This window comes from Hesperophylax consimilis, chromosome 27 (genome assembly GCF_061612785.1).
Source record: "Hesperophylax consimilis isolate HC1 chromosome 27, BYU_Hcon_1.0, whole genome shotgun sequence".
Lineage (NCBI taxonomy): Eukaryota > Metazoa > Arthropoda > Insecta > Trichoptera > Limnephilidae > Hesperophylax > Hesperophylax consimilis.
The window spans coordinates 20430479-20718836 of record NC_142862.1 but is presented as its reverse complement, the minus strand read 5'-3'; the positions used below and the strand labels follow the sequence as shown (position 1 = coordinate 20718836).

General features: G+C 33.1%; 7 protein-coding genes across 8 annotated transcripts; 3 read left to right on the top strand and 4 right to left on the bottom strand.

Annotated features, from left to right (window-relative positions):
* Positions 1–19494: 19494 nt before the first annotated feature.
* On the top strand, positions 19495–38283 carry LOC149410735 (putative fatty acyl-CoA reductase CG5065). The gene is made up of 11 exons (XM_089648416.1): positions 19495–19772; positions 20956–21113; positions 24727–24817; positions 25865–26010; positions 26958–27067; positions 27820–27903; positions 31279–31387; positions 31690–31766; positions 33281–33443; positions 36495–36752; positions 37897–38283. Exons 1-11 carry the CDS (start codon positions 19548–19550, stop codon positions 38060–38062), a joined length of 1587 nt encoding a protein of 528 aa, XP_089504542.1. The 5' UTR covers positions 19495–19547; the 3' UTR covers positions 38063–38283.
* A 34936-nt stretch (positions 38284–73219) lies between these two features.
* LOC149410734 (uncharacterized) lies at positions 73220–81104 on the top strand. The gene is made up of 4 exons (XM_089647888.1): positions 73220–73356; positions 76974–77170; positions 78395–78549; positions 80854–81104. The coding sequence occupies exons 1-3, from the start codon at positions 73342–73344 to the stop codon at positions 78540–78542; spliced, it is 360 nt and encodes a 119-aa protein (XP_089504014.1). The 5' UTR covers positions 73220–73341; the 3' UTR covers positions 78543–78549; positions 80854–81104.
* An 829-nt stretch (positions 81105–81933) lies between these two features.
* On the bottom strand, positions 81934–161538 carry LOC149410733 (angiotensin-converting enzyme-like). The gene is made up of 16 exons (XM_089648321.1): positions 161407–161538; positions 133699–133775; positions 131266–131485; positions 130679–130808; positions 130355–130582; positions 127429–127620; positions 125357–125471; positions 121311–121463; positions 94649–94773; positions 93255–93339; positions 93057–93150; positions 90278–90352; positions 89577–89651; positions 83153–83286; positions 82122–82338; positions 81934–81960 (listed from the first exon to the last, which is right to left on the bottom strand). The coding sequence occupies exons 1-16, from the start codon at positions 161482–161484 to the stop codon at positions 81934–81936; spliced, it is 2025 nt and encodes a 674-aa protein (XP_089504447.1). The 5' UTR covers positions 161485–161538.
* Positions 161539–173520: 11982 nt separating this feature from the next.
* Positions 173521–180928, bottom strand: LOC149410732 (uncharacterized). Its single transcript, XM_089647801.1, has 3 exons — positions 180782–180928; positions 176566–177015; positions 173521–175520 (listed from the first exon to the last, which is right to left on the bottom strand). Exons 1-3 carry the CDS (start codon positions 180810–180812, stop codon positions 174625–174627), a joined length of 1377 nt encoding a protein of 458 aa, XP_089503927.1. The 5' UTR covers positions 180813–180928; the 3' UTR covers positions 173521–174624.
* Positions 180929–184304: 3376 nt separating this feature from the next.
* LOC149410731 (uncharacterized) lies at positions 184305–199404 on the top strand. 2 transcript variants are annotated; one of them, XR_016305005.1, is made up of 8 exons: positions 184305–184449; positions 186070–186603; positions 186978–187081; positions 187379–187536; positions 187760–187834; positions 187972–188087; positions 188396–195249; positions 199072–199404. XR_016305005.1 is itself a non-coding variant. In XM_089648454.1 (7 exons), the coding sequence occupies exons 1-7, from the start codon at positions 184447–184449 to the stop codon at positions 190271–190273; spliced, it is 2868 nt and encodes a 955-aa protein (XP_089504580.1). In that variant the 5' UTR covers positions 184305–184446; the 3' UTR covers positions 190274–197639. The 2 variants fall into 2 exon arrangements, 1 of the variants encoding a protein (XP_089504580.1); XM_089648454.1 differs by lacking the exon at positions 199072–199404 and having other exon boundaries at positions 188396–197639.
* A 9070-nt stretch (positions 199405–208474) lies between these two features.
* G6P (Glucose-6-Phosphatase) lies at positions 208475–220409 on the bottom strand. Its single transcript, XM_089647837.1, has 7 exons — positions 220296–220409; positions 218260–218424; positions 213158–213364; positions 212103–212230; positions 211573–211820; positions 210361–210482; positions 208475–208732 (listed from the first exon to the last, which is right to left on the bottom strand). Exons 1-7 carry the CDS (start codon positions 220346–220348, stop codon positions 208477–208479), a joined length of 1179 nt encoding a protein of 392 aa, XP_089503963.1. The 5' UTR covers positions 220349–220409; the 3' UTR covers positions 208475–208476.
* A 6927-nt stretch (positions 220410–227336) lies between these two features.
* On the bottom strand, positions 227337–273051 carry LOC149410729 (pro-neuropeptide Y-like). The gene is made up of 3 exons (XM_089647954.1): positions 272885–273051; positions 228572–228770; positions 227337–227514 (listed from the first exon to the last, which is right to left on the bottom strand). The coding sequence occupies exons 2-3, from the start codon at positions 228760–228762 to the stop codon at positions 227397–227399; spliced, it is 309 nt and encodes a 102-aa protein (XP_089504080.1). The 5' UTR covers positions 228763–228770; positions 272885–273051; the 3' UTR covers positions 227337–227396.
* Positions 273052–288358: the final 15307 nt, after the last annotated feature.

The following is a 288358-nucleotide window of genomic DNA, read 5'->3' as shown; positions in this document are numbered from 1 at the left end:
GTATGAGTTTATTGCTTGTATGTTTTGAAATATATGAATGTAATTTAGTGATAAATTCATTCATCGATGAGTCGGCATCAGTTTGTTCTAGAACATTTTGCCAGTTTTCTGAGCTCAAGTCTTCAATTAAGTTATTATAGTTTATTCTTGCAACATGTTTAATTTTAGCAGGATTAGGAGGTTTGTTTTTAAGGCAGAGTGCTGTTGTATAGTGATCTGAGATTGTAGAGTGAATGACAAATGAGTCAACATGGTTAATTTTTTTGACGTTGATGTGGTCAAGACAAGATTTACTCATGCCCTGCTCACGAGTAGGGCTAATAATTGTCTGAATGAACCCATTTTCAGTTAGCAAACATAGGTAATCGTTGGATTGGCGGTGGTATTCGGTAATTGTATTGATGTTGAGGTCGCCTATAATTATTTGCCGTTCTATATTTTTTGAGCTGTTGATAATTGATTGGAGTGAATTCAGAAAAGTGTCAATATTTTGAAAAGAGGGTGATCTGTATATTGCAAAAATACATAGATTATTATTCAATACAATTTTCAGGCAATTGGCTTGTGATAAGAAAATTTCATCAACTTGAGATTGAAGTCCGTCTCTGATGTATACAACGATCCCGCTAGACTTATTAAGATATATGTTTGTGTGGTGTTCAGAGTAATTGTGAATAACTTTTGAGGTGTAATCTTTACTAAGCCAGCATTCCGATAAAATAATAACGTCGAATTGGTAATTGAATTGATCCAGAAAAATTAAAAAATCGTCAATATTAGAAATGCTTCTTATATTTTGGTGTATAATTTTAACGCCGTAAGCACATCATTTATAGTTATTTAGATTGTTCATATCATCAATGACATTCATGTTAAGATCTATGCCGGAATCATTTCCGGTATCATAATTTAATTGAATCATAAGTATGTGTTGGTTGTGTGTTGTATAGAAGTTGGTTCAAGAGTAATATATAATTAAATGCGATTCCAAATGTAGTTAAAATGGTAAATGTGCTTAATATAAATAATATAGTATAAATGTTGTAGTTAGATGTAGTACTATTAATGAGATAGCAAGAAGTAAAAACAAAATGGTAGCAAGAATTGCTTGATATCAAATGAATTAGAAAACGGTAGTAAATTATACAAATATGAGTAATATATAATAATATAGTATAAATAATGTAATTAGATATAGTACTATGAAAGAGATAGCAAGAAGACAAAAAAATAATGATAATAAAAATAAGGTAGCAGGAACTGCATAACATACATAACAAATGAATTCCAGAAGGGTAGGAAATGAAAAAAATATGGAGAAATATAGAGCGAGACATAAATGCACGGGTCAAGACATACCTCGAAAGAATAGCCATTAATTCAAAATTATCAAAGCGCAGCCAATTTGCTTTCGTCTGAGATAACAATGGCATTAGTTCCCTCGTTTTTACGAAGATAAATTTGCCCCCGTTTAATCCAAAAAAAACGATATTGTTTCTCCTTCGCCGCTGTTCGTGTCTTGTACCACAGCTGTTTACCGCGAAATGTTAGTTGTTCTGAAATGAAGATCGGCGAGCAGGAACCAGCTATACCGATGTTTGAGGTATTCAATTTGTCTTCTGGATTCTGTTTGTTTTTGTTGAAAGTTTTTACGTCTGTTAACAGGTTTTCTCTTGCTATGTTCGTTTTGAATTTAACAATGATTTCTCTTGGATGACTCTTGTTGTTTTTTTTTGCTGCGCGATGAATGGCATCAATGTCCTTTGTATCAGTGGAGGACTTTGTTGTTTTGCAGATATTGAAAAAAACGTCTTGCAGATTTTCTCCTTTGATTTCTGGGATGCCTCTTATTTCTATGTTGTTCGCTTTGAGTTCCCTTTCCTGCATGTCCACACATTTTTCCAAGACATAAATCCTAGCTTCCAGGGTTGAGTTCTTTTTAGTGAGTTCATCATTTTTTAGTTCGATGTCACGGATTCTAGCCATGAAATCCTCATATTGAGAACTCATAAATTGAATACTTTCAAGTATTTTGTTATTCTGATCTAGAATATCATTTTGTGTTTTTTCAAGATTGGACGTCTTGTTCATGACTAGATCTTGAATATCTTTAAGATTTGTCGGTGTCTGAGCGGCAATCGCTGAACTAATATCCGTAACTTTTTTGATCTGCTCCAAAGGTTCAGTATCACTGATTGTCTGCAACGGGCTAGCAGCGCCGGGCTTGGCTGAATTGCAATGCTTGCAAACTTGTTGAGATCGCCGTTCTTGATTAAGTCGACGATATGTGTTCTCAATAATACCTCCGCAAGCCAAATGAAATGCGCCTTTGCATGCGGCACACGTGAATTTTAACTCGTCAGTACGTAGAGTTTCTGAGCACACTCGGCAATGCATCTTGAATTATTTTTTCGTACTACCCGCGTATAAGCAAATTGTATTGTTTATAGTTTTGCTGATTTAATTCGGAAGGAACTTTAAATAACTCGGATATTATAAAAAATTATTTTAGAACTTTGTAGTACGAACACGTAACACTCCGAGTAACTTTTAATTTGAGCGTTATAGTTTTTAAAATACACTTTACTACGGAGCAAGTTAATATGAACTATTCACAGGTATAGAGTATTGTTGAATGTGAAAAAACATGTTTTTAAACATCGGCCTCACTCCTGGAAAGAACTCAAAGATCGCATTCGGGAGGAAATCGATGCTCTTCCCGTCGAGATGTGCCAAAATGCGGCAGAAAACGCTTTCATCAATGTATTGCTGCTAGGGGGCATCATATTTCTGATGTCATCTTTAGGATGTGAAACTAAAAACGGCATGACGAACCGAATAAAATAAAATAAACCCCATTTTTGTAAGATGCGCTTTTTTTAATAGGTCTTCAAAACTGCATTGTTTGTTTTTTCCGCATTCTGCATATTAATAAAACACAATACTTAGCACATTGGAAGACGTCATTTCTAGACGGGAAAAGTTTAGTGACATAAAATACCCGTACATATTTTTTTCCACTAAAAACAAGCTACTTTTAAAAGTACTCACGAAGTCGTCTCACACAAAAACAAGCTTCTTTTAAAAGATCTCATTGAGTCGTCTCACACAAAAACAAGCTTCTTTTAAAAGATCTCATTGAGTCTTCTCACACAAAAACAAGCTTCTTTTAAAAGATCTCATTGAGTCGTCTCACACAAAAACAAGCTTCTTTTAAAAGATCTCATTGAGTCGTCTCACACAAAAACAAGCTTCTCTTAAAAGATCTCATTGAGTCGTCTCACACAAAAACAAGTTTTTTTCAAAAGATCTCATTGAGTCGTCTCACACAAAAACAAGCTTCTTTTAAAAAAACACTCACACAAAAAAAAAACTCGAAATAAATATAACACAAAATTCTTCTTCAATAACCGAAAATTTACTTTGTGGCGTTATTTTATAATCAAATATAGGTTTTATATTTTATTTTAATTTAAAATATATACATAAATGCAATAATTACCTATTTTATAGTAATATTATTTATCTAACATTATTGTTTTTATTTTATAATTTCACCTTAATCACCGCTCATTGTAATATTTTTGTCTATGGGTACTAGTTTGTCTATTCTTATATTTGTTCATTTTCATTATACGTTTATCCTGACGACGAATCAATTGGTTTCAAAACATGTCAATTATTTTTATTGAATAATGATGCATAAAATGTTATTTATTGTCATTACCTGTAACATTTAAACAATTTTCTCTAAACATAAAAACAGTTTTCGTGTCGTGGATTTCCGAAAAATTCCAGAGTGGGTTTTGCAACTTCATGACTCATAATCGATAATAATAATTTTAATACTTATAATAGTCCTATCCGAATTGGCAATCACGTCGCGTTCCTACCCAGGAATTCTGGGTTCGATTTCTTCTAGCGTCAGCATTCAGTTTAATAAAACTACTTTAATTTGAGACCCTGTATCCTATGTAAGTACTTCTCAGCTAATTTATCGTACCAAAAAAGAAACTGTTAAATAATTATGTATTCTTACGTACAAATTCAACAGTGACAGGTTTTAAAACGATTTTGACCATTCGTCGAAATCATTTGACCTGAAAATTATTTCATGTTTATTGTTACAAAAAAACCCATGTACCTACTACTTAACTGTCAAGAAAAATAATAACTTACTCAGCTGGAAAAGCTGGATGTCATTTGAATGGTTAGGTTAGGTTAGGTTTGATTATTATTATTATTATTTGAATGGTTAGGTGCTCTAATGGGAACGTTTATTAAATTCTGCAATAAAGCAATAAATTAAAAGAAAGGTACTGTGGGCATATCCGTCATACTAAGTAGACTGTGTGGGGCCTACGAGTCGAAAGGTCTTATGTGAGTTGGCGACATTGGTTTTCTTTCAAATTGTCATAGATCACGCTTCTAGTGTTTCTATTATATATATACTGAAATTCTGACACATAAGAAGTGAATTTTTTTGTAAATGGTATTTTTCTCTTTATTCTAGTTCGTAAACCTATAATAATAAATATATAAATATGGTAGATTTGGACATGAAGGAAATTATTTAACCTAAAAACATCAAAATAAAACCATAAAAACTTTTTTTATGTAAATGTTTACAGTTATAAATGATTTTTTTCTTCATTTTTCATTTAAAAATATTTTACTTCATATTTAAAAACATTTATTGACCTTAAAACATTTAGGACCTCAAAACATTTATGACCGAAAAAAATTTATGAAATAAAAATATTTATCACCTAAAAACATTTATGACCTAAAAACATTTGTGACCTAAAAACATTTATGACATAAAAAAATTTATGACCGAAAAACATTTATGACCCAAAAACATTTATGACCGAAAAAAATTTTTGAAATAAGAACATTTATGACTTAAAAACATTTATGACCTAAAAACATTTGTGACTTAAAAATATTTATGACTGAAAAATATTTATGAAATAAAAACATTTATGAAATAAAAACATTTATGACCTAAAAACATTTATGACCGAAATACATTTATGAAATAAGAACATTTATGACCTAAAAACATTTATGACCTTAAAATATTTATTACCGAAAAACATTTGTGACCTAAAAAATTCCAACTTCTGACTTGATTTACTCTAAAAAGATTAATATTTAAATAAAGTTATTTTAACTTCGTTTTTCATACTCGTGTATGAAAAAAAAACCTATAAGTTCGTCCACGTCAGGTCTAGAAGCTGTGACCTCCCTCTGGGTCTAGATCCAATGGGCTTACCTCCCTCTCACATCTCCTTCCCTTCTAACAATGAGATTAATGCTTTGTGCGTAGTTATAAGAAAGATCTAATATCAATAATTATTGAAATAAGCAAGTTAACCTCAAGTACCGTAGTTTAAACTTAAGGTCAATCGTCCAGTTAAAGCCTACGCAAGTTAACCGATTATTACTTGAATATACGTATAAATTAAACCTTTCGTTATATAATTGCATAGAGCTACAATTAGAGGCGCCACTGCGTACTAATTAATATCTCGTCAAAACTTGTTCCACATTAGAACGCGATAACCGGTGCGCATAGTCTAAGCCTTTGAAATAATCAAGCGTTTTTATAAGTCTAGAAAAAAATAATGAATCAGACCTATAAAAACTGTTTTATAGTTAAAAATCCCTTACTTACAAACCCATAACGTGTCAAAATAAGTTCTTTAGAAAATTATCGTGAACGATTTGAATATCTGTGCCTGAACTTACCTGAATCAGGCGGATGGTGTTAAGCGGGAATTTAAACCTTATCGCCATCTACGTAAGGGTTGTAATTGATAGCGGCTCAATTTAAAATATTACACGACGTATTGCATCGCCTTAATCATAGTAACAGGTACAAATAAAAAAAATTTTTGGTAGTTAACCTCGCTGTATAAAAAAATATTAAATTAATAACGCATTTTAGATTGCATCCATGTATAGAGGATGCTATTGTCGAGTATTGACCTTTATCGTATGAATGCAATTTCAACAAACTAATGAAACATGAGATAATTATCAGAAATGCAATCTTTAAAAAAGCAGTTCAGTTCGAATACATCATTAATGATTTAGCAGAAGGTATAAAATGACGTGATGTGATAGATTATCCTTGATGGATGACTTTGAATGATTGATTCGACCTACATGAGTTCCATGAGTAATGGCTACAAGTTATTGGGTTTGCGATTTGGAAAAACCCAAAATTATATTAATCTAAACGTTGTTCAAATTATTACAATAATGAGCTTATAAACATTCCCACTAGCCATATAATGAAAACGATTCAGTATTTTCATATCCGTTATTTTATCCATGAAAGTCACGCATGTGTATCGTCTGTCTTTAATGCTTTGAATGATTAGTATTAGTAGTTGAATACAGTACCTACTAATACTAAACTAAACTCCTTTCATTGACATTCAAATCTATTTTAACATTAACCCCTCGACTCAAGTTAGTTACAAAATCAGCTATATTAAAAATTTATTTATAAATATTCTCACTTAAAAATAATTTTCCTCAGGAACTATGTCATATTTGGGGATGCTGTGAGGAGGTTATTTTAGGGAAATGAAGGAAAGACAGTTCTGGGAAGCATGAATCCATTTCTCCTATTTACGTGCAGGGCGATGAGTCGATAGATTCCTGTTGGAGAGGTCAAAGGGTCTCCCTCAACCAGTGTCTCCCGATCCGGCCTGCCATGCACTATGTGGGCAGACGCATCCGCCCCCAAGACCTAGACATACCTCACCCCCATGAACCCGTGCACTCCTTGTAAGTCACCAAACGCAGCGAACCACTTGGAGTGATATACCACAGTATTCGTACCCACATCCCAAATTGTAAATGCAAAAATAAAGCTTGAAATTCGGTATTGATATACGTATAATAGAAAAGAGAATAAAATGAGTTTTAATAGACGGGTCATTTGATGATTTGGTGCCACAAATGGCACAACGTGACTCAACGACGAAATATAGACACATATTTAAAAAAAAGGTCATATTTTGATAAAAGGTTTTATTTACGTATAGCTTTAGCTATAGCCATATCATATATAGTAGGTTTATAACGTAAGGAGAAATATTGCAATGGTGTTAGTAGCGCACAAGCTGCTAAATGGGCACATTTGCAATCCAGATATTCTGGTACGAATTTCTTTTTATGTCCCTGATAATTTCATCAGAGCTAGACAGCGCAGATTATTTATTTTTCCAAGGGGCAGGACCAACCTACCAATGATCATGCCTTTGGGGAGAATAACTACTTTGTTAAATCACATTTCTTCGGTGATTGACATTTTCAATTTGAACCAAAGATAATTTAAGACGGCGATAAGCATACTATTTAACAAATCTGGTTAATCAGATAGTATTGATGTACTTACCCATGCAAATAAATATATGTACTTACTTATTATAAACTGTAATTTATAAACTGTTATTTGTGAAATGTAAATGGATTATACTGTTTTTCACAATAAATCAATAAATAACGAATGACAAACATTCCCAGTTACAAATAACCTGACAACATTTTAAAAATCTCCTAAAACCTACCATCACAGTTAGCTGAAAGGGTTTCTTGTTACATAATGGAAGTCTCAGCCAGCCGAGGAAACGAACTCACGACGCCCTGGGTGAATCCATGATGGATATGAAGTTGGAAATTAGAAAAAAAATTGGCTAACCCCAAAGATCAAGACTCATCCTAAGCTATAATTAACACTTAGTAACTGACGTGTACCCGGCGTTTCTCTACTTTTCTCTACTTTCAATACATATAATCCCCATGTATTGTACAGGGTTTTCCAACAAGAGGTGTTGTTTTGAATAGCCCGCTATTTCAGTAGATGTTACTTTTGAAGCTGTCATTTTTTGATATTTGACAAATAGAAACTACGCCATTAATAAAAATTTAACAATACACGCTTCGACAACGCATTGAAATTATTAAAATTCACTTGAGTGAATCAAATGCAAATCATCTTGAGTGATGAGGCCCATTTCCACCTCGGTGGCTTCGTCAACAAGCAAAATTGTCGCATCTGGGGCTCGGAAAACCCAAGATTTATTGTTTAAAGGCCTCTCCATTCTCAACGTGTGACTGTTTGGTGCGGTTTATGTTCCGGCGGAGTCATTGGACCTTACTTTTTCGAAAATGAGGCTGAAGCAACAGTTACGGTGAATGGATTGCGCTATCGAGAGATGATACATGATGTTTTATGGCCGGAATTGGATGGTATTGATTTGGACATCGTTTACTTTCAACAAGACGGCGCTACGTGCCACACAAGCAACGAAACCATTGATCTTTTACGATTGAATATTAAAATAACACCTATTATTGGAAAACCCTGTATATACATAAACCTTCCGGAAGAAATTCTCTAAATGATAGTGAAATCCCTATCAAACTCCGTTGCATAGTTTAGAAGAACTAAGCGCACAAACAGACAGATGCGGATAGTGATTTTGTTTTATACTATTTAGAGATATACTACATAAAATTATTTATACACTGTGTCTGGAAACTCGTAGTACAAGCGTGAAACTAAGTATTTTTATCGATTTCAGCATTCAGTTTCAACATGGTTTCATTTTTTCCGGCAACTACGCTTCTAGGCTTGACGAATTTTACAAAACTGCTGATATTAACCCAAAAAAAATCTGACAACTCTAAAAAGAATAAGTTAAACTGAAAAATCGACTTCAAATGTGATGTTTGTTTGTTCAAACCAGTTTCTCACTTGTACTATGAGTTTCCGGGCACCATGTGATACGTTGCTAAAGGTATTTTCGCTCCTTCTACCCAACTCTTAAAAACAAAGTACCATATATTGATATTTATTGATATTTATTTGTTATATTCAGACAATATCAATGATTCAGATCGAAAATCAGATATAGAAACTTATGTACGTGAAAATATTCATTAATCCTCCTTATAAAGATTACCCAAGGCAACCATATTCTTGATTTCCTTGACTTTTGCAAGTAAACCGATTTTTGACCTTAATTTGTGAAGTTTCAAAAATGCTTAACAATAATATGTGCTAATTTAAGAATGTTGAGTGTTGGCTTAACACGCAAGGCATGTCCTTAAAATGTCTGAATCTTAAGAGGTAGGTACTTACTTACTTGCAAGTCCGCTTTCGCCAATAAAAACTGAGTAAAAACAGACTCTCAGCCGTTTCGTAAAAAATTAAATGTTTAATTTTGTTGAGAGAACAGCGAAACGTACCTAATGTAATTCGTTTCTTTCAATAACTAGTTTTTCTGTGAACTTCGTGTAATGCTGAAAACTCCGACTTGACAGCTCGCAACAGTCGCGAAATTGACCGTGCAAAATACACAAACAAATTTACAGGCAGACGCAATACAAAGAGGTCGAATCAAAACAGGAATTCGCTGCGATCGACAAGAATCCACATAATACGAATTATTTTTTATTTTCCCACGCATGGTTTTGAGCTCACGACCGGGTTCAGAGCCAAGGAGTTAGCCGCTCTGCCAGGAGGTCAACAAATCAAAAGTTATTAGTCTGAAGGTGCAAAAAAGATTTACATTTTTACACGTTCGCCCACTTGTGAATTTTTTTCTGACAAAAAAAAAATTATTTTTCCTTTTAAAAAATCCGGCATCACGTGGTTGTAAATCATGTTGTAAAAAGTTAACATAAAAACTTCTTTCTATGGGCATCCTTATTTTATTTTAAATCTTATTTTTAGAGGTCAATATTCCCATTTGAAAGCACGTGCTAATGTTAAGATTAATGTCCGTCCACATGACGCCCGCACAACGCGCTGTGCCGCTCCCAACTAGCAAGTTAATAAATACTTGAATATTGACGGGAAGGCCAATACAGTTTATTTTAACCTTTTGCTAGTTAGCAGCAGCTTAGTGCGATGTGCGGGCATGAGAAAAGCAATGTGAAGGAATTTACGACAGGTTAAAAAAAATTATGAGATCTGTAAGACCATTGAATGACCCCAAGTTCACTAACGGCTTTCGTGGTCGATAGGTAAGGCTCTCTACTGTCCCACATAAACTTTATTTGATTAATCTGTGTTATTTCACGATTAAATCATTAAAAATAATACAAGATATATTAATGGCATGTTCCAGAGTGGAAGATGTTATCAGTATCGCCCTGGTGTTTTAAACCACCATTTAGTATCGAAACGTTGCTTGAAATGGCTTTAGCCATGTTTGGTGAATAGATCTGATGTATTGGATCCATGTACTTCCCCCTACTCTTCCTTATCTCCTCCTCCCCCCATTTACCTTCACTTAAAATAAAATCTTTTTTGCAAAATTTGTGCTTTAACAGTTGCTTTAACACAAAATTCCGAAGGAATTCTTAAAACCATTTTATAAAAATCAGATTACTTAACAGCTCTCAAAGTAAATTCGTTGAGTAAATTAATATTCTTGCGTCAAAGGTTTATGAAGGTGTAAAAAACGAAAATTGATACATTGATGTCACGGATGTGTAATGTTGTGACAGCGCGAAATAAGTTACCAAGTAAACATATAATATAGAATAAGCACTGAACATATAATTTCAAGAAGTGTCATCAACATTGATTTTAAAGAAAACTGATGTGGTCAATTAAAATAAGATAAGGCCAAGACCCATCAATCAATCTGATGTAGTAATTATCCTAATGACTGTGCTGTTTAGGACTGTTGTAAACGGAAGTTACGCCATCTGTTATTTTCAAAAAGAACCGTTGAAGTTTTCAAACAGCATTCCCGATGAGAAAATATAAAAAAAAATTACTAACACTTTTTCAGTTTCAAAAACTTTTACATATTTTTCTAATTTTCCCGCAAGAATTTTTTTTAATAAACATATAAATTTACTAACATGGATAATTTCCAAACGATCAAAATATTTTCCGACCAAAATATTATTTATATTACATGCACATTACATAGTCATTCACAAATATTATGTATATTACATAATAATACACAAATATTATGTATGGTACATACATATTACATAGTCATTCAAAAAATATTATGTATATTACAGTCATTTACAAATATTCTGTATATTACATACATATTACATACTCATCCACTAATATTATGTATATATATTTTTTTTATGTTACACCTCACAAGAGCGTCCCTGCCTGTGCAGTGTACAGACAGGGGAACTATGTCACCACCCGGTTAGGCGGCGTTGTGAGGCGGAATAAGGTAGGGGCTGTAGGAAGGGATTTGTTAATGCGGGCCTTGAAGAGGCTCGGATTATAGGAGGGAGGAAAAACAGATAAATAGTCACTCACAAATATTCTATATATTACATAGTCATTCACAAATATTTTTTTTATTTGGGTAGAAAAATGTATAGGTGACAAGTAAATTTTTGCACACATTCTAATAATTGCTGTTGTAAATACAAAGGGGCAAAACTCTACTATCAGGAAACTTAAATAAATTGGGCCCGTTTAAAAGCCGCCTGCAGGGCCTAGCAGCAAAAAATATATATGCTAGTTTATAATAATTTCATAATTAACCAAATGTCATGTCTTTCCAGACACCGTCATTGACTTCAACCCAGATATTTATGATCGTATGTTGCGTATTTATAGAAATGTGGAGATCCGCAAAAAATTCAAGGCTGATGTAAGCGTATTGAGTAAGATTAAGAAAGGGACGCTTAGATGGTTTGGACATGTAGAGCGAATGAGCAAAGAAAGGAGTGTAATGAGAATATATCACGCAAATGTGAATGGTAGCAGAAGGCGGGGACGCCCGAGGAAGACATGGCACGATTAAGTGAATCAGATACTCAAGTCGGGCCATGTCAAGAGTAGAATAATAGAAAAGTATGTATGAGACGATGTATGAATGTGAATGAGGCAAGGAGTGTGTGCCGAGCAGTCTGTCTCTCTGCCAACCCCTTCGGGAAATGGCGTGATGGTTAGTTAGTGAGTTAGTCCTTCTACAAGAACCTTTTATAAGTTGCGAATGTTTTTTTCGCTCTGGAATTCCTTGTGAAAATGTTTATCTATCAAACAACGGAAATAGATTTGAAAATATTTGATCCTCTTCACCCAAAGTAAAGTAAAATTGAGCTTACTTTAGGCATACAGACACACTTCCATATTTTTTCCTCTTCAGTGGCAAAAACAAACATTTGTTTGGCGTTCTGTTAAAAGTTGGCAGATTGAGTTTAATTTCACAAATTACTGTCTTGTCACATTGATGTGTTGAAAATTTGTAGAGTTGACAAAGGAAGTATGTCTATTTTGCCTATATCTAAATATCTACAGGCATTTACACAAGCAAACATAAAAAAATAAACTTGTTTTTTGAATATTAAAAATCCCTGCACGAACTTAACCTTAATAATAAAACCACGCATCTAAAATTGGCCCTGACTCTTATTCAATTGATGGTTAGTTCGTATTTTTATTTATTTTTAAATTATCAAATGAACTTAGGAATAAAATAAAAAACAATGTCGGAAGAAGAAAACCTCGTCATGTGCTTTTTATATATTTATATTGACCGGTCGGTGGCTAAGCTGGCATCGCATTTGGGTCCCACTTAGGCGTCGTATGTTCAGTTCCTCGGCTGGCTAATTCCTCTATCACGACACACGCAACATTTTTCGCTTACTGTGGTGATAGTGGAAGAATTTCAAATATTGTCAGGTTATTCGTAACCCGAGAATATTTAATGTAATTTTTCTTCATATTTATTTACCGCTTGAATGCAGTGATTCATTTCGGTGAAATTCTTAGATCATAATTTTCATTTTCACGTATTTTGGTTAGACTTCTAATTCATGATTCAAAATAATAAACACTGTTTATGTATTTAAAAGAATAAGAATAATGTTTTACCTCCCTACGCGCGCCAAAGATGTTTCACATGAAACATTTGTCCCCAATGTTTTATAATATTGAATTGTTCAGACATGTTGCGTTATGCTTTTGACGCAATGGTGAAACGATTGTTTTAATTTATGTTTGATTCGACATTGGATCGACACCCTTTCAAGATCAAGTGAAAACGGCGTTTGAATTCGGCGCGCACAGAAATTACGTGGCTTGAACGCTGATTGGCTCCCGTGTTAACAAGGCCACCCTGATGGAATTTAGACATACATATTAACGAAGGCTCCGCAAGGACACGCAGAGATTAAAAATATTATATTACACCACGATTCTTAAGGCAGCTATATATTGCAATTCAATGGCCCTGAGTTGATTATTCACAAAAACGGCGCTAAAGCCTACAAATCATCCAAATATGTATTTTATTTATATCTATTAAAAGTATATAAAAAATCAATCAACAACCGTTTGCCGACAACGAACATATTTCAAAGAGTTTTTTAAATCTGGCCCCTCGTTCCAGAGCGAAAGATACTCTCGTTATTGCACTGTTGAGATATACTACAATTCATAATGAAAACGTTGCTCGAAGTGGCTTTAACAATGTCTAGTAACCTCATTTTAAGGCAGCGTAGAAATCGTTCAAAGATGGTTTGAACGGGAGATATGTAAATACGCACGTTAGAGGGAGCGCGCTAATATTAAAAAAACGATAATAATTAAGCGAAAATGGTGAAAATATTCAATAAAACACGACTCGTTTTATCTCCCGTCAAATGCTTTAGTTGCATTTAAAGATACACTGTGAATTTTTTCATGCGTATAACATATTAAATAACAGAACAAAACGTGTTTTTAATCATTTCGGATCCTTAGGGAAATAATTTCATATGATTAACGTTTCGGCGTAACAAATGTTGGATATTATCTTCAAAAATAACATATATTTTTTCGGAAATTAAAAATTTAAAGAGTTAACGAGAAATTTGTTATACATTGGTAGAAATTGGATATGCGTGGACTTAATAGGCATTTACTTTCAAATCGTCAACTTCGCTTTTCGTTCCTTTCCCCCATTTTCTTCACAGCAGTCCAATGGTGATGCAATAGTTTCACTGGCTTCGGGCAGTCGGAACTCTTGTATGGTATCACATTTTAAAGCGCAGATTCTTTTTATTTCATTACTTCATAATTTTTAACAACATTACACGGATAAGAAAAATTAGCAAAAAATAGTTGAATGTGGGAGGTTATTAAGTACCGAATTTCTGATGTTTTACGTAATTATAATCACGACATAATATAAATTACTCTTTTTTTTTTAAATATGATACTATTTTTTATGTTTTCGAAAGTAAAAACGCAGTATTTCTATTTAGTTGCGTAAAAATACAGTGACTACGTTAATAGTACGTCTGTGCTTACATTTAAGAATTTCTCCCTCCGCACTATCTTTCATTCTATGATAATATAATATAACCCTACAAGCGTAAATAAATTTTATTCGATTTGTATGTTATGTTATTTCGCGTATAAATATAATACTTCAGAGTTAAAGTGCCAGTATCAAATATCCTTTTAAAATATTAGTAATTTAGAATATATGGAGAGCACGTGTTCTTTCCTAATAAATGTCATGACGGAATGCGACAACATAAGTATGTAAATATTTATTTGTGTGTTCTGCCGTTCTCATAAAACATTAAAAATATCGTCAAATTATTCGTATTCCTGTCAAAACCGGAATCGTAGACCATTAACGAATGAATTGAGAGGTACCCTGATAAACTTTAAGTAAAATAGCAAAGATTTGTCACATTAAATTCCTAATTTTATTGCTTTTCGTCAAGATACATAAGACAAACGCAAGTGCGTGAACACGTAATTCCTTCTCAGTAACACATAACACATTACACAGACATTCTTGACAAACACGTGACAATACATGACACATACAATACAGTACGAGTAATAATTACAACTGTAGGTACTCGCTCGTTATTTTTATCATCAATATTACGTACTGACGTGACATGGTATCTAAGTGGGTTTTATAATGCTGCATTAACTTTCCTTTTCATTTCATTAACGATCTTTGTTCTACGGTCGCTTGCATTTATGAACCACAAGCAATATATGAAGTAATTCTCTTTCGCGATAACGCTAATTTTTACGCGAAATAACACGAAATTTTCAATTTGGTAACAAATAACATGAATATCATCGTATTTTAATTAGATTATCTTAAAATATGAAAAATCGCGTGTCACTGTGTTCGTACACGCTAATCTCCGAAACCGCCTGACCGATCCGGGCACCCCTGCTAAATCACCATACATAGCGAACCACTTGGGGTGACCTATGGCAGGGGTGTTGGTTATCCAATAAATTGTTCCCGGGGCGGCGGTACATGATTTTCAAATCCATCTATTTGAATATAGTTTTTCTCGTGAATGAATGAATGCTAATACTACAAGCGGAAATTAAAGCACTTCCTGAAATCCGATCGAGCTGAGAATTGGCAGACAATGTTGTCGATGACAATGCATTCTGTCAACTTTTAGTCACAATCACGAGGACATTTAAGCATTTCTCTGAAATCGGATAACATAAAATCAGTTTTAGATTTATGCATTTAGCGATCTGTTACATAATTGTAATGTAGAATGATGCAGATGTGAAATGTGCATCTCTACTTACACAATCTTCTGTTTGTTCTAATTATCACACGATCGTCAAACAATGGTTGTTTAATAAACATCAACACGAACATAATCACTCTACAAGAAGAGCCAAATAAATCAGACTCCCCTTTAGAAAGAAGTCTAAATCATAGAATGCATTACTATATGTATAAGGCAGCATAGTTCTTGCAAGAACTACATACTCTCACCGTTTTATATTATACTCGTATACCCTTCAATGGTGTTTTAGACCAGTGGTCGGCAAAGTGCGGCTCCGGAGCCGCATGCGGATCTTTTGCTCCTTGAGTGCGGCTCTGGCACAAACTGTTTTTAAAACACTGAAAACCAAAACACTGTTTTTAAACTCCTGAAATAATTCCTCTATTGACAAACACCATTTCAAAACAACAATTTTAAATATGAGGGAAGCATTTCTCAGCAAGTTTCGGAATTTTAAAAACCGCAGAGCGACCTTAGCATTCGTCAAAAATCCTCTTATTGACATTGGTAACTTTGAAATACAATTGCAGGGTTTAAAAAAACAAGGAAATATGGAGCTGTAAATTTCAACGTCTTTGTATTCATTTGGAAATATTGGAGAAGAACAAGTGTGATCTTAGTTCACAACACAAGTGGTCTGCTTTGAAAGACCGGGAGAAGGAATACATGATCATTTTCAACGTCTGGAATAGTATTCCTGACTCCTACGATCAGCTGAAAAAACTCGCGTTTGTTGTTTTTTCCCTTTTTGATTCTACATATTCATGCGAACAATCTTTTTCAAGCATGAACTTTATCAAGAGTAATCTGAGAAGTCGTCTTATTGGTGAGAACCTGGAATAATGCTTAAAATTAAAAACAACAACATAAAAACCTGACTTACTGACATTTTCCAAGAAGATGCAAGGACATTGTTCGCATTAAGTGTTTGTCAGTCATTGACATAATTTAAATTTATGGATAGGTACCTTACTTTCATATTATTGTCTATCAACGGATAAATTTTTATTAAGGGTGAAATCACGTTTTATTCAATGTACCCGTAATTTAATGAATGTCTAAAATTATAACAAAGGTTTACTAAATTAAAAAAACAGATTTGGCTCTCAGAATTATTTTGAATCGTTGTAATGTACCTACATATTTGGCTCTTTGGCCAATAAGTTTGCCGACCACTGTTTTAGACCATCATTTAAAATGTTTCTGGCTTTCAAATATTCTATTAAACTTAGAGATACCATATTTCTCTAAACCATCTAATAGGTAATCACTGTACATATTTATGTACTACTTTAAGATAAATATGTGAAAAATAAAAAAAGTGTTGATTATTAGTATCCATGATCGTTGTAAAAGTTCTATGTGTTCTGTTATTTAAGCTTATTACTTAGTCAAAACTTAAACTTTATACATGCAGGACGGATGAACGAATAAAGGGGTGGACGGAGAACATGTGATGCGGAAGTGAATGGTAGAAGAGTCGGGGACAACGAAGAAGACACTAGTCGATCAAGTGAATCAATTAGTTGGGCTATATGAATGTGAATGAAGAGAGGTATGTGATCCAAGACAGAGTTGTGTAGATGACCATCCCCTCAGCCTACCTCTACGGGGATACGGCGTGATGGTTATTTAATTAGTTAAATAGAGAAATATTAAAAAAACTGTCAATCCACAACAAACTTATTTCTGGGCACAGTTTTTCACACTATCTACAGTAGTGGAGCCGCACAGATTAATTTGTAGATTTATATCACAGAAGAATTACACTAATTCATATTTTTATCAATGGTGATATTATGATGTGATTATTGAGTGGTTAGAGGCATTGTTCCGACAATACAATGATCAAAGATTCCTAGTTATGACCGTTACCTTTTAATGTTCTGTGTCTTGTTCTCTTTTATGTTCCGTTTTATTAATGAAATATAATAAAGTGTTTGTTGTGTTAAAAACATTTATTCTCTAAAAGGGTACAATTTGACAATCTACTTACTGGTGTAAGTAGATTAATATAGATAACCTACCCAAATTGTACCAAAATAAAAATAATTTGTAGGATATATGAGCAGCAATAAATTTTAAGTACACGATAATTCAATAACCACAAGAACAATCGAGATCGTTTATGCAAGCCATGTAAATTTACATTGATAAATAAATATATATTAGAAAATGGATGCCATAATAATTTGTAAGGCAACCAATTTTTATAATTATGTAGATTGAATATTATTATAATTTTTAATTTAAAATGTAGAAATAATATTTGAGTTAGTTTAAGATCTGTATCGATTGCAATTTCAATATCCCACACCAGAGAGATATATTTTTTCTAATCAATTGTTTATTTCTTTGTTCACAGATTATCATCGCCAGCTGACCAACTAACACATCGAAGTAAAATCATTGATAAAATAAACACATCGAAGTAAAATCATTGATAAAATAAACACATCGAAGTAAAATCATTGATAAAATAAACACATCGAAGTAAAATCATTGATAAAATAAACACATCGAAGTAAAATCATTGATAAATTAAACACATTGAAGTAAAATCATTCATAAAATAAACACATAGAAGTAAAATCATTGATAAAATAAACACATTGATAAAATAAACACTTTGATGTAAAATCATTGATAAAATAAACACATCGAAGTAAAATCATTCATAAAATAAACACATCGAAGTAAAATCATTGATAAAATAAACACATCGAAGTAAAATCATTGATAAAATAAACACGTCGAAGTAAAATTATTGATAAAATAAACACATTGAAGTAAAATCATTGATAAAATAAACACATTGAAGTAAAATCATTGATAAAATAAACACATCGAAGTAAAATCATTGATAAAATAAACACATCGAAGTAAAATCGTTCATAAAATAAACACATCGAAGTAAAATCATTGATAAAATAAACACATCGAAGTAAAATCATTGATAAAATAAACACGTCGAAGTAAAATCATTGATAAAATAAACACATCGAAGTAAAATCATTGATAAAATAAACACATCGAAGTAAAATCATTGATAAAATAAACACGTCGAAGTAAAATCATTGATAAAATAAACACATTGAAGTAAAATCATTGATAAAATAAACACATTGAAGTAAAATCATTGATAAAATAAACATATCGAAGTAAAATCATTTATAAAAATCCACCTTTTCAATCAGCCGAACGATTCCATTTGGGAGGCGGTTAATAAATGGGAACCATTTATTGGATAACCAACACTTCTGCCATAGGTTACCCCAAGTGGTTCGCTACGTTTGGTGAATTAACAGGGGTGCCCGGGTTCATGGAGTGAGGTTTCTCTAGGTCGCGGATTCATCAGCCCACTTACAGATCGGGAGAGACTGGTTAAGTGGGACCATTTGACCCCTCCAGCAGGACTCTCCCGACCCATCGCCTTGCACCGCAGTGGAAGGGGTGGATTCATATATCTCTCCTGGACACATTTTCCTCCCAGATTCTTACCCACCCCTCGTACCCTTTTCCTTCCTCTCATTCCTGCCCTTAAAAATACTCTCCGCACGGTATCCCAAAGATTCCATAGCCCCCCGTGGGAAATTATTTTTCTCAGGGCCACTTATATATGAGTTAATGTAAAAAAAATACCAACAAATTGTCGCATTTTTTGTTAATTATTTCAAAAAACAGCTCTATTAATATTTCACTTTTGATGCCTTTTGTATCAAATTATTAATTTATTTCATCTACCTTCACTATTATATAAGTATTTTCATTGACATAACTTCCGCTTTTACAAAAAAGTTGATTTGGTTTTTCTCGAGGAAAATACTATTATGTTACGTGAATAATAGATAGGTACTAATAAAACGATCATTCCAGTATTAATACAGATACATGCAGCAGTAAAATTACCATAAAAACAAACAGTTTTAAATCAAAGTGACTAAAAAGTAAGCAACTAGAAATCAGTGAAAATGTCGGAAGCAGAATTCGAAGTGATCAGAAACGGAGAAGTGTCGGAGGTGGCCGACTGGTTCAAAGGACGATGCGTGCTGGTCACCGGAGCCACCGGCTTCCTGGGCAAGGTCCTGGTGGAGAGAATCATCAAATGCTGTCCTGCAGAGAAGCTGTATCTGCTGCTGAGACCCAAGAAGGGAAGGGATGTGAAGGAGAGATTGGAGGACTTCTTGAATTCTCAGGTAAATAATACTGCTCATAGATGGGATGTGAAGGAGAGGTTGAATTCCCTTCTTGAATTCTCAGGTAAGGAATACTGCTCATAGACCCAAGAAGGGACGGGATGTGAAGGAGAGGTTGAAGGACTTCTTGGATTCTCGGGTAAGGAATCCTGCTGACTGCCCCGAGAAGGGAAGAGATGTGAAAGTGAGTTTGGGGAACTTCTTGAATTCTCAGGTTAGGAATACTGCTCATAGACACAAGAAGGGAAGAGATGTGAAGGAAAGGTTGGAAGACTTCTTGAATTCTCAGGTAAGGAATACTGCTCATAGACCCAAGAAGGGAAGAGATGTGAAGGAAAGGTTGGACGACTTCTTGAATTCTCAGGTAAGGAATACTGCTCATAGACCCAAGAAGGGAAGAGATGTGAAGGAAAGGTTGGAGGACTTCTTGAATTCTCAGGTAAGGAATACTGCTCATAGACCCAAGAAGGAAAGAGATGTGAAGGAAAGGTCGGAGGACTTCTTGAATTCTCAGGTAAGGAATACTGCTCATAGACCCAAGAAGGGAAGAGATGTGAAGGAAAGGTTGGAGGACTTCTTGAATTCTCAGGTAAGGAATACTGCTCATATCTCCATTGTGACGTTTTCTTATAAAATTATTAATTTAAGTGGTGTGTTATTTGTCTCTGTGTAACTCCTGTTCATTGACCTCTAGAACTGGGAACTGATCGATATATACAACAATACAACAGGTCTGCGCTGGTTTTTCAAAAACAATGTATGTAGTAGAAATATGCTATAATAGAGCTCTCAGCGGCAGAAGCATACTACTTTCTTAAAACGATTTAAGTAGTTTTTGCTGCAGGTTTCACCCATGTTTAAACAGTCTTCTTTTAAACCCTTTTGTCATGTTAATTTTTCAATTGAGAAATACGAGTATGTAGCAGACAATATTTATTTTTTCATTTGGCAAACAAACAGTCTTACGATTTTATATAAATAATTAAATTTTACATGTTGAATTAACCAGTGAAGCTTCCACATAAAATTCATGTTACATACAGAAAAAAAACATAAATAAACCGAAAAACATAAAAATTCCTTAATGAAAATAACTGAGATATTTTAGATATCTTTCACAGAGCGGGGTGAGGTGATAAAACATAAAATAATACAATCATTGTTATTTATTATTCCTTTCCAGATATTCGATGGACTGCGCGACAACTTCCCCGAAAGATTGTCCCAAGTAGTGGCCATTAAGGGCGACGTTCTTCAGGAGGGACTGGGAATATCACCAGAAGACAGAGCGGAACTGCAGCAGCATTGCAGAGTCGTGTTTCACTGCGCTGCCAATGTCAGGTAAGCAAACCCCAAATACAAGTAATGCCCAAATAAGAATTATTCACATTTTAAAATGTGATGTTATTGTCAAGTTATTAGATTAAACAGAACATTATAAACCAGGGAACCAAGAGAAATTTAGCATTATTGCAAAACAGGATGGCAATAAATTTTAATGAGACGTAAGTTTTGAACCTAGAATTTTCGTTTTATTTGCTGAATAGATTACACTCTATACCAGAGGTCCCCAAAGTGGTCTATATGGATCCCCAGGGGTCGATATCGGCATGCTGGGGGTCTATGTCAGCGAGAAAAAAATTTGGGGGTCCACGAGATTCAAATGGGGGTACATACGAGCGGACCCCCATTTACCTCAAGTCAACATTTAGGAGTTCCGTAAATGACACAATATACCTAACACAAATATAATAAACTGAGAAGTTACTTATTTGATATTTGTATTTTCATATTTCGTAAAGTTGTTAATTGAGGTATATAAATAGAGACTACGTTCCTTTCCTTTTCAGAATTAATATATTGAAGCAAAACATTGCAAGCCGCGAATTTTCAAACGTCCATGGTAATAATGACGTTCAACATTTAAATGCACTTCACACAGACTTCAAAACTAAGTTTGAGGACATTTTGACTATGGAAATGCAACGTTGCAGAATCGGATATCATGTGACAAGAAGAACTGACCGGAATAAGCACTGACAAAGAACTTAAGGGGCAGTTCTGTAGGGAAAGAAATACAGAAATAAATTCCCGTTGCTTATCCTGCTTCATTTTCATTTGGTGTAATACCTCACAAGGGTGCCCCTGTCTGCACAATGTAAAGACAGCGCAACTATACCTCCACCCGGTTGTTGGTGATTATCACATGGGACGTTAATAGTTTTAGGAAAATTCAATATTCGGCAGGCAGTGACTCTACGGAAAAAAAAAATTGGCAAGTGGTCTACGGGGCAAAAAAGTTTGGGAACCTCTGCTCTATACTATGCCTAGGTACCTAGATACCACATATCGGTAGCTACATAAATAATGTTAAACTTAACATAACCTATATTTAAAAGTGAAAAAAATCTGTATATAATTTTTGAATATTTATTTTTCTGGTTTGGCTTTTAAATAGATAACTTTTAGGACGGGTTCTTTCAAAGAATTAAAACAATTCTTCAAATTTCAAAGTTAAATTTCAAGTTCTTTTCAGGTTCTGTTACGAATTCAGTTCAAATAACTAGCATATAATGATATAATAACATACATTGAATAGGACATTCACGGAACCCGAAAATGAACGTTGAAATTTGATGAATTGTTCAAATACTATATGAAACAATCCATCCAGAATCGATTGCGAAATTTATGTTATTTTCTGATATATTGAAGAAAATACATTTTTCATTATTACCTTCAATAAATATCTACAAGCCTTTCGTCAAAGGCACCAAAAATAATGTTTTAAGCCCGGGCCCTTTTTAGAGCCTTGTGGATTGTCGGTTTTTTGTGGTTATGTGGACTTTAATATTTGTATTACTTGGATTGATGAGAAAATTATTCAACTTTGGGAAAAATAAAATTTCCCAGCTAGATAGTTAGATAACTGCCAATTATTTAAATATGTGCTTTTGCTTTTGAATCGCCAATTTAAAATTGTTGAAACTGACGGGAATTGCTGATCTGTCAAACGTAAGGCATTAATTAATTTAAGCATAGGTAGGGTCTGAACAGGTGTATCGTATTTTATTGTAAACCTGATTTTTGCTAGATTGAACGATGTAACATCATTAGGTCTTTGAGAGAAACTAAAGCGGGAAATTATTACTTCATTATTGAGGTTGATTTACCGATGAAGTTAAGAGAAAAACATTTGCAAGATTGTTTTTTTAAAACAAATATTACGATTCTACATAATTATTATTAGATCGTTTTTAGAAAAAAACCCATAAGCTTTAAGAATATGTACCTACTTGCAATGAAACCCTTTACGTACATATAATCACCAATAACTATTTTCCGGTTTTACTCGATAGCATTTTCATCAGACAAACAAACGCATTTTCAGCATATATATCATAAATTTGTTGGTTATAGAGCTAATCATTCTTCAAAAAAGATAATACGTAATAATATCAAAGAGTATCGGGGGGGGGGAGTTAAGTTCGCTAACTTCGAGAGGTGATTCTTTATGATGGTAGAAGTAAAAAATTCAAAAGTTTATTTTCCGAAACAAAAATAATTTTCCATAGGAGAATATTTATTTTCCCATAAAAACAAATTAACTTTTTAACCTTGAAAACTACCTTAAAACGTTGGAATTTCTAAAAAAAAAAATTGCTTGTTCTATCACGTAAAGTCATCCCCGAAGTTAGTGCACAATACATAGTTCAAAATATGTTTATCGTATTTACAATACATAGTTCGCAATGACTAAGAGCTGGTAAATTATGCAACACGCGTAATATATAAATACTATGGTAAACTAATGTTATTCTAATCGTGTTATTCGATGTATGCCTTATGCCTATCTCTATTATGGTCACTGTCGTGCGACACGTTAACGTGATATTTATGCTGAAAAATCAATAAAATTAATGCCGCACAGGATTTTCCTACAAACTATTATGTTCCATTATCGTCATAATGCTTATCTGTCCTTGAAATGCCTACACAATTGATAGTAAGATTTTACGTGAGTGTTAAAATAAAATAAAATTTAAAAAACACAAAACACGTGGGTATTTCAAAATATATTATATCCCTCTAAGGCCCGGTTTATCGGTTGATTGGAATGTGGGGCTTAGCGCGGCTTGGAACATATTCCGTATATAGGTCAGAAGCCTAGATATCAGCAATATTGCACGCATTGTGTATGATTTTATAAGAAGAAAGTACTTCAGTGGTGTATTTATGCTACTACTTCAAATGTTTTAGGCGGGCTAATAAACAAGTTCCCCACTTCAATCAGCATGGTGCTTTATGCGACGAAACTTATTTTAAATAGTATGTGTTTTGCTGTAGTCAATGGGCTATTCATCAAATTATAACAAACAAACCGCTGAAAAACATGAAAAATTCCTCATATAATATGTTACTAGACTATTTGTCTATTTTAGATTGATTATCAATTAATAAAATCAATATCCCCCATGGCTTGTTGAATGTAGCAGTCCATATTGATAAAATGATGCAATTTACGTATATTTCGATGAGATTGCAGTACGTTATTACTTAATTAAACGTAATATTTGACATTTGTTACTGCTGACGCCTCAGTGTCTAAAAATTGAACTATTTTGCGGCTTACCGAGGCATAAGCGGCCGATTTAGTCCGCTTAAATTTTCCCTGATATACCGGGCCTAAGTCAATAACCATAAATTATTGTATAAAGGAATTTTTCCTGATAACAATAATAAAAAAGATTTAATAATGGTAAAAGGTAGGGTCGATAGATTGGTATAATTTTTTGGCATTCTTTGTTTAAATAATGGGTATTTTGGCTTTAACATTAGATTTTTACGACTAAAACCTTCATTCTATAGAGACATAAATTGTTTAATCTTTTCATATTAATTTTTTTAAGTTTTCAGTGAATCACAGTACATAATTGAATAATTTTAATTACAGATTCGACCAGAAGTTGAAAGGAGCAGTAACCACAAATACACTGGGAACAAAGAAGGTCCTTCATCTTGCAAAGGGAATGTTAAACCTGGATGTAAGATAAAACTCTTTAAATGCTTTATTAATTAATTAATTACTTTATTATATTAATATCTGTAATAATCATCACAAAACACACGGTTTCGGAAAAAATAACAAGTTTGTTGTTGTCGCGACCTCTTTTACTGGGGACCTTCAGCTGATCTGGCGTCGTTTCTCCATATCTGTTGGACATATATATATCATATCTGCTACCATAGCGGGTGATATCCTACCATTTGTACCATAATGGTACATATGGTAGGATATCACCCGCGTATGTCCTACAGACTTTCTTTTCGGTATTCTTGGAATGAACCATCTACGGGTCAGAAGGGATGTACACATTGCTACACATTTCTTCAGACTGATTTGTGGATGGTTTTAAAACTCGGCTATCATGAGAGCATTCATTTCTATGTTCCCGATGGTTATCTCAGTCACCGACAGCATGTACTGTTGTCTTGGTCAGAGAGCGGTCTTGCCATTGAATATTTATTGATAGACACAAACATATGCACTCCTAAAGCAAAAATATTCACTCCTGATTCAAACATAATCACTTTCACAGCAAATTTATGCACTCCGGACGAAAACACATGCGCTCCTGACTCAACATATTCACTAATAATGCAAAATGTATGCATTTAAACATTTAAAGCATTCAAACATTTATACTCCTGGTGAACAAATATACACTGCAGGCGCCAACATATGCTCTCCTGATGCAAACATATGCACTTACACAGTAAACATATACACTTCTGACACAAGCATATTCACTCCTGAAGAAAACACAAACACTTCTACAGCAAACTTATCCCCAACGGACGCAAACATATACACTCCTGACGCAAACATATACACGCCAAACGCAAACATATGCACTCCTGACACATTCATATGCGCTCCTGACGCAAAAATATGCACTTCCTTAGCAAACATATGCACTACGGACGCAATAAAACTGATTGGTCCTTATTATACTTATTTTCTATAAACACAAATGCATGCACCGAATAACTCCACCTCCGTCTTTATGATTCATAATATTTTTTTCTAGTCTTTCGTCCACGTATCCACTTCGTACTGCCACTGCAACAGGGAGGTGCTTGAGGAGATGAGCTACGCGGCCCCCCACGACCCCGAGAAGATCATCGACATGGTCAACTGGATGGACGAGGATATTCAGGAACTCATCACACCCAAGTTGGTCCATTATTCTTCAAGTTTTTGCTGATTGCGGAGACAAGGAAGATCGCTGAGCGGGCGTCAGTTCGTCCGCAGAAACTATTCTAATTTCGATTTTGAATCAATCCAAAATGATTATATTTCTGCAAATGTTAACTACTATATTTTTTAAAGAATTAATCAATTTTGATAAACACAAAGTTTCAACTATTTTTCTTTTTAAGTAGATTTCGGGAATATCTGGTGGGGACATACCCCATCGTCCCCCTATGAAGAACCACAACTGCATGAGTCCAGTTGGATTATTTGGGAACGCATGGCAACAATATTTAAACCATAAAAAAAACATTATTCCAGAGAAAATACAAAGTACAACATAAAAACAACGAGGGTTACATTCTGTTTTTAGCACAAGAAAGGAAAGGGATGAAGTAATCTTCTGTGAATACAACATCTTAACAATCTTTTAAATTTAACTAAGAAAGTGGATGGAAGAACATTAAACATTTGTGGAGCCTGATACAAATAGTTTATTTGACCCTTACCGCCACATAGTTCAGTGTGGAGCCGATTTTGGTGCTATGGATTTGTTGTGTTCTTTCTGCAAATTTAATGCTGATTAAAAAAATTACAAAGTATTTGTTACAAAATTCATAAAAATGCACAGAGTGAAATATATTGATTTATTACTGCCGTACACACATTTTAGACTTTCGGTGTAGTTATTGGGAACATTTATAATAAACGAACTAGAACTAACTTCATAACAATCGTATGACTATGGCTTCATATTGCTCCAACATGAGGCCAGCCCTGAGCAGGTGCAATTGGAGAATTCCGCTCCGGGCGCCGACTTGCCAAGACGGTAAGGAGTCAAGAAGCCAAGGTGCTGATAATACCTAAAACCAAATAAAGCGTTCTTGAGGTTTTGTCACTAAATTTATATTATTTTTTTTAATTTTCAGATTGCTTGGAGGACTTCCTAACACTTATGCGTACAGCAAAAGCCTCTCAGAACAACTGGTGGCTTCCTATTCCAAAGATTTTCCCATTGTAATTGCGAGACCTTCCATTGGTAAGTTAGCATTTATTTAATAGTCATAATGTGATACTTATAAATTATCAATTATGCACGCTAAAATATCCTCTCATATGCCAGAATTTAACCCCTCCAGCGTATGAGGGTCATATATGACCGAGCGTCCTTATATTATAAAAGTTTTTTTTTCTATTATGCTGAAATACTTACTACATTTTTTTGACGTTAGAAAGAGAAATAATAATTCTTCCTAGTTTAAATGTACTGCAATCCGTTAGTAAAAGTTTAAAAACAGCCAAAATTAATAATTTATATATATCGCGCCGCTATCGTAACAATTTGTTTAACTTTCAAATCATTTCTTATTTTTTATTATATGAACGAGATACAAGTGAAGGTTCAGTTTTCTTACAAATTCTCTAAACAACACGAACGTGTTTTTTAAATATCGAGTTCTCTTAGTTTTTCTATGATTGGAGTAAAAATGTTGTTACCGTTTTTGACAACATTTTTCATGTTTGATATTAAAATTTTATTATTTTCAAATAGTAATGTTCATTTTAAATGAATACACCGGAAAGATAATTTTATTTAGTTTCTAAAACAGTATTTGTTTTTACGGAATATTAAAAAAATAAGATGCATATATCGCATTTGAAGTACACATAAAACATTGACAACTGAACAAAAGTGATGAAAGTACTGAAGGGTTAACCCTTTGCGAGTTTTTGCTGCAGGACACTAAATATATGTTGTATATTTTTTTGAATTGATATTTTATTTTACAGTGATTGCGTCGTGGAAGGCGCCAATGCCAGGATGGATAGAAAATCTCAACGGGCCAACTGGGTTACTTGTAGGCGCTGGAAAAGGTTGGTTATATTTAATCTTTAATCTTTATTTTTTAAATATTCAATCTTTCCGATGTCCACCTTTTCCCCTTAGATTCTTTTTTTCATTTAAAAATTATACTCTCTATTTTCAATCGGTTATTTAAGTATTTAGAATTAACGGCAGAAGTGCCATTTGCATACATGATAATTATTGACAGTCATAGTATAATATAAAAAAGAAAGAAAATAATAATTCTTAGATTATTTAAGTAAAATAGACAAAATAATAAACACAAGTAATGGTTTGTTTTGACCATTCTGTCAAGGCGGGGAGCATGTTTACGCCAATAATGTATAATTGTTGATTTATATAGAATTTAACTTTTTGGAAGCTCGTCAAAATTCATTATTTTCAAGAGCTCAGAGAATATTTGATAGCATACATAATTTAAAGACGACATCGTCAAAAAACACTTTTTGCATAAATGCCACACCAGAGATTAGGAAGAAAATTTTGGAAATGGTTAGTAAAATAAACATGCTAAACCTTACAATAAATCCGGAATATATACCCAATTTTCAAATGGATTTGACGAACTTTACGCCATTTTTCAACTAACCGCCAGGCAAATGAATAATGCAAATATGAATCAGTCGTCATCTACTACCCAACCAAAACATAATATAAAGTTACCAAAATTAACGCTACCCAGCTTTAATGGGAATTTAATGAACTGGAAAATTTATTATGAAACGTTTAAAAATATTATTCACGAAAACACAAATCTCTCTAATGCAGAAAAAGTCCAATATTTGGTCGGTTCATTGTCTGATAAAGCATTACATATTTGTGTTGGGATTCCAACAACAGCGGAAAATTATGAAATTATTTGGAATGCTTTAATAGAAAAATATGAAGATAATCGAGCACACGCAGCGTATTATTTCGATCAAATTTTAAACATTAAACAAATAACTATTCCAACAGCATCTAATTTAGAAGCGTTTATAGATCAGTTTCAATCGTCAATTTCGGCGTTACAACAATTAAAATTTCCGAATTTATTACAATGTTTCTTCCTTTATATAGGAACTCAAAAATTAGAAAAGGAAACAGTTATGGCATTCGAATCGTCAGTAAGGAGATCTGAGACACCCTCATATGAAGAGTTCGTGATTTTTTTGCGTGAACACGCAAAAATATTACAACGGACATCTGCATTACCGGAATGTGGACAGCGCATGGAGAAAAACTCACTTAAGAAACAAAATAGCCAAGCATTTATTAGTGTAACAAACGGCAAAATAAAACTTAACCTATCAGATCATACATCAATTTATAAATGCCCAACACTTTTAAAAGCATCTCCTAAGAATAGATTTGAAATTGCTCAAAAACAAAATCTATGCAGAAATTGTCTTAGTAAAATGCACTTTGCTAATAAATGTAAATCGGAACACCGATGCAAATATTGTAATCAAAATAATCACTCTCTATTACATTTTAAAACAACAGCATCCGACTCTTCTCACTCTAATGAGCAAGATTTAGCGGAAAATTCCGAGCGTGAATATGAAAATCTATCCGATAATATCACATTGTGCACTCTGAATAATAGAAATGCAAACGTTTTTTCTCCGAATCAAACCATACTATACATAATATGGTACTGCATCCATTAATGTTTCTGATTTTAGGAATAATTATCAGAAAATACGTCAATCACGCCACGATTAGAGGAATAGGGGATTATCGAAGAAAGCAAACACTTTGTGGCTTGACATTATACAAAATGAAACAAACACTTAGTTTTAAACCACTTTAATTTCGAGTTATATTAGTCGACCGGTTTCGATTGGACTCAATCTTCATCAGGACAATAAAATATAATTTATTCATCATATATTATATTTTATTGTTTATTCTTTATATTATTATTTCTTTTCTATATAATTATTCTTTTCTATATCATTATTCATTATATTTTATTGTCCTGATGAAGATTGAGTCCAATCGAAACCGGTCGACTAATATAACTCGAAATTAAAGTGGTTTAAAACTAAGTGTTTGTTTCATTTTGGAATAGGGGATGTTGCTCAACGCGTTAAAGGAGTCACAAATTTGAGGTTTGAGTCTCGTTACAAAAATATAGTATCTTTTTCCATTCGACCTTTGGTCTGCCAGCATCATCGCTAAATCTAAACGCTTTATCTTATTTAAATGAATTACCACTTGCCGATGACGACTTCCTCAACCCAGGGGTTATAGATGCAATCATCGGAACCAATTTATTTGGCCAAATAATATTACCAGGTAAGGTAAAAGGCACACGGTTATTACCAAGTGCCATTGAGACCAGCTTAGGATATATAATAATAGGAAATGCACCTACCATCGAAAGTTCTTATTCACTTGGTAACTCATTTTGCACAACCATCGACAGAACCATCGGTTGAAGAACTTATTGCAAAATTCTGACAATTGAAAGACGTCACGGAGTGTGAACTGCTTTCATCGGAGGAAAAAGAATGTGATACAATTTACGATCAATCTACCAGCAGAGATACCTCCGGTAGATATATAGTTAAGCTCCCATTCAAGGATCCTCCAGAAATTCTAGGAGATTCTTATCAAGTAGAATCACGTCGTTTTCTAAGGCTAGAAAAAAGACTAAACGCATCTCCATCCTTGAGACAAAAATATAAGAACGTAATAATGGATTATCTCGAAAAGGGTTATCTATCCCCTGTTAATCCTGGCAGGCTGCTGGAAAGTAGTTATTATATTCCACATCACTGCGTACTACGAGACGATAAGACAACCACTAAACTAAGAATAGTTTTAGATGCAAGATGTAAGACTAATACTTCATATTCAGCAAACGATATATTACATTTGGGAAAAAACTTACAAGTCTGATACGTCTGGAACATTTAAACCAATTACGGATATTATGTTTTCATCGCACGAGTGTGCTTGGTTACTTATTTGCTGCATTAGTGTTGCTGATTTCAATACGATGATGTGTTGTACGCCTGATAAGCCTCGAACATTTAAACCAATGACGGATATTATGTTGTGATCGCACGAGTGCTTTGTTGACTTATTTGCTGCATTAGTGTTATTGGTTTCCATGATGAAGCGTAGTGTGCCTGATACGTCTCGAACATCCAATGACGGATATATATTCGGGACTATCCATCTATTTTATTATTTAGCAGATTACGTAGAAGCAGTACATCTAACAATGTACAATGTAAAGATAACATATTATTTGTAGGTTTATTGTTTTTCTTATGTAAATGTTTCAAAAATATATTCTGAATTTTTTCTACTAAATCTACGAATACCTTATATTGGGAATTCCACATTGTGTAATATTATTTAAATTGTTTTTACTTGTCTGTTCCCAGGAGTTATCAGATCGATGCATTGCAATGATACCTACCTAGCAGACATCATGCCTGTGGATATCTGTGCCAATGGACTCATAGCCTTGGCGTGGAAATGCGGAATTACAAAGTAAGGCCCTTTTCAATAATTTATAACACTGTACAATTCATGACAACGATCAACAAAAATTTTACCCAAAACAAGAAAGAACGCTTCCGTTGACTTGTAAAGGAAGTGACACTATATTACCCTCTTGCTATACTATTTGTTGATACTCGTACAACAAAGAACGGTCTTTTTTACAGACTGTGTCTCGGAGTGTGAGACGCGCACCGTTCTAACAAAATGAGTTTGTCTCGCAGTGCACGCCATGCGAAGAGTGAGGGTTAATTCGTTGCTGTGTAATATATTCGATTATGTTTTGTTTTCAGATCGAAAGAGACAATGGTTTGCAACGTGACAGCATCAGGTACCAACCCCATAACGTGGGGAGAGGCTCTTAGTATGGGTAAGAAAAGTCCTTCCTCGTCCATTCCTTCGACTCTTCCCGCCCGGCCGCTAAAACTCTGTGCGGAATATTTTCTTTTATTATCTTATGATGATGATGGATTTTTAATTTGTAATATATTTATTTTGTATATTTTAACTATGCTAAAACAATTGTTTTACTATCAAAATTACAAAGACTTGTTTACATTTATTTAAACTTCTTTCACTAAAAATCTATTTCGATGTTTCACACCTGTCAGGCGTCCCTTAACAGCTTTTTTTGATAATACAATAATTCATAAAAAAATGAAAATTTGCACAAAATAGATATTAATTTATAGTAGGTTTTTAAAGATGTTCTCACTTACGTGAGAACAATCCAGTTATAATAAATTATGTATACTCGGTTGTTATGCAAATACGTATATAAAATATTATAAAAACCAACTCAGTCAAAGGATACATGTCATAATATCTTCACAAAATTATTTTAAATCTCACTCAAATGACAAAGAATACAAAGAGAGGCAAGATACACAAGATACAAAAGAGAGACGAGTAATACAGTATAAAATTAGCTCAATAATAAATTGTTACATAATTTTGAGCAACAGCAGGACATTTTTTCTTAATCTGTAATGTGTGCAGCAAAGCTCATATACATCACAGCTACTACTTAGATCTCAGCACCCACATATATCACAGATCCCACATACATCACAGCGCCTACTTAGATCACAGCTCCCACATATATCACAGTTACCACATATATCACAGCTCCAACATATATAAGAGTGCCCACGTACGAGTATATCACAGCTCCCACATATATCACAGTTACCACATATATCACAGTTACCACATATATCACAGCTCTAACATATATAACAGCTCCCACATATATCACAGCTCCCACATATATCACAGCTCCCACATATATCACAGCTCCCACATATATCACGGATCTAACATATATCACAGCTCTAACATATATAACAGCTCCCACATATATCACAGCTCCCACATATATCACTGCTCCCACATATATCACGGATCTAACATATATCACAGCTCCCACACACATCACAGAATCTTTATAAATTATCGATGAAAATGTCTACTTCATCACATTCTTTATACAGTTGACATATATCACATTTGGATCAAAGGGATAAAACACATGAAACATGGCATTGGGAATGAATAAAAAAATAGGATTCGGGAACATTTATTTCGATATTGCTAAGACATAATGCAGTATCGAGATGATCATGAATTATTTTATGTAAAAATATTATTATTAGATCAATCAATTTAGACTAATAATAATTTTAAGTGTATTAATATTGAATTATTCAAGACGTAAAAATGAAATATTAATGTTAATTTCAAATCATTCGGAACAGTAATGAACCATTTCATAAAAACAATTAAATCAGACCCTAAAATATAGTTTTTATATCAAAAAATTTAAACTTTCTTAATCGCTAAATTGAAAAAATTCCGTTAACTTTATTTGTATAATAATTTCAGGGCGCAAGCACCTCTACCAGAACCCGTTCTCCATCACGCTGTGGTACCCAGATGGATCCATCAAGGCCAGCTGGCTTCTTCACGTCATCAGCGTGATCTTCTTCCACTTCCTCCCCGCATACTTTATTGACATGATGCTGGCCATATTCAGAAAGAAGCCGTTGTGAGTAGGATGTTGATTATCATTTGTTTGAATAGACCAGGGGAGAGATCCTCAACCAATTTAAGAATAAGTAAATGTCCACTTTAAACTAACAACTCATCCGAGAGAATTTATGCAGTTAATGAAAAAATCGTTTATTAGGTACGGCTACACGGCCCTTTTCGAATAAAGTTGCACATATCTATAGTGCCATCACTTGAGTCGGGCGGTCATTATAGAACATACTAGAAGTTTAGGCCTTTGCCAAGAAGCTTGTTTAGCAATATTTGTAACTATAGCAACTGGAATGTTCGAGAAGGTTTTTCACCTGTATAAGCGACAGCAGGAAGGAACTCGACATTACAGTATCAGCAACCTTGACACTGAGACAGAGTTAATTGCCTACGTTACGCGCTTGAAATTATATCTCGAACTTTCCGTTTGTAAAACGTTCTACTTGTGTTTTCTACGTTTACTTTTTGGATGCAATATAATAAACCCCTCCAAACAAATTGAGTGGTAATTTATTACTATTTAAGAACACGAACGATAACTACATATCCGTACCAGATGTTTGCCATGCATTTGCCATGGACAATTCCTTATCCTTAAGTAGAACCGGTATCACCCCTAGTTAACGAAAAAGTCGTTAATTTAAAGGATAAAGACAATTTCTTTTCCTTAAGCAGAACTGGAATCCAATGGTTATGGTCCTGCCACGCCACTAAGATCTCCGTTCCGATCTGTTTAAGATTTTTATTTTTGCATCTCTACAGATATAACTATATATTTTTGCATCTCTACCCCTGGCTATACCCATCTATTGTTATCCTGGGCATTACCAATTACCACTCCTTAGAGACACGTAGAGGTACTGCTCTGATTAAATATTTTTTATCTTTTACTAAACGGTTATATATAAAAAATAATAGAATATGATAATCTTTGGTTACATATCTAACAGTGAGATTCCGGCTCAAATAAATGTGTTTGTACCAGAGTCTTGCTCTCCAGGACATCGCCATAATCTCCTTTATTGTAGAACGAGTCGCACTAATTTTTTCATGAACTCACCCGTGGGGAAAGCCACGTACTGTGATGTCTCACAACGCACTTTCAAGGTTTTTGTCTGATAAAAGGAATAAAATAGAATTATAATGACCTAGACCTCAATCTGTTATTTTATATAAAAATCGTACGAATTGAATTAAATAAATAAATAAATACCCTCCTTCTTTCTAACAAATGATACAAATAAATTAATAACAAAAAGTGAGGTTATAGCGAAGGTTTTTGGTGCATAAAATGAACAATTATAACTACCTAGACCCAATCTGTAATGTTATGTAAAAATTGTATGAATTGAATCAAGTAAATAAATCCCCTTCTTCCTAAGAAACGACACAAAAATGTAATAACAAACGGTTTTAACGACAGGACCAAATTATCTTTGGACAGGACTATACGTGAATGCTTGGTGAAGCATTATGGCATGATTTGGATATGTATGCAATGCATCTGTTATCATGTTGTCAAAAAAGTTGTTTCTTATAATTAAAATTATAATGGTCTCCCTTACCAAGCGGTTATCATACTTTGAAGCCTGGTATATAAAAATTGTTTTGTGTGGGAGCCAGTTTTGTCCATTACGCCTAAATATTTGAGTCAAGCAATTTGCATAGCTTTGCAGCTACAATATTGTCAATTCGTATTTGGGCAAGGTGCACCATTTCGGGTAATTTATTACAATGTTGAAATAATTTCAATGGCATCGTTTGTGTTAAAAATGTCCTCAGAAGCTCTGCTGGATCTGGGAGCAAACCTAATTTGTCTGAAAGAATATAGAAATTCTTAAATGAAAACTTCTTAAACATTTAGCGAAAGTAAATTAACTGAAACATGGAAATCGATTATTAACGTTAAAAAATGCCGAATGATAAGCCCCGTGTAGGTGCCCCAGAGGAAGTAATTCTTATACCTTGTTTGTAGTGTTTATGTTTGTCGAGTAGTTAGTGGTAATCAATGCGCTCTACTGCTTTTTTTTAATCGAAACCCTTTTATACACACAGTACTTTATATTGTTTTAAGGTAATATTATAAAATATTCCGACTGAGAGTTCAAAAGAAATGGACTATCAAGAATGGCGTCGCACGTTATACTGGACAGACGATTGAAAATTGACAATGTAGTTTTAAAAAGGTACTTATATAGATAGTAAAACTATTATTGTTTCTGTGTAACAAGGGAATCGCGATGGCAAGAGAGGAATTCAACTATGCCATGCTAAAAAGTTACGGATTTAAAGTTTCAGTGCTGGCAACCCGGGCGTTTATTTTATTGTTATTTTTTCACTACACACTGCTCTTTACCGCCCCACAAAGTCTGTTCTGAGTAAAGAGCCCCATCTGGACCCACGCTTCAGAGTCTCTTTTAAAAAACTTCAAACATTTCAGAATAAAGCCATACGCATAGCCCTGGGTGCCCCCAAATGGTTAAGGGTAACCCAACATCACAAAGACTCTGAAATCCCTTTATTAAAACCACATCTTAAGTCTCGCGGAAACATTTTATTTATTACACCCATGAAAACGCGTCCATCAATTGCCTCGCCCGGTATGACGAAAACGTACATGCCACAAAACCTAAACAAAATAAACAAATTTTTCAACAACCAATATTTTAAAATCATGATGAAAGAGAAAGGGGCCTTTTTGGCCCTTCCTGTATGCCAGTATTTCAAAAAGTCAGTTCTGATTAAAGTAATTCATTTGTTTTTTCTCTCTGTATTATCAGGGCAATTCCTCTGTATTTCTCTATTCAATGGCATGAACCGACCGCGGTCAATGGAGAACATTAGTGGAGGAGGCTAAACCAACACCGGGATACAGCCGGTGATATAATGATGACATTTAAATTAATAGAAAAATGTATTTACGTTTGTGTTACCTAGTTTTTCATTGAATCTATAACAAGAAGGTGGTGGTTAGCGTGGAGGGTCAATAATTCAGCGACTTAAATGTCCTTTACACAATATTCGTACAAAAATATTTAATTTTTATTTTTTATTCCAGCATGGTCAAGACCCAAAAGCGCATATCCGGCGGGTTGGAAGTCCTTCAATATTACACGACCAAGGAGTGGATCTTCAACAACGAGACCTTCAGGTCTATAGGATCCTGGCTGGGCCCTAAGGACAAGCAAGTTCTCTTCACGGATATATCCGACGTCAACTGGGACACCTACATGAAGAACTACATCCTGGGAGCTCGCGAGTATTGTTGCAAGGATGATCCAGCCACTTTGCCCAAGGCTAGACAGCTCCTGAAGAAGTGAGTACATATTTATTAGTCTGTGTTTGAATACCGAACTCGGAGCTAGTACAGATAAAATATTAGTACAAAAATTCATAAAATAAATGACAAATTTGTTATTTATTTTTTCAATAAAACTGTCGTATCTCACAAAATATTGATCTTATGAATATATAAGTGGTCTCATTTAGGGTATGCAATCACGCATCCCGCAATCCTGCGGAATTTCAGCAATATTTTAGGGATTTTCATGTGCGGGTTTTTCGGGATTGCAGGATTAAAAACTTTCGAATTTACAACAAAAACATGCTGAACTGATACAGAAACTTTAAGGCCTGATATCGATTTTCAGGAAAGAGATGTCCCTTTTTGGGAATGGAGGTATCAAAAGGAGACACCGTCAGATGGCGCAAACCGACTTGATAATATTCACATCAACTAGTGTGGAGTCTTCTTAAAAACATATTAGATTACGTTTTCAATGATTTTTTTAAAACATTACTAGTTTCAAAGATGATTATTGATCTCAAGTGACTCTTAGTGACAGTTATGTTTATTGTATTTTAATGATCTTATTTTTTAATCTTCTTAAATTACTTATTTCGTGACCTTTTACGTAATAATTTTTATGATATACTAGAATCAAATATAATTCATGCTAAATAACGACAGCAAAAAGTATGAAATGTTACCATTATTTCAATTTAATACCCCTCAGTAAAAATCCCGCGGGATTTCTAATGTCTATCCCGCAATCCCGCGGGATTTGAAATTTGTGCACTATTTGCAAACCCTAGGCTCATTCAAATTCTTCTCATTTTATGGCGTTTTATATTTTAAATGTCAATGAAAAATCTCACAAATTTCTAACTATGCACTTTGACAATTTTTAGGATTTTATCCATGGAATCAAGTATAAATATTTAGAACAAACTAAGAAGAATTACTATTTTTCTTTCCAACAACGTATAAATCATATATCTCTGCATAGTAGAAAAAATACTTTTATGATGTATGGACGCCCCGGTCAGATCTGTCCATCAGATGTTCTAATTCTAATAGAATATGATGTTTGTGGCTATTAATGTCCTTCGAGGCTTGAAGAGTTAACATTTCTACAAATTAAAATATGTATTTAGTAAATTTCTTTCTTGTTTTCCAGACTATACTTCCTCGACCAACTGTCCAGCGTGTTCTTCTACGGTCTCACAATATGGATCATATGGACCTTCTCAACCACCATCTTCAACCTCGCCGAGTCAACTCTCTCCTCGTCTGGTGTTCTGTTCGGCATTAACACGGAAGATCAAGCCGTTCACAGTTCATAGGAAATAATACTCACTTATAGATGTTACACGAACTAATTCGCAATATTAAATAAAAATATGTAGGAAGACAAAATGCACAAAATAAATGACAAAATTCATGCATTCCGGAACATTTTTCAATTCATCTTATCAGTGGAAATGAAGATCTGCAGAATCCGCCAAAAATAATGAGATGAAACCCCCGAATTTAACTCCCTAATACCCAATTTCTACCGATAACAAGTTTCAACTCTTTAAGTTTTTTTTATATATATCTCTACATTTTTTATGCCGAAACGTTAATGATATGAAATTCTCTCGAGAGAAAAAAATCGCAAAGTAAGCTCCGAAAATTATTAAAAACACGTTTTTTTCTGTTATTTAATATGAAATGGGCATGAAAAAATTCACAGCGTTTTTTTAAATGCAACTGAAGCATTTGTCGAGAGATTTTTGCTCTATTTCAAACGAGTCTTGTTTTATAAAATATTTTCAAAATTTTCGCATAATTATTATCGTTTTTTTTAATATTAGCGCACTTCTTCTAACATTCGTATTTACATATCTCCCTTTAAAAATCATCTTTGTTTTTTTGCTAAAAAACCTGTCTTATCTCGTCAAATATTGATTCTATCGACTTAGTGAGTAGTCTCATTGGATTCAGCACCAATGAAAACATAGTAAACGATACCTCACTAGACTTACTTTGTAAACATGTGCCACCCTCCACCCTCCTTCACCACTCTGCAGATCTATACAGCCAAGATGAACATATGACCAAAGTTTCATTACTGCACGAAAATTGTCATTTATTAAACCCTACTTTGCAGATTAACTGTATATAATATACTAATACTTCGTCAAGCAGTTTGGCACTAGCAAATAAATCATTTGTGGTATCGTTTTAAGTAAATGAAAATAATATCTTTTTAATATTAACAAATAGTTTAACTGTCATTTATCAAATAATGTGTATAAATTGGTGTCATTCAGTTCAAATTTGTAATCACGTATGTTTGTGATTTTTATGTCTAAATTATATCCAGCAGAAATGACCATCACACGGTTGCCAAAAAAATCAATTATTTGTGAAATTTTAAATGAAGAATTTGTATGTATGTTTTAAATGGTATTTTACCATCGCTGTGTAAACCGTTGGGTATCTGTTTGTTAAGTTACTTGAATCATATGATTAAATAGCTGTAAAACAGACAATTACTTAACGGGTAGCTTTAAACTGATAATGAACGTTACTCGACGAGTAGCTCAAAACGACAGTTACTCAGAAGTGACGAATGTTTCCTTAAAATAGTAAATAAGGACTAACCTTAGACGTCTAAAAATGTCGGTTGAGTTTTAAATGAAAGAGAAGGACTTTTATATTTTCTAATAGTAAGGTAGGCTCCTATAACATTGCTTGATTTGTCATCTGATATATTTTGAGGACAACAAACAATGTTGTTATTTTTGTCATCAAAATTGCACAATGTTGTTGAGTGGTTTTTTCACATTTGGCGATTATCAAATAGACGATCATTGTCATTTTGAAATTTTCATATTAAAATGGTCCCCGTTAAACGCTGATTATCGGCCGGTTTCAGCTTTTGAACTAATGTCGCAGCATGACCGTTTCTCTCTACAATTAACGACGACTTTTTCAAAGACTGAAACAGATCAAAAATTGGCTTTTAACGAGGACCGTTTAAATGTCGAAACCTTTTACTTCTGATTTACAGAATTTATTTTTAAATCATTTTTAAAATAAGGAGGTATTAAATGCTTCGTATACAGAAATGTTTTTTTAAATTTTTGGTATTGAATTTGTATTGTTCATTCAGTGAAAAATTTAGTTTTGTTTAAAATTTTACTTATAATAAAACATATTTTAAGACTGAACTTATTAAGATGTATTTTTAATACCAAACTTTTTAAATAAAGTGATTTTAATAATAAAATTATTAGTCTTTATTTGGATTCCCTCGTCAAAATACAAACAAAATAAAGCACATCAAAAATAACCAATCGGATGATTGCCATGTCCGCTGACTGAGAAAATCCTTAACGAAATGTGATCTGCAGGTACTTCGGATGATTGCCATGTCCGCTGACTGAGAAAATCCTTCGAAATGTGATCTGCAGGTACTTATTTTAAATTGAAATTATAAAGCAAAGATACAAATTATTAAATGTTACAGTACGATTATGACGAAATCCGTCATCTATGGTCAGTTAGCGATGGTCTCGAGCATGGTTAAAATATGATTCCGACAGTCGGTAGACAAAAGCGGCTGCTTTTTTCGAGGTTTCCAAGGTGTCAGCTAAGCTGTTTGCACAACTTTTTGGCTAATGTCTTTAAAATATCGGATCTTTAGACGGAATTACCGACGATATTGCATCGATTTCCTTAGCACGGTTGAATTATTGATACGCAGATCTATATTGGTAATGAAAATCGACACCCGCTGTCAATACAGGCGCATATGTCTCTGAATTACCGTCAGACGGCTACGCGCGTTAAAAATACTAATCAATTGAAAATTTCTAAATGAAATAATAACATTAATATACATTGACAGTCCGCATGTTCTTTTTAACCCTAAGAAGGGAATATGATTTAAGATTTTCACGGCCAAAAGTATTTTTGTTATTTGTTTTTGGGGTGTTATGCCGTGTTGCGCTAAATCCTTCTTTAGCCAACGTTTCGGACAGCATTGCAATGTCTGATAACACATCTGCCCTGATGACGGATACTGCAATGCTGTCTGAAACGTTGGCTAAAGAAATAGTTAGCGCAACACGGCATAACACCCCAAAATAAATAACAAAAAATTTAAGAAGGGAGTTAATTAGTTCTTGAGGTGTTAAGTTATGACTAACAACTTTTTTTCCTTCAAGTTGGAACGGAATCAATTGATCGTCCGTGGATCGTGTAAACGACTTCTTTCGACTCTAAGGGCTTAGTTAGTTCACCTCGATTCATTAAGAGCCAGCCTTCCGTGTAAAGAATTTCGATTTGGGTAACACCCACAAAATAAATGATATTTAATTTAAAAAGAATCCGACAAAGGTGTCACTGTCTGAATTCGTATTAAGATTAATTTTGGGATTATTTAATAATTAAAATGACGGAATTACACTACCGACATCTATTGCAATTTTATAAAAACGAAACCATTTTTAGTTAGCACCGAACAGATTAGCACGAAGGTCGAAATGAAGGTGATTCTCAAAATATGGGTTTTAATTTATTTAATTTTTGGGATTTAATTAATTAAATATATTTTTTAAATTTTACATAAAATGTAATGAAAGTAATTTGTATAGGTATACAATATACTTTACTTTACTAAAATACTACATAAAATACTTCTTTAACTTTTATAAAAGTAAATTTACAACTTTTATAAAATCAATAAATATTTACGGGTCATTCCGCCGTTTCGTTCAAATCGCATGTTCTTGCAAAAAAGTCATATGAAAAATAATGTTTTTCAAGAAAGTTTTATTGGAAAATGTAGTTATTTAAAAAAGGAAAAAGTAGTATTTACCGGATTAGGCATTTGTTACTTAATAACTTTATGGTATACAAAAAACATGCTAAAATCTCATTACCTTCCCCGTGTAAATGAGGGACCGGTAAATTGATCAATAAATAAGAACATTTTACACTAGTAAAATCACTACATTCATTAATCGACCTGAATGTACAACTAATTTTGCATATTTATTGGTGTTTAATTTATTTTTAAAGTTACTGTATCATAGAAAGAATTGAGATTTTGTTTTTGTCCAGAAAAAATCGCTGTCGTCTTCCGCCAAAGCGGTAATTAAAATTGTGACCGTGTTTGTCACTGTTCGTCAGCTGTACCCCACCCCGCGCCTCCGTTACTAATCAGTGTACCGCTATATCTGGACGGGGGAGGACGTGCGTCGCTGAATAAAGAAATATCTGCGATCTCCGTGCTCGAAAACGACTTTGTCACCGACCAGGCATCATTACCTTCCAGCATTTTTTAAAGTAAATACATGTTTTAAAAATTCGAATCATGAACCTATAAACTATAATTAGTCGGACTATTTTTTATTGAAACATAAAGATTTGTAATGTCATTATTAAGCGAGTTATTAAGGAAAGATTGTCAAAACCTCATTACCCTCCGTCTCATTACCTTCCGTATCGTAAAATTTTTTGCCGGATGGTAATTTAGAGGTGTGGAGGGTAATGATAAATTTGTAAGGGTTATTTTTACGTGCATCTGGGACCATGTTTGGGGGTTCATAAAAGTTAATATTATCAATAAAAGCAGTTTCTTGCGTTCTAGCGTCGGACAATTTCAGTTTTGGTGAAATACATATTTTCGTTTTATCTATTTACTGATATGGAAAAACAATCTGTTAAAATTTACCCTGCGAATTTTTATTTGAAAATCGATTTTTTTATTCAATGATATAATTATAATTATTCAAATGTAAACGAATAATATATTAAACAAATGGTTTAACTATTCCCCTACAGTCACAATTATTTTCATTACTTATCTTCATTACTTTACCATTTAATAATTACCGACTCATCTAATAAGTTCAATAAAGAACAACTTGCAAAAATAATGCCAAAAACTACCGAGTTACTGGGCGTCGCGGGACAGATGGCAGTGAAGATGGGGACTATGGAGGGTGAACTATCCGCATACAAAAATATTATTAATAACCAACCTGCAATAACTGGAACTACTCAATCTACTTCAATGGAAATATGTGACGCAATTACCGAGATAACAGAAAGGAATTTACGTTCGAAAAATCTAATTCTGCTGAACGTACCTGAAAGTAGAGACGAGAATCAAACCAACAGGATATCTGATGACAACAACAAAGTATGTTCAACGTTAAAAATTATCGATGATACACTACAGATAAATATTTCTAAAATATATAGGCTTGGCGTAAGAAAAACTGACAAGATCAGGCCAATAAAAGTAGAACTCCAAGATTCATATCAAGCTAAGCAAATAATCATAAATAAATATAAACTGAAAAATGGCATCAAAGTTAAACAAGATCTCACGGAGCTGCAAAGGAAACAAATGACGGATGTTTGGAAAGAGTTTGAAACGAGAAAAGCGGAAGGGGAAACAAACATAACAATTAAGTACATAAACTCTGTTCCAAAAATAATAAAAAACGTGCCAAAAAACTTAAACAGCACCTAAAATTGTTTGGGTACTACCAAAATGTCCGCGGAATGAGAACTAAATTACAACATCTTAAAATAACTTCTCCCACATTCCCACATGATATTTTGTTATTAACAGAAACATGGTTAAATGAGGACATCAATTCATCGGAATTAGGTCTCAATAAATACAACATCTATCGTCTTGACCGTGACCCCATTACAAGCAACAAATCAAAAGGAGGAGGTGTAATGGTGTGCATATCTAAAAACATTTCATCTAAAAAATTGCCAGTTAAACACAAAAGCGTTGAACAGATGTTTGTAATGCTAAATATTTCATCCACAAAAATCATTATCGCTTGTACTTATATTCCACCAATGTCAGATCTGCAAATATACAAGAACCACATCGAGGATGTAGAAACACTAAAATATAAATATCCTAAAGCCAAATTTATAATTGTAGGCGACTACAATCTTCCGAAAATCGACTGGTCTTTCGATAAGAACAATGAAGTGATTATTAACGAAACAGAAGTGCAGTGTGTCAAATCTAAGGAAATGCTTGATATGTCTTTTTTCCTAGGACTAAAACAGTTAAATAAAGTGCATAATTCTTATAACCGAATGCTTGACCTAGTATTTTCTAGTGACTTAAGTACAGTGGTAGAACAATCGGATGAATTGTTGTTACCTTTAGACCAACACCATCCCGCGTTAGATATTATTATCACAAATGAGTCTAGAAAATTGCAGAAATTAAAAACTTCATCGTACAATTTTAAAAAAGCTGACTACCCAAATATAATTGATTATCTTGACCATATAGACTGGTCATTTCTAGAAGATGAAAACAATATTGTGAATCAAGTCCAACAATTTTATTCAATCCTAAACACTTCAAAAGAACGTCATGTTCCAAAAGTTAATTTTATTGCATCCCTTTACCCTACATGGTTTTCAAAAGAATTAAAAGAATTGATTTATACTAAAAAACAAACTCACCGAATATATAAGCAATCTAGAAACGTCGATGATTATATAATGTTTACTAACATAAGAAAGCAGTGCAAAGAATTGTCTAAAAAATGTTATAATGATTATATTAGTTTAATAGAAATGGAGGTTCATGATAATGTTAAAAAATTGTGGAACTTTTCTAATGCTCAGCGTAAAAATGATGGTAGTTTACCAAATATTATGTATCTGAATAACAATTGTGCGGATAATACCGAAGGCATTGTCAATCTTTTTGCAGATTTATTCAAAAGTGTTTATGATGATAATATTACCGATAATGAAATCCCAAATGATATATCACTTGAAGAATCACTTAACCTAAACCATTGTTTTATTGAAATAAACGCTATAGAAAAGGCTATAAAAGCATTAGACACTAATAAATCCGCTGGACCGGATGGTTTCCCTCCAATATATTTAAAATCTTGTGTTCGCAGTTTGACTTATCCATTATTTTTACTATTTAATAAGTCTTTGTCGTCAGGGTGTTTTCCAAAACAGTGGAAAAAAAGCTATCTTACGCCTATTCATAAAAAGGGAGATAAAAGCGATGTATCGAACTACAGACCAATATGTATATTGTCCGCTATTCCCAAACTATTTGAATCGTTAGTCCTAGATGTAGTATGTACATAAACAAATTAATAATATTATTGTACCCAACCAGCATGGCTTTATCACAGGTAAATCCACCCTAAGTAACTTGATCATATACGAAAATTACATAACTGATTCTCTTGCCTTGAAGCATCAAGTGGATTCAATATATACTGATTTTTCCAAAGCATTTGACAAAGTTAGGCGACATATCCTTGTACAAAAATTAAGTATGTTGGGTATCAAGGGTAATCTGTTAAGTTGGATTGAAAGTTATCTTAGTAAAAGAGAGCTATGTGTCAAAATAAAATCTGTGGAATCTTACATTTTCGAAGCCACAAGTGGGGTCCCTCAGGGGTCTCACCTGGGACCAATTCTTTTTTTGTTATTTATTAATGATATTGTTAGCATATTTAAAGATTTAGAAGTTCTTCTTTTCGCAGATGATTTGAAAATATATAAAACAAAACGCAGTTTAGACGATTGTTATACTTTGCAACTTAATTTAAATAAACTATATCGTTGGTGCATCATCAACTCTCTGTTTCTTAATATTAAAAAATGTCAGGTCATTCGTTTTTGTAAAATACAAAATCATACAATTTATGAATATTTGCTTAATAATGTAAAATTGACAGCTGTCACTCAAATCAGGGACTTGGGTGTTATATTTGATGAACAGTTAACATTCAATCCGCATATAAATGAAATCACAAATAAAGCCCTAAAAATGCTTGGGTTTATATGTAGAACCGCATGTGACTTCAAGTCACTAGAATGTTTGAACACACTGTACACATCTTTAGTAAGAAGTCAAGTAGAGTATAATTCGCCTATTTGGTCCCCGTTTTATAAAGTACATTCCAACAATATTGAAAGGGTACAACACAAATTTTTAAGATTTATTAACTTTAAACTAAATATTCCAATCCAAAATATAAATTATATCCAACTCATGCATCAACTAAATTTGATTACGCTATCAGATAGGCGAATTATCTCCGACCTTGTTCTACTAAATAAAATTATTAATTATAGAATCGACAGCCCTGAAATTCTTGCCACAATAAAATTATTTGTACCTTCCAAAAATACGAGACAAAATTCCACCTTTTTCTGTAACAATTTCAAATCTAATTATCATGCGCACATATCGTTAAATCGAATACAAAATTTTGGTAATAAATTTGGTAATGTTGTTGATATATTTAGAGATTCCGTAGCAGTGCTCAAACGAAATCTACATAAACACTTTGCTGATATGTATGACTTCTCCACTCCATAGTAAAAAACCCATTTTTTAGCTTCTGTTTTTTCACTCTTTTCTTTTATGACTTCTTTTATGACTTTTTAACTTTAATATATATGTTTTAACTTTACAAATTAATATTGTAATTTAAATAACAATTCGAATATGATTTTAAGTCCCTATAAATGCTGATTAATTTCAATCCATTTATTTTTCTAAGTAAGTAAAAAAAGAAAAAAAAAACTGTTCTCCATAATGGTATTCTGTATTATTTGTAAAACATTTATGTACTACAGATATAATAACTATTTTATTTATATATGTACGTAAACTTTTCAATGTCACATAGTTAATGTAATAACACTAATAACAATGTATGTAAAAGCCCAATGGGCGTTTAAATAAATAAATAAATAAATAAATTACTTCAGTTGTCTATTAAAACAGATGAATTTTTACAAAATTTCAAGTTTCTAAACAAATCCAGATTTGAACAAAAATCTATATAAAGGGCATTATTAAGAGTCCAACGCAAATTTCTTGATTAAAAAACCATATCATTACTGTTAGATTTTAAATCATTTAGGGAAAAAAATATTAAACAAAGATATAAAAGTAGTGTAACAATTTTTGGGCTCTCCTGTAAAAGTAACGAAATTGAAATTATCCATATTTGTTATTCAACTTCTCACTTGATCCGATACTTATGATAATTTTTCTTTATTATTTGTTACAGGCTAAACACCATAATCCACAATGGCAAAGTTAAATAAAAAACTGAAAAAAGAAGAAAAGTTATCCAAGGACAGGCTGCGTAAGCAACAAAAATATGCTGAGATTAAAAACAATCCGGAACTGTACAGTCTTCAGAAAGCGAAAGAAAAAAAAAGATACTTAATGCGAAAAGCGCAAAAAAAGATTTGCAGCATTGAAGATATGAGTGAAAGAGCCCAGAGAGAGCAAAGACGAAGATGGCGAAAGAACTCTGTAAATTATTGGAAGAAAAAAGAGGAGCAGCGTAAAATAAAAACGATTACAGTAGAAAATATGCCTCCAATTCATGAAAATGTCAAGGAAGTACCCAATAATGTGCAAAATACTCTAGATCCTGACCCTCTCGCAGTCGAGAATGAACAACAAATCATTAAAAAAATGTGCGTGGTCTAACGAATGTTAGAAAATTGAGGTATAGATCATTGAAAATCATTAAGACGTTACAGGACCAGATAAGCAAACTCAGGAACGAGAAAAGAAACGAACAAAAGAAATTGAAGGCGTTGCAGCTACAAAACGTAAATAGACCAATCGAAGATACAGTAGAGAAAAAAGTAAACGACATAGTTATTCAGCATACAGCATTATTCCCTTTATAAAAATAGTACGCAAGAATTCAATCCTTTCGATCAATGTGAGTTCGAGAAGTTCATCCGATCCCTAAGAGTAGAATATCCTGATTTCGATGAATCAAAACAGCAGTCCCCCAAAACTGTGGAACTCCCACACATGGACATTGACGAGGAAACCAACAAAGAGGATAAGGAGGCGCCATTCAAATACTACTTAGATGACTGGATAATGGTTCAATATAAAATAACTAACACGACACATCATTTCATTGGGAAAATTATTGGAAAACATGAGTACACACTAGAGTACAAAGTAATTTTTTTGAAAAAAGCTCAAGGGAATTCCAAAAAATTTGTCTGGCCAACAATTAGTGACGACGATTTCATTTTGGAATCACAAATTCTTCAGCGCTTGCAAGATCCAGATGAGAATGAAAGAGGACAATTCACTTTCAAAAATTTGCCGAACTTTGATTTGAAATAGTTTTCCAGCAAAAACTTTCACAAGAATGATCTCAAGTTCCTTAAATATTATGTTCCTATTTAGATGTAAGACCTTTATCTTGTACTTATTAGTTACATATGTTGTGTTTGTTTTAAGTATCTCTGATTTTATTTTAAACTGCATTTCAATTGACTTCTGATTTTTTCTTATTTTTAATTATTATTTTTATTATTTCTATTTTTCAAATATTACAATGTTTGCTTAGGAATGTGAAAATTTTGTATTTCTTGTGTACAAACCTACTTATAAAACGTAATTATAAAGAATTTGACTATTCCTTATAATTTCTGGGTAAGTAGTATAATAGGAAAATTTTAGTTGTGTTGGGTTTGATGTTCCAGCTGCCTTTTCTTAATTTGTATTTTGATATTTTTTTCCATTATTTTTTAACAATTCATACAGATATTGCAAATGCATAAGTAAGCAGAACTGATTACGTATGAAAAAATGTATTTCTTGTCTCCAATGTTCAAAAGTCTGAATAAAGCATTTAGTTTTTCACTATAATAGGTTTTTCTTCTTTTTCCTAATCCGCTCACCACGTCAAATGATACTTAGCATGATTTGAAATCTATTTTATTATTCAATTTCTATTCAAATTTCATTATTCACAGACATTTTAAGAACCTTAAACATGTTCACTACCATCTATTAATATTTCATTACCAAACTTCATTACCATCCAAATGTTTAAATGACCATCCAACAGTTTTTCATTACCATCCACACCTTCATTACCTTCCATCAATTTTCTTCGAATCCAAGTGTCGCACAAAGGTGCCCTTTTCACTTTTATACATCTGATAGGTACGGGAACCCATTTCTATAAAAATATATAGTAAAAAAGCAAAAAAAAAAAAATCCGCGGAAACAGGCAAATTTGAACGAAACGGCGGAATGACCTATTAATATGTAAACATATATTATTAATATGTAAACATATTAATAAGGTTTTTCTTATATTGTTATCTTTACAGGGTGTCCGGGGTAAAGTGCTCAAACTTCAGGAGGTGATTCTAAATTCTAGTAGAAGTAAAAAAGATGAATACATTTTTCGAATTTCCTAATGAATATCGTATTGAAAAAGGGCTTTATGGATATGCAATGAGCTTAATTTTTTTTTAAGTTGTCGTGAAAAAAAAACCGTTTTAGAAATTATATAAAATTATCTTTGCAATAAGTATTGATATTTTTATAAAATTAAATTTTAATATCAAACAAGAAAATTAAAACAAAAAAAACTTTACGGAACATTTTGAAAGAATTCGGTATTTAGAAAACGGTTCCATGATAAATCAACACATCGACAATTCAACACACCTTTAAAAAGTGATATAAAGTCATTAGAGACGATGAAAAAAAAAATTAAACCTAACCTAACCTAACCTACTTAACCCAGTTAATAAAGTTTTTGTTTCATCACTTTCCATGACTTTATATTACTTTTCAAAGATGTGATTAATTATCATTTTGATGATTTATCCGGTCACCATTGAAAATATCGCATCTATTAGTGCAAATTTCCATTTTTTTTAAAGTATACCCTTAATGCGATGTTTGGGTAATGCTTAATTGGGGTGGTTAATGCGATATTTGCCTAAGACTTAGTATAGATGGTGAACACGGTGATAGGGTAAGACTTTGTTTAAATTGTTAATGCGATGTTTGAGTAAGGCTTAGTTGAGGTGGATAATGCGATGTTTAGGTAAGGCTTAGTTAAGGTGGCTAATGCGATTTTGGGTAAGGCATAATTGAAGTTGTTAATGCGATCTTTGGGTAAGGCTTGGTGAGGTGGTCAATGCGATTTTTAAGTAAGGCTTAGTTTATATGGTTAATGCGATGTTTGGGTAAAGCTTAGGTTGTGTAGTTAATGCGAAGTTTCGGTAAAGCTTAGTTGATGTGGTTAATGCGATATTTATCTAATACTTACTTTAGATGGTTAATACGATGTTTGGTTGGGGTTTAGTTTAGGTGGTTAATGCGATGTTTGGGTAATACTTAGTTTGCTATTTTCACCCGCTCCACAATACCGAAGCGATAAAATTTTGTATTCAAGTGACTTAAGCCTTGTTTGATGAATAATCAGGTACTTCCTGACTTCGTCTTCCCCGCCGTTAATTAATTAATAATTTTATTAACAACTGTATTATTATTCCTTATCACCCATTACTTGCTTGTTATTTATGCTGCGATAGCTGTTTGTAGACCGCCCCCGGCAATTTGAAATTGTTAATTTAGACGTAGAAGTATTCTCATTACCTGCGCGGAATTCAACCATAAATTAAACGATTTACAATATTTTATGAATTCACACCTTTATTAATTCGCCGGCATTCAATGCTGTACAGCTAGATAATTTTAAGCATTGCTGGGGGCCGCTGTGAAACCAAGCACGACTCGATTTTTGCTGTTCGGCTGTCAAAATATATTTCAATTGAAACACTTTTTAAATTTTGTTTTTATGATATAAATCGTTACTAAATGGAAACATGAAGTTAAACCTTTCAGAACCGTACTCTTGTTTCCACATGTAGACCACATTCAGGGCCGGCCCTATGAGGACCCATCTGGAGCAGTCTGCTCTGGGCGCCGAATTATCAAGGTGCTAAGGCCCTGATAACTCCTGACAGTGCTAACACATCGCTCTCCACTTCTCTAATTTCCTTCCTTTCTTCTCTATTCAGCTTTATAACATACAATAATTATTGAGTATTCACAACAACAAAAACTTTTGACCCGGCTAGTAAAATGTTTAGGTAATTAAATGTTAAGCTCAAAATATCAAAATAAATTATTAATTACAAAAGTTTGATGAATCATTTGCTTCTATTTACTCTATCTGAGATAAGAATTATGTTGGAGACTTGGTTGTATCATATCGCCTTTATTACATTTAGCGAATAGGACCACAAGACAAAATGTAACATTTTTCTCCAAAACGTACACAACCAACTACACACTCACCAACCAATAGGATGCGTGTTCTGGGCAGCAAGTTTGGGGTACTATTAACATATTTACTGACACCATTTATAGAATTACGCTTAATCTATACGAGCACTTTGGCTATATCTATACTAGTCCTACAAATAATAGTAGCGTACTTAGTTTTAGTGATTTATCTTATAGTATTGTTTTAGTTTCTATTTTATTTCATTTTTTTGTACATATTTCAATAATATTGTTTCAATAACATTGTTTCAGTAATACTTTTTCAATAATATTGTTTCAATAATATCGTTTCAATAATACTGTTTAAATAATATTGTTTCAAAAATATTTTTTCAATAATATTGTTTCAATAATATTGTTTCAATAATATTGTTTCAATAATATCGTTTCAATAATATCGTTTCAATAATATCGTTTCAATAATATCGTTTCAATAATATCGTTTCAATAATATCGTTTCAATAATATCGTTTCAATAATATTGTTTCAATAATATTTTTTCAATAATATTGTTTCAATAATATTGTTTCAATAATATTGTTTCAAAAATATTGTTTCCTATTTAGTTTATCAGTACGTAATGTGTAATTGTCGCTGACTCAGTACTCGTATAAGGTGTACTCTGTTTGTATAATCTATGTGAAGGCCCAGCTGGGCGTAACACAAATATATTGAAACTTCGGTTGCAGTCGTAACCCATCCGTACTGCGTTTTATAAATGTAAATACGAAGATCATAAATCATTAAGCTATTTACATTTATAATCCAAAGAAGGTTGCAACGCAGTAAAGTAAGTTATATCAAGTTGCATAATGTCAACTTTAGGTGGGGTCGCCAGATAGACAGAAAAACACAGACAGCTGTTTATCCGAAGAACACTTCACTTGATATTATTAGCGACTGTACTACACGGTGTTCAAAGCCTTACCGAAAGAATCAATCACTTTATGTTCCTCCTTATCGGCCGAATGAACAAATGCGTCGGGTTTCCAGCCAGGCGTCGCGGATTCAATCCTCTGCTAACTGTGTAAATTCAGACCAGACCAAGGTGCAGACCATCGAGTATGCGGTCAATAAATGCGAGCTCCATTAATTCTCCACAAGGATTGATGACTCCTTACCGACTCCCGACTCCTGACTCCTGACTCCTGACTCCTGACTCCTGACTCCTGACTCCTGACTCTTGACTCCTGATCCTGACTCCTGACTCCTGACTCCTAACTCCTGACTCCTGACTCCTGAGGTCTTAGATACTTGACACCCACCCCCCTCCTCCCATTCATTCTCCACAGGGATTGACGACTCCTGACTCCTAGACTCTTGACCCCCCCCCTCCTTTATGCCTTGGCAAAGATGACATTTTTCAGTTTTTTGGCAAAAGGAAGTAGGAACTACTCATATATTTTTGGGTTGTTGTAAACCCGAGAATATATTACAATTTAGAAAAACCGAGCAAATTTGTTTAATTATGAAGGTTATTGGTAAAAACAAAAAAATTGTTTATTTCACATTTTTACAAACCTTCTTTTTTATTAACATTATTTTAACGGGTATAAATGGAATAGTAGTGAAAACCAGTGCGCCTCATTGTCGACATAATAACATAACCAAAAAATATCCAATCCACAAGAATAAAATAAAAGAGTGCTGTAAAATAACAGTGACAAAATAGAATACTTGAATCCAGGTTACTCTTGAAAACGGTACCGATGAGTGATATCGTAAGAGCTCCACACGATTAGAATAAGGGTTGTCAATTTCTCCACATTTTACCGTATCCAGAGATCTCGGGTTCCAAACCCAGCAAGCACAAAAATAAAACATTAATAAATATTCATTTGCGGCAGGTTCCATGATGGTAGATACTCTCAGTGTCTGATTAAGGCGATGCACTACGTCGTGTAATATTTTGAATCTAGCCGCTATCAATAACACACCTTACGTAGATGGCGATAAGGCTTAAATTTCCGCTTCACACCATCCACCTGTTTTGATTTATGCAAGAAAAAAGCATGGCCAAAAAGTGGCTTTTATTTTATTTTATGGATGTTCAGGCACAAATATTTAAATTTTTTTCGATCATTTTATAATTGCCACATTATACAATAAAACCATAAGCGAAAATGGGTTCGTAAGTAGGACATTTTGAACTTTAAAGCAGTTTTCATAGGCCTATACATTATTCTTTTCTGGTCTTATAAAAAGACTTATCTAAAAAATACTCAATTATTTCAAAGGCCAAGATGTATTCTACATTCTAAAGCATCTGAAACATTTCTAGGCGACCAAACCAAAAACACATTATTTTAAATTACTACGCAGTGCATCGCCTTAAAGATCAAATGGTTAGTTAGTGAGTTATTCTTACCAGCCCTACTAGACTCTTTGCGGTATTCACTTTAAAAAGTCTATGTTTTCTGATCTGCCTACCTGACATTCTTTGAAAAAGTTCAAGGCTAGCCTACTAATATTTTTATTGCACTAGATATGTAATAAATACGTAACTTGAAAAAAAAAACTAGAATACTCGCATAATGATAAGATGCATAATATCTGTAGCAAGTCCAATTTGTCATTTTTATGATCGGAATAAATGTCTAATTGGCGATGATTATGTTGTCTTTATTATTCCTCATTAGCTGCTTGAAATATACAATATTGCTGTCTATTCTTGTGTACTTCTATAACATACTTTATTTTTTTATAATAGTAATATTTTATTTAAAATTAGCTTACAAGTACCCGGCGTTGCGGGGGGTTATCCTTAGGAGATAGATTTATACCTTTGAGGACTTTTTTGTAGGCCTTTTTAAGATATAAAATTCCGTAGTACATTATTTTGATGTATCTCATAACGTTTAGCCAGCGTTATCAATGTAAGCGCCTGAAAAGATTACAAAACATCGACATTTATCTACTTTCTATCAAAATAATATCTCGTATTATATATATATATATAAACCTTCCGAAAGAAATTATCTAAATGATAGCGAAAATCTTATCAAAATCTAGAGTCTAGAGCGAGTGAGACAATAGCATCCTCAATTGAGGTTTGTTGTGAGGCTAAAGGTAGATGGGAGGGGCAGGATACGTGGATGAGGAACGTGGACGAGTGCCTTGGTACTCAAATATTCACCACACACGGCTAAAGCCATTTCAAGCAATTTTATTCTTCTTGTTTAAATCCTGAATGATGGTCTTACACTAGGGCGATACAATGTACCTTTCAATCTAGAACATGTCGCAAATATAGTATATATATTATTAAAAATGGATGAATTATCAAATCACAAATTAAATTCAATTGCGCATGCCGAGATTTGAACCCGAGACCTTCAGATTTCTAGTCGAGAGTCGATTTCTAGTCCTCGACCACGGTGGACTTATGCATGAAGACCTGATAATGAATGCTTCCGGTGGCGGAAAAGTGCTCTGAAAGAGTGCTCTGCACGAGTGCACTCATTCCTCCAGGAACCATGAGGAAACTAATTCTGTGAGTCTGGAAACTAGGAGGAAAACAAGACTAGCTATTATGTCTTTCAAAATTTGGGACAATTTTATCGATAGCCCATTCCTCTTGGGATGGTATGATTTATATGTACCAGGCAACTACAGCCGTAGTCGATACCATGTCCTATTCAGAGTACCAAAAGGAAAAACCGACGTCCTGGAAAAGCATAGCATGACGAGGGGAGTGGTGCTATTGAACGAATTAGCAATGAATTTAGATGTTAGTGACTGTTCTCTAAATGACCTAAAACAATTATTGAAGAGTCACTTAGCTAAATGCTGATATGATGTAAAATTGTAATGTAACTGGAATGAATGTTCTGTTGTACAATAAAAAAAAATAAAAACTTTTTAGAAGCGCTGCAATACCTAGGGAGTTGACGATACACATGATTGTATGTGGAGGTGACCTTCAATTATGATTACTATTAGTTACAACCCGATCTCGTCAGAGTATAAAAACCATAAGTACGGAACAAAATGTATGGAAACTTGTGTTTCTTTGTAACAGTTAAATGGAGACCAGTTAGTGACAGAGTTGACAAAAAAGGATTTGGTTCCCTATCAGACGTCGTGCTTTCAATTTCTCTGCTAGATAAGTCTCAAGCATTGCACAAGCAACATCTTCCGCTTTAAATGCTGGTAGTAGGAGTCTTTCAAATCTTAAGTTTGTCTTTCTTTTATAAATATACTTTTTTTAAGATTAACCCCACCCCACATGAGGAGGTCATGAGAAAAATAATTTCCATAAGGAACTGTGTGGATGGTATTTTTAAGGAAAGGAACGAGAGGAAGTTCTGGGTAGGTAAAAGGTATGAGGTTTGGGTAGGAATCTAGGGATCAGTGTATCCAGGAGTGACGGAAGAATGATCTATTCCTCTCTCTGCGGCGCCAAGAGAGAGACCAGTGAAGCCTATGTCATATTTTGGGATGCTATGTGGAAGGCCTGTTTTTAGGAAAGGAATGTTTAGAATGAACTGAGAATGTAACAGATATGAGGGTTGGATAGGAATCTACGATGTCCAGAAAAGTCGGACATATGAATATATCCCTCCAGCTGCGACGCAAAGCTATGTGTCGAAGGGCAGTTGGAGGTGTCAAAGGATCTTCCCAAAGAAGCCTCTCCCGATCTGGCACGCCAACACACCTCACCTGACAAACCCGGGCACTCCTACTAACCCACCAAACGTAGCGAACCACTTGGGGTGACCTATGGCAGAGGTGTTGGTTATCCAATAAATGGTTCGCGGGGCGGCGCTACCCAAACCCGCCTCTCACATTACAATCAATACTAATATTCTATCAGAACACCGGAAAATAATACGTTGACTTAAACGTGTGGAATATTTAAAGATTATTTTTCTAATGTACTAAAAACGCAATTTTAATATTATCATTCACAATTTATTGATTTCATTTTTTTTCTAAAACCGCACATTCCTAAACGGTTCCAACTTGATACAGCGTAATTATGACAGAAAACGTCTGGTAAGACATAAGCTGTCACAAACAACGAATAATAATTTTACTAATAAAAACGAACGTGTCGTTTTGGCGGTCAATCGAAAATGGAAGATTTTTAATCGTTAAAAAAAATTACTAGTCAACACAAAAATAAAAAAAAACCTTCACTATCGATTTTTTTAAACATTTATATCTAGAATAAAAATTATCGAAAATACCCTTCCGTGCTATTAAAATATATATCTGCACACTAAAACAAACAAAAAAACTACTACTTACAAAATCCATAAACAAGTCCACAAAACTCAATAACATGTCCACAAAAAATAGACATTAACATTTATTTAAATTAAGCGGTAAGTATCAATAATTATAATTGACACCATATAAAAATATATATCAATTACACAATACTTAATACATGTGTTATAGGCAGAATTTCCTATTCGGTTGATATTCTGTTATGAAAATAACATAGGATTATTACAGTAAGTAAGAACCTGTCAAATCTGTGATTTATCTTGTCTATTGTTTATGCTCTGGCAATAACAGGAAGTGACTAAAATCAAAGATGGCGTCACTTCCCGGTCGGAGACAGGGAGGAGTGAGAGCGTCCGGTCGGGGGTCAATTATTATTTCTGGAGGTCTGAGGATCTGATCGAAAGATATTTCATGAATTTGTGATTAATACCGAAATGTTCAGTTTGTGCTTCAAGTTTAGAAGTCTAATAATATTTCCCGCGAGTGGAATTCGCCCCGGGTGGCGTGGATAATGAAAACGTATTTCGCCATGTGCGGCCGTGGAAGTAATCAGAGTTTATCCAAGTGATCGGTGGTTATTTCTGCCGATAGACTGTTTTCGCCGTGCAATCATGCAATGGTTGATCAACTAGAATATGTATTACCTTATGTGTCCTTCCGGGTCAATTAGAAGGTATTTAACGTCCTTACAATATCACCACTTGAATCTAGAGGATATGGTATTATGGATGTTTCTAGTGGGGCTTGATCTTCCTTGATCTTCGATATATTTCCTTTCTTCCTTGTTTGTCCTTTCATGTAATTTAGAAGTTAGATGACTTCTTTGGGGGGTCATCACATATCAAATTAAAATGGGTATGTTGTTAGGGCGGTTTCTACTTATCTGCCCTGTTGATGGACACTGTAATGCTGTCCGAAACGTTGGATAAAGAAGGAGGTAGGGCAACACCCCATAATACCCGAAAAATAAATCACTAAGTTTGAGTTGAAAAATTCCACAACTATCAGTAAAGCACGAATATGTTATGACGGTGTTGGAACACGCGTTCAAAATGATAATAGTTTCGCATCTCGTCCATTGAATTCATTCGAGCTAGGACACCTGCGTGAGCACGTTTTCAGATATATTCTGAATGATTAATATTTTATTGGGAAATAGTCATGCAGTCACATTTTTAACAGTATGTTGATAAAAAAAAAAATTGTGCTCATTTTTCTCCGAGCGGGGCAGCCATTAATTTTAGATTTCGATAATAATAAATAAATAACTATAATGCTTTTGGCCCTGGCTCAAATCATACCGGTGCCCAATTTTTTTTTTACTTTGCACCCTCACAGACCAACTCGCTAAAGTGTCCACCTCAAGATTCTTTTTCTATTTTTTGTAAGTATTGCTGTGATTTGAATTTAATTGATAAAGATTTGGGGTAAATGAACAATAAAATGTCATTTAAAACAATTGAAACCGTGAGACATTCAAACGCGCTGTGATTGCTCGGCGGGTTCTGGCTACAGCGGTTTACAAATTATTTCAAAGATTTTTTTTTAAATCTTGCTGAATGTTTAAATTGTATTTTTTGTTTTCATACCGACCCGAGTGGGATTGACCTTACTTAACAGTAAAACAAGGTACGTATGACGTCATATATGAAATCGACATGTGTTTAAAAAAATAATACTGATATTTAAGTTAGATGGTGAACATTCATAATTAAAAAATCACTGGATTTCTTTATGTTAATGTTTGTATAGTGCAATATATATTTATTATTCTGCGAAATTCGAAGAAAAAACCATTTTCAATACACAAAAGTTCCCCACCCGTCAAAATGCATTATATTAATACGTTTGAAGGTCACAACTTACTGAATAAAGAAGTTGTGGTTTATAGTATATAAGTATATTCTAGTGGTGACTACAGATTTTCTAGACCTAAATTTTGCAGCTTATGGTCATAAAACACGGCCGATGCACTTCATAGGGTTAGGTTGTGATCCTGAAGGGGAAGTCCGTTGCTTTTCAGATCTGTTCATAAAACACGACCGATGCCATTCATAGCACCGTTTCCTTCAACCTCGCAACATTCCCCGAGTTGGGAATGTCGTAGACCCACTGCCTCCAGAAAATTGAGATTATTGTAGCAATCGACGACAATCAGCCAACACCATTCACGGTGTGCCGTTTACCTCACCAACAGTGTACAAATTCATGCAACGAAAAAATGTCTAGAACACCAAAATATCTTAAACTTGATTTTCAAACCTTATGTACAAGACCGTCTGCTTTTTTACCATCAATTATACAGACCGATCCTAACTCGCGTATTCCTACAAACCAACCGACCTTCACGACAGGAATTCACGGTGCGAGCTCGATTTGCATCATCTACACTCATGAACCGGCCAAATAATACCCATTAATCCGCATTCGCATCGAGAGCAAATTAAATTTGAATAAATGCATATAAATTCGTGAATTGATTCATGAATTATATCAAATTTAATTGATGTCTAACCGGCTCTAGTTGCGGAGGATTACTGTGTAATGATTATTTAACTTGCGGAAAACCCAGACGAACAGTAAAACGTAGCTAAACTATTTAACTTTGTGGATTGCGAGCATTTTTAGATTGTATCCTGCAATGATCATTCACAATACATTGTTTATTTTGTCTGGATTTTCCATGGAAAACCATTTTCTCAATTTTTCTTAATTTTTTAATGGTGAACGTTCTATACAACTTTTGTTAATTTTTTATTTCTAGACTTCAACCAGGGGGCCTACTCTGTACGACGATGTATACTCAGTTGACAGCACCGGCAAGGAAAGGTTAAACCACGAACTTACTGGTTTGTTAACCCGAAAGATACAAAGTAGGCCCCCTGACGGTGAAATTTATTGCTTGAATAAGAAAATGAATTAAAATATTTATCTTTGTTCAAACCATTGTTTTAATAAACTTATCTACATGCTTCAGAATGATTAATGTTTTGTTTATTGTTAAATATTTTTGTCTCTGCTTATTTGTCTATTCTTATGTCTTAATTTTCAGTAGCCTTATGAAGGAACCTTTGGCTCAGGACATGTAGATTTATTTTTAATTATTGGTAAACAAACATAAATATATAATAATAAAGAACTGTGTATACACCATTATGCAATAAAATTTTATTATTTTGATTTAATTTCTTTGATACAAAAATTAAAAATAAATTTATTGGTGTAGTTTTCCCAATGTATGTGAGTAATTTGTTCAACGTATAATTTTCACGTAAAAAAATCCTGTCAATTAAGTGATAGCATGCCAATTTCCTGATAAAAAATTAGTCATTCAGAATATATGGTAACATGTATTCACGCACGTGTTCTTTCCTAATAAATATCATATGTATTTTTCCTCATAAAACATTCGCTTTTAACTGATACCTTGTCAGGAACTCTGTTAATTCATTTGTTAAAGGACTGCAGTCCCGTTTTTAACAGTAAAACGAATAATTTGACCAAATTTTTAGTAAATTAACAGAATTTTATATCAGTTAGTTTTCTCCGTGTTGTAATTTGAATTTTCGTAACTTATTAGGTTTTTCTTGATGTTGCTACCATACAATCTACACATTAATTTCATGCAGGGAGGGGGCAGAATATCTGCAAAGTTATAAAGATCACGAGAATGTGGCTCAATTTGGAAGAAGTAACTCATCTTTTGTGATTATGTCATCATTATATATAGTTGTTTTAATGACAGCTCCAGATAGGCGTGATAGGTGACGATAATTGGTTTATATTATTACATTGCATTATTATTCTAAGATTAAATTTAATAATAGATCCATTAAGTATCTGGATTCCTCGGTAGGTTTTTATATTCATTAAGGACGACATGTTGTTTCTGTAATGTTAATTCTTCTTTGTGTTTAAAGTGGTCTTATTTTTTCTGGAAGGTTGGACGATATCATTAGTCTCGCTTTCAAATCGGAGAGTCTTTAATAATAATTGTTTTAAGTCTGTGTTTTACCCAGTAATGGTTTTCTAATTCCGAAAATCCCTTTTTCAAAAATTCAACTTATTCTCTGGCATCTCAAAGGGTTTTTTAATGTTGTTATCAACCGCACCAACATTTTTAACATTCACTGTGCTATTTTCTTCCTATTCCTATTTCCTTCTGCCACACAACGTTCTCCGATCGGGTATGACAAATTTTCACTAAATCCGGACAGTATGGACTAATCTACGTTTTAGACTTTTTAAATTCATAAATGTGGTATTCGATTGAATCTATGGTTCGCACAAAGGTAATTTATTTATTTTTTATTTATTAAGTTAAAAGAAATTTACATTTCACTTTCTTAACTTAAATATATAACATTAAATAAATAGTATTCTAATATTGTTCTAATAACTTAAGATTAAAAAGTTTTTTTTTAAATACATTTATACTCTCCGTTTTAAGTTTATCTGGAAGGAGATTGTATATTTGTACACCCTCGTGGCCAATGCCTCTTTTGCCACTTTCAGTCCTTACAGCATGTGTGCACAATTTGTTATGTTGCCTAGTATAATGTTCGTGTACTTGTGACGTTTGTTTAAATGTTGTGTTTGTGTGTATAAGTCCATTTTGGATTTTGTAGATTAGGAGGCATATGTTGTGGTAGACACCAGCGTATGAGCCATCCACTAGCGGTGGGTCAGAAATCATTTTATTAAGGGCAGGAACAACGGTACCAACTCAAGCAGTTAGACAAGAAAACATAAAAACTCCGACAGTAAATTCAAGCTTTGGACAAAGACACTACCAATACCATGCAATAAAAGCTTTCAACAGTTTAAAACTTGTAATTAAAATTGAGGAAAATAAAAATAAATTCACACACAAAATTACAAAATGGATTAAAGAACAAAAAAGACTATTTTACCAAAATTTCATAGCATAAAATAAAAATAAAACCTACACGTAACACACAAAACCAATATAAACACACATCACACACAAACACACAAGATTATTTTTATTATATCGGGGATTATTAAAAATAAAAGACTGTTGACTCAGACCTATGACGTTTATTGACACTGCGCACACTCGTTATAATCTCCCACGTGACGCACCAGGACTGCCAACATGGCCATACATAACATCCTTTCCTCCTTTATTTTTTTTCATTTTCAAACAATTTACAATACCAAATAAAACTTAAACATAATCACTATGACTAAATCTGACAGGAGGTTTCACCAATCTGCCAGCCCTAGTTACTACATCAGTTTTCCCACTAGTGCTGGGTAAAGGCTCACTATCATTTTTATTTTCTTGACTTCCCAAGTCATACCATTTATCGGGATTTTCATAATTTGATTTTAACTTAATGCAACTTTTTTTTATTTGGTTAACATGGACCTTTTTTACCTCTCCTCCGATTAAAAGAATTAAATACACCCATGAACTTAATTTTAACTTAATAGTTCCCTGAACCCATTTCATAGGACCTTTCAAATGTCTTAAGTATACCAATACATTATCATTTTCCTCATACTCTGTCAATGCATTTTTACTTGATTGCTTACTTTTATTTACATTATTTTCTTCTGTCAAAACATGAAGAGGTGTACGTGGCTCATACGAAAATATTTTAGCCATAGGAGACAAACCCGTGACAGAAGTAGGGGTGGAACGATAAGTATACAAACAATCTATTAGACGTTGAGCTGGTGACAAAAATTTAGAATTTTTTGAAAACATAAATTTAATTAAAATCTTTTTGAATGTTTGAACAGATCGTTCTGCTAATCCATTTGACTCGGGATTATTTGGTGGAGAAAATAATAATTTAATAGATTTTTCTTTACAAAAAATAGAAAATTCTTTACATGAAAATGGAGGACCGTTATCACAAACAATAGTTTTCGGAAACGCAAATCTGGAAAAAACTTCACTTAATTTTGATAACAAATCCGAATATTTAGTATTTTTCATATAAAAACATTCTATCCACTTTGAATATGAATCACAAACTAACAAGTATTTGGAACCTTTTAAGTCAAAAAAATCCAAATGGACTCTTTCCCATGGACTTTCAGCAATAGGCCAATTATGACGCACATTTTTGTTAGCTTTTTGTACCGACTGACACATTTCACATCTAGAAATAATATCTTCAATATCTTGATTCATACCTAACCACCAAACATAAGAACGAGCAAGAATTTTTGATCTGACTATACCAGGATGACCATAATGTATTAAATTTAAGACTTTAGACTTAAGAGATTCTGGTATTACAATTCTGTCACCAAATAAAAGACATTTTCCCTTGACCGACAGTAAATTTCTGAACTTGAAATATTTTTTAATTTCTGGACTTGACAAGTTTTCAATCCAACCGATTGAAACATACTTAATGACTTTAGATAACATTTCATCTTTTTCAGAATGACTTTCAACTTCTGAAAATGGAATTAAGGGTGTTGACATGTATACAAAATTACATTCCTCTACATTAAATTGTTGTTCACTTGGCAAACGTGACATCACATCAGCTTGAGGAATTTTCAGTCCATTTTTAAAAACTAATTTATAATTGTACGCGGACAATATTATAGACCATCTTATGAGACGTGATGCAGCTAAAACGGGGACTTTTTTATCTTCGGCAAATAAAGACAACAATGGAGCATGATCAGTATATATAGTAAAATGACGACCAATTAAATATTTATGAAATTTCTTGATTCCAAAAATAACAGCAAGGGCTTCCTTGTGCAATTGGCTATAATTTCTTTGAGCTGAATTTAACGTTGCAGACTCAAAAGCTATAGGAAATTCTTGATTCTTTACGACATGACTTAAGACACATCCGACACCGTATGCACTGGAGTCGACTGTAAGACACAATGGTTTTGACGGATCAAATAAAACTAACATAGTTTTATCTGACAAGAGAGACTTACTATTTATAAATGCTTTTTCGCATTCATCAGACCAACACCATTCTACATTCTTTCTTAATAAATTATGGAGTGGTTCTAGTACAGTAGGACACATAGGAATAAAATTCCTATAAAAATTCAACATTGACAAATACGATTTTAGTTGAGTAACATTTTCTGGACACCCAGTAGACTTAATTTTCTCAACTTTCGACAAAGACGGACTTTTGCCTTGACCTGACAAAGTAAAACCTAAAAATTCAAAAGAAGATACAAAAAATTCACTTTTTGACACATTAATTTTTATATTAAACTCATTTAACTTTGACAAAACTTTTTCTAAAGTATTACAACACTCCGTTTCATCTTTACCACCTACACAAATATCATCAATGTATGCAGCACAGTTTTTTATGCCTCCCAAGACTGTATCAATGACCATTTGAAATGTGGCAGGAGCCGATGACAACCCAAAAGGTAAACGATTGTAAACATATAAACCATTACATGTATTAATTGTAAGTAATTCTTTACTAGAATCTGACACAGACAACTGTAAATATGCATTTGTTAAGTCTAATTTACAAAATACTTGACAACCTGAAAATTTATTAAAAATATCCTCTGGACGTGGAATAGGATATTGATCAATTCTCAATTGTGGATTGACTGTAGATTTTAAATCTGCACATAAACGTATTTTTCCATTTTGTTTTGGTACACAAACTATTGGAGAAGACCAAGTACTATATTTAACTTTAGAAATTATGCCTTCGCTTTCAAGACGATCTAGCTCTTGGCATACTTCTGCACGCAGTGCATAAGGGACCTCATATGCTTTGTGGAAAACAGGAGTTGAATTATTTTTTAAACTTAAATTTACCGAAAACTCTTTAATTGGTATGTCGTTATTCGTTTTAGAAAAAGAATTTAAATATTTTTGTGACAATTTTTCGACAATGTTTGATTTATTTTTTCCACTGACAGACACTGAATTTACAGTATTATCATTACCAATATTTGACATAAAAGAATTTATAAATGTATTTTCCCAAGACGGATTCAAAACATTTATCCAATTCCTACCAAGAATAGCTTCAGACGATAGATTTTTAATAACTAATACTGGTAAATCCACGACCAATTTAGAATCATCTTTTACACTTACTTTTGCAATAAAAAATCCAAAACAATATAAATTTTGACTATTTGCTGTAAACAAATTACCATAGAACTGACTTAATTTACAAGTTTTGAAAAATTTTATGTACATTTTGTGACTTATCAAGGTCGATGAACTCCCTGTGTCAATCATGAAGGACATTTTCCTACCGTTTACAAACAAATCAATATTAGCTGTTTCAGACACGGACATATTTAAAACATTTATATTACCCACACATTTTACATGATTAATAACAATTGATTTTACACTAGAACAAAATTTTGACGTATGACCGTATGTATTACACTTGTAACATTTCCAATTCCTTGACGGACATGACTCTGGTTGATGACTGATAAAACACCTCTCGCATCTTTTTCTGGGATTTCCACGTGATGGAGATGAAAGACGACTTGATGACATTGAACTCCTTTGACCTTGTTGCGGACTAGTACTCCTTTGACGTGACGTTTTCGGCTTTACTTCGAAAACTCCCGATGAAAGATCTTCTTTGTGTAATATTTCTGCAGAACAACTTACTGTCTCCATATTCTTCACAATTTTTTTTGCTTTTTCGAAACTCAGCGATTCATCTTCAGACAGTAATCTTATAGTCATGGCTTCATTTTTCACACCGCACACCAATTTATCCCTCAAGGCTTCATCCAGAAATGCTCCAAAATTACATGATATTGACAGACTTTTTATTTCTGAAATGTAATCATCAATTCCCTCGTTCGACTGTTGCTGACGATTATAAAATTTCTATCTTTGGGCGATCGTACATTTTTTTTCTTCATATTTATTTTGAAGTGTTGTTACAATCTCGTTATAAGTTAGCTCTTCAATATTTTTCGGATGAACTGTTTCTTTTAAAATTTTATATTTTTCCGCACCAATAATCATACAAAGATATCCAATTTTCTCTTTGTCCGTAATATTAATTACTTTTAAATAAATTTGAACACGTTCTAAAAACATTCCGAAGGTTTCACAACTCGACTCGTATTGCGGCACTGGCAAAGTACTCGTAGACATGTTAAAATGATTGAAAAAACAAAGACGAAATCACTGTTTTACACTGGACTTAATATTACTCGTTATTAATTTAACTTTTTCGATTATCCTCGTCGCCAATTATTATATCGGGGATTATTAAAAATAAAAGACTGTTGACTCAGACCTATGACGTTTATTGACACTGCGCACACTCGTTATAATCTCCCACGTGACGCACCAGGACTGCCAACATGGCCATACATAACAATTTTCAATGTACTATTTTTAATTTTAAATATATTATTATGTATTTTTAATTTTAAATGTATAATTTTTCTCTTTAATGTATTATGTAATTTATATTTTCATATTATAAAATGAAGGCTTCAGCACGGGCAAGCCACCCAGTGAGGCCTACATTACTGGAAAACCTTAATTGTAAAAAATATTGTACCTAATAAAAATTTAAAAAAATATATATATATATATTTTTTCGTACGGCTCAAAGAGTCGACTCAATTTAACAACGGTTAAATTAAATGTACCTACGGCTCAATTGAACGACGGTTCAATTGAACGACGGCTCAATTGAACAAAGGCTCAATCGAATGACGGCTTAATTGAACGACGGCTCAATTGAACGATGGCACAATTGAACGACGGCTCAATTGAAAGGGAGCCGTGAGCTCAGAGCGTATGAAATTACTGTGCTCGCCCGATACGACTCGCTCGATACAGCTCCCCCGGTACAGCTCCCCCACTACGTCCCCCCCAATATGGCTCCCGGTTCTCAGCGTATGAATGATCATACGACTTTTGGTACCGGTGCGCCGCTCGTACCGCAAGAAAAATAAGATGCTAGGTAGTCAGTAGGTGTAGGTACATATGACCACGTCCAGACTTATGTCCAGACGTCTCTGAGTATGTAATAACAATTATACTTCGTTATTATACGCCGTTTTTTTTCTCAAATACCTTATGATAAAAATGATAACCGTTCAATTGAGCCGTACCGTTTACCGGGAGTCGTGCGAATAAACTGCCGAGCTGAACCTCGACTTACGGGAAAGGAACCGAGCAACCGCAAGTGGGGCGAAACGCCGCTTGCAGTTGCTTTGTTCCTTTCCCATAATTCGTGGTTCGGTTCGTTTCAGTTCGTAAATGTATACGAACCATTTCATGTCTGCTATTGACGTAAAAATAGGAATATTTGGATCGAGGGCTGAATAAAAAGGAGAGAGGCATATGATTTTTATACAACTTGTTTATTGAACCGAGATGTTGTTGAAATTGCAAGAAAATTGTAACTTCACTCTTATCTCGTTTATATAATAAAAAATAAATTTTAAAGTCAAACCGGTTGTTACCATAGCGGCGTGAAATATGAATTATTCATTTTGTCTATTGATAGGAATTTATTAATGGCGTCCAGTATAAATATTTGAGATAAACTGGAAAGAGTTATTATTTTTCTGTTTAACGTCAAAAAATTACATATTTTCGCATGATAGAAAAAAAAATACTAAAAATATGGACACCCTGTCATGTATGACCCTAAAATGCTGGAGGGATTAAACAGAAACAAACTTCAAAAATTTGGTACCAAATCATAAAGATCCATTCGATAAGTAGTGCCTTTTGCAACAAGGAAATTAAAAAAATAGGAAGTATTTATTACACAAAACTTACACCTACTAATAAATAAGTTTGTATTACTAAAGCGCTACCGCCGCGTGAATTAGTAAATATTATGAATGTGCATTTATTATCATTAATTCGTAATCTAAAATGCTTTCCATTAATAAATTATCACAATAATTTAGAATGACTTACGAATACGACGCAAATATTGTAATTTTCTTGCATTGGGTGTGGTACATCGCCTTGGCTAGGTCACGCAATAAATATACTGAGTTGCAAATTCCTACAGAGGAAAGCAGTTTTTATAAACTGTGAAATGCGTATTAGGAATTAATTAAGTATTTGATTTGATCTTAAAACGTAGTAGATATACACACTTCCTAGTTGTAGATATGTTGAACATTGGTCGAACACCAATGCGTACATATTTTTCACATATTTAATTATTGAAGACAATATAAGCGATTCCTAAACGAAAATATGAAAGAGAAAAATCAGAATAAGATACGGTCACATCTAGGACTCGAACCCGGGATACTTGTCTTGCCGGTGCACGCTCTACCAACTGAGCTAATGGAACCCTATCTTCTTCGGCCATATTTGTCGCCATATCTCTATTTTTGACTGCTACGGAAACAATTTTCAATTTGGAAGGCAAGTATAAGTACCTAGGAACCATTTATTGGATAATCAACACATCTGTCATAGATCACCCTAAGCGCTTCGCTCGATTGGTGACTTATCAGGAGTGCCTGAGTTAATGGGGTGAGGTTTATCCGGGTCTTGTGGACGGATGTGTTTGTCCACCAACTGCTTAGAAAAGAAAGACAGGTTGAGAAAGATATTTTGAACTCTCCAACAGGACTCTCTTGGAACACCGCCTTGCACCTCAATGGAAGGGATGGATTCGTATATCCGTCATTCCTGGACACAGTGACCCCAGACTGTACCCCTCGTGTATTTTTCCTTCCTAGAACTTCCAAACTTTCCTTTCCTAAAAAGATACCATAAACAGAATCCCCAAAGATGACATAGGCCCAGAAGAGATATTACTATCTTCGGGGCATCCAGTGTGGAGATGATGTAAAAAAAAACTACCTGGCAGAGGCGGATTTGCCCTTAGGCCTATGTAGGCCCAGGCCTAGGGCGGCCAGATATTAGGGGCGGCCAATCGTGACAAAAAAGTCACAGATGATAACAAGAAATTACTTCCTAAGTACCTAAATATTGTACGTACGAAATAGCGATATGCAAGAGCGTGTTCACACACAGCACACAGCGCGCCCCCGCGCCCCGCAGCCGCCCTCGCCACACCTGTCATGCTCCGTCACTCGCCCGCTCGCGTATTTCCAATCCATTCAGTTGCGCTAGTGACTGAACCGCGTTAGGTATTGTTATGCATAATAGCGTGTTCACACACAGAGCTATAATATGCGGGGGATGGCGTATTTCAGCATATCGCTCGCCATACTTTCCAATTTGGAATGTACGGCGAGCGATATGCCGAAATACGCCATCCCACGCATATTATAGCTCTGTGTGAACACGCTCTTCATCACCTTACAAAAGCTATAATAAATAAATAAATCAGAGATTATAAAATAATACAATAATAAGATGTTATTTATGTCAATTATGAACTTTCCACTGATGATAGTGAATAATAAAGTGTGACATTATAAAGTTATTTTCTTTAAAAAATAAAAATATATATATTTTTTGTTAAAATCTATGAAAAAGGGGGGGGGGGGTGGAAGAACGTAGGAATAGGATTAAGAGGCAAAGGATTTTTATTTCTTTTTAGCATTGTTCTAAAGTAGCCTACGGAGTTCGGATTTGTGACATCTATGGTCAAAATAGATAAAGCATTGCAATTTGCAATAGCTCCGTGTTATAAAAAACGGCTGGCCAAGAAAATGTTTTAAATAATTACAATAAATGTTTTACGAATGGTAGGAAATGTGGTCCATTTTTGGACCGAAATCGTTCCAGAGGAACAAACCCGCGTAGGGATTGGAAATACGCACCCGCTCGCGACAGGCGACAGCAGTCAGTGCCGGCAGTGGTCAGTATGCCAGTGTGCGTACAGCAATTGCAGCGAGTTGACGAGCGTTTTTCTAATTTCTTAAAGGTATTCGCGACGCGACGTGTATGTACTGCAATATTAACAAAATCAAAATATTTTACAGGACGTGGACGATACCTCACGTAAAAAGTGTTATTTCGCATAATTAGATATGGATGGAAATCACCATGAATATGATGATGCTGTGTGGAGGGTTTTTTTTAAGGAAGGGAAGGATAGGTAGTTCTGAAAAGGAAAATGTATGAGGGGTGGGTAGGAATCTGGGGATTAGTGTGTCCAGGAGTGACATACGTATGAATACATCCCTCCAACTGCGGTGCAAGGCGATGGTTCAAGATAGTCCGGCTGGAAAGGTCAAAAGGCCTCCCTTACTCAGTCTCTCTCGATCCGGCCCGCCTCGCAGCAGGTGGGCAGACGTATCCGCCGCCAAGACCTGGACAAATCTCACCCCATGAACCATGAATGATAATGGCAGGAAAATTAAAACGGTTTTGACCCTAGGAACTTACTGAAAAGTTTGAATACTCCTGGTCAATATGATGGGTACTGAGAAAGGGGCGGCTACATGGTCTGGGGCCTAGGGCGGCCAAGACTGCAAATCCGCCTCTGCTACCTGGCTTACTGTTTTACAGTTAAGATAAATTTTAACACAAAGCGATATTTAAAAAAGGTTATTTACCACGTAACACGTTGCTACCACATTCTCGACATATTTTATTAAAGGTTCTACCTGCACAGCAAAAAAATAGCAGATAACAAAATTGATTCAGACTTCAAGGCCGTTGGTATAAATATGAACTATTTTTAGGTTCCTTTAATTGACTGTATACCATTCAACTATGTTTATCTTATTTGCAGACAATAACATACTAGTCAATTGGTGGCCGAGTAGACAAATGCGTCGGGTCCCAACCAGGCGTCGCGTCGTGTTCACAAGTGGATTCTACTATCTGTCTTCTTCTTCTTTCTAAGTCTTTCACCGAAGCACAAGCAATATTTTTCGCTTATAATTATGGTATTAGGAGTGTCTCAAATGGTAACCGGATAAATCATCACAATGATAATTCATCACATCTTTAAAAAGTTATATAAAGTCATGGAAAGTTATGAAAAAAAAACTTTATTAACAGGGTTAAGTAGGTTAGGTTAGGTTAAAAAAAAAATTTTTTTCATCGTTTCTAATGACTTTATATCACTTTTTAAAAGTGTGTTGAATTGTCACTGTGTTGAGTTATCATGGAGCCGTCTCAAATACTGTCAGGATATTCGTAATACGGTAATGTTTCACAGAATTTGAACAATTTCTCAAATTTCAAAGTTAATTTTCAAGCTATGTGAAAGTTTTATTCAAGTTCTGTCATTATAACATCATGCGTTAGTTGATTTATAGAACTGAAATGAAAATAGAACCTCCACAGAACTTGAATTTTAAGTTTGAAATTTGATGAATTGTTCAAATTCTGTGAAACAACCCATCCTAAGACATTTAAAATAGATCTATTTAAATTTAGATTTCGTTATAGTGAATGAATTAATGCAAATCTTTGAAGTGGAAATTCACCCACTTCCCGACATTCGATCGAGCTGAAACTCGGCGTATAGGCTCGTTGTCAATGACAATGCATTCCATCAACTTTTGTTAGCAATCATGTACACACGCGGACTTATAAGATTTTCTCTGAAATCGGATGACATTGCAGCAGTTAATATACTAAATAAATGTCGGTCCTAACCGATCGGCATTTGGTGTGGTTGGTGGAGTTCTCTACTGCAGTTCCTGGGTAGGAAGGTTCAATGAATGTAGCCGATAACCTTTAACCTTGAAGTTCTACAATGAAGAAGAACATTTTTGTTAATTCAGATAACAGATGAATACATTATAGTTAGTTATCTTAAAGGTAATTATGATTTGTATGACTATCCAAACCAATCTACAATAAGATTTATTGTGGTTGGGTGACAATTACACATAATTATTGTGAAACATTTCAAGTACCAAAGCTAAAATACTTTTTAGGGTTGCCACAACTTCTTTTAACTTACCTAGTTTTTTTTTCATTGTTCGAATACCGCAGTCGTATTACAAGTGCTGCAACTGCTCAAAGCCAGTTGGACTACGGCATCCCCAATTTCAAGAATGATGAGAGTGAGGAGGGGAATGAATTTGGGAAAAGAAAGGTCGTGAAATACCTGGATATTTAGATCTGGTCATAAAACATTGTTAAAGCCATTTAAATACACTAATTGACATTTTTATTGAACAGTCATGAAAATTACGTATTAGTCCCAAAAAAAATATGAAATTAATAATTTATAGTCAATTTTTCCAGATTATCAATAAACAAATTTAATTTGTCAATTATGAAATTCGTTTAGTGAATAATGACAAAATAATAATTATACATACATAAATATTTAATAATATTAGAAATTACTCAATATTTGAAGGATATTCTTGAAAAACTGATTTATTTCACTTGTTTTGTTGTGAAAAGCGAAAAACTGATACAGGGGTCAAAATAGAGATTTTTTAATCGGTATTTTTGTTTTAATAGATTACTTTAATTTATTTATTTATTTATTGCATCTAACTACACATAAAACACTTTTTTCTTCACATAAAAATCAACCTCACTAGGACTAAGCCTGTATCGAGTTTAAGAATTTACATTTGAGTGAAGCAAACATAAGAGTATCACAAACATAAAGTAATTCTACATACAAACACAAAATATTTCAAAATTAAAGAAAAAAATGAGTATTAGATGTGTTACCTGATGGGTAATTTGACAGTATATTGTAACAATATTTGAACCATAACTAATCATTAATCATTATTCAAAAGAAGAAGCAAAGTAGATAATAAAGACAGATAGGGTCAGTTAAATTAATTAAATAAATAAATTTATTCAAAATAATTTGCGAGGTGGGTTTGAGTAATGCCGCCCCAGAAATCATTAATTGAATAACCTACACCTCTTCCATAGGTCATCCTAAGTGGTTCACCACGTTTGGTGATTTTACAGGGGTGCCCGGATTCATCGGATGAGGTGTAATCAGGATGCGCCTGCCCAGCAGCTGCGTGGTGTGCCAGATCGGGAGATGCTAGTTTGGGGAGACCCTTTGACCTCTCTTTGACCTATGCCATAGATGTTGGTTATAGAATAAAACTTCTCGGGGCGGCGATAACCAAACCACCTCCCAAATTAAACTGAATTTGAAACGCCATATAACACAACTGGCAGCAACTTACACATAATTCAACTAGTCGGCCATTTAAAGATTTTAATAAATGTATAAGAGTTAAAAGGTATTAAAAAAACTCCTTTGTTGAGTGAAATAAAATGTGGACCCCTTTAATAATATTGACACCTGCAAATATAAAATATCCGTGTTTTTCTATGAAAACACATTATGAGTGATTTTCTTATGAACTTTCTGTAATTATCATATTTGTGTATTTTACTTTCTTCACGCTTTGTCTATAATGATACCAATAATAAAAATATAATTTGTATAGCGCCGTTTTTGTGAAAAATCACCTTAAGGGCGCTGTAAAATTAAGAGTTCCTGTTCTCCATCTAATTGTATTATTATTACAATACTTGCTATTGTCGAACAAAAGAAATAAGAGGCAATATTTTTTAATTTTTTTTTTTTTTACATTAATTCCACACAGCAGGCCCTGAAGAAAATAATTTCCCTCAGGGCCTATGTCATATTTGGGGATGCTGTGTGGAGGGTCTTTTTGATATGTTATTATTATGAGATTTAGACGCTACCATGTTGTAAATTTAAAGTTCCTACGAAATTCCTGTTTTTATATAACTATATATGTATGTAACTATATATGGAATGCTCCATGTATATATTTTTATAAATGTATGTGTATGTGTAAGCAAATATATGTACCCGCCTTAGAACAGAAATCTTCTAGTGAGGTGGTTACTTTCATGTTTGTAATATTGATCATATTATTACAATAAACGCCCGGGTTGCCAGCAATCAAAAAAAAAGTGAAAATCTGTAAATGCTTTTTTATTATGTATCCACTGATTCAGAGAAAACTGCTCATTTCCGGAAAATGAAATAAATGAATAATTTTAATTAATTACTTATTTTTAATTAATTACTTAATTTTAATTAATTACTTAATAATTAATAAATATTTTTGCCAACCCTGTTCTCATATATGTGCAGTATCCGCACAGATCACAGAGTATCAGGTTATCTTTTATATATCGGATTATTATTCCAATTAGATCAACATTTGGAGCCTGCGGACATATAAAAGGGGACAGCACGAAGCAGTACGTCAGTCGCACTTGACAAGCTCTGATTACAATAACACTTGTATTATTACTGACTTGACTTCTGAGTGCCAAAGGTTGAATAATTCAAGATGAACGCCAAAATCGTAAGTAGTTTTTTTATAAATTTTTATATTGATCAGGACTGAATCCTTATTACTTATAAACATAAACCATATTATGGTTGAGCACTGCGCATGGTTTTACAGCACTCGGTTAATGTCGATTGCTTACCGACCAATGAGGGAGCCGTATTATGCTGATTATTCCACATTTAATTTTAGAAAATAAAATCTAATAAAATAATTTCGTTGTTCGTGTCTGTCTGTTTGTGCGCTTAGTTCTTCAAAACTACGCAACGGATTTTGATAGGGTTTTCACTATCATTTAGAAAATTTATAATAAATGCATATTATATTTATAGAAAGTAGAGAAAAGTCAAAGTTTTGTAATTAGTCGTAAAAAAATATTTTTGGGCGCTTACATTGCCAACGCTGGCTAAACCTTATGAGATACATCAAAATAATGTACTACGGAAATGTATATCTTGAACAGACCTACGGAAAAGTCTGCGGTGGTATATGTCATCTTCTACGTATAACCCAAAGCAACGCCGCACTTTGGACGGTATGGAAAAAAAACGCGAATTAAGTGGTTTTTGCAAATGTTAATTTTTTTTAAATTTAATTTTTTTTTAGTGTAGTACAATAGTTTCTGCATTTTATGTGTTAATTTAAATATGTCAATAGGGCTTGATGGAAGTTTGGCAACGCTGCAAAGTGTGTCGTAAGTTGGATGTTCTGCATCGCGTTTTTCAGTTCACTCCTACGCGTGAGCAGAGACGGTTGTGTAATAAGTGACATTTGGATATATTTACAAAAATTTGTTATGGCTGACATTCCTCAGGGTATTCTTAATTTAATTTACTAAACTATATATCAATATATCATGTGTTTGAGATTTTAACTAACATCTAATTTTACACTATTTTTTAATTTTTTTGCTGTTAAAATGCATATTTCAATTAGCATTTAGAAACCAAACATCGTTTGTTCCCATTTATGAATATATAAGTATTGTAAACTGAAGTCTCACCTTTAATGTCATATATAAATTGTGATCATTTTTTGTCCTTCCTTGAACAATTTTGTTATTTTTAGGAAGGCCTATATGCATTCCCCGGAGAGAATTATTCGAGGCATTAAAAGAACGGGGTATATTAAATGCCACTTCTGTGAAATCAAAAGAGTTTTTTAATTAATTACGTAACATAAAAATACCACATAGCGGCAGGTTCTAACATTTTGAGCCCTACATTTTACAAAAACATTAAGAATTTTTCACTACAATTAATGAAGAAATGGAGAAAAAGCCGCAGTTATATTGTGAGGTTTGAAAAACATAATTTAGAGTGGTTGCAAGAAAAGCTAGTTTTCTCCAAATCTTTGGGTAGACCAATACAAATATTTAAAAAAAACTGGCTTATTGGTAGATATGCCAAAGCAGGGTTTCAGTAGTACCAATGATGGCAACACTGCCCGTCGATTTTTTGACAATCGTATTCTGTCTTCGGAAATAACAGGAATCGATGCGGATTTAATATGGCGATTTTCAGTAATTTTAAAAGTAATGTCCAGTTGATATGATTGACATTGAGGAAAATAGTTTCGAACAATATGCTTTAGACACTGCCAGACTTTATGTACGTCTATATGAATGGTACCCCATGCCGACAAGCGTTCATAAAATTCTAATACATGGTGCGTCAGTAATGAAATTATTTTTACTCCCAATAGGACAACTAAGTGAAGATGTGCAAGAATCGAGGCATAAAGAGATAAGGTACTACCGAGAACATCATAGCCGAAAAGTTTCCAGAACAAGCACCAATCAAGATATATCAAATAATTTGTTAATCTCATCAGACCCCGTAATTTTCTCTATTCGACCACATCCTAAAAAAAAAGTTCTGTGTTACCGACGAAGTTTTAAGTCTACTAAGAATTCCGTCCAATGGCTCTGGAAATTTAAGTGATGTTTTAGACTCCGATGACAACGGAGACACCTTTAGTACCTAGATTTTCTATATGACCATATTTCTAATAAAATATGTGTGTACCTGATTATTGCCCATCTTTTTGTGTTCATAGAAGTGACTTATAATATGTAATACTTATGATTAATATGTTTTATTTTCCCAGATATTTGTATATCTTCAAATTGTATTGAATTATTTGTCGTTGTAAATTTCTACATAAGAGTACATTAATATTTTTACTTAAAAAAAGTTATAATTCTTTGATAAGATAAAAAAAAATATATTGCACTAATATTTAGCCTGCAAACAATTAATTCGTGTTTTTTCTTCATTCCGTCCACTGTGCGCCGGGTACAGCTAGTATAAAATATAAAAGTTAATTTGTTTGTTTTATGTTTATCTTCTAATTTATGTATTTTTAGAGTATTTAATTAGAAAAAATGACTGACGGAATATTTTATTTTAAATTTGTAAAACTATTTTTTTTAGTATTATTGTTAGTATATTTTGAGAACTAGTGGGCTTTTGCGAAATATATTACATCTTTAACATAAAACATGAGAAAATAAGAGAGTAAAAATAAAATTATAATCGGTAAAAAATAAATAATACTGAGACACAAATATATTTTTTTAATAATAAATCAAATAACGAGTAAATTCATCTGCAAGATATAAAAATAACATTAGAATCCCACAGTTTAATATTTAGCATGTTTAAAATACATCGGTACCTCATTTTACAAAAAAACTTCCTTTAAATCTAATAAAAAATATCGAAAATATTCCTGAATTTCAGCATAAATTTTTTAAAAACTGATTTTTTCTTATTTTATCGTTTTCTAAAAACCTTGTTTTTTTAAAAAATTACTTGTGATTATTACTGCAATTAATTTTACCCAGCTGCTTCGTATTTTTCTAAAATTAAGCTATATTAATTTTCTACAATAATTGCAAATTTCATTTAATTTAATTAATTTTCCTGACGAAGCAACAATTAGTTTTGAAACACGTCGATTATTTTGATTAACTAAATATATTTTACAAAGGTGCATACAAGTTATTTATTTATTTAAAATGATTAATTTTATTAAAGGTTTTATTTTTATGTTGAGCGTAAATTCTCTCTTAAAAACTCTTTCAAAGTCTCTTTATGGTCAGGAAATTTTCACAATATACTAATAACATTAAAAATGTATGGTAGATATATAAAAATAATCTGCTTGTGATGATCGTACTAAAAATATGTAATTTTAATATTTTCATTTAAATATTGATCGGGAACCGGAAATTCCGATATGCTTCCAATTGGCTACAACATGACATCATGACATAGAAAACGTTAATGTCTGGAAAGACGGCTGTCACCAACGTCACCCGGCGTGACGTCAACTCCGCCGAACTCACAAATGAAAACGAATTGTCGTTTTAGTGTCATAATCAAAAATTGCACATTTTAAATCGTTGTAGATAATTTGTTGGTCAATATGTGTGAAGCCGCACAAAAGTCCTAATTGTTCCGGAATCAGGAACCCGCGACCTTCGCATTGCTATTTGTGAGCGTTACCCATCGACCACGGAGGTGGTCAAAGGCCGTCAACATAAAAATAAAATAAAAATACCTTCATTATCATAATTTTTTCGAGGGTAAAAAAAATATCGAAAATAATCAATTTTAATTGTTCAGGTATTCCTCTTTTTCTTCGTGTGCGTGTCCTCCGCTTTGGGGCAGGCCAAGGAATACCCTGCCGGGCTTTTCCCCGCCCTGTGCCCCGACTACCCCAACTGTGACAACGAACTGCTGGCGCGCCACTTCCCCGACGGGCAGCCGAGGCCTGTTGCTGTTGGGCCTCCCGACGCGCCACTGGCCTACAGGGCTGCCGAGTAAGTACTCATTATTAAGACCCAGTAGTAAGCGTTCAAAGATGGTTTTAAAGGGACATATGTAAATACGAATGGTAGAGGGAGCGCGCTAATATTAAAAAACGTGAAAATTGTGAAAATATTTAATAAAACATGATTCGTTTGAAATAGAGAAAAAAATCTCTCGACAAATGGTTTAGTTGTATTAAAGGATATACTGTGAATTTTTTCATGCCTATAACATATTAAATAACAAAACAAAACGTGTTTTTTAATAATTTTCGGAGGTAACTTTGTGATTTTTTTCTATCGAGGGAATTTTACATAATTAACGTTTTGGCATAACAAATGTATAGATATTTTCTTCAAAAATAACATATATTTTTTGGAACTTAAAAACTTAAAGAGTTAACGAGAAACTTTTTATAAATAAGTTGAAATTTTGTATTTATTATTTATACATTTTTATTTTATATTTTAGTCGACCGTAGACCAACTGTTACATACCCCTTCAGTCTAATTTGTTCGCTTTTGGAAACAACTCATATGGTCTCACAGAAATCGTTGTCTCCTTACTGTTTTTGTGAGAAATATGATCTAAACAGTGTTAGAAGTAAAAAACATCACCCTTTATATTCAAATCTAAAAGTTAGCCACTGAAGAATTAAAATGTGCACCTTTATAAAACCAAAGTTTCCGAACGCAATTTGAAAAAAACTTATGAGATTTTTTTTTACATAAATAAAATTTTATATGAAACAACAAAAAAGTTAGGTGTATTTGTGTTTCACAGTTTTGCACAACACTAATTAATACACGTACACTGGAGTGGTGTAGTTTAATCAACTAACGACAGAGATGAGATTAGAACCGGACTATAATAAATTTAAAAATAAAATAAACTTCACTACCTTAAATAATTTTGCGAATTAGAATGACGATGACATTTCAATATATTATTGTATAAAAAAACAAAAATCTCTTCACTTTATATGTTTTTATGAATTTTTTTCTTCTATTTACATATGTATGTTAAGTTTTTATTTTTATTTTTTCTCTTTACACACGAGTTTTAGACTCTTGTAAAGGTAAACATGTTTATTTGTATTTGAAATATGTTCTTACTATGTAAATGTAAATAATTATACTGTATTTTATAAAATAAATAAAAAAAAATATATGTATGACAGTAATCGGTCGAGTAGATATGAATATATATAACTTAACCGTTGTTCTTATTTTCAGATGGCCCGCAGGCGTGCCCGCGGCTGCTTGCCCCAACTACCCCTTCTGCAACGTGGCTGTTGGTGCGGAGCCCCTGCCCGGTTTCGCCCAGCGCCTCTACCCCGCAGGAGTCCCCGCCGCAGCCTGCCCTGGATACCCTTACTGCTAAACACAGGGTGAGATAATTAACTCATTTTATACTTGCACGTGAGTTACCGCCGCCCTTGGAACAAACACCCGTCCATAGGTCACCTTAAATTGTTCGCTAAGTTTGTTTACTTAACAGGGGTTCCCGGGTTCATGGGGTGAGGTTTGTCTAAGTCTAGGGGAGCTGGGTCAGGATATAATGTTTGAAGGAGACCTTTTGAACTCTGCAGCTGGATTCTCTCGATCTATCGCCTTGCACCGCAGTGGGAGGGATTCTTCATACGTCTGTCACTCCTAGATACATTGACTCCCAGATTTCCACCCCTCAAAACTCTTTTTCCTTCCCAGAACCTCTTCTCCTTCCTTTTCCTGAAGGATCCTCCACACAGCATCCCCAAAGATGAAAAATACCTAGAGGGAATTTATTCCTCATTGCCTCCGGAGTAGAGATATCATCAAAAAATCTTATGTACATCGCATCGTAGAAGAATCTTCCCTTCGTACTAATCTTCTAAGAACTTTCTTCTAGGAACCGTATGTAGATTCTTTTCAATTCCGATGTCGATTGTCAAAACTGATGTGAACAAATATTTTTTACAAACACTGGCAATTACAGTAAGTTCTTATTCTTCACACAGGGTGGCGCAAAATGATCTTCATGGTATGAATTAGTAATAACTTTGCAAAAATTTTAGTACAGTATATGTTGTGTTCCCACAAACAGTTCTCTAACTCGTCGTGGAAGGAGATTATAGAGAATAAGTTCTTTATATTAAATCAGGGATTTATTCAATACTTCGCGTATTAAAAGAGTGACTTCGATGGTCGACCTAACTAGGAGCTGGCTAAATGAGATCTGCAAACACCATGTTTGTCTGGAAGCAGCCTAACTGACCCTGGCGACTACTGGCTACTGACTGCCATCTTGCGGACTTCCAAGCAAGCTCTTTGCACTGCCCTCTATGATTGCATCTGTGAAGCTCTTAGCTAGCTCACTTTTCAACAGTATACAAAAAGGGCATTTTATTAACATAAACGTGAAAGATTACGTTTCATAAATGGTGGCCATTTTGGGCTTGTCAGTTAACTGCCTTGATATTATATTTAGATGAGATATGAAGCGAAAACATAGGTTCCGCTTTTTTACCTAGAACTGACCTCCAACGCTCCAACTAAATCTACCGAATCTGATCTATGTGCACCGCTTATCGCGTTCTAATAGTGAAACAAGTTTAGATACGATAGTAGTACCTTTGCAGTAGCGGTTCTAATTATAACTCTATTTAACTGCGAATATTGGTATTCAGTTGGGGGGTGGTCGCTGGCTTATTGACGTACATTGAACACCTGTTCTTTCAAATAGTCCCAAAGAAAACAGTCGAGATTATATGATTTTTGTTCGTTGTTCATTTGTGTATCGGTTCATATTTAAGTCCCCAAAAGTTCGGTATTTCGAAATTCTGAAAAAATTTACCTGTAAAAACAATGTTTATTTACAACAATACGTCTACTTTAAAATGTCTTTTAAATCTGAATTGACTGGAGTCGACCTGTTAGGACCGATATTTAAATCGTATTAACTGCTGTTATGTCACCCAATTTCAGAAAAATGCATATATGTCTACGTGTGTACGTGATTGCCACCACTAGATGATAAAATGCATTATCATCGACAACGAATCTATCTGTCGAGTTTCCACTTGATTGGATTTTGCGAAGAGGATTAATTTCCGCTTCCAAGTATTGCATGCATTTATTCCCGAAAACAAAATTTAAATTCAAGTAGAAGTATTTAATAAAAAAAAGAAATATTTAAAAATAAAAAAAAGTTATAACGAATTTTAATCATATAGGTCGTAGATTATCCAGTCCAGGGGGATATAACTCCGAACAAAAATTGGAACCGCGAATATTTTGACGTCATATTGTTGCCTTACTATATCCACCAATGAAAAACTCCACCAAAAAAAAAAAAACTTTAAGTGTTTTTCATTGTTGTATAGTATAATAAGTAGGCTCCGAATGAGAATTGTACTGTCTATATATTGGTATATCTATGGATTTTTAGGACCAATTTGTTTCATACTAAAAGCCCGAAGATATCGATCTAGTGATAGCTTTATTTATGATCCAGCCAGTCAGTTGGTTCAGCACGGATGTTAAGCTAATTGTGCCAGAATCTCACAGTTCGAGAGATGACCGTTGGTATTTAAAAAAAAATATTCTTACTTATTAAATCATCATAAAATTAAAGAACATCTCATTTGGCATCACAACGGCATTGTGTGAAGTGTCTGAACGAAGCTAATCATTTGTTTTTACTATTTTTACAGAGCTCTACCTTACCGACCGGATCGAACAACAATATTGAAGATCTCTGTTACCACTGCCATGTACTTCGACCAATAACTAGATTTTTTAAATATAGTATTATTGTGTTTATATTTAAGAATTATGTACCTATTCAAAATCCTCTTTTGAAATCCATTTAAGTTACCAAATAAAAAACCTACAACAAAATACTATATACCCACCTTTTCGAAAACGCTATATTTTATACTTTTATTATATTTATAATTTTCTTCTTCTGTGTATGAATTTCCTTTGTGTACCTTATCTTTATTATTTCAACAAAGCTGTGAATTTTGTATTCTTTATTCAATAATATTTTTTATAACATAATGTTAAATTATGTAATATTTCGTTTCTATGTAAAGTAAATTGTGATATTTGATAAAATTGTTTTATTAAATTGCAACTTTTTTTTAATTCCCAAACGGAAGAATTCGGTTAAATTCTTTTTGCCTATGAAATAATACAATATATCCAAACGCAAAGGGACAGAGCATTGGTATAGGTAATAACGAAAAAAGGTTAGGAACATATTTTTAAATCGAAAATTTATAATTCTTTTATAAATCATTTACATCACTACACAACAAAGTTATAATTTACACATAAAACCTATTCTGTATTTTGGTCATAGTCATAATATAATTTTCTCTAGAAATAATACGAAACAAACTATAAGTAGATAGGTACTATTAAATTTTTGAATCATTTTCTCATATTAGTATCCAAAAGCTGAAAACTGTGTAATACCACAGGGTACTGTTTAAGGTCCACTCTTGTATAAAATAAAGTAAATTTATAAAGCCTTGATGACAGACTACTTACATGATTAGGTACTAGTTTTATAAGGTAGTATTTACATTAATACATAATACCTACGTGTATGTTCATAGAATTTTTAAGTATAGGAATAGAGCATTCATTGTTTAGACCTGATCACTGTGATATTTACTCGTATTTCGCAGTCGAAGAAAATTTGATACTGTGTTCAACTGGCTAGTGATATAAATTATTTCAATTAGTATCGATAGTTATATTTAAATGTGTCTATGGTTTGCAAACTAGTGCAACTGATATCCCTTGCGATGCTGATAAAAAATGTGAATTTATTTGATTATTACAAATTAGAATTATACTGAAACTTTAGGAGATGAAACAAGTAGACAAAAAAGAAGATAAATGTCAATTATTAAACAATATTCACTAAACCTAAAAGTAAAAACACTGCAAGTATTGAATTCCTTATAACATTTCCATTATTTCTATACGGGGAGAAAAGCGCCATATCTTCATAGTTGGTGTTCCAGCCAATGATGGGCTCATCTCGGTTTTGAACCCTGAGCCATAACTCCAATGGCTTGAAGTATTTGACCAGGGCTTCGGGTGATATCCTGCTAGACTTCCCCCTTGTCAACTTCCTGATGACATCAGACGTAGACTTTGAGGCACCCATCTGCATTATCTCACTGGAACAATTATTAATGTTTATCAATTATAAAAAGATAACATATTTTTGTAAGTACAAAATAATTCACAATTTGATGAATACTTTTCGATGATGGTACAAAATATGTTTTCCGGTAAACATATTTTTTTTAATCTTTTAGTACTATATCAGATTTATTTTTTAAAAAGGCTAATATTCAGTTGAACTGTCCCATCAGATATCTAGATATTAAGGATTTGTTGTCTCAGAGAATTTGAACAATTCATCAAATTTCAAAGTTGATTTGAAAAATCTTTAAAAGTTCTGTGAAGATTCTTTTCAAGTTATGTTATCATTTTAGTTTGTTAAACAACTGGCCAATACTTATATAAAAACAGAACTTAAATAGAACCTTCACAGAACTTGAAAATCAACGTCTAAATTTGATGAATTGTTCAAATTCTCTGAAACAACCCATCCTTGGTGAAATAAAACTGTTGTGTTGTTCATATTTTTGTAGACCATGTGGGCACAGAACATTTTTTGTTCCGAGAAGTAGAACAGTTGGCAACAATTATTCCTCTCGAAACAACTGCCATAATTTTATATGACCTTACCACACTTCATACTTTTGAAAATTTAAAGCGCTTATATAATAATTTAATTCTGTAAATAAAGTTTAAAAAAATTGTATTTTAAAATGTCAAAAATTCAAAATAATGGCTAATTTGATCATAATGTCTAATTTTATCGGGACTTAAACAATTGGATTTTAAAATCTGATCTCAAGTTGAATAAATGCGCAGATAAGGACAATGATTGGGAAAAAATATATCGTTGAAGATCTTTCTTACATGAGGACCCGCCCAGCCTCCCTGCTTCTGTGAAGGTCACACTCGTGCAGGGCGCCCACGTGGCCCGCCGCCTGGCACAGCTGGTCGAAGATCTGGAACTCCAGAACGGTCGCCACGAAGTACTTTACGTATTCCTGGAAGCAAAATTCAAATGGATAACATTGATTGATCTAATTATGTTCACATAGAATAAATCATCTTGATTCTACATTATGTCTTGGCAATACTGAAATGAGTGTTTTCAATCTTATTGTATGCTAACTGACGTGTACCCGGCGTTACTGGGACTTATTCTTAGGAGATACACATATACTTACCCAAAATTTTCTGTAGGCCTTTTTAAGATATACAAATCCGTAGTACATTATTTTGATGTATCTCATAAGGTTTATCCAGCGTTAACAATGTAAGTGCGCAAAAATATTTTATTTACGACTTGATTACAAAACATCGACTTTTCTCTACTTTTTATAAATATAATATGCATGTTTTATATACATAAACTTTCCGGAAGAAATTTTCTAAACAATGAAGTGAAAACCCTATCAAAATCCATCGCGTAGCTTAGAAGAACTAAGCGCACAGACAGACGCGGATAGCTACATTATTTTATACTATTTAGAGAAGACGCCACAGCATGTATTAGTATTAATCAGTATTAATCTTACGCTCGTAACGGCAGCCCGCACGGTACTGTCTTCGCGCTCCCGTTACACCGCAACGTAACACTTTCATGACGGTAGAAGAGTTGTTAAATACGCTAAAAAATGAAGTTCAAAAAATAAAAACCGTTAAAGACTCGAAAACTAAAACAAATATCGAAAAAATTATTATTGATCTTGACAATGAAGTGAAATCTGAAATATTAAAAATGCAACAACAAATAATTCAACTACAAGACAAACTTATCGAAAAAAACGACCAACTGGTGGGAAACTTTGAAAAAATAATGAAAAGCGCATCAACACCATCCTATGCACAGGTATTATCAACAACCAAAGTCACTCCTCGAGAAGAAGAGAGATTCTCAATCATCATTTCGTCGACCAAAAATAATGCTAAAGCAGAAGAAATTGAAAAGATAATAAAAAAAGAAATAAATTTAAGCAACATAAAGATAGGAATAAATGGTTTGAGAAAAACAAAAGAAGAAAAAATAATAATATCATGCCCAAAAAAGGAATATGCAAATACCTTAACCGCCGAAATAAAAAAACTGAATACCGATTTGGTGGTAAATGAAATTCAAAAGAAAAGACCAAAAATAATAATAAAAGGATTAAAATCCAATCTTACTGAAGACGAAATAGTTTGCGGAATAATTACCCAGAACGAAGGAATTGAAGATGTTTACAAGGAAAGTGAAGACAACAAAATCACACTTATAACGGAGATAAAAAACACAAACATAAACGAAAAGCAGCGCCAGTTCACTAGCTACATCATGGAAACTAGTGGCAAAATGCGAAAAAGTCTCCTTGCACTCGGTAAACTAAATATACAGTTTCAACGAGTAAAAATTGAAGATTGCGATCCACTGACTCAATGTTTTCATTGCTGTATGTTCATACATACGGCTAAAAGATGCCTACACCGAACCAGCCCTCCAATTTGCCCACACTGCATGGGCGATCACATCCTTTCAAAATGTCCGGGAAGAGAAAAAACAGTACCAGCATGTGTAAACTGCACCAGACAAAATTCTAAATATGGAGAAAAAAACACCACGGACCACGCAGCCAACAGTATTAGGTGCAACTATAGAAACAAAATGCTGAAAATTGCGAGGGATCGCATCGATTACGACTAATGATGCATATTATTAATTACAAGTGTAACGAAAACCTAAATAATATGCACAATATTTCAAAAAAATATTACGAAAAGCCCGCCCGCAAAGTGTTAACACGCAGTGATAATGTACAAGCAAACACATATAATATTATAATTGCAAATGTGAAGTGTATTCCCAGCGCCAACATTATTGTTAATTTTATTACTACCTCAAAATGAACGACTTTATAATAAACGCAATAGATAATTCATATAAAATAGACGAAAGGATTTTTGACACGGTAAATAATACAAACGATTTTATAGATATAAAACCTACAGCCAGCCTAGTAATAATACACATGAACGTTAGATCTTTGGAAAAAAATTTCGAAGAATTTCTAATAACTATTAAACAATTAAATAGACTTGACTGTATAATACTATCAGAAACGCATTCATCGAGTGAAATTAATTATAATATACCGGGTTACTCGTACTATGCAACAAAATATAAAATTAACAGAAATAGCGGCGTCGCCATATTTGTATCAAATATTTACGCTGTCACAAGTGTAAATGAAATAATGGTGAATAATGTCAATTTATTAAACTTGGAGATAAATTTTATGAATTATTCATTTAATATCATTGCTATTTATCGGACACACTCTTCTGCTATAACCACATACATAGAAGAATTAAAAAAAATATTACAACATCATAGAAACAAAAAAACAATACTCATCGGAGATATTAACTTAAATATCGCTAATGACTACTCCTCTAACGATAAAGATAACTATTTAAATATGTTAGCAGAATTTAATTACATTTCATGTATAAATTCATACACCAGAAACATTATCGGACAACGACCATCTTGTATCGATCACATATTCACAAACACCAAAGGTATACAAAATATATCATCTGCGGTAATTAAAACATCTGTAACGGATCATTTTGCATGTATATTTAAATATGACTACAAACATCAAAACCTCTCATTACCAACCACAACGGCCGTTAATAATACTGATAAATACAACTATAGTATTAATATAAATTCTCTCACTAAAATATTAAGTAACGAAAAAGAATGGCAAGAAATATATCAATGTAACGATGTAGAAGAATGCTGCAAAATATTTGATAAAAAACTGAGTTTTCACATAAATGCTTGTAGAAATATTAAATCTAACAAAACATCTTCAAAACTAAAGCCAATCAAACCATGGATAACTCACGGATTAATCATCTCAATTAGACACAAAGAAACACTCTACAAACAATATACAAAACAACCGGAAAATATAACATTACAAAAACATTTCAAAGCTTATAAAAAAAAACTTACATATCTAATAAAAAACACAAAGGATGATTACTACAAACAAAAACTTGAATTATCTGGAAATGACAGTAAAAGGATTTGGTCCATCATAAATGAAATTGTCGATAAAAAACATTTAAAAAATAAAACAATCAACAATGTAAATCATAATGATTCAAAAATCTGCTGTAAAGATAAACCTCTAGAAGCCGCAAATGTATTTAACAATTTTTTTGCTAATGTAGGAAAAAACCTCGCTAAAAAAATCCAACAAGGCCTTACCCCAAATGACCCAAATACTACAGTAAATAATGAGCATAAATTTGAATTATTTCAACCAACAACACCAGAAGAAATTGAACAAATTATTACAGGTATGAAAGGAGGTTCTGCCCCTGGTTTTGATGGGGTCACAATACAAACACTGAAATGTATAAAATCACAAGTATCAAAACCATTAACTCATATAATCAATACAAGTTTTCAAAGCGGAGTTTTTCCATCCATGTACAAACAATCTGTAATTATACCAATATTTAAAACCGGCAATCCGGAAGAACCAACCAATTACCGCCCTATTTCTTTACTATCAAACATTGCAAAAATATTTGAAAAAATTGCCAAAAAAAGAATAACTCAGTTCATAAAGATTAATAATATAATTCACGAAAATCAGTTTGGATTCATGGAAAACAAAAGCACAAAAGACGCCATTGCTAAATTATCTAGTACCATACAAGACGCTTTAGACAAATCATTAAAATGTGTTGGTATTTTTGTTGATCTCCAAAAAGCCTTCGACAGCATATCTCATGTCAAACTAATACAAAAATTAAAGATCGTAGGTTTTAATGACACAGCATTAAGTTGGCTAAAAAGTTATCTTCACCAAAGAACACAAGTTGTAAAAATTAATCACGCATCTAGTCTACCACTCACAAGTGATTTTGGGATACCACAAGGTACTGTTTTGGGTCCTTTACTTTTTATCATGTACGTAAACGATATTTTCAAACAAAACCTCAGTGGAACAGTTATATCTTACGCAGATGATACAATTATCATAATTAAGGGTAATGACTGGAAAATTGTAAATGAAAATGCAAATAACGACATCCAAATCCTAAAAAACTGGTTCGATACAAATCTACTTACAATTAACGCAAAAAAAACAGTTTATATACCATTCACAATAAATAAATTCAAAACTAACCCCAACATTCATATAATAATACACAACAAAAAATGTAACAAAGATGTTTGTAATGAATCATGTACCATACTAAACCAAACAACTGAAATAAAATACCTCGGTGTAATTGTAGACCAACATATGAAATGGAACAGACACATATGTGAACTTGTTAAACGCATTAGAAAATGTATCTATATATTCATTAGATTAAGAAATGTTCTCAAGATAAACAACCTGAAAAAAGTCTATTACGCACTAGTCCAATCATTACTTCAGTATGGAATCATTGGGTGGGGAGGTGCATATGAAAAATTTTTAAGCTCTGTTAAAGTGGTACAAAAACTAATTATCAAAGTAATTTTGAAAAAAAAACCAACTTTCTCTTCAGCATCATTGTTCAAAATTTTCGAAGTACCAAAAATTGAAGACCTCTATAAAAAAGATGCAATATTACAAATATATAAAGAAACTGTAGTAAAAAAACTTAAATTTAACTCATCCTTAAGGCATAATTTTAACATCCAAATTCCTCTATTTTCAACACAACAAATGCACAATAACTACATTTACAAAGGCATAATATATTTTAATAGTCTTCCCGAAGAAGTGAAAAAAATACCAGATTTTATTTTATTCAAAAAGAAGGTCAAATTTATCTTTAAAAAAAATTAATATCACCTATCAAATTTTATAACTTCAATTCATGTTTCAACCAAAATTAACGTCACAATCCTCTTTTAAGTTTATATTTATAGTACTGTAATAATGTTAATTACTGATATAAACATGAAATAATTGTCAAATAACTCCTACGCCAAGCTCAAGAGCTAGCACTCTTCATTGGAGTAGAAATTCAACAACATATGTTTTACACTATTACTTATTTTTAACTTATTTTATGTACAATGTAACAATGTTATAAGTTAAACAATAAAAAATAAAAAAATAAAATAAAAAAAAAATGTTTCACCTGAATACATTTAAAAATATTGTCACCTACTTTGCCCCTCTTACCAAAATGTATCGACTATTTAATAAGATAGAGTGTGTTGAAGTAGACATTTTTTGTCGATAATTTATACAGATTCAGAAAAATGATGTCCTGGTATTGCTCAAAAATACATAACATTTTTTTACCTAGTTATATTATGTATCATTCGTGACGCTATTTGTGTTTCTTGCCTGTCCTTGTGAGTGATTTAATAATTTTGTAATTTTACGAAGATATCATGTACCTATCCTTTGACCATAAAGGTTTTTGTAATTCTATGTACCTATAATTTGTATAAAAAATTCTATGTACCTATAAATAACTGAATTTTTATATTTGGATTGTTCTAACGTTCATGTCTTCAGCGTGAAATGAAATTCACTCCCAGGTTCTATGTTGTATAGGTTGGAAAAATTCACTCATGAACAAGATGGTAGCCTGCACTTCTCCAACGGAGCACATCACCGGTGCTTCATTCATCTCAAGAATTTGGTATTCATCTTTCAATAATGTTCTTCGCGTCTGACCTGAACATCAATTGACACAGAGAAAGGGAAGACGAACGTTTATTTCATTTTGATGAAATTCGTTTGCCGATAATTTCTAGAATGGATTAAAATTCTGAAATCGTCTCTCTTTTTAAGGCCCCGTAGTAAGCGTTCAAATATGGTTTGAAAGGGAGATATGTTAATAAGAATGTTAGAGGGAGCGCGCTTATATTAAAAAACGATAATAATTAAGCCAAAATTGTGATAATATTTAATATAACACGATTCATTTAAAATAAAGCAAAAACCTTTCGACAAATGCTTAATTTACTTTTAAAGAAATAGTGTGAAATTCTTTATTCCTATGAAATATCAAACAACAGAATAAAACGTGTTTTTAATCATTTTTAGGGCTTACTTGGCGATTTTTTTCCATCAAGGTAATTTCATATAATTAACGTTTCCGCAAAAGAAGTGTATGGATATTATCTTTACAAACAAAAACAAAAAATGGTATGCGGGGGCTCAAGGGGTGGAATGTTGAAAGGCGATTAAAATCAAATAAAAAAATCGCTTATAATGAAGAAGGTTGGATGAATTCAAATTTGAATATAAAAAATGTAAAAATTAATTAATCTCACCTGATCAGAGATAATGTGGTATTTGGAACCAGGATCGAAGTCTGCTTCAGATCTTGGAATTGGTGGAATGACCCCCTAAAAGATAATACAAAATTAACAATAATGAAAAATTTACTATTTTTGCCAAATTAATAATTTGTAATGTTCTAATTAGGTCTTAACAAATAAAATCTGTTTGCTCTTCTAATTCTTAAAAAATATTTCAATAATTATTAATAGATTATTAATCATTGGTTCCGTTCACACGACGCCCGCACCACGCACTGAGCCGCTCCCAACTAATAAAAGGGCGAAATAAACTGTCCCAACCTTCCCTTCAATGTTCAATCTTACTTCCTAGTAGGAAGCGGCTCAGAGCGATGTGCGGGCGACGTGTGGACGCAACCATTGATCATCAACTACGATACACCCATAGTAAGATTGATTCAAGACTTTATAAAGAAAACGCCTCAGTTCGTAGCTTCGAAATACCACCATTCAGAGTTAAAACAGAGTTAAACCAGATCTGAAAAGCTAGGTACTGCCTCTACCTTTCTCTCTCCCATCTGATCCTCTCCACAATTGGTGATGCCATGTCTTAGTCTCACTGGGTCCAGATGCTTGAAAGCAGTTGGGGATCTCTTACGTCAATCGCGTTTTAAAAATCAAATTAAATAGTCACCCTTCAATATGAGAAGAATGAACTGTTAGAATTTGATCACCTGATATCTGAGTTTCAATTCCCACCACCTCGAGTTCATATTCTTCACTCCATCTTCGAAGACTTGCCATCTCCACTGAAAATTGAAGAAGGTATTTGTTACATTTCAATCGTAGATAATAGTCGCCAACATCTTTGGCCATAGTACTGCAAATCGCACAAAACGCATATATTTCATAGGTATTGATTTTCCGTGCAATTTGGTCGTAGTTGGGCGACCAAATCCCCTTTCATTTCAATACACCCACTACTGACTATTATCATAGACACCTCATACTTCGACTTAGGCTGGCCGCATACATACGTTTTCCGTATTCGATTTCCGTATTCGGAATTCCGTGAGACTAGCGGAAACGTTCGTTTTTTTCATTCGGAATGTATAAACGTCAGAACCAGTGTTGCTAGAGAATCGGCGCCGAAAAAATCTAAAAGGCGACTGGTCGGCAATTAAGCTACTTCAAAAACATCAATTTTAAAACATGTCCCGAAATTCTCTAGCCACCCCCCCCCCCCCCCCCCATGAAATTTATTTTTCTGGGGACAAATTTTATAATTTCTTGAAATTCTCTAGCCACCCCCCTCAAGAAATTTTTATTTTCACGTAAAAACATCAATTTTAAACTTGTCCCACCTAACAGCAAATTCGGCTACTTTACGCTACCTTATGTATGAGAAACGGCGATATTAGGTCAAGATCCGTTGGCAACACTGAATTACTGAACGGAAATTTCCGAACGTTTGCGTCGGCACAAACAAAATGTATGCAAGAGCTGCGTTCCACATAACGTCATTAGGTTTTTTCCATTCGGTTTCTCCGAACGCGCCGGTTGCATTCGGAAAGTGCGTAAGTAATTTGTTCCGTACGGAACTAAAACGAACGTGTGCGGCAGTTAATGTATTTTCTACTGATTCCGTGCATTCGGATGTCCGAATACGGAAAACGAATTCGGAAATCGAATACGGAAAACGTACGTATGCGGCCAGCCTTATGACAGGTATAAGCCTAGTATAAATTAGATCAACTATTGTTACACTGGTATATATTTCTTTTGAGTTGTGCATTGTCTTACTGCACTTATATTAATAACTGCATCACTTGCAATAGTGTTTTTGTGTACACATCAATTGTTCTTTAATTTATTGCGATCATTATCCTATTATCACTGTACGCTTGTAATTCGGTTATCACTGTATTGGAAAAGCCATTTTATGGCGTTTGAATAAATAAATAAATATTTGAGTATGGTAATAATTTTAACACTGTGATGTATGGTAAAAGGTTGGGTATTCTAGCGATAGATGGCACCAGCCATAAAGCTTACTCCAGAGTCCGACAGATGTCGCTAGTGTGTAGCAATTGCCTGTGGGGTATCCTTGTCAGACTTCAAGCTAGGAGAAAGAGAGACTTACCAACCCTCGGGTAGTGAACAGTATAGCTAAATCCAGACTTAATTTATTGTAACGTAAATACATGAAATAATTGTAAAGAACCTTTTACTTCTTCACAAGAGTTCCCAACACACTAAATCTGCTAGTAAGCAGAGATATAACAATCACTAAATATGTAACAATAAGATATTTAATTGAAGAAGAAGATTATACTAATTAAACTTAAACGAAACAGAACAAGACACGGAAAAATAAAAATATAACGGTCACAACTAGGAATTGAACCCAGGATCTCTTGTATTGCCAAGACAGTCGTCTTAAACCACTCGACCAATGAGACCTATTTATAAAGCGTTTAACCTTCAACATAACTTAAAAAATAAAAGTTGTTTCATCAATATTAAATAAGACATCTATTTTTTAGTAATAGATGTATTTTTTTAAATATGTTTGTTTTGACTGATGATTGAACCTTTCGGATCGGAGTCAACAGCGCTAACACCTAAGCTAAATTCTAATTGGATAGTACCGATATTTATTACGTTTTTTAACTGCCGTAATTGTTTATTTATTAATATACTGTCATTTCAATTTTTTTCTAAAATGAGTATGTGTTGATAAGTGTTATATCCGTCTTACTTTGCAGATTTAAAGGTTGGGAACTCTTTGTTAAAAACTAAAAGGTTCTACTTATAATTGCGTTTATTTAAGTTACAAATAATAGGTCTGGATTTAGCTACACTGTTCATTACCCGAGGGTTGGTAATTCTCTGGTTCAAGAAGCTTTTTCCCTGTCACTATAACCTCACAAGTACCTGTTACACTCTAGCGACATCTGACGGACTCTGGAGTTAGCTTTATGACTAGCGCCATCTATCGCTTAAATACTCAACTTATTACATCACAATAAGTTGATAGAATGCATTGGCATCGACATCTATCTGCCGAGTTTCAGCTCGATCCGATGTCGGAAGGTTGGTTAATTTCCACTTCATTCAATCAAGAAAAAATGTAAAGTCTAATAGTTGTTTATAATAAAACGTATTGGTGTTTCACGCTCATACCAAGGAATTTCAGAAGGTGATTTATTACATGATCTAAAAAAACTAATATTATTATCAACTAAGTTTCAAACAATACATTTTTTTTATTTTGAAAAACAAGCCAACTTTTTTGTAAAAATACGTCATAATAATTACGGTTAAAAAAGTTTTTTTTTTAATTCCTACAAATACTATGTTTTAGTGAAAAATTTTCCTCCTGAAGTTTTGTGGGATGAGTATAATTTTTTTTAAATTATAAAATTTACCATCTTAGTAAATATTTACAAGATAGAATGATGGTAAAAATAATTGTGTCTAACAACCTAAGCAATTTGTGATGGTATTCACCTGATCCACAAGATAAGCAAATGGAAGATAAGCCACCTTCTCTAAAGCCATTGTCAGCAAGAAGTTCATTGTGATCTCGTAGTTATCAGATGTTCTGGAAATTGTAGTGATTGATCAATTGTTATGATTAAGGTTAACGGATATTTCTTCAGATAATAATATCTTATATTAAAACGAACAAAGTCTTTTATTACAAACCTGTTATTGTAAAGACCAATTCTCTGAAGATGGGGAACGTTGTACACTGAAAGCGTCATGGCATTCGCTATGGCTTCGTGGAATGCTGAAAACAAATTAAAGCACTAAAAAAACTATTGTTAAATCAACAGATTAGGTTTTTTGAGTTGAAAGAAATTTATATTTTCGCTTTTTTAATCTAAGGTGTTTTTTCGATATGAATAAATCGTTTTGTCCGTGAAAAAACGCAATTGTCTCAAGAAAGGTATACAAATACAATATTGGATTGAATCACCGGTACAATATTTTATTTGTATGCCTTTCTTGAAAAAAATGAGTTTTTATACCGACAAAACTATTTATTCATATTCATATTGCTTAACAAACGTAACTGGCCAAAAGTGTATTTTAATAAAATTATTAAAATATGCTATTTTCTGTATTTGGGCTATCGGGAAGGAGATTGTAGGTATATTTATGTGTATACCTTAATGGCCTATGTTTCTTTTACCACTTTCAGGTATTCTATTACGTTGTCTAGTGCAGTGGTCACGTACTTGTGATATTTTCATAAATATTATATATATTCATAGATATTTAGGCGATGCACCAATTTCTGTAAGATTTGGAATCGGGCCGCTAATAATAACATTCCTTATTTAGGTTTAAATTAGGTAAGGTTTAAATTCCCTCTTAACACCAGCCGCCTGTTTTGATTTACGCAAGAAAAAAATCATCGAAAAGTGATAATATAAAATTTTTTTACCATCATTTTCTTAAAAACTTAATTTTATACGTTATCCAATATAACCTTTACTGCAAATAGTTTCATAAGTACGATATTCTGAACTTAAAATCAGTTTCACAGGTCTGATACTCGTGTCTGATATGTGTTCTACTCGCAGTATTTTATCTGAAATAATTCTAAGCGATCAAATTTTCAAAAAAAAATTTGCATTAGAGACTTCGTAGTGCTTCGTTTAATAGACATGTGTTATATTAGTAGAGTTTTCTAATTTTCATTATGTTTGTTTCGTGGTGTACTTTTGGGTGGGGGTATCTTTGTAGCTGTAATCTGTAACGACAGGTCAGGAGATCTTGGGATAAATTCAATGGTCACAATTGTCTTGTCTCTGTTTCTGCTGTAAGGCAGGAGAAGCAGAGAAAGATCTCTGATGCTTTGGAGTGATCAAATATCACAGATGCAAGTCATCTGTTTTCCATGCAAAGTGGAAGAGCCTTGTTCCACAGGGAAATTAGAGATGGTGTCATGATCGTCAGCGCTGAGTGAACGACTAAATAAGAAGGTCCTTGCTGGGAGCTAAACAGTTTCCTCTAAGAAAGCGTAAATGAGGTTCTGCACCATCATCTCCTGGTCCTAGACAGAATCATTAATAACGTGGTTAATATCTTACCTGGATTGACTCCGTCCCTGAACACCTGCGTCTGATCCGAGTACTGCAAGTAATACTGTATATGCGCCATCTCGTGGTGGGTCGACACCAGGTCTTGCATCGTCATCTCTGTACACTGCTTTATCCTGGTAATCAGATTTTAGATATAAACAATAAACGTATACATGACACGAGTGGGTAAACCTAACCCTTCAGGCTAATTTGTTCGCTTTTGAGAATAACTAATATGGTCTCTCAGAAATCGTTGTGTCTTTCTTACTGTTGTAGTTAGAAAAATGATCTGAAAATTGTTAGAAAGAGAAAACACCACGCTTTGCATTCAAATAAAAAAAATTAACCACAGATGAATTAAAATGTGCACCTTTACGAAACCAAAGGTACCGACAGCAATTTTAAAAAAACTTATGAAATTTTATTAATTAATTTTTTATGAAACGACAGAAAAGCGAGGTAAAAATAATGTTTGTAACAAATTTGTCGAATAAAATAAGTATGTTTATTATACATTTTTTTGCAAATTAGTAAATTTAGTTAAAAAAACCTGAAGGGGGTCATTTTAATTTTTTTATGTTTGTATTCAAAAATTTTTAATATTTCAGAAAACATATGTTTATTTCTTATAGTAAAATATGAGAGCGCAATTTAACGCCTTTCAAAAACAGTTTTAAGTTTTCGGATACGTTCAGAAATATTCCATTTATTTGGATTTCTGATAGAATGTCACAGAGGCTAGCACAACTAAGAAAAAAGTAACTCCCATGATAATAGGTTCGCAGTTATCCCTAATTCACTTCGCGAAATACTGACTACTGACTAGCATGTTTTTTGTTTTTGTTTTAAATTTTTTTATTTTAATATGACAACGGAATCCAACAACTCATAACTAAATATTTTTATACTTATCCAGCTTATACTTACACACATTATACCTGTATCCAGCTATTTTTAACAGAGCCTTTTAGTGTTTCCCAAAGATATTAGAAGAACGAGATATGCTATGTTGGCCGCCGGAGTACTACCTAATTAGGGTACTTTGAACGGTATCGGGACGTGTACGCACAGAAATCTGTTCTATGTATTAGTGCGGATACCTTAGCGCAAGCGAAGGTGTGCAGTAGTATTGGTGAACAAAACCGGCGACACTCGGCAAAACAATTCCACTCAGTACGAACTGCGCATAGCACATCTCGTTCTTCTAATATCTTTGGTGTTTCCTCAATTAAGTTTTTCTTATTTTTAGCTAAGCTTTTTGAGTATACCTAATCATATCAATGTCCAAATATTTGTAAATAAAAAAATTGGTTTATTCGGTATTATACCGGTGAGTATCCAACTATTTACTACTAAGTTTTTTTTTTATTTATCCAGAACTATGCTGAAATCCAAATATTTATAACTATGTTTTTTGGGGTTTATCCGGCACCATACTAAAATTCAAATATTTATAACTAAATTTTTGGTTTATCCAGCACAACTAAAATCCAAATATTTATAACTAAGTTTTTTTGGGTTTATCCAGCACTACTGAAATCCAAATATTTATAACTTAGATTTTTTGGGTTTATACAGCACTATATTGATATCCAAATATTTATAACTAAGTTTTGTTTGGTTTATCCAGCACTTTACTGAAATCCATATACTTATAAATAAGATTTTGGGTTTATCAAGCAATATACTGAAATCCAAATAGTTATAACCATGTTTTTTGGGGTTTATCCAGCACATTAATGAAATCCAAATATTTATAACTAAATTTTTAGGTTTATCCAGCACTACTAAAATCGAAATATTTAAAACTAAGTTTTTTCGGGTTTATCCAGCACTATATTGATATCCAAATATTTATAACTAAAATTTTTTGGGTTTATCCAGCACTCTACTGAAATCCAAATATTTATAACTAAGTCTGTTTGGGTTTATCCAGCACTATATTGATATCCAAATATTTTATTTTATTTTTTATTTTTTTAATAAGGTTTCATTCAATAATATTTCATTCATATAGTTTCTTCTTAGTCCTCCTCACTAGGTAGTCCTGTGCTGAGGCGGACTGGTAGATTTTTTTGATTTTCTGTTATTTAGTTTCTATGATGTTTTTAGTAAATTTTCTAGTATGACTGCATTAATTTCTTTCACCCATGTTTTGATTTTTTCCTTAAGCTTATTTATCTTTTCTATCTTTTTCAAACTTGGAAGAAGGATGTTGTAAAGTTTGGTTGCCAGATATATGTGGTTTCTTTGGCCAAAACTTGTCTTGAATTTTGGAACATCTCGTATATCCCTTTTTGAGGCTCTTGTATCATGTATCCGAGTTTCATTAGGAGATTTTCTGTTTTTAAAATGACGTATTAAAATATTCTTGGCAGATATTTGTTTTAAATTTAGAATGTCAAAACACTTGAAAATATCTTTTGAGGGGGTTCTGATGGGTAATTTTAGTATGGTTTTTGTAATGCGCTTTGAGCAATATCTAAGTGGTTAATATTATTTGCTGTAGCAGATACCCATACTATAATTCCGTACTCAAGACGGGAATAAACTAAAGCATAAAATACTTTTTTGATGTCTTTCCTAGGTAGTATGTTTCTTAGGTTTTTGAAGAAATATACAAGTTTCGTAAGCTTTTTAGTGAGTTCATTTATGTGTATGTCCCATCTAAGGTTTTCGTCTATTTCCACTCCTAGATACTTAATACTTTTTGCCTTTGTTATAATAGGGCAAGAGCAATGTGACTTATTGTTTTGACACTCGTGCAATTTTAGAGTGTATTCTTTACCCGGTTGACCTCTTGAGTTTATTGAAAAGGCTAGATAATTAGTTTTAATTATATTGAGCGTAAAAGAGTTCATCCGAAGCCAATTTTGAAGTGCAGTTAGTCCATTTTCAGCCTCTTTATAAGTGTCCATCCAGTCCTTTTCGTGGAATAACATAACAGTATCATCGGCAAAACTAATTATATTTCCATTGATGGGAAGTTTGGTAATTTCATTTATATAGATGAGAAATAAGATTGGTCCCAAGACACTTCCTTGAGGGACGCCGTAGTTTATTGGAAGAGTATTGCTTTTTTGTTGGCCTATTTGTACTTGTTGTGTTCGTCCTGTCAAGTACGTCATCAGTAAATTTAGTGGAGTGCCAGATATGCCAATTTATTTAAGTTTTGTGAGAAGAATTTTATGACCTATTGTGTCAAAGGCTTTTTTAGGTCTATAAAAACAGCAGACATTTTTTTCTAAATTTTTTATGGCTATTCTTGTAAAATGTTCAATTGCGTCCACGGTACTCAAACTTTCCCGAAATCCATATTGTGTCGGGGAAATTTTTTATTAATTTCCAGAAAGTGGACGATTTGGCTTTTCAAATTTTTTTCCAGGATTTTTGAGAAAGTGCTTAGGATACTTATAGGGCGATAATTATTAATGTCATTTTTGCTTCCATTTTTATAAATTGGTAAAACTGTAGCATTTTTTAGACAAGAAGGAAATATCCCCTTTGATATAGAGAGGTTTATAAGGTATGTCAGGGGGAGGATCAACTCCTCTTGGAGATGTTTTATAGTTTTGATTGAGATAGGATCATTTCCTGAAGAAGTGTTGTTATCTAGTGAAGCAATCACTTTTCTTAGTTCGTTTCTAGTTATTTGGTTTAGATTTAGTGTGCTATCTTGGATTGAGACTTCATTATTTTCTATTTCCTTTTCATTAGTAATTGGTTTTGTGATTTTATTTGCCAATTTCGAGCCTATGTTAGTGAAAAAAGTATTAATATATTCCATAATTTTGTCAGGATGCTCTGCAAAGGAAGTTGGAATCATGTCAATGTTTAATTCTCCAATCATTTTCTTGTTGTAGGAGGGTTCAGAGTTAGTGATTTCTTTTATAATCTTCCATATTTTTCTGGAGTCATTGTTACATTCTTCTATTTTCCTTTTATAGTAGTTTTCTTTGGCGTTGCGAATAAATTTTTTACTTATATTTCTGTATCTTTTATAGAATCTTAATTTAAATATATCGTAAGGGTCTTTTTTAACTTTTAAATGTATTTCATCTCTTTTCCTTATACAGTTGATGATGTTTTGTGTAATCCAAGGTTTGATGTGCTTATTTTTATGGGATATCTTTTTTTCTATTAATGTGGTATTCGATAGTATTGTATGTTGTATAATTTCGTTAAAATAGCTCCAAGCAGAATTTGTATCATCTGTTTCATAAAGGTTTGTCCACTCAGTATTTTGTATTTTTTTTTTACTTCCTTCCAATTGGTTTCCGATATTTGCAGTGTAATTTTATGATTTTGGATTTTTTCTGTTTTATTTTTGTTAATGGAGAGAATTGTTGAGTAATGGTCTGTAATGGTGGATGTATATATAATGAAATGAGTTTGTTTATTGGTCTTACTGAAGATATGATCGATGCAAGTTTTGCATTTATTTGATACTCGAGTTGGTTCATTTATGAGGCTTTTGAATCCATGGTAAGCAAGCGTCTACGTATAGTAAATTTTTTTTGGATGTCCATTTTGAAGAATATCAATGTTGATATCACCAATAACGAAAACGATTTAAATGTTTTTGAGTTGATTTAGTTCTTGAGATAGAGAATGAAGGAAAGGTTCTATGTTTGTGGTTGAGGCCGATCGATAAATTGCTAGTATGGCTGTATCGTTCCCAATTGATAATTTTAGGCAGTTTGCATTATTTATACTCATCTCTTTAACATTAACTTCTATATCTTCATTAATGTATACAACTACACCATCACTTTTTCCCTTATTCATTAACGTTGAGTGAGGGATGTAATTGTCAATTTGTAAATCAGAGTATTTATCGGTTATCCAGCATTCGGTAAGTATAATTATGTCCCAGGTTAAATTTAAACTTTTAATTAATATTTGTAGCTCGTCAAAGTTTTTATGCTTCTAATATTTTGATGCAGTATGTTAAAATTTTTGTTCATTGTTGATAGGTTAGGTAAGTTTGCTCTTTTTGCACTAGGTTCCGTGGTTGATGTAGTGTCAGCCATTTTTTTTATTTTTGTAATAGTTGTTATTATGAGCCATTTTATTTATATGATGTTTTTCAAATCGTCTATATGTTTAACGTAAATTATTTTTTCGTTTGCATTTCTTCTTGCCATTATTTTTCCCTCTTTGTGCCAGACGTATGAATAGTTTTTTTTCTTTTGAGATTTGTTTGGTTTTCCAAAGAAGTTCCTTATGGTAAGAGCTCAGTTCTTCAGCTATGTATATAATGTCAGTTGAAATATCTTTGATCGCAGCATAATTGATGTTTTTTCTATTTGCGATAAGCTTGTCTCTAGTCAATTTATCTGAAAATTGCACTAGTATTTTAGGTGGTGCATTGATTCGCCTATCAGGTATCCTTTTTACCTCTATAATTTCGCCGTATTTTAGGTCCACTCCTGCCGCAGCTGCCACTTTTTTAACCACTTCTATTTGCTGTTCCCCATTTTTTTGTGGAATGCCTGCTATTTCAATATAATAAGAGCGGGTTTTGTACTCCATATCTGAAATTTTTATTTCGAATTATTTAACTATAGTATTTTTCTCCTGGTGCTCTTTTTTCAGGTTTATAAATTCATTTTCAATTTTTTTGTTTTGTAGAATTGTTATCTCTAGTTTTTTAATCAAATCATCGTATTGAGTACTCATAAATTCCATGCTTTTTTGGGTGTCCTGTTGTTGCTTCTTAATTTTTTAAATAATTTCTTTTTTCATAGCATCTAATTTTCTTTCGAAAATCAGTGTAATTTTTTCTATGCTGAATTTTTCTTCAGGTTCAATGGTAGCACCCTTTCCTCTAGTGTAAGCCATTATTTACTGTTAAATGTAACAACCTGCCCCGGTTTGAGATATTGAAGTAGAGGTACAATACCGATGATGACAGTTAGAAATTTTGTTTTTATCTATGGATAACTATGGAGTGACAGTTTAATAAGATTTATTCACAATTTTTTTTTGTAATCACTTTAGTTATCCGGTATTACGGATATTAAATCGTTTTTTTGTAATCTAACTCACGGTTTCGAACACCTTTCCACACAAATCACTGTCTTTCGGTATAGATATTATAAATAATAGCAGGATAACTAATTTGCACTTGTTTACGTATTTGTAGTCCATAGAAATTTAGTAATAATTTATAAATAAGATTGGTAATTATTCGGAATCGCTGGACAAGGATTATATGAAATATTTTTAAATAAAACCTTCTGATTTACCTTAATTACTATAAAAGGAATCTGACTGCATTTGGGATATTTTTAATTTTAGCATTTTAATTTTTAATTACGTAAATCGAAAATTCACTTTCGTTGTATGGGATGACAGCTGACTGGAATGCTTTCTGTTGATAAAATTTTCTTTTGTTTGTATTCCTGATACGAGTGGCTATATTTTTTACCATGTGCAAATACTAGTAAGGTACTATTTTAGCCAAACTCGAAAAATAAAATAAAGATATTTAGGTATGTTTTATAAAATAGAAAAATTAAAAAAGGTGGGGTTATTATAGGTAAGGTTGGATTATTATAGGTTAGGTTGGTTTATTATTAGGATTTAGGTTAGGTTAGGATAGATTGGATATTATAGGTTAGGTAGGATTATTATTAGGATATAGGTTAGGTTAGGTTAGGTTGGATTATTATAGGTTAGGTTGGATTATTGTAGGTTAGGTTCGATTATTATAGGTTAGGTTGGATTATTATTAGGATATAGGTTAGGTTGGATTATTATAGGTAAGGTTAGGTTAGGTTGGATTATTATAGGTTAGGTAGGATTATTATTAGGATATAGGTTAGATTAGGTTAGGTTGGATTATTATAGGTTAGGTTGGTTTAGGTTTGATTATTATAGGTTAGGTTAGGTTAGTTTAGGTTTGATTATTATAGGTTAGGTTACTATAGTTTAGGTTAAATAAAACAATAATTATAATATTACCTAAATATAAATAATTTAAGTTTTATAATTAACATAAAAATATTTTATTTTTCGAGTTTGGCCAAAACAGTACCTAACTAGAATTTGCATTCCGAAATGATTCAAATTCTAGCTACTCGTATCAAGAATACCAACCAGAGAAAATGTCATCAACAGAAATCATTCCAGCTGTCATCCCATGCAACGAAAGTGAATTTTCGATTTACGTAATTAAAAATTAAAATGCTAAAATTAAAAATATCCCAAATGCAGTCAGATTCCTTTTATAGTAATTAAGGTAAATCGGAAGGTTTTATTTAAAAATATTTCATATAATCCTTGTCCAGCGATTCCGAATATTTACCATAAGATTTTTTGGGTTTATCCAGCTTTATATTGATATCCAAATATTTATAACTAAGTTTTTCCGGGTTTATCAAGAACTATACTGAAATCCAAATATTTATAACTAAGTTATTTTAGGTTTATCCAGTACAATACTGTAATTAAAATATTAATTACTTAATAATTGGTTTATCCACTATTAAAAACCAAATATTTGTAGCTTTGTTTTTTTTGGTTTATCCAGCACTATACCGAAATCAAAATATTTATAGTAAAGTTTTTTCGGGCTTATCCAGCACGATATTGAAATCAATATATATATATAAAAATAAGATTTTTGGGGTTTTTCCTTGCACTATATTGATATCCAAATATTTATAACTAAGTTTTTTCGGGTTAATCCAGCACAATACTGAAATCAAAATATTTTTTGCTAAATAATTGGTTTATCAACAATTAAAATCCAAATATTTATAGCTTATTTTTTTTGGTTTATCCAGAGCTATACTGAAATCAAAATATTTATTACTTAGTTTTTTCGGGTTTATCCAGCACTATATTGATATCCATATATATATAACTAAGGTTTTTGGGGTTTATCAAGCACTTTATTGAAATCCAAATATTTATAACTAAGTTTTTTCGTTTTTATCCAGCACTATACAGAAATCCAAATATTTATAACTAAGTTTTTTCGGGTTTATCCAGCTCTATACTGATATTCCATATATTTATAAGTAAGAATTTTGGGGTTTATTCAGCCATATATTGAAATCCAAATAATAATAACTGAGTTTTTTCGGGTTTATCCAGCACTATACTGAAATCCAAATATTTATAACAATTTTTTTGGGTTTATCCAGCACAATATTGATATCTTAATATTTATAACTTAGATTTTTGGGTTTATACAGCACTATATTGATATCCAAATATTTATAACTAAGTGTTTTCAATTTTATCCAGTACTATACAGATATCAAAATATTTTAACTAAGTTTTTTCAAGTTTATCTAGAAAAATACTGAAATCGAAATATTTATGGCTAAGTTTTTTCGGGTTTATCCAGCACTATACTTATATTCCATATATTAAGAACTAAGAATTTTGGGGTTTATTCAGCACTATAAAGAAATCCAAATATTTATAACTAAGTTTTTTCGGGTTAATCCAGCTCTATACTGATATTCCATATATTTATAAGTAAGAATTTTGGGGTTGATTCAGCACTGTTTTGAAATTCAAATAATAATAACTAAGTTTTTTCGGGTTTATCTAGCACTATAGTGAAATCCAAATATTTACAACTATGTTTTAAGGGGTTTATCCAACACCTTAATGAAATACAAATATTTATAACTAAGTTTTTTCGTTTTTATCCAGCACTAAACAGAAATCCAAATATTTTAACTAAGTTTTTTCGGGTTTATCTAGAACTTTACTTTTATTCCAGATATTAACAACTAAGAATTTTGCGGTTTATTCAGCAATATATTGAAATCAAAATAATAATAACTAAGTTTTTTCGGGTTTATCCAGCACTATACTTAAATCCAAATATTTATCACTATTTTTTTGGGTTTATCCAGCAATACTAAAAGTCAAATATTTATAACTTAGTTTTTTTGGGTTTATCCAGCACTACTGAAATCCAAATATTTATATTTAATTTTTTTCGGGTTTATCCACCACTATATTGATATCCAAATATTTATAACTAAGAGTATTAGGGTTTATCCAGCACTTCTGAAATCCAAATATTAATAACTAAATTTTTTCGGGTTTATCCAGCACAGTATTCATATCGAATATTTATAAATCAGATTTTTATGTTTTATCGAGCACTTTATTGGAATCCAAATATTTACTAATGAGTTTTTTCGGGTTTTTACAGCACTTTACTGAAATCCAAATATTGATAAGTGAATAATTGGTTTGTCGAGCATTAAACATACATCCAAATATTTATAATTATGTTTTAAGGGGATTATATAACACTCAAATGAAATCGAAATATTTATAACTAAGTTTTTTCGTTTTTATCCAGCACTATACAGAAATGCAAATATTTATAACTAAGTTTTTTCGTGTCTATCCAGCACTATACTGAAATCCAAATATTTATAACTAAGATTTTTTGGTTTATCCAGCATTAAATTGAAATTCAAATGTTTATAGCAAAGTTTTTTCGGGTTTATCCAAATATTTATAACCAAATTTTTTCGGGTTTACCCAGCACAGTATTCATATCGAATATTTATAAATCAGATTTTTATGTTTTATCGAGCACTTTATTGGAATCCAAATATTTATTAATGAGTTTTTTCGGGTTTTTCCAGCACTTTACTGAAATCCAAATATATATAACTTTGATTTCTGGGTTTAGACATCACAACATTGATATCCAAATATTTTTAACTAAATTATTGGTTTATAGAGCACTTTGAAAATCTCAATATTTATCAGTATTTTTATTTGGTTTATCCAGCACTATACTGAAATAAAAGTATTTATAACTTAGAATTTCGTATATCTAGCACTATACTGTAATCCAAATATTTATGACTTAGAGTTTTGGAATTATACAGCACTACAATGATATCCAAATATTTATAACTTAGTTTTTTCGGGTTTATCCAGCACTATATTGATATCCAAATATTTATACTCTAGATTTTTTGGGTGTATTCAGCATTATATTGAAATCCAAATATTAATAACTAAGTTTCTTCAGGTTAATCCAGCTTTATACTGAGATCCAAATATTTATAACTAAATAATTGGTTTATCGAGAAATAAACTGAAATCCAAATATTTATAACTATGTTTTTTGGGGTTTATCCAGCACTAAACAGAAATCCATAAATTTTTGAACTCAGTTTTTTCGGGTTTATCTAGCACTATAATGAAATCCAGATATTAATAACAAAGTTTTTTCGGTTTTATCCAGCACAATACTGAAATCCAAATATTTTTTGCTAAATTATTGGTTAATCCACTATTATAATCCAAATATTTATAACCAAGTTTTTTTTGGTTTATCCACTGCTATACTGAAATGTGAATATTTACAACTAAGTTTTTTCGTGTCTATCCAGCACTAAACTGAATTTATAACTAAGTTTTTTGGGTTTATCCAGCACGATATTGATATCCATATATATATAGATATATAACTAAGATTTTTGGGGTTTTTCCAGCACTATAAAGAAATCCAAATATTAATAACTAAGTTTTTTCGGGTTTATCCAGCACTTTACTTAAATCCAAATATTTATAACTATTATTTTGGGTTTATCCGGCAAAACTTAAATTCAAACATTTATAACTTAGCTTTTTTGTGTATATCCAGCACTACTGAAATCCAAATATTTATATTTAAATTATTTCGGGTTTATCCACCACAATATTGATATCCAAATATATATAAGTAAGAGTTTAGGGTTTATCCAGCGTTTCTGAAAAACAAATATTTATAACTAAATTTTTTCGGGTTTATCCAGCACAATATTCATATCCAAATATTTATAACTCAGATTTTTATGTTTTATCCAGCACTGTAGTGAAATCCAAATATCTATTACTAAGTTTTTTCGGGTTTTTTCAGCACTATACTGAAATCCAAATAATTATAACTAAGATTTCTGGGTTAATACATCACTACATTGTCATCCACATATTTTTAACTATATAATTGGTTTATCGAGCACTTTTAAAATCTCAATATTTATCACTATTTTTTTTGGTTTATCCAGCACTATACTGAAATCAAAGTATTTATAACTTAGATTTTGGTATATCCAGAACTGTACTGTAATCCAAATTTTTATAACTAAGATTTTTGGAATAATTCAGCACTACATTGATATCCAAATATTTATAACTAAGTTTTTTCGGGTTTATCCAGCACTATATTGATATCCAAATTTTTATACTATAGATTTTTTGGGTGTATTCAGCATTATATTGAAATCCAAATAGTTATAACTATGATTCTTTGGGTTAATCAAGCTTTATACTGAAATCCAAATATTTATAACTAAATAATTGGTTCAGCACAATACTGTAATTTAAATATTTATTACTAAATAATTGGTTTATCCACTATTAAGAACCAAATATTTGAAGCTTAGTTTTTTCGGGTTTATCCAGCTTTATATTGACATCCACATATATATAACTAAGATTTTTCTGTTTATCCAGCACTTTATTGAAATCTAAATATTTATAACAAAGTTTTTTCGGGTTTATCCAGCACAATACTGAAATCCAAATATTTATAACTAAATGATTGGTTTATCGAGCAATATACTGAAATCCAAATATTTATAACTAAGTTTTTTCGGGTTTATCCAGCACTATACCAATATACAAATATTTATAGCTAAATTATTGGTTAATCAAGCAATATACTGAAATCCAAATATTTACAACTTTGTTTCAAGGGGTTTATCCAACACCTTACTGAAATCCAAATATTTATAACTAAGTTTTTTCGTTTTTATCCAGCACTAAACCGAAATCCAAATATTTTAACTTAGTTTTTTCGGGTTTATCTAGAACAATACTTTTATTCCAAATATAACAACTAAGAATTTAAGGGTTTATTCAGCACTAAATTGAAATCAAAATAATAAAAACTAAGTTTTTTCGGGTTTATCCAGCACTATACTTAAATCCAAATATTTATCACTATTTTTTGGGTTTATCCAGCAATACTAAAAGTCAAATATTTATAACTTAGTTTTTTGGGTTTATCCAGCACTACTGAAATCCAAATATTTAAATTTAATTTTTTTCGGGTTTATCCACCACAATATTGATATCCAAATATTAATAACTAAGAGTATTAGGGTTTATCCAGCACTTCTGAAATCCAAATATTTATAACTAAATTTTTTCGGGTTTATCCAGCACAATATTCATATCCAAATATTTATAACTCAGATTTTTATGTTTTATCCAGCACTTTATTGAAATCCAAATATTTATTACTAAGTTTTTTCGGGTTTTTCCAGCACTTTACTGAAATCCAAATATTGATAAGTGAATAATTGGTTTGTCGAGCATTAAACATAAATCCAAATTTTATAATTTTGTTTAAAGGGGATTATATAACACTCAAATGAAGTCCAAATATTTATAACTAAGTTTTTTCGTTCTTAACCAGCACTATACAGAAATGCAAATATTTATAACTAAGTTTTTTCGTGTCTATCCAGCACTATATTGAAATCCAAATATTTATAACTGAGATTTTTTGGTTTATCCAGCATTAAATTGAAATTCAAATGTTTATAGCAAAGTTTTTTCGGGTTTATCCAGCACTTTACTAAAATCCAAAAATTTATAACTATTTTTTGGGGTTTATCCAGCAATACTTAAATTCAAATATTTATCACTTGGTTTTTTTGGGTATATCCAGCACTACTGAAATCCAAATACATATATTTAAAATTTTTCGGGGAAATCCACCGCAATATTGATATCCAAATAATTAAAACTAAAGGTTTAAGGGTTTATCCTGCACTTCTGAAATCCAAATATCTATAACCAAATTTTTTCAGTATTACCCAGCACAGTATTCATATCGAATATTTATAAATTAGATTTTTATGTTTTATCGAGCACTTTATTGGAATCCAAATATTTATAAATGAGTTTTTTCGGGTTTTTCCAGCACTTAACTGAAACCCAAATATATATAACTTTGATTTCTGGGTTTATACATCACTACATTGATATCCAAATATTTTTAACTAAATTATTGGTTTATCGAGCACTTTTAAAATCTCAATATTTATCAATATTTTTGTTTGGTTTATCCAGCACTATACTGAAAAAAAAGTATTTATAACTTAGATTTTGGTATATCTAGCACTATACTGTAATCCAAATATTTATGACTTAGAGTTTTGGAATTATACAGCACTACAATGATATCCAAATATTTATAACTCAGTTTTTTCGGGTTTATCTAGCACTATAATGAAATCCAGATATTAATAACAAAGTTTTTTCGGTTTTATCCAGCACAATACTGAAATCCAAATATTTTTTGCTAAATTATTGGTTAATCCACTATTATAACCAAGTTTTTTTTGTTTTATCCACTGCTAAACTGAAATGCGAATATTTACAACCAAGTTTTTGCGGGTCAATCCAGCACTTTACTGAAATCCAAATATTAATTACTAAATTTTTGGTCCTCGAGCACTATTAAGATTCAAATATTTATAACTAAGTTTTTTCGGGTTTATCCAGCACTATACTGAAATCCAAATATTTATAGTTAAATTATTGGTTTATCGAGCAAGATACTGAAAACCAAAAATTTATAACTATGTTTTTTCGTTTTTATTCAGCACTATACAGAAATCCAAATATTTATAACTAAGTTTTTTCGGGTTTATCTAGAACTATACTGAAATCCAAATATTAATAATTAAGTTTTTTCGGGTTTATCCAGCACTATACCGAAATCCTAATATTTATTACAATTTGTTTGGGTTTATCCAGCACAATATTGATATCAAAATATTTATAACTTAGATTTTTGGGTTTATACAGCACTATATTGATATCCAAATATTTGTAACTAAGTTTTTTCGTTTTTATCCAGCACTATACAGAAATCCAAATATTTTAACTAAGTTTTTTCGGGTTAATCTAAAACGATACTGAAATCGAAATATTTATAGCTAAGTTTTTTCGGGTTTATCCAGCACTATACTTTTATTCCATATATTAATAACTAAGAATTTTGGGGTTTATTCAGCACTATACAGAAATCCAAATATTTAAAACTAAGTTTTTTCGGGTTAATCCAACTCTATACTGATATTCCATATATTTTTATAAGTAAGAATGTTGGGGTTCACTCAGCACTATATTGAAATTCAAATAATTATAACTATGTTTTTTCAGGTATATCAGGCACTATACTGAAATCCAAATATTTAAAAAGATTTTTTTGGGTTAACCAGCAAATCTAAAATCCAAATATTTATAACTAAGTTTTTTTGGGTTTATCCAGTACTACTGAAATCCAAATATTTATAACTAAGTTTTTTCGGGTTTATCCAGCACTATACCAATATACAAATATTTATAGCTAAATTATTGGTTTATCAAGCAATATACTGAAATCCAAATATTAACAACTATGTTTTAAGGGGTTTATCCAACACCTTACTGAAATCCAAATATTTATAACTACGTTTTTTCGTTTTTATCCAGCACTAAACAGAAATCCAAATATTTTAACTTAGTTTTTTCGGGTTTATCTAGAACTATACTTTTATTCCAGATATTAACAACTAAGAATTTTTGGGTTTCTTCAGCACTACATTGAAATCAAAATAATAATAACTAAGTTTTTTCGGGTTTATCCAGCACTATACTTAAATCCAAATATTTATCACTATTTTTTGGGTTTATCCAGCAATACTAAAAGTCAAATATTTACAACTTAGTTTTTTTGGGTTTATCCAGCACTACTGAAATCCAAATATTTATATTTAATTTTTTTCGGGTTTATCCACCACAATATTGATATCCAAATATTTATAACTAAGAGTATTAGGGTTTATCCAGCACTTCTGAAATCCAAATATTTATAGCTAAATTTTTTCGGGTTTATCCAGCACAATATTCATATCCAAATATTTATAACTCAGATTTTTATGTTTTATCCAGCACTTTATTGAAATCCAAATATTTATTACTAAGTTTTTTCGGGTTTTTCCAGCCTTTTACTGAAATCCAAATATTGATAAGTGAATAATATGTTTGTCGAGCATTTAACATAAATCCAAATATTTATAAATATGTCTTAAGGGGATTATATAACACTCCAATGAAATCCAAATATTTATAACTAAGTTTTTTCGTTTTTATCCATCACTATACAGAAATGCAAATATTTATAACTAAGTTTTTTCGTGTCTATCCAGCACTATACTGAAATCCAAATATTTATAACTAAGATTTTTTGGTTTATCTAGCATTAAATTGAAATTCAAATGTTTATAGCAAAGTTTTTTCGGGTTTATCCAGCACTTTACTTAAATCCAAAAATTTAAAACTATTTTTTGGGGTTTATCCAGCAATACTTAAATTCCAATATTTATCACTTGGTTTTTTTGGGTATATCCAGCGCAATATTGATATCCAAATAATTATAACTAACGGTTTAAGGGTTTATCCAGCACTTCTGAAATCCAAATATTTATAATTAAATTTTTTCGGATTATTTCAGCCCTTTACTGAAATCCAAATAATTACAACTAAGATTTCTGGGTTTATACATCACTTCATTGATATCCACATATTTTTAACTATATTATTGGTTTATCGAGCACTTTTAAAATCTCAATATTTATCACTAGTTTTTTTGGTTTATCCAGCACTTTGACGGCCGGCATAGTCCATTGATAACGCATTGGACTGCCATTCCGAAGGTCGCGGGTTCGAACCCGGCGTGCGCAAATAAATTTTATTTGATTAATTTGTGTTATTTAACAATTAATTAATTAAAATAATATATAGTATATTTGCGGCACGATCCAGAGTGGAAGATACTACCAGTATCGCCCTGGTGTAAGACCACCATACAGAATTGAAACGTTGCTCCAAATGGCTTTAGCCGTGTTAAGTGACTAGATCTAAATAGCCAGGTACTTCCCCACCTTCCTCTTTCCCTTCCCCACTTACCTTCAGCCTCACAACATCCCCCAATTGGGGATGCCAAAGTCTCACTGGCTCCAGACGGGAGCAGTTGGGACTGTTGTGAGGTATTCGCTATAAAAAAAAAAAAAGCACTATACTGAAATCAAAGTTTTTATAACTTAGATTTTGGTATATCCAGCACTTAACTTTAATCCAAATTTTCATAACTTAGATTTTTGGTATTATACAGAACTACATTGATATCCAAATATTTATAACTAAGTTTTTTTGGGTTAATCCAGCACTATATTGAAATTCAAATATTTATGACTATGTTTCTTTGGATTTATCAAGCTTTATAATGAAATCCAAATATTTATAACTAAATAATTGGTTTATCGAGAAATGTACTGAAATCCAAATATTTATAACTATGTTTTTTGGGGTTTATCCAGCACTATAAAGAAATAAAAATATTTTTTAACTTAGTTTTTTCGGGTTTATCTAGCACTATATTGAAATCAAAATATTTATAACTAAGTTTTTTCGGTTTTATCCAGCACAATACGAAATCCAAATATTTTTTGCTAAATTATTGGTTAATCCACTATTATAATCCAAATATTTATAACCAAGTTTTTTTTGGTTTATCCACTACTGTACTGAAATGCAAATATTTATAACTAAGTTTTCGCGGGTCTATCCAGCACTTTACTGAAATACAAATATTTATTACTAAATTTTTTGTTTTTCGGCTTTTTTAAAATTCAAATATTTATAACGAAGTTTTTTTGTTTATCCAGCATTATACTGAAATTCAAATGTTTATAGCTAAGTTTTTTTGGTTTGTCAAGCACTATACTGAAATCCTAATATTTATAACTAAGTTGTTTCGGGTTTATCCAGCACGATATTGATATCCAAATATTTATAACTAAGAGTTTAAGGGTTTATCCAGCACTTCTGAAATCCAAATATTTATATCTAAATTTTTTCGGGATTATCCAGAACAATATTCATATCCAAATATTAAAACTCAGAATTTTATGTTTTATCCAGCATTTTATTGTTATCCAAATATTTATAACTAAATTTTTTCGGGTTATTTGAGCCCTATACTGAAATCCAAATAATTATAACTAAGATTTCTGGGTTTATACATCAATTCATTGATATCCACATATTTTTAACTATATTATTGGTTTATCGAGCACTTTTAAAATCTCAATATTTATCACTAGTTTTTTTGGTTTATCCAGCACTATACTTAAAATCAATGTAATTATAACTTAGATTTTGGTATATCCAGCACTCAACTGTAATCCAAATTTTTATTACTTAGATTTTTGGAATTATACAGAACTACATTGATATCCAAATATTTATAACTAAGTTTTTTCGGGTTTATCCAGCACTATATTGATGTCAAAATATTTATACTTTAGATTTTTTGGGTGTATTCAGCATTATATTGAAATCCAAATATTTATGACTATGTTTCTTTGGGTTAATCAAGCTTTATAATGAAATCCAAATATTTATAACTAATTAATTGGTTTTTCGAGAAATGTACTGAAATCCAAATATTTATAACTATGTTTTTTGGGGTTTATCCAGCACTATAAAGAAATTAAAATATTTTTTAACTTAGTTTTTTCGGGTTTATCTAGCACTATATTGAAATCAAAATATTTATAACTAAGTTTTTTCGGTTTTATCCAGCACAATACTGAAATCCAAATATTTTTGCTAAATTATTGGTTTATCTACTATTATAATCCAAATATTAATAACCAAGTTATTTTTTGTTTATCCACTACTATACTGAAATGCAAATATTTATAACTAAGTTTTTGCGGGTCTATCCAGCACTTTACTGAAATCCAAATATTGATTACAAATTTTTTTGTTTTTCGATCACTATTAAAATTCGAATATTTATAACAAAGTTTTTTCGGGTTTATCCAGCACAATTCTGTCTTTTAAATATTTATAACTAAATAATCGGTTTATCCACTATTAAGAACCAAATATTTATAGCTTAGTTTTTTCGGGTTTATCCAGCACTTTATTGAAATCCAAATATTTATAACTAAGTTTTTTCGGGTTTATCCAGCACTATACTGAAATCCAAATATTTATAACTAAATTATTGGTTAATCGGACAATATACTGAAATCCAAATATTTATAACTATGTTATGAGGGGTTTTTCCAACACTAAATTGAAATCCAAATATTTATAACTATGTTTTTTCGTTTTTATTCAGCACTAAACAGAAATCCAAATATATATAACTAAGTTTTTTCGGGTTCATCTAGAACAATACTGAAATCCTTATATAAATAACTAAATTTTTTCGGGTTTATCCAGTACAATACTGTAATTAAAATATTTATTACTTAGTAATTGGTTTTTCCACTATTTAAAACCAAATATTTATACCTTAGTTTTTTTGGTTTATCCAGCACTATACTGAAATCTAAATATTTATAGCTAAGTTTTTAAGGCTTTATCCAGCACAATACTGTAATTTAAATATGTTTTGCTTACTTATTGGTTTATCCACTTTTAAAATCCAAATATTTACAAGAAAGTTTTTTCGTGTCTATCCAGCACTATACTGAATTTATAACTGTTTTTTTGGGTTTATCCAGCACTACTGAAATCCAAATATTTATAACAAAATTTTTTCGGTTCTATCAAGCAATATACTGAAATCCAAATATTTATTACTAAATTTTTGGTTTTTCGAGCACTATTCAAATCCAAATATTTATAACTAAGTTTTTTCGGGTTTATCTAGAATTATACTGAAATGCAAATATTTATAACTAAGTTTTTTTTCGGTTTATCAGGTACATTACTGTAATTAAAAAATTTATTACCTTATAATTGGTTTATCCACTTTTAAAAACCAAATATTTATAACAAATTTTTTTTTGGTTTTTCTACTACTATACTGAAATGCAAATATTTAAAATTAAGTTTTTTCGTGTCTATCCAGCACTATACTGGAATCGAAACATTTATAACTAAGTTTTTTTGTTTATCCAGCATTATACTGGAATTCAAATGTTTATAGCTTAGTTTTTTTGGTTTTTCCAGCACTATACTGAAATCTAAATATTTATAACTAAGTTTTTTCGGGTTTATCCAGCACGATATTGATATCCAAATATTTAGAACTAAGAGTTTATGGGTTTATCCAGCACTTCTGAAATCCAAATATTAATAACTAAGTTCTTCAGGGTTTATCCAGTACAATACTGTAATTAAAATGTTTATTACTTAATAATTGGTTAATCCACTATTATAATCCAAATAATTATAACCTATTATTTTTTGGTTTATCCACTGAAATGCAAATATTTATAACTCAGTTTTCGCGGGTCTATCCAGCACTTTACTGAAATCCAAATATTTATTACAAAATTTTTTGTTTTTCGGCACTTTTAAAATTCAAATATTTATAACTAAGTTTTTTCGGGTTTATCCAGCTTTTTATTGAAATCCAAATATTTATAACTAAGTTTTTTCGGGTTTATCCAGCACTATACTGAAATCCAAATATTTTTAACTTAATTTTTGGTTTATCGAGCAATATACTGAAATCCAAATATTTATAACTATGTTTTCAGGGGTTTATCCAACACTAAATTGAAATCCAAATATTAATAATTATGTTTTTTCGTTTTTATTCAGCCTTAAACTGAAATCCAAATATTTGTAACTAAGTTTTTTCGGGTTTACTATACTGAAATCCAAATATTTATAAAGATTTTTTTGGGTTTATCCAGCAAATCTAAAATCCAAATATTTTTAACTAAGTTTTTTTGGGTTTATCCAGTACTACTGAAATCCAAATATTTATAACTAAGTTTTTTCGGGTTTATCCAGCTCTATTCTGATATTCCATATATTTATAAGTAAGAATTTTGGGGTTTATTCAGCCATATATTGAAATCCACTAATAATAACTAAGTTTTTTCGGGTTTATACAGCACTATACTGAAATCCAAATATTTATAACAATTTTTTTGGGTTTATCCAGCACAATATTGATATCTAAATATTTATACTTAGATTTTTGGGTTTATACAGCACTATATTGATATCCAAATATTTATTACTCAGTTTTTTCGTTTTTATCCAGCACTATACAGAAATCCAAATATTTTAACTTAGTTTTTTATGGTTTATCTAGAACTATACTGAAATCGAAATATTTATAGCTAAGTTTTTTCGGGTTTATCCAGCACTATACTTATATTCCATATATTAATAACTAAGAATTTTGGGGTTTATTCAGCACTATACAGAAATCCAAATATTTATAACCAAGTTTTTTTTGGTTTATCCACTCCTATACTGAAATGCAAATATTTATAACTAAGTTTTCGCGGGTCTATCCAGCACTTTACTGAAATCCAAATATTTATTACTAAATTTTTTGTTTTTCGGCACTTTTAAAATTCAGATATTCATAACTTAGTTTTTTCGGGTTTATCCAGCACAATTATGTAATTTTATTATTTATTACTAAATAATTGGTTTATCCACTATAAAGAACCAAATATTTATATCTTAGTTTTTTCGGGTTTATCCAGCACTATATTGATTTCCATATATATATATATATAACTAAGATTTTTGCTGTTTATCCAGCACTTTATTGAAATCCAAATATTTATAACTAAGTTTTTTCGGGTTTATCCAACACTATACTGAAATCCAAATATTTATAGCTAAATAATTGGTTTATCGAGCAATATACTGAAATCCAAATATTCATAACTATGTTTTTAGGGGTTTATCCACACTAAATTGAAATCCAAATATTTATAACTATGTTTTTTCGTTTTTATTCAGCACTATACAGAAATCCAAATATTTATAACTAAGTTTTTTCGCGTTTATCTAGAACTATACTGAAATGCAAATATTTATAACTCAGTTTTTTCGTGTCTATCCAGCACTATACTGGAATCGAAATATTTATAACGAAGTTGTTTTGTTTATTCAGCATTATACTGAAATTCAAATGTTTATAGCTACGTTTTTTTGGTTTGTCCAGCACTTTACTGAAATCCAAATATTTATAACTAAGTTTTTTCGGGTTTATCCAGCACGATATTGATATGCAAATATTTATAACTAAGAGTTTAAGGGTTTATCCAGCACTTCTGAAATCCAAATATTTATAACTTAATTTTTTCGGGATTATCCAGAACAATATTCATATCCAAATATTAAAACTCAGATTTTTATGTTTTATCCAGCACTTTATTGAAATCCAAATATTTATTACTAAATTTTTTCGGGTTATTTCAGCACTTTACTGAAATCCAAATAATTATAACTAAGATTTCTGGGTTTATACATCACTACATTGATATCAACATATTTTTAACTATATTATTGGTTTATCGAGCACTTTTAAAATCTCAATATTTATCACTAGTTTTTTTGGTTTATCCAGCACTATACTGAAATCAAAGTATTTATAAGTTAGATTTTGGTATATCCAGCACTAAACTGTAATCCAAATTTTTATATCTTAGATTTTTGGAATTATACAGAACTACATTGATATCCAAATATTTATAACTAAGTTTTTTCGGTTTTATCAGCACTATATTGATATCCAAATATTTATACTTTAGATTTTTTGGGTGTATTCAGCATTATATTGAAATCCAAATATTTATAACTGTGTTTCTTTGGGTTAATCAAGCTTTATAATGAAATCCAAATATTTATAACTAAGAGTTTAAGGGTTTATCCAGCACTTCTGAAATCAAAATATTTATAACTACGTTTTTTCGGTTTTATCCAGCACAATACTGAAATCCAAATATTTTTTGCTAAATTATTGGTTTATCCACTATTATAATCCAAATATTTATAACCAAGTTTTTTTTTGTTTATCCACTACTATACTGAAATGCCAATATTTATTACTAATTTTTTTGTTTTACGAGCACTATAAAAATTCAAATATTTATTACTAAGTTTTTTCGGGTTTATCCAGCACAATACTGTCATATAAATATTTATAACTAAATAATCGGTTTATTCACTTTTAAGAACCAAATATTTATAGCTTAGTTTTTTCGGGTTAATCCAGCACTTTATTGAAATCCAAATATTTATAACTAAGTTTTTTCGGGTTTATCTAAAACTATACTGAAATCCTAATATAAATAACTAAATTTTTTCGGGTTTATCCAGTACACTACTGTTATTAAAATATTTATTACTTAATAATATGTTTATCCACTATTAAAAACCAAATATTTATAGCTTAGTTTTTTTGGTTTATCCAGCACTATACTGAAATCCAATTATTTATCACTTAATTATTGGTTTATCGAGCAATATACGGAAATCCAAATATTTATAACTTTGTTTTTAGGGGTTTATCCAACACTAAATTGAAATCCAAATATTTATAACTATGTTTTTTCGTTTTTATTCAGCACTATACAGAAATCCAAATATTTATAACTAAGTTTTTTCGGGTTTATCCAGCACTATATTGATATCCAAACATTTATACTTTAGATTTTTTGGGTGTATTCAGCATTATATTGAAATCCAAATATTTATAACTAAGTTTCTTTGGGTTTATCAAGCTTTATACTGAAATCCAAATATTTATAACTAAATAATTGGTTTATCGAGAAATGTACTGGAATCCAAATATTTATAACTATGTTTTTTGGGGTTTATCTAGCACTATACACATATAAAAATATTTTTTAACTCGGTTTTTTCGGGTTTATCTAGCACTATATTGAAATCCAAATATTTATAACTAAGTTTTTTCGATTTTATCCAGCACAATACTGAAATCCAAATATTTTTTGCTCAATTATTGGTTTATCCACTATTATAATCCAAATATTTATAACCAAGTTTTTTTTGGTTTATCCACTACTATACTGAAATGCAAATGTTTATAACTAAGTCTTAGCGGGTCTATCCAGCACTTTACTCAAATACAAATATTTATTACAATATTTTTAGTTTTTCTAACACTATTAAAATTCAAATATTTATAACTAAGTTTTTTCGGGTTTATCCAGCACAATACTGTAATTTAAATATTTATTACAAAATAATTATTTTATCCACTATTATAAACCAAATATTTATAGCTTAGTTTTTTAGGTTTATCCAGCACTATACCGAAATCCAAATATTTATTACTTAGTTTTTTCGGGTTTACTCAGCACTATATTGATATCCATATATATATAACTAAGATTTTTGGGGTTTATACAGCACTTTTTTGAAATCCAAATATTTATGACTAAGTTTTTTCGGGTTTATCCAGCACTATACTGAAATCCAAATATTTATAACTAAATTATTGGTTTATCGAGCAATATACTGAAATCTAAATATTTATTACTATGTTTTTTGGGGTTTATACAACAGTTAACTGAAATCCAAAAATTTATAACTATTTTTTTTCGTTTTTATCCAGCACTATACAGAAATCCAAATATTTATAACAAAGTTTTTTCGGGTTCATCTAGAACTATACTGAAATCCAAACATTTATAACTTAGTGTTTTTGGGTTTATCCAGCTCTATACTGATATTCAATATATTTATAACTAAGCGTTTTGGGGTTTATTCAGCACTATATTGAAATCCAAATAATAATAACTAAGTTTTATTACTATTATACACTATTCTACACTATTGTAATACAAATATTAATAACCAAGTTTTTTTTGGTGTATCCACTACTATACAGAAATGCAAATATTTATAACTTAGTTTTTTCGGGTCTATCCAGCACTATACTGAAATCCAAATATTTATTACTAATTTTTTGGTTTTTCGAGCACTATTAAAATCCAAATATTTATAACTAAGTTTTTTCAGGTTTATCCAGCACAATACTGTAATTTAAATATTCATTACTAAATAATTGGTTTATCCACTATTAAAAACCAAATATTTATAGCTTAGTTTTTTCGGGTTTATCCAGCACTATATTGATATCCATATATATATAATTAAAAATTTCGGGGTCTATCCATTACTTTATGAAATCCAAATATTTATAACTAAGTTTTTTCGGGTTTATCCAGCACTATACTAATATTCCATATATTTATAACTAAGAATTTTGGGGTTTATTCAGCACTATATTGAAATCCAAATAATAATAACTTAGTTTTTACGGGTTTATCCAGCACTATACTGAAATTCAAATATTTATAACTATTTTTTTGGGTTTATCCAGCAATTCTTAAATCCAAATATTTATAACTAAGTTTTTTTGGGTTTATCCAGCACTACTGAAATCCAAATATTTATAACAATTTTTTTCGGGTTTATCCAGCACAATATTGTTATCCAAATATTTATAACTTAGATTTTTGGGTTTATACAGCACTATATTGATATCCAAATATTTATAACTTTAATTTTTGGGTTTATCCAGCACTTTATTGAAATCCAAATATTTATTACTTAGTTTTTTTTTGGTTTATCCAACACTATACTGAAATTCAAATATTTATAACTAAGTTTTTTTGGTTTATCCTGCATTATACTGAAATCCAAATATTCATAACTAAGTTTTTTGGGGTTTATTCAGCACTATACTGAAATCCAAATATTTCTAAGTTTTTTTCGTTCATCAAGTGTTACCGGTATCCAACTTTTTCTAACTAAGCATTATTGGTTTATCTTTTCTTATTCAGACAACTAACAATTAGCTGTTCTGAATTTATTGTACTAACAAAATTCCAGTCCGTTCTGTTTTATAACGGCGTCCGAATTGTTATTTATTTATTTATTTTATTGACGCCCTATTGGTCATAAAAATTTCAAATTTCATTTTTAAAATCAGTATAAAACAAACAATAGAAAATCGAAATAAAATATAATGATTTCTCATACATTATTTACATTTAAAAAGTGGTGGACTAATTTGGCTATAAATGTTTTGAAGTTTAAATTAAATATGTCAGCGACATCACTTAGTTCATTGCCCAACCTATGTATTTTTTCTAACACAGAATTCGTAGCGAAGTTATTGTTGTAGAATAAAATATTCCGTCCAGTATATTTTGGAGGTATATGTAAAGATAGCAAGTTTATAGTGGCAGGGCACCTTGAATGAACAATTTTATATAATAAAAGGAGATAAAATATTTTTCGCCTTTCAGATAATTTCGATAAGTTAAGTTTACTGGGTAAATTGACATAATTGATTTCAATAATAGGAATGCCAATTTTGAAATTAATAAAACGTAAAAAAAAAATTTGAATTTTTTCAATTTGTAAACAATGAGTGTTGAAATGAGGACACCAAATGGTTGCATTGTATTCAACCTGACTTCTAACCAGAGACGTGTATAAATAGTAATTTTATAGTTTTTATGTTATTAAAGTCTTTAGCGATTCTGAGAATAAATCCAAGCATTTGTTATCTCTTACTGGTAATGATGCTATTAATGTGATTCAAGAAGCGTAATTTGGAGTCAAAGATAACTCCAAGGTCATTGAATTCAAAAACTCTTTTTAGATTGGCATTGTTAATTGAGTAGTCGAATAATAAAGGGGTTTTAGATCTATGGAAACTGATCGTTTGGCATTTGTTGATATTAAGATGTAATTTGTTTTCGATGCACCATTCATTAAGTTTATTTAAGTTCATTTGTAGAGTTAAACAATCAGAAGAATTACCGATCAATTTAACTATCTTTAGATCGTCGGCGAATAGAATAAAGTGAATATTATCGAAAATTAGTGAAATGTCATTAATAAATAGTAGGAAAAGAATTGGTCCTAGGTGGGAACCTTGGGGGACCCCACTTAAGGTTAAAAAAAGTGCAAGAAGTTGTGGAGGTAATTTTTACAGATAATTTTCTGTATGATAAGTAACTTCTAAGCCATTCGAGAAATTTTCCGCTTATTCCCAAGTGTTCTAATTTTTCCATTAAAATGCGATGAGAAATAGTATCAAAGGCTTTGCTAAAGTCAGTATAAAATGTATCAACTTGAAGACCCTTGGACAGTGCATTAAAAATAATTTTTTGTAAAACAATAAGTTAGATGACGTTGATCTGTCTGGCATAAAACCATGTTGAAATGTTGATATAATTGGTTTAATTTGATGCATGATTTTTATTAATATAATCTTTTCTAAAAGTTTAGGTAGTGATAACTTTATACATATGGGTCTATAATTTTCAATTTGACATTTATCTCCTTTTTTTAAAAATAGGTGTTATAAAGCTACTTTTCCAAATTTCAGGCAAACAACCTGTAGATAAGGATAAATTGAAAATTATAGTAAAAGGAAGAGCTAGAACATGAATACAGTTTTTAAGTAATATTGAGGGAATCATATCTGGCCCCGAATTCGATCTGGTATCCAGCTGTTTGATAAAAGTCACAACATCATTTACTACCACATGGATGTTATGCAAGTTGAGTGAGCTTTCGGTAAATTGGGGTTTATCAGATATTATGTTGTCATTGTCTTCAACATATACACTCTTGAAGAAATCTGCAAATAAATTTACAATATCGTTTTTGTCATGACCCACTTTTTTCCCGTAAAACATTGTACCGGGAAAGTTAGAGTTATTTTTCCGAAAGGAGTTAGCGTAATTCCAAAATTTATTAATATTTGCTAAAATTGAATTTTCACCATTGATAATGACCAACTAACCTGTAGTCCATTCTGTTGCAGAAGTCCCATGCGCTGGCCGTGCACTGCACGCTCCTATCGGAAGGTCTGGACAACATTGAAGTTCTCCAGAACTCTGGTGGAAGGGACTTTAAACCCATGGAAGTGTAGTACTCTTCCGCTAGCTGGAACATTCTGAAAAAATCGCATGAATTTGGATAAATCAACTTCTCCGCAGCAGATAGCTTCTTGGGATCTTAGGAATTCTCTGGAAGAATCAATTTCTCTGGAAAAGACAACTTTCCCGAAGGGATAACTCTTCCGGAGTTCAGAAATTCACAGGAATAGACAATTTCCATCGAGGAGACATCTTCTCTGGATGGATAACTTCTCCGGAGCTTAGTAATTCTCAGAAATAGACAATTAATATCCTTGGAGGAGACAGATACTCCGGATTGTTAACTTGTCCGGAGTTTAGGAATTCTCTGGCAGACACAATTTTCCTCTAACAGATAACTTACCTGGAGTGATAACTTCTCCGGAGTTTATGAATTCTCTGGAAGAGACAAATAATATCCCTGGAGGAGAAAGATACTCCGGAGGGTTAACTTCTCCGGAGTTTAGGAATTCTCTGGAAGACTAAATTTCCCCGGAGGTGATAATTTCTCCAGAGGATACATCTTCCCAGGAAACAACTTATCTGGAGGTGACAACCTCCACAGAAAGCTGAAATATAGATTAGTTCATGCAATGGATTATTTTAATTCGCGAAAGTGATGACAGCGACAACGTGCAACTGCTTTTCAAAGATCACTTTCAAGCCAAGTTAATTTAAAAAGAAGAAAAAAAAAATTCTCTAAGGCAGGAAAGCATTAACAAAGCAAAGCAATGGAAATCTGTTTCGATCTTATTGACCTTTTTCGTCGACCATGTTTATACTGAACACCGAATCAATGCTTTTCTTTTTTGCTTCTCAACGTCGGGCGTCGCGGTTTCGATTACCTGTAAGTCCTCTATAGTGATGCAATAGACAATGAAATATTTTCCAAATATAATTGTGGAAGTTGGAGGAATTCTAATATTGTCAGGTTATTCATTACCCTGAGAGTGTTTTTATTTCTTTAAAGACAACAATACTTCATTGTTTCTTCCATCCCAGGTGAGAAGTCAATGTACTTATTTATTTCCGTTACTAAAACCATGACATATAATAAAAAGTGTGTTATTGTTGACATATTAAAAAAAGTGAATTTCAGAGTGCCTTTGCATCATGCAATAAAAATAAAAATATATTTTTCTAAATGTAAATTCTTTCTTCTTTACGTGATCATCTACTGTCACTGAGCAATATCCATATAACAATATTATTCATATTAATAACCAAATGGAAATACCGATTTTTATTCTCCTGGAATTTTATTCTTGCGGGCAGGTTCACTTATGAGCGTTTTTACCATGTATATTGTGACATTACCGTCACTGCAAAAATTAAAACAAACGACCTTATAACACCTTATGACCTTATAATTGCAAAAATTATTCCTGTACATAAAGATGAATGTAAAAAAAATGTCCAAAATTATCGTCCAATCTCTATACTTCCAGCTATCTCTAAAATTTTTGAAAGTGTCATTAAAGAAAGACTATTGAAATATCTCGAACACAACAAAATTCTCACGTCAAAACAATATGGTTTCAGACGACAATCTAACACTAAATGTGCAGCTTTCGATTTTATATCAAATCTGCAGAAACATATAGATGACGGTGATTTTACGGCGGCAATATTTATTGATCTAAAGAAGGCGTTTGACACGGTGGATCATAACGTATTGATCGAAAAACTGAAGCATTTGGGTATTGTTGGTACACCTCTGGAGCTTTTCCGATCTTATTTATCAAATCGCTTTTCGGCAGTAGAATTTGGAGGAGAAATGAGTGAATTAGGTAAAATAACATGTGGAGTACCACAGGGATCAATTCTTGGACCGTTGCTATTCCTAATCTACGTGAATGATATAACAAAGTGGGGTATTAAAGGAACTATACAACTTTATGCTGACGATACGGTAATTTTTTACAATAAACTGAACCTAGCGGAGCTTAAAACGGAGATGAATGCTGATATTTCCCATCTCACAAACTGGTTGAGAATAAACAAACTAACTCTTAACGTAAAAAAAAACCATTATATACTTTTCGGTAACAAGAAAAATTTCAGCCTCGATATTAAAATTGGAGACAACTGCCTCGAAAAGAAAATGAACACAAAATATTTGGGTCTGATCGTAGATTCCCAACTCACGTGGGATCTCCATATAAATCATATAAAAGAGAAAATTACCCCTATAACTGGTGTACTATATAGGCTTCAAGGATTACTACCCATTCCTTTACTAACTTCAGTATACTATGCCATGGTACATTCACACCTTTCCTATCTCTGCTGTATCTGGGGTTTTGCCTCAAAGAAATTGATAGCTGACCTGCAGGTGGCTCAAAACCGAGCTCTCAGAAATGTGTTTGAACTTCCATGGGACACTCATGTTAGGGACATCTATTCAGTTTCTGGTATCCTTCCAATTACAATCCTTCCTAAATATGAAATCACAAGCACCATCCTACAAATTACCCAAAAATCAACTCACACCAACATCAAGCCACTTTACAATCAAGACATCCACAACCACAATACTCGAAATAACAATAAAATCCGCATTCCTCAAACACACACTACAAAATATGGGTTAAAATCACTGAACTATATTGCCTTTACACTATATAATTCGCTTCCAGATATGTACAAACACATCCACCATAATAAAAAATTGCAAAGCAATGCTTTAAAAGAATATTTTTTAACTACATTTAAAAATGAAAATATGTAACTGTGTTGACATTTCTTGTTGTATCTTATCCATGTTTTTTTTTTTCTTTCTGTACCTGTTTCTATTGTTTTTTGTTCTACTTAACGTGTCATTATTTTAATTTTTAATTTTTATGCTGTATTGAATGTGAAACTTATATTTGATATCAAAATACCGTTGTAAAATTGTTCCTACTACCTCCTACATATGAATTGTAAGTTCCTCCTGTCCTAAAATGAGTTCTGTTACTCATCAGGATTGCTCTAGCAAGAAATAAACACAATAAAAAAAAAATAAAAAAAAAAAATAAAATAAAAAAACATTTATGTGCTCCTTGTGTTTTGTTCCTGTCGACAGGTTCACGTTTTGATGTTACTTAGCGAAGACGATAATCACGAAAAGTCTGAATTCTCGACAAATCAGTTCAAAAATAATTTTCTGTTAAAAATATTATATTACAGTTAAGTACTTTATCGCTTGTCTGAATTCTCCTAACGGACACTTCCAATTTTGAAAATATCACTTAAATTCGAGGCAAATTTAAGTTCTAGAGTTCAATGAACTGAAGTTACAGACAAACAGAGTTACAGGTCTTTTTCTTTTTTCGTATGGTGGGGGTCAGAGGGGGACATCTAGGTCTGAGAGCCAGTCTAGGGCCTCAGGCGTCGCCATATGGGCCTCATCAATACCGCAGGGGAATGAATGGAGCGGGCATTTGTTGACCACATGTTCGGTGGTCTGCGCGGTACCACATTCACATATCGCCGAATCTTTAAAGCCCCATCTGTGCATCATGTTGGCACAGCGGCTATGGGAGCACCTCTATTGATGGCGGACCAGGTTTTGCGAGGCAATGAGAACCCAGGCTGTCTCTCGGTGGGGTCCTGTATGAGATGGGCATTTCCCACATTGGCCGTTTGCCACTCAAGTTTCCACCTATCTTCTGGGGTGGGATGTAATCGGAGGAAGCTCTCTCCTTCCGCCCAGAAGGGCTTTCGGGACTTCAAGCGGCATGCCGGGTTGGAGACGACATCTTCGTGCAAAGGTATTGCGCTTTTTTGCAGCGCCTTCTTGTATTCCCTCAGTATTGCAATTTCTTGCCTGATGTTTGGCGGGGTTATGTTTGCAAGTACGGGGAGCCAAGGGAGAGGAGTAGGTTTTAAATTCCTGAGAGTTACAGGTGAAATTAATATTTTTTTAATTATTTTATTAGTAATGTACCTCAGTGGTGTGAATCCCTGTCGAAGCAACTCTGCAGTAACGTCCAAATTTGGAGTTTGAGGAAAGGGCATTACGATGTCAGATATGGCTTTCCAATTTTGAGCCCACATGTTGCCTGGAAAAAAATATGTTAAAATAATATATGTTTATCAAAATTCAACGTAAGTAATGATACGATGCGTAATGAACAGATTTAAGAAAGACATTTAAATTATTATTATTTTTAAGGAAAGACAAACATTCCTGGGTTACGAATAACCTGACAATATTTTAAAATCTCCTACCACCAACACAGTAAGCGGAAAATGTTGCTTGTGTTCTGATGGAGGACTTGGCCAGCCGAAGAATTGAACACACTGCGCCTGGGTGGGACTCAAGCGCGATATCAACTCAGCCACTGACCGGTCGGATTTGGATACGTAGAACGGATGTCAGGAGTGTATAAGACGTGAAATTGGATGGAAAAAGGAGTAAGGGATCTCTCAGAAATGTATGTCGTCAGTCATCAGTCTGGTCAGCTCAAAAGTTATTTATGAATGAGTAGTAACCGACGTTTTTAGGGGTTGTGAATGATTTGAGGTATTGTTTTGAGATTGTGAATTCTAGGAAAAGCATCGATTTTTCTCTACTTTCTATAAATATAACATGCATTTATTTTATATACAAAGCTTCCGGAAGAAATTCTCTAAAGGATGGTAAAAAACCCTTTCAAAATCTATTGCGTAGTTTAGAAGAACTAATCGTACAAACAGACTGACGTGCATAGCGACATTATTTTATACTACTAAGTTAGATATAGAGAATGTAGCAAGTGTGTGTACTAAGACATAACATACGGTGGTGAAAATACGAGATGGTTGGTTAATACCTAAAAGAATGGCTGGAATAATTTAATAAACGTAGTGTAATCAATGTAATAAGTATTAGAGAGAGGATTGGATGTGACAATCGGATGGTTGGAAAGCAGTGACTAGAGAATATTACACGAGGCACAAGAGGATGGAAAGTGAAGTCTGGATGTCCCAGAAAAGCCCCACGGTGAAATAAACCAACACTGGTTATGTCGAGAGTTGGAGCAATAGAAAAAATTAAAGAACAATTAATGTACGTTGTGTAGCGTCATAAGCCCTCCGCCTAAAGTTGCGGGGAAATGGGATCGTGAACGTGGAGTAATAACAGGAGGAATAAATATGTATGAGAAGTTGCATGAATTTTGATGAAACAAGGACAATCAGAAAGAGTTATGCACCTGGTATCATGGTACCTGCCCCGTAGATGAAACCACGTGGAGTCTAAATAGTTTGTCGTCAAACTACACGGAGTTATAGGGTTTTCACTATCATTTAGAGAATTTCTCCCGGAAGGCTTACATATATAATATTTGCATATTGTGATTATAGAGAGTAGAGAAAAGTCAATGTTTGTTTTAAAATCAAGTCGTAAAAATATTTTTTCGAGCACTACATTGCTAACGCTGGCTAAACCTTATGAGATACATCAAAATAATGTATGATGGTATTGTATATCTTAAAAAGTTCTAAACAAAAGTCCAGGATGGTATATATAAATCTCATAAGGATAATCCCCAGCAACGCCAGGTACACGTCGGCTAGTTCTGATATAAAATTGTGTCAATTTATTAAAAATCTGGTCAGTTAAAAGCCAATTTTTTGACGTGGCTGACGAAACACGTGTTCATACAAATATTTATATTGGCATATTGATATTATCGCATACCATCATGATATTTATAAAGAAAAGAACATGTGTTCTCGATATATTCGGAATGACTAAGATTTTATCTGGAAATTAGCATGCTATCACTTTTTTTAACAGGATCATTTTTCTCCGTGTAAAATTTCAAACCTCGAGAAACTCGTGGTTACTGGTAAAGTGGAAGGCGGGAGGAGCAGAGGAAAATAACCGATTCTTTAGACATATCAAGTATCAAAGACGTCCGGATCATCGGTTTCAATGGAACTCATAAAATGGAGTGGGGGTCACCCGGGTCACGATCCTCGGCAATGAAGATACAACCAAAGAAGAAGTTTGTTAGTTAAATAAATAATTACCTAATAGATGTGCTGGAATCGGTCCATCAGGTCTAACACTGGCCTCTCCGTATCTCTGAACCAGTTTTCTTCTTACATAGGTGAACAGTTGCTTGTATAGCGGCTGAAGCTGGTTGTAGACCTCGGCCAGATCTTCCCTCAGAGAAGTGTCTTCGTAAAGAGACCTCATTTGGTCTCCAGCATCTGTGAACGCTGAAATTGTGCAAAACATAAGTTTGACAAGCTGAAGAAATGCTTTGGAGTCTGGAACTTCGGTGGTGTTTTGGCTCTCCACGAAGCGGAGAACTGCGAGCATTGAAAAAACTACTGAAGAAGAATTGATTTTAAATTTTTTACATAGCTATTAGGCTCTACAACATACGAAACAACACGGATTTCTTTAAAAAAGATCAGTACTAAGAAACTAGGTAAATTTTACGGAATAATTAATAGTGCAATATGGACAATAGAAACCAAGTAGATGTAATCTACACTGATTACTCTAAGGCCTTCGATAAGGTAAACCATTTCATTCAAAAATTAAAACAATTAGGCATCCATGGTGACTTACTCCGGTGGCTCACTACATACCTTTGGAGTAGACTTCAAAGTGTCTTAGTTGAGGGAACAAAGTCCAGCTTCTTCTCTGTGCCCACCGGTGTACCTCTAGGTTCTCATTTAGGCCCATTATTATTTAATGTGTATATATACGATATTTACAAATGTTTTAACATGCTTATTACCTAGCATATGCAGATGATAAAAAAATATACTTAGTTATTAAATCAATCAACGACTGCATTAAACTTCAAGAGGACCTCAATGGTCTTTTTGTCTATTGCGCACAATATAATACAAAATTTTACAGCATTGACATTTTTGGTAATTACATAAAAAAATATCGATATGAAGTAATATTCTTTAAATATTCTTTAAGTATCTGAATACGTCTGTCTCGACACAGGTGTACCCTAGTGAGACAGATGTCGATAAATACACGTAAAAAACTTTATATTGATAGATAAATAAATAAAATTTAAAAAAAAAATGTGTACGATCGATTATTAATATGAGAGTATGGAATGTATCGGGAGCATCTCCTATCCTCTTCCTATTTTCCTCTTCTTCTGCCCATCCTTTAACACCAAATTAATTTTAAGATATTAAAACTTCATTTTCAATTAACTTTAGCGTAAGAAACTTCTGTGGCTTAACTTCAGTTAACTTGTATATTTATATCTATCATTGTATATTATTTAAAAGCTGCTTGTTTCTTACAATTAAATAAATAAAATGTCCGGTATTATGCTATATGCCGAGCAGAATCAGTAAATATGTGGCAAGAATAATTGCTTCGCTATCTTGATGAAAATTTATAGAGTTGGTGATTGAAACAAAAAGTGATTAAAAGAATTCTTTTATTTTTCTCCTTTAATTTGTCGATTGTTAGAATGTGAAAACAGTATTGTCACAAACAATAGTGTGCGGACTGCATTATGACAAAGCAAGTTTAATGTGTGATATGTGTATCATCATTATTATTTATTATATTGGTCTCGTGTCAACCCGTAACACCGTAATGATTCAAGTACATATCTCCAAACTTCAGTGCGCGATTATAATATAATGTGAATAAAAAAACCACTTAAATTGTTTTGTTGATAAGTATAATATTATTGTCTTGACTTCACTGTTTACCTATTAAGTTACTTGCGTCATTCGTACTACCGCGTAGATATGGAAATCTAAGACTGGAGATAGTTGAACCAATTTTAAGGTTACCTTAATTTGAAGGTTTATGAAAAAATACTCATACTCAACGGCGGGTAATTTAGTTACCGACCAAATTATTATATTATTATTTATCTAAATCTTCTAGAAATTAAACTATAAGCACATAAATTGATCGAGAAAAATGCTACAACTGACCCCGACGGGGTGTCAGTTGTACCAGTAGTGGAATTTGGATTATAACACAGAATTTAGGTATGAAGAACAGTTATTTTATTTTTATATAGTTAAAAATTACCAATAATTTATGTAATAAATTGACTTAACAAATATATTTTAATATCGTAGCTTGTTTTAATTTTCAGCAAAAAAAAAGTATTGGTATAATCTGAAACAATTGTTTCTGTGGTACAACTGTCCCTCCAAATAATCTATATTTTTTACATTGAAAACAGGAATTTTATCATACAACATCTCGATAACGCTTAAAAAAAATATTTTCGGTTTTGTACATTGAATGTGGCGGGCGGATTTGAGTTCAGCTTAGTCTTGGGAGCTGTATTCACAGAAACATTAAAAAACTACGGGTTAGTTGTACCAGGGGGTCAATTGTACCGGTACAATCATCCCCGGATAAATCGGTACAACTATCACCGAACGGTTAGTTCAAATTAAAATGCAAAGTTTTGGTTATATCTCTAATCATGAACGCTTCAAAACCCGTCCTAAAATAAACACATTTGCCCAAAATGTGTGGGTAGTGAAATAGGTACAAAGAGTGTAAAGTAATATTACACTATGAATGTAATCGAAAAAAGTTACTTTTGTAATTTAAAAAAATCTTCTTCCAATTGCAAATGTCCGGGATCCACTGTGTCCCGTGGGCTAATGGTGACAAATCCCCATGGTCAGGGCCATCGCCTGAAGACGAATCATAAACGTACCTTATACAGTTAGCAAGCTATTCGCCTTGGTACAACTAAACCGGAGCACAATTTTCTCCGGTCTCCCCAACGTTTAAGCTTATGCGAACTCTTGTAAATGACGGGAGATAGATTCCTGCAGTAAGCTTTCACACTAAAAGGCATGTGGATCAAAATGGGTCAACTTATTTAGTTAACCATGTTCACCGTCCAACTTAAATAAGGCACAAGGCTGACTCAGAGATGTTGATGTTCATCATTAACCTAATTAGACGGTTCGTATGGCAACTCACCGTTAAGCCTCGCAGCCTGATTAGCCAACTGCACATATCTCATGAACTTGTTCTTCAACTTCGGTCCTGTCTTCTCCCTGAAGCTTTTCCAAACATACAGCAGCTCCTTCTCTATCCTTGAATGTCCCAAAATCCTCGAAATCTCAGGGTCCAATTGCATATCACAATAACTCTGCATATTATCATTGCTCGAAGAATGCTGGTGGGATGGGTAATGACTCATCTGGCCTTCATATGCCGTGGAATCAAACTGAGAACTTTGATGGGCGTTGGATTGATAGGTTAGGGATGGGTTGTAATTGGAAGTTGATGGCGAGCCTTGACGGTCGTAGCCTCTGAATTGATAGGGGTTGTCGTATGTTGATGAAGACCGGGAGTCAGGAAGGTTGTGAGAGTATGGACATATTTTAGCGCTGTTATATGTGTCTTTCATCTCGGAAATCAGCTGCTGGATCTGTAAAAATAAGACACTTTTATTTTCATTTTATTTTTTATGTTTCATCATTGCAATGTAGAAAGTGATGGGTCGGCAGCAGCTGGCCGGATGTCACATCCGCATCTGGAAGAGTATAAAATGGCAATACGTCCATTTGGCAAAGAGTCCGTTTCCTAGTGGTTAGTGTATATTTATTGTTTATGTTTAAATGGTGGAGCGCGTCATCGCATAGTGATTTTGTACATGAAATGTGGGTAGAGTCTGCCATGTGCTGCGACTTGCCAAGACACCAAGAAGACAAGGCGCTGATGATACCTGACACCCAACACAGCATCCTTAAGGCGCCAGACCCCTTTTGGCTCAAGGATGGTGACTGGCTCAAGCCCGACCGGAATGGTGCGAACTGAAGGGTCAGTCGATGAGGTTGCCCATCTCTAGAGACGCGCTGTACCATTATCTATCAAGCACTGCTCACTTCTATATATTTGTCGTCTGGCAGCGCTGCGCGGCTGGGCAGGATGATGCGGGCCATCTGCCTACGGGCTGAAGGGTCGGGCAGCCGGCGCCAGTCGAAGGAGGCAGCTCGCCTCCAGGAGAGACGCTCAAACTTGGCGCTCAGTGCGAGTTCCTCGGTCATCCGCCGCTTGTTGGTTTCTGTGATGTTGGTTACGAAACGCCATTGTGCTGTCGTCACCCTGAAATACACCAGATATTGTTTACCGAAATGGTCCGTACATTTTCTCTTCACATTTCAAAGTGTTTAAGGTTAAACGCAACGCTCGTTGTATTCTACGTGTTCACAGATGGCGTTAATTAATTTAATTTTGTTTAAATACGCTTTTGCAAGGTATTGCTTTGCAATATTAAGACAAATCATTTGTTTGCGCCCGTATATACGCAATATGAATATGAATCAATAGTTTTGTTCGTTTAAAGACTTAATTCTTTCGAGAAAGGCACACAAATACAATATTTTACCGATGATTCAATCCAATATTGTATTTGTATGCCTTTCTCGATAGAATTGAGTTTTTATATAGACAAAACTATTTATTCATATTCATATTGCGTATATGAGGGCGCAAACAAATAATTTTTCTTAATACTGTAAAGCAATACCTTGCAAAAGCGTATTTAAACAAAATTAATCAATTAACGCCATCTGTGAACACGTAGAATACAACGAGCGTTGCGTTTAACCTTAACTTTTAAAACAAATATGCCCGCTGCCCAAAAAAGGTTTGAAGCTATGATATCAAGATTTGCTTAATATTAATGCAACTAATTGTCAATAGATGTCTCTGTTGGTACCTTTGATTTATCAATAGAGCGATAGTAGTAATTTCCTGTTTTACCATAGGAACCATTTTCTTTCGTATATGTTACATAATCAAATTCTTTCTTCAAATTTTAGAATTCAAAATCGAGAGAATAACAGCATGACCAATGTGCGTCCTACCATTATAATATGTTATCAAGGAATTGATTGGAGTTTTCTTTCGAAAATGTTGCGGAACTAAAGAAGGTTGTTGATATAAAGTAAAATAGCGTGAGGATAGCTGGAAAGTTTGTTCCATGTCCGTTGTAAACCTGGGAACAAAATTTTCGGCTTTTTCAAACAAATGTTTCGGTACTAAATGGTGGTCTCTCAGCTTGCCGATACCGACTGTATATTACACTTTGGAACGTTATTCCCTATAATTCAATTTGACTGACTACAAAAATAGTGGAAATTAAAATTTCCATATGGTGTCGTAGATTACCAAAGACGCCAGTAGTATTTTATGTAGGTGATTCGTAACTGATAACCAAGAAAATTGAGTCCCAGGCCGACGCTGTTAAATTAGATAGCAATGTGATATCATATTTAATTGATAATAATGTGTACATCACACTTACTTATCCTAAATCATATTAATCTATCATAAATAGACCAACTGGTCTATTAATGGTCTAACTAGACAATCGTACAAAAAACTTCTTTTTTTTAAATTCCGATGGAAAATACAAGCTTTGGACAAATACCAGGCAATAAAATCATTTAGCATACTTTCACTCGATACAAAAAGTGAGGGAAACAAAAAAATTTCAGATATAAAATTAAACGATGGATTAAAGAACAGAAAATGCAATATTACTAAAATTTTATAACGTGTATATACGTAATACACAATATCATTACAGTACACACATATCATTATTCAGGGTTGCAGCAAAACAGACAGTGCAGTTGAGAAGGGCCGGTAGATCCCGTTGGGTGAGAGTGGGACACTGGAAGGGGTTTCACTGTATCGGGAGGGTCGTGCCGTTTTCAGTCGTTACCATGGTTCGTCGTCTACACGTTTCTTGACAACGGACGTTCTTTTGTTGCCACCCAGCAGGCCTTCCGGCTGCAATGTCTTCAAGTGGTTTCACACCATGGAAGAACTTAAGGATCGAATTCTGGAAGAAATCGCTGCTATACCCGTTGAGGTGTGCCAAAATGTAGCCGAAAACTTCAGAAATCGCTTTTATCAATGTATCGCTGCTGGGGCTGTCATCTTTCTGATGCCATCTTCAAGATTTGTTGCATACAACAGCATGAAATACCGAATAACATAAAATAAACCCCATTTCTATAAGTTGCTCCAGTTTTTTAAATAACCCTCCAAAACTGCACCGTCTGTTTTGCCGCACCATGTATACAACCGCACCTCAAAACATTTGTCGATACCGCCTTTATTATTGTATTTTAATTTATTTCATCTCAACTTAATTTTTTTTAAATTCAATGTAGAATATTTAATTTAAATTCAAGAATATTATAAAACTGTAAAAAGGTTTGACGTCAGCACGGGTGTTTTCCCCGTGCTGAGGTCCACATTATCAAAAAAAATTTAAACTATGTAAAGTTATTATATATATCTACCTGTAACACATTCCGGCTGCCTCTCTGTCGTACTCTCTGAGGAATTCCATAGCTTCACCCAAATTTGTGATAGTTCCCTGAAACAAATTGATTTACAATAATTGTTAAAAATAAAGACGTGGATACCAATATACCTATTAAAAATAAAGACGTGGATACCAATATACCTATTAAAAATAAAGACGTGGATACCAATATACCCATTAAAAATATAGACGTGGATACCAGTCTACCTATTAAAAATAAAGACATGGATACCAATCTACCCATTAAAAATAAAGACGGGGATACCAATCTACCTAATAAAAATAAAGACGTGGATAAAAATAAAGACCTATCTACCTATTAAAAATAAAGATGTGGATACCAATCTACCTGTTAAAAATAAAAACGTGGATACCCATCTACCTACCTATTAAAAATATACATTAGAAAATTTGTTTCTAAGTTAACCATCGCAATTAGGTAAATATAAAATCACGCTTTTGACACAAATTTCCATCCAAAAATTCTGTGAAATCGTTATCATAAACTCTACTTGTTTTCATACATTAACATTTTTTTCTGGCCACAGTTACCTTGCGATCGCTTCCTGAATTCTTTAGTCTACGATGCGTGACATTTGAAGATGTTTGCGTTTCCTTTACGCTAATAGATCAAACGTTTTTTTTTTTTTAATTTTTTCAAGTTTTGACTAAAAACGTATTTTACGCAGCAATAATAAATTGCAGAACTTTCATGTAGAGACATCAACGCACGGATTTCCAAACCTGATAAGAGAACTATTTTATTTGTAAATGCATATTTTTACTAACAAAGATTGTATTCTTAATAACCTGACAATATTTTATCCCACTTTCATTATATAGGGGAAATGTTGAGAGGAAACCCGATGCTCTGAACCACTCGGTTACTACCTGGTCAACTATGTAGCAACTGCCAGACTAGGAATAGTAATAGTGTGTCTAAAATAAGTCCATTCCATTTTCTCTGTTTTGAAAGTGCAATTAAAAAATCATTTTTAATAGGCTAGAATATAAAAATATCAAAGTGGATGCTAAATAAATTTCATATTTGAAAAAACAAAGGTTAGGTTTGACGAAACACAAGCCCAATTTAGAATATCTAGGAATCGTAATTGACCATAACCTTAGATGGATACCTAACATCAAACAAATCACAAATAAACTTTTCAAAACAATACACATTTTCCTAAACATAAGAAACATATATAAAATAAAACAATTGAAAACAATATATTTTGCACTTTGCCAATCAATAATAGAATATGGAATTATTGCTTGGTGAGGAGCAACAAACTCGGCTATCAATTACATAGAAACCGCACAAAAAACGATAGGTAATACTAAAAAAAAAGTGGGTGTGTCAAGCCTACGCAAGACAGAAGTGAAACTTCTAGTATTCCTCTCTCTCTATTTTCATTTCATCATCTCTATTTTCTCTCTTAGGTTAGTTTGAAAATTAGAGGTTAAATAATTCAACGACGAAGCATGGATTTGCTTTTTCTAATATTTTCTTATAGATGAATGACGTTCGATTAATGTATAGTTCCAAAAATTTTCAATTTATTCACAAGTATACAATATTACATAAATAACAATATTACAATTAAAAATTACAAAGAAATTACAATGACAATTTACCAATCATGTGCCATTTTCATTGTCAATTTCATGAATATCATTTCCTAATGTCGTGATAATTGGGTTATGGTAACTAAAGTGCGAGATATATACATGAGCACTTAAATCCTTAATGAATCGTGCAAAAACTGCATCGATTGTTGTCCCGTGTCGGGAGAGAACGTTCGTGAGCGGCTCCCCCACCTCAACAAGCGCATATGGTGAGAGAGGGACAGTGAACGGTGAGCGGTGGTGGGGGTACCCGCATTTTCGTGTCGATCCTGACTCGGTTTTACTCCGTCCCCGAATTACGCGCCTAAAGAAGTTTCACTTCAAAAACCTGGACTGACTGATACAGGCCAAATATTCAACAGCTGTGACGTGCTAGATATACGCCAATTATACGTTAAAACACTACTTAACTACATTTTTGACAAAAAAAATTTCAACATACACAAAATAACACTAACAGACCGGTTAGACAAGCGTACAAAGAAAACATAAAAACTCCGACAGTAAATTCAAGCTTTGGACAAAGACACTACCAATACCATGCAATAAAAGCTTTCAACAGTTTAAAACTTGAAATCAAAATTGAGGAAAATAAAAACAAATTCACACACAAAATTACAAAATAGATTAAAGAACAAAAAAGACAATATTACAAAAATGTCATAGCATAAAATAAAAATAAAACCTACACGTAACACACAAAACCAATATAAACACACATCGCTCACAAACACACAAGATTATTTTCAATGTATTATTTTTTAATTTTAAATATATTATTATGTATTCTTAATTTGAAATGTATTATTTTCTCTTTAAATGTATTATGTAGATTATATTTTCATATTATAAAATGAAGGCCTCAGCACGGGCAAGCCACCCAGTGAGGTCTACATTACTGGAAAACTTAAAATATAAAAAAATATTGTACCAAATAAAATATAAAAAAAAGAATTTCGTTTTATTTTTGAAAATAATTTTGGGAATTTTTTTTGTGAAAAGAGTTCCTTTTCAAGATAGTATTAATGTTCACATGCTTGATTTTGTTAAATATGTGAAAAGTTTTTTTTATTAGACGTTTTATAAATTTTCTGTTTTGTATAAATTATATAGTGTTATATACCTTGAACATATTATAAAAACGCAAATGGAAAAGTTAGGGGATGTTTAGTAAGAAAACTTTACCGATATTTTTTTATAAATGTGATTATTCAAGCAGATGAATTTTGTTTATTACGACTGTTTATTATTTAATTAAACAAATTATTAAAATTATTTAATTTCTATTAAAAAAAATATGTGTTATTTTTTAAGATAATCTATCCGTTTCAGTTATTTGAAGCAACTGGCAAGTAATGATATAATAATAGAACATGAATAGAACCTTCGCAGAACTTGAAAATCATCTTCGAAATTTGATAAATTGTTCAAATTCTATGAAATAACCCATCCTTAATGTTTTTTTTTCTATAATTTAAAAAATAGGATTGAAACTTCCTTCACAGTGAGTGGAGTCGACAACTCTATCAAATTCATCTAAAGCCGATCGGTAGGACCGACTGACCAGTTGCTTCAAATAACTGAAATAATAATAGAACTTGGATTGAATCTTCACAGAACGTGAAAATTATCTTTGAAATTTGATGAATTGTTCAAATACTGTGAAAAAACCCGACCATAGTATTTTACCCTAACTACTACTTTACTAAAACATTTGTGACGCGGGTACAGTGTAACGTTGGTACGTGAAATTTACGTTTACTTATTGTTGTGTACTACGTAGTGCGGGAGTACGATAGGTAAGATGTTTAAAGCTTAAGGCGATGCACTACGTAGTAATGCAAAATCATGTGTTTTTGGTTTAAAAATTTGGTCACCTAGAAATCTTTCAGATGCTTTAATTAGATACTGCGAGTAGAATACATCTTGCGAGTAGAATACATCCTGGATAAATCTTTTTATAAGCCAAGAAAAAAATAATGTATAAGGCCTATGAAAACTACTTTAAAGTTCAAAATCTCCTACTTACAAACCCATTTTCGGTTATAATTTTATTGTATAATGTGGAAAATTAAGTTATTTATAAAATGATCGAAAAAAAAAATATTTATGCCTGAACATCCACAAAATAAAATAAAAGTGGCCATGTTTTTTTCTGGCAGAAATCAAAGCAGGCGGATGGTGTTAAGCGGGAATTTAAGCCTTATCGCCATCTACGTAAGTGTTGTTATTGATAGCGGTTCAATTTAAAATATTACACGAGGTAGTGCATCGCCTTAATACTAAATCACTAATTTGATTCGTCTTTATAACGAATTGGTGTACATTATGAATACCAAAAAATATGCTTTAGATAAATTGAATGTTTTCCTATTGTTTCGTTTGAGTAGAATACAAATAAAATAATAAATTACTCAATAAAAAATATAAATGTAAATTATTTTTATAAGCATTAATTGTTCGCCTGAAACACTCATCCACGTTGAAAAAATCTCCTGATAAAAAATACATGACGCCAACGGGACAGTAACAATAATAATAATAATAGATAACAATACATAATTGTTATCCTTTGTGCTATGCATAAATAAAATCTTGTCTTAAAAACATTAATTTATCAAAAAAATAATAATAAATGTAAATTGCTAAATAAAAAAAAATTCAATAGAAATGTATGTACGCGTAAAAGAAACAACTTCTAAAAAATATAGTATTATAGCTAAGATTATCTGTGACAAATTGACCTGATCAACTTTTTTGCTTTCTTATAAAATTATTTACAAAATAAATAAAAACCAGTTTTGTGTTTGAAATTGAACGTGTCTAGACTCCGTTTGTCAATTTTAATGCCTATTACCTACAATATAAGGTATACCAAGAATATACACATTTTTGGCTTATAGCTTCCTCTTAACTATGGAACTGTGTAATTCTAAGATCTCCTCTATCTTTGTATTCTTGCAAGGTTAAATCTAACTTAATGTAATTTTATTAATTTCGAGATGGTTATTAAATTTAAGTATAAAATTGCTTTTATTGTCCATAGCTTACATGTCAAGTGCAGTTAAAATCACGTGTCCGATTTGAATCTGTCCTTGTGTGTCACGTTTTAAAGATGGCCACCGGAAGTGGGTAATTTTGCTATCATCATCATCATCAAGTGGCAGGTTAATTATTATGATTACGATTTGACCCATAATAACACAAACAATGAAATATAAAGTTAGTCAGAATCAGGCTTAATGAATCTAGACATATTAGTGAATGTTGATTCTTTATTCGTTGCACTACCCGTACTACTACAAGGTTTTCCAATAAGAGGTGTTATTTTGATATTCAAAGAAAAATGCCATTTTTTAATATAAATGATCGAATGTTTATTTTATTATAAAGAAGAAGATATGCCGATAATAGTGAAAAATAACATCAGTCAAATGACCACCACAACCACGCCTACAGGACCAGATCCTTTTCATGAAATTTTCCATTACCAAATCGCAAAGTGGCTGCCTTATGTTCTCGATAGCCTCACGAATTCCATCTTTGAGGTCTTGAATCGACGCTGGGCTGTTGGCGTAGACCTTCTCTTTCACGTGGCCCCAAAGGAAGAAGTCGCAAGGTGTTAAATCACAAGATCTCGGTGGCCAATTGTGATCACCTCTTCGAGAGAAAACACGGTCCGGAAACTTTACCCGTAAAAGATCAATAGTTTCGTTGCTTGTGTGGCACGTAGCGCCGTCTTGTTGAAAGTAAACGTTGTCCAGATCAATACCATCCAATTTCGGCCATAAAAAATCATTAATCATCTCTCGATAGCGCAATCCATTCACCGTAACTGTTGCTCCAGCCTCATTTTCAAAAAAGTAAGGTCCAATGACTTCGCCGGACCATAAACCGCACCAAACAGTCACACGTTGAGGATAGAGAGGCTTTTCAACAATAACTCTTGGGTTTTCCGAGCCCCAGATGCGACAATTTTGCTTGTAAACGAAGCCACCGAGGTGGAAATGGGCCTCAACACTCAAGATGATTTTTCGATGGAATTCCGGATCATTTTCACGTATTTCAAGGACCCAATCAGCAAAGACACGACGTTGTTGATGATCTGCCGCCTTGAGTTATTGTGTTAACTTTGTAAGCCTTAAGACACAAATCTTTATGCAAAATACGGTGTAATGACGTTTGTGGAATGCCTAATTCCAAAGAACGACGAGGAATGGACAAACCTGGGTTTTCTTCAAAACTTTCGGCTACAGCAGCTATATTATCGGCTGTTCTTGAGAGACGTGCACGGGTTTTATTCTTCACATCACTAAGTTTTCCCAACAGCTCGAATTTTTTCACCAATTTCTGCAATGCGGTCCGACAAGGTGCTTCACGACGACCCAAAAATGTTCGAGTTTTACGAACCGTCTCGGCCAAATTTTCACCATGTGAATTTTAATAATTTCAATGCGTTGTTGAAGCGTGTATCGTTCCATTTTTATTAATGGCGTAGTCTACTTGTCAAATGTTAAAAAATGACAGCTTCAAAAGTAACATCTACCGAAATAGCGGGCTATTCAAAATAACACCTCTTATTGGAAAACCCTTTATAATAAAAAAGGGCATAGCTAAAGCATTCACATAGGGGGGTGGTACGCGGGGGAATCTTTTGTAAATAATTACTTACGTATTATGAAAATAAACAAATATAAGAATAAATAAAGAAGTGCAGATAAATAAAGTTATTTATTTTATTTGGGTCCACAGAATTTGAACAATTCGTCAAATTTCAAATAAAGCTAAAGTTAAAATTTCCGTAAAATTTCCGGTTCAGTATTACTTTTACGTCCAACAGATGGAGCACTTTAAAAAAAATATGTTCCCACCTGTCACAGATGACATCCATTATAGGTATATTCAAACACACGCGTATTTGAATGCAACTTTGTGTCAAAATTTCAAAGCAATCTGTGAAGTACTTTCGGAGATTTAAGATTTTGAACGATCGAACATTTAGATTACTAGATGTAGTCCGCCACGCGTTGCTGTATCTCAGTCTGTCTGCGCAAAGAAACAATAGCGCGAGTTGCTTTTACGTCGAACAGTAGGTGCCGTTTTTCAAAAAAAGCATGTTTGTTCAACAGATGGTGCTCTTTAAAAAAAACATGTTCTTACCTGTCACAGGTGACATCTATATAAAATAGGTATATAAAAACACACGCGTATTCGAATGCAAAAGTTATTAGAGTGGAGAAATGTTACAATTTAGGATAATTAAAAAAATACAGCTATGACAAAAATAGGCCATAAAACAATAAAGGTAATGTCAAGACAAGAAAAGAACAAGGTTTTGATGGAGTCCACGACTTCTGTCAAATCAATTTTAAATAATATTTGAGTTATGACTAATGACAAAAATCACCTTAAAATTCATGGTCCTAAACATGAGTTGATAAGTCTGTATATTGGTGAATGATATCCATAATTTGTGGAGTGTTGATTGAGGGAAAGCAAATCATTATATCTATAGAGGGGACATTGAAAGGGATGAGTTGCAACAAAGTAGGTGAGTCAATCATACTGTCAATAATTTTGAAAATACAGTTGAGATCAAAATCCTTCCTACACGTTTAATTTTAAGGCCTTTACCTTCAAGCAATAAGGAAGTTGAGTGAAAAATATTTTGACTTATAAAAAATATGTTCATGTAGATAAAAAAATATCGATTCTAAAAATATAAATATATTTCTATATTATTATTCTTAGAATTAGTTAAACGTTCTTGAAAAAGCATTCAATAGCAATAGACTGTAGACGCTCCACGATTGGTCGAAAGAATTCTGACGTCACATGTGTCGTGACTTGTACGTTCAACGGATCACCTATGGTGCATCTCTTTCTATTACATGAGAGATGGTCGGTTTAGATGAGAGAGGTGTATAGGTCAAAGGTTTATTTGGGTTTGTCAAATATATGTACGTATTTGTTGTTATTATTATATGAAATGGATTTCTAAAGATACATATTCGTATAGTGCTTTATAATAATATGTTGTTTATTGCATAACTTAGAAGTTTTTATTATTATACATGTCACATAGCATGTGATACACTTCAGGCCGCCGGCCGCCCAGAAAGGTCTCACAGTGAACTGGGCTGTAAACCGTTATTTTACTTTTGGTCTTTACTTTTCTGCGCGGTGGTCCTGAATTAGCGCGTGGAACGTCAACAAGTAGCGACGGCAATACCGTACAGTACCGTACGGGGCGGGAAAAGCAAATATTCTAACTTAAAATATTAATTTAACTTTGAAATCTTAATCAATTTTCTTTTTTTTTAATAACATCAATTCTAATAGACGGTTAACATTGGTAAAAAAATTACTGGAATTCCTTGTTGAAGAATTAAAAATTTTTCCATACAAAATGCTTGAGCGTCGTGGTTTTCACAGTTCTAATGACGTCACACCACACCCCGCCTCTTACCGCTCGGATTCCGCTCGTTTTGGCGGGCTTAATAAAATTTAAACTTTGAGAATTAATTTAATTATGAAAACAAACTTTAAAAAAAAAAAAAAAATACCAGTATTTAAGTTTGAATGCGAACATTGATAAAAAAAAATAAAAAAAATGGACTCAACTTCCTTATTCCCCTTAAGAAGCGATTCTGCACGGATTTAATGTGATTAATGTGAACATCATAGAATGGAGACCAAACAACGCAGGCATATTCTAGATAGGGGCGAACCAACAAACAGTAAAGAAGAAAGTCAGATGTAATTATATTGATTAAGTTTTGAATATTTTACAAGAGTTTCAACTGCTCAAAGTTAATGGCGTTATAGAATCCAAAAATTATAGTATATTTTGATGCTAAAGGAAATGCAAAAACATGCCTCCAATACACTTCTATCGTTTTATTGTTCAGTGCTCAAAACACATCACAACATTTGTAAATCGTATATTTCGGCACTCATCTGCTCTGATCGTGACACAGTATTGCACGATCGTTTGCCCGGCCAACCGTGACCGTTTCCACCATCAACTTCCTCCCGGTGATTCTCTTGCTGTAACCGTTTGGGATGACACAAGACAGAAGTCTAGAGATTGGTCACACGCGTGCAGCCGACCATGTAACTTTTTTTTATATATATATGTACTACGCTTTTGAGTCACACATAAGGAATTAAATACTTTTCCAGGATTAGAATAAATTAGTAATTTGATGATTTAGCCGTGTTTGGTGATCAGATTTTAATAGCCAGGTATTTCCCCATCTTCCTATTTTCTCAAGATACCCCAATTGAGGATGCCATAATCTCCATGACTACAGACGGTTGGGAGCAGCTAGGACTACAGGATGTGCGTTATTCATTTTAAATATATATTGACGGCCGGCATAGTCCAGTGGTAACGCATTGGACTGCCATTCCGAAGGTCGCGGGTTCGAACCCGGCGTGCGCAAATAAATTTTATTTGATTAATTTGTGTTATTTCACAATTAATTAATTAAAATAATATATAGTATATTTGCGGCACGTTCCAGAGTGGAAGATACTACCAGTATCGCCCTGGTGTAAGACCACCATTCAGAATTGAAACGTTGCTCCAAATGGCTTTAGCCGTGTTTAGTGACTAGATCTGAATAGCCAGGTACTTCCCCACCTTCCTCTTTCCCTTCCCCACTTACCTTCAGCCTCACAACATCCCCCAATTGAGGATGCCATAGTCTCACTGGCTCCAGACGGGAGCAGTTGGGACTCTTGTGAGGTATTCACTGTAAAAAAAAAAAAAAATATGAAACATTGGAGAATTCGTGATTTTATTTTATATTAGGAGGGTCTTCGAAATCCGTGAAAAACTTCAAGAAAGGCATACAAATACAATATTGTACAGGTGATTAAATCCAATATTGTATTTGTATGTCTCTAAAACTATTTATTCACATTCATTCGGTTCCAAACATCGTCTTCATATTGTAAAACATAACTTGCGAAGAGCATATTTTAATAGAATAATTAAATTAACGTAAGTTGAAGATATGAACACGTAGATTATAACGAACGTCGCGTTAACCCTAACGAAAAAAAAGTTTATTAGTTTTTTTTATACCTTCTCAAAACCGGCTCATTACTTCTACACCATCCTGTATATGTATATCTTCACGTAATTCAGAGTGCCTTCTTAAAATCCCATTTTTGCATCATATACGCACAAATAAACCAAATGCACTTTAGTGAGATTCATCCGAGGAAGAGAGAACCTTGAAAGTACTATGCAATAATTTCAATAGAGTATTATCCAAGGTTGATATTTTCAGTTGCGAACTTACCAAATACAAGAGGTCCATAAAATAATATTTCTCTGATGGTTTGTGAATAATGTTTATGTCTCTATTGTTTATATCTCTATTATGATTTGATTTATATCTACAACCTCTCTCCATGGCTATAAATGTATTGTTTTGTAAATTTTTCGTTTTATATTATCTTTTGTTTTGTATAAATTTTTGAATTCTAATTCCTTTCTCACAAATTTAAATAACTTATTCCATATTATGCTGTCTCAGTTAAAGTCACAAGGAGGAAATCCATAATTGGTTTTATTTTACTATATAATACTTATGTACAAACTGATTAAATGTAAACTGTCGATTTCCCCAAAATGAATAAATAAATAATTTAATAAATAATTAATTGTTCGTTACTGTGGTGTACGAACTTGTCCATGTAATTTACATGACTCCCGTGTGTGTTGTCGTGCGTTTATTCAGGCGTGTCGGGTAGTACACATTAAAGTATATCAAGTACTGGTATTTATTAGGGAGCTACTTGTAACAAAAAAGGGCCACTCTACTTGCATGCATCGCATTTTATAGAATCTCGCAAGCATACTATCTCGCTTGCACTTATACACCTTAACACAATTACCATAGTTACACAAAAAGGTGCCTGTTTTTCATATACGTGGTCTACCATCAGTTTGCCACTACTCATCAGAAGAGTGCTTTGATTGGTCAGACTTTTGCCATCAGTCCAAAAGGTTTTCCCATTTTTTTTTTATTTCGTCTTGAATTGATTTATTACTATTCCCAGCATTTTTGATTTTTTATTTGAAAAAAACCTTTTTTAAATACAACTATTTGAATTTCACTTTTATTTCGGTAATGAATTAATGCAATTCTCGGAAACTGATATTAAACTACTTCCCGACATCCGAACGAGCTGAAACTCAGCAAGCAGACTCGTTATCTGTGACAATACATTTTATCATCATCATCTGGTGGCCATCACGCATACACACGCGCCCTTGAGGTGATTTTTCACAAAAACGGCGCTCTACAAATTATCCAATTATTATTCTTATTATATGCATTTTTCTGAAATTGAATGACATTACAGCAGTTAATATACAAAATAAATGTCGGTCCTAACCAATCGATCCTACCCGATCCTAACCAGTCGCTGGGGAGGAAGGTTAAATCCTCAGCCAAACCAAAAAAAAAACACTTGCTGGCACTGTTGGTGGACGCGATGGACTCTTTCGCTGCAGCAGCTGTTCCAGTTTCTTCACCACCTAGGATTCTTGCTGCAGAGTCTCCATCTTCTATCATCGTGTCACCTGTTCCTGTACTTCATTTTACTTAACTTAACTTCACTTAATGTTTGCAGTATTTATGTTTTTTGTAATACGTGCATCAACTGTAAAGCGCTCCTGAAGTGATATCTCACAAAAGCGGCGCTATAAAATTGTCCAATAAATAAATAAATATTTCTATTAATAAAAATATATGTTTTTTGGTAAGTAAAAAAAAAAAAAAAAATTTACGGGTTAATTTTTTCAAATATTCGATACAGTTCAGATGGAGTAAAATGACTATCATCAAGAGTAAAAGTGTGCTAAAAATGATTACACCAATTACATTAGCTTTACTATTGATGAATATTCATGAACACAGTTAACTTCGTTACCTAGTTTGAACATTTAAATCAGAGATGTAGCCACAGTCATTATATAGTTGTTGTAACAGTAACTTGAATATTCATTTTTTAAGCTAAAACTGAGCTAGAATACTAAAAATTATTCAAATTATTATTAATTATTTAAATTATTAATTATTTGAATCTTTGTGTTGTGTATTTCCGGATTTTCTCACAAAATGCCCTTTTAAATAAAACTCCAGCTTAACAAAACACTTGCAGTCTTACTCATAATCGATAATACGGGGGTAAAAAAAAACTTACTGAGTCTTAATGTAGAAAAAACATCATATATGCCTTTTCACCTTAATGACCCTGCCCCTACCTTTAACATTGGAGTGCTGGTGGGCAGTCGTTCATGTGTGGGGGATATTTGTAAATTACTGAAGAAAACTGCAGATGTCAAATACCTGGGGAACAATATAGAAAGTAGGTAATATGAAATTTAAGAAACACGTAGATAACTGTGTTAAAAGAATTAGAAAACTCACTTATATATTTATACGATTAAAAAATATCTTAAAACTTTCAAATATTAAAATGGTTTACTTTGCTCTTGTACAATCAGTGTTGCAGTATGGTGTAATTGCATGGGACAGCATTTATAAGACTAACTTGTATCCGATAATAATAACACAAAAATTGATTATTAAAGTTATTCTTAAAAAAACCAAGAGAATTTCCAACAAGTAAACTATTCAATAAATTTAAGGTCCTACCGCTTTTGAAATTATTTGAAAGATGTGCTATTTTAAAAGTTTTCTGAAACTGAACTCTGAAGAAAGAATCTGAACTGTCCTCAACGAGAAGCTTAAGACCTAGAACATCTGGGAATATATATGTACCAACACGACAGCTGCACAGCACCATTATCAATACTTAGGCCCTAAGCTATTCAACGATTTACCCGATATAATAAAAAGCGAAAAAACTATTTAAAATTTAAAAAACAACTGACATTACTTTTTTTTACAGAAAATCTAAACAACGATCGATGATTTTCAGATATACACTGTTGCAATTTATTTATGTATTGTTATTTTTTTACCTTTGTCCTTTAATACTTATTACTATATGTATTTAATTAGTAAATAGACTAGCTCCCCAGTTAGACCCGAGATTTCTCTACTAAATGGGTAATTGAAATGTTCAATGAATACATGTAAAATAAAAATTATACTGTATTTACTTTAATTATACAAAAAAAGAACGGGTTAGTAGAAAACTTTACTCATAATTACGCGCATATGTATTGACACCGGCTATATTATAGTAGTTGACAGATTTTTAAGCCCAGAGGAATAGGAATCGTAGGATTACGATCGTATTTGGCGGACTTTGTTAACAATCTGGTTGATTTGACAAAATTATATCGATCTGTCATTTAATGGAAATGTAAAAAAACAGTAATACACATTTGCAGCACCATCGGTGGATATTTTAAATCGATGTACCAAAGCAAATACGGGGCGCATAATTAAATCGGTCGTATTTCGAAGCAATTCAAAATAGACGGGTCATTGACATTACAAATGTCATCTGAAGAAACGTGAAGTTAAGAACAAAATGCGAAAATGACCATATTTTTTTAGGTTTAGAACAAAGTAGTGCCAGTCTAAAAATCTTGCATGTATATATATTATTATGAGTAACGATTTTATAATTAGGGCCTTATACGATTACAGTATAAGGCCCTCTTCCCTTAGAGCTATACCAACGCTGGGGCTGCAACGGCGTATTAGAGAATCTTTATAAGTAAGACTGTTTGACTTTATTGTGATAGATCAATGAGCTCTGATAGCTTCTTAACAGGCGGTAGAAATAACCTGGACCCCGACCTTGAGGTTGCAATACTATTAAACCCTCAGGACCTCCAATAGACAGATATGTCCATCTATGGGTAGCCCCTTTAACTACTATCTAGAGCAGTGGTGTCCAAACTCAAAAAGGATGTGACCTACTTTCTTAAAGTAAAAATGTCTCTTGAGCTACTTTACGTATTCCTTCTTTATATCTTTCTCACCATACTTTATCGTACCAATAAAACAAATAAAATAAAATAAATTATACTTCCAATAAAACATAAAATGCTTACTTAAATTATTTATTTAAAAACAAAATATTAAATAGCTGTAAAGGTGAAAATAATTAGTGATAAGACTTTCCTCCAGGATGTTTTCAATTATCGGTGAATAACTTGTCCCCCCTATCCGAATGCAATTATCAAGATGGACAGTCTGTTTCTATATTTACTTTTAACACCTCTCACATAACCAACTAAAATTGCAAATATTTTCAACAACTACTTCGCTAAAGTCGGAGAAAAAGTTGCCAAAAAAATCGACTCGTTCCAACCTAAAAATACTACCAATACATCCACACAAACTTGCCAAAATATTTTCGAAAAATTTTAAAAATGCACCCAAATAGAAATAGAAAAAAATATAATGAACCTACGAGTGTCCGCGAGCCCTGGTTTTGATAATATCACAGTAAATGTATTAAACAAATGATACAATTAATATCCAAACCAATTGCACATATCATTAATAACAGCATACAGCAAGGAATTTACCCAAAAATATATAAAAATACAATAATAACCCCGATCTTCAAATCAGGAATTACATCTGACGTCTCGAACTACCATCCCATATCTATTGTATCTAAGGTAGCAAAAATATTTGAAAAAGTCGTAAAGTCACAATTAACTAAACATATCACTTCAAATAAAATCATTCGTGATAACCAATTCGGCTTCAGAGAAAATTTAGGTACGCAAGATGCAATCGCAAAAATAACCTCTATAATATATAATGCTCTTGACTCGGGAAATAAATGTTTAAGTATATTCATCGATCTAAGAAAAGTCTTTGACAGTATAAGCCACAAGAAGCTAATAAAAAAATTAGAAAATATTGGAATTCAAGGAACAGTTAAAGAATGGTTTAAAAGTCATCTTCATAAAAGACACCAACACGTAAAAATTAACAATATATTGAGTGAACCCACCTATTCCGAATTTGGAATTCCTCAAGGGACAGTTCTAGGCCCAATATTGTTTATCATTTACGTGAATGAAATGCTTACAGTACCAAAAAATGGAAAAATCATATCTTTCGCCGACGACACAGTTTTAATCATAGAAAAAAAACTTGGGAAGAAGCCTATCAAACTGCGAACGTGGAAATAAACAACTTAAAATAATGGTTGGATGACAACTACCTCTCCTTAAACTCTGACAAAACCTATTTCATGACTTTCACATTATCAGACAAAATGCACCCAACAATAAATTCCAATATAACTCTTGTAATAATTATACTGACAACTGCAATTCACCTAAATGCTCAAAAAAAGTAATATTAAATATTTAGGCATAATTATAGACCAACATATTAAATGGACTGAACATATTGCGCAAACTGTAAATAGAAAACGTAAACTTTATTACGTATTCCTCAAACTAAGAAATATATTACATAAATCTTTGCTACTAAAGGTTTACTATGCATTAGCCCAATCAGTTCTGCAATACGGAATAATAGGATGGGGAGGAGCGTATAAAACCAACATAACCCCACTTGAAATAGTGCATAGAAGACTCATCAAAATAATTCTAAAGAAACAATTAGACTATTCAACCCAAAAATTATTCGATGAATTCAAAGTATTACCAATAAATTTATCAAAAAAACGCATTACTACAAATCCATAAAGACAAACTAACAATAAAGTCATTAAGCACCAGACCGAGAACCTTAGGACAAATAATAATCCCTAAACTTAATACTACAACAGCCCAACATCATTACACATACTCAGCAATAAAATGCTTTAACGAACTCCCTATAGAAATACAATCCGAGAGGAATTATGAAATTTTTAAACAAAAACTCAAAAAACATTTTACTATTAAATAATTTTTAAGTATGTGTTACGATGTGCCAACCTATATTTCCATTATGTACAAAACAAATGCCATCTTATAATTTTCATTATGTATAAAAAAAAATTCATTATGTACAAAAAAAAAAAAATTGCAACTTATATTTTCATTATATATAAAAAAAAGTAGTCCTTCATGCATCCAAATTGTAACAACTGAAAAGTATGAATAGTACTGTCAATTTGATAGTACTCCCTCCCTAAACACGAGAATTTCTCAATTAGGGAGGTATTGTTACCACTAATATTATATATTATATATATATATTGGTTAATTACGTATTATATGTATATTGGTTAATAAATTTAAAAAAAAAACAAAAAAAATAAAAATAAGTAGATATAACAAAACAATGTCTGTATTTTGAGTGCAATTCGGACTAAAATAGTATATTTTTCTGATGAGATGAAATGCCATTCAGATTCTACAGTTAAGGCAACAATATTACGCAATAAACCATATTGAAATTGTATTAATTCCAGTTCTGATAAAGGGCCATCTTCATGAAAATTTTGTAAAAGGAGTCAAATTATAAACATAATAAAATATCCTACGCGAGCTACCGGTAGTTCGCGAGCGACCATTTGGCCAACGCTGGTCTAGAGCTACTACTACTCTATACTATGTACATATATGATATCACAGTTTTGAATATACAAGATGGCGCCAAAATCCTAACTCGATTTTACCTAAGCAGCACTTTTCCGAAACACGTCTAAAGGCAGTAGATTCTTGCCCTAGTAAAATACCACCATTATCCCCACCCCCCCATCTCCTTCGCTTTCCCACTCCCTTAACTAATCAGGCCTCATACCAGACCTATTCTGCCAGAAGTTCGGAGTATTTCCGCGTTGCAATAAAATCCTAATAAATGGAATATTTCTGAACATACGCGAAAAACTGAAAATGTTGTTTGAAAGGTGTTTATTAGAAATAAACATATATATTTTAGAATATTAAAATTTACAATGCAAACATTAAAAAAATGGTTCACTTTAGATATGTTTAGAGATTTTCCCTGCCAAAAGTATTATAGTGCTTTATTTTTGGGGTATTATGTATTATGCAGCCTACGCTAGCTCTTTCCTTAGCCATCGTTTCGGACAGCATTACAGTATCCATCATAAGCACGGAATGAATAAAACACGGCATAATACTTTGAAATAAATCACTATAATGGTTCACTTCAAGTTTTTTGTAACTAAAATTACTGACAATAAAAATATTTAAAACACAATAACGTTATTAGACAAATGGATTATAAACGTAAATGTTACCTCACATTTTTATCATTTCATACAAAAATAATAAGTAAAAAAAAAAAATAAACGCTTTTTTTCAAATTGCGGTCGGAACCTTTGGTTTCATAAAGGTATTAATTCTACTGTGGTTAACTTCTGGATTTGAATATGAAGCGTGATGTTTTTTCTTTCTAACACCACATCTCGTGTGGTTTTTACATCAAATAATGTAAAAGGAAGACTCTCCTAACCACACATAATCCAACCTAACCTGACATAACACAACCTTAGCTAACTTTCTAATCCTAGCTAACCTAACACAGCAAAACATAAAACAACCAAGCTATTTGATTTAGCTTTTAAAAATCCAGTAATGCTTTATTAAATATTTCAAAATTTTACGATCAACAAACTATTATCTATAGTATTTAGCCATGATTTCTACCTTTAATTATTAGGGCGTACATAAATACAGTTTGTTCCGTTTGCCGTTCACATTTTCAGCTCTGGCGACAGATTTAATAAGCAGCAACATGTCGCGCGATACGCGTCGCGAATTCTCTAAATAATATTTCTCTAATAATGACGTGTCACCGACATTAAATCTAATGGGAGTCACACTGAGATTGCTGTATTTCATATCTCTTTTATACTTACGTTTCTCAACATAAAGAAACTTGAGTTGGCCAAAATTGGGAGCGCTTTCATCGAGATGATTGTTTTTTGTTTATGTGAATACCGTACAAGAGTCCCAACTGCTCTAAGCCGTTTGGAGCCATTGAGACTATGGCATCTCCAATTGGGATGTGATAGTGATTTTGAAGGTGATTTTGCACAAAAAAAGTTCTACACAAATCATCATATATTATTTTTTTGGTAAACTAATGTTTAAGACAATATTTTTTATGCATAGCACAAAGGGTAACAATTATTTTATAAGCAATAATTATTTTTTGGTGTCATATATCTTTTATCAGGAAATTTTTCAATGTGGATGAGTGTTTCAGGCTAATAATTATTGCTTATAAAATAATCATATATTATTGTTTTGAGGCGGAAGGTGAGGAATGAGACGTGGAAGAGGAAGGTGGGGGAGTTCCTAGCTATTCAAATCTGTTCACCAAACACGGCAAAAGCCATTTCAAGAAACGTTTCAATTCTGAAAGGTGGTCTTACACCAGGGCGATACTGAGAGTATCTTCCCATCCTTCTGGAACGTGTCGCAAATATACTACATATTATTTACAGTTAATAAATTGAAAAAAACACACAAATTAATCAAATAAAATTTACTTGCGCACGCCAGGACTTGAACCCTTAACACTTGGCTTACTAGTAGAGAGCTATACCTCTTGACCACGGAGGTAGTCAAACTAAATAAGAGGCTATATCAAAAAAACAGATTTTTTTGTAAGTCCTTTTTTGATTCCCAACTGCTCCCAGTTGTCCGGAGCCAGTGGGACTATGGCATCCTCAATTGGGGTAGTGGGGAAGGGACAAGGAAGAGTGAGTTAAGGAAGTACCTTGCTATTCAGATTTGGTCACTAAACACGACTAAAGCCAATTAAATCAACATTTCGATTCTGAAAAGTGGTTTTTCACAAGGGCGATACTGAGAGTATCTTCCGCATTGACCTGCCTACCTCTGCGGAGAAATGGCGTGATGGTTAGTTAGTCAGATGTTCGATTAAAATTGGAAAGTTATATCAGAGGAAATTCATGTTTAAATAATGATAGTGAAATTAAAATTTTCTTTCTATATATATTTAATTTACAAATGTAAATGTTCATTTGTTCAAAATCTTAAGTCTCCGAAATTTCATCTCCGATTGCTTTGAAATTTTGACACAACTTTGCATTCGAATACGCCTGTGTTTTTATATACCTATATTATGTAGATGTTACCTGTGACAGGTAAAAACATGCTTTTTTTAAAACAATGCCATCTGTTGGACGTGAAGCAACAGCGACGTACAGCTAGTTTAAAATGTAACTCATGTTTCACAGTTAGTTGTATTGTTAAACTTCCCAAATGTAATGTGAATGGGTTTCGTGTCCTAATAGAGGATATTGCGCTAGAAACACAAAAGTAGAAAATGAACATACGTCACTTTCTCGAAGAATTTTTGTTCTATTATTTCCCTAATCAAAACTTTGCTCTTCCCTATCTCCTTCCCTCCCCCACACCCGTTGACCTCACAGCGTACCCCAAATGTGTATGCAATTAGTTTATTATATTCGATATTATTTGTACATGGTGCCCGAAAACTAGTGATACTTTCCTACAAGCGGGAAAACTACATCACATTTGGAGTCCATTTTGTACAGGGTTTTCCAATAAGAGGTGTTATTTTGAAAGCCCGCTATTTCGGTAGATGTTACTTTTGAAGCTGTCATTCTTTGACATTTGACAAGTAGAAACTACGCCATTAATAAAAATGGAACGATACACGCTTCAACAACGCTTTGAAAATATTAAAATTCACTTCAAAACAAATCATCTTGAGTGATGAGGCCCATCTTCTCCTCGGTGGCTTCGTCAACAAGCAAAATTGTCGCATCTGGGGCTCGGAAAACCCAAGAGTTATTGTTGAAAATCCTCTCTATCCTCAACGTGTGACTGTTTGGTGCGGTTTATGGTCCGGCGGAGTCATTGGACCTTACTTTTTCGAAAATGAGGCTGGAGCAACAGTTACGGTGGCCTGAATTGGATGGTATTGATCTGGACAACGTTTACTTTCAACAAGACGGTGCTACGTGCCACACAAGCAACGAAACCATTGATCTTTTACGATTGAATATCAAAATAACACAGATTGGAAAACCCTGTATTATAGCTTTTTTCAAGTAAATCGAGTCCTAAAGAAAAACAAAAAAGAGCCGATATGTTCAGATCGAAAAAAAAAGTTTTTTGGGTTGTTTATATAATGAAGATGATTCACCAGCTTTTCGATTGTACCACTAGTTTCAAGACACCGTGTATATCGATATTCACTTTTTTTAATAGGTAGGTAAGTTCCTATTGATCACACTACTAGGGGTTTTCTGTTCTGTGATAATATACATCGGTATGGCAAGCCATTAGCGCACTTTGCAACAATAGTGTTTTCTCTTTTCTTCTTGTACGTTCACCTGACTGTGTCCACCCATCACCTGCCTGATGTGTTGCAGTTGGATGGATTGCGTTTCTTATTTCATACACACATACCCGAGCACTGTGCCGTAGAGGTAATAGTTTTGATTATGTACCATTTCTTACTGGAATCCTCTTCATCTCACCTCATCTTCATCTCATCATCATCTCATCTTCATCTCATAATCATCTCATCTTCATCTCATCTTCATCTCATTTTCATCTGAATTCATTTTCATCTGAACTAATTTTCATCTCGACTAATCTTCATATCTATATCTAATATAAGCGACTGCTTAATCTTACAGTCAAATATCGAAAAATTATATAATTGGTGTCTAGTACAATTTATTCTTCAATATCGATAAATGTAAGATAAAAACATTTTGTCGAACAAAGACCCCACTATTATTCACACACACAATAGCAAGCGAAATTAGAAAAATTTCAATTTTAGAAAAACTCAACGAAATTCGGGACCTTGGAGTTATGTTTAACACTCAATTAAATTTTTTAAATAACTAACAAAGGTATGAAGACACTGGGATTTTTAATCAGAACCATCAAAGACTTCGACTCGTTCGAGGTTATAAAAATAATCAAAACCATCAAAGACTTCGACTCGTTGGAGGATATAAAAATAATCAGAACCATCAAATACTTGGACTCGTTGGAGGTTACAAAAATAATCAGAACCATTAAAGACTTCGACTCGTTGGAGGTTATAAAAATAATCAGAACCATTAAAGACTTCGACTCGTTGGAGGTTATAAAAATAATCAGAACCATTAAAGGCTTCGACTCGTTGGAGGTTATAAAATCAGAACCATTTAAGACTTCGACTCGTTGGAGGTTATAAAAATCGTGTATTTGTCTCTAGTACGCAGCTTGTTAGAATACAATTCAATAGTGTGGTCCTAAACTACCAAATTCATTAAAAAAAATGTTGAACGTGTGCAGCACAAATTTATACGATTTATTAACTTCAAATTACACATACCCATTCAACACATAAACTATACATTCTTACTAAATACACTTAAAATACATTCCCTAGAAAATAGAAGAAAAATAAATGACCTAAATTTTTTATTTAAAATTATTCACTCCAAACCACACTGTTGTGAACTCCTGCAACTTATAGATTTCAGAGAACCTATTCGAGCAACCAGGGAAAATATATTATTCTGCAACAATAACTTCAGTAAGAACTACCGCATACATGCACATATTTCTCGCTTTCACACACTTGGAAACAAATTCCTCAAATATCGACATATTTAATATACCATATACCCGTGTTCAAGAGATACCTGAATGACATTTTTATGTAGCATATCTTGTAGATTATAATATGTTGTGAATCTATATTGTTATTTTATATTATTTTTATGCCATCTGCAATTTTAAAACTCGTAAATGATTTTTTCTTTCACTTTTCTCTTATTTTCTTATATAAATTTCTCGGTCGGTGGCCGAGTTGACATCGCGCTTGGGTACCACTCGGGCGTAGTGTGTTCAATTCCTCGGCTGGCTAAGTCCTCCATCACAACACAAGCAACATTTTCAGCTTACTGTGGTGGTAGTAGGAGATTTTCAAATATTGTCAGGTTATTCGTAACCCGGGAATGTTTGTCTTTCTTTTAAAAAGAAAAAAAAAATTAGTTATCTAAACTTTTAAAAATCCTGTGTTTCATGCAGTATATCATCTTAAGTACACATATATGTCAAAGCCCAACAGAACGTTTATAAAAAAATAGATAAACTTAAAATATCATATTATCTTCATCTCATCTCACCATCATCATTACCTTATCTCATCATCATATCACCTCACCTTCATCTCATCATCAGCTCATCTAGATCTCGACTCATCTTATTTCATATTATCTTCATCTCATCTCAACATCATCATCATCTCATCTTCATAGCTTCTCAATTTCATCTCGTCTAATCTCCATATCATCTCATTTCATATCATATTATCTTCATCTCATCTCATCTTCAATAATCTCACATTCATTCCTTCATCATCTCATCATTATATCATCTTATCTTCATTTCATATCATATTTTGATCGTCTCATCTTCATCACATCCTATTCTACTTGTTTTAAATTTCTTCTCTACTGTTATAATACCATTAATGTAGGGTAAATGGTTCGAACGCCAAAAGGGATGTTATATTATATTTTTATTTTGTTAAGAGCGTTCAGCTGAAAATAAGTGAGTTAATCTAGGAATTCCAGACTATGAAGAATAAATCTGTGCAGATTTAATAACTCCAGAACTTAACGACAGGGCGTTTTACGACAAAGGCTCCATAGCTCTGGATTGAAATGACGCTGAAAGCTGGAACATATTTGATATTACCTCGAAAAACCGAAAAATCTTAGATTAATCTTTACTACGAATCGGATTACTAAATTAGTACCGAAAAATATAAGCGTAAACAACTAAAAATGTATTTTTGCATCAGAATTGTATAAACGCATTTAAAAAACTTTTTTAAATACAGTTTTGTAGCTTAGATTATCTGTGACAGTTTCCCTTGATTAACTTTTTTTCTTTCTTATAAAATTATTAACAAAATAAATAAAAACACTTTTTCGCTAAAATCGACCGTTTCTAGACTTCGTTTGCCAAGCGATTTTTATGTCTATTATGTGGTGATATAAGGCACACTAAAAATATACACATTTTTGGATTGTATATTCCTCTGAATTATTCAAAGTACCCTAATTAGGTAGTACTCCGCCTACGGTCCGGCGGCCAACATAGCATTTCTCGTTCTTCTAATATCTTTGGCTACAGCGAATTCCGAATGTAAATGTACTTCGTTTGCCAAGCGATTTTTATGTCTATTATGTGGTGATATAAGGCACACTAAAAATATACACATTTTTGGATTGTATATTCCTCTGAGTGTACAAATGCGTCGGGTTTTCACACATACGTCGCGGGTTCAATTCCCAGTTAGATTTAGATAAGTCCACCATTGCACAATCAAAATTTCCTCACTATGATGATAATCAAATTTCAAATACACCAGATCTCACCATCCAAGAGTTTATATTGATACAAACAAACAAAATTTGACTTTAAAGATAAGATTTCCATTGCTCTTTAAGCTTGCTCAATATTCCCGTAGACAATAATACAATATCAGCCTAGTTGTTGATAAGTTTGGCGGTATATCCGCTTGGCTGACCACCATTGGGCCTGGCTGGGCACAGGAAAAGGAAGGAGGGATTCTCTACAGTCTACGACAGTAAGTAGGTACTAGAGAGTGTTCCAAATTTGAATGGGACGGATTCAAACGTTGAACAATGGAATGACGCCGTTTCAAGTTTGAATCAACTTCTTATTTAGAACTGTATATGATTAAGTTTAAATTGTCTTTATTTTTTTTTATTTGTTATAACAACACGATTTTAAAACAATCGTTTTAGAAACAATTTTGAGATAGCCAGGAAATGTTAAAATGTTCATTTTAAGATAAGGTATTTAACGAATATAAAAATATGTAATTAGAAAATAAAATAATTAAATACATCGACATTGAAATATTTTTATGTTTTGGTAAACAGACCAGCATTTTCAATTTTTTGTAATTTGTAGCTTTTTTACAAGATTCTCAACTTCTCCCAACCGTCTGGAGCAAGTGAGACTATGGCATCCCCAATTAAGGAATTTATTTATTTATTTAATAATTTTTATTTAAGGTTATTAACAAAATCATGTGCGCTACCCGACTCACTCTGAGCCGGGTAGCAGTATAATTGCATATATTTTGTAAACAAATCAGGGCTTAATAAAAATACATAAGAATACATAAAATAATGTAAATTTAAAATATTACATACATATATAAAAACAAAAAAATTGAACAAAGTTTAGTGTGAGAGTTCTTATTGAGATGGAGTAACCCATAAAAACTTATATGTATAGAGTAAAGTTGTATTTAAAAGTAAAAATAAGTAGGAAAATAGGTATGTTGTGAGGCTGAAGGTAGTGGGGAGGGGAAGAAGATGGGGAAGAGGAGGGTGGGGATAATCTGGTCACCAAACACGGGCTAAGCCATTTCAGTTGTCTTACACCGGGGCGATACTGTTTGTATCTTCCACTCTGAAACGTGCCGCAAATATACTTTATATTATTTACAAATTATTAATTTGGAAATAGCAAAATGAATCAAATAAAATTTACATGCGCACGCAGGGATTTAAGCCCGTGACCTCCAGCTGGCTAGTCAAAAGCCTTTCCCCCCAACCATGGATGTCATCAAAGCTTATATCTTCCTATGAATATTCGGGGCTGGTTCTGTGCAGGCGCAATTGAAGCAATCGGCTCTGGACGACGACTTGACTCGGACGGTGACAAAGGCACCAAGACACTGATAATACCTAACACAGCGTCTTTGAGATTTTTACTAGCACCAGCCGTCGTTTGGCTCAGTGCCGGCCCTGAAGATGTATCCAATATTGGGTTATGCTGTGAAGCTAAAGGGTGTAAGAATAGGAAGAGAAGGCCGCAAAATACCTGACTATTCAGATCTGGTTACTTTCTCGGTGTGGAGGGTTATTTTATCCAGTGTCAGTATGTCCAGGAGTGACAGACGTACGAATTCATCTCTCCCAGTGCGATGTTTGGAGAAAGACCTGTCGGAGAGGTCAAAAGATCTCCTTTAACCAGTCTCCCGATCATTGGTGGGCAGAGGCATCCGCCGCCAAGACCCGGACAAACCTCAATCCATGAACCCGGGCACTCCTACTAACCTACCAAATATAGCGAACCACTTGGGAAGACATATGGCAGAGGTGTTGGTTATCCAATAAATGTAAATACCCGCCTCCTAAATCGCAAATACTAAACACAGCTACAGCCAAAGATATTAGAAGAACGAGATGTGCTACGAGCAGTTCATACTGTGTGGAATTTTTTTTCCCAGTGTCGCCGGTTTTGTTCACCAATACTACTGCACACCTTCGCTTATGCTAAGGTATCCGCACTAATACAGAGAACAGATTTCTGTGCGTACACGTCCCGATAGTATTCAAAGTACCCTAATTAGGTAGTACTCCGCCTACGGTCCGGCGGTCAACATAGCATTTCTCGTTCTTCTAATATCTTTGGCTACAGCGAATTCCGAATGTAAGTCTATCACTGGGGTGATAATGAAAGTATCTTCCACTCTGGAATATGCCACAAATATATTATGTTAATGAATTAAATGTGAATTAGCACATACTATTAAATTTCGCGATCTCTGGTTTAACGTACGTTTAATGCATTTTGCGCGTCTGCCTGTGATCATCAGAACATCAGATTTATGGGTAAATGGAGGGTGGTGCAATATCAATCTGCCATATTACATGCTAGGTATATGTACGACTATTACATTAAAGAGAAAAACAAGAACAGTGACAGTTAAAAATAAAATGAAAAAAATATATACATATACAGGATTTTCCAATAAGAGGTGTTATTTTGATATTCAATCGTAAAAGTTCAATGGTTTCGTTGCTTGTGTGGCACGTAGCGCCGTCTTGTTAAAAAAAAACAAGGTCCAGATCAATACCATCTAATTCCAGCCATAAAAAATCATTAATCATCTCTCGATAGCGATCCATTCACCGTAACTGTTGCTCCAGCCTCATTTTAGAAAAAGTAAGGTCCAATAACTTCGCCGGACCATAAACTGCACCAAACAGTCACACGTTGAGGATAGAGAGGCTTTTCAACAATAACTCTTGGGTTTTCTGAGCCTCAGCTGCGACAATTCTGCTTGTTGACGAAGCCACCGAGGTGGAAATGGGTCTCATCACTCAAGATGATTTGCATTTGATTGACTCAAGTGAATTTTAATAATTTCAATGCATTGTTGAAGCGTGTATCGTTCCATTTTTATTAATGACGTAGTTTCTACTTGTCAAATGTCAAAAAATTACAGCTTCAAAAGTAACATCTACCGAAATAACGGGCTATTTAAAATAACACCTCTTATTGGAAAACCCTGTATAATAGATTTTATGAATAAATTAAATTAAATATCTCAATATATGTTTCTTCAAGACCCACGTTCAATTCTTCCTCTCCTCAAAATGACCCTTCACACATAATCCCCACAGATGACATAGGCCCTATGGAAATTATTTTCCTCAGGGCCTCCTATGTGGAGAAAATTTAAAAAATATATTTTTTTAATATTATAAAGTCTAAAATCAACTCTTTCGACTTCCTGGGTACTACAGCTCTCCGAAAAGTAACTGCTTTATTTTTTTTAAACCCTAGAAGCCAACATACATCTCTTTCCTTAAAGATACTCCTTTCGGGGAAAGAAAAGGGAACTTTTTTAAATGTTTACCAATCGGGCCAAACAGTGTCATCTGTCACCAAACGACACGTCCTCATAAAACTCGTCCTATCTGATTTCTATTGTTGTCAGTCATATGATATAAACAGATTGAGAAAGAAAGAACACAAAGTTTTCTCGTTGTTTTTATAAGTTTCAAATAGAAGCTCCCATATAATTAAAAAAAAAACTATAAAACAAAAAACCGCAAAAACAACTCAGTCAAAGTTTGCCAATTATTTTATTTTTTTATATAAAACGAAAAAACATTGTGGCAATACACATTTTTTTTTTAGTTTCGTGTAAAGTGTCAAATATACAGTTTACAAAAAAACATCAAAAATTTTAGCTGTTTGCCTTAAAATTCTTATTATTTTTAATTGCACACGTCCATTTGTAATTAAAAACTTAATTTTTTTAAATTCAAATATTACTAAAATCTTAAAATAAAAGAGTAGCGAATCTATTTGAAATTGAATGCCAAGCTGGAATATTTGATGGCATGATTATTTTTTGTTTAGGTATTTTAATTTAGATATTTTTGACTAGGCATTTTAGTTTAGGTATTTTTTTTATTATTTATTTTAGCTTAGGTATTTTTGATTAGGTATTTTAGTTTAGGTATTTTTTTATTGTGTATTTTAGCTTAGGTATTTTAGTTCAGGTATTTCTTGTTAAGGTATTTTTTTTACTATGTATTTTAGCTTAGTTATTTTTGATTAGGTATTTTAGTTTGGGTATTTTTAAATTAGATATTTTTTCATTGAGTATTTTGGCTTAGGTATTTTAAATTGGGTATTTTTTTAAATTTTGGTTGAAATATTTCTACCTCCTATTCTTCTAAAGCGGGGAAAATTTGAAGAAAACTTTGATATCGACATTCTTAAAAAAAAAGTGGGTGTGTCAAGCCTACGCAAGACAGAAGTGAAACTTCTTTTGTTAAACCGTATGAACCACAATCAATTACGTATTTCACTCGTATTACACTCACGACGCAGTATACTAACCAAGCAGCTGATGCTTGGCGTGGCGCAGTTCGCTGGTGTCTGAGAGAGAGGAAAGAAGAGAAGAGAGAGAACGTTCGTGAGCGGCTCCCCCACCTCAACAAGCGCATATGGTGAGAGAGGGACAGTGAACGGTGAGCGGTGGTGGGGGTACCCGCATTTTCGTGTCGATCCTGACTCGGTTTTACTCCGTCCATCGAAAATCCATTACGCGCCTAAAGAAGTTTCACTTCAAAATACTTGGTTAGAAATATTAAAGTTAGAAGGTGAACATTTATAAAAGTGGACGGAAATTCCTTTCTGTAGCAAGATAAAAGCTAAGTAAAGATTTTTCTTAAATTCTGCGGAATCCGGAAAAAAACAGTCTTGCAAATATTGAAGTAATAACAGATACAAATGTTTTTTTACCTGTGACGAATATTCCTGACATCTTGAAGGCACTATAAATATTACTTGTAAAACAGCGAATACAATCCCAAAAAACATTTCAAAATTTTAAGAAAATCCTCTACTGAGCTTTAACACAATTTTTTCTGTTAATTGTTTATTTCACAAAAATTACAAACGCATCAGACCATTTTACTATTAATTCTTAAAGTTATCGAGCACAGACTTGTCAGGTGATGTTATGTTTAAAATTCGATAATATAGGTTGATTTAGAAGCTTACAGCAGACGATATAGATTTCACAGCAATTAAAATCTATTGAAAATGAAGTACATTATCACGAAGAGTTTTTTCTCGTAAATAGAAATATGAGTTTAATTTCATATTATTATGGTACAGCAGCTATGAGTTTGTACTATTTTTTTTTAGTTTTCGTTATTTTATTTAGGTGTAAGCACAATCGGTAAAGCACGACGGTTCGCGGTGAAGTCGAGTTGGGAACTAGAGTTGCTGGATTAATGTGTGTCCAGTGTGGCGTGAAAAGATATCCAGTTTTCTTTTGAGTCAAAGAGTATAAAAGATATTATGCCCACGAGCCGTAACTGAGGAATCTACACACAACAGCGGGGTTCAAAATCTACATACGGATAATTTTATTTTTACAACGGGTCTATGTTCCACGGAACACCGAGTAAAAAATCAGTACATCATGTATGGGAAATTAGAATTCTGATAAGAATAGTTTTTTTCTTTTACGTGTTATTGACCATTTCAAAAAAGACCGTGCAAAAACAGAATTGGGTGTACCAATCTTACATTCGAAAATCAGGTACCTACCTAACTGTTGGCAGGTTGGTGGAAAACGCCGTACTTGAATACAGCTTAGAGCTTGGTGGATCGATCATTTTGCACAACCCGGATCGCTACCACCGGTGAATTGATCGGGTCGAGAGTAGCCGGTCTTTGATAGGCTACTTTTACGCATGGAAACAATGCAGTAGAGAAGAGAGATCGATGCGCGCGCTACCTAAGCAAGTCGAAAGAACTCCAGACCCATGTACATGTCATCCGATCTTTGATCGGGTACTATCGTTTGACGTAAGTAGGTAGTTGTATTTTAGATTTCAGTTATCTACCATCTCTTAATTAGTCTGTAGCGAGAAGAGATGCCCGGTCTACAAAAATCACACATCTATAGTCGCTCGTGACTCAGGCACAAGGGTGCTGACAACATGACTAACTCGATTCGCTCATTGTGAGCGGGTTACTATGAGCGGGTAGTTTCACGAACGACTCAGGACTAATACAGCTCCACTGAGTTGTTCATGACTGCAGTTTGCAGGAAAACGATTGCCATTCTTAAGCTAGCTTCCAAAGGGAGAAGGCGTAAAAAGATGAAGACATAAAAATAAGTTTTTTACACAATAAATTACGATCTCCGCAATAGACAAGTGGTGATTAGTTCCTACGTGTACAAATACCACGAGAAGAATTGAAAAAGACCTCTGAAGGTAATTTTTGCATCAACTACCTACGTCACAAGAAACAACATGTTATTTTTCAAATTATTTACACAACTTACACTATTCCTCATTCATAGATTAATTTTTTTAAAACGTATTCATAAAATTCGATTTAGTTTTCTTGATTGAAATGGAATTTTGAAGTGGAAATTAACCTACTTCCCAACATCCGATCGAGCTAAAACTCGGCAAATAGACTCGTTGCAGCTGACAATGTATTCTACCAACTTATGGTAGCACTCACGCACACACAAGCATTTCTCTGAAATTTGATGACATTATCAAAATTTACAGTAGTTAAAATACGAAATAAATCTCGTTACCATCCAATTACGATTTGGCTTAAGTGATAGCCTGGTTCACTCACTTTAGTCAGTTCCTGGAAAGGAAGCTTCAATCCTCCGTCAAACCAAACTAAAAAAATTTTAAATGCATTTATTAATAAAAGTAGATGTATTAGAAAAATAACTTGTTTTTTAAGTGTTATTTTATTATTCTTTAAATGGTGATCAATTTTAACGCGCAATGTTTAGGTAGATAGCTTTTGAACCCCCCTCGCTGATGATACTTAACACACACATATGCATTAAAGAACAATTGTTTTAATTTTGTTGACATTAATATATACATAACTACCTAGATTCGTACAAAGAAGCAATATTGCTCATTTTTACATACAACCTACCAACCAACTTACCTACGTACCTACTTGTATGTACCTACTAACCACTCACATACAAAAACAAATATATTGCCGATATTATTCACTACATACTTGTGTAGGCACATAATCTATCTACATCTACATAAATAAAAATGTTTAAATAAATTCGTTTGTTCTAAATCTTAAATCTCTGAAAGATCTTCACAGATTGCTTCGAAATTTTGGCAAAACGTTGCAATCGAATACCCATGTGTTTTTATATACCTATATTATAAAGATGTCACCTGTGACAGGTAAAAACATGCTCTTTTGAAAAACAACGTAATCTGTTAAACTTTTTTTAACAGCGCCATCTGTTAAAGCTACATGCGCTATTGTTTTTTTTTCTATCTGTACAAACACACTGAGCCACTGCAACTGAGTGTGATTGTAAAGACAAAACTAATTCTAATATTCAATCGAAGATCTAAGATATAATAGGGGATTTTCACTTTTTTTTCAATCTTGAACTAACTAGCTAACCATCACGCCGTTTCCCGCAGCGGTAGGCAGAGAGGACGGACCGCCAAACAATTCAGTCTTGGCACACGATCCTTACTTCATTCATACATACTATTCTATTATTCTGACTCTTGACATGGCCCGACTCAAGTATCTGATTGACTTCTTACACTCCTTTCTTCGCTCATTCGCTCTACATGCCCAAACCATCTAAGCGTCCCTTTCTTCATCTTACTCATTACACTTACATCAGCCTTGCACTCTTGACGGATCTCCACATTTCTCGCACTATCATACATGGTTTTACCACACATACGCCTCAGGGATCTCATTTCTACAACATTCAGTCTACTTTCATCCTTTCTCTGCCAGTTCCATGCCTCACTTCCGTACATCGGGGTAGGTAAATATAAAAGGTTTTATAAGCCCAGAAAAAAATAATGTATAAGGCCTATGAAAACTGCTTTAAAGTTCAAAATCTCCTACTTACGAACCCATTTTCGATTATGTTTTAAATCATTTATAAAATGATCGAAAAAAATTAAATATTTATGCCTGAACATCCACAAAATAAAATAAAAGGCACTTTTTGGCCATGTTTTTTTCTTGCATAAATCAAAACAGGCGGATGGTGTTAAACGGGAATTTAAACCTAATCGCCATCTACGTAAGGGTTGTTATTGATAGCGGCTCAATTTAAAATATTACACGACGTAGTGCATCGCCTTAAACTTAACTTCAGTTACTAGACTCACTGGTAATCGGCTAATAGAATCAGATGATTTAAATCGTTTATTAAACTCAGCTTCGTTTATTTGACTTTATGGTAAGCGGAAACCAATGATTTTTTTTTGCATTTTAAGTAGAGTAAGCTCAATTCTTTTCCTGTTTCTGGCGAAATTGTTCAAACTATGTCAAATGTAGAAATTCTTGCTCGAACCGATAATCGAAAGGTTTTATTCTATAACATCTTTTGGAATTATCTGGTCAGTGGAAGATCATACTTCTAGAGATTACCTGTTCGGTGTCTAGAAGCGTCTGGTCTCATTCTACGAACCGTGACAATAAGATACCTACAATAGGATTGTTTGTTTGAGAATAATAGCAAGTCGGTGTCAGTGACAAATATGTAGTTGTCACAGGTTGTGGTTCACTATGGCCAGTAACTGAGACAGTACCGTGATGCGACGGTTAACTCGATTTCTAGTATGTATTACCACCACCTTCCACGTCGCGTAGTGGTAAGCCGTGGTTTTTGCATGCTTTATATGCTACCAATAATTCGTAAAATACTTTGAAACTCATGAATGAATTCACACACTTCTTGCGCTGGTGGCGATAAGGTTAAAATTGCTACAAGTATAGTCGGGAAACACGCTGAAAGCGCGCCCATTTGTACACGGTTAACGCTTTTCACATGAGAACGGGTCGTTTCCACGACTCGTTCATGAGTGCAACAGCTGTGGAAAGATTTGCCGGTCTCTCTTCTAGACCCATATTCACTCCTTACTCTTCTCAAAAAGACCCTCCCAGCAGCATCCTCAAAGATGACAGATGTGGGAAATTATTCAGTTTTTTAATTAGTCTTTTTAAATACATTTTTGGGAATGAATAATTTCAAATCTTAGAAGTGGAAATTAAATAACTTTCCTACGTCCGATCGAGCTGAAACTCGGCAGATACACTCGTTGTCGATGGCAATGCATTTTATCAACTTGGTAGCACTCATACACACACAAGCAAGCATCCACACACACGCACTTTTTCTGAAATTGGATTGCAATTTTCGGGCCATCTTTTGGCCGGCTAGAAACGAATTTCAGAGAAATGCGTGTGTGTATGCGTGAGTGCCACCAAATGTCATCGATAACGAGTCCTTCTGCCGAGTTTCAGTTCGATCGGATGTCGGGAAGTGGGTTAATTCTACCAAGATTCATTCATTCATTCCGAAAACAAAATCAAATAGATGTATTTAAAAAAATACTATCTGATCAGATTTGATGACAATACAATAAACAGATTTTTTAAAGGTTTTTTGATAGTTCCTTACTAGGTACTGAAACATTTTTTTTTATGCTTCCGATTTTGTTGTCCGGGTTAAATCTTCCCCATAGGAAAAACTAAACCCTTCCACACACTTTTCCACAAATGATTATCTAGTCAATCAACATTATGCAAGTGCATTATATAAGTAAAATAAATACAAAACAATACAAAAACAACAACACTTCAAATCACCAGAGATCAAATGGGGAAAAAAATTCACCGACTCCAGATATTTTCATATCAGAGGGTTCGGATCGGTAGAACTCCTAATAGCGCCTATAAATCCTACTGATCCTTCAACATAAATATTTAAAAAATCTTTCGTTATCCTACATGTATTCAAAATGACCGACTTTTGCATCTTTATATATAATTTTTTTGACAGATTTAATACGCCTAAATTTTTAATGAGAGAGCTAGGTATAATGCCAGTAGCCGAAATAAGGAACGGTAATATTTTTATAGTCTGAGAATGCCAAATTCTTTTAATCTCATTTCCTAAATCTGTGTATTTTCTTATTTTTTCATAAACAGATTTTTGAATATTACAGAAATTTGGAATAGCGACATCAATGATATAAGTTATTTTTTTTTAATTTTGTCATGTAAAACTATATCGGGTCTATTATTATAAGTAGTTTTTTTATTGCATTAGATATAAATTGTTTTTTACTTTCTAATTTACAATGCATCTCTAAATAGTATAAAATAAAGTCGTTATCCGCATCTGTCTGTTTGTGCGCTTAATTATTCTAAACTACGCAACGGATTTTGATAGGTTTTTAACTATAATTTAAAGAACGTCTTCCGGAAGTTTTACATATATAATACAAGCATATTGTATTTATAGAAAGTAGATATTTTGTAATCGTGTCGTAAAAATATATTTTTTGGGCGCTTACATTGCTAACGCTGGCTAAACCTTTGAAAATATATCAAAATAATGTACTACGGAATTGTATATCTTAAAAAGGTCTAAAGAAAAGTCAGCGATGGTATTTAGTAAGGATAACTCCCAGCAACGCCGTAAATAAGACAACGAAAAATATGCAAATATAAAAATTTTATTAAATCATAAGAAACAAACAAAAAAAAACCATCACAATCAATCACTTTTCAAAATACACAAACAAAACATTTTATTTATAGTACAGCCTAGAAATAGTTATGATTATTAATAATAACTAATCTAATAAGATAACACGATTAATTCAAAATAACACATTAAGTATGTATTTACATTTCTTCTCTACAAAAATTCAAGCAAATTTGAAATGTATTCAAGAGGCTTACATCACTATGTAAAAATTCAAAATAAAAAATAAAGAAAATATTAACTTAATTATTTTTACTGCATTTTTTTTCTTTATTCATATTTTTTTTACATAAAGGCTGTTATTTTTCATGATTTTCGACCATCAAATGTGCACATGCCTGTATTATAATAGTCAAAATTTGATATACATATACGTATTATGAATAATAAATGTAGGTATAAGGTATAAAAATTAAAGATATATAGAAAAAAAAATCGGAAAAAAAGTCATAAGTCGTAACCATATATAAAAGTATAAGTAGCAATCATCTCAATAAATTAGGGTAGAATTATATACAGGGTGGCCCAAAAAATAATGATAATTGGAAGCCCAGAGGTAGAGCACCCCAAGGGGTACCCAAATCACCCCTATGTATATTCCGCGATTTTTTTGTAGTTTTCAAGTTATGATTTTTTTTGTATTTTTTTGTGAAACCTTGGCTTACAACAGATTATTGGTCACAGAGACATAAATTATTGAGGTACATAGTTTTTTTTTCTAATTAGTATGTCTTGTAGACACAAAAATGATTGTGGGCAAATCAATATGGGCGAAGTGGGCAGGCAATACCATGCGTCATAAAAACATATCTACAAGGCATACTACTCAACTAATTATTAAAATAAAACCGAGCATGTGTGTCAATAATTCATGTCTATGTGACTAAAACCTCTTATAAGTCAAGGTTTTAAAAAAAAAACGAAAAAAAATCATAAATTGAAAACTATAAAAAGTTGCGGAACATACATGGGGGTGATTTGGGTACCCCTAGGGGTGCTCTAACTCTGGACTTCCGCTTGACTTTATTTCTTGGGACACCCTGTATAATATTTTTTTTTTCATTATATATGAATAAAACGAGATTTAACAAACAATGATTAATTGACAAAAAACATCTTTATAATTATGTTTATTTAATTTGTGTGAAGACGTTTGGCGTACATATTTTTTTCAGTAAATAACTTTATTTTTCTCGCAAAAAAACATATAAAATATTTATTTTTATTACTTGAGTCATATATTTTAAAATCTCTAATTAATATGTTGGATTAAACTTATTACTATTATTGAAAAAAAAAAATTCTATTGGGTGTGTAAGCAAGTAGAAAAATTCTGCATGGTAATTTCCAATGTAATTACATGAAATTAGCCAACATTACAAAATAGTTACACAACTTTTAGTTCAATCTTGATTTCACGGGTCATTCACTATCCACTTTAAAGCAGGGGTGGGGAAACTGCGGCCCGCGTTGCTTTTAGTGCGGCCTTCTAAAATCACATTTAGAATGCGAGAATGGTTTTGTTTCAGATATATTTATAAGATATCATTACAAAACCTAGAGAATGGTTTTGTTTCACAGTGTTTCAGATACATTTGTAAGATATCATTACAAAACCTAGAGAATGGTTTTGTTTCACAGTGTTTCAGATACATTTGTAAGATATCATTACAAAACCTAGAGAATGGTTTTGTTTCACAGTGTTTCAGATACATTTGTAAGATATCATTACAAAACCTAGAGAGTGGTTTTGTTTCACAGTGTTTCAGATACATTTGTAAGATATCATTACAAAACCTAGAGAGTGGTTTTGTTTCACAGTGTTCCAGATACATTTGTAAGATATCATTACAAAACCTAAAGAATGGTTTTGTTTCACAGTGTTTCAGATACATTTGTAAGGTATCATTAAAAAACCTAGAGAATGGTTTTGTTTCAGTGTTTTAGATACATTTGTAAGATATCATTACAAATCCTAGAGAAAGGTATTACATCGGATGATGATAAGGTACTTACATGTACACATTACTAGAAGGAAGTTGAGACACAAATAAATACGCAATGCAACATCACTTTTCTTAAAAATCAAATTTCTTATACACTAAATTCGGAGGAAAACCATTTACAAATTATGTGTGTAATGATAATTAAACGTAAAAGCAGTTTTGTGTTCCAAATGATGTGTTAAAATTACAGTTGCATTCGGCTGCTGACACATTTTGAAGGAAACCGTTCTTATGTTCAGAGTGCAGTTTAAATTTTCGTTTCACACCATAAGCTGCATATTTCCGAGGAAAGCCATTTGCTTGTTCCGTGTGTAAGGATTATTTAAGCATGTGGAATCTTATGCAGAATCACTCTTAATTGCAAGTGGTAGTAGACAACAAGATGGCAAATAGACAGGGTCGGCCTACGCGGGTGCATTTGAAGCAATCCACTCCGGGTACCGAATTTCCGAGGCCTTATACCTAAGACATCACCCTTGGGACTATTTTTATTTATAAAAACGGTGCTACACAAAAACACAAATCATCCAAATATTATTGATTACAGAGATCACCTAGGCCCTAGGCGTCTACTGGTTTACACCAGGCACCATTTGGCTTAGGGCCGGCCCTGCAATTATTTCATCCATTGCAAGTGGCAGTAGACAAGTAGATGGCAAATAGGTCATCCATTGCAATTGGCAGTAGACAAGTAGATGGCAAATAGGTCATCCATTGCAATTGGCAGTAGACAAGTAGACAGCAAATAGGTCATCCATTGCAATTGGCAGTAGACAAGTAGATGGCAAATAGGTCATTCATTGCAATTGGCAGTAGACAAGTAGATGGCAAATAGGTCATTCATTGCGAGTGGCAATAAACAAGAAGACAGTGAATAGGTCATTATTGCAAGTAGCAATAGACAAGTAGATGGTGGTTAGATTGTCTGTTGTAAGTGGCAGTAGACAAGTAGATGGTTGTTAGATTGTCTGTTGTAAGTGGCAGTAGATAAGTAGATGGTTGTTAGATTGTCTGTTGTAAGTGGCAGTAGACAAGAAGTCAGCGAGTAGGTATTTTAATGCAAGTTACATGAGACAAGTAGACTAGAGGTGAAGCGTATACACTATAACAGATATTTGGAAGAGATATGTGAATGATACTTTCGTACTTAGTATTTGTTCAAGTATTGCGAGTCTACAAGTGCGAAATACTAGGGAACAGGTAATTGGAATGAGTATTTATTCTTACTTGTTCTAGTTGCTCCAAGTATCAAAATGAGCTGGTACGACTCACCTCTAAAGTAAATGGCGGATAGATCGTTTATTGTAAGTAGCAGTAGACAAATAGTCAGCATCAGTTGACATTAAAAGTGGCAGTGGTAGATAAGTAGACGGCAACTAGTCATTTATTGCAAGTGGCAGTAGAAAAGTTGACATTCAGTAAGTTGGATATTAGAATACCAGACATCAATTTGGGGTGGTCCAAATGGATAAATTTAAAAGATATATATTTTTTATATGTACTTCATTTAAGTTTATTCATAAGAGTTTTGGATTTATCTTTACATGACAATTACAAATTCTTTTGTATATTCATATATCTTTATACATAAATATGTAGGTACGTGATAGTCAATATATCGCGCAGGATTATATTATACAATAAAGAGACTTATCATTAATCTATTTTAACCAAAGGTATTAAGTACTGTTAAAAACACATATTGAACAAGAGGTAAATGTGCTTGATTATATATACATATATGGTTCATAACCACATATTTACTAGGTTTGACTGACTTAGGGACAGAAATACTAGAAGGTTATACCCATCGATGTTATATTTAATCATCGAGTACTAATCTAGTAACATTGATGGATTCAAATGTTATTCCAACAATCTAATCTTCTTACTCTATGATTATATATAACATTAATGGGAATAACATTCAAAAATTATTCCAAAACTAGCTTTTTGCCAGTTGCAGGCAACTAAAAGGTAAAAATTACTTGGTAATTAAACTAATGTTTTTAAAAAAATAATGTATGATTTGCTGTTGAATGTGGAGGAGGCAAAAAAAAGGCTTTTTGCCTCCTCCACATAGAAAGAACATTGGTGTGTGATGTAATGTTTCAATGTGGATTAAGCAAGGAATGTGTGCCTACTATTGTATTTATGATTTGATGTTTAAATTCGGATGAAGCAAGTATCGTGTGCATTCACAAAGGGCCCATGGAGTTACCTGTTCTATTTAGTACTCCTGCTAGTGGGCAACTTCGGTCGCCCAGCTATTGATGGTGTCGGGGTTTATATATTTATAACATACTAATAAAGTGTTAAATGCATTTACATTTTGTATGCATCACTTCACAATATATAATTAAATTTCAACCAACGCTTATTTTTCAAATCATTCGAATTTGAGTGGCGATTTTTTACGTTTTATACTGCATTAACTCTATGCACGCGGCCGTATCAACTGTTGTTACGGCAAAAAGTCCATACTCACACGCGGCCGTATCAACAGTTGATACGGAAACTTTGAATGCCGATATTCCAGCGGTCTTTTGACATAAATTTATTTCCCGCTCGCTTGAACATTTGTAGAACTATCACGATGCTGACATCTACAAGAATTTCTCGAAAATAAAATTGTGTTTCATTTAAAAACATCGATAATCAAGTGAGTCTCTTTGCGCCTTCGAGTGCCATAGTTTACAATTTTGTCAACGGATGGCGTTAGTTCAATTTTGTTATTATTTTGTGACATAAAATTTACGTCTCCAGTTTTAGAAAAAGTTTTCATAACAAAAAATGATAAGTGCTCATGGTGTTCCACTTGTGTCTATCAACGCAGTGGCCTAATTACACACACGCCGAGCGAATGGCGGGACCACATTCAAAAGATACGGTACGTCTTTGTATGAAATTTTATGATTTTGTTTTTATAAACATCCAAGAGTGTTGACACACGAGGATTTGTTATCATATTGTGGAGAATAATTTGTTCTGTCTATATAGTCCAATAAATCATGCCAGAATGCTATAATTTGACATTTAATTGCGTGCATAGGTATTTGAAAATATGTACCGCGTACGGGTATAGATAAAACGGAGCAAATTAACGCGTTCAAAAGGTTAAGGTTAAAGCATGTTTCACATAGATGCATTGCTTGCATAAAGCATGTTTCACACAGATGCATAGCTTGCTTAACCTCTTGGGTGTCAACACATCCACAAGGATATTTAAAAGAAATCATTTACATATCTGAATAAAACTAGCTATTCTGGGGAAACTACTCATGGTAGATTATATACTATTTATTTATATACAGTAAAACCTCCATCTATCGTTTTTGAAGGGAGTTATTGAAAAAACAATGAATACGGGAAAACAACAGATGCTGGAATATACAAAAATGATACATTCATACAAATTTCATCTCACTTGGGTGAGCTGCACAATAATCTACAAATAAAAAAAAATATTTCAATGTTTGAAGCATTCTCTAAAAACAAATTCAAAATTTTCGTAGTCATCCATACATTTTTGTTTGACGGGTAAAGTTATCATATTTTTAAAACTCCTACATAGGCTTCAACGATTTGCCGAAAAATTTGTGAGGGACTCGCGTATGTCAGTTTATTCAAAACAATGCGGAGTTCCTCCTTTTCGACCCTTTACTACCATGGCAGAAATATCCCTTTAAGGCGATGCACTACGTCGTGTAATATTTTAAATTGAGCCGCTATCAATAACAACCCTTACGTAGATGGCGATAAGGTTTAAATTCCCGCTTAACACCATCCGCCTGTTTTGATTTATGGAAGAAAAAAACATGGCCAAAAGGTGCCTTTTATTTTATTTTGTGGATGTTCAGACATAAATATTTAATTTTTTTCGATCATTTTATAAATAACTTAATTTGCCACAATACACAATAAAATAATAACCAAAAATGAGTTCTTCAGTAGGAAATTTTGAACTTTAAAGCAGTTTTCATAGACCTTATACATTATTTTTTTCTGGGCTTATAAAAAGACTTATCTAAAAAATACTTGATTATTTCAAAGGCCAAGATGTATTCTACTCGCAGTATTTAATTAAAGCATCTGAAACATTTCTAGGCGACCAAATTTTCAAACCAAAAACACATGATTTTGCATTACTACGTATGGCATCGCCTTAACGTCAATGTGCCTTTTTAGATTTTCCGCACGGTAAAAAGATCATTAGTTAGGTATGTATGATTTAATTTTTAGGAAAATAAATTCGGCGTAAAATTATGAATTAATATTGGATAAATAAAACCAAATATCAATATATACACATAAAATTATGCTTTAATAAATGTCAATCATTAGGGCAAACATAATAAACTTTAGTAAAATAAAATTATTGTTTTTATTGATTGGGTGTCTTCGTCCCATTGTGCTAACTCCCATTTTCACCTTCTCTACAAACAACAGACCAGAACCTTTAATAAAGTTCACAAAGGTTGTCGTTGGGTAATTGGAGGATATTTTACGCACATATTAACAAATTAATATGGCAGAGCATACTAATTTATCAGTCTAAATATACATACATAATTTAATATAACTTCTACTCAAACAACAACACACATACATTGAGTTATTTGTAGGTACGTATTACTAAAATATTTTTTAATGTATTGGGGAAAATTAGTCATATTTGGGCACTGTATGAATTACAACACATCTTGCAAAATTTCATTGACCGAGTGCACAAGAAATTTAACAAATTTTCATTTTTTCATGTCCACGAATTTCCTTGATTCAGTTAAAGACACATATTGCTATTCTAGTGTCTTTAACTGAATAGCAATAATTTCCTTGATTCAGTTTAAGGCACATATTGCTATTCAGTTAAAGACACGTATTGCTATTGTAGAATACTTATTTACGATATAAAATGATTTATATCGGGGAGAATGACCGGTTGTCTAAATTCAACGGACGGTAAAATTGACTTTTCAACTAGGAAAATGGCCTAAAGGGGTATTTTACCACTCGTAAGTAAACTATTGAGTAACCACTCAATTAACATTAATCAAATGATTAACATGGCAGTAAAAACAGACATTTACTTGACAGGCAGCGTCACTCAGCTGTGGTGAAACAATTTATATACGCTACTCGATAATATACTCAGAGATGGTGAAATACCCCATACGAAGAAAGGTCATTTTTTCACTTGCTCCTTAACAATAATTTAGATCATATAAAACTTTAATACTAATAATATTTATATACAATCAATCGATGACGGGGAATTTCACAAATCCACCAACACTTTTTTTTATTTTTTTTAAATATTTTTTTAGATTCAATTCATTTCATTTTAACTAACACTAATTATTACGTTAACAGCGTTTAATAAATCTTACCAAACAATCAATATTACATCTTTGCAAATCTCTCACTCAAGCTGGTAGTGGTCAAATGCGGAGTTGGTGTAAAATTAATTCCGGGGGTAACGGCTATCGCTTCGTTCCCATTCGCAAATGCTCGTCCCTGTATGGCGGCGATCTCCTGCTGCAGACGCGCATTTAAAGTGGGTCTATTCGTCGGGCCCCCCCTTCCGCCCCTGCCCCTGGTTCCTCCCCTCTGCGATCTCACAGACATGTTAGATTTCGTAGACCGATTAGAGCGGCGCGATCTGTTTGAACCCATCGATCTGACGCTGCCCGGACCTCGTCGAATCTGTCCGCCTCCCAACAAAGCTAAGCTGTTCTTATCCAAGTAGCCTAAGTTCGGAATTGCGATATTCCCGCTTTGCAGTAACGCCAGGGTGTTTGCATCGATTATCCCACGACCGGCGTTGCTATTTCGGCGTTTCCTGTTTAGAGTTCTTCGCTGATTTGCGAATTCGTTGGCGACACTAACGGTGAGTCTCGTGGCGGCCGGTCCCTTTGACCGCGATCGCGATCGCGACCGCGCCCTGGATCGCGTAAATGTCTGCGTTTGAATGAGATTTGGATTTTGAGCTATCATGTTCGATCGGGCTCTGTTGATTTTATTCTGTACATAGTTTAGTTTCTGTGCTTTGAGTATGAGGTCTGAACGTAACCCGACTCTGCTGAATTTGTTGGTGGATCTCTGGTTTCTGAAGGCATCGGTGGAAATGCCTCTGGTGAGGAGGTTCTGTCTTCCTCCCCTTCCTCTTCCTCGAACTATTTGCTGGACCGCGGGCCCTCTGGAGCGTGATCGGGACCGTGATCGCGACCTCGAAGCAGCAATGTTCTGGTTGTTTTGGAAACGTTGTCGAGATCCGGAACGGCTTGCTCTACCTCGGGCTGCAAGAAAATAAATAACACATTCAAACTACTATTTTAAAAATTGGGCGAAATATAAAACAATGCAAGATGTTTTCAACAAAGTGTCATTCAATTGAGAAAGTACTTATGTTATGCATTTAACAATCCAATTTTAACCCTTCTAGGGGCAATGTACCTTTACCCTTTTTGATGGGCAATGTGACCTGGCCAGGCCATATAAGAGGCGCGGGTTTCCAAAATAGTTTTAAATAAAGGCAGGTGTGCAAATAGTGTGTATGAATGTGTCAATATATTGTATGTACACATATTTTGTATTACAGTGAGATATATGATTTAAACAGTGGTGGAAAGAGAGAATACCACGCTTTCAGTTTGCATATAAAAATTAACCATAAACCCTCCCGAAAAATTTGAAATAATTTTATGAAACAACATTTACCGTTGAAAAATTTTTTGTCAAGATTGCAATTTTAATAAATATTTTAATACAAAATTAAAAAAGTGACAATAATTTTTAGAATACCTTTGTCTATTGATTATGTTTTTTAGTTTCTTGTAAAGTGGTAAATACAGTTTAAGCAAATTTAAAAATTTTAGCCATGTTTGCATACAAAATTTCAATATTTTTAAAATAACGATTTGTTTTACTAAAATCTGAAAGAGTCGCTCATCTGCTTTCAAAACCAGTATTTTATATTAAAATACATTCCAAAATGGTGAATTTATCTGGAATCGAATGTAATGCAAAAATATTTTCTGCGTAGTCTGCATTCTGACAATTCACATATGAGAAATACATTACTGAGTTTTTATAACTGGATTGTTCTCACGTAAGTAAGATTGTCTGCAAAAACCCAGTATAAATATAAATAAATAAATAAATTACAAAATGTCAGAGGCTTTAGGGGTTAAAATATGTTTAATAACTAGTTCTGAATATCCTTAACTTCCCTCACTTCCGTCTGTCTCACAACATTCCCTAAAGTTGTGGGTGCCAAAGTTAGCGCTGGCTCTATACAATCAGAAAAGTGGTATGCGTTAAAATATATGAATTTTTACTAACCTGCGGCAGTATTGGGCATTGTGTCTCTCCTAGAGAGCCTTCCCCGCAGCTGACCTCGGCCCCTCAAGACCCCGTTACCACGCGGCAGTCTGGCCGCGACTGGCCCCCGTGACCGCGACCTGCTCCTGCCCCGGGCCGCCTGGGTCGTGATCTGTCCCCTTCCCCCGCGACCCGCCCGGCCGGCCCGACTAGCTGTCTGACCTCCGCGACCCAGACGACCCGCCAGAGTGGACGAGGTTCGATTGGCGCTGTTGCTACGTCGGTTGGTGCTGTTGCTACGCCGGTTGGTGCTATTGCTACGTCGGTTGGTATTGCTGTTGCGCCGGACGGGGGCGGGGCGATTGAGCGGCGGTCGGTTCGAGGCGGGTTGCCCGCGAGAACCGCGAGATCCACGGAACACACCACGACCTCTGCCACGGCCACGAGGTTTGCCGGCTTGGATGATTTCGTCTGAAACAGAAATAAAAACATACTATTATTATTTATTTATTTGCAACTAATAAAAATTTTAAATAGATATAAAGAAATGTAATTACAGAGTAAATTAAGCTTTCTAAAAAAAGTTTAATAAAAAAAAACAATCCATATAAAACAAAGTATTTACTACAATACGTGAATTTCAGAATGTTAAATAGTTTTGACTGACGATTGAACCATCCTTTCCAGGACTTGACAACTATGTCAACCTCACCAAATGCTGATCGGACAGAACTGACATGTATTTTGTATATTAACGGCTGTATTTTCATCCTGTCAATTTCTGATGCTTAGATTTGCATTCATTCATTCATTACCGAAAACAAAAGCGAAATTCAAATAGATGTTTTTTCGAAGGAAGCAAATACTTTGGGGCATTGATGTTTTATATAACCTCATTGCTTTGGGGTATGACATTATATATTAATGAAAAAACACACTTAGCAATACACTACTTTTCTATTGAATTAATAAATGACCGCCAACCAGATTTCGAAGCCCTCACCAAGAAGAGTATTTGGAATAAGTTAAAAATAACAATTGAATTCTAACTAAGACTGACAGAGGCAACACTGTAATCATATTATAACTCATACTAATACTTTTTTTTTATATTTTGTGTTTGTATGTAGTATCACTTTATGTTTGTGATTACTCTATGTTTGCTTCACTCAAATGTAAATTATTAACCTTGATACAGGCTTAGTTCTAGTGAAGTTGATTTTTATCAGAAAAAACATGATTTATGCATAGAGAGATGCAATATATAAATAAATATTAAACAAAAGTGACTACAACACAAAAAATGAAGATTTCAATTGAAGTGAGGTGTTTATTGTTTTACCAACTGACACTACTTTTAAATATTTAAACAATGTAAAATGACTCATAAAAAATTGTAAAAACTTTATTTTTCAAGATGATTCATAACACCAAACAAAATTTTTAACTAAAAACCCAAAAGCACCAAAACTTTATGATTTCTGAAAATCCATTACAGTAATGGCCCATTAGACCTGTCTCCTGTTGTAATTCCCCAACTTTAAATTATTTCTATTTATAACAAAGGTTTTCAATGAGGCCAATGTGTTTTCCACTAAAGATACATTAAAATGTCATTAGCACTAATTGGTGAACTAAAGGACCTAGTTCTTCCCAGTAATTATAAATAAATATCATTGACTTAGTCAATTTATTTCCCATGTTACTACCACTTAAAGCAAAACCCTAATATCTAATTTACTGAATAATTAGCACTTACCTAAAGATTATATAAAGAGACTAATGACTTGTCTCCTCTATTTAATATTTGTTTAAATCAAAATTAGTTATCATTAGCATTGGTGAACTAAAGGACCTAGTTCTTCCCAGTAATTGTAAATTAATATCATTGGCTTAGTCAATTTATTTCCTATTTTACTAACACTTAAAGCAAAACCCTAATATCTAATTTACTGAATAATTCGCACTTTCCTAAAGATTTAGCTAATGACTTGTCTCGTCTATTTAATATTTGTTTAAATCAAAATTATTTCCAGTATCAACAAAAAGAAGGTTTAATGGGTGAGTGCCTCAACAAGTCCACTTATCGCCGACTATCTTTATGAATAATCTCTCTTAACTCCTCAGACCTCAGTCATATTCTGTTAAACGGTTGGAGTATATCCGCTTAATAAAATCCAAATAAATGTACAGTGGAACCTCTCATAACGTAAACCTCCTATAACGAGTAATTCGCATAACGAGCAAAGATGATGAAAAAAATGCTCTATTAATAAGGTACATTTCACATAACGAGTGACGCAGAAAAAAGTCCCATCTTCAATATCGTATTTTTTTTCCGGGTTAAATCTTCCACAGGAAAAACTAAACCCTTCCACAAATGATCATCTATTCAATCCACATTATGCAAGTGCATTATATAAGCATAATAAATACAAGAACAACACGTCAACTCACCAGAGATCAAATGGGAAAATAATTCACCGACTCCAGATATTTTCATATCAGAGGGTTGAGCTCGGTAGAACTCCTAATTGGACCTATAAATCCTACTGATCCCTCAATATAAATATTTAAAATATCTTTCTAACCTAATCCTACATGTATTTAAAATCACTGATTTTTGCATTTTTATATATAAATTCTTTGACAGATCTAATATGCCTAAATTTTAAATGAGAGAGCTAGATATTATTATTATTATTATAGCAAGTACCATTTTAAAGCTAAGATATACATCCACAAGATAAGGCTAATCCATCAATACTGATGCAAACATTATTGATAATATTGAATAATATTTATGGAAAAAGGCATTGAACCAATCCACGATTACCAAAATTCAAATTCAGAAAAGTTTTAATACGCACATTTTATTTCAAAAACACTTCTTATCAGTTAGATAATAATGAAAAGTAATAACGATTACACCTATATCAAACAAAAGGTTAGGACAGCAATTAGAGAAAAATGTATGAAATTATTATTAATTGTTTTTATATGAAATCACAAAAAAGTGAAGTGGCTATAATGTTTAGAATACATGTGTATACTAAGATATCTATTTATTATGTTACCAGTAATTTTAGTTCAGTGCTTAGACGAAAAAACGTAAGGCGAGCCATTTTTTAACTTTTTATGTTTGCATTCAAAATTTTATTATTTCAAAAAGTATATGTTTATTTCTGATAGTAAAATTTGACAGTGTATTTTATCACCTTTTAAAAACAGTTTTTAATTTTCGGATATGTTTAGAAATATCCCATTTATTTTGATTTTGCTAAGAAGCAGAATTACCCACAAATTATCCGACTTTTCGACAGTTTCTTTGAGAAATATAACTGTCAGACTTGAAGGGCTAGAACTTCCACGTCAATAACAATGGCCACCAAGTGAACAATCGATTTGAATTTTAACTTTATATTCACCTAATTACCCGTGTGGCTGTGCGAAATACCTACGATATCAGTGACATTATAAAAAATGTTTTATACATTACTAGTCTTTTAAGAAAACCTGTGCATCGAACATGTTCCCTCGGTTCGTTCATTCGAGTCTATTACGGAAGCTTATGCAGTGAACACCTGCAGTGTCCCCCAAGGCGATAATCGATTTGCAACAAGCGTAAGTCCGAATCTATTTTCAATTCTAACTGTTAACCACAGCTCCCCCAATAGTTATGTCAAATATTATTTACAGTCCACAATAAAACAACAAATTGATTGGCATACAATAAATGGCCAAATATATAGCAAGGTACTTATACTACTTTTCAACTTTCTTCATCGCCATGTTCCATGTTCCTTCACCTCCCCAGTATCTTCAGCCTCACAAAATTCCCAAGAATGGGGAATATTGCGATTTCAAGCAATGTTTCAATTCTGAATAGACTAACTAAAGACAAATAAATAATCAAATAACAAAATAAAAAAAGTTTGATTTGATAATGTTGATGATATCAACGATTTGTTTACTTATTAAATGTAGCTAACGTTCATCAGAAAGCGAAATACACCTGTCAAAATAATTCAAAACAAATTATAGTGAGGTTTAAAAATGTATTTAATTCATAAATAATATTGTATACGCGGTAAACTTTCATGGCATTGATTCATGCGAGTCTATATTTTTAATGCGTGGGCAAAGTGAGAGTTTTAGAAGGCATGGTGAGAAAGATTCCAAAAATAGGTTTGAACACGAAACGTTTAATTCATAAAATAATAAATCAACAACTTACCTAGTGACATGTTAACTTTATTCTGCGCCATATTTAACTGTATTTGCGTGTTTAATTATGTAGAAACTACGGGACATTAATTGATGCAAGCGCTTCGCGAATAAACAAACTCTCACGAATTCGAAAATTAATTACACACGTACGTACGATAGCAGAATTTTGACAAGATAATAATGTTGTCATTTGACAGAATAAGAATATCGTTCGTTCGTTGTATCGTCGGTAGGCGGCGGGCAATTTGAAAGGGGATGTAGGGGCGTAGAAGGTATCTGGTGCAGGCGTATCACTGATAATTTTCGAATGGTCATTCATATGAACGACGGAGCTAAACTTAAAAGTTCGTGGTGTTCGGTATTGGATGGTTATTTGAAAACTGAGGGCCGAAAACAGCATTAAGACGAATATAATGAGAGCACCACTATACAATGGACACTCGCTATACAATGGACATACCTTTCACCATAATCTATTCATTTGTCATGACAATGATCACTGCAAGGCTGTCTGATATGTTAAATCAAGTAGGGGGAAGCGGCAAGGTCAAATACTCGAAAAATCCATCATGATAATATTTTTAAATATTTGTTATAAGTCCATTAGTTATACACTGCTGGTCAGGGTGTTTGATAATAAATTCTAATGAGGTCTCGTGCATTGAAAATTTATGTTATTTTTTACAAATGCATCATATTGATAAGGGCATTCGGAGGATAGAACTTTTAGTTTTTTTGTAAATTACCGAATAACGATCATGTTGATTTTTGCGGCCGGCCGAAAATCGTTTGAAATCACGGTAAATGTGAGACAGTTCTGCAGCACTGCTATTCGAATTGTGAAGCGTACTGCGTGTATCGTCATGAGACACAATTTTAAATATTTTACAAATGTTCATTTTTAATGCTCATAACTTCGTTATTTTTTTTCATTTTTGTAGACATCGAAAAAATAATTTTACTGCCATTAGTAAAATTTAAATTCATAATATTTATTTAAAAAAAATGAAGACAACTTCATTGTGAATCTCTTACAGAAATAATTGGTTTTAACTCTTGCAAAAACAATCATTACAATATCATAAAATCTGGAGCTATATCGGTTTATTATTGATTCCTGTTAAAATAAATGTTTGCATTATGATATCAAAACATTAAATAACAATTAAAACATACTTTCTTAAAATCTAAATGATATTTGATTCTTTTGTGTGTCACAGGTAGAAGAAATACATTATTATCAAATTATATTTACCCAAGAAATTAAAAATTCATTACCGTATTCTCCGAAAGTGGAAAGCGATTAGATTTACCGTTATTGTAAAAATAGCATAATTATTGCTTGTTCTCTTTCTAGGAATTATGCTAGTGAAATGGGAAAAAATAAAGAACGATCCAAAAAGGAGCTATTCATTAATTTATATTGTATCTATTTATATAAGATCAAAGAGCGGAAAAAATGTAAATGTAGGAAAAAAATCAAATGTTCGCAATTAAATGCACCAAAATGCAAGGGTTTAGAAGAAAAGCAAGAAAATTGCAAGAAATATGCTTAAATAAAAAAAAAATCAAGATTGATGTAATTTTTTAATTGATTTTTATGTTAGGAATAATTGTGTTGGATATGGAAATTCTATAGTTTACTGAAGGAAATTTCAATAAAAGGAAACATTCATTGCATTTTTTAAAGTATAGAGAAAAGTAGATCCCGGGCTCAAGTTCCAGCGTATGGAAGTAAATTTATTTTATAAATTTGTGTTGTTTCACAATTTGTTCATTTTAATTTATAAAACCACTACAAATAGTACAAAATCATATTATCAAGTTGATATATAATAAAAAGAGGACATTTTCGACTGATCAATTGTACGAGGAGTCTCAATTATTCAATCTCCGTAAACTATTTTTACTTCAAAGCCTGAAATATGTCATGAAAAACCAAAAAAAATTTCAAAAATATGAACCCAAAATCAACTTTAGAAGAAATCATGTATTTTATACCCCACAAACCAATACCAAACTAATGCAAACTCACAGTAGCTTTTTTGGACCTCGCACTTTTAATCTATTACCAAAAAAAATTCAAGTAACAACTAAACTAGCGCAATACCAAAACGATTTAAAGTTGTGGCTGTACAATGCAAATGTTGAAGCATTATTCATTTAATTTTTACTTTTTTCTATTTTGTTTCTGTATAGTTATTATTATTTTATTTTGAGTTCTTTTAATTCGTATATTTATTATCTTACAATCTTTATTTTTACTTTGATTTATTTTTAATATGCACCTTGCACAATATTTTAGTTAATCTAATTACAAGTTTAATCTAATTACAATCCTACCGTTTTTCTTCATTATGCTTACTTTATTTTTAGGTACAAAAATCTAATGTATAAACTTATATTACCCACGCACAGGCTGCGCCTTAGTGGGTTCCCTTTCCTATTATTAAAACATGTAATGTCAAATATATAAATTGGGAAAAAATAAAGGATATAAAAAAAAATATATATATAAAATATACTTGTGACACGTTCTAAAGTGGAAGATACTCTCGGTATTGCCCTGATGTAAAACCACAATTCAGAAATGAAGCGTTGCTTGAAATGGCTTTAGTCGTATTTGGTGACCAGAACTTAATAGCCACGTACTTTCCTCTTCCCCATCTCCTTCCTCTCCCCACTTCTTTCAGCCTCACAACATACCCCAATTAAGGGTGCCATGGTCTCACTGGCTCCAGGCGGTTGGGTGCGGGTGCTGTTGGGACTCTTGTGCGGTATTCACCTAAAAAAGGTTATTAATATTTTTTTAAAACACAGTCTACAAAAAAGTATGAGGACAATATTAAAACTTTACTTTTAAATTATACCTTAAGTACTTTATGCAAAAAAAAAATTTTTTTTAATTTTCCAGGGTGATATTAATGACTTTGTCAGTAAACAAGTGTTTAAAAATAGAGAAACTTCTGTAGACAAATAATGAAATAAAAACTAATATGGCTATTTTATCTCCATATCACCTTCAAAAATACATTACACCAAGTACCGTGACTCATAATTCAAGATTATATGAGTCACAAATACATTAATAACGAATGCTATTATGCGGATTCCTAATGTTATTTTAATGATCCAGCCAAGCACGCGCAGAAAGAGACGGCGATATATTGTTATTCACGGTAAAGTAGCAGAAGACGATAATTTCTCTATTTATACAAGATACCATTCAACATTAAATCAGTCAATCAATGACATCGTAAGAAGACAGTCGCATTGTAGTGCACCTATTCAGTTTTAAAAAATCAAAAAGCTTAAAATATCAGTGTTTTCTGAAAGTTCGTGAAAAAAATATTTAGTTTTAAAATACAAAAGTGTGTTGTTGTGGTTTTGGAATTCAGTGTTGGATACTGTTGTAATGGTTTGTTTTCACTTTTTTATAACTATTGTCTTATTTTTAAGTTAATTTGGAAATACGAACCAACTAGGTTAATCACGAGCAGTATTATTTTTTGTTAGTAGCCACTAGCCTTACTCTTCCCTCGTTTTTCGATCGTGGCAATCATTATCCGGATATTATTCGAGAGAGTGGTATATTTATGTATTCGAGTTTCTAGAATGGCAACACGGAGCGAATGAATGGCGCCTGCCAATTGTTTTGTTGTGTAGTGAAAAATGGTAAAATATTTATGATAATACTGAAAAACCTGTGTCAACATTTGCTTTACCTGCACCTGCAAAGTGTATATTAAAGAAGTCCATTAGCTATACGCGACTCAATGCATATTTTTCCAACAATACGGACCATTAACACTGGTCACTTTGTGCGTGATGAAACGCACGGTTTTTAGTTTAATGACAGCTGTGTTTGATACTATTTTTTAACCGAAAATCGTCACATACATTGGTTTTGAATGTTCGTACCTGAAAATAATTTGCTTTTTAATTGTGAAATTGTTCATTGTTTTCGCATTCGCCTTGAGATATTTTCCTTTATCGTAAAATGAAATACTGCACAATGGCACTTTGCGAAGCTACATTCGATTCGCATGCATTCGCGGGGTCAACATAGTTCAGCAGAGCCACCTACCAAATCGGATATGAACTACCGATCATCCCATACAAAACGCATCCAATAATTTTTTTGGTGTTATTCTTATCAAAAATTGCTCTGTTATCATAGTTATAGTCTCTGCCGTCAGGGACGCTACTGTTCAAATGTCACTCGCGTAAAATCTTCCGGTTTTCTCATCTTTCGTGTTCGGTTAAATACAGTTTTGCTTATTTGAAATAACATTATCTGAGTCATACTACTTCCCTCGAGTTCGTCATAGGAAAATACGTAATTCCAAGATTCTAAAAAATAGTATGCGTGGTTCGATATCTATTGTGTTTGAGTTAATTACCAGTGATATTATGTACATTACCACAACATGTGCCGACAACATATTTTGTTCACTTTGTTTAGTGCCTTTGTGTATTGTTTACTTTAAAAATAATCATTATTAACAATTCTCAGAAACTTCACTACTGAAGTAACATAGTCTGTACAATCTCCATCACAACTTCACTCATGGGTAATGTTTCAACACCTATGATATAAATTTTTTTTTCTATTTTGGAATAACAATTTCTGAGGATAAGTGGTGAAAACAATACAGAACAACAACATTTCCTTCAATTATCAACGAAAACATCTGTGGAAATAACCTGAGATTTGCTAAAAACACATAGGTTTTCGGCTCTCCTCAAACATTTTGTATTTTGGAGTTGCATCCGTATGCTTCTCGGGTACAGATATTAATATTAGAATTTTAGATTACTGGACAAATCTACTTTTTTATTTCGCCGACTGTACTACAAAATGCAATGTACTGCTTTAAATCTGCTGATCGATCCATTGTACCCTCTCACCTTCTATCATGAATGATGCATGTAACAGAAATAAAACTTACAATAGAGCTTTTACTTGTAGGAACATTGATAATAGAAACATGGGAGATGGGCCGTGAACCATTATTAGCATGAAACCGCATGTTCAAAGTGTCGCAAACATCGTAACCATACTTCTGTTAATTGCAGCTATACACAATGGCACAACGCCATTGATTCTACGTACCCACCAAAAGGATACCTTTAATTGGCTCCGCCGCTTTGATAGTTTGTGCAGTTTGGTCGTAGCGCAGCGATAGTCAGGACCATATAAAATAATTATTATGTCATATTAATCAGCATTTGTTAGATGTGCAGCTGTCATTTGAATTATCCACAACTTATTCTAATAAATTATTTTTTCAGGCTTCCTCGGTTGGTCGTGGTCGAGGCTACGGTGGTAGAAACAAAGAACTCCGCAGGCCAGGACAGGTCACTGAACCCGACACCCCGACGCCTATTTCTCAGAGACTAATTGGAGCCGCTAGCGCCCCCAATGCACAGAGCCCCAGCGCCCATCACTCCGACATCCGTCCGTCCAAAAATCAAAAACCTCTGAATTTGTCCGGCCAAAAACCACCCCAAGGTTCATCGGGCAGTCAGAAACCTTCACAAAGTTTGTCAGGCAGTCAGAATGCCGGCAATTTAGCAGGCGGTCAGCAGAAATCTTCGCCGCCCCATCTTCCTCCGCAGCAATACAAATCGGCGAACATGGCGCAGACTACATACCCGTCAAACGTCCACGTTCTTAACAAGCCAAACGATCCGTCGGCCGGAGCGCCGAACTCCAGGAAGGTTTCTCAGGAGGAGAGGAACTTCTGCGGCACTGGCAGCCTATCTGATGAGAACAGCCAGTCGGTGCTGTACATTGATGAGAGATACGCATTTTTGATAAAGCAGGTTTGTTATTTATTTTTATTATATATGAATACTGCACAGGAGTCCGAACTACCCGAAGCCAGTGGGGCTATGACATCCCCAATTAGGGTATTTTGTGAGGGTGAATGTAGTGGGAAAGAGAAAGAGATGGGGAGGAAAAGGTTGGGAAGTACTTGACTGTAGATCTGGTCACCGAACACAGAATTTTTGTCTTTTACTGTCTCTTGACTCAAGTTCTTAAGGGTGCTAAGAAAATATAAGCAGCAATCAATTGCTAATTCATAGCTGTTGCATAATATATTTTTTTTTTCCTTTTTTGCCGCTCAAATTGTGATGGAAACACTACTACATTTATGTATTTTTTAATAAATAATTTTGTTTTTATTTGTCCTCAGGTGAGCTTGCTATCAAACCAGGATGATGGTATTTTGACCAATCAGAAGATACAACACATAGAAGGCATTCTCACAAAGACGTGCACACAACCACACATGTTAAGGTGACTAATTCTCCAATGTTCTGCCATAATAGATTATCAGTTGATAATTTTCAACCTTCCATTTTTTAAATCCATAAATTTTTGTCACTCCGCCAACTGCAAAATTATGCGTCAATTTGTAAACTCTGAACACAGCTAAAAACCTTGAAATTTTCATTTTATGGCCGATACACATAATCAAGTTTACCATCCACTTTGCATGAGACTTGATCTAATTTTCAGTTTGTCAATAGTTGCTACACAATTTGTCCATACTTGCCATACAGTTTGTCCATAACCTTAAATGTGTAATTGCAGACAAGCCCTGGACGCCATATCCTCAGCGGCCATCCTGGACTCGCGCATGTCCGCCCGCATCTCGCTGCTCTGCTGCAGTGTCTCATTCTCCCGCTCGCAGCTCCTGGGACACCGGCTGCATCACCTCTTCATCGAGTCGATGACGGACAAGATCGATGGTGAGTTTCGTTCAAACTCTTCAATTCCTCTTTCGGGGGTTTATAACAACTTGAGAAGCTGGGCCTGCTACCACAGTTAACCACAGAATAATTAATATTTTCACCTCTATGAAACCTCTATGGCCAACATATGCCAGCAACACAAGAGATATTTTCATTTTTTCAGAAGAGATGTTTACAAAATTTGAATACAAATTAACAATGTATTTTTCTTCCTTTTTAGGGCTGGAGATTTCCTTGGAAGGAGCGGACCAATATCTGGTCAATGCAGCTTCCTTGTTAGCCGATATTTACACAGGTAAATAAAATACAACGATTCGTCTTTGTGTTCAATATATATTTTTTATTCTTAGTTGTGATCAAATTCATGGTTATTATTTATGGTTGTCAAATGTGGCTTTTCCCCTCTAACTTATGAATGTATTTTTGTTGCAGATAGCAAGATGCTGGGTGGCGAGGAGTTGGTAACCCTGGCCAGGCTGATAGTGCAGGTCAGCATCGAGCTGTTGGAGTGCAACACACAACTGGCCCTGCGCACACTTAATGTCCAGGTAAGGCAATATATTTTGAAATTCAACACTTGATTCAACATTATTTTATTTCGAGTTACAATAATTACTGAGGTTACTTTGAGAGACGTGGAGAGAGAGGAGTGGATTCCACGCATTAGGGTTTCCAAGTGTCTGTTGTGTTATTTGTTGGTGTAGCTCTCTCACTGTCACTGTGTCTCCTACGATATAATAGGCCTACAATGGCAATGCCCTTACATTGCAATCTGCCATATTCCTCCGTGTCTTGTACATCTCCGTCATCTGTGAAAATGTCATATGTACTTACAATCTAATTTTGTTTATTCCAGCTGATGCAACACGGAAGGAAACTGTACCAGTACGTACCCGACAAGCTGGAGAGTCTCTCCATCAGTGCCCGCAAGCTTCTCATCTCCCGCCAGCCCCCCGCACCCAACTGCAAGATCTGGCTCATGCTGCTCTCCGACCAGTGCCTCTACAAGCTGGAGCCCCTGCCCAAGTACCTGCAAGACTTCTACGCCAGACACCTCGACGACTCTACGTCTTCCAATGACCAGCCCGACCTCCAGAAGGATCGCCTTCTTCAAGCAAAGCAGAAAGACATAAAACAAGATACACAGAATAAACCCGGAGATGCTAGAAGTAAAGACAATCGGACCAGGAAGTCAGATTCAAGCGATCGCTGGTCTACTCACAGCAACGGAGATAGAAATGTTGACCACGAATATTCCAAGTTTAAAGATGATGTTTTCGAAGAAAAAACCCCGCTCGATTCTTCATATGATAGCTCGGGAGTGTCAGACTCTAATTTCTCTGATAATAACGAGTATTGTAGCGTTAACGGTAGCGCTTTGAACTCTTCTTTCAATTCGGAAAGGAAACCTCGTCCCATACTGGGCGCTGGTTCCCGGATGGTTCAAAACAGCAATGTTAAAAGTGACTTTGATTTCAACGAACCCCCTCCCGGAATAATGGGTGTCAACGATCCGGAAGATCTGATTCCCAAGTTCTGCCCCAGCGTTCCGCCTCCCAACTTTGTGCCCAGAGTGAAACAAGCTACGTCCGCTAGCCAGGACAATACGGATTTCTGGAATAAACCTCCTCCTCCCATCAACACTGGAGCCAAGATGGAGAATGCGGCTCCTAAAATGCCTCCCTCAGCTTTGGCGGGAAGACTAGATCTCAATTCTTGGAGGCAGCAAGCCAACGGAGTCAGTGAAGAGGAACAATTCAGTAACCAACCGACCTACAATCAACACAGACCAAGAAAAGACTCGTTTGAAAATCAAGCTAATTTCTACACAAGTAGCAACGACAAGCAGCCAGAGTACTATGCGGATGAGTCAAAAGATTCCTCAGCTCATTTTCATTACGGGGGCGCCACAAATACCGCGGGATTACTAGAAAAGGTCAAAAGTGCTTCCAGTTTGGGAAAACAGATTCGTAATGATTACGATGGCGGTGATCTGGAGTGGAAGCAAGGCTGGAACGAGGAGACTGCAGCTGATTACGAAAACGAGGTCTTTGATAACTCAGGCTTGGAGTCCGAACAGCGGCTGGGAAGAAGCAATAGTGACTTGAAAGATATGAAGAATCCATCTTCCAGGATGAATAATTACGAGCCGCACAATGAATATGCAACTTACAGAAGTAATGCAGAGGAAGAAGACAACTATGATCATCACGAAGAGGGTTTCAAGAAGCTGCAGATTGAGACGGGGACACTGATGTGGAGTAAGAATGTTCCCGATGTTGGAGAAAGTGGCGATAAGTCAAGTGAGTTCGATAGGAATGGAGACAAAGGCCAGAGGAAATCCGGCTCGGGAAGGCTTCAGCAGAAGAGTGAGAAAGACAGAAGAAGCTCCGACACCCGACAGGACCGCAACTTCAACAGAGAACGCAAAGAGAATGACGAGAAAGACTCCAACTGGCGCCGAAGAGATTCCGACGAATCCAAGAACACCAGGAACTCAGAATCAAAACAAGATTCGGGAAAATGGAGCAATAAATCAAAGGATGAAGCGGAACGTGTCGAAGATTGGAACGAGGACGGGAACGAAAGGTCGGGATCAATTTCCGGGTCGACCACAGGCCTCCGGCGGGATCAGAGGGGATCCGGTAGGGTCAAACGAGATCCCATGGAATCCTCCAGATCTGCCAGCTACTGGACTCACGATGACAGATGCGATCGTGATTACGACGGGTGATATTAAATTAAATCTTTAACTTTAATCAAGTGGTTATAATGATACCTTTCTGAACTTAATAATTTCCGTGTGATGTTAAACTGAAGTGATTTTATAAACTTTGAACTCTTTGGATGTTAAACACTGAAGTAATTTTATGAAACTCGAAATACATTTGGATTTTATAAACTTTGAACTCTTTGGATGTTAAACACTGAAGTAATTTTATGAAATTCGAATTACATTTTGGATGTAAAACTGAAGTGATTTTATAAACTATGAACTCTTTGGATGTTAAACACTGAAGTAATTTTATGAACCTCGAATTACATTTTGGATGTAAAACTGAAGTGATTTTATTAACTTTCAACTATTTGGATGTAAAACTGAAGTGATTTTATGAACTTTGAACTCTTTCGATTTTAAATTGTCGAACAATCTCTCGAATTATTGTTTATGACCGATTTTAATGTTTTACAATTGAAGGTTGTGTATTACGCACATGCATTTCGGAGCGGCACTACCACGCACCGCTCAACACCGCTGCACAGAAAGGCCGCACAATGGAATGCGCTGCAAACCATAACCGTACTTTCGTGGCACGTGGAACTGCCGCTCCGAGGTGTACAGAGTCACCGAGCCTATTGGTAAAAATGTCATATATATTTATTATATATGTAATTACGGTTTGACAGACATAGCCCAAAATTATTGAATTAAAAAAAAAACAATCATCTGTTACAAAGTTTGTAAAAAACCTCTTTTTCATATATATGATAGATTTTAGAAATTAAGTAAATAATTTAACTTCATGCCTATATCTATATGGATAGGCAGAGAAGTTTAGGGCCATAATGTTTATCCTGCTCTTCAATTTGTTTTGTGGAGTTTTTTTTTGTACATCTGGCTAGATAATAATATAATTTTTCGACGGAAAACACGATTATGTATGGTTCTATAGCATACAGTGGTTTGTTTGTTTCTAGATTATAATATAGCTTTAATGTAACTATTTCTTACAAGAATTATGTTTGTATCTTGTAACACTAATGAAAATGACAATGCTCACTTGTCAACTAAAAAAAGTGGACACTTTTAAATGTATATTATTTGAAAACAATAATTTTAATGAATAATTTCGAGTTTTCTACATTATTTATTCATCACACATGGAATATCATGTTATACAAAATGCAATATTATTTTTTTGATTTAGAAAATTCCAAATCTTGGTCTGAAAATAGTTTTAATCAAGGTGTAGAAAAACATTTCGAGTGGAGATTTTTCCCCAGTCCGTTAAGCTTTTTCTTCTGTCTTGCATGTTTAACCTTATCTGCGCGGCTGGCTCATATGTGATCTGTGATCCATCAGCGGCTATCGCCGTAAGCGTATCTCGCGTATGGCGACAAATACGTATTACATTGTGTCAAAAATGTGCCACGTGATGCGATAGATTGCGTTGAAAAGGCCAGCTTTGTAAAGGTTAAAAATGAAAAACTGTGCATATTATTTACGTGTTATTTGTACTTCAATGTATGAATTAATTTAAATAATAGTCTATTTTATAAGTCCTTAAATTAATGGCGGCCATGAGGCTTACAGAAAAAGTAAAAATGATTATTTGTTTAATTTAAACGTGCCTATAATAACTAATATGAAAAATGTAACCTTCTATAGCAATAAGGTTATTATGGTATATCATTTTGAATGACTAGCTTTTAAGAAAAACATTGTTTTTTATAGTAAAAACAAAAAAATGTGTTATCTGTATAATTCATGTTGTACATTTTTTTAAATATGAAATCCTGCATAGTTACTTGATTAGCTAAAATGGTATACTGTATTTCAAAATGGCATAGTAAAATTATAATTTTGTAATTTTTTTGTGATTAAAAATCATGATTGTATTTGCTGAAATGTATTTGTGATTTTCTTTTATTTTTTATTAATTTTGCCCTGTGAACTGAAAAAAACAACTAATGTGCATATTTGGTTTGTGAACGATTTCATAGATGGCATCTCCATTCAATTTTTTATCATGAGATCAAAGAGAAATTTTTAAAACACAATTAATTGTTTTAGTGATTTATTTTTGGGTTATTATGCCGTGTTGCGCTACCTCTTTCTGTAGCCAACGTTTTGGACAGCATTACAGTGTCCATCATCAGAGCAGATGTGTGATGATGAACACTGTAAATAAATCTTAAATCATAACAGTTAATTGTGGTTTTTTATCGATCCTCTTCTATCTATATTTATATGTAAAAAATGGTGGCTTTTTATACAAATCTACAGTTTTATTGAGACATTGATGAAGTTTTTCACAATTGACCATCAAAGCAAGAGGAAGGTCACTTCCTACATGAGATTTCTAATCACCACCCCATCCCTTAAAGCAGAAATCCCTGATGCTTGATGAAATTTTGCACACAAGGAAAATTACTGTCAACAACTGATTTAAAACAACTCTGAGTAAAGACCGGGCAACGCCCGGGACTTTGGCTAGTTAAAAAAATACTAGTTTCCGTTGTGATTCTGTCTGTAACTTTGGTTCAATGAAATCTTGATTTGCTTTGAATTTTAGTGACATTTTTAAAATTGGAGCTGATTATTGCAATCGGTTAAGTAGGTACCAAAATAATTTTATCTCAATTTATTAATTAGAATAAGAAATACATATTTCAAATATGGATTTGAAATGTGTATTTTTTTTGTTAAATTTTTGACAAATGTCGTAATATTTGAAGTTTATTAACCTGAACCAATGGTTTTTATAAAAACTTTCAGCTTCGCAAATCCTACAATTATAATATTTCAAATTATAAAAATTACCAATAAATTATTGACCTAATTTTGGTAATTTAATTTTTAATGCTTAGTTGATTTTTAATGTTTTTAAATGAAACAAGTCTTTAATGTAATACATACTTTAAAATGTGATTTATTTTTGTTAAATTTTGTCAAATATTAAATTCTTCAACAGCCCAACAAATTAAAGTGGTGCATTTCCTCAACTTGTAGGCTTTATTTTGAAGTTGCTGTCCTTTTTAGGTCGACAGCCCATCACATCTGTGGGCGACCTACGTTTATCTTATTCAACCAAGGCCCCCATCCAATGCTATTAGAATTTCAATGGCCATCTTTTTGCCATGCTACGTCCCCAAAACGGTCCCACTTGAAAGTGGAGATTGTGACGTACCTTATATGAAATTAGCTCGTTTATTCTTTAGACGTGTGTTTCATGCACTGAAGAAAGAAGGTTTTACGTGTACTGATTCATATGAAAACTTTTGTACCAACCTAGCTGACAAAATTGATTATATCGACGGTCCCAAAAAAACAATTTTAGATGTGCAAATTTGTAGTTTTGCATTAGAGCTGTTTAAAGTTTAGTTTCGGCATTTTTACTGTTTTTGATGATATATTTCTCCAATTAAATAAATAGGCGTTAATGCAAAATATCAGTAAAAATGCAGAAAGAAACTTTAAACAGATCTACTGCAAATCTACATATTTGCACATCCGACATTGTTCTTCGGAACTATAGATATGTATCGATACAAAAATGATATTTGTAAATGTTTTTTTTTATCATTTTCAATCAAAGTGAGATACAACTGTCCTTACTTCGGGCACACAGACATGCCGACAAAGAACTTATATTGGTTTTATCTCTATACCACCGATAGTGTTATAATATATTTGCGTTATTAGGTCAATGTAATTGTATGATAAGTGCAGATATGAGATTTTTCTAGTCTACAGTTATACATAATTTAACATGTAAATTGAATCTAAATAAGTTATGCTGGATCGTTTGCTTTGATGGACCATCTTTAAATAGTATAAAACAACGTTGCTATCCCCGTCTCTCTGTTGTGCTTAGTTCTTCTAAATTACGCCACGGATTTTAATACATAATATTTCACTATCATTTAGAGATTTTCTTCTGGAAGGTTTACACATAATACATGCGTATTATATTTATAGACAGTAGAGTAAAGAGAAGCCGTGCCGGGCACACGTCAGTTAGTAGAATATAAAATAGAGTTGGATTAAAATGGATTTTGCTTTATGCTTCTGACAGACCACGCTATCATCTCGTGGCTTGGGCTATTTCAGCATATCGATATGTTGAAATAGGCCCAGCCATGATGCGTATAGCGTAATATGTCTTTACCCTAAAAACAATATATTTTTGAAAATAAAATATAATATTTCAATGATTTTTTTTTAAATGGTAGACACCATACCCCAAATATAAAAGTACTGTATGAAATTAATGCCTACTTTGTAATACAACTCCATAAAGTCAGTTTTGGGCCTGTAATCCTTTTCATAAAATATTCTTCAACGCAAGCGACGAGAAGATAAGAAAATAGCAGACTTGTAGCACATTCTTTAGACATATACATATTTATTGTTGGGACCTTCACAAAAAGATTGGTATATAATATTCATATATAATTATGTATCTGACAGCAATGCCTTGTAGAATGTACTATGCTTCCCGACGGAAGTATGTTAATAATGAAAGAGGTCACAAAACTTGATGAAATTACATTGAAAAATTAGCATTTTTGCACTTATCATATATGTTTATCTTTTAGTTGCTCAAATGCATTATCACACATACTCTCAGATACATGTCTGTGGTGGATGTTATAACTTACAATCATTATTATTACCATATAAAAAAAGCATTCAATATGTATGTATATCACAAAGCTAACTAAATTAATTTATAGAATAACAGTATGTACATCACAAAATATTTAATACGTAAATGAATTTTAGTTATGTGAAAAATCTGCAGACGCACAGATAAATCAGAAAGAGAGATTATTAGTATACATAATGGTGAACTGTTTGATTGTGCTATTCCAAACTAGTTTGAACCACTTGCGTAAATTACAATAAACAAATACATAATTTAATCTGCGTTCTAAAAAATGGTTTGCTTATAGCTGTCTTGTATTAAAACAGGTTATTGCATGGTAATTGATTTCTTTTTGATGTACTCTTTTTTTATACAGTTGTTTTTGTGTTGGGCTAGAATTAGTGCAGGTCGAGTTCGAATACCAAAGCAGGTACTGACTTAGGCCATTCATACTCGGAGATATTTACAAGCTAGTTGAGTTTTTCACGTCTGTCTGTCTGTGTGCTTAGTTCTTCTAAACTATGCGACTGTGTTTGATAGGGTTTTCATTATCATTTAGAGAATTTCTTCCAAAAGGTTTATATATATATAATACATGGATATTATATTTATTGAAAGTAGAGATAAGTTGAGCAACGTTGGGTAGACGTCAGCTAGTAACTATAATTTATCAGAAAGGATTTAGCGGAGATGGCATTGATTGAGGATGGAAAGAAAAGTCCATTTGACATCATTCTCATGTAGTTCTTGGCGGTGACGAAAGTCCTTCAATTAAAATTTATTCTGTTGTATCAGTGAACCCAAAATTTTCTTTTAGATCATTTTTTATGTTTGTAAATACAAAAAAAAAATGTCTTCGATGCTAGAGTCACTAGACATCGTATTAATTATGCAGCTGCACTTGAAAAAATGATTGAGTTCTGTATAATTCGGGTAGCACCGTGTACTGAAACCAGCCTTTAAGAGTAGCGTATTGGTAGGTTGGTTTCGTCACAGTCAAGTAAATATCTATACAGGGTGTCCTGGGTCAAAGTGCAGTAACTTCGGGAGGTGATTCTTCATGATGGTAGGAGCAAAAAAGATAAATAACTTTTTCCGAAATTCCAACTTTTTTTTCCATACAAAAAGACACACCTACTAAAAATCCTTAGTGAAGGTACACACTTACCCGATAAATTCGCTGTGTACTTGTCGAGCATGAGACTGGTGACATTGTTTATTATTACATCCACCTGCATTTATGAATGAATCTCTTGTTACGTAACGGGCGGCCTTCAGGCCCTCTAACCCATTATTGAGTTATGTAACCCACATGTATAGTGAGTACATGTGAGGTATTTGTTTATAATATTTCTTTAAAGTAAACAAATCACAGCTGTTCTGTTAGCAGCTGTAAAGCGCGGGGATGGCGGGTAGCGGGTGTTAGTTATTGGATCGGCCGGTCGATTTAAAATGATCCGAAAGCAATAATAATGCAGTACACACACGCCGGTGAAATTTTTCGCTTGTAGCTGAAAAGTACATGTAAAAGTTGAAATTTCAAAAATAGTTATTTATCTTTTTTACTTCTACCATCATGTAGAATTACTGCACTTTCACCCCGGACACCCTGTATAGCTTGTAAATATCTCTCAACAAATGGCCTAACTTGTTTTATAACTTTAAAAAAAAAATTCCTACTGACGATCACAATATATATTGACTTTATTAATTAGATTTAAATTTAAATAAGGAATATCTGGAGTGATTTATATTTAATTTAGTAATTAAATAAGATTTTTAATGAAATTCACATTAATTTAGATTATAACTTGTATGGATTCAGAGCTAATGTCATGTATATATTTGTCCCAAAGTTAGTCCTCTAATTTAAGTATCTTCTGCTAAGTTATATTATAACTATGAATAATTTAACACCATCCTGAATTATTGTGTTACACTAGTGTAAGCGGTGTACGTAAGCTAAGAGGTTATGTTAGCAAAAGAATAATTAAAAAAATACAATTTAAGAATGACAAAACTGAATAAATTGTGAGCAGTAGAATTTATAATAAAATTAGCATTGGAGTAATGCTGAAACAAATGTTTTTTAATGTTTTATTTTTGATTTTTTTATTTATTATGTTTTGTTTTAAGGCGATGCACTATGTACTGTGTAATATTTTAAATTGAGCCACTATCAATAACAACCCTTACGTAGATGGCGAAAAAAATATGGCCAAAAAGTGCCTTTTATTTTATTTTGTGGATGTTCAGGCATAAATATTTAATTTTTTTTCGATCATTTTATAATTTGCCACATTATACAATAAAATCATAACCGAAAATGGGTTCGTAAGTAGGAGATTTTGAACTTTAAAGCAGTTTTCATAGGCCTTTACATTATTTTTTTCTGGACTTATAAAAAGACTTATCTTAAAAATACTAGATTATTTCAAAGGCCAAGATGTATTCTACTCGCAGTATTTAAATAAAGCATCTGAAACATTTCTAGGTGACCAAATTTTCAAACCAAAAACACATGATTTTACATTACTACGTATGGCATCGCCTTAACATATTATTAAAAATATTTGAAGCTACGCTAGAACATGAATTATACATATTATTGTGTGCTCGGCGGTTTGCATGATATGATAGCCCCTCAGGCCTCTGACATATTTTGTCGGAATATTTCCGGAGAATTTTGAATGTATCCGGAAACTAAAAACTGTTTTTAAAAGGTGATGAAATATGCATTAAAATTTTATTATTTGAAATAAACATAATTTTTGAAATATAAATTTTTTTAATGCAAACATGAAAAGTTTTAAAAATGCCTCACCTTACTTGTTGTCGTCTAAACACTGACGAAAAAAACACATTTTATTAGACAAATGTGTTATAAGTTTTACTGTCACCTCATTTTTTTTCATTTTGTATAAAAAGTTTCATAAATTGCAGTCAGAACTTTTGGTATCATAGAGGTGTACATTTTAATTCTTCTGTGGTTAACTTTTAGATTTGAATATAAAGCATGGTGTTTACTCTTTCTAACACCGTTTAGATCATATTTCTAATCATGACAGAAAGGGAGACAATTTCTATGAAACCATTATAAGCTGTTTTCAAAAGCTAACAAATTAGGGCAACGATATTGTTAACACCGATGTAAATGAAATGCACGAAGATAAATATAAAAAGAAGACTTGCATTACGATTCGATAATTATGTACATACAGTTGGGACCTTTACAAAGAGATTGGTATATAATATTCATATAAAAACATTGAATAATTCCCTCTTTTCTGCCGTTGAAATGAGGCGGGCGCAAAAGGTAGAACTACCCATCCCGCAGTTAAGCATCAATTGACGGAACGGGTAGAACTACCTTTCCCGGCCGAAGTGTGTTCGACACTTGAAAATCCATGTCCAGACTTTCTCTAGGAGCACAAATTATTAATTATCTTTTGTAGAAAATTCTCATCATCGCTCTGGAACAAACACATCATTGTAAGGTTTTAAAGGTCTCCGAGATTACAATGAGCTGGACGTGTACAGGGCCAGCTCTAAGCCAAACGGCGCCTGATCCTAGTAAAAATCTCTAAGGCTCTGTGTTACCACAATTATTATTTACATCCATTGCGAACACCCTTGAGGTGATTTTCTCACTAAAACGGCGCTATACAAGTAATCCAATCATTATTATTGATAAAAGACGGCCGGCGTGGTCTAGTGGTATACGCTTTCGACTACAGATCCGAAGGTCGCGGGTTCGAACCCGGCGTGCGCAAATAAATTTTATTTGATTAATTTGTGTTTTTTCACAATTAATTCATTTAAAATAATATATAGTATATTTGCGGCACGTTCCAGAGTGGAAGATACTCTCAGTATCGCCCTGGTGTAAGACCACCATTCAGAATTGAAACGTTGCTTGAAATGGCTTTAGCCGTGTTTGGTGACCAGATCTGAATAGCCAGGTACTTCCCCACCTTCCTCTTCCCCATCTCCCTCCCCTCCCCAATACCCTCAGCCTCACAACATACCCCAATTGGGGATGCCATAGTCTCACTGGCTCCAGACGGGAGCAGTTGGGACTCTTGTGCGGTAATACTGTAAAAAAAAAAAAAAAAAAAAAAAAAAAGAGAGATGGTGCAAATAATGTTGTATTTTCCAGGAATTCAATCTAAGAGTACTATTCTCTTTTTATCCTACACAATACTGAGGCCAATGGTGCGGGGTTTGAACCCTTTAAACCCCCTTGCCTTGGTAAGTCAGTACTCAGAGGGGACTCCTATAGCGCCTGCACAGGACTGGACCTGTGTGTAGAAAGATTGGCAGATGACAGGATGCCACAAATTAAGACTGGGTGCCCCAGTGGAAGCAACCCAGATACAGACCGAGATTTTGCGCAGGACGGGAAGGACTGAGAACTGGAGGCGAGATTCCTGTCTTCATTTTCTTTTCTTAGTCTGTTCATAATAATAGCTAATAAATAATACTCAAATAAAACAACGCAACATAAGTAAATGCATTTTATTGTTAATAATTTAGTGGTAACATTAAACATACTTTGATGTGAAGCAGTATCATATGGACTCAATACTGGATGTCAATAAAAAACAAAAACAAATAGGAACAATCTAATCCTGTCTTCAAAAAGAAGACTGAAATGATTGTAAAGCAAATTTAATCCTTAGAGAAATTCACGAAATGATTATTATGACATTCAATACTTTAGTGACAATCTAATTGAAACAGAAGCCTGTCAACTACTTCAACAAAACATAAATATCTATTTACTAGCTGACGTTTACCTGGGGTTGCTCGACTTTTCTCTACTTTCAATGAATATAATATCCATGTATTATATATATATATAAACCTTACGGAAGAAATTCTCTAAATGATAGTGAAAACCCTACCAAACTGCGTTTCATAGTTTAGAAGAACTAAGCTCACAAACAGACAGACGCGGATAGTGACTTTGTTTTATACTATTTAGGATATAAAGAAGAGTGTCTGTTGCAGCTAGGCAGCGCGGACTTGATTTTTATACAAATACACAGTTTAATTCTGATATCAATGAAATTTTGCACACTTGACCTTCAAAACATTTTTTGAAAAAACAAGCTTTCGATAAGGTTGATCACTAAGGATGGGTTGTTTCGGAAAATTTGAACAATTCATCAAATTTCAAAGTTCATTTTCGGGTTCTGTGAAAGATTTATTCAAGTTCTGTTTTTATATCATTGTAGGCTAGTTGCTTGACAAAACTGAAATAAAAACAGAACTTGAAAAAGTCTTTCACAGAACTTGAAAATGAACGTTGAAATTTGATGAATTGTTCAGATTCTCCGAAACAACCCGTCCTTAGTGCTCATAAGTAGGCTTGAAGAAATTGGTTTTTCCGAAAACTTAATAAAACTCTTTGCTAACTATTTAAAAGAAAGGGAACAATTCGTTTCCTATGGTGGTTTTAACTCTAACGCGTATCCTACAAACTCAGGTGTGCCGCAGGGTTCCAATTTAGGACCCTTATTGTTTCTAATTTTTATAAATAATATTCGGGGGAAAATCAAATTCGTCCGTTTTTTACTTTTTGCAGATGATATTAAACTGTTCTTAAGAATAAGATCATTAGAAGACTGTAAAAAGTTCCAGGAAGATATAAATGCAATTATTGACTGGAGTATTGACAGCAAACTCGGTTTCAACTTCCAAAAATGCTCATTTATGTGTTCTACGAGGTCACAAAAGATCGTATATTTTAATTACAAAATGAAAGATACATCACTGAAGCATACGGTGACTTATAAGGACTTAGGAATTGTGTATGACGCTCGCTTAACATTTCACGCTCACATTGAAAAGATCTGTAAATCAGCTACAAGAATGTTAGGTTTTGTCATACACAATTCAAAGGAACTGACAAACCTTGCAGTCATTAGGCTGCTTTACTTTAGCTTAGTGCGTAGCATTCTCGAGAGTGGATCTCAGGTATGGGGGCCAGAGGACACTGTCTACGTACTAATGGTCGAGAAAATACAAAAAAAATTTTTACGATACCTCTATATGAGAGAGTTTGGTTTTTACCCATGGCTGTTTCCAACAGCATTTATCTCGGGAATGCTATATTACATATACATAGAATGCTATCTGCAGCCTTAGTTCCAGACGGGACGTCGCATTATTGTTGATGGCTTACAAGCTTCTGAATGGTTTACTATCAATTCCAGACATTCTGTCAAAAATAGGACTTTATGTCCCGGATAATTTCACGAGAGGCCGCCAACACAGGCTTTTAATTCTTCCCAGGTCCAGAACTAACTTACCAATGGTGATGCCCCTGGGAAGACTCACTAGGTTAATTAACTCCCTTCCAGCTAACTTGGATATTTTCCATATGTCCTACAACGACTTTAAGCGCGAAATATTGTATTTGTTTTAACTGTATACTTATGTATAATTTTTTTTCCATATTTTGTTTACCGCTTTTGCATATGTTTTAACTGTATACTTATGTATAAAATTTTCTTCCATAATTTGTTTACCGCTTTTGCAATGTATTGGTTTTTGTACTGTTTTTGCAAATAAATAAATAAATAAAACAAGAGGAAGGTCATTGTCTATGTGAGATTTCGAAAAACTCTCCATAAAGCCCGGACAACGCCCAGGACTTCAGCTAGTATAATATATTTTTATTATGCTCACAATAAAGACAAATTCAAGTAGGTACTTATCCAAAATTCGAGTAGATACTTATACAAAATTCGAGTAGGTACTTATCCAAAATTCGAGTGGGTACTTATCAAAAATTCAAGTAGGTACATATCCAAAATAATAATTTTTTATTTTCATATTGTTTTTCTTTATTATTCTGCAGATAAAATATACAGAAGTTTGCAAAATAAATTATGTTAAAAATAAATAAAATACTAGTAGGTGATATCACAAAGATTATTTCTAAATTGTGTATGTATTAGTACATTCTCTACGGTTCCATGATAACTCAATACAACGACAATTCAACACACCATTAAATTGTGATATAAAGTCAACTGGTTAACGTAATGTACGTTATAATCTAGGCGTTCATCGATGCAGATTCAGATGGCGTAAATTTAATTATTTTACGAAAATACACTTTTTGCAAGTTTAAATTTTAAGATGAATTATTTGTTTGCACCCGTACGTATGAGATATGCATGTGAATAAATAGTTTTGTTACAATACAATATTGTATTTGTATGCAGTACACATATCAGTGACTATTCATAAATCGAATTAAGCGATAGTACACATATCAGTGGCTATTCATAAATCGAACTCAGCGATACTACGCATATTAGTGACTATTCATAAATCGAACTAAGCGATAGTACACATATCAGTGACTATTCATAAATCAAACTAAGCGATAGTACATATATCAGTGACTATTCATAAATCGAACTTCTTTCTTGAAAGAATTGCGTTCTATACCCTTAAGAAGAGATGGAAAAAAAAACTAGCCTTACTTAGTTTTTATTTCATCACTTTTCATGACTTTATATCACTTTTTAAAGGTGTGTTGAACTGTCATTTTTATGAGTTATCTGGTCACCATTCACTACAAACATACTAAACTTCTGATAGAAACATTTTCATAAAACAATTATTATTAACACATTTCTGGCGGGTATTTTTTGTGCTGGCGCTACGTTGTCTCTGGGTGAAAATAAAGGTCCTGCGTGGATTTTTTTAATTTGTTTTAAATCGCTATATCTACGAAAATAATTAAAATATTTTTAAAAAAATTTCTACGTAGTAACTGAGAATACCCAAGCTATAAAAGTACTAAATGAAAATCGAATATTAATTAAAATGCAACTCAATTAACCTTGTAATATGTTTATTACGATCCGCCTGTCGGTATTTACCCATATCTGCTTTCTTAAATTACGCCCGACATCTCTCGCTCGCTTGCACATAGGAGTTGAGTGGGGCGGAACAGAGATAGAGATTCGAATCAGGTGTCACGGTCATAAAAACCCTCATTCCAGGAATTGAATTATTACAATAACAAACAATATACAGGGTTTTCCAATAAGAGGTGTTATTTTGATATTCAATCGTAAAAGATCAATGGTTTCGTTGCTTGTGTGGCACGTAGCGCCATCTTGTTGAAAGTAAACGTTGTCCAGATCAATACCATCCAATTCCGGCCATAAAAAATCATTAATCATCTCTCGATAGCGCAATCCATTCACCGTAACTGTTGCTTCGGCCTCATTTTCGAAAAAGTAAGGTCCAATGACTCCGCCGGACCATAAACCGCACCAAACAGTCACACGTTGAGGATAGAGAGGCTTTTCAACAATAACTCTTGGGTTTTCCGAACCCCAGATGAGGCAATTTTGCTTGTTGACGAAGCCACCGAGGTGGAAATGGGCCTCATCACTCAAGATGATTTGCATTTGATTCACTCAAGTGAATTTTAATAATTTCAATGCATTGTTGAAACGTGTATCGTTCCATTTTTATTAATGGCGTAGTTTCTACTTGTCAAATGTCAAAAAATGACAGCTTCAAAAGTAACATCTACCGAAATAGCGGGCTATTCAAAATAACACCTCTTATTGGAAAACCCTGTACTATCCTTTTGTTGAAATATCTATGAAAACGAAAAGCACAAAGATAAATATAAAAAGAAAACTTCCATTATGATTGAATAATTTAATTACATATAGTCAGGACCTTTAAAAAAGAGATTGGTAAATAATATTCATATAAAAACATTGAATAATTCCCTCTTTTCTGCCATTGAAATGAGGCGGGCGCAAAAGGTAGAACTACCCTTCCTGGCGTTGCATCAATCGACCAAACGGGTAGAACTAACTTTCCCGGCCGAAGTGTGTTAATAAACAAATAATAATTGATTCTATTTTAAAAAGTAAATATTATGTAATATTTTCGTTAGTAATAACTTGTATAAAATAAATAAATTATAACATTACGCTTCATATAATATGTATTACATACATCAATGTATAACATTTGTGTTCACTATTTCCTGTACATTCTAATTGCAGTGTGCTACACTAGCGCCTCCCAGTGGTACGAGTTGTGTTAATTTTATACTAGTGACCAGAGTTGCCATCCAATACAATTAAATACTGCCAATAGTTTACTGGAGTTAATTATAATTACATATTATTAATTTTTATTTATTAATATTCAAGGGTATTTACCATTACATAAAAAATAATATAAATAGGCAATCCAGTAAAAATGTTGTCAAAGGATATAAAATATATAGAAGATAATAAAACATTTATTATTATTTATAAATAATATATATACACAATAAGATCGTCAATTTTTATTTATTCATTTTTGGTTTAAATTCGAGTATTTTGCTATGAAATAATAGCAATAAGCAGTAATTTTATTAATTTAATAGTGTAAATAAAATTATTAAAGATAACAAATGAATAATTTATTTTAAAAAAATAACAAAAAGCTGCAATGTAACAACAACCATGTAAAGCAATATTGAAACAGTGCTGTCATTCAAAAGGTTTCTTGAAACCCGTTTATGAAAGAAAAATAAATCGGAAACCCGTTTATTAATATTTTGCTATGAAATAATAGCAATAATTAGTCATTTTATTAATTTAATAATGTAAATTAAATAAAATAAATAATCTATTTAGAACAATAACAAAAACCTGTAATGTACAAAAATAACAATGTAAAGCGTACTTGAAACAGTGGTGTGATTCAAAAGAATTCCAGAAATCCGTGAAAAAAAAAATGGAAACCATTAAAAAATGTTTTCATAAATAAACTTCTGCTTCCCTGTAACGTGTATAATGTATGTGATGTATAATATGGCATTAGCTGCACGGTTAAAATAAAATAATAAATAATTTTGGCGCTAACAAAAAATTGTCCAAAGAAGCGAAGTTAGCAGTCCACAATGGAGTGCTGGTACCTACCTTGATGTGTGGAAGTGAGGCTTGGAACTGGCAGAGAAAGGATGAAAGTAGATTGAATGCTGTTGAAATGAGATCCCTGAGGCGTATGTGTGGTAAAACCATGTATGATCGTGTGAGGAATGTGGAGATCCGCAAAGAGTGCAAGGCTGATGTAAGCGTAATTAGTAAGATTAAGAAAGGGACGCTTAGTTGGTTTGGGCATGTAGAGCGAATGAGCGAAGAAAGGAGTGTAAGGAGGATGATGCAAATGCGAATGGTAGCAGAAGTCGGGGACGCCTGAGGAAGACATGGCACGATCAAGTGAATCAGATACTCGAGTCGGGCCATGTCAAGAGCCAGAATAATAGAAGAGTATGTATGAGACGATGTATGAATGTGAATGAGGCAAGAAGTGTGCGCCAAGACTGAGTTGTTTGGCGGTCCGTCCTCTCTGCCTACCCCTGCGGGAAACGGCGTGATGGTTAGTTAGTTAGTTATTTTTGTAACTACAGCATGTATTGGAAGATTTTTTGTCGAAAATTTGTTGAAAAACTTTATGACTTTGAGGTGATTTTATAACTAAGCAGCACTGTATAAAATTGTCTATTTTATTGGTAACTTAATAATAATCTTAATAATGTATTCAGATACTATTATCATTCCATTTTACTTAAAACATAAATAAATAATATATTATATTCCAAAAGTAAAATACTAAAAATTGTAAATTTAGTACCTAGGGCAAGTGCAAAAATAAATCACAAAAAATCACGCCAAAACTTTTAGAAGCTTTTAAAGAATTTTCTACTTATAAATAAATAGCCACAAAAACACATTTATAAAAAAATAAATTATTATATACTAATAAATATCAGGTGGCTATTGAATAGATTTTTCTACTGAGAAAACGAAAATGCTCAAAAAATAAATAGCAACCATATTAATTTTTTAAATTTTACATGGTTGCTCAAAGGAACAATTTTCACAGTTAATAAAAAAATAATTCAATTTCTAAAATATTAAAAAGTAAATGTAATGCGTTTAAATAATTTCTACAGTTTTTAAAACACGATAAAGAAGTTTTAAAAATCTCTCAGTAAATTTAAAAAATCATTCAAGTGGCTCATCACACCACATAAATAATAATCATTACTTGTTAACTTTTGATATGAATATCTTTGCCAGCATTATAGGTATCGCAGCAGAGTTGACACTAACACAGATGCATTGCTTGCATACATCATGTTTTACACTAAACTTCTAAAACATTCAAATTTATACAACTTATACCAATAAAATTAGTAAACTCAAGACATGTTGAAGAGATCTCATAGTAGCAAGCAAAAGATTATAGACAGCCCTGATTTACTTAGTCTAATTACCTTTCATATACCAACTAGAATTGGAACAACAATATCACAGTCCTGACTCAGTAGTCAGCTAGATACTTGCTTTTATAATACTTAGATTGCATGCAGTTGGCAATAATTTTTCAGAAATAAAAGTTGGGTTCAACTGCACGGAAGTTAGTTACAAGAAGGCTATAATAACATATCTCATAAATAAATATTAATGTTAGCTTTAATTATTCTTTTGTGTGTGTTCCATTTTATAATTTCTTTAACAAATTTTACTTATTATTATAGTATAGTATATAGTGTTTATAAAAGCTTGTATGGGCGTATAATATTATCAAAGATACGGTAATTGCCGTCCTTTTCGTTTAGTACTAAGCTGTCATGCATCATGTGAGGTTGTGTGCTGTATCTAGCCAAATTGCGTAAGTGAGTGCCATAATGCCCTCATGTGTGATGAGAAAGTGTTTCCACTACTCGGCAAATACTAGAAAAAGGCAAGGAATGACATTTTAATCGTAAATACACCCAATTAATTATTATTTTGATTGTTTAAGCGCTGTTAGAGATAGCGATCGTAGCAACACATACGTATGAAAAGGACAACCTACTGGCAGTAGGTCGTCTCATACAGCATTCCATATACGTCTTAATATAAGCGAGTAAGCTTATTGTCATCTCAATCACAACCCGTGATATAGACTGTAGTATTCAACGCAACTTTTAAGTACGTAAACGCTGCTCGGTCCTATTTCTCACTCATTCGTACACACATATTCTTTGAATGTCTATCTTTGTCATACATGAATGGACATTTGAATTAAGAATTTACTAGAAACGTTGGTGTTTGTTTCTCGCCACATTTTGTGTTCATTTTGGGAGACAATAACACGTGTCTATGTGTCTGTAATGTCATTGACATATATATTTAGTTATACCTTTTTCGTTAATAACATTAAGTAGGATTAATTCTTGGTATGTCAACGCTAAATTTTCGCCATCCATTAGCTGATTCTGTTTTCGTATTAACTGTTTTTTGCAAAATTATGTTATTGTAAATGGTACCATCTTACCAGATAATGTGTTTTTACATTTACAAAAACAGTGTTTAATCCACCAAAAGTGGTTTCCCCAGAATAGATTAAAGAAATGATTGAATGAATGTTTGTGCCTTTTGACAACAGCGGCACACAAGAGGGTTTTTACTGTGAGAAGTGTATATGGCCTCCGTGGTTGAGGAGTAAGGCTCGACTAGCAAGCTGGAGGTTGTGGGTTCAAATCCCGGTACGCGCAAGTAGATTTTATTTGAAGAATTTGTGTTATTTCACAATTTATTAATTAAAAATAATATATAGCTAGTATACTTCCAGAACGTTCCAGAGTGGAAGATACTCTTAGTATTGCCGTGGTGCAAGACAACCATTCAGTATTGAAACGTTGCTTGAAATGGCATTAGCTGTGTTTGGTGACAAGGTATGAATAGCTAGGAACGCTCTCATCTTCTTCTTCCGCATGTGACTACATTCAGCCTCACAAAATACCTCAATTGGGGATACCATAGTCTCACTGGCTCCAGACGGTTTTGAGCAGTTGGAATCAGTGGCGGCTTGTACTAACAAAAATGGGTGGTGCGCTAAAAATACTGCCAGTCTATCCGTATGTCAGGTCAGATAAACCTTCAGCAGACACTAGTAAATAGCAATTTTTAAGCATATACCGACAGGCTGGAGTGTTCGGTATGCGAGCTGGAAACGAAAGTGGCGCCATCTCGCCGAAGAGTTTAAGAGACATTGGCGAGCGACATTTACGTTTCAGAGAAATTTCAATACTATTGTCAGCATCCACGCTCTTAGCGTATAGATAATGGATGTTCCCGGCACCGCTCACACCACGTGACTTATGACACGTGATACAAAGAACGAAAATTCGTGCCGGTTGAATTTAACTTAATTCTTATGGTATTCTTAGAGTAATAATATAATATTACTTTTATTACTGTTATTTGCTTTGATTTTCGGTGATATTATTATCGGTTGAAAATTAGTATTTTTAGTTGAAGGAAATTTTCAATCCAAAGCTCCTTAGCCGCCACTGGTTGGAACTATTGTGAGGTTTCACAAAAAAAAATTTTTTTTAAACTACATGCATATGCACCAATACACACAATACTGTGTTGTTTTGATCAACTCTAATTGCGTGACCTATAATTCACCTTCTAAAACAATAATACTAAGGAGGTTAACATTTCTTTTGGAGGTTTGGAGGTTAATTTTTCTTGTCAGCTGCATTTTTGGTTTCTTCTGCCTTTACATTCTTCCACTTGTTTCTGCACGTAGCAAGCAGGGGCACGATTCTTAGGAAGAACATGGGCCTCAGTGCGTACTGGAAGAAGTTCATGAGATAGAAATATGTGGCGCTGTTACGATCGATGGAGGTCTCCCACTGCTCGAATATCTGTTGAAACAGTAGAGCGGAGATGCCGGCTATGATGAGGGATCGGGACTTGGTGTTGTATCTGTAACTGAAATTTAAAATAAACATTATTAGAATGGAAACGAAATGAGAAATTCTAGTTGACCGAGCTTTCTGTTTTAAATCAACCGTCGGAATAAATTTCATCTGTCTAATAAATAAATTTGTTTGTATGTTTCAGTTCCGGTTTCGAAAATCTGATGCATCCACTTTATTATTTGTGCAAATCTTACTTTGACTAAATGGCTAACTTTGACTGAGCTTTATAATATTATGGTACCTATCTGCACGAAGAAAGTTTGAAAAAAACAATTGTCATTGAGATAGTACTTTTTCTTAGGACAAATTGAATAATAACTCCTTTTTCTAAATTTGAAAATGTTACATAAAAGATATGGTTTAAAATTAAGTAGTTAGGTATTTAAGTACCTACTTACAAATCTTATGATTTCAGAGGATGTTTTGGTTATGATTTATTAAAGTAGAGAAGATTAAAAACATTTTTTATTGGACGCGTCTACTGTTCGCAGATCTACTAGTGTAATTTTTTAAAATTATTATTATTAAATGAGCAGGCAGCTTTCTGTTGATGCGCTCATGTCTGATTTCACAATAAATTAAACAGTAATTGAGTTGTTTTAAATTTAAAATAAGTTAATCCATTCTCTCCAAATAAAAATCCAATTGAGCTATAAATTAGTTAAATTTGTTAAAACCCACTAAAGCTAAGTGTTAAATTTGTTTTTTAATCTTTGCAAAGCTAGTCGTTTTAACACAATCTATCCCATTAAATTTCATGGATCACATACGCAACATTCGCATGCAAGGATAGCCACTGATGAATCATGTATGTGACAGACGCTTAAATGAGATTAAATAATGACAAACATTCCTAGGTTACGAAGAATGCGACAATATTTGAATTCATCCATCATTTATAGTGGGAAAAAGTTGCTTGTGCAATGATGGAGGACTTAGCTGGCAGAGAATTTAACCCATGACGCATGGTTGGGAGCCCGACGCTTTGGACTGTAAGTGGTGAGGGGGGGAGATAAGTGTCACATGTACCTAAATCACTTCTCATTCATTCTCTCTGTCGTAGCTGGTGTAGTAGATTCAGATGATGTCAGAACTCATTCAGTTTTCAAGAGCAGTTAATTTAATACAGACGCCCTGAGGTATTTCTTAGGGACTAGGTCATCTTTGGGAATGTTGTGCAGGGTATTTAAAGTTAAAGTGAAGGAGCGAATCAGAGTCTTAAATACACTTGTAGGTTATGGAGGGAGAGGCAAAAAATTAGCAAATCACTCCACAGCATGTTCAAATGCAAATGTTCAATGTATGGATACAAATGTTGGGTATTCCTGCGTGTCTCTGGATTGTTCATTGGATGGTAACAGTACCTGATATTGAAAAACAAGCCTTTGGCATGTCTCAGGCTGTTCACTAGATGTTCAGAGTACCTGCCATTTTGGAATGATGCCTATATTAAGAATGGATGATTTAGCTTAGAGGCAAACATTGCATCCTCGGGCAATGGGCATAAGGTACTGGTATTTCCCAGAGGTGGACAGGGTGTGCCCAAGTTTATGACCATGCGCGAAAACATTGTGATGAAACTGAGGGATGGATCAACCCTCAAAGGAAAAGGGGTAGAAGTTAGGAGAAAATAGTTACCTTTTGATGGAAGGTGTGAGACAAATAGCCAGACCAAACATGGATGCCGTAGACTCCACAAAGGAATAGAGCGGAGTGGTATTGTAGTGGAGAAATTCTGGTGAAGGGCACCATTTAAAAGCCTGAAATGACAAACACACATGCATTATACATATATACACATACACACCAGTCCATACGCCCATGCAGTGTCGCAATCAGCTGTGGATGCGGCGCCATTTTGTACTGAACTGCGCAGGCATTTATATACGACCGTACAGACAAAATATTCTACTGTCCGTGTATTAGTTTCATAATGTATGAAAGTAATTGAGCCATGTCTAGTCAGCTATGTGTCTGGCACATTACGTGCCGGGAGATGTAAATAGACCTTTAGGGGTTAAGAAAATCCTTTGTACTGAATGCAAAAGTCTATCATAGTCACAAAGAGTCATGGTGAACTCAGTGGCAGACCACAGATATGAAAAACAAGTATCTCGTTATGGACCCTACTATTAACCTTTCCTTATCTGTGGTGTGTATTTACTACACATTGCTTCTAATAACTTTAATAACTCTATAAATATAATAAATTCTGGGTTCAGATTTTAGGTATTCCTCCGTTATACATTTATGCACTGAATTAAAAAAATAATATTTTACATAGTTTTCAAATTCAATTAAAAATCAGAGATTTTTGTCAAAAATTGGGAACAAATACACCAATACAATCAACCGTGTGATACCAATACGCGAAGAGTGTGCGAGGAAATGACACGCTATTGATATCCCGCTTTAATTCGCTATGCGGGAACATGAGACATCCACACATCTGCAGTTGTATTTTGATTAAGTCCATCGATACCTACGACCGCACCGCTGTGTTTCTGCCAGCCGTCAGCCGCGAACTGTTGTTAGATGTGCACCCCTAGCACGTTTCTTTAGCATCTGCCGATGGTTTTTTCATGTTTTCAGCAATTAAATTACAATAATTATCACTTTTGATATAAAATATAATAAACATAATCGATTAGCTATGAATATTAATATTTTTCCGATATTAAATCGCTTATTTTGAGATGTGTATTGACTACACAGCACCGGAACGCGTGGATTTTTTTAGCACAGTAAGGGAAAGGTTAAACAGCCAGGGTTATCAACATCTCACTTTAACCTCCACCAACACTCTACCGCCATACTAAGAAAAATAATGTTTAAAATGTAAATACTTACCAACTTAACGCTCCACAGAGGGTCTACCCCAAAAGCTTTCATGGCCCAGTAGAGTCCAAAGGCCAGCAGAATGCATACAGCGGTGTATAGGACATGCTTCGCCATGCGTTTCCTTAGCTCGCGCATGTAGGTACAGTTGGTTCCCTTAGCTGACTCGGTCAATGCAGCGTGTTTCTTTTTGTAATCGTCCTCCAAGTTTAAAAATGGCGTCAGAAGGTATTCAACAATGGCATATGTTGTGGCCAGACCTTAAAAATGGAGAAATATTAACAAAAATAATCAAATATTAACTTTAACTATTACAATGCTCGCTGTTTCAACATAATCTGTCCCATTACGTGGCACGTTTTGACACAATGTATGTGACAAGGGTACGGCCGCTAACAGTTCCTACGTTTCTCCACCTTTTTTTACACAAGGTTGTAACGCAATATACTCTTTTTTTTAAACTTTGTATCTTGTACCTATTGTAACTTCTTTATTAATAAAGTAATAAATAATAATAAAATGCATTATTTAGTTTCACGAACCTATTATCATCCCCAAGATGCACTGATGAGGGAAATGTGCAGCAATGTAAACCCGAGACATGGCAATGAGCAGAGTCACATACCCCGTTATAGTCCACAATATCATTTGTATCCAATTTTCACATTTCCTACAAATAAATACACAATGTTTTTAAGTTTTTAACCTTTTTTTGAAGGTGGCCAAATCCACAATTGGTAAATCGTACGGTTTTCTCGGCCATGAATTAACAGCAGATATGCCAAAAATATAATTAAAAAAATCCCAACCTACTGTGTAATGAATATATAATAAAATACAGGGTGGCGCAAAACTACCGTTATGGTTTGAATGTTTAATAACTTTTTAAATTTATTAATATTTTTTATTTTTATTTCAGAATTTTGTGAAGAAAACTTGGGGAATTTGAAATGAAACACTACACAACAGAACAGCGATCAACAATTGTTGAATTTTATTTTGAAAATCAACGGTCAATTTTTTTGACGCAGCGTGCTTATCGTCGTTTTTTTAATGCGCGTACTGGACCTTCAACACCAACAATAAGCCGCCTGGTTGCAAATTTTCGACAACATGGAACAGTAAGACACCTTCCATGTGCCGGAAGACCACGTACGGTCCACACGGAAGAAAATATCCAACGTGATGTGGATAGTGTGCAGGACAGTCCAGAAACATCAACAAGAAGACAACTGGGGCTATGCGGAGGTCCGTTCTGAAGATTTTGGCCACATTGCACATGTTCCCGTATAAGGTTCAACTTGCGCAAGAATTGAAGCCGATAGACTACCAACAACGGCTTGATTATGCCATTTCATTCCAACAAAAAGCAGAAGAAAATCGCGATTTCATTAATAATTTGATAATGAGCGATGAAGCCCATTTTCAATTGAATGGTTTCGTAAACAAACAAAATTGCAGGATATGGGCCTTAATGTTTAATTTTTTAATTTTATTTTTTGTTTAATTATATTGGCATACTGGGTTGTATTCCTCTCAATAAGTGGACCACAAAATAACTAACCAGATAATTAGAAAGTAATTTCTTATTTCTTACCCCCTGTTATAAACGCGTCTTAAAGATATTAGCCAGAGTACTATGAGAGCCAGTAGGGATATGGCCCCCATGACATGTCCACTGGGAGAACCGGGCCCCGTCTCGCACGTCTGAGACGTGTAACTTAACTGGGGTTTGTTCAGCCGCAACGGTCCGTAGTATTGTGTCTCTTTTATCCACCAGAATGGACGGTGCTCCATGAAAATCCTGAAATATTCAAATATTAAACTTACTTTATTTGCCCTGATTATAGACACTGTAATGCTGTCCGAAATGTTGGCCAAAGAAGGAGGTAGCGCAACATGGTAAAATAACCCAAAAATAAATCACAAGATATTTGAGAAATTTTTAAAAATTCTGGGGACTATTGCTAATACAGAAAGAAAACAAAAACAATGGAAAATTTGTGTGTATTATTTTATTTATTATTTTATTTATGCCTATTAAAAAGGCTTTCACATATCTTTATACAACATATAAAATCTAACTTGGTTATAACGAGTCATCAACAATGGCGAGTTCACAGCAATTACGAAATAATATTTTAGTTCAGTCTCATCTTCATATAATTGTTGACTGTTATAACGAGGTCGATTCACGGAGCAAATAATTATGTCAACACAATTTCTGAATACATGAATTTGGGTCTGAAAAAATATTTGGGAAGAATTAAAGAATTTCCTATCCCGTTGGGGACATATTTTTATGGCACTACTTGACTAAGTTTGTCGGCTATGTGAACCATTATATCCATCGGGAGCTATGTAAAATTGTCATAAAAGCTGCGAAAGTCATCCCAAATTTATTCCCTTTTTACGTCTTCTTTTGTATTACAACTCATCGTCAATTTTGTTTTAAAAACCAATACATATATGTTTATGAAGGTAACTACTTACGAGTACCTACGCCCCAGCGTGGGGTAAATTTATGACAGTAATGCACAACTTTTTCAGCAGAGAGGCCGCGTTGCCTATTTTTCAAACAGGTCACAACCCTACAAGCGGATTTTTCTTCTTCTTTCGTTGAGGGGGAGGGAATAGAGAGCGAAATTTAAGAATTAAGGTTTCTGCCGATTTTTTTGAATTTCGTGTTATGCAAACCGGTTCTTCAAATTTGGTTCCATTTAGGAAATGCAGCATAAATTAACCAAAACTCTATAAAAAAAATGTTCTCAGTCAGGGTTTACAAGAATTACCCCAAATATTTAGATTTTTCTCTATAACGTTGATATTGGGCCGTATTGGGTCCATATTGGGCTCATTGGGCTCATATTGGGCCGTATGAAATTGACATGCGGGCTGCAAGAATGGGGCCACAGGTTGTACATTACTGATTTGTGACAAGTAACATTTTACAGCCGACAACAAAACAATCCTGCAAGCTAGTTATTTATGACAAGTGCGATTGTACAAGTGGTAGGTACAGTACGCACGAGCTAGTGATAATAAGACAATTTAGTGATATTTTCTTGGAAGCCTTGAACTAGGTGATGCTAGTCATAATGCATTGATTATTTTGAAGAGGAAATTGAGAAACATGAGCGCGAAATCTTTAAAACAATCATTGATAATAAATTGGAGTAATAAAAAGGTATTTTAGTAATTATTTTAATAAGTAATACCTACTCGCATTTTGAAGATATACTGTACTTTGGCAAATATATTGATAATAAAGGAAGGTAGGTAAGTACGTACAGCTTTTAAAAAACCTATTTTGGATATAATGATTAATGGCTGCAAGAAGCAACTTTAGTCCGTCCCCTTGTGCTAGTTATAACCAAGTTTGATTGTATAATAAATATAAACAGTGCAGTAGATAAGTACGAATGCCTGATATACACATATTTAAAGTATTGTACAAGAAAGAAAATATAAAATTTATAGGAAGTAATAAAAGTATGAATATAATTTGACACCTTCAGCCATTGAGTCAATGCACTTTTGCACATCCAGAGTTAAGCACTTTCACCCATAGACATCCAAATTGGTAGACTTGCCCTAACATAAAATATAGGTATCATTTCGCGAGCTGGAGGCAACGCCGGAAATCATATTTATTGCACCAGGAGGTTCAATTGCTTCGAATAAACCACAATATCAATCTGAGTAGACCGCCGTAGAGCACACATTAAAATAATCAGACCCTATGCAAAAAAGTAAAGTAAGGCAACGGTTTGCAGCGTAGTCTATCGTGGTACTTTTCTGCGCAGGATCTGAATGTTCGTCATTATTATAAGTCATTCATTTCAGAGACAGAATCTAACAAAATATTACTGATAGAATTATCAGCCGCTAATCAATAATGGACCGGTTAGTGGCTGAGTTGGCATCGCGCTTGGGTCCCACCCAGGCGTTGTGAGTTCAATTAAAACAATGTTTATGCTTACTGTGGTGGAAGAATAAGATTTTCAAATATTGTCAGGTTATTCTTAAATCGGGAATGATTGTGTTTATTCAATAATATATATTATTGGATTCATTATTCGATAAAAACACATAATTTGACATTTATTAATGTTGAGTTTTTTTCTTCTGGCTTTCACCCTTTAAGAGAGAGAGAAGGTGAATTTATACATTAATTTTGTTTAAATTGGCAAATTTCAAAATTATATGGAAGATTGGAGTCAAATTCAGACTTAGAGAGATGAGATGTTGAATGGAGGGAAGGCAATTTTATATAAGGCTTGATAGAAGAGATACATATTTGTTTAGAGAGGGACAACAAAAAAATATGTAAGTTCCTACTTCTAGACCACAGAGTGTACAATTTGAGGAGTCAAGCACATGATTTTTAAAAAACGTGAGAAGGAACAGAACAATGTCCAATCGTCATTCAAATCAGTGACGAAATTTTTGGGAATTTTTGAAACCACAGTTTTGATGGGAGTAAGTTATTAACTTCACACCATATAAAAAGTTTCTAAAAGAGTTATTTGACAATATATGGCAAACAATTGAATGCATCGCCCGAATAACGTTGCAAACAACAAAAAATCGTAAAGTGATTTTTTGGTGGAATAATGTTCTTTATGTGTACACCTATCTATCCTACTCTTTCACATCATGAAAAAAAATATCTATCTACCTCTTTTAGTAGCATCCAAAGTGCGCTGGGGAGCCAGTCTCAGTGGAATAACGTTGCGCGAGCCGACATGCCGTCTGTACAGCAGGTAGTTTCGGTGTCTCCGAGTATGTTAAATAATATGAATAAAGGGAAAAAACGTAAGATTTCTTTTGAAAACTGGAAGGATAATAAACAGACGGCATTAAGAAATTCGGGTAAACCTTATACAAGTCGTAAAGGCAAAGCGGTTAGCGGCAAATCGCCCCCAACACAGGTTAGTGGAATAACGTTACACTTATATTTCTTATGTAAATAAGTTTTGTTTGGTTTTTTAGTACAAATTTCTTAAGTACTTTGTTTATTATTTACATTATCAAATATTAATATTTTTAAACTAAGTATCCACTTCATTATATTATATATTTTCAACACTGACATATTTTTATCTGAGAGATAAACAATTCCTTGTCCATTGTCAAGTTATTCAATATGTTTTTATTTATTTCTTATTGACATGTTTGTTTTTGACGTCTTACTGTTGTTGATAATATTAATTTAACTATTTTTTTTACAGGACTTTATGTGTAAATGTCGATACCCAGATTGTAAAACTATGACGTTGCATAAAAATGGGAACTTTTTGACCTTTTTTACACTAAAACATACAATAAGCAGAACCTTTTTTTGCAAAGCTGTATTGAAGTGCTGGAGCCAAAACGAAGAATAGTACCCGAAAATGTATCGAAAAGACATTGCTTTGTCAAATACTTACCAGAAATCAACAGAAGCTTTTATGAAAACCTACCGGCTCAGTAAATGTATGCACTACAGTGGAAAAACGTTGCAAGTGGCAGCTTAAGCAACGTTATTCCACATTTTTTTTTGTTTTATGTCGATTATTTCCTTTATTTTAATGATTTTTTAAAATATTTTTTCACATGTACCCTTGTTTATGTCTAAGTAATATAAAACTTATTGTAAAAATTGGATGTTTTCTAATAAAAAATCATTTAAAAAACGTTTTTTCTTGTTTCTGAAAAATCTTGTTTTTGTTGTTTGCAACATTATTCGGGCGATACATTCAATTGTTATTGTAGAAGTGAGAACAGACAATAATGTAAAATAGCAGTATCAAATAGAAAGAACTATTTGCCGAATCAGAATTCTTGAAGAATTTACAAGTTACAAGTTGTTTTTCAAAATTCAATCACAAAAAGCTATTCATGGAGGATTTGAATGCAGCGATTTAAAAGTGGTTTGTAACACAATATTATCAATAATAAAATACCATTGTTTAGTTTATGGAATGAATTGCATTTCTAGCTTTAGCCATCTTTGATTACAATTGTAATGAATTTTTTCTTTTGAATAAAACTCATAATAATAATTGAAGACCTTGGAATGACCTTAAATTTTTTGTTTTGTTTTTATGATTATTTCATGTGAATATCGCACAAGACAAGTGCCAGGAGTCGGTGGGACTACAGCGCCCCCGTTAGGTTAGGTTGTGAGGTTAAAGAGAGTGGTGAAGGGAAGCAGATGGGGAATTGGAAGGTTAGGAATTACCTGTCTATTCAGATTGCCATCAAACACGGCTGAACCCGCAGGGAAAGAGTCAGAAACAAACTATATAGTTCTGGCGCTTGATTTGGAACAATGGTCGCTCACCAGGGCGATACTAAGAGCATACATTACTATAATTTCATAAAAATAAATTCTGATTAAGGTATGAGAGAATGGAAATGAGATAGGTAACAGTATTTCAAGTATTTGGCACCATGTATTAAATGTAAAATATGTGACTGGCGAGTGCAGTTCCGGGCTGCAGCCTGCAGGGGGATGATGATAGCCAACCTCCGATACGAGAGGGCATCAAAAGAACCATGTGTTACCATAACGATTGTGCGACTCATGTCTGGTATGAAAGAGAAGACATGAGAAAAAGAACTATAAAACACTGACAGATTGTCAAATGTCGTTTTTTTTCATTACCAGTATGAATTGACAATATAATACATTAATGTAAGAACTACACTTACCATTTCAAAAATGCGTTAAGCCACTCTCCAAAAGTGGTGACGAGGAGCACCTCGGATGCAAACACCGAGTCAAAGACGGCCACAAAGGGGAACCAGTGCGTCACAGCGTAGTGAGGGTGCGCCACGTTGTTCACGATGCTGAATAGGTCTTCATGGACCCCATAACTATCAACAGAACATAATATGTCTCATTGTACTATGACAGTATAGTATATTGGTATAAAACGGCATGCACAAAAGTGTTGTCAACATTGTTCACTCATACTTTTTTTTAAATTTTTTTTTTTAATATTAACTCCACACAGGAGGCCCTGAAGAAAATAATTTCCCTCAGGGCCTGTCATCTTTGGGGATGCTGTGTGGAGGGTCTTTTTGTGGAGAGGAAGGAGTGAAAATGGGTCTTGAAGAGTACCATGTTGTAGGAGGGGGGAAACACAGAGGCCGGCAGTTCGTTCCACAGCCGAGCTGGTGAACTTAAGAACGAATCGTAGAAGCGACCCGTTTTCATGTGACAAATGTCAACCGTGTATAAATGTTGGGCGCGCGTTTGGCGTGTATCCCGACTACGCACCGATGCCGAAGGGATCAATGACGCTAGTTCCTCAGAGCATCTTCCATTGTAATACCGATAGAACAAGGACAGCATACCTACCTGACGCCTGTGCTCTAAAGATTGCAGTCCGTTTGTTAAGATTGGAGAATCTATCAAACGGACCGCCCGTTTTTGCACAGAGTCAAGGGTTTTTTTCAGGTATTTAGGGGCTCCGTACCAGAGATGGCTGCCAAATTCGACAGTAGGGCGCATACTACCGCTAATCACATCTGTGCACAGCAGTGTCCTGCCTTTGTTTCTACCTACTCATCAAACTCATTACTTTCGTTGGCTCCGCCACTTTGACAATCCGTGCAGTTTAGTTGTACCTAACAACAACAGTTATGCCTAAAGGTAAGCATGCACAGATTCGCATCAAATGAATTCTAGAATTCTTTGTATAGTTAGTCATACAAGTGCGTCCTCTGATCCGCACCAGATGAAAGACGCATCGGACCGTCAGTAATACCGATGCAAATTTACAGAGGGTCAACTATTCCGATGCGTGCCGATGACATCATACGGATTGCCGATTCAACGCACCCGCTCTTTTGCATTAGGCTCGTACACTCAGTTTGTACGATCGCTACAAAAATTCGAATGATAATGTTGTAAATACAATTGCAAATGGCGGTCGTGTCGGCAATCCAAATACAGTGATTGTACTACCACACACTACGCCTAATTAATCCGTTGGATTCGTAGGATGCGGATCTGTGCACGCTTACTTTTACAGTGACCATTCATAGATTATATTATTTATTTGACACTAAATATGTTCATTTCTTAGAAAGGTCGAAAAGGGAAGGAATGGGAGAGGGCACCTGTGAAGAGGATGAAGAGATTCTGATGGGAACAAGGCTCAGATACCTGGGAAGACATAGCTACATATCCAATGACAACCATGGTGAACTTTATCAAAGGAACCTGGATACTTTTACAAGGAATAAGGTGAAATGGGAGCTAGCACAATGGGCCATGGCATGAGTGCTCACGGGAACTATAGGAAAGTAAAAAAAAAACTCTAATAGGAAAGAGTACAGCGAGAAGAAGAAAAATGGGTGATTTTCTACAGCGAAAACGAAAGAAGTTGGTAAGAAGTAAGGATATTTTTAAAAATCTAATAAATTCAAATTTTGCAAAAACAATTTCTATTTAAATAGAATTTTACTGATTTAAAAAAAATAATTATAAAAATTAAAACATGTACTATTTAGAAAATATTTTTTATATCACATTTAAAAATCGTAGTGCATATTTGAAAATTTGATGTGAGTTAAAATTTGTTATTATCTTTATACTGTAGTGTGATGAAATAATATGATTTTCAATTTTGATCTAGTCGCATCATTTGTCATTGAAAATTACCATTTAATTACATCATTTGCTATAAATATTACGCACCGGTACATTAATCAGTATGTAAAATAAAGGAAAAACATACCTTTTTTGCAAATGTATTATAACACCAACGCCGAACGCGTAAACTGAATCCATTTTCACGCTCGTACAAAGAGTCAACTGGAGTCAACCATTACCACACTAGTGCACTGGGTCCGACGCCTGAAGTCTGAATTGTCTGAATAGCTGTCAATTTGACAGCTGTCAAAATATGAGGCAAGTGTTGCTATATATAGAAAATCTGAAAATAAATTTAATATTTTTTTTCTTGTTGTCAGCTGGGCGTTATTCGAAGCTCTTCGTTGCCAATTTATAGAATGCGTAATAATTTGTACAGTGGGCACAAAAACTGTGTATTTTTAAAACTATCTAGAACGATTTTCAAATTTTTGATATGCGTTTTGGGTGTCTTTTACGTACAGAGATTTTTTTATTTTTTTTTTATTTAATATTTGTATGTTTTTTACAGTAAATATACAATTTATACATATTATACAATGTTATAAAGGTAAATAATAATAGCTTTTCCTCACCATAAAGAGACGAGGCTCTTGTGTTTGGTGAGTGAATCCTAGCTCAATTATATGGAATCATGTAAGTAAGTAAATAATATATTTGCAAAACCAAAGGGATAAGTAAGAAATAGGCAAGATTTATCAATACATAATACAGTTTCAAGATTTGAAGGAAATAATAATAAGAGTAAGATATGGACTTTTATTGTAGTTTTAGGTAATTTTTAATTTTATTTTAAGTTCCTGAATATCTTCAATATTTTTTAGATATAATGGAAGGATGTTAAAATATGTTATACCTAGATAGAGATAGATATTTTGTGTGTGCTTTGTATTAAGTTTTGGGATTTTGATAGTTTTTTGATATCTTGCTGATGAATTGAATTGTAAGTTATTTAACTGTATTTCATTATAAATTTGTAGAATTGAATATTTTTTATATATATTGTCTATTGTGGGTACATTGAATATTGAAAAGAGAATCTCAGTAGAAAATTTGGATGGTTTTTTCAATATTACTTTAATTATCAATCTTTGAACTATTTTAAGTGGATTTAATATATTGTTATAAGTTCCTCCCCAGCCAATAATACCATATTGTAATATAGATTGTACAATTGCATAGTAGAGATGTAAGTAATAATCAAGAATATTTTTGAACATTCCTTTGTTCTCTCTGATTCTCTAGGTTCCCTCCAAAAACTTAAATCCAGCCCTATTCTCCATCCTGATGATCACTTTGTATGCCTTATTCGAGTGTTGATAACCTTCATTCAAAGTTCTGGAAAAAAACGTAACTCCGGTTTGAAATAATGGACATTTTGGCATCTTGGGCAGGGCCGGCAATACGCGGGCGCAATTGGAGTAGTCCGCTCCGGGCGCCGAACCGTCAAGGCGCCAAAGCGCTGATAATACCTAACACATCGACCTTGAGATTATTTTTCACAGAAACGGTGCTACACAAATATATAAATCATCATTTTAAAACTCTTTGAAAATTACTTGAGCAACCGATGCATGAAAGTAAAACTTTTGAACACCTTAAGTAAACAAAGGAAAATATTAGCAGGCGTTCCTCAAGGTTCCATATTAGGCCCAATTTTATATATTATTTATGTATCTTTTATTAAGTACATTTTTAAACATGTAAAACACTTTGTATATGCGGACGATACTGCATTGGTGATTTCTCGCAGTGATTTGCAATTATGTATTGAACTATTACAAAAAGATTACATTGAACTTTTGAAATGGTCTCACGACTCTGCTTTAATTATAAATGCCAAAAAAACTAAATTGATACATATTAGATCACCCAATGCTAAGGCAAATATTATTACACCTGAAATAAAGACACACACTTCAAATTGCTTACATGTTGGTATTCCTGCATATGTACATGTGAAAATATTGAACTGGTCACAGAGTATGTATATTTAGGTATTATTATTGATTGTTTTTTCAAATGGGACTTACAAATAAATAAAGTCTGTGAACGTCTGAGATCTATTGTTAATAGATTATATCAATTAAAATTCTATGTTCCAATACGTACACTTAGAATAATTTATTTATCACTAGCTGAATCTATTATAAGGTATGGAATCACAGCATGGGGACTTTCATGTAAAACAAATATAAACCATGTTCAATCAGTTCAAAATTCACTAGTTAAATTATTAGCTCATAAAAGTTTATACGAACAAAGGCATAATGTTTCATACCTTTATCAGAATCTTAAAATTTTCTCAGTAAGATCAATTCTGTGGTATAAAATTATATTTCAGCATATGAATAGCCCTATATACATAAATAGACTGGACCACACTTACAATACTCGTTTTACGATAAATGAAGGACTAATTGTACCTAAGCATTTAAACAAATATGGACAAAGAACACTGGACTACATGATACCTAGTTGCTTAAATATGTTACCTGCTGAAATAAAAAAATGTACAAATGTAAAAACAAATATTATGTTGAAAAATTGGCTCGCTGAAAGAAATAGTTTGTATTAGAGTCTAATACAAACTATAGGTAGATACTATCACTGTTGTGTATATGTTTTTATATTTTTCAAACAAATTGTTATTTTTTATTGTTATCACTGTTGTCATTAAGTAAAATAAGTTTTTATCTTTTTTTGATATTTTTTATGTGAAAATTTGCCATCGACAAACTACTGAAAAGTAGTTTATTGGAACTTTTCTGTTTTTTTTTCTGTATTTTATTTTATTATTTACTGTAATATATATTTTTGTCTTGCTTTCTTTAAATAAAAAATTAAACTAAAATAAAAAAAATCCTCTTATTATTGATTACAGTGATCACATACTTAGGCGTCTAATGTCAAAATTTTATTCGCCGTAACTATATAGCGGATTTCTGGGCAAAACAAGAAGCATCCAACATTGTTACCCTCGTAAACCACATTCCCCCCTCTGACATTTTTCCATCATCAGAGATAGATTCCGCAATGTTTCGAAAATGTATTGGTACATTACTAGTCAATCCAAGGGAACCTTCTGTGCCTCAATTCAAAGGACTATCCCATCAAACTGTTGCTTCAACAATTCCCTCATGTCTCCAAAAAAAAGTTCTCCAAGAAAAATACAATAGTACCTACCATAGATACATTTCACATTCCTAGAAAAAAATATTTGCATTAATTCCTTCTAGCAGTGCGATCGTAATAATAAGTTGTCTTTGTTCTACCGGTATTTTAATGCAAGATGTTCCGAAGAACTACCATCATTGATGCCGTCGTCACCGGTGCACAGTCCGGAAACACGCCAAACACGCGCCAATCTTTTGTATACAGTTCACATTTGTCACATGAAAACGGGTCGTTTCAACGACTCGTTCTTGAGTTCAACAGCTCGGCTGTGGAGTGATTTGCTGCCTCTGTTTTTTTTCCTCCCTTTCCTCAAAAATACCCTTCGCACAGCATCCCCAAAGATGACATAGGCCCTGTTTATCCATCAGACATACCAATGTCACTTTTTAGTGGGTATGTAGGTACTTACTTGTGTAAGTTATTATATTGTTAGTGTTTAGTTTCAGATTTACTTAAGGTGACATAAGAATTATAAATTATTAACATATTAAAATATTTCTGATGAACGTATTACTAAAATCTTAAATGTTCCTAGAGTAAGTTATTCATATTTAATATTAATAACATAGGACCTAACCATTCAAATATATTTTTTAAATTTTATGAAACGTTTTTCACCTTTAAAATCAGCGTTAAGCACCAGATTTTTTTTTCTAGACGATGAATTAGTAAATTCCCGGATCCCTCTAGAAACATTCGAGAAGAAAAAACCACGGAAATTTTCTAGGCCTGCTAGATCAAAATCGACCGTAGGACCGTTCAATACGCCGAACCGCGCGCCGAATATTGTTTTTACACGACTTTATAACTTTTGTCGTTGAGATTCCCACTTTATTTTAGAGATTTGATGGGACAAATTCAACCGCAGATCTGTCCAATACACCAGGGCCGCGCATCGCTAATTTTTGTGCACTGCTGCTTCACTTATTGTCTCTCATCTCAAAACAATCAGATTTTCACGCTATACGGAGAAAATAATTTGAAGAGATTACCACCAATACTCACTTTTCTCTGCGTACAAGTCCACTGTTCAGAAAATCAATAGAAGTGTGATGACTACTTATATTTGAAAGACAAATAAATACTTTTTCGAACAATTTTTTTTTCAAAAAAGAAATTGAATATTTATATTTAAATGTTCGATCAATTTACCCTAAGTAGGATATTTCTGTTCTTCGGTTATCTTTCACTGTATGTAATATAGTTTGAAAATGAAACGCAGGAAAATTTAAATAGTTTTTGTTTATTCAGATGACCAAAACAGTTTCTTGATAAAAATAGCCACATTTGTCCAAGTCATCTTCCAGCCAGTAAAGATTGGTTGGACAACATTTTGACAAAAATAACAATTCAAATTTAAAGGTAATTTTTTGAACGAAAACGGCGCTATACAAATTATCATATTATTATTAAAAATAAACCTTCCTTAGCAAATAAATAAAATATTTTAAAACGTCCATAAAGTAAAAAAAATACAAACACAAAAATTATACATTTTGTAGATGGATACTGGTCAATCTTTTACTAATGGCACTCGCATATTGTGTGCTGAAATACGCCATTGTATATAATATGTAAGCTTCCTTTCCTTAACGCTCGCAGAGTACCCACAACACCGAGAGCAGTTGTTTTCTGTCATGCTTTGTTTTATTTTTATTTAAAATTATGATTGCAAAAGTATCGCTTGCGACTGTACAGGTGGGTAACCGACGTTTTGATCGTAATCCAATGAATGTAAGCGAAATTATCGTATGCAAAAGATCGTACGCAAAAGATCGTATGTAAAAATATCGTAATTATCATTTGATCGTATTATTTGCTTACAATCATTTGCTTACTATTTGCCTTCGATGATTTTGCTTATGATCATTTTACCTATAATCATACATGTGTACACATTGTACAATGCACTTACACTCGTATTGGTATTCCTCCAAGACGCCATAAGTAAAAAAAATACTAATACAGTATTATAATGTTTAATGGAACGAAATACTAACAAGGATTTATTAAGAGATGGAATCTTTTTGTAATTATTTTGAAATAAATTGTTTTTTAATATATTTTCCACCCAGCCATGAGATCGAAGAAAATATTGTTAAAATTCAATATTGTAAATAATATGTTTAGACAAAAAAAAACGGTAAAGAAAGAGGAATATTTAATTCTTTTCAAACTATAATTTTAATTTTCAATTCAATTCCTATTAAATATTCGTATACCAGTGCAAGACAGAAGCCAGTTTTTGCGTCTATTTAATTTCATTAATAATAATTCTTATACAATACAAAATAAGTCAGTTGTTCCCTTCTTAAATTCATGGTACGCTAGCAGACCGCCATTTTAATTTCTCAAGCCGTGCTGTAGACTTGGCGGGAACAAAATTTCAAGGTAAAGAGACGAGAGAAGGCAAGAAGTAAAAATAAATTTCCAGACTCGATATTTAAGATTTCAATAGAACATGTTGGTGAATTTAACTGTGAAAGCATAACTATTTTATTTTCAGTATACAATATAGCAAATAAATTATAATTTGACAGGTAAATATTATTTAAACTATCTTATAATCGTAAATGTATTAAAAATATCTCACCTTAATGTTTTTACTTCACCACCAACGTGTTTTTAACAATATGTAATACAAAAACGTTATGAAAAACGTAAAATAAATTGTTTCATTCATTCGCATGGCCGCCTTCAAATTTCATACTGAACCCGCAAAATAAACGGTCCAACGAAGTCCGTAAACACTAAACAGGTACCTTTAATTGTCAATGCATTTCCTACAGCGCGGCTTGAAAAATAAAGGTGGCGGTGGCTAGGCGCATAACTATTACATGGTTTTGTTTATCAATAGACCTTTAAATATATATTGTTTCATAGTTTTAACAGGTACCTACCTAACGTAAAAATTTAAAAGATAAATATCTCAACATTACTTTTTGGACTTGTTTCTGTCTTGAAATGATGCATAGATAATGCTGATTAGTTTATGTAAGAACGTATGCAATGTAATAACATATAATTTAACACAATGTAATAATAATTATCACTAAATATAAAAGCGTGCAATTCAAATAATGGCAAGACTAACGTGTTGACATTTAAAATTAAACAAGATGGCCACTAAATATGAATCAATAATTAGAAATGTTATGAATGTCAGACGGCCGTAAAGAATTTTATAGATATTACCACCTTTATCGGCAGAATATTGCAACTCAATAGCATCAAAATGCGTTTTGAGGTTACTTATGGATATGTATTATCTTTCTTAAGCCTTCGAGATATGTGGGTATTACAAAATTGCTTAAATAAATATAAATTATGAACAAAATTAACTACAAACGTCTACACCTTTCCAATGATTTCTTTCCAGGCGGCCAAAAGACGAACTAAAGACGCCATATTTTAGGGCTGTCAAAATATTTTCATTTGGATTTCTTCAGGTCATAATTGTTTTTGTTTTTAAAGCGATACGAGCGGGAAAACCAAAGAAAAGCCATGCACGATACATGTCATAATTCTCAAGGTTTTGACATTCATGGGCTTTGAAAACCTATAAAAAGTTCCGAGAATTCCAGTATTAAAGCAAGCAGCCAAGAGTTTATAAATGTTGTGTTATCAACTTTGCGGAAATTAAAATTACTCGCGAAAGGGTTGTATCATTTTTGATTGATTACCGTAATTTATATTTATAACTCTATTTTATTGAGGATGTTCTGATTATAATAATAACGAATCAAAATAAAACATACGTCTAGGTATTTATTTTTCACTGGTATCCCCAATACATGATGGCGACTTATACATCGACTGCAAAGCTATCATTGTCAAGCTGTACAACAGTACATTGATGACTCACTAAGATAATAGTTTAAATAAATTAATATAATGTTATGCATTCTTCACAAAATTAATCATTTTTCAAATTATTAAAATTAAATTAAATGTGAAGAGAACGTATATGTTTAAAATCACTTTTTTATGTATATGCGGCCATTTAGTATTAGTAGTTGCTTCGGTCATAGTCGTATTGGGAGAGAAAATCGTACAAGGCATTTGGTCTTCTGATTGCGGGATCGAAACGACGTACAACCTCAGGGAAGAAGTCTCGCTTGCCATACCTGGAAACATGAATAATGATTAGTATTATAATGATGACAGCTAACCTCCGATAGAGAAGGTTATCAAAATATGAAGAAATTAGAAAAACTTGGAATACTGGCTAACTTGTAGGCCCGATTTATGAGATATCTAGTTAGTTATCAAATTGTAAAAATAAAGTCCGGCCATTCAGAAGAAATCGTTGGTGTGCCACAGGGCTCACACCTTGGTCCGATCTTGCTGATATATTTTTGAACTAGCTGAAGTGTACCCGGCGATGCGGGGTACAGACAGGGTACAGGGGGGTACAGCGGGGTACAGACAGGGAGATGGACATATACCATCGCGGACTTTTCTGTAGGCATTTTAAAGATATATACAATTCCGTAGTACATTATTTTGAGGTATCTCATAAGGTAAGCCAGCGTAAGCGACCGAAAATATTTTTTGACGACTTGATTACAAAACATCGACTTTTCCTTATTTTCTATAAATATAAAATGCATTATTTTAAATATAAACCTTACGGAAGAATTATTTAAGTAATAATAATAATAATAATAATTGGATAATTTGTAGAGCGCCGTGATAGTGAAAACCCAATCAAAATCCGTTGCGTGGTTTAGAAGAACTAAGCGCACAAACAGACAGAGACAGATAGCGACTTTTTTTATACTATTTAGAGACTAACTAATTAGAGACGATGTAATAAAAATGTTTTATGATGTCTCTATTCGACTTTTTGTTGATAATCTTAAAATTTATTAGTTACTATCCAGTGTATAGACCATTATAATATTCTTCAAATCAACACGTCGCTAACACTTGAATATCTCTAAATATCCGCCTGCGAGATTATTTTGAAAAAAAACCCTGTGGTCTTTAATTCAACGTTGATAAAAATATCCTATTTATCTCTTTCTTGAAATGTGAATACCGTAATGGCTTCTAAACGGTACTTACGTGCCGTTGAAATAAATACAAATTTTAAAACTTTTTAATTAACTTTGTCACTTTTGCATTATTGTCAATGGCATGTATTACACTGCTCCTGTTATAAATGGTTTTTATAATTACCGTCCCCTTCCGTTGACGCTATAGTACTCCTGCAGCTTCCTGACGTACTCGTTGAGCTGCGCCTGCGATTTGAACTTCTCTGGTCGCGTGGGGCGGGTCTGTATGGACTCTCCATCTCCCTGCGCACTGACGCTCTGCAGCGCGCTCAGCACCACGAATAGGGACAACAGCAGTATGGCGCAGCGAGACATGGCTTATCCTGGAATGCACAAGAATTTATAAATTACATATGGTATCATAGCATGGGGAGGCGGCACTTCATCTGCACTAGACCCAATCATAAAGACTCAGAAAACAATTTTTAAAATAATTCTTAGGCTACCTATAATTACAGACTCGAACCTAATCATTAATATTATGAATATGTTCGATGTTGGGCAGCTATATGCAAAAACTATCCTAACTCATCTGTATATAAATATACATAATTACTACGAAAAAGTTCAAATATACGATGTACTCGAAGCAACAACAAAAACTTACAACAAATACCGATAACGCATACTACTTTTGGTCAACGAAACTTTAAATACTTTGCGACAAGACTACAGCATTCTTCCAGACAATATAAAACAATATGATTCACAACAAAATAAAAATTAAAGACAGTGTAAAAACTTGGATCAAAAATAAGAATAGAGCCGTTATATTGAGCGAATACATCGAATATACAAGTATAGGTATGTTCAAATGTATTAGGAAGTAACTTGAAAAATTCTGCCTCAACACAGGCTAGCCTAGTGAGGCAATATTTGAGAAACCTCAACTAACTGTACTTTTATTTCCTTTTTTACCTTCATCATATTATTTTTGTATTGTACGAGTATAACCTTAAAAAAAAGTTACAAATCAATGTGCAATATACATCATAATATGCATTTTTAGTTGTAAAGGTGCAAAATTTCTTAAATTAAGGTGTATATTATTATTATACTTATTTATATGGATGATACATTGTGGCTCATTCTTTGCATGTTTTCTGGGTCCCTGAATCTGGGTATAATAAGTTTTTAAACTAACCTAACTTTTATTAGTGCATTCCGTTTCCTTCTTCGAAAATCTGCTGCACCCGTTTTATTATTCAAGTATTATTTGATGACTTCTTTCAAATTTGAAATCCACGTCTTTATTTGGACTTTCTAATTCATATTTTACAATATTAGTTATGGCACCTACCTGCCTGAAGAAAGTTTAAAAAGAGTGGTCATGGTTTCTGTTATTTATATATAATATAAGTATTTAAAATATTTAAGTTATTTATTAATGAGTTGATTGTGTTTTTTTTATTATTGCTTTCAACGTTGGGTTATTTATTAATGAATGTATTTACACCAACACGAGCGTGTGGGTTAGGATTATTCTCACACATTTCATACGAATTTTGTGTGGTAAATATTTGCGATGTGATAATGTCACTCCAATAACACCAGATATTAGTTTTAGCTACGTTTGAGCATGTAATGTAATTATGTTTGAGTATTTAAAAAAAATTATACGGGTGAGGTTACCAAAATGTTACCAGATGATGAACGATTCGACAATTGTACGACATTGGAAAAAATTCGGAAATAGAAGGATGTGCGGGTGAAGATGGGGATTCTACTGCTGATAGGTACCCTCGCATTATTAGCAGACAGATCCATGAAAATGAAAATGATGACGTTTTGGATGATGGAAAACCTGTGGCTACTTCATCGTGGAACAAATCTACAAAGACATACGTGGATGTTCAGGCACTAGAAGTTATAGAAAAATACCAAGCTAATGGGATGTGTAAATATTTGCGACCAGCAAAGGGAGTATTATCGCATTTTAAGCGGACAATCGCAGATCAAAATAATAAAAAAAAACCCTAAATAATATAATACACTTTTGGACTTGGTAAATTGGCTTTTAAGGAGAATGAAGAACACAATGAGAATAACCAAAGTACATAATACAAGCCTGTGAATCTGTCAGTAACAGATGAGATATTATAGTACGTATACATTTGCGAACCGAAACGCGAACCGAGCCACGAATTACGGGAGAGGAACGAATCAACTGCAAGCGGCATTTAGCGCCATTTGCGGTTGCTTCGTTTCTTTCCCATAAGTTGAGGTTCTGTTCGACAGTTCGGCTCGCGTATTTATACGTAGCATTACGGTTATGACCATTTGGCAATATTTGATGATAATATTTTTGCACCAAGAATTCGTTGAATGGAAAATCGTAAAAGCAGAATGAAAATTTCCTGTGAAAATGTACAACTTACTAATTATTTCACACTAAACCCAAATAGATTTTTTTAATGATTTCGTATTCTTCCTTAATTTTGCGCACATAAATTTATTTTATTGAAATTTTTAACCCTAGGAACACCAGTCACTTTCCGAGGGGCTAGATGCGTTAAATCAAAAATGAACTCTAAAGTGTTTCATCGCATGCCATTTTGTTTAAAAAAATGTATGCACTTTCTCAAGGCATACAGGTCTAACTAGCATATCAAAAAATTCCAGCTAGGGCGAAATTCCAATGTCACCAGCGCACGATCGCTTTGTCGACAGGAAAAAAATCTTGTGCACTAACGGTTTCCCAGAAGAATTTTCATGAAGAAAAAAAAAGGTTTGTATGAAGATAGTCCTGACCATCACGATCGTGCGGGTGAGTTTACTCGAATAATTGAATTTTCCGATTTTTTATAATATTTTTCTTTGCATTTATGGGATCTATTTAATCTAAAAACAACAGAATTCTAGAAAAAAACTTTATTTTTTGATTCAGGTCTGAAAGAGATATGAAACAGCTTGCTGCGGTTTAAAGCTAATAAATCCACCTACATTTCACCATTTATCCCATATTTTTAGGTTCTATAAATTTCGCACATTATGGCAAGCGATCGCTCAAAACGTTTTTGCAAACTTGGTATAACATATCAAATATCGTTCATACGAATTCGTCGGAATTAATTAAAAAGCAAACCCAGTTATTAGAGTGTTGGGAAGTAAGAGCTCCACAGATGTACTCATAGAGGTCAGTGCATAAAGCTTGCGTGGAAGTCCGTAAGATGGCAGCTAGTGGCCAGTAGTCGCCAGGGCCAGTGAGAATGCTCCCAGATATACTTACTGTTCTCAGATCTCAATTAGCCAGTTTCTAGTTAGGTCGACTATCGAGTCAGTATTGTAATACGCGAAGTATTAATAAATCCCTGATTTATCACAAAGAACCATTTACATATAATCTCCCTCCACGACGAGTTGGAGAACTGTTTGTGGGAACAAACATAGAGTCTTGTGTTTCCTTAAATATTTGTAGGTCTCTGTTACTGAAGAGATTTTATTTATTGTTTGTCGGTTAATGTGACAAGGCATCGGTAGTTTTTCAATGGTCGTCATGTAGTATTCAACGAATTTGAAAGCATAGTAAATACTTGAACTTTTGCTACCGATAGTAACAGATATGCCCGTTACGGACTTGTTGGTAAAACTATCACCTGTTTTGTATCAACAAAGCTACGTGTGATAGATAAAGTCGTGTCGCAACCCGAAGATTCTGCAACATATTGACAATATCAACTGATTAAAAAAGCGAGGTTCCTGCGGCATTGTTAATCTGTTTTTAATGAGACGCGTCGAAGCAATATATTAGATTTATTTATTTACCGGTTTTTGCTGCGTATGTGGAAATAACTATCTTTGCCTGTGTGCGAAAATAAGAAATAGGTAATGCCGCTATTATTATTTTTTTCAATTGTGTAGGTAGGTACCTAGTTTTTTTTCCAACTTTATGTCCGGGTTAAATCTTCCCCACAGGAAAAACTAAACCCTTCCACACACTTTTCCACAAATGATCATATGTTTTTACATCCAACATGTTTTCTGCAACAACCTTTTTGCTGTTCAGATAAAATATTTTTTAATCTAAATGAGTATATATTAAATCTGTCAAGCAAGAGGTTAAAATTTTGTATTTTGTCGGTAAACATGTAATGGGTCTATACTGAGGGGGATTATTAATATTTTCGCTTTTAGGCAACATATAAGTAATGCCCTTAGTTAGAAAATTTGGAAAATTTTGAGGTTGTCTGACAAATTTTGAAAGATTTTTTGCCAAAAGAGGATGTAAAGTAGTCAGACGTTTGTACCAAAAATTATGTATCCAATCGCAACCCGTGGCTTTCCAATTATGAGTATTTTTTAATAAATTTGGCTAACAATTCAACCGATGTATTAGAAAAACTTATTTGTTCAATGTCTGAAAAATTAAGTTCTTCATTTTCTATCCATAGACTTGACTCGTTATGTTTTATATCTTTACTCCAAATTGATAAATATTAAAATTACATAAATATTATTATTATAAATATTATTACCTAGTTTTTTTAAATATTCTGTTGAAAGAATACAAAACAAATGCTTACGGTTTATAAATTTAAAAATGGGTATTCGAGCAATTATGTTGAACTACAACACTGTTAAATTACATGCAATCCTCTCTCCCCTTCCCTTCTTCCACCCCCCCACCCCCACCGCCATTCGTCCCACTACCACTTTATTTTGGGCTTACTCTACAGATCTCCATTTATACTACCAAGATGAATGTGTGACCATTTTCATAAAGGCGAAGCTTAATGCCAAATCACTATTTTGATTAATCTTTGTAACGAATTGGTGTACATTATGAATACCAAAAAATATGCTTTAGATAAATTGACGGTTTTCCTATCGCTTGAGTAGAATACAAATAAAAATTTTAAAAATACTCAATAAAAAATATAAAAATGTAAACTACTGAATATTTTTTTTTCAATATAAATGTATGAACGCATAAAGGAAACAACTTAAACAAAATACAGTATTGTAGCTAAGATTATCTGTGACAGTTTCACTTAATGAACTTTTTTGCTTTCTTATAAAATTATTTACAAAATAATTAAAAACCAATTTTGTGCTTGAAATCGAACGTTTCTAGACTCTGTTTGTCAAGCGATTTTAATGCCTATTACCTACAATATAGTATACCGAGTATCTTTTATCATATACAATCTTGTATAATCCTACAGTATTCCAAGAATATACATATTTTTGGCTTGTAGCTACCTCTATTCACGAATTTAGTTATTTATTTTACACGTAATACCTATCACATTATTGATTACTTATATAAATAACTACAATAATATACTTTGCACTCCTCTTACAAACACAAGCTAACGTTTCTATGGAAGAGTTTTATTCAAATCTCGTAATAGGTACAAACCCAATATAAATTCGATTTTATACTTTAGTTAATCAATAATAAAAAAACTAGTACTTTGTAACGAACTCTTTCAATTCATTCGACCCATATGTTCGGTTATGTATTTTAGCCTCAACTCCAGAGTAAGTTTTGTATGAAAAGCCGTTCCTCTTAATCCCCGCATTTCCAATTTCTACCGATTTATAATATGTTTCTCTTTAAGTTTTTAAGTTCCAAAAAATAGTTATTTTTAAAGATTATATCTAGACATTTTTAATGTAGAGTAAGCTCCGAAAAATGTTAAGAACACGTTTTATATGTTACAGGTATGACAAAATTCACAGTGTATCTTTAAATGCAACTAAAGCATTTGTCAAGAGATTTTCGCTCTATTTCAAACGAGTCGTGTTTTATTAAATATTTTCACCATTTTCGCTTAATTATTATCGTGTTTTTTAATATTAGCGCGCTCCCTCTAACATTTGTATTTACATATATCACTTTCAAAGCACCTTTGAACGCTTACTACGGGGCCTTAATGAAGTGGTTTATGGTCAAAGTTTTGGAATAAAAAAATAACAGCTAAAATTCTTGTTGAAGAAGTGAGAGAGGCCATGAAAACTGGAGTAAATAGTAGTTCCCAATCTTGTAAAGATTGAGAACTCTTGGAAAATATCCTTCTCAATTAGTAGACAACTAATAGCAATATTAATTGGGAGGGAGAGATAAAAAATCAACGAATATAGTAGTGCTACTGAGAGCCCCGTTATTACATTTATTTATGTTGTTTGTGTGGTTTACAAAATAGAGATACCATCTTACTCATTAGCTTTTGTGCGCCGGTTCAGTATTGGTATAGTTAAGCAGCCGGTTTAAGTTTTAAACATATCTAAGCCGTGGTAATAAGTCAAGTTTTTCGCTATTTCGAACTTAGACGCTGCGTAATATTTACGCCGTAAGGAAGGGAGAGTTTACAATGGATCTATCAGCGATTGCGTAAAATAATTACACATGAAGAGAATTTTACAGTTTTGATTTGTTATTGTGGGTATATGTGTGTTTGGTGACCAGATCTCGTCATCTCCACTACCTTCAGCCTCACAGCGTACAAGTCAAGTGATTTTCCACGGATAACAACTTCACTAGTGAATCATAATAATAAATATGTTGTGTTCATCTATACAAAATCGCAATGTATTCCTGTTCGTTTGTAAATCGTTTCCAATTAAGAATTACGCGGCAAAACATCGTTAAACCTATTCCATAGATAATCCTAATCCTTGAATAGACAATTTATAGACGGCTATCAGATGATAAGATACCGGGGATAGTTGTTGTGCTGCATTTGAACTAATAAAGAACTCTTTCAAAACAGATACACGGATTTTTTCAACGCTAATCGTCGGCAAATGTTGTACTTCGTGGTCGGTGCACAAATTGATAATATGCGTGTTATTTTTTCAAATGCTTATTGCAGAAATACTGGAATATGGTAGGGAGAGACGTTCCACAACAGTAATTATGGATTATCAATGTATTTTATTCTGTAGATAGTTGAATAGCTGTGCGCGTCATGACGGGATGCATATCATGTAAATCACATTAAGTCGGGATGTGGATATGTGCTTTACGCCGTGCGGGCGGAGACTTGATAATGTTTCTCAAGTAAGATGGTCGACACCGTGGGTGGTAGAGATGAATGGTGGCGAAGTGTGGTTGTAGCAAGTAGATTTTGCTATGAAATATCGAGTTATCTCACTTTTTCTATGATTGGGGTAAAAAAAATTAAGTAAAAATGTGGTTGGAGTTTTTAACAACATTTTTCACGATTGATATAAAAATTTTAATATTTAGAAATACCAATGTTTATTTTAAGTGCACATATTGGAAAGATAATTTTATCTAGTTTCTAAAAAAGTATTTATTTTTTTGGAAAATTAAAAAACCAGATATATATAGCCCATTTAAAATACACAGAAAACATCGGTGACTCAGCATCTCACTTTGACCTTCACCATACAAAGAAGAAGAATGAAATGAAGAAAATTCCAATATCTTGATCACGTTCAGCACCCTTGTGGAGATTTTTTTACTAATGACGAGTTGTTTCGGAGAATTTGAACAATTCTTCAAAATTCAAAGTCAGTTTTCAAGTTCTGTTAAAGATATTTTCAAGTTCTGTCAAGCAACTAGCTTATAATTATATAATAACAGAACTTGAATAGGACTTTCACAAAACCCAAAAATGAACGTTGAAATTTAACGAATTGTTCAAATTCTGTAAAACAACCAATTCTTAGATTGTGTATTGGAATGTTTCACAGAAATGCAAATGTAATATTGTTATCAATTGCACACCAGTCTAGAGTATTTCATTACACTTGACATGTAAGACGAAGGAGGTAATCGATCAGTTTCCTTGTACCGTCGCGTCGTTGGAAAAGTCGTGGGACCCCTCCAACTGTAATATACAAGATTGCAACCTCGAAACAAAATCTGAGAGACCACCTACAACAGGAAAATAAATAACTTCCAGCAGTTGGTACCTACAATTATAAATAATTCTGAAAAGCTTCTTCCAAGATCCTTAATTCTAATTATGAGTGTTAATTTACATTCCACCGGCGTAACTCTTTACGTGTCGCACTTAAGATTGGCGTTTGAAGAAATTTATACAGTTTTCAGACTTTACCAACGAGTGACGCACGTGGAAATTTAAAAAATGGCCTCTCTCATAGATTAAGTAAGATGTTTGCAAAATATTGTGAAGTTGATATCCCCAAAGTTTTAATCAGTAACAAAGCAACAGAGTGTGTGTATGAGTATTTAATATTGATTGCACTAAGTATAGAATATTCAAGGTATTTAATAATATACATCATTTTCATATGAACACCGTCTCCAATTAAGTCCCCATTTTGTCACAACAATTATTATACATTTAAGATTTTAGTATAGGTCTGGTTAGTTAGTTTTTTTAACTGGTAAACTCAGGTGTTAACTGTTCTAACTAAGAGAACATTTCACAAGTTGGGTTAATGATAAAGGTGAATTGTCGAGTGTTGCGCAACTTATTTGAATGTAAATGTAATTGAATATTAACTTGAATGTATGTTACTTGAATGTAAACGTAATTGAATACCAACTTGAATGTAACTTACTTGAAAAAAAATAAAAATGTAATTGATTACTAACTTGAATGTAACTTACTGATACTTTTTAATTAATTGATTCAAAATTAATCAAATTTTATTCGTTTTCCTGTTAAAAACGGGACTGCAGGCCTTTAACGAATGAATTGACAGAGTTCCTAACTAGGTATCAGTTAAAATCCAATGTTTTATGAGGACGGCGGAACGCGTATTTATACAAATACTGATATTAATATTGACATACTGATATTATCACATTAAGTAATGATATTTACTAGGAAAAGAACACGTGTTCTCGATATATTCTGAATGACTGATATTTTATCAGCAAATTGGCATGCTATCACTTTTTAACAGGTTGATTTTCTCCGTGTAGACAATAAACATTCTTTTGATAAAGGCAGAGATGAATCCTCCATACCTGCAATTTTTTTAAGTTTCTTTATTCATTGAATTGTTTGTTACATGCATTGAGGATTTTTCGACCACCATGTTAGGCACATGCCCGTGTTAAATAGCCCGCCTAACTAGTAAGGTAGATTGAAACTTTAGTATGTGCCCCGATCATATATTCATTGTAATATTATCACATGTTCTAAAGAAAAAGTATGTTTTCATATCAAATATCAAATTTCAATCAAAAATCCCATCTTACCAAGGATATACTTGTAATAATAGTAGCAATATACACCTTCCTGGCAATATACACCTTCCTGGAAATATACACCTTCCTGGAAATATACACCTTCCTGGTAATATACACGTTCCTGACAATATACACCTTCCTGACAATATACACCGTCCTGACAATATACACCTTCCTGACGATATACATCTTCCTGACAACTGTAAATGGGTGAAAACAGTCCAAATAACGTACCGCCTAAATAAATAGAAAATAAATGTATAAAACCCGAGGTGACCTGCAGCTGTTAATAACCAAATAATTGTAAATTCAGCTATGAAACACGACGTAACAACAAAGATATGAAAATACAAATAATTATAATAAAATCTTTTTATACCATCCCTGTTAGCCTTCAGCCCTCCACCAAATGTTTTACAATTGTAGTTTAAGGAATAATTGTGGTACAAAGAAATTTCAGTTACAAAAATAAAAATAGTTATAAATTACGTTTAAAAAATAAAACAAATTTGAAATTTGGTAATCTAGGTTTCTAAATATCATAAAGTTTTAATTTAATTAATATTAAATAAATGAGAAAACAATTCTTCCTGATAACGTGGGTCGAGTGGCTTTGAAAGCCATCAGTTTCAAGTTACAAGATTTCAGAAAAAACGTTTGACTCGACGCCTCCTCGATAGGCTGTGAAGAATCTCGCGTAATTCCTGGTCAAAGACAGTGAAAATCAATAATCCATTAATAATTATTATTAAATACATATTTAAACTTTATGGAACTGATAATTAATCATATCGTACAAGTAAGTAGGTAACAAAATTATTTTATTGATGAGATGAAATGATAAGATGAACCCGGGACACCTAGATGTGAATCACTCTTCTACTAAGGCCATTCGTACATGGAGATACTAACCTAACCTAACCGGACACTAATTACTGGTTATATTCGTAGTTGTTACATCCACATTAAACCTAAGATTCTGACAACTATTTTCTTTAATATCCATCCCGTTTCTTAACCCCTTCTCCACTCTGTTGTGGAATGTCCAAACTTTGTTCTCTGCCTTCTCCCGGGGGGATGAAGCCAGTTAATGTGGCGAGTAAAAACACAGTGTAGCGGGGGCGCTAATGGAGCAACTGGATACGCACCCACAATGTGCGACCTTACGTCTTGTATGGCCGCGCATAACTCAACTAACAAGTAGTATAACAACTTTGTGGCATCGAGGGACTCAAGGGGTTAAGTTCCCTGTATAATAAATAATAATTAATTATTTTTAATGGGTTAAAAATATGTGGATTTTTTAAGGTTTTTTTTCTGATTCTGATCATTGTACTAAAAATGTGTAATTTTATTATTTTCATTCCGAAATGGTTCCAATTGGCCACAACATCATGATAACATAGAAAACGCCATTGTCTGTTAAGGCGGCTGTCACCAACGTTGCCAGGTGTGACGTCAACGCTCCCGAATTCACAAATAAAAATGTCGTTTTGGCGGCAAATCGAAAATGGCACATTTTCAATCGTTATAGAAAATTTAATCACCAACATTAAAAAAAACAGTGAAAATACCCTATTGATTTTAACCTCTACTTAAGTACCTTAAGTATTATTGATCAATTTTCGTCAGCCCTTATCTGAACGCAGCTTAATGTAATGTTTTTGCTGTAATATCTTAATAATCAGCCTATGTATTGTGATGTGAACAAACTTTGTAATTTGACGGAATATATTATGCAAGTATTGAAAATTATTGGACAACCATTAGTAGGGCTTTTGACTTGGTATCAATGTGTGTGGATTACCAGAGTGTGTAGTTTGCGTATGGCTTAGGGGATAAGTTTCAATATACAGCTAAGGAGCTATAACAACACCATGCTTTAAATTAGCAGTGTATCCAAGGAATGACGGTGGATCTTCATTCCGTAAATGCAAGATAAAAGGTAATATACCCAAGTGTAAAGCAAAACAAGAACGAAGATTTAAAAAAAAAATTATTCAATTTCAAGACCGGAAGGATTGACATTAAAAGCCATCGCTTGAGACAATAAATTACGTTTATTATAAATTACACAATTTTTGACCATCGGATCGACAAAGACGATATTGGACATAAAGGAGAAGAGAAAATTGCACAAATAATTATTTTTTAATGATAAACTAATGTTTATAAGTTTTTTATGCATAGCACAAAGGATAACAAATTATTAAAAAAAGTTGGTTGTTTACAGGGGGAAAATATAATAAGCAGTAACTGTTGATTGAAGTACTAGTACATATTGACTTATTTGGTGGATTGAGAATAAGCCAACGTGGCTCAGTGGTACAGAGCACCTGACCGGACATCAGAAGGCGCGGGTTCAATTCCCGCGGCATTTATTTTTACTCGGGAGATATTTTCAATTTTTATGGATATTTCAGGCGACTAATTATTGCTTATAATAATTTGCATAAATAATAATTTATCATAGTAAATAGGGTGTTACGGAACGTACTTGAATTACTTTTAAATAAAAATGTAAATGAAAGTTAGACTCCGGTGAAATTTTTGATGATTTTTTTCAACATAAAATATATTTTTTAAATCAGTATTTATTAGACAGTTAGGGTCGGGGTGAGATGAGGGGTTGAACGGTAACTAGGCTGAGAGACCAGTGACGACAGGTAGAAAATTTTTTGAGCCAGGTCATTAAGCTAAATTCGACATAAAAAATTTCAACTTTTTATTTTTAAGTTTTTTATTCTAGATAACAGAAAATTACATTTTCACTTATTTAACTAGAAATAACTAATACATTACAGAACGATATTATGCACTTTCATTGTTTTGTAGATTGAGCATAAAACTGAACAATTTTTTTTTAAATGTTCCTCCACTTTTTTCATTTTTAATTTTGTCTGGAAGGCAATTATTTATGTTGCTCCCCTCGTAACCAATGGATTGCTTGCTATAGTGAGTATGTATGATGTTTAAATGTATTTTATCGTGCTGCCGAGTAAAGTGTGTGTGTGCTTGGGACGTTTTAATGAGTTCTGTATTTGTATGTATGAGTTTATTATTTATTTTGTAAATAAGGAGACATGTATTATATTCAAATAATTTTCTTAATGTTAATAGTTTTGTTTCCATATATAATTTTTTTGTGAATGTTCTAGGTTTGAAGTGAAATAGCCTTTTGATTACTTTTTTTTTGTTACCTATAGTTCATTTATATATGTTTCATGTGCGTTTCCCCAAATTTCAATCGAGTAGTTTAAATGTGAATGTATGAGGCTATAATATTGACCCTTTTTAATTTTATTTATATCCGGCTAAATAAATACTCTAATTATGGGGGTGATTTTATCTTTAATATCTTGAATATGCTGTTTAAAAAGTGTTTATCAATGCACAGACCAAGATATTTCTCCTGTATCAGGATTTGCAGGTTGTTATATTCAATTTTTAAGGGTACACGAGGAGGAATGATTTTAAGAGTTGAGCTTAAAATCATGTATCCTGTTTTTTTTTTACATTCATAGTTAGGTTAAGACTAGTTTTAGGACTCCGTGTATATAATATATATTACGATTGTCAGAAGATGAAATAATATCGATCTAAGATATTTGGTAATAATCAATAGTTATTATTGTCAACCATTCAAACCAAGGGGTTTGTGAACAAACGTCAAACTTTCAAAGTTTCTACCTACTGAGAACCTTTCAGGGAGATAATATCATAATATTATTGTTCCAGAATAATGTTTTCCGTGCCATATCTCCCTTTATTTACATTATATTATGTGGTCCTTGCACAGCACAATATAAATGTATACACACCGCTGACGTCAGAAGAGATAGACTTGCCCTATCATGAAATCCGGGTATCATTTCGACGAGCTGGAGACAAACCACGTGACAATTTTTTTGGCACTGTGAGGGTTCGAGAATGCTTTGAATAATCTACGACATCAGTCGTACGTAGGGTTGCCTGATGTCCGGTTTTGGACCGGACAGTACGGTTTTTTGAACGGCTGTCCTGTCTAGAAAATTTAGGAAAACCGGACAATAGAATGTCCGGTTTTTTGAAAATACGCGACATATATACCTCACGAGATAATTTACAGAGCAAAAGCCGTTAGCGATTCTGGCGGGACTTGCTCAAATCTATTGAAAATGGTACAATATGTGTGCAGTGTTCCCGTCTCCAATGCCTTCGTAGAAAGAGTTTTTAGTGTAGGTAATGGGTAATGTATGGACTGACGCAGAGGCGGATTAACTGTTGAGAGCGCCCTAGGCAAGCACCTCATCGGCGCCCCTCTAGCGACCACATATTATAAATTTTAACAAGTACCTAAAGTAGCCGAATTTGTAGTTAAGTGGGTTTTACGTGAAAATAAAAATTTCGTGGGAGGGGGGGGGGGTGGCTAGAGAATTTCAAGAAAATAAAATTTGTCCCGAAAAAAAAAATTCATGGGGGGGGGGGGGGGTGGCTAGAGAATTGTTTAAAATTGATGTTTTTACGTGAAAATTATGTTTTTAACTTGACTCTGAAGTAGCCCGACCAGTCGCCTTTTAGATATTTTCAGCGCCGATTCTCGTTCTGAGTAGCCTAAATGGCGATATATCGCCCTCGTTGGCAACATTGCCAGATATCTTTTTTTTACATACCAAGTTTCATCACAATCGGTTCAGTAGTTTTTTTGCATGAAGAAGTAACATATACCTATACAAACACACACATATACACTTTCGTAGTTATAATATTAATAGGGATAATTAATAAAACATAAAAAATTTAAATGATCAATTATTTATGTAAAGGAATAAGTACTCACTAATAAGTACCTACCTAGAAATGCCTAGGATCACTTTGTGTTTAAATTACGAATTTTATTTTATGCACTTTTCATATACGCTATGAGTTCCAGCGTCATTAAGTAATTTCCGTTATGAAGAGAGCCAAGTTTTTCGTCATGTCCTCTAAAAGGTAAACCACGCGATGCTAAAGATGTTACAGTGGCAACCACTCGTTTTAAAACTTCACGCCAATAAGTCATCTCTTCTAGAAATTGAGCGGCGAGCTCATGATCGACACGACCGTCAATGTTAGATCTACGTTGCAAGCTCAAAATACATGTTTTATGTTCACATGAGTTTTCGTGGCTTTCTAATCTATTCGGTGCGTTCTTCCAATCATTAAAACCACCATCTTGTTTTCCAAAACTAGTTCCACCACCGAATAATAAACAAGGTCCACAATAAACTTTACCTGTGCTTGGAGAGTAAATAAGCCATTTCCTTGGAAGTTCTTCTCTATTTAACAACTTTCTTTCAAACATTGTTTTTGTTAAAAAACGTGAGATTTTATCTTCATATATTCTCTTACTCAATGAAAAATCTGCATTTTGATTTTGATTAAATCCATTAATTGCAATGTATTCTTGTGTTTCGTTATTGATATCCCACTTGACTGGGTCACATCCCACGATAAACAGTCTATTTTGCGACTGCCTCACAACTTCTACGGCTGACGGAGTAGGCAGCATGGACAAATCGTGTTGTTTAGAACTAGTAGGAATTTCACATTGAATAGACTCGGTAGAAGACGCACTGTGAATTGCGTTAGAAAATTCCGAATCATCACTTTTTAATTTTGAAAAAAATGTCTCAATATGTTTCGTATGCTTTATAATATTTTGATTTTTTTCTTCTTTTTCCTTAACCTTCCTTTTATAAGCTGCACCACTAGGTTTCTTCTTCAATTCACTCATTATTTGGGTAATGAACTAAAACGCAATGTACTAATTAATTCACACAAATACCGCTGCGAGTACGTAATCAATAGAAGCGCGCGTAACCGGCGACATCCAAGCTGAAAGTGATGAGTGTGACTGTCACCCCGTCATCCGTTCGACCGTTCGGAAGTCCGGTGCCGGCCGCTTAGCCCCTGCCCCCGCTGCGCCCTTTGCCCTGCAATCTAGCAACGCCCGCGAACGAATCCACGAGCGAGCGGTCTTCTATTAAAAAATCATGCGATGGAGGCATGGAGGAATAATCAAGAAGGCGAGTATGCTTTGGAAGCTCTGCATCTCTACAGAAGTAAATAATCTTTTATATTGTCTAAGCAGGTGCATACTTACTTACAAAATTAAGTTTATATATATATATATATATTTTTTAATTCTAGGGGCGCCCGCCGGCGCCCCTTTGTAACTGGCGCCCCTAGGCACGTGCCTACTTTGCCTTAGGGTTAATCCGCCACTGGACTGACGAAAGAAATTGACTAAGTATGAGTACCGTCAAAGGCGAATAATGTGTTTTCTTCAATTTAAAAGTCAATTGCACTGAATTTAAAGATACAATTTCTGACAATAAACGGTTAAAGCAGTAGCATCTAGTGCCAAATATGTTAAAAAAGTGTTTTTTTTTCTTACCAATAGTAATAAGTATAAGTTTTAATGTTTACTAAGTGTTTCATTGTGTTCACCATCAGATTTCGGTAATTTTCTCTGTTTGTTTTGGCCGAAATCAAAGGGATCTATGATTATCAAAGGACCCTTTTGATTTTCGATAAATTGTCCCAAAAAAATCAAAGGGGGGAACCTTTGGTAAAAAATGTTCGTTTTTTTTATCTGGACCATCTGGCAACGCTAGTCGTACGTTGAACGCCAAATAGCACACATTAAAATAACCAGACCCAGCGCAGAAAAGTAAAGTTCGCTAAAGTAAGGCAATGGTTTGCAGCGCAGTCGATTGTGGGACTTTTCTACGTAGAATTTGAATGTTGAAAATTGAGTGCGGCGGGTAATGTAGTTAAATTTTTTACGCAGACAGCAATTTGCACGCCTTTTAAAAATAATTTGTGATTCGAAAGCAGATTTTAAATGATAAAGCAGATTAAATGGTGATATTACAATGCGAGGCGCCTGTATACTGTCAGATTCCTTTATTGAGAAATCACTTACAGACCACGCCGACGCCACTCCCCCTTCTCCGAGCCATTTTTATTGTTCCCTCGCCCTTATGGGCAGCTCTGTCAATCCTTACTCTGTGTTACCCATTGGGCTATACAAGTAAAGCCAACATGTATGGGCCACAAACATCGGTTCATTGTCCGCTGTGAAATACCACGAGATTCAGTCGATAACTCCAAATGCCGAAATGCACGCTGCGATACTGTACAAGTCGTATTGGAAAATGTAGGGAAAGCAATGGTATAACCTTTCATAGGTTAATAGGGTTTTACCATAATCAGTAGTCGTGTAAATAATTTTTTTAATTTAAAAAAAATCACTTGAAGTTGGCGCGCCAGTAACCCAAATTTTCCGGGTTTGGCGCGGCGGGCGGCCAGTTTGTTGAGTTCTTTCGCGATCGGAAGGATTCGGGCGACATCGACAGCTACCACGCCCGAGTTCCTACTTCTCGCACTGGAACAACATTTTACACTGATTTTGCAAGGAATATAGACTCTATTTATGTACCGCAATGGTGATACCCACATATTATCAAAAACCTATTCCCGTCAATCATCTGTTTCAGTTTTCCCTCGCTTCCTTTCCTTCTCCCGGAGAGATTTATTCCCTCCCCCACACCTGTTAAACTGCGCATCTCACGACAATTAAGTCCATTCCTTCAAAGCTACTTGCATAATATTCGCATTTGTCAAGGCGCCGTATCCGCTAGCTGGGTAAATTATTTTCGGTTAATTTGGCAGTTATTTTAATTATTTAGATACAGACCCGAGGTGGCTGCTGGCTGCTATGCTAATTCGGAACCGCCTTATCATATTTATACCGTTTATCAATATACACTACTTAAGAATAGAACGAAAACTTAAGTGATAAATTAAAATTTTACGCTCGGGGAAAATGGTTACTGACCGCAAATGTGTCTAATTTATTTTTAGAATGTTAATTATTTTATGTAACCTCGCAAGAGTTCAAACTGCCCGTATCTAGTAGAACTATGGCATCGCCATTTTTTGTATGTTTTTATTTACGACCCATCCAAAAAAATAGAATTATGTTAATAAATAATATTATTGAGAATACATGTTGTTATATAGCCTTCTTTTAACTATAATAAGTTGAACATGTGTACAATTTCTACGAATATATAGCCAACTGTATGCGATCTAGGTCGATCAGTCCTGATATTGTTGTTTTTCGTTCGAGTAATTCTAGTTGGTATGTTTTTGTGTATGTGTTTATTTAGTTATAAAAAATTACATTTTAATATCTACTATTAACCTTTACTAACTACCAACAACTTATTTCTGTGACATTTGGGCACACTTTACACTATATCTAAAGCTTATTCCTTATACAGGGTTTTCCAATAAGAGGTGTTATTTTGATATTCAATCGTAAAAGATCAATGGTTTCGTTGCTTGTGTGGCACGTAGTGCCGTCTTGTTGAAAGTAAACGTTGTCTAGATCAATATCATCCAATTCCGGCCATAAAAAAATCATTAATCATCTCTCGATAGCGATCCATTCACCGTAACTGTTGCCCCAGCCTCATTTTCGTAAAAGTAAGGTTCAATGACTTCGCCGGACCATAAACCGCACCAAACAGCCACACGTTGAGGATAGAGAGGCTTTTCAACAATAAATCTTGGGTTTTCCGAGCCCCAAATGCGACAATTTTCCTTGTTGACGAAGCCACCGAGGTGGAAATGGGCCTCATCACTCAAGATGATTTGCATTTGATTCACTCAAGTGAATTTTAATAATTTCAATGCGTTGTTGAAGCGTGTATCGATCCATTTTTATTAATGACGTAGTTTTTACTTGTCAAATGTCAAAAAATGACAGCTTCAAAAGAATCAAAAGTAACATCTACCGAAATAGCGGGCTATTCAAAGTAACACCTCTTATTGGAAAACCCACGAAAAGCAGCAAGGCTTTTAGCTTCTTTAACATTTGTAGGTGGTTCATTAAAAATCTTAAATCCTTTAAAATAGAGACGATTTTGGGTTCCCGACAAATTTGTTTTTGGAAGTTTAAAATCTTTACAGTTTCTCGTGGGGTAGCCACGTATTTCAAAATTAAAATTACATTCTTAAACATGTATTTCGGAAGCATCTTATTAAAAATTAGGGTAGGTATTGTAAATCATTCACTGTCTCACACTTAACATTCCTAGTTTCTTCTGCATAATAATTTTCTTAGAATACCTACTAAAATTCAATACTGTTCGCATGCCTCTATTTTGAATTATCTGCAATTTCTTCATCTGTGTTTGATTGCACCAAGGGACCCTAGAGCAGTAATTTAAATGAGATGCTACTATACTATTATATACTAATGTACTTGTATTTACATCTAATTTATTCTTGTTAATTTGGGGTTTTTTTTGGAAGGCTGAAGGGAGTGAAGAGGATAAGGAGTTGTGAAGTGGATGATCGAGAAGTACTTAACCACGGCTGAAGTCATTTTAAGCTACGTTTCGATTCTTGATAGTTCTCTTTCACCAGGGTGATCCCGAAGATGAAAATAGACGGTAAAAAGAATTTGTAATTTAATTTTAAGTAAACCCCGAAGAAGTGACTACTGCTAACGAAGCTTTTATTTTTGACAATGTTATAATTTTTTTATCAGCTCCACACAGGAGGCCATCAGGAAAATAATTTCTCTCATGTAGTATGTCATCTTTGGGGATGCTGTGCGTAAGGTATTTTTGGGGAAGGAAGGAGAGGAATTTCGGGGAAGGAAAAAGGCATAAGGGGTGGTTAGGCATCTGTGGGTCAGTGTGGGACGGACGTTTGAATACATCCCTCCCACTGCGGTGCAAGGCGATGTTCCGATAAAGTCCTGATCGGGAGGTCAAAAGGTCTCTCTCAACCAGCCTCTCGCGATCTGGCCCGCCACGCAGTTGGTGGGAAAACGCATCCGCTACCAAGAACTGGACAAATCTTACTCCATGAACCAGGGCACCCCTGCCAAGTCACCAAGCGTAGAAAACCACTTGGGGTGACCTAGTTCAGAGGTTGCTTCAGTTTGTAATCAAATAAATATTTACAGGGGCGACGGTACCCATACCCGCCTCCCAAATTGTTAAGGTAGCACCCGACCTGCATTTGAAAAGCGTCGAAACGGTCTGACGTTGTGTTATGTGGTTCGCCATGTTTGGTAACCTAGCAGGAGTGCCTGTGTTCACAGGGAGAGGTTTGACTAGGTCTTGGCAACCTACTGCGCGGCGGGCTGGATCGGGATAGACTGGTTGCCGGAAACCTTTTGACCTCTCCTGCCGGGCTCTCTCGACCCACCGTCTTGCACTACAGTGGCAGGGATGGATTCATACGTCCGTTACCCTTGAACACATTGACTACAGATTCCTACCCACCCCTCGCACCCTTTTCCTTCCCAGAACTTTTTCTTAATCCTTTCCCTAAAAATACCCTCCACACGGAACGGCAATGTTAAATAATTTTAATTATCTATACATCAAACTAGTTTACAAATGGTTAAAAGATCCGTTTTCTTAATTTAGCTATAAAAATACCTTCATCAATATAATATATATTATATATCAAACAGCAAATAACCTGGAACAATTTTTCAACTCTTTTCTGAAAACGAAGCCATCTGAGAACTTTTTTCTAATCGCAAAGTTTTAGGAATTCGAAAGAGAATCTGTTTCTGATAAAAAAAAATAGGAACCATTCAATTTTTTTTTTGAATTGTCAGAAAAAAAGTAGGGGCACGTGACTTTGATCTGATATCTTCTGGAATAGTTTGACTTGTTAAAATTAGCCACAAGTAGCGAAATCACGTATTTTAAACACAGCCCATTGCGAAGGTCCGATCTTAGGATTTGAGATAGTATGTGTAATTAGCATTGGGTATTATAGGCTATGTTTAGAATTTCAGAGAAATTAAACCCTCATTATGTCTGAAATTATATACAACTAACTGACGTGTACCCGGCGTTGTTCGGGGTTACAAATGATTTGTAGTAAAGTTTTGAGATTGCGAATTCTAGTGTACCTAAAAACTGGATCTATTCTTAGGTGACGATAATATTATTTAAAAAAATTGAAAAGTTTAATTTTTATAAGTTTCACTTGAAACTTCACTTGTTAAGACCCTTAACTCCTAGAAGAACTATTTCTCCAGATTAGATTAACTCCTTAAGTATAAAAAAATATATATTTTTGAAAATAATATCTATACATTTGTTATGCCGAAACGTTAATTGAATGAAATTCCCACGATAGAAAAAAATGTAACTTATGAAAATTATTTAAAACACGTTTTGTTCTGTTATTTAATATGTTATAGCCATGAAAATTCTCAGTGTATCTTTAAATGCAACTAAAGCATTTGTCGAAAGAATTTTTTCTCTATTTCAAACGAGTCGTGTTTTATTAAATATTTTCACAATTTTCGCTTAATTATAAATAAAATAAAAAGACAAAATAAAATAAAAGGCACTTTTGGCCATGTTTTTTTCTTGCATAAATCAAAACAGGCGGATGGTGTTAAGCGGGAATTTAAACCTTATGTTCTTACGTAGATGGCGATCTACGTAAGAGTTGTTATTGATAGCAGCTCAATTTAAAATATTACACGACGTAGTGCATCGTCTTAAGAATTTCTACAAACATATTATGCTACGTATACATCCGCGAGCCGAACTATCGTATAGAACCCCAACGTATGGGAGAGAAATCAGCTTGCATTTGATTCGTTTCTTTCTCGTAATTCGTGGTACGGTTCGCGTTTCGGTTCGCAAATATAAACGTACCCTTACATACTTCTTCTGAAATCCTAAAGTTACCGTGATATAAGCTTTAGTAAAGTGGTCATGTACGCAGGGCCATACATGGTATCGGAAACTAGTGGTACAAGCGGAAAAACGACACAGAAAACCAAAAAAAGTTATTTTTTTCGATCGACTATATTTCGATTTTTACTTTGTTAACATTTTTCCTAACCTTTTAACTGAGAAACAAGTATTTCTAATTTATCAAGAATCTCTTATAATTGTTCATAATCTGGTTAAATACGGGATTGCAGGCCCTTAGCGAATGAGTTGTTAGGTTTTCTGATAAACTTTTAGTAGAATACGATGTACTATCACAATTTCTTAACACGTTATAATACATTCTTTACACGTCATAATACGTTCATAAAAATCCTAATATTTTCGCATTTCGTCATTATATATTATCAAGGCAGATGCAAAAATATGTGTGTAAAAGTTAATCGGGAAACTGCCTGCAATCCCATTTTAAACCGGATTTGAAGAGATTCTTAATAAATTAGCAATACTCATTTTTATGTGTGCATGGTTTAGTATCTCACCTCAATTGAGGTGAGGATTGAGATGTGAAGTTTAGTGTTAAGCTGAAGTATATTTTCCCCACAATATTTTCAAATTATAAGCTAGAGAATTTCGAAGATTTATAACTTAGATCTTCGATTGAATCTCAGTTATATAATTGTTTTTACAATAAATTTGTAGGTAGTTAGTATGGATGTTTTTAAGAGAAGATTGCATAAGATTTTGAAACCCATTAAATTTAAATTTTATTTCATTAATTTGACGAAGTCCCCTAAAACGAACCACACAAGGATAGCCTTGGGTTATTTTGCAATGAAACAGATATAAAAAGCATGGTTTATTTTGGATATTCTGTAAAAAAAATGCCATTCGATAAATACGATTGTAATTAAACATGTTGATATTGGGAAAAAAATATTTTCACAGTATCTAAAGAAAAATGATATAAATAAATTAAATATTGCGTATACGATGTTGAAACCATATGAAATATACAGAATATAAAACCATACCTATTAATGTATTCACCTAATTTCGGTATTGGAAAAAAGCAACATAAAATGATAACTTTGCTTTTACTCTGCCGATCCCAATTAGTTTGATGTGGCTGTGTTTAATCCATTATATTTATACCCTAAATTATAAGACAACAACAATAATAAATTATGTGCATCAATACAACTGGTCTTATTCTTAATTTATTTGAAATGTACCGCGAAACAGCAGAGCTGCGAGCGGTAGCGGCAAGTGACGAGCAATGACATCTATTGTCTCTTATAGAAGCTTTCATTCACGAGTGCATACGATTCGCTGGGTCAATTTAAATAATGTCCCCAGCTTTGGCATCTTCTGTCCCTCTGCGCGCCATAGATTAAACGAGATGGCACTATGTATTTCCTCTTATGTAAGTAAAAATTAGGTGCCGAAGAAAGCTTAGGGACGCTTAGGTCATGGCCGTGAGGGAGACAGCACGATGAATATAATATGTTTTAAAGAGATGGTGATGGTGAGAGTTTTTCATTTTACACGCTTGTCATGTGTGGAACAATGGTTGGCTTTTAATTGGACAATTCGGGAAGGTTTGGAATAATTCTTTATATTTTTATTGATGTAGAATGAAGCTGAAGAATGAAACAAAACAAAAGAACGTAAAAGATCATTATCAAATAGAATCGCAAGTCTAAATTTAAATAGCTCATATCTCAGCTTCGCACCCAGTATCTTTTGATCCTGTGAACGAGCGTTTCAAACCCTTATTTTATTTACTTTAATGTTGTGCACAACTACATTAAAACATAATCTTTATAAAATAATTTGCCGTAAGTACATGGATTTTATAGTTATTTACAATTTACTGTATTAACATAGTATGTATTTTGAGTCGCGGATTCATGACGTCTCTACCTACAAATTGATATAAATAATAACATATAGGCATTTTCACAATATCAAAAAAAGATTATTCACACATTTTTTTCAAATTTCCACACCTGGATCTCCAGAATCGCCTCTGTATTCATCCACTACAAAAAGCACAAAAATCGTAATACGTGTTATCAACAAGATATTCCTCCATTCGACTCTTCATCGAGTATAATGTCCTAAATATACAACTCCAAACCTGACAACTCCAAACTTTCAAAACACAAATAAATCCTTGCATCTGCAATACATTTCATTCAACGCCCATTCATTCTACACTCGAACCACCTCATATGTCTCTCACATCTGGGAATTGAACCCAGGTCGTTCGCCTTGCCGCGCCGTTGCGCTGCTGTACCAACTGCGCTAATGTATCATATGTACGCATATTAACTTTATCATACTTCGAATATGAACTGCTAACAATAATTACTAACTAGCAGTTAAAAACTCGCCCCGCGGGTTTTTTTCTGCTAGGCCCTGCGGGCGGCTCTTACTTGGGCTTCGCCCATTTTAAGTGATATTAACAACAGTTACATTTAATAGACAGATATTAGCACATTCGCAGAGAGAGGGTGAGTATATATATATATTGTTAAAACACGGAACAGGAAGGAGTTAATTAATAATAACATTCTAAATTTACGCATAATAAGAATGACAGTTGTTTGAATAAATAAAATTTTACGTATTTGTGATGGATTATTTCAAATGTAACACTATTATTGACTACATGTCTACAACTGATATTAACTGTTATCGTACCTAATATAATTAGCTCATAGGAGACTTGCAGTGCTTAAATATGTGTTACAACCGTCAATGTCTATAAGTTGAATCAATATCGTTTAGTTTGTCACAATTAAAGATAGTTATAACAAAGTTGACTTAAATAATAGATTATTACATATTGATTAATTGTACCCGTGTTTATGAATAAAAGGAGGGTAATTGTGCGATGAGATTAGCAGTCGGTTTAATTAAAAGGTGTTAATTTTACTCCAACTGGTGGTAATTCTTTACCTACAACTGTTACTCTATCTAATAAAGTTTAAAGTTAGATTATGTATACAACATCATCAGGAGAGTAAAAATCTATATATAAAGGAAGATTATTACAATATAGCGCCCCTGAGGTGATATCTCACAAAAGCGGCGCTATGCGAATTGTCTAATAAATAAATAAATTTAATGTTTACATTTTATTGTGTATACACCGAAGTCAAAAATTAAGTATAGATTGCAATTGGGAAAGAAGAAGTGGAAGGAGGGGGGAGGGGTAAGAGTAGGCTGGGTTTATAATAATTAGGAATTACAATATCGTTAGACGGGAAAGACCAGTTGAGTGGGAAAATATTTAAAAGAGAGTTTATAAAAAAAATCTTGTTAATTATATCTGCTTTTATATTGACATGTTTCCTCGTTTCTAAAATTTCAAAATTATTTATAGTGAAGTATTTTAAGACCTGAAAAAAACAAATAGCATACAACCATAAAACAATATATCCATAAGACAAATAACATTTAATAACTGTTATTCTAATAAATTGATAGTTGAAATACTAAATAAAAAAATTAAACATATTCTCTTCAAACGGTCTTTCTAAAGATAGAAATAAACAATGGCGTAGAATTCTGTTTGTGGATAACGATACTTCTAAAATTATATATAAAAACAATCCTGGTACTATTCAACTGGCGTTTTACACTAATAACAATGAAGAAATATATTCTTAATAATAAAGATAGCAAAATTCGAACAAAAAAATCAGGAGTTTAAAAACTCAACTGGGATGATTGTAATTTCTTTTACAAAGGTAGAACCAATAGAAATTTTGAAGTCAGAACTAAAGAATATCGCAGGGCTCTAAATGGAAATAGTGAATCTGAGTTTGCAAATCATCTTTTGAATAATGATCACACTTTCGATAAAAAATTCAGGTCTTAAAATACTTCACTCAGGATATAAAGCATCGCAAATAAATAATTTTAAAATTTTAGAAATCAGAAAACATGTCAATATAAAATCAGATATAATTAATAAACAAAAAAATATAAATAATAATGAAAAATGCCATTACAAAGTGATAAGCTTCCAGAAGAAATCTTCTTATTGAACGTTTGTTAATCGTAAGTAGTCAAATATTGTGAGCTGCATATTTAAACATTCGCGCCATTCATTTGGTTCGTTTTTAGACCGCCAGAGGTGCGCTCTGTCGGCCATCTAATCTATAGCCGTGCGTATCGGCCATTGAAGGAACGCGTGATTTTTTTATAAACGTCAAATATAATCACGTAACTGTGGATAATTTTCACTGTAATGTAATTAATCCAATGGATTATGAACTTTCTAAAACATATTTTCTTTGATATTATCCAAAAATTATATGAACAGAAACGATGCTTTTGAAGAAATCTCGTATTATTATGAGGCGATCCTATTTAAGTATGAAATCGTGTCTTAATTTTCAAGTTAGCGGAATTTAACCGAAACAAACAATTTAAATTTGACCAATCACAGGGCCTACATCGTCCAGACGCAAGCGTATTAATACTATCAGATAATTTGAGGTTTTACTCAATAAGATATTCAAAAAAATAATACATATTCATCCTAGACTTGTAGAAAAGTCAATAGATGTCGCACATAAAAATAAAAATAGAAAAAATATATTCCAAGACACTATCTAGATGGCATTTAGTTCGAGTTGAATCTTGCGATCATGCATAAAGATAGCAGCCAAGAAAAATATGCGGTGAGATTTTTTTTTAAATTGTATACTACTTATTATCTTAAACTCTATTATTAAACTCCTTACTTTCTTTTAAATTATTCAGCTGCGCAAGCTTGGTGGTATTAACACACCCAATAATTATAATAACAAAAAAACACTGAATAAAGAAAAAATTAAAAAAAAAAAAAAATGTTTTAAAACTTTTATGTGAATCCGCACAAGAGTCCCAACTGCTCCCAACCGTTTGGAGCCAGTGAGACTATGGAATCCCCGATTGGGGTATATGTGAGGCTGAACGTAGTAGGGAGGGGAAGAGATGGGGATAAGAAAGTTAGATGAGGAAAAGTCATAATACTTGGCTAATTTATATAGCGCCGTTACTATTGACCTATATCTAGTCACAAAACGCGGCTAAAGTCATTTCAAGCAATGTTTCAATTCTGAATGGTGGTCTTACACCAAGGCGATATTGAGAGTATCTTCCACTCTGGAAAGTGCCGCAAGCATACTACATTATTTTAAATCAATAAATTGTGAAATAACACAAATGAATCAAATAAAATTTACTTGCGCACGCCGCAATTCGAACCCGCGACGAGAGCCTTACCCCTCAACCACGGAAGCCATCACAAATTTATTCAATAACCTTCGTAATGCTGAAAAGAAGACTTTTGTATTTTATTTATTTTTTGTCACCCTGTATAGTATTTTAACATTACACCCACCTTTTATCAATAATCCTAATTACTGCGAAAATAAGACGCTATAAAACAAAATCTTGGTAATTAAAACGGAATTGTTAATTTGAATCATCCCCCTTTTGGTATTGATCCATTTTTTTATACGAGACAAAAGAAAACCAATCTTATGTTCTAAAGATAGAATTTTTTAAATTCACCCATAGCGGCGTCGCAGGTTCAATTAACTGCTAATTAAGTCCCCCATCATTGCATAAGGAACATTTTATCACCAAAATCGGATGAATTAATAGCACATACTGTTGAAAAAGGCAGCCACCTCTGATCTGGAGCCCCGAGATACTTGAAGAAAACCCTTGAATCTGTGCAGAAACTTGATTTGACAAATTTCATAACAAACTATCAGTAACGCGCAAACATTTTATGAGAAAGTCGGAACACGTGTTCTTCAAAATTATATTCATTCGGCCAAGGCCACCTGCATGAACACGTGTTCATGTTTATTCTGAATGACTAATATTTTATAAGGCAATAGTCATGCAGTCTTTGAACGATTGTGTTTCCTCCCTCCTACCCACATACATAGGAATTAATAGACGAGAAGATAAAGGCGAGGGGTAAAATCAACTGTTGAAGAACGAAGGGAGTGAAGATGACTGTGATTCGTCAATAAATCAATCTGACAGTAAATAGGCATCTCGCATTATAATATCACCATTTACTTCTTAAAAGTAAAATCTGCTTTGAATGAATAGACATTTTTACATGGGAGCGCAAATTACTCGCCACGTTATGAACAAATTTGCGAAGTCCAAATTCGGCAAAGTAAGGCAGCTTCTATATTCAGAGTCGTAGTTAGTTTCAGAGTATTTAGTTAAGACACTTTTATAAATGTTCATAATTTACTTCCCAGCAACCAACCAGCTTTGTGTTTCGCGTCCAGACGTTTCTCGATGTGATAGTAACAACTGATTCATATTATACGATGTGAATATGCTTAAAATAAAATAAAATAATGCTTATATATGGAATGTAATACGACAATTGGGTTTATTCTCTTTTTTCGCATCTATTTTTACCAGTTTTCATAGTACAAGTAAACATTTTGCCGTGTTATTTCGTAAAATGAACCGATGATGCCTCGACCATAGTTCGCACAAGAATGATGACGTCACGTTTTCAAATATCACTTGAGGCCGTACGCGAGCCCAGCCGGCTCAATGGAACCGGTATGGGGAGTGGGGATAATACGCTTTTAATCACTTAGGGCAGGTCTACTAATATTCATATGTCTATGCTCCTACCCATGTTTACTTCTTCCTCTCATCAAAAAGACCCTTCACAAAGCACCCCCAAAGATGACACAGGCCCTGAGGGAAAATATTTTCCTCATGGCCTCTTTCTTGGAGTTAATGTGAAAAAAATTGTCTTTCTTTAAAAAATGGTACACAACAAAATATTTGTGATACGTATTTCGCTTTTGTGAATTTGGGTGTACATATATAGTGAAGATGAAGTGATATAATAAAACTGGTAGAATTGTATTGTGGGCGTGTCAGTGTTCCCAAAGTTAAGTCAAATTTGCCTTACTTCTGGTGTAAATGATAAAACATTTTCAATTGTGGAAATTCTTTCACTGTTTCGGACCTAGAAGTCTTTTTCAAATCGGTATCGATCACACTTTTATTATTTTTTTGTTAATAACATTCTGAAATTATTGAAAGCTCTTACACATAAATAATTTTTTAAAACTCGAACCACTCGTCGCGTCGCGTCACCTCGCTTCGATAATCATACCAGCGCTGTTATGCGCGTATGTCATAACAGCGTTGAGATTAAATGTAACTGAGTGTAATTGAAAATTCTAAGAATAAAAAATAATTAAATACATCTCCCACGACACCCTCGAATGCACCTCGTGTCAGTGGCGCAACGATTTACCGAGCAGGCGGGGCAATCGCAACATCGTCATCATCCTAGGTCCAATGTGGTGGTCTGAGAGGGGCGAGTGTATCATTTTCTGATCTCTGTTTCAAACATTCGTTTGACAATCGCTAATATTGACTTCAATGATTAATATTACAATTTGAGGTTTTACACGGTAAGTTATTCCAAAAAATATAATTAAATTACGTTTACACCTACAAAGATATATTTTTTATTTAATATTACTTTTATTTATTATTTATTAATTTTCGGGAAATCGACAGTTTACATTTAATCAGTTTGTACATAAGTATTAAATAGTCAAAATAAAACCAATTATGGATTTCCTACTTGTGACTTTACCTCTACCGAGACAGCATAATATAGAATAAGTAAATTAAATTTGTGAGCAAGGAATATGAATTAAAAAATTTAGACAAAACAAAAGATTATAGAAAAGGAAAAATTTACAAAACAATACATTTATAGCCTTGGAGAGAGGTTGTACATATAAATCAAATCATAATAGAGATATAAACAATAGAGACATAAACATTATTCACAAACCTTCAGAGAAATATTATTTTATGGACCTTTTGTATTTGGTAAGTTCGCAACTGAAAATATCAACCTTGGATAAAACGCTATTGTAATTATTGCATAGTCTGCTCGGGCAAGAATTCTGCTTAGAGTTCGTTTTGCATTGATCCACCCTGACCAGGACACAAGAGCGTGTTGAACGCGCAGGTACATTGAATGGAATCTTAGCAACTCTGGGCATTGAATATTATTGTTAACTACTTTATACAGGCAATAGTGCATCCTTACGATGCCTCCGTACACTCAGTGAATAAATTTTAAAGTATGAAGCTGACTCTGCATAATTATTAAATCTTACAAATGACTTGTAACAAAGATATTTTAGGAATTTGTTTTAAATTATTTCGATTTTGTTTACGTGGATTTTGTAAAATGGAGAATATAGATATAAGTGGGTACAGTGGTGTTATAAATTACATATCGGTACAAAATATATTTATAATCGCAATCTTACCAAAGAAGAAACTGGTCCTTGTGCTTGGTGAGCGAGTTACAATAATTATAAGGAAAATAGAATAACATTATGCAATAGGTATAAATAATAGGAACAATTGAAACTTCTGGATCATCTATATGTGTAGGTTTACATATATATGATTCTGTTACATACTAAATACTGAGCAATTAAGAGAGTAATTAGAAACATCGAAATAAAGAAGAGATGAATATTACAGACTGATAATAAATATAAAGAAAGGGAAATTATTTAGTTAATTATTCCTGGCACGTATAACTTCAGTTTGAGTTTATGTTTGTTGATATCTTTTAATGTTGAAATACTTATTCCTAAATAGATATAATTGTTTTGCATTAGTTTATCAAATGGTTTAAATTTTTAGCGAGTATCGCAACTTATTGCTCTAGAATTTACCTGGCTATTCAGATCTGATCATCAAACACGGCTAAAGCCGTTTCAAGTAAAGTGTCGATTCTGAATGGTGGTTTTTCATCAGAACTTGTATCCACCATTTCAAATATAATAAATTATAAATAATGATCTTCGTCTCCAATTTCCACGTCTCAAAACAAGCCATTTAATTCAGCGTGGTGAAGTTGACACGCTTGCACCTAATGCAGGTGTTAAAGCGTGATAAATTAATAACACCTCCAGTCACAGGTGCCTTAAAACTCGCGCTAATGGACGGCAACCGGAGAGGGTGTTAAATACGATATTATGCATTATTACGGGGATGCAGGGTAGATACGGTTGCAAGGAATAAGGCTGCATACTGTACGCTGTATGCAGGTGGGTGGTAATACGCGGGGTGATGACGCGGGAAACCTGACTACCGTTATTTTGCGTTTCATTTTATTTTATTGTGGGAATTTGTATCAAGTAAGCCAGTTAAGGTAACCGTTGTGAATAATTATGATCTGATATTATTCAATATTTCTATTTATTAATGCTTTATTTATGGGGTTAAGCCATTATCAATGGATATTGTTGCATCCGAAACTGCTTACGAAGTACAGCATAAGATGAACATGAAAGTGGACTGTAAATAATTCAAACGAAACCAAATGAAATGGTGTTTGCTAGAATTGGGTGATAGTATGTGGAGGAATTAACAATGTGTGGAAGGAGGGAAAACAGGATGACTAATCACTTACCACTTTATCTCTGCAAAGAGGCGCACAACACAATCACAATATAGTGAGTTCCACCGCTATACCTCGAGGTAATTATCGCCACAACAAAACGAATAAGTACTCAAAACAATACTCTTTCAAGATAGTCAACTTCCCTATTTTCAATGATATGTACACAGAAAACACCAATAACTTGCTTTCAAGCTAGTCCCAATCTTTCTTCTCATAGATATACCACTCACTAGATTGACATCTTCGGGCACTTTGAATGAGAAAAGTTTGTCCTCAACTAAACCACAGATGACCACAGATAAAACGGTCCTACAGGTTGACCATAAACGAGGATAGAGAAAACTCAAGGCCATTTAAAAAAGGTGCGACCATGGACAATATAATTACACTCGGCCAACACCGTTCATTCAGTAGCCCAAATAAATTGTGTTTTAAGAATAAAAATGTTGGAATTGAAGTATCTAAGAAAGTATCTTTCTATCTGGCAAAGCGCTGTCCCGAGAAGATGAGCTCTGAAGTATCGTTCTTTAAGGCTCATTTTCTCAGGTTGAAAAAATCTACAAAGGCTTGAAATTTTAATTTATTTATAAAAGGAACAAGCATTTTTAATTAATGAAACAAAAAGGACACTGAAGAAAATTTTGAAAAATGTTTGTGCTTTTCTATGGAAGTCTAATTTTGACATTTTTTGCAATAACTTGAATAGAAAAAGGGAAAAAAAAACTAATTTAATTTCACCAAACAATAAGATAATAAAGGATTATCATTAATTAATAAAATAAATAAGGTACCCAGAGTTCGATGTAATGGAGAACATTATTTATGCATGGTGGAGCGTATGCGAATATTTTCGGATGCCAGGAAAGCATCAGCCAGGTGCCTTTTTAACAAGCCATTTAATGTATTTTTTTAATTATTGCGAAATAACGCACAACAGTCACAAACTGACTTATTGCTGGTAGTTATCAAATTTAATAAGAATATAGTTAAATTTTCCAATTCACTTCAGATTTTAAGCGCCATTGAAGAATGCGGGATAGCGAACGTTGCTACATATTAAGAGTATAAGAGCAACCAACTGGCAGTATTGTCGTCTCATACAGTATTCAGCGAATAAGCTTATCTTCTTTCTCAATCACACCTGTGATGTAGAATGTAGTATTCGGCGCAACTTTTAAATACAAAAATGTACGTCTTTATCTAATTGCGTTCATGCACACATATTTATTGACAATCTATGTTTGTCATACTTGAACAACAGTTAAATTAAAAATTTACTGGAAACGAAAATATTGTCAGTTACTTAACACTTTTTTTTAATTTTGGGAAGTAACAACTGGTCCAGATATATTGTTAATATTACCTTGAACACTTGCAAATTTTACGTTCTCAAAAATATATACGTAATCCTATACAATAATCTTCACATTGGTTCAGTCAAAAAAGTAATTACATGTAATTCCATCAAAAGAAAAAAAATGGCAAAGTTTTCTGCGAAAATTATGAAAAACGCATCTTGTTCTATTATTTAACATTTTAAAGGTAGCAAAATACAATGTGTTTCTTTAAATGCGAAAACATTTTGCTGTAATAAAAAAAGTCATTCTATCACTTACTTCTACTTAATGTATTTTTTTATTAATATTGGCGAGCTCTCTCTAACATTCGCATTTAAATATCTCAATTTCAAAGCATCTTCTTCTTCTATTTGAACGCTTACTATGAAGTCTTAAGTACAAAACTGTCTCAATGTTCATCACGTTTAACCATCAATCCAAAGTCAACACTTCGCTAACTAAGCAATATTTTCCTTTTTATAATAGTGGTAGTAGATAGAACAAATCAAGTAACGTTAAATTGATATATCAAAACGTTAATTTATTCGTAACCCGGAATGTTCGTCTTTGTCAAACATGGAGGGTTTATGTTATAAACGGGGAAAAATTTTAAGAGTTACTTTTAAAATTTTTGCTGCGACATGATATGTTTAATGTTAACAGGAAGAGATCCTTCATAATTAGTTCTCACCTTTAAAAAACATAAAGTTTTAACATATTACAATAAATTACGCTTAACTTTACCGGCAGAAGTTAAATTTGACTAATACAGTGGCAATGGAACTCAAGTGAAAAATATTATAACACAGTTTTAGGTAATTCAGATAGAAAAAAACATCGATTCTGAATACACATGTTTTGCTGTAAAAATAATTATTTAAAAAACCACGAAATTTAAAAGTCTCTGACGTCACTCGATCTCTGTCGTAGCGCAATTGCGTAGCAGAGAGAATTTGGCAACTATTGTGACATCATCTCTTCTCTTTTCTATCTCTTCTTCTCGATCATACTAAAAATAGTAACAAACAAATTCACTATCCGCATCTGTCTGTTTGTGCGCTTAGTTCTTCTAAACTATGAAACGGAGTTTGCTAGAATTTTCAGTATCATTTAGAGAATTTCTTCCGGAAGGTTTATATTTAAAATACATGGATATTATATTTATTGAAAGTAGAGAATAGTCGATATTGTAATCAAGTCGTGAAAATATATTTTCAGGCGCTTACATTACTAACGCTGGCTAAACCTTATAAGATACATCAAAATAATGTTCTACGGAATTGTATATCTTAAAAAGGCCTACAGATAAGCATGTCATTGTGTATGTCTACCTTCTAAGGATAACACCCAGGAACGCCGGGTACACACCAGCTAGTTTATAAATAAGAACATGTACAATTTTAGTGCATAAAGACAGGATGGTTTCTTGTAGTTTAAGCCGCGCTAACAGGTAAGCTAAACATCATCACAATGCCTTAGGACAGCGATTCCCAAAGTGGTCTATATCGACCCCCAGGGGTCTATGACAACCTGCAAGGGGTCTACGTCAGCGAAAAAAAAAAATGGGGGTCCATGAAATGAAAATGGGGGTCCACGATAGTGGATATCAACGTACACTGATAGTACCTATTTACTTACACTTAACCGACACTAAAGGTGAATCAATATTTCATGTTTTGAAGGATTACTTCATTGAAAAAGCAATCCCTTTATCAAATATAATGTCAGTAGCTATAGATGGAGCACCTGCCATGGTTGGACGTTATCGTGGATTTATAAGCTATTTAAAACAAAATGTGCCAGGGGTGTTAGCAATACATTGTGTCATCCATCGACAACATTTAGTTGCTAAAAATTTGAGTGTTAGATTACATGAATCTCTTCAATTAGTCATTGATGCAGTAAACCGAATCCGAAGCAACGCGTTGAATACGCGGTTATTTGCGCAGTTGTTTGAAGAAAATGACGAACACTTTTATCAATTACTCCTTCACACTGAAGTACGCTGGCTGTCGAAAGGCTTATGTTTGACAAGATTTTTTGCACTTTTCGAGACTATTTTAGAATTTCTGGATACTAAAGATAAAATTTTAAAAGACAATTTAATGGAGTGGAAAACAGACATCGCCTATTTAACAGATTTGTTTACAAAATTTAATATGGTTAATTTGCAGTTACAAAGCGACAGTCTAAATTTGATTAAAAAAAAGTCCATCTTATCAGCGTTTCTTGCCAGAGTTAAACTAATGAAGCAAAATATTGGACGGGGCGAATTTTCCCAGTTCCCCAATTTGTCACAGACAAACTGCCAGGAAGACGACGTTTCAACCTACGTTCAACATTTAAATGCCCTCTATTCAGATTTTGAAACTAGGTTTGAGGATGTTATGACTATGGTAATACCACCGTGGATAATTAACCCATATGGTGACATAGAAGAAACGAATGTCATAAAACAAGAGGAACTGACTGAAATAAGTACAAAAGAAGAACTTAAGGTTCAGTTTAAGCACGGATATCAGCACTTCTGGCTGCAAAAAAACATACCCGTTACTTATCCCGTATTATGGAATATAGCGAGGAAATTTTTAATTTCCTTTCCATCGTCATACCTAGTGGAAAGGGGGTTCAGCGCTGTTACCAATCTCCTAACGAAAAAAAGAAACTGACTGGACATCATTAGCCGAGGAGACTTAATATTAAACCTTACAAAATTGACGCCAAATGTTGATAATTTATTATTAAAGCATCAGGTTCATCCTGGCTTCAATATGTTCAATATGGCTTTCGGAAAAATTCTAGTACTCAATGTGCCGCCTTTGATTTTATCTCCAACCTTCAACAGTATATAGACCAGGGTGAATATGTGGCAGCCATATTTATAGATCTCAAAAAAGCCTTTGATACGGTCGATCATGAAATACTCTTAAAGAAATTGGAATATTTGGGAATTGTTGGGAAGCCCCTAAATCTCCTCCGAAGCTACTTAGATGATAGATTTTGTCTTGTTGAAGTCAAAGGTGTCTCGAGTGGCTTAGGTAAAATCACATGTGGAGTGCCACAGGGATCAATTCTTGGGCCTCTGCTTTTCTTGCTATATGTCAATGACATAACTAAATGTGGTATCTCTGGAAACCTCCAACTTTATGCGGATGACACTGTAATCTATTATCACAGTACAAGCCTGAGTGACCTGGAGTCTCAAATGAATGTAGATGTCTCAATTCTAGCTAATTGGCTGCGTATTAATAAATTGAGCCTCAATATAAAAAAAACGCACTACCTAACTTTCGGTAATAAGGATTATGTGCCAATGAATATCACACTTGGAACTGAGAAGCTCCAAAATATAGAAGTCACGAAATATTTAGGGCTATTAATAGACTCTAAACTTTCGTGGAATTCCCATGTTGAGCATGTGAAATCTAAAATATCCCCAATAACCGGCGTACTGTACCGACTCCAAGGTCTTCTCTCTACATCTCTACTAAGGGCCACATACTATGCGATGATTCACTCCCATCTGAGTTATTTAGTTAGTATCTGGGGCACTATTACTAAAAAACAAATATCAGAAATACAAGTGATTCAAAATCGAGCAATAAGGAATATCTACCGTCTACCGTGGGATATACATATCAAAGATATATATTTAAAGACAAACATACTTCCTTTTACGGTTCTACCTAAATACAATATCACTTGTACAATATTACAAATCATACATAGATCCTCACACACTAACATCAAACCAGCATTTAATTCAGACATACACCAGCACAAAACACGGTCCCAAAATCTAATACACCTAGCATCGTCTACCCACACAACAAAATTTGGTATTAACTCATTACAATATATTGCATATAGACAATACAATGCATTACCTAATGAAATAAAGCAATCAGTAACTAACAAAAAAATATTAGTTAAAACGCTTAAAGATTATTTCCTGAAAATGTTTTTAAACCAGTGAATTTTCGCTCGCTTTCATATGTTGGTTTACTATGTTTCATGTGTATAGATGTCTCTCAGTATTTCTAAAATCTCTATTCTTAACAATGTATTTTTCCTTTTTTATTTATTTTTCTTTTCCTTTTCAATATGTTGTATTTTTTTAAAAGTGTAATATCCTTGTAAAATGTATTTTATGTGTCTGTACTTCCCGTAATGAGTTTTATCTCAACTCATTGGGAATAATGTGTTACTTACCATGTTTTTTGTAATACATTATAAATAAATAAATAAAAATAAAATCCTTCCCACTAAAAACATTTACTTATTGCTTAGTTTATTTTATGTTACGTTTATTTTATATAACAGATACAAAATTTATTTTGAGTAGTTTTAATTTAAATTCAATTAATAAATGTATAAAACTGAACAGTTTTTCTTCTTCTTCGATGGCGCTACAGCCTATATCGAGCTTTGGCCTCCTGCAACAGTCGCCTCCAACTCCTCCTGTCCTCAGCGGCTGACTTCCAGTTTGTCACCTGGAGAAGCTGTGCTGCATCCCCTCTTACCTCATCTTCCCACCTCAGTCTGGGTCTTCCCACTTTTCTCTTTTCACCTGGGTGACCAGTCAGAATTCTTTTTGGGACGCTTGTATCCGGCATTCTCTGTACATGCCCAGCCCATCTCAGCCTGAGGAGTCTCATGTGTGCAGAGATGCTAGGGGCCTTATATATATCGTACAATTCTATATTGTGCCGGATACGCCACTGTTTGCCCTCTTTCACGGGTCCACATATTCTTCTCAGCACCTTTCTTTCAAAAGTATCCAGCATTTCAGCCATCTTTACCGTCAGTGTCAGCGCCTCACATCCATATGCCAATACAGTTCTTACAATGGTCTTATATATGGTTATTTTGGTTTTTCTGTGGACACTACGTGACTTAAACATTGTTTTTACTTTAAGTTTTTAACACTAAACTTCACTACAGTTAGAAATTTACAAAAAATCAATATCAGGTAAGTAGGGGGTCTACCAAAAACAGAAAAACATGACAAAGGGTCTACGACACAAAAAAGTTTTGGAACCTCTGCCTTAGGAGATGTAGACATTTTCAATTGTAACTTGAAAACATTTAAAATGCAACTTACTAAACTGATAACTTAATTTTTTATTTTGTGAAATAATCCTATCGTCTTAGTTTATTTTATTGTTTTTATTATAATCATGCGAAAACTGTATTACTACTAATTGTCTTTAATTGTTTTAATAATATTTTGTAATTCCTTATAATGTTTATTCTTTATATTTCTTTGTCATTTATAAATATATTATATAGATTCAAATATTGAATCAACGACTAGAATTAATGGAACATTATTGGTCTAATATTGTTAATAATTGCTGTTTATGCTAAATATATAAATGACTGTTTGTTTCCTAAATAAATAAAAAAATAAAATAAAAAATCAACTTGCAATTGCGCGGTGCACGTAGCGATAAAACTTGCGAGTGCCTAAATTATATCAAATTGTACGCAAATTATTTTAACACTGAATACATTTTTTACGAAGTTGATAGTTTTTGAGTTATAATTAATCTAAATGTTTATTCTTATTTTTTCTAATCTCAAATTTTAACCAAGTTTTTGTTGACATATTCCATGTATTTGTTGATTCGTAATCATCACCCAAACCACGTAAATGACCAACACCAGAATTTGTTTTAAAACATCCCTAATCATCGCTTGACTGGACTCTTTATTTGAAAAGTATAATATTTTTTGATTATTTAAAATCAGAAACAATATTTTTCAGTTTTCATCTTGTCGTGTTAAGTTACATCTGGTGATAATTCGCGGGTAACGACTAGTATTAAAATGTACAATTTTTATATTGATTGAAGCTTAATTTAAAAACGTGTATTATTGGGTAGATACCTACTTCAACTAGCTTCGTTATTATTTGCGGTACTTAATTAGCGTTGAATATTATTTGTCTTCGGCCAACATTTATCTTTAGTTAGGGCGAAAGGTTAGCCAAATAAAACCAAAGGTTAATTATTAAATTCCTTCGTTTATCTGTGCTTCATGATTTTTATCCGAAAATCACAGGTAATTAAAAATATTACTTTAAAAGAATCTCCTTCTTTGATCGTACATAAAAGGTGGTAAAAAATTACGTATTATCGATGATAACTACCCTCTTCCAATCACTGAAGACATAAACCAACAGAAGCGTACCATGTGCCCGAAGTAAAGACAATTTTATGTGAATACCGCACCAAGAGTCCCTACTGCTCCCAACCGTTTGGAGCCAGTGAGACTATGACATCCCAAATCGGAGTATATTGTGAGGCTGAAAGGTACTGGGGAGGGGTAGGAGATGGGAATAGGAAAGTGGGGGAATACCTGGCTATTCAGATCTGGTCACCAAACACGGCTAAAACCATTTCAAGCAAAGTTTCAATTCTTACACCAGGGCGATACTGAGAGTATCTTCCACTCCGTACGTACTTCTATATATTATGATAAATGCATAAATTTAGAAATAACACAAATTAATCAGATAAAATTTACTTGGGTACGCCGAGATTTGAACCTGCGACCTTCGGCTCGCTAGACGAGAGCCTTTACCACGGAGGCTGTAAATATATTTCTTGTACACAAATAATCGATTACATTGGCCATTGGTCTAGGAATCAAAATGTCTTATTTAATTGTTCGCCATCATTATTATTTATTTTTTTTCGGTTAAAACACATTTCTAGTGATTTTTCTGTTCAGTGTTTCCGATACTTTGATAATAAATATGCTTTTCTTAATTTATTTTTCCCGGACAATACAAATACATTTTTGATGATCAGTCATCAAAGAAAATATGTTTTTCTCTTTTTTTAAAATTTTGTTGATGTGATTATCTACCGCACAAGATTCCCAATTGCCCTCGACCAGTGCGGCGATGAAATTTCTAATAGGATATGTTGTGAAGTTGGAAAGAGTGGTGAGGATAAGGAGTTGGGGAAGACAATGGTTAAGAAGTAACTACCTGGCTTTTCCGATCTGGTCATTAATTAGCAAAGTTTCGCTAAGCTATTGTTTTATGTAAAAACCGGACAAGAGTCCCAACCTCTCGCAACAGTCTGAAGCTAATGGGACTATGGAATCCCTAATTATTAGGGTAGTTGTGAGACTGAAGAGGTGAAAGACATAGGAAAGGGGAAGGTTGGTATCACCTGACCATTCAGGTTTGGTCAATAAACGCGGCTGGAGCCATTTCAAGCAGCGATACTGAGAGTATAACATCTGAGAGTACAATATATAGGATATTATATTTCAAAAAATTCGTTCATAAACTCTCATAAATCGCGAAAACACAACCTAGGTTCTTATGTAACCAATATGCAGAACTATCAACCGCTCTTAAATAGCTTACAAAAGAATAAAAGGATATTAAGTATACCTTTTTTAAACTGCTACTAATAAACAATTAAAAATAATTAATTAATCATATTAAAACATGAATGTTCAAACTCTAAGCAAAATGACTATTGCTATTTTATTAACAGTATCTTCAAAGTATTGGTAATTCCGGTTAAAAACGGGATAGCAATAAAGAATGAATTAACAGGTTTTCTGATAAACTTTTAGTAAATTACGAATATATTCTCATGTTTTTCAGAACTAATTTTATACTTTCTGTCGTCATTTTATGATCAAATACCACATTTAATTGTTATTTTTGTTTAAATTATTACATGTGTTTGATTATGCTTGTATTTTGTGACATGTAATTATCGTGTATGGTATATTTATAACATTAAATAAATAAACATTTGTTCATGAAAACCCCAATATTTTTGTTTTACAACGAAAATTCTTTGTATCGTCATTATATAATATTATATCGTCGTTATTTTATATCGTCATTATATTATATCGTCATTGTGTTATATCGTCATTATATTATATTGTCATTATATTATATCGTCATTATATCGTATCATCATTTTATTATATCGTCATTATATTATATCATCATTGTATTATATCGTCATTATATTATATCGTCATTATATCATATCGTCATTTTATTATATCGTCATTATATTATATCGTCATTATATTATATCGTCACTATATTATATCGTCACTATATTATATCGTCATTATAACTGCAACACACATAAGCGCAATTACATTGCGAACTCCCCAATACAACGGTTTCACACTATGGGACACCAATACTTAGGTGATGTCGATATATTTAATATTAATTTTGTGGATCAAGTAAAATACTTATTTTGAACACTAGTCCTAAATAGAAGTTGTATTTTTGTAAACCAGTCAAATCGCCGTATTTTTAAATTTATGTTCTTGTTCTTTTTAATTTTGTTTCTTGAATATATTGTTTTTTATGTAAATTTATTTTTATGTTTCAAAATTGTCTATCATCAAAATTGTACCACCTACATGTAAAAGCCCTCTGGGCGTTAAATAAATAAATATCGTTATTATATTATATCGTCATTATTTTATATCGTCATTATTTAATCGATAAACGTTCATATTTTTTTTTGCATTTAAAAGTCCTGTTAATCTCGTAAAAATCGATTTATCTCCGTGCATTGTCTATGAATTCTAATACAATATTGTTTCTTTTAAGAATTCAAACTTTTACACCGTGTAAATGGCGTGAATCAATAAAAATTGTTTGATCGTATTACACGAAATAATGTTAAAAATATAATAGGATATTGCGTTATAGTCTTAATCTTTTACTTTAGTAGATTTCACAATGAAATGATGCAGGGGAAGTTAAAATAAAAGAGACATGAATGAACGGTTTTCGAAAACTTTCAGTGCTTGTATGTTTGAAAAACAATTAAAAAAATAATTAAAAAATAACGAAAAAAACGATAAAACAATACATATTATTGCAACAAGTTCACAAACTACAATAACCTAGATTTAAAAAAATCAAGGAAGCATTAGTTTTTAAAAACATTTGTGTTAGAAATAAACATGTAAGTATTATTTTTTCAAATATTTCTGGCTTTTACCCATCAAGGGTGTTCTTGGCCATCATTTCAAATTATGGAGAGAGGGAAGGTGAATTTATACATTATTTTTGTTTGAATTGGCAAATTTGAAAATTATATGGAAGATTGGAGTCAAATTCAGGCTTAGAAGAGATGAGATGTTGAATGAGGAGAGGCAATTTTAGATAAGGATTGATAAAAGAGAGGATATTTGTTTAGAGAGGGACAACGAAAAAACATGTGATCTAAAGTTCTCACTTCTAGACCACAGAATGTACAATCTGAGGAGTCAAGCAAGTGAATTTTAAAAATGTGAGAAGGAACAAAACAATGTCCAAACCTCATTCGAATAAGTGAAGAAATTATTTTTTTGGAAAATGGGGAAATTATTGATTTGTAATAGGATAGTCCTTCCCTGAAGCTTATGTGTGGTAAAACCATGTATGAACGTGTGAGAAATGTGGAGATCCGCAAAGAGTGTAAGGCTGACGTAAGAGTAGTGAGTAAGATTCAGAAAGGACGCTTAGATGGTTTGGGCATGCAGAGCGAATGAGCGAAGAAAGGAGTGTAAGGAGAATAAATGATGCACATGTGAATGGTATCAGAAGTAGGGGACGCCCCAAGAAGACATGGTAGGACCAAGTGAATCAGATACTTGAGTCGGGACATGTCAAGAGTCAGAATAATAGAAGAGTACGTGTGAGACGATGTATGAATATGAATGAGGCAAGAAGTGTGTGCCAAGACCGAGTTCTTTGGCGGTCCGTCCTCTCTGTCTACTCCTGCGGGGAAACGGCGTGATGGTTATTTAGTTAGTTAGTCAATGTGCCAATACTCTTTCCAAACATTGCGGGATCTGTCTTTGAGGATGGAAAAAATGTCAGAAAGGAGAATATGGTTTACGAGGGAAACAATAGGGTTAGATGCTCCTTGTTTTGTCAAGAAATCCGCAATATCGATCGTTACCCACGATGCCAACGTGTCCAAGAATCTAAATCAGAGTTACGGTTTTTCAAGATCTTTGAATGGAGGCTATCAGCACCCGAATAAGACACACGAAGTGATCATCAGAATGGAGAATAGAGCTAGATTTAAGTTTTTTGAGGGAACTGAGAGAATTAAAGAGAACAAGGAAACGTTCAAAATTATTTTTGAACTAATTTATAGAAAAGATAACAATAAGAGAAAAATGAAGCTAGAATTTTTACCCTTGGCTTATATTTTATACTTATTGACTTCACACGAGTTTTAACTTGTTTTAACTCATTGAAAAGATTTTTTTTTATAACTGATTGTACCATTTTTAAAAGCTTTATTTTGTTAGCTGGAAATATTTGCATTAACATAGAAATTTCAGTGAGAAAATGCGAATACCACATAAGAATCTAACCAGAAACCAATGCAATGGGACTAAGGCATCCATTATTTGTGGTTCTGTATTAAGAATTGAGAAAATTGGGAGGCCACTAGTAAGTAACTAGCTATGAAACTTAGTTATAAGCCACAAGTAATAAGTTATAAGGATAAGTGATAGGAATAGATTAAATGCATAAATTAAGTTGTTAAGCGCCTTTGAGGTGATTTTCTCACGAAAACGGCGCTATACAAATAATCCAATCATGATTATTATTAAGAAGATGAGAAAGATGAAATTCGCAAACTTTATGTCACCAAGGCTTCGAGAAAAGCAAATAGTTTGAGTGAGACCATTAATTTAAATTTAGAAAGTACATTATATTCATAGATTTCTTTTTCAAAATTTATTTTAATTTTTTTTTTTTTTTTTAAAGAAAGACAAAAATTCCCAGGTTACGAATAACCCAACAATGTTTGAAAATCTCCTACTACCACCACAGAAAGCCGAAAATGTTGCTTGTGTTGTGATGGAGGACTTAGCCAGCCGAGGAATCGAACACGCGACTTACAATAACATAATAAACATGATAACATTTCGTAAGAAGAGTTAAGTTATGTATATATCTATTAAGTATTTTGGAAACCTATCTCGTCAAAGAATCATTCAATTATCTGCCACGAGGTTCCTAAACTTATGTTCAAAGGAATCGTTCAATAATCATATTACGAACTGCGCAATAAAGATTAAGTTTTCTCTACTAGACACATCATTGTATCGAACTCAATTAAAACTACATGTTATCAATTTTATATGTCTAATATAGAATTCGAATGAAATTCAAATGGTTAATGTGAACTTTATAATTTTTTTGTTGAAATAATAATGGATTTATTCAATTTTGAAATGGTGGTCTCTCTACACCTCTACAGTACCTACCCGAAAATTATAAAAGTTTTTTTGTTGTCTTTGAAAATAATTTACAAAAGACATTATTTAAATCTATTTCGTGTTACTAAAATGACCCCAAAGCAAGCTTTTCTCTTTTTAAGAAGAAAATATCAGATTTTTTAAACAAAAAACGGAGTAGGTAATATTTTCTCAATATTTTTCACAGTTGAAATAAGATTAATAAATAAACGGTTTATACTTATTATAATATTTAATTGACAATAATTTCACGCAGAAGTAAATTTAGATAAAGTTAGTTTAAAAAAAAATTATGAAATAATTTTAAATATTAATTATCTTTAATTTTATAGTATGAAAATAAATAATTAGCCACTATTTCAAAACAGCATTTTTAAAATGTTTTTATTTTATTACTTGTGAAGTATTTATCTATTTCATACCTTATTATCATTATTTATTTAATACCTATAAAATCTATTTCATAACATATTATCATAATTTATTTCAAACCTATAAAATCTATTTCATAACTTACTATCATAATTTATTTCAAACCTATAAAATCTATTTCATAACTTACTATCATAATTTATTTCAAACCTATAAAATCTATTTCATAACTTATTATCATAATTTATTTCAAACCTATAAAATCTATTCCATAACTTATTATCATAATTTATTTCAAACCTATAAAATCTATTCCATAACTTATTATCATAATTTATTTCAAACCTATAAAATCTATTTCATAACTTATTATCATAATTTATTTCATTCCTATACAATCCATTTCATACCTTATTATCATAATTTATTTCATACCTATACAATTCATTTCATACCTTACTATCGTAATTTATTTCATACCTATACAATCTATTTCATACCTTATTATCATAATTTATTTCATACCTACACAATCCATTTCATACTTTATTATCATAATTTATTTCATACCTACACAATCCATTTTATATCTTATTATTATAATTTATTTCATACCTATACAAAATATATTTCATACCTTATTATCATAATTTCGTAAAACTATTATGGTTATTAAACACGGAGCAACTATTTAAATAAAATGAAAACAAATGTTTTAAATATATCATTTCTAATGATATATTTAAAACTTTGTAACAACGTCATTCATATTCACGAAATTGCGATGTAAACTCCAATAAAATTTGTATGCATAAGAATCGATAAACATTTTTTTGTATAAGTTAAAAGGTTTTTGAAAGCTTATAAAATAGCAACAATACGTACATATACCATCGTTTCTCAAGACCAAATCTGATATTTATTTAAAAAAATGAATAGTGTGTCTATTTTTCTACTAACTTAAATAATGATAATCTGCTAGTAATACAGACAATTTTCGAAAGAATTCAAAATTTTTGTAGAGAAATAAATAAAATAAGTAAAAATCACTCACCTGTAAAAAATCTTCTCTTGAAAAACTGTGAAACTTCCAATAATAAATCGCTCAAAAAAAATTCAAATAAATTCACAAAAATATAATAAAAAAAACCTGAAATGAATTGAATGTTTTTGTAATAATTGATAGTAAATATATACGTTATTTACGAGTTGTTGTCTATCGCGCCGTTAGGTTAAGAATGGCTGTCGGGTTGTGTTGGGGACGCTTATAAGCGCTGATTTTCACCTGGGCGTTGGGCGCATATCAGGGGGGGTTTGTCCTCCCACGATGCAAGAGCTAGAGGACGTGTTGTGTTTTGACCGGTTGCCAATATATTTTTAAGTTGAAAATGTCCACTTTTTAATATGTCTACTCATGTTTCAGAGGCACAGGGCACATGTAATCGGTTTATATTTATATTTTACATTTATTTTCCAAAGTAACGAAAAAAATCTATATATTAATAAATTACATTGTTTTAGATATGTTTTGACTACTAGAAGTATTATACGTACACTTATAAGACATTTACCATGCAAATAATTTCTCGTTTTACTTTGTCACTGTAATGTGCCTATTAGAGCACATAATACACGTAATAATGTACTGTATGCTTTCATGGAAGAATAGTATTTAAATCTCGTAAGTAAAAACCTAATTTCAATTTTTTTCAATTCAGTGCCGGCAACCCGGGCGTTTATTTATTATTAGTTATGTACATACATGATTTTTCTCCTTACCCTCCTCACTAGACAAAGTCTGTTCTGAGGCTGGTAACTAACAATTTCTAATTACATAAAAACAAATAAGTGGTTAAAAAAGAAAAAAAAAGAAATATAAATATTATAGTAAAAATAATAATAATAAAATAAGAGGAAAATCAGAAATTAGAAACAGAGTAGAAAAAAGAAAATATATAATTTTAGATATTAAGAATATTACTTATCTCTCTTCTTTCTTTGACATTCAACCAGTTTAAAAATCTTTTGAATACCCAATTCAAATTATTAGATGCGACATAGGTCTTTGTTTGGGCTACAAACTTATTGAATATATGTGGTGCCAAGTAAGATTCATGTTTTTTGGCAAAATTTGATTTGATATATGGTACTTGTAATTGATTGTGTGTGTTTGCTCTTGTGTTTTGCGAGTGAGTTATGAAGTGTGGTGATATTTTTATGCAGTTTTTGTAGATGATCTTCTTTATGAATAGTTTATTTATGTCTAATAGGTTATTGTTGATCATTAGCTGTTCTGTCGGAAGTTGATAAGGCTTTCTGAACATAATTCTGATTATTGTTTTATGATTAATTTTAAGTGATTTGAGATGAGTCTCTGCTGCTGCTCCCCATACTGAAATACCATACATAAGAATACTTTGACAGAGTGCAAAATATATATTTTTTAGCTGAGGTAGTGACATAATGTTTCGAATTGTTTTGAAGATGTAAGAGAGTTTCCGTATTTTTTTTGTAATTAGGTTGATTTGGAGATCCCATTTTAAGTTATTGTCAACAGTTAAACCGAGATATTTAATATTTTGCGCATAATCAATTTTGTCACAAACACAGCGTGAGTTAGTTAATGAGGTAACTGTGCAGGGGTGAAGATGAAGTTGTGGGTGACTATCTGGCTGACCAGCTAATGTTTTACTGAAAGTTAAGTATTTAGTTTTAGAAATATTTAGTGTCAGTAGATTATTTATTAGCCATCTATTTACTTCAGTCATCCCTGTTTCCGTGTGTTTGAAGACGTTTTCCCATGATTGGGCTTTGAATAAAATTACAGTGTCATCTGCATAACTGATTACTTTGTACTCTATGTTCCCTAGGCTTATCTCAGTTAGACTGTTAATGTAGATGAGAAACAGTATGGGACCCAAGACGCTGCCTTGGGGTACTCCATACCTGTTGCCTACTTTGTCACTTTCTTGATTATTTATTTTTACAATTTGTTGTCTATTTTCAATGTAGCTAATGAACCATTTTAGTGGTGGACCTGTTATGCCAATGTTTTTGAGTTTTTGTTGGAGTAATTTGTGTGAGATGGTGTCGAAAGCTTTTGCTAGGTCTAAGAACACTCCTAACACCTTTGAACCGCCATCTAGGTTTTTCACTATGTAGGTGGTTAGTTCCGATAAGGCGTCTTCTGTTCCCATTTTCGCTCTAAACCCGAATTGACGGGTGGAGATCAGTTTGTGTTTATCAAGGTATGCAAGCAGTCTTTTTTTCATAGTTTTTTCTAGTAGTTTCGATAGCGAATTTAGCAGAGTGATTGGTCTGTAATTTAATTTAAATGCAATTTTGTAAAATTGTAATATGTACTTTCATTTATTTGAATCTGAAGAAACGCATATTATTTATTTACCGAATTATTCACGCCTTGAAGGCTTTTACATGAATTCGTTTTGCTAGGTAAATTGTTCAGGAGTACAATAATAATAATTGCATAGTACATAATATAATAAACTGAGTATGAACATTATAAGCAGGTACAATGCAAATTATCATACAGAGGTCCATTGTACACAAGATTTATAAATTATATATAAAACAAGAGTTCAAAATATGTACTTATGGTACTATGAAAGTAGTTACAGAGCAATTTATATTAACTTTGTTAATATTTATAAAAATAAACCCCGAACAATTTGTTGCAAAGCCTGTTTGTATTAAGCAAACTTTTATTGTTTTACAGAATATAGCTAAATTAATACAACGATAAAAGGTGCAGGTAAAAAGTTATTAAAGATATAACTAAAGTAGATTTTCTCAACTATCGTAATAGGCTCATGCCCGTATTACGGTAGTCGTACGTGATTTATACACGGTGTCCGGAAACTCGTAGTACAAGCGGGAAACTGGAGAATCTACACCACATGGGGAACCCAAAAAAACATAAAGTTTTTTGATTTGAGCATTTTCAAAAAAAAAAAAAAAACAAAAAAAAAATATTTTTCGGCTATTTTAGGGTTAAAGTTTTTTCTGGTGTTTAGGGTTGAATAACAGATGTTTTAACCCTGCAGAGCAGAAATATTTTATGATTACACCGGGTTAAATGAAGGGTGATTTCAAAATAATGCTTCAAATCCGAGTTTCTTCATTTGTTTTACTTTCAAATAGTTTTAATTAGTTGGGTACTTTGATCTTCAGTAATAATTTATAAGAATTTGATTAAAAAAAAAAAAAAAAAAAAAAAAAAATCAACTTCAAACTCGATTTACTCGATAACGAAAGCTCAAATAAAAAAAAAATACTACAAAATCGACTCCAAATGTGATGTAGATTCACCAGTTTCCCGCTTGTACTACGAGTTTCCGGACACCCTGTATATGAATAACAAAATAATATTTTGTAGAAAAAATAATAAAACATAAGGGAAAAGGACATGTTTTGGTAAAACAAAAAATACATATTATTATAAAATCCATATTAGATATAAAAAAATAACGATCAATGTGATTGATTAAAGATTACACTTATTTATATTAAACATACATAGATGAATTAAATCTAATACAGAACATGGTATACAAAAAGATTTTTACATTTAATTCTTGAACACTCACCAAAAATTGTATGCGGAAACTAAACTTTTAACAATAAGAAAACTATATGAATATAATAATAATATGAATCCTAATACATTAAAATAAATAAAAATAATAGATTAAAAGAATTTGGCATCCGCAGACTATAAATATATTACCATTTTTTATTTCGGCTACTGGCATTATACCTAGCTCTCTCATTCAAAATGTAGGCGTATTAGATCTATCAAAGAATTTATATATAAAAATGCAAAATCAGTCATTTTAAATACATGTAGGATTACGAAAGATTTTTAAAATATTTATGTTGAGGGATCAATAGGATTTATAGGCCCTGTTAGGAGTTCTACCAAGCAGAACCCTCTGATATGAAAATATCTGGAGTCGGTGAATTATTTTCCCATTTGATCTCTGGTGAGTTGACGTGTTGTTCTTGTATTGTTTTGTATTTATTTTGCTTATATAATGCACTTGCATAGTGTTGATTGACTAGTTGATCATTCGTGGAAAAGTGTGTGGAAGGGTTTAGTTGTTCCTATGGGGAAGATTTAACCCGGACAATAAAATCGAAAAACAAAGCGTAACTGATACGCAAACACAGAATTATATGAGGAAACAAAACTTTTAACAATAAGAAAATTACATAAATATAATAATAATATTACTCTAAATATAAATTTATTCGACGAGAATGCCAAAATTTTTATAAATCCCAACCAGGAAGAATTTAATAATTCCTGGTCAAATAAAATTATTCACACAAAACACTTCAATTAGCTCAACCAAACGTATGTTGACAAATTTTCGTCAAACAAATGGTTGAGTATTGGAGAGTTGAGCGCAGAAATAGAAGGATTTATGCTTGCCATTCAGAATAGAGTCATTAATACTAAAAATTATAGGAAGCATATAATCAAAGATACAAATCAAATTGATGATTTATTTAGAAAATTTTTGGCTTTTCCGGAAACTATAGAACATATTATATCGGGATGTTCTATATTAGCACTGTCCGAGTATACATTTAGGCACAATCAAGTTTTAAAAATAATTCACCAATGTTTGGTAATTAAACATAAATTGATTGACTGCCGTATTAATATATATATATAATACTATATTATGAATACGAACCAAATTCATTTTTAGAAAACGATTTTTTTTATATTTTTTTTTATATTTACTCCACACAGGAGGCCCTGAAGAAAATAATTTCCCTCAGGGCCTATGTCATCTTTGGGGATGCTGTGTGGAGGGTCTTTTTGTGGAGAGGAAGGAGTTAACATGGGTCTTGAAGAGTCCCATGTTGTAGGAGGGAGGAAACACAGAGGCCGGCAGTTCGTTCCACAGCCGAGCTGTTGAACTTAAGAACGAATCGAAGAAGCGACCCGTTCTCATGTGACAAGTGTCAACTGTGTACAAATGTTGGGCGCGCGTTTGGCGTGTATCCCGACTACGCACCGGTGCCGAAGGGATCAATGACGCTAGTTCCTCAGAGCATCTTCCATTGTAATACCGATAGAACAAAGACAGCATACCTACCTGACGCCTGTGCTCTAAAGATTGCAGTCCGTTTGTTAAGATTGGGGAATCTATCAAACGGACCGCCCGTTTCTGCACAGAGTCAAGGGTTTTTTTCAGGTATTTTGGGGCTCCAGACCAGAGATGGCTGTCAAATTCGACAGTAGGGTGCACTTGCGATTTGTACAGGGTGAGCAGTTGTGTACTATTAAAGTATCTGCGGGCCCCGTACAGTACACCCAGCTTCTGAGAGGCCAACTTTACTCTGGCTTCGATGGAGCCCCCGTACCTGAGCTGGTCACTTATAGTTACACCAAGCATATCAATGGAAGGCCTGTTCGGAAGATTGCTTCCGTTGAAGGAGACTAGATTATTATTTGGATCCCTTTTAGACGTAATCAGACAGGATTGGGTCTTTGAAACATTAAATTCGACGAGATTATTTTTACCCCAGGAGGAAATACTCTCGAGATAACCGTCCATTCTCTGCTTCAAAGCCCTCCGAGCCGTTGGAGTTTGTGTGCCCTTTGGGGGCTTGTCAAACAAAAAGTTATCATGAACTGTACTGTCATCCGCGTAGCAATGAATCGGTGCACATGTCAAAAGGTCATTGATGTGCAACAAAAACAAAGTCGGAGACAGAACCGATCCCTGTGGGACGCCAGCATTTATGGAGTGCGAGGAAGAGGTGAAACCGTCAGCAACCGCCTGATAAAATATATTATGATAAAACATATTATGATAAAACTATACTAAGAGACCGAACGATTACTCATAATAGGACCGATATAGTTTTACATGACAAAATTACAAAAAATAACTTATATCATTGATGTCGCTATTCCAAATTCCTGTAATATTCAATATAAAAAATACACAGATTTAGGAAATGAGATAAAAAGAATTTGGCATTCTCAGACTATAAAAATATTACCATTTGTTATTTTGGCTACTGGCATTATACCTAGCTCTCTCATTCAAATATAGGCGTATTAGATCTATCAAAAAATTTATATATAAAAATGCAAAAATCAGTTACTTTGAATACGCGTAGGAAAACGAAAGATTTTTTTAATATTTATGTTGAGGGATCAGTAGGATTTATAGGCCCTGTTAGGAGTTCTACCGAGCCGAACCCTCTGATATGAAAATATCTGGAGTTGGTGAATTATTTTCCCATTTGATCTCTGGTGAGTTGACGTGTTGTTCTTGTATCGTTTTGTATTTATTATGCTTATATAATGCACTTGCATAATGTTGATTGACTAGATGATCATTCGTGGAAAAGTGTATGGAAGGGTTTAGTTTTTCCTGTGGGGAATATTTAACCCGGACATAAAGTCGGAAAAAAACAAAGCTCAAATGATACGCAAACACATAATTATATGAGGAAACAAAACTTTTAACAATAATAAAAAGGTATGAATATGATAATAATCTTAATACATATAAAATTAATAACGAAGCGTAACTAATACGCAAACACAGAATTCTTAAAAAACGTCATAATTACACACGCACTTTACTCGACAACATGCCTTATATGTACACGACATGGCAAGCAATCCATTAGCTTTTTTTTTATAGTGAATACCTCACAAGAGTCCCAACTGCTCCCGTCTGGAGCCAGTGAGACTATGGCATCCTCAATTGGGGGATGTTGTGAGGCTGAAGGTAAGTGGGGAAGGGAAAGAGGAAGGTGGGGAAGTACCTGGCTATTCAGATCTAGTCACTAAACACGGCTAAAGCCATTTGGAGCAACGTTTCAATTCTGAATGGTGGTTTTACACCAGGGCGATACTGGTAGTATCTTCCACTCTGGAACGTGCCGCAAATATACTATATATTATTTTAATTAATTAATTGTGAAATAACACAAATTAATCAAATAAAATATATTTGCGCACGCCGGGTTCGAACCCGCGACCTTCGGAATGGCAGTCCAATGCGTTACCACTGGACTATGCCGGCCGTCATCCATTCTAGCTACGAGGGAAGAAATTTACGTAGATCTTCCAGACGATATAAAAGATAGAAGCCTAGGTATATTTAAAAAAAAATCCTTCTGAAATTGAATTAACAAAATAATTCAAATGTATCCATATTTATTTAGGTAAAGATAAGTGAAAATATGTTTTTATTATGTTTTACAATGAAAAAAAAAATAGAATTATAAATTTTTTTATTTTTTATTTATTGTTATTAAGTTTAATTTGTAGAACTCCATTTTATTATTTTTATTTTTTATATATTCAATAATATTGTTATTGAATATATAAAAAATAAAAAAATAGAATTATAAAGTAGGTGAAAATAGCTCTTAATCCAACTGCTCTTAATTCCTCTTAAACCCACTGGCTCAGGACACGTCATTATTTATCTGCATCCTCTCCATTTAAATTATTCATATTTTCAGGACGTAGGCGTCTTATTTAATTACATTTATGACCGTAACGTTACAAAATATCACCACATTTTTCCAGAAATAAAAATTAAAGTACTATTTAATTAGGTACTCCTTATATAACAAAATTGCAACAGTCTTGTATTCGTGAAATAACCGATATTCGTTAAATTACAAAATATCACGTGTTTTTTCCAGAAATAAAAATAATTTAATTACTGCTTATTACACCTTAAAATTGCAAGTTTCTTGATCATGGAATAACCCTTGACAGTAATTCTATAATACAACCTAGGTACATTTTATTAAACAACAGATCGCGAATAATGCTGCTAAAACGTTAGGTTTCATTATTAAAAACACAAAACTTTTTAATAACTTTAGTAGTTTATTCACAGCTCACTAGGAATTCCTGACTGACTGACCAACTGTTGGTAGTTATGTTGGTGTTAATCATGATTTCCGCATCTTCATGTTTGTTGATTTGTTAATCGTCGTGTTTGTTGATTTACTCATCCTCATGTCTGTTGATATTTTTCATCTTCATGTTTGTTGATTTGTTCTTCTTCATGTTTGTTGATTTCTACATCTTCTTGTTGGTTGATATGTTTATTCATGTTTGTTGATATGTTTATCTTCATGTTTGTTGATATGTTCAACTTCATGTTTCTTGATTTGATCATCGTCATGCTTGTTGTTTTCCTCATCTTCATGTAAATTGATTTGTTTTTCTTCATGTTAGTTGATTCCTACATCTTCTTGTTTGTGGACATGTTCATCTTCGTGTTTGTTTATTTCATCATCTTCATGTATGTTAAAACTTTTCTTTACTTACGTACGGAGTCATCTGGAGTTTGCAACAGTTCCTTGGTCTCAGTTTTATGAATTGTGCATTATGTGGGTAAACGTAACAAAGTCTAATAATAATAAAATCTAAACGTGCATAGATGGTAAATAAATTGTATTATATATTATCTCCATATATAGTTAGTAATAACATAGATCATTGTAGAAATGTATTTGTACAGCGCCCTTGAGGTGATTTTGCACAAAAACGGCCCTATACAAATCATCCAAATTATTATTATGGCGTTAATTTAATTATTTTATGTAAATACACTCTTTGCAAGTTATGCTTTCAAATACTATGAAGAAGTTTTTGATTGCGCCCGTACATACGCAATATGAATATGAATAAATAGTTGCATGGGTATAAAAACTAAATTCTTTTAAGAAAGGCATACAAATACAATATTGGATTGAATCACCTATATAATATTGTATTTGTATGCCTTTCTTGAATTAATTCTTAATTCAAAACAAATTCTTAAAATATTTTTTTGCAGTCCATTTGTAAGATTTAATAACTATGTAGAGGAAGCTTAGTACTTGAATATTGATTCATATAGTGTACGAAGGCATCCATTTTTTTTACAAATAAATATGCAATAATATTTATTGCACATTTAACAGAGTGTACATAATTTTTTGTTAAATATTTACAATTTTAAATATCGAAGGAAAGCGTACTATTATTAATTAACAAGTGAATATGGTGTGTATCGGGAGGATTTGCTATCCTTATCATATAATCCTCTTCTTTTCCCATTCACCTATTTATTAGTGAAAACGATAAATAGTCCAATTCTTAACCAACATTAGCACAATAAACTTTTTTGGCTCATCTTTAATTAACTTCATATGTATCTTTGTATTATAGAAGCTGTTCGTTTCTTACAAATGAATTTAAATCAAATACAAAGTATAAGTACAATCATTATAGCTGTTTCTCACCCTCGACGAGGTTCTTTGGTGAGATAATTTTCAAATAATAAAATATGTAATAAGAAGAGTAAGAAATAAATAAGAAAACTTCATGGAAAACAGAAAAAGAAGATTAAAAAATAACGTTCAACGACTCTTGTCAGGTTTTTTCAAGTTCAGTCATTATTTCAGTGATAGTTTCAGTTTTGTGAAGCAACTGGCCAATAATGATATATATATATATTTTAATATAGATATGTGGGTACAGTGGTGTTATATAAATTCAGAGATGTGCTTTATTTCAACTAAATCCATTTCAAATGAAAATGCAAAATGCAAAATGGGTATTTTCCATTTTGCATTTTAAATGCTTTTCTAAAAACCATTTAGCATTTTGCATTTTAAATGCTTTTATCAATGCATTTCCCATTTTAAATGCTTTTTTGCAACATTCTTCCTACTATCTCGTCTCATCTTTTTTTCATAAGCCCCAAATATCAGTCGGTCCTCAATCTCGCTATGAGAGATAATTTACATTTGTCAAGTTGCTCCCTGGTAGAAGCCCTGGCAATTGAGCGATACCATTACAAAAAATACTGATTCAAATAGGTACTGAACATGGGGCCATGACGCTGTAATATTAAATGTTAGATAGCATATTCTATGTTTTTACGTTGGCAACATTAGTCCCGCGCAAATTTTTTGTGGTTTCATAATCTGTAGTCGTGGTGTTTATGGATTTGCCATCATATGTTTGTTTTACATTGATGTCCATTATTAAATGACAAAATTGTTTAAAACGTTATATAATTATTTTATTTGTTTGACCTGAGAAACCATTTTCCATTTTCAATGCATTTTGAAAATAGGTATTTTGCATTTTGCATTTGAAATGCTTTTCTAAAACCCATTTTGCATTTTGCATTTTCAAATGGAAAAGTTTTGACCCATTTCCATTTTGCATTTCAAATGGTTTTGGGTACCCATTTTGCAAATCTCTGTATAAATTACATATGGGTACAAAATATATCTATAATCGCAATCTCACCAAAGAAGAAACTGGTTCTTGTGCTTGGTGAGCGAGTTACACTAATTGATAATATAATCACTGAACTTGAATAGAACCTTCACAGAACTTTGAAATTTGATGAATGGGTTGTTTCGGAGAACTTGAATAATTATTTAACTTTCAAAGTTAATTTTCAAGTTCTGTGAAAGATGTTTTCAAGTTCTGTCAAGCAACTGAGACTAAGCCATAGCCACGCGGTGGGGTACAGCTAGTAAAATAATAAAAATGTGTTTCCGAATATAATAAATATGGAAATAGAAAAAAAACTTAGCTTATAAGCATTCACTCTCAAGGTTTATGAAGGTTTTGTATAATTCTTTAATAAATACGATTGTTTGCATAATATGAATAAGTTAATTAGCTAACATTATCGAGTGCAGTTTATTATAAACCTCTACGAACCGGACCTCTTCATTTGCAGTTAACAAATAGAGCCCGTTAAACGAAGCACTGCAATGACAGTGTCTTGTACGCATTCGAAAGATCCTCAGAGATCTTTAGATAGAGAGCAGAAAATGTGAAAATCTGATAATATCAAGAGAATACGACGGGCGTAGAATATCCTCCCTAACCAACCACTTTAAGCGACGCTTTTAATGTTCGCAGTTCGTTGGCGTTCTCTCCACAAACGGCAAAAATGTACCTACTACTTTTTTGTATGTGTCTACTTCAGAAAAGTTCCAATTGCTGTCAACTGTACGGAACCAATTCGACTATGGTTCCCCAAATGGGGAATGTTGTGAGAATGAAATGGGAAACAGAAGGAGATGGGCAAGAGGAGGAAAATGTTGGAAGAATTTCTATTCATATCCCCCAATGTAAATGGTATTCTATTGTTCAAACCTTTTTGTTCAAAACAAATGGGGAATGTTGTGAGAATGAAATGGGAAACAGAAGGAGATGGGCAAGAGGAGGAAAGTGTTGGAAGAACCGTTCTATTCATATCCCCCAATGTAAATGGTATTCTATTGTTCAAACCTTTTTTCACCGAATTTGTTTTTTTTCGTGGGTATTTTAAACATTTCATTTCATTTATTTCACTTCAGAACTCCATTCAGAAAAAGTTCCTTTGTCAATACGAATTTAATTAGCTAGTTTTGTTTTACAAAGGATTTAAAGTGTGGATTATAATCTCAGACTTCCAGGAAACGTCATTGAAAAAACCTTACATATTTTAAAATTATTTATTTACGGCATTGATATCAGGCTTCTTTGTTAAATGGTGTGAGGACATTATTTTGGATAGAAGGAACGCACCTATCCATAGCAAGGCATTGCCTATTCGAATATACGAATCAGACAGATCGTATGTTTTTCAATTTCTATTGGAAACATTCGACGTCCTGGTATATTCTTTACTTGCAAGAAGTATGAGAAGGAGAATAAACATGAAAGTATTTAGCATAATGCCTAGACTTGTGGATGACTCGCAACGGCCCTCTGATGGGTCGTCACTGCCTAATTCGTATTATTGATATGCGAATCAACAAAGATTACAATGGACAATTGTGATGTATAGTAATAAGTTGAGTATTTAAGCGATAGATGGCGCTAGTTATAAAGCTTACTCCAGATTCCGACAGATGTCGCTAGAGTGTAACAATTACTTGTGAGATGAGATTGACAAGGAACAAGCTTCTCGAACCAGAGAATTACCAACCCTCGGGTAATGAACAGTGTAGCTAAATCCAGTCCTATTATTTGTAACGTAAATAAACGCAATTATAAGTAGAACCTTTTACTTTTTAACAAAGAGTTCCCAACCCTTAAATCTGCAATGTGAAATAATAATATATAACAGATAATCGGCGCGCAAAATCTCAAGAATGTAAAATATTTAACAACTCAAGTTTATGGGAAGAAAATTGTTGATGTCTTTGGTGTGAAAATATGATCGCATAGAAATATTATCCACTTTCATGGAAACTGTTTAAAGTGTAAAATCTCCTATTTATGAACCCCTTTTCTGGATTTCATTTTTGTGTAATGTTGAAAAATAAGTTTTTAAAAAAATTATCGGAAAACATTAAACATCTGTGCCTTACTTCACAAATTAAAATAAAACACGCTTTTTGTCGATGTGATTTTTAACAGGCAGCTGGCATTAAACAGGGATTTCAACCTTGTCGCTAACTACATAAGGAGTATTATTGTTAGTGGCCAGATTCTGAATGTTATAAGACATGATGCATTGCTTCAAGGAACCGTCTCACTAGCGACCAAATTCATGTACAAGTTTTACGATAATTCAATCGAAGATTTTAGTAAATCAAAATTGCAACTATTCTAATTTTTGAGATGAGTTGGCAACACTAGATTTCACCGCACGGAATCCCAGTAATTCCTGAGTTGATGTGAACGTATCGCTGTATCCTGCCATAAATGACGTCATAGTAATCAATAACCAGTGATAACTGATTATTTTACCGGAACAAGTATCGGCCTACGCAAGCTTACAACTTTTACCTGCGTACATCAACTAGAAATATTCAATACATTACTTTGCATTAAAACAAAAGAAAAACATTTCCGGGTCACGAAAAACCTAGCATTTTTTTATGTGAAACCGCGCAAGAGTCCCAAATGCTCCCAACCCTCTGGAGCCATTGAATCTATGGCATCACCAATTGGGGTAAGTTGTGAGGCTGAAGGTAGTAGGGAGAAGAAAGAAACGTGGAAGAGGAAGGTGGGGAAGTACCTGGCTATTCAGATCTGGTCACCAAACACAGCCATATGCAATTTATATGCAATAACCTGACAATATAAACAAAGCGGAAAATGTTGCTTGTGTTGTGATGTAGGACTTAGCAACCCTAGGAATTGAACACAATGGTGGGACCCAAGCACGATGTCAACTCAGCCACCGACCGGTCATTTTTTTTCTTCTATGTCTCCTTCCTATCCCCACTAATTTCAGCTTCCCAACATACCCCGATTCGGGATGCCATAATCCCACTGGCTTCAGACGGTTGGTAGCAATTGGGGGGTATTAAAATAAACTATTTATGAACCTATAAGTTTCGTTAGCAACAATCAGTCTAAAAATATAATGTCAACATATCTAATATTCAAGGTATCAAAATATATTATGATAATATCAATATCTACGGAAGCAGCTACGTAGTTATGACAGGTAGTTAGTGACAGGATATATTTCATTATTTTTAATCTTTAATCGGACATCCCGACGATGAGGATGTGTCAACTAGGATTTACTTCCTATCACAGAGATTATTAGTCCAGTCGACATAATATAGAATTAAGGCAATCGATCATATGTTGTATACAGTATCTAGGGTAACCACAATGCTGCCATGATAAAACGGAACCTGAAATAATATTATATTATAGGTTGACTTTATAGCTTTTCTAAATTTTTGAAATCGAAGTCTAAATTTACGTAAAAACTGTGCGTCTTCCAAAAATATATGGCTTAAAGGTAAACTCAAAAGAATTCACAGTCTGCTCTTTCATAGATGGCGCTAATTAAATTATTTTACTTAAATACACGTTTTGCAATTATGCTTTAAAATACTAAGACGAATTATTTGTTTGCGCCCGTACATATGCAATATGAATATCAATAAAATAAAAATTTATTTTTTTATTTAATACATTATTTTGAAATTTACAGAAAGTAGATATATAATGAATCACCATACTAGGCGGCTGCCTATTTCATGGTGACCAATTGAGTGTAATTACTTTGTATGAAATATGAAATCTAGTGTAAACATATGAAATTAGTAACTATAGATGAAGCTAAAATTTTGGAAAAATTGTAATAAAAAGTAGAAGATAGAAATTAGAAAGGAGAAGTAAATTAGCATTAGATTGTAAAAATGTAATTAAAATCATAATTATATACAGGGTGTCCGGAAACTCGTAGTACAAGCGGGAAACTGGTGAATCTACATCACATTTGGAGTCGATTTTGTAGTATATTTTTTTTTATTTGAGCTTTCGTTATCGAGTAAATCGAGTTTGAAGTTGGTTTTTTTTTTTTTTTTTTTTTTTTAATCAAATTCTTATAAATTATTACTGAAGATCAAAGTACCCAACTAATTAAAACTATTTGAAAGTAAAACAAATGAAGAAACTCGGATTTGAAGCATTATTATTATTATTTTTTTTTTTTTACTTTATTTATTTTCATTTCTTTACACATATTATACATATTAATAGATAGTATAAAATAACATAATATATAATACCAAATAGTTTACAAAAGAAATGAAAACCCACTAAGGCACTGACTGCCTGAGTGTGGGTAATATAAAACGATTAATATATTTCAAGTACCTAAAGTATAATATACATTAGTAGAAAAAGTTTTTTTGTTTGTTTATAGTTATTATAAAAAGTAAAGAGAAAACATTATTTACAATAGTTTATAAAGTTTCAGCAAGTGAGTTGTAGAAAGGATAAATATATAGTAAAATTTATAGTAAAAGCGTTTCAATATCTGCGTCAATCAGCCATAATTTTACCTCTTTAATATATTCTATCTTTTTATTTATCATTTGAGTTTGTAGTGGTAGAAGGTTAAATGTACGAGGACCAATGAAACTGCTATGCGTCTGCATTAATTTAGTATTAGTTTGGGGGGTGTAAAATATATTATTTGTTCTTTTGCTCATTCTGTTTTCATTTATTTTGAAATTGTTTTTGTTTTTAAATAGATATTTCATAGTTTGTAATATAAATAATTTACGAATGTTAAATAATTTAGATTCCTTGTATAATAGGTCGGTCGAAAATGTTTTATTTTTGTTATATATGACTTTAATTATGTGCTTTTGAATTATTTGTAGAGGCTTAATAAATGTATCAGGTGCACCACCCCATCCTATTATGCCATAAGTGATTGCAGATTGCACCAGGGAGAAGTAGATCATTTTCAATTTTTCAGCGTTTAAAATTTCCTTGAGTCTATAAAATATGTAGGTTAGATATCTTAGTTTAGAAGTGGTTTGATTAATATGAGATTTCCAATTAAGATTAATATCTATTGATACTCCTAAATATTTTATATTTTTGACATTAGCGAGTTCGTTGCACAGGAAGCACATTTCTTGATTGCAAGTTGTATTATGGATTCTAATTTTAAGGTTGTCTTTTGGTTTGTTTTTGATGTTTTTATAAAAAGGTAAGTAAAATGTTTTGCTGTAGTTTAAGACA

Coding starts and splice junctions, on each gene's coding strand:
- LOC149410735 (XM_089648416.1), top strand. CDS start 19,548: ATGTCGGAAGCAGAATTCGAAGTGATCAGAAACGGAGAAGTGTCGGAG. Junction 19,773..20,955: donor AGGACTTCTTGAATTCTCAG/GTAAATAATACT, acceptor ATTCCTTTCCAG/ATATTCGATGGACTGCGCGA. Junction 31,388..31,689: donor TGGAAATGCGGAATTACAAA/GTAAGGCCCTTT, acceptor TTTTGTTTTCAG/ATCGAAAGAGACAATGGTTT.
- LOC149410734 (XM_089647888.1), top strand. Junction 77,171..78,394: donor CTGGCCTACAGGGCTGCCGA/GTAAGTACTCAT, acceptor TCTTATTTTCAG/ATGGCCCGCAGGCGTGCCCG.
- LOC149410733 (XM_089648321.1), bottom strand. CDS start 161,484: ATGTTTTTTGGGATTGTATTCGCTGTTTTACAAGTAATATTTATAGTG. Junction 93,340..94,648: donor CAGGGACGGAGTCAATCCAG/GTAAGATATTAA, acceptor ATTTGTTTTCAG/CATTCCACGAAGCCATAGCG. Junction 83,287..89,576: donor ACCACATTATCTCTGATCAG/GTGAGATTAATT, acceptor TTTTGCTTCCAG/GAATACGTAAAGTACTTCGT.
- LOC149410732 (XM_089647801.1), bottom strand. CDS start 180,812: ATGGCGCAGAATAAAGTTAACATGTCACTAG. Junction 177,016..180,781: donor TAAAGTTAACATGTCACTAG/GTAAGTTGTTGA, acceptor TTTCTGTTTCAG/ACGAAATCATCCAAGCCGGC. Junction 175,521..176,565: donor AATGCCCAATACTGCCGCAG/GTTAGTAAAAAT, acceptor ATTTTCTTGCAG/CCCGAGGTAGAGCAAGCCGT.
- LOC149410731 (XM_089648454.1), top strand. Junction 186,604..186,977: donor ACGCATTTTTGATAAAGCAG/GTTTGTTATTTA, acceptor ATTTGTCCTCAG/GTGAGCTTGCTATCAAACCA. Junction 187,537..187,759: donor GATGACGGACAAGATCGATG/GTGAGTTTCGTT, acceptor CTTCCTTTTTAG/GGCTGGAGATTTCCTTGGAA.
- G6P (XM_089647837.1), bottom strand. CDS start 220,348: ATGGATTCAGTTTACGCGTTCGGCGTTGGTGTTATAATACATTTGCAA. Junction 218,425..220,295: donor ATAATACATTTGCAAAAAAG/GTATGTTTTTCC, acceptor TTCTGTTGATAG/TTATGGGGTCCATGAAGACC. Junction 211,821..212,102: donor CATCTTGGGGATGATAATAG/GTTCGTGAAACT, acceptor TCCATTTTTAAG/GTCTGGCCACAACATATGCC.
- LOC149410729 (XM_089647954.1), bottom strand. CDS start 228,762: ATGTCTCGCTGCGCCATACTGCTGTTGTCCCTATTCGTGGTGCTGAGC. Junction 227,515..228,571: donor AGCGTCAACGGAAGGGGACG/GTAATTATAAAA, acceptor TCATGTTTCCAG/GTATGGCAAGCGAGACTTCT.